Source organism: Antechinus flavipes, chromosome 2 (assembly GCF_016432865.1).
Source record: "Antechinus flavipes isolate AdamAnt ecotype Samford, QLD, Australia chromosome 2, AdamAnt_v2, whole genome shotgun sequence".
In the NCBI taxonomy this organism is placed as follows: Eukaryota; Metazoa; Chordata; class Mammalia; order Dasyuromorphia; family Dasyuridae; genus Antechinus; species Antechinus flavipes.
Genome location: NC_067399.1, coordinates 228,309,472 through 228,597,829, shown reverse-complemented (window position 1 = coordinate 228,597,829; position 288,358 = coordinate 228,309,472). Strand labels below are relative to the sequence as shown.

The 288,358-nt window shown below is 36.9% G+C and overlaps 4 protein-coding genes and 1 pseudogene across 4 annotated transcripts in view; 1 reads left to right on the top strand and 4 right to left on the bottom strand.

Annotated features, from left to right (window-relative positions):
* The window catches only part of CLU (clusterin), a 30,929-nt gene extending 23,126 nt beyond the window's left edge, over nt 1–7,803 (top strand). The window contains exons 7-9 of the mRNA XM_051976389.1: nt 2,970–3,199; nt 6,409–6,590; nt 7,535–7,803. Of these exons, the coding sequence (XP_051832349.1) occupies nt 2,970–3,199; nt 6,409–6,590; nt 7,535–7,553 (431 nt within the window). The 3' untranslated portion in view covers nt 7,554–7,803. The remainder of the gene's footprint in view (nt 1–2,969; nt 3,200–6,408; nt 6,591–7,534) is intronic.
* A 10,215-nt stretch (nt 7,804–18,018) lies between these two features.
* LOC127548799 (L-gulonolactone oxidase-like) lies at nt 18,019–71,793 on the bottom strand. The gene is made up of 12 exons (XM_051976388.1): nt 71,718–71,793; nt 69,706–69,807; nt 67,459–67,584; nt 64,987–65,081; nt 59,513–59,603; nt 54,022–54,207; nt 42,526–42,633; nt 38,962–39,038; nt 32,116–32,265; nt 28,700–28,864; nt 21,172–21,262; nt 18,019–19,548 (listed from the first exon to the last, which is right to left on the bottom strand). The coding sequence occupies exons 1-12, from the start codon at nt 71,721–71,723 to the stop codon at nt 19,420–19,422; spliced, it is 1,326 nt and encodes a 441-aa protein (XP_051832348.1). The 5' UTR covers nt 71,724–71,793; the 3' UTR covers nt 18,019–19,419.
* Nucleotides 71,794–92,071: 20,278 nt separating this feature from the next.
* On the bottom strand, nt 92,072–155,363 carry LOC127548797 (bifunctional epoxide hydrolase 2-like). Its single transcript, XM_051976386.1, has 18 exons — nt 155,166–155,363; nt 147,506–147,590; nt 147,190–147,349; nt 145,931–146,121; nt 143,031–143,153; nt 141,232–141,306; nt 137,681–137,776; nt 137,180–137,258; nt 129,310–129,344; nt 123,454–123,480; nt 121,504–121,589; nt 116,051–116,162; nt 109,379–109,456; nt 107,646–107,676; nt 104,365–104,461; nt 102,957–103,026; nt 99,400–99,480; nt 92,072–92,950 (listed from the first exon to the last, which is right to left on the bottom strand). Exons 1-18 carry the CDS (start codon nt 155,264–155,266, stop codon nt 92,888–92,890), a joined length of 1,590 nt encoding a protein of 529 aa, XP_051832346.1. The 5' UTR covers nt 155,267–155,363; the 3' UTR covers nt 92,072–92,887.
* Nucleotides 155,364–156,709: 1,346 nt separating this feature from the next.
* LOC127548798 (bifunctional epoxide hydrolase 2-like) lies at nt 156,710–211,786 on the bottom strand (annotated as a pseudogene).
* A 2,716-nt stretch (nt 211,787–214,502) lies between these two features.
* On the bottom strand, nt 214,503–280,773 carry EPHX2 (epoxide hydrolase 2). The gene is made up of 19 exons (XM_051976385.1): nt 279,994–280,773; nt 274,907–274,991; nt 274,595–274,754; nt 273,293–273,483; nt 261,668–261,790; nt 257,104–257,178; nt 254,736–254,831; nt 253,125–253,203; nt 251,968–252,002; nt 247,471–247,497; nt 245,540–245,625; nt 238,933–239,044; nt 231,751–231,828; nt 231,458–231,482; nt 227,046–227,142; nt 225,572–225,641; nt 218,442–218,522; nt 215,199–215,257; nt 214,503–214,611 (listed from the first exon to the last, which is right to left on the bottom strand). The coding sequence occupies exons 1-19, from the start codon at nt 280,092–280,094 to the stop codon at nt 214,533–214,535; spliced, it is 1,659 nt and encodes a 552-aa protein (XP_051832345.1). The 5' UTR covers nt 280,095–280,773; the 3' UTR covers nt 214,503–214,532.
* Nucleotides 280,774–288,358: the final 7,585 nt, after the last annotated feature.

The following is a 288,358-nucleotide window of genomic DNA, read 5'->3' as shown; positions in this document are numbered from 1 at the left end:
AAAACCAAAGAGATAACAGTGGTCAAAAGCAAAAAGCTTTTTTGATTTCATTGGAGGAGGGAAACTAGACACATCTGCAGATACCCCTTCTAGTAGGAGACCCACTTTAGTTTGGTCAAATCCCAGTATTTATACCAAAGGCTACATAGCAAGAGGTAGTTCTGATTGGAGGGACAACAGCAACTATGAGGCAAATTTAATTCATAGAACATCATGACCATAACATGGGTACTGCAGCTGCTTGTCCAAGCTCAGGGAGCACCTGATGCTGGTATGAAACAGTTCTGGGATTTTGCTGTGGCTGAGATCCTCCAGTGCAAAGAATTATTATTCTTCCAAGCCCAGAGTACAGCTCACTTGCTGGGCCTTAATTGTGGAAAACAGGGTATTTCCTCATAGTAAATAGAAAAGAATCAAAAAAAGAGAGCTAATCTTAGCTTGGGGATCCTGACAAATCAAATCTTGAGATTCTATGTGGTAAGAACAGAGATCATGCTCTGTTTTTCCTCTCTCTTTTCAGAAAATTTGGGACAATAATATCAAGGGTTGATAATCGTTGGCGCCTAGGGTCAGAATGCCACTTTAAATAACATCTTAGTACTTTATCACTTTTCTCTTTGTAAAGACAAAAGTAATATTTTTCTCCCCATGGGTTCTGTAAATTCCACCAGGAGTCTAGAAACTTGTCTTTCTTCTTTTTTTCATTGTGTGAATAATCCTGAAACAGTAGTCTTTTTACGAGTGCCCAAGGTTTTTACAAGCTGTGTCAGTTCAGTGATTGACATATAACTTCACAGATCTAGATTTTACACAATTAGCCCTATTGTAACAGGTTGCTTTTAGATACCACACCTGCAATTCTAGTAGCTGGCAGGAGATGAATGGGGGTGAGGGAGAATGGTGAGAGCATTGAAATAGCTGAAAAGGTTTTGAATGTAGGCAGCTAATGAACTGTGTCTGCTGTTAAAGGACCAAGTTATTTCATTTTTAAGTGGCTCATTGTCAGAAGAAAATTGTCCATTGGGGAGTTAATTTTTGGGTTTTGTTCATAACAACTCATGAAGACTATCCAGTGAGAGGTCTTTAGCCTTTCTGTTTTTACAGTAAGTGAATGTGTGAAGAAATTGTAGTTCTTGTGAGTGGGAGAAGTCCCGACACTGTTGAAATTACAACTCCTAATAGAACTGAAATAGAAGAAAGTGATTTATATTTGAGGAACATTTAGTGAAAAACAAATATCCAGGCACAGGCATTTACCAACTAACTCAACTGTTATCAATCACTACTTACCTGAATTGTTTTCTCAAGGAAAGCATTTCATTTTTTCACATTTGTAGGCTTGTTTTTTATTTTTGTTTAGTTTTTTTTTTTTTTAATAGAGCAGTAAGGTGGTGCAGTGAATAGAGCACCAGATCTGGAATCAGGGGATCTGAGTTCAAATCCACCTTGAGATACTTTAACCCTGGGCAAGTCACTTAATCCTGTTTGCCTCAGTTTCCTTATCAGCAAAATGAGCTGGAGAAGTAAATAGCAAACCACTCCAAAACCTTTGCCAAGGAAACTCCAAATGAGGTGATGAAGAGTCAGACATGACTGATACAATTCAACAACACAGTGTTTTTAGGGGTAAATTGTTTATTGTCAGGAAGATGGTATTAATTTGTTTCTTTAGCACAGTTCTTTGTTGCCTCCATCATTTAAAAAAAATCTCTTTAGTTTCTTTTCAGTATAAAGAGCTACTTCTTTATGAGGGGAATCATTCCCTACTCTTGGCAACTTTCTCAACTCCACTGAGTTTGCTTCATTTCCTTTCTCTAACAAAACAAAAGCTTAGTTTTAAAAACTCCCAACAGAATTTAGAAAACATTTAAAAAAAACAAAACAAAACAAATCCTAGTTTCTTGCCAGAGGTTTCAATAAAAGGACCCAAAGTATTTTATTTTTCTGAGCAGCTTAAGACAACATGGGACAAAATGGCAGCCTCATAAAACACAGTTATATGGTGATTATCTCCCCAAGACATTACTAGTCAGGAATCCACATTCACAGGTAGCAAAGTGCTTGAAATCCATATCCTTCTTATCACTCTCTGGGCGCATTTTGTTACCTATCCAAAGGGAATAGACAAAGAACATCAACTGATGAGTGAAAGAGTAGAATATTCTATGCTTTTTGCTGTTCTATTGATTCTGAAGGGCTAGCCTATGGCTATCCTAAGTGGGAAAACTGATCCCTGATTCTGATGTCCAAAGAACAAGTGTGGAGAAAAAGGCCAGAGCTATTTGCATAAGCTCAAGAGACTGGAGAGAGGACCTAATTTTCAGGCTATTTCAGGAACTTTTGAATAAGTAGTGAATTGTTGCTGTTTGTTGTTGAGTCATTTCAGTTCTGTCTTATTCTTTGTGACCCTCTTTGAGGTTTTCTTTGCATGGGCACTGGAATGTTTTGCCATTTCTTTCTCTAGCTCATTTTACAGATGCAGAAATTAAGGTATAAACAGGGTTAAGTGACTTGCCTAGGGTCAAACAGCTAGTAAATGTAAATATCTGAGGCCAGATTTTAATTCATGAACAGGAGCCTTCCATATTCCAAGCCTAATGCTTTATCCATTGGACCATCTAGCTGCTGAAGTAACAAGTAATAATAAAAATAATGACCACAATAGTTTCCATTTAGATGAGCACAGCTTCCAAAGTGTTTTTCATGAAAGAACCCAATGAGATAGGTAATACAGGTGTTATCATTTTAAAAATGAAGAAAAGGAATTCTGAGATGTTCACTGATTTGCTTGAAGTTATACAATTAATAAACGTCAGGATCAGAACTTTTGAATTGAAATCTGGTGCTCTTGCCATTCTATCACCCTGCCTAGCTTGAATACCCCAAACTGGACTCTATTTAAATGGAGGTCCAAGTTTCCATTCTTATCGCATGCATTTATTCTCTACCTTTCTCTTCATTGTATAAAGACTGCTCTGACACAGACCCAAACCAGAGCCAGCTAAGAGAAAAGTATGAAGATGCTCTTCGGATAGTGGAAAAATTTGGCAGAGAGTATGAAGACCTCCTCCAGTTGTACCAACTGAGGATGCTGAACACCTCCTCCCTCCTGGACCAACTGAACCGGCAATTTGGCTGGGTGTCTCAGCTGGCCAACCTCACCCAGACCAAGAATGGTGACTATCTCCAGGTCTCCACTGTAAGTTCCTTCTCTATGAGCAAATGAAACAGATCAAAATGTTTACTAAATGCATGCATTCTCCATATTTTTATTGACTATTTCTCCATATGCTAATTTGCACATCTATGCTACCCAGAATTCCCATAGGTTTGGGAAGATATCTCTGAGTGTGTCCACTTTCATTGGCTAAGAAATTGGCAGTATTTCACCCAACTCAAAGATTGTAGAAGGGCAGAGGTGTGTGTGTGTGTGTGTGTGTGTGTGTGTGTGTGATGGCAATCTTGAAAGTTTGGGGATATTTGCTAAGTATTTAGTTTTCCCTAAGAGCTCGTTTGGAGTATTTTCCATATATTTTGTAAGCTCTTTCTATGGTCAACCTGTTTTAAATTTACAGATTATTATAGACATCTGAGATTTGTCATGGGATTATATTTCTTCCATTGTAAAATGAGGAGGTTAGACCAAGATCTGTTTGAGTCCTAAATCAAAAATGATAAAATATCATGCTAAGGTCATGAGCTCAAAAGTTAGAAGTCTTCTAGTCCAACTCCCTCATTTTTTTTTTTTTTAACAGATGAAGGAACTGAGACCCAGGAAGATTAAGTGATTTACTCAGGATTTTAATTGATCTACCCAAAATCACCTAGGAAGCAAGTGGCAGAGATAGGATTGTCCTAAATGTGTTTCTTTTAGATTTCAAGGTGGTGCACCCTTAGTTCTAGGATTTGGTAGATAAGGTCAGGTTCACCCTAGTCAAGTTTTATCAATTTAACAAAATTTTTTCCTTTTTTTTTTTTTTTTAGCTTTAGTTACCCCAAATGAAAAGGATGATTATTTTAAGCCTTCCCTTAGACTGTGATCCACTCTATCTTCTTCTCCAGATTTTTTTGCATCTCTATTAGATTGGAGATGGAAGTAGGGGATGGTGGATTTACTGATATAAAATATATTTCTGGGGAGAACTCCCAATAATCAATCAGCATAATTGTTGTGGTTGTTTTGGTTATTTCAGTAGAGTCCAACTCATCCTGATCCTATTTGGAATTTTCTTGGCAAAGATACTGGAATGGTTTGTCATTTCTTTCTCCAGCCCATTTTGCAGATGAGAAAACTGGGGTCTGCAGGGTTAAGGGCTTATCTAGGGTGACATAGCTGGTAAGTGTCTGAAGCCACTCAGGAAGAGAAGTCTTGTTAAATCCAGGCCCATAACTATCCACTGTGCCACCTGGATGCCCTCCAGCACAATTGTAACTGTTTTATAAGTTACAGGAACTTTAACTGTTCCTGTTAAAACCTGGAATTTTTATAAGAATTCTATTGCTATTTCCTATGCTCTGCTTCATAAGGGCTGGCATTGTATTAGCCTTTGTGTCTCAGAGAAACACTTCATTCCGAGGCTGACGCCATGGCACCACTAAGATTTTTTTTAAGAAGCAAACTCTTTAAATTGTGGTATATGAATGTTATGGAATATTATTGTTCTGTAAGGAATGACCAGCAGGATGAATACAGAGAGGCCTGGCGAGACTTACATGAACTGATGCTAAGTGAAACGAGCAGAACCAGGAGATCATTATATCTCAACAATGATACTGTTTGAGGATGTATTCTGATGGAAGTGGATCTCTTCGATAAAGAGAGCTTTAATTGATCAAAGATGGACAGAAGCAGCTACACCCAAAGAAAGAACACTGGGAAATGAATATAAACTGCTTGCATTTTTGTTTTTCTTCCCGGGTTATTTATATCTTCTGAATTCAATTCTCCCTGTGCAACAAGAAAACTGTTCAGTTCTGCACACATATATTGTATCTAGGATATACTGTAACCTATTCAACATGTAAAGGACTGCTTGCCATCTGGGGGAGGGGGTGGAGAGTAGGAGGGAAAAATCAGAACAGAAGTGAATGCAAGGGTTAAGGCTGTAAAAATTACCCTGGCATGGGTTCTATCAATAAAAAGTTATTAAAAAATAAAATTAAATTAAATAAAAAAAGAAGCAAACTCTTTAATTTAATTTATTAATTAAATTAATTTAAAGATTAATAATAATCATATAGGTATAATTATTAGATACATTTGATATAATGTATAATATATTTAGATATAATTATTGATAACAATAGATGGCATTTATATAATATTTTAAGGCTTGCAAAGTATTTTACATATTGTTACATATAAAAAGTTTGAGAGACATAGTTTCTGGATAGTTAATCATTTTATTAATCATGCTAGTCAATAATTAATAAAAAAGTCAGTGGTGTTCTCAAACGCCAAAGACCCCTTGTGGAACCCATTCAGCACTTATATATCCTTGGCAGAGGGGGTGATCCTGAGGATGGCAATGGACCTTGATTGGTTAATAAGTAATAAGAGAGTGAATATTATAGTAAGAGGTGGACCTGTTCTAATGAAGCCCAGCGATTTGGGCAATCTCATCCATTAACAATGCCCCTCAGAGACTGAATATCTTACAAGCTTCTGAAAAAGATCCTTGTTCTATTCAATAATTGATTATCAATATAAGATTATGTAATTAATATAATTATATTATAATATATACAATACATTATGATATAAATGTAATTATATGAGAGAAACAATCATTTCTATCAATATCAATATTTCTATCAATCAATTACTATCAAATACTCATCTGATCCCCACAAAAGCTCTGGGGCACAGAGAGGTTAAGTGACTTGCTTGGGTTGATTGGTTGGTTGGTTGATTTTTCTTCATTTTCAAAGAGAACCAAAGGACTCGGAATACTCTACCTCCAGTAGGGAGTGTCTGTGGAAGTTGGTTCCTCCTGACTCCAAGCCCTATATGTCAATCATCTCTTCATCTAATTGCCTAAAATGTTTTAATAGTTTGATATTTGAAGTGCTGCTATTTGGAAGAGTCTTACTCTGCTTAATCCCAAAGGACCAGAGGTTGAAAATTATGGAGGAGGCAAATTTTGACTCAAAGATAGAAAGAGCTTCTGAATAATTAGAACTGCTCCCAGAATGAAAGGAGTTGCTTCCAGAGGGAAGGAGTTAGCAAATGAGATACTTGTAAAGAGCTCAGCACAGTGCTTGGCACATAATAGGTGTGATATAAATGCCTATTTGCTTCCCTACTTCTTCTTCTAGGAAATCCTCTCGTACTTAGAGATGAAAAGCTTCCAAAGCTCTCTTTTATATTCCCTTATACTCTTGTATGCTCTTATACTCTTTTCCTAGGTGTACTCCAGATCTTCAAATCCCGATGACCCATCCAAGCCTTCTGATACAGAAGTAGTCGTGCAAATCTTTGACTCCGATCCCATTACTCTGACTGTGCCTGCAGAGATCTCCTGGGATGACCCCAAATTCATGGAGATCGTAGCAGAAGAAGCTCTGAAGCAATATAAAAAGAAGAATCTGTGAGTCAGATGGTCTGGGGATGTCTGTGGCCATTCCTGGTGGTCCCTATTGTAGGCGGTCCTGGCATGGATCATAGGACCACATATTTAAAACTGAAAGCAGTCCCCTCATTCAATTCATTAATTTTATATATAAAGAAACAGCATCAAAGAGTGACTTGCAAGTGAGGGGGAGTGACAAAGCAAGACAGAAATAGTAAGAATTGGGATTTGAACTCAGTATCTCTGATTCCAAATCCAGTGTTCTTTCTTCTCCACCATGCCATCTCAAACAAAAGTGGAGTATTCTTCATTTGTGAAATTTGTTATTCTGCGGAGGGCCCTTAGCTCAATCCAGAAACCAAGAAAAATTTACACCCTCTTTTCCCTTTTACTTGCTAAATTAAGTCATGGACTTTTCTTTTCAAATTTATTTTTCTTTAAAGTGTTTTATTAACAATATATCATATGTATTAATATTTATTTTTCCTGTACTTTCAACCACCTAACTCCTTCAAGAAAGCCATCACTTGTAGCAAAGAATAGGGAATGAAAGGTGGAGTGATGGAAAGGAAGAGTAGTAAAACTAATATATCCATTAATAAGCTTGAAAGCATATGCAATATTATGTATCTGCAAAGAAAAAAAGTAAATGTATTTTCTTGAACCTTGTGTTCAGTTAGGGTTTTGAAATCAATCCATATGTCACTTATTTCACTCTGCAGTGGTTCATCTATATTTCCATGCAAATTGAAATTCTTCATATTGATCCATTATTATGGTGCAATAATATTCCAACACTTTCATGTGTTTAGCATTTAGCATTTTCCCCATTAATGGAGCTCTACCTTGCCTAAAGGAACTAACTTGTTTCTTCCCAGTTAAAAGAAATAAATTATCTATAGAGTTATTTGAGACTCAACATTTTCTCAAGGAACATTTTTTTCTTTCTCTCTTTTCCACAGAGAAAATCAAATCGTGTGAATGGAGCTTTCCCCATCATTTGGATGACAGAATCCAGATCCCGCAGCTTCTCTAAGAGGTTCCTGCATGTTAGCCAGTCACCAAGGTCAGGTGGGGGCATAAAGGAGATCTTGGTGCAATGCAAGCCCCATTCACACCCCACAACTGCCTGCACTTCCAGATTTTACACTGTTAACACCTGTACTTTGCTGCTGTAGGGAGATACCTACCTCCTTGAACAACTAACTCAATAAACTCAACCTGACACTGATGACCTGGATTTATTTTATATTTTCCCTTTGTGGGGTTGGGAGTGGGGATGCTCATTGAACATAAAGCTAAACTTCACACAACATCCAGAAAACAAGAGCTATCAAGATGAAGACAATTGAGGAAGATGGGAGAACATCTTATTATAGTTAAGATCTTTTCTGACTCAGAAATCTCTAATTTTAATGCTTCTCCACTGGAGAATAACAGCTAGCATTTATGCAGTGTTTTCAAGTTTTCAGAAAGATTGGTAAATTCGATGGAGTAATTGATTGATACAATTAAACATCACCCCTATACATGTATATGATCAATTTGATCCTCACAATAACCTCATGAAGTAGATATTATATATGTATATATATATACATACATATATATATATAAACTAATGAGGAAATTAAAGCTGAGAGGTAAAGGGACCAGGATCATACAATTAATATGTTTTTGAGGCAGGATTTGCATTTGAGTCCTCCTGCTCCAAATCCTGCACTTACTTTATGGTCTAAATGAATTATAGCAAAGTTTGTGGTAAAGTAACTTTACAAAAAATGAATTTAATCATTCCATTGACTTATGTGATAAAAATCACAGAGATATTCTTATGTAAAGGAATGACATGTCAGTGGAGTATATTTCTTTTCCCTTCCCCATCACCAGAAGTCAGGGGAGGCTGACCAGATAACTGTTGAAATGGATGCTGCAGAAAAAATTTCTACTTTTGATAGAGGCTAAGTGAGTAGATAAACATGGAGGGAGCCGTGTTCATTGGCATGCTGTGCATTTGGAAGCACCAGTATGATTTTGTGGATGGAGACTGTAGTTCTTGTGAAGCAACATAGCAGTTTCTTTTCCTTCGAAGCCCTTTCAGGACTGTGACTCTGAGGATTTCCCTCCACTATTAAGCCTCTTCTATCTTCCCATTCATGCTAAGATCTTGTGAATTTTTCCTGTACCTTGGGATTCCCAGTTCCACACACATTTGTTTCCAGGAAATTTTATTCTCTTCTTTCTTTGACCTTGGTATTTATAAAGTTTAATAGAGCTGGGCTGACATATGTCACCAGAGGGTGGTATTATTGAACATACCCTCGTTCCTCACCTACAGGGGTTCAGATTGAACTCAATGATTCTTGTCTTATCATTTCTACAAAGTACTAAAGTTTGCACATTAAACCCAAAGAGTAGTAGATAGAGGGCTGACCTGCCTCAGTGTGTCCCTGGAAATTTTCTAAGACTGTAAATAACAGACAAGTTATACCTGCATTAATAAAGGGAATTTCCACACTTGGAGTTCCTCACACCAATGCAACAAGCACAGATCTCTTTCCCCACTCTCCATATAATAACTCATCAAGTTCTGTTCTTCCTACCTTCATAACATCTTGCACATATTCCCCCTTCTCTTCTTTGATTGTTGCCACCATCCTGGTGCAGATCCTAATCACTTCCTATTAAAAAGTAGCCTACTGGTGGGTCTTCCTCTTTAAAGTCTCTTCTTACCCCAGTCCATCCTCCATCCAGCCACCAAAGTAATTTCCCTAAAGCTCAGATTCAACCAGATTGCTCCATCACTTGCTCCTCAATAATAATATTCCAGTGTTAACAATATTTCAATGGTTACCAATCCTCTCCGGGATCAAATATGAAATTTCCAGGCATTCAAAGTCCTTCAAAACCTAGCCTCTTGCTCCTGCCATGCTCATGGAGATCCAGTAACTTGCTCTTCTTTACACAAGACACTGCATGGGAATGTTCCCCTGGTTGTCCCATGCCTGGAATTCTCTCCTTCCTCGTTTTTACCTCCTAGCTTCTCTAGCATCCTTCAAGTCCCAGCTAAAATCCCAAAATTCTGCAAAAAGCCTTTCTCAGGCTCCTTAATCTCAGAAACTTCCCTCAAACTTCTCCCCGCACTTTATTCTGTATACATCTTGATCATGTGCAGTTGTTTGCCTGTTGTCTTCCCCTATTGCTCCTTGGAGCAAGATATGGGGTTGTGTTTGTTTGTTTTGCCTTTCTTTGTATTCCAAGGTGCTTAATAAATGCTTTTTTGACAGACTGCTCCAAAAGAGGAGGAGAAATACCTAAATGGAGCCCACCTATTTGTAGCAAGGCCTAAGTATAGTTTAAATCTTTTGTCTTTCTATCACTTGATTTCTGAATATATCTCTCATCCCTTCCTATTGACAAGACACGGCCTCAAACAAACTGAAACCTGGGAAAGACCTTAGTTTAGAAATCCAAGGTCACCTGCTATATCCGGAGCCGTCACCATTTTAATCTTCATCTTGCCACTGGATGGGTGACTCTGGAGGAAAGAGTGAGGATGATGACTTTGTGCAGCTCTACCCCACTCATTTCCAATTCACATGAATGTCAAGACTTGACCTCATGATGTTATTGGTCTTGTTTGAAAACAAAGAATGAACAACAACAACTTGCAACAGAAAATAAGGGGGAAAAAAGCATCTCAGGGAAACTAATCACACCAACCAAGTCGGACAGTAAATGTAGTGTTCTGTCCCATATTTTCCCTTTCCCATATCCAGAGAGGAAGAGCCTACATTTTCTTATCTCTTTTCTAGGATCAAGCTTGGCCATTGTACTTAGACAGAATTCAGTTATGTTTTACAAAGCCTATATTGAAGCTCCTAGGTCATATTATAGTCTATTGAAGATCAAAATTCCATTTAATTTTCAAAAACAAAGAGGAGATTACCATCTTGTAAGACCAACTGAGGTTGAAGTTGAATGAACAGAATTTAGGATTATTTTGTTTAATTGTTGCAACAAAGCTAATTGTATATACATTTCATGAATAGTGTAGGGAACGTAGTGATTTAATTGGGAGAGAGAGTAGGATAATGATTGCTACTCATTTCCTTTGATTTGCAGATTCCACTTTTAACAGCCAAATGTGAAAAGATTTTTCTCACTTTAAATCAAAAAACATTTAGACTTGAAGTGCTAGTAGGAGAAAAATAAAAATAGAATAGAAACAAAATGGATTAAGATGCTTGTGGGCTTCTTGAACTAGCTGGCTGAAGTCTGTGTCACAAGGGATCTAAGGTTGCACTGAAATTAAAATCTGTATTTTAAAAGTTGTCAGGTCCTTCCCCAGGGAAACTACAATATAGATAAACACCAGCAGGTGGAATCAGAGAGCAGCCTCAATTCAGGAAAGATGTCCCCAAAAGAGGGAGATGCATTAGGGCGAGCAGCTCACTGGAGATACCCAAAAGAGGGCAGTACAATGACATCACTGCAGGATTTCGGCAGCTCTGCAGCATCAGAAGCATGAATCAGTCGGCAGTGCGTTCTCCCTGGCCACATTTTTGTGTGTTCTTCTATGTGTATGTTTCTTAGTCGGGCACGTTCCCAGGATGTGTCCCCTCTCTCACCATTTGCTAATCTGAAAATGCATTTTCCTGAATTCAAATCCAGCCTCAAACACTTCCTAGCTCTGTGACTCTGGACAAATCGCTTCACCCTGTTTGTCTCAGTTTTCCACATCTGTAAAATGAGCTGGAGAAGGAATTGGCAAGCCACTCCAGTATCATCGCCAGCAAAACCCCAAATGGGGACTGAACAACAACTAAATTAAATTAAATATTTTTTGCTTTGAACTAGACCATCTTCAAGGTAGTCAAGTAAAATAAACACATTGGTAGGGGTTCATGAATTATAGGTTTGAGTGGATATTGTTGACCCACAAGATGTTTTAAATCTGGGATAGTTTTCTGGGGCTCTATGGGTGAGGGAGAATCCTAGGTCCTATAACTATTTTGCTTTATGCTAATTAAATATTAAATATAAATGGAGAGCATTTCACAGAAATCATTATAACTGAATTTGGAGTTAGAGAATCTGGATTATGAAGTCAACCTGTAGACCAGTTACTTAACTCCTGAGAACAGAGATTTCATCATTTGGAAAATGAGAAGGTTGGCCTAGTGTAATTACAGAGATCCTTTCCCATCCTGGAATCTTTCAATCCTAATTAGTGCCATACACTCACTCTAATACTTCTGGGATCTGTTATTCCATCAATGTGGGCCCTACCTTCACAGGAGAAAGATCAAGGTGACTCCTAGTGTCCTGATGGTCTTTGAGAGTTGAAGTATCTGTAGGACTGGACCCCAGAGGACAAAGGTATACAGTCCTTCACTAGGCCTTTAACTGGAGCTTTTCTATAGGTATGATCTGTCAGAGTATAAAGCCTCATGGAAATGCCTCAGTTCTAACTTGTAGCTGAAATCTCTTATTTCAGTTGTTTCTGCCATTAGAATGTGAACTCCTTGAGAGCTGGGACCATTTCTGTTTTTCTTTTTTGTATTTTCAGTGTTTTGCACACAGTATGAACTTAATAAATGCTCATTCACTTATTCATAACTTTCAAGGTTACACAATCAAATAAAAATTTCAGTGTAATCGATGAGTCCCAAAGTCATTTGGTGTGGGAGGGAAATCTTATTTTTTGCTAGGAGGCAAAGCAGATTAGAGATAAAGTATGTCTATCACTCTTCTCTCAATAGAGTGAGGGGTACCAGGCTAGAATTATATAATCTACTCCTTACATTATTAGACTATGATTCTCAGGTTCAAGTTAAACTTCTGATGACTGTTCATTTATGGGGGAAGTAGAAGTCTGAGCTTTATATCCAAGGCTTGACTTTGCTCCCACCAAAAACCAGTTCCACAAGGAACACAGAGAGCACTTAGCCAAGAAATCCATTTATCCAAGTCAAAAGTAAAACAGAAATCAGAGAAAGTATACATTTTTTGTTGTTCAGCCATTTTCAGTCATGACTCTTTGCCCCATTTGGGTTTACTTTGCAAAGATATTGGAGTGCTAAGGCAGTTAGATGGTACAGGGGACAGAGCAGCAGCCCTGAAGTCAGGAGGACCTGAGTTCAAATCTGATCTCAAACACTTAATACTTCCTAGCTGTGTAATCCTGGGCAAGTCACTTAACCCTAATTGCCTCAGCAAAAAAAAAAAAAAAAGATATTGGAGTGCTTTTCCATTTCCTTTGCCAGTGGATCACCTTTTGTCAAAACTTTCTACTTCCACCTGTCCATTTTAGATAACCCATCCTGGCAGGGTTTTATTGAACTATGTACTTCTCTTTCCTGTGACAAGGCAATAATCTAAGAGGGAATATAATTGTTAGATTCAGCTATTATTACTTCAATCATTAACATAAAATAATAGCTTATCAGTAGTCTGTTTACTAGTCCTTGGCATGTTTCCTGAAAAAAAAAGTTCATGTGTGTATATATAATAAGAGAGGAATACCCCTTTCTATTTCCATTGTAGTTACAGAAAGCCTAGAATGTGTTAATGAGATATTAAACTAATTGTAAAAAAAAAAAAAAATATGTATCTAACTCCTGATTCCTTTGCAAGATGCCAGAATCCTGGGATGGGGTCAAGAGAAAAACAAAAAGGGTATAATTGGCTGAGCCATGCCTTTAGAAGCTCTAAATAGCTAAACCCTGTAGGAGTTTTATTAGTTTGAATGAGAGTGGGAAAGATGAAAGACCAGGAGCTGCCCAGAGAGGAAACCTCTGCAGAGGGAGGAGATACTTTATCTCTTTTTTTTTTTCCTTTTCCCCTAACTGATCCTCATGTCAGGAGGAGGAATATTGGGGAGACACTATAACTAGTGGAGAACATACACTATTCTAGATTTAGAGAAAGAATTCCTGAAGGAGGGAGGAACATCAAGAAGCATGACTTCTGTCAGTCACTAGAGCTGGCTGCAGGCCCACGAGGGGAACAGACCCGGGGAACCCAAGGAGCCCAAGAAGTAATGCTATATCCAAGGAGGACAACACAAGGAAAATTCTAGGCTCTGCAATAACAGAAGCTGTGAATTGCTCCATGGGTATCCTCTGTGCTTCTGTAACTAACATTATACTCTAAAGTAGAACCATTCAGACTGTGTGTATTTGTGGGAGAGATACCCCAAGCATAAGGAGGAGGGAAATTTTTTGTTCCCATTCTTCTTACTATGTTATTTTTAGTAAATTCCTTGTTAAGAACTAATTGCAGAAGTTGATATGAATTGTATCTTGAAGGCAACTAGGGGTCCCAAGAAGCAAATAGGAAGAGAGAGAACAGAGGCTGGAGATGAAATATTGTATATGGGGAATAGAAGGTAAGACAGTTTGATTAGAATTCAGAGTGGGTATGAGGAAGTGATATGTGATTAATTCACTGAAATGTTTGTTAATGGGAAATACATCAATGGAGACTCATATACTGCAGATCCCCTGGCTCTAGAACTCAGATAGCAGATTCTCTTTGGGGACTCATCCCATGATTGTGAATTCCAGTTGTAGGAGTAGCTCAGGAGAGTTATATATAATATATATGTGTGTATATAAATGCACACATATATATTATATATATGCTTATACTCTTACACTCCCCCACATCCTCTATCCCCAGCCCTCAACTCACTCCAAATCTAGTCAAAGTCCTATAGTGATTTCTGTGAATTGTTTACCATTTATGTTATTTACTAGGCTGTACAAAATAAAAATGTAAAATCTTAGGAACCCTTTGATAAAAGGGGTCTCCCCAAAATGTCCCAGGTGCTTTTGATTTTTGTGTGATTTGTGGTTCAGAATCCCTTCAAAATGATATTCACCTCCCACTACAATCCAATATTCATTTATTACCACCAAAATCTATAATGGGAAAGCATGTCCTCTTCCCTATTGGTGAATGTTGGATGTGGATGGAATGTGTCTATACCAATATCTAAGCTAACTGAATGTATTATTATATGATATTTAGTTAAGAAAGGTGCTAAAAAAATTGACTGGTTCCAGTTGGGCTATTAGATCAAAGTGAAGGAGGACCCCAGGCAGTGAGAGGGGATAAAGGGAGAGAAGGAACATAAAAGAAGAATCAAATGAGGGAACATCTCGGGAATAGAGGGGAGACTAGTGGTTCAAAGACCATGGTCTGCTCTGTGTGGTGAATGCAGAGAATCTCTTTTAGGAGTCTTCACCAAGCACACTCACTGTTGGGCATCTTTAATGAGTTAATCTACAGATCATAGACATTGGAAGGAATGTCAAAAGTGATCTTATCCAAATATACCCATTTTACAGATAGGGAAACTGAGGCCTAAGGTGGTGTGTCACTTGCTAAAGGTCACACAGTAGCACTTGCCAGGAGCAGGGCTTAACCCCAGCTCCTCTGATTCTATAGCCAGTATTCTTTTGTATATACCAACCTTCTTCCATGGAAGTGAACTTGGCCCACAACCTCACTCTTCCTGGGCTTGGGTGGAACCCGAGTAATGACAAAATGTGTGATTTTCTTTTGGGGTTTGGGTAATAACAGGAAATTCAGCTTGGGTGATTTTGTAAAGTTGTTTTTTGAGGGGACTTGGAATGGGTAGTGAAGGGAAAAACATAATATAATTAGGAAGATCAAACCAGTTACTCAGCTGAGGAGAAAAAGAACTGGGCAAGGAAAAGAGCAATTGCTTAATTGGACAGACTTCTAGAACCTAGAAATCTCTAGGTACATGAATCTCAAACTAGACAAAGCCGGACTCTGCATTTATTAGTGTCCATCTGCTACAGTTTATACTTGTATAAATCCTTAAACAGTGTAAAGATGCTTTTAGTGGCAACTGGTGTATAACTTGTTTCTTTGGATAACTCTTTTCAAAAAAAGAGGCCTGATAGCAAGTCTCTTTCATTTTACTTCTATATCAACTTGTCACCTTCCTTCTGCTTACCCGAGAATCACCAAGTTCAGCTCTTTGACTTCTCCCCGCTGGGCTTTTGCAGCAGCCTCCTAACTGGTCTCTCTTTATCCAGCCTATTTTTCCCCCCTATAACTCCATTCTCCATTCATTCATCCATTCTCCATTATCCATCATTGCTAGACTGACATTTCTACAATGTAGGTCTGACCATGTCCCTCTTTTGTTCAAGGAGTTTCAATGGCTCCCCATTACCCCTAGCACATGCAAAGATTAAAAAACGATCCTGTATTATTAATTGTATTTACAATTCATTGTCCTGTAACTGCTTAAGTCATGATTCTTTGTCTTTGAACTTAGTTTAGACTTCAGCTGGCCTGTATTGCATTGTTTCAAAAATTCAGCCCTTCTTGCCTCAAGAAATACTGCTAACCTTGGGGAATGTGTATGAAAGAAAGGGATTCAGGCCTGATACTTTTACTCCACTAAGCTATCCTTCCAGACTGTCTGGGTTGCTATCTCACACCTGGACTCAAACAATGAGCCCATTCCCCCAGGTCAGCAGCCCACGCTTGTAAAGCTGTAGGCCAGCTGGAATCCTGCTCTATTTCTAACTCAATTATTGGCTGCTCGGCACATCTGCTAATATCTGCACCGATCAGATTACAGCATTGAGTTATAGGCTGCAGTATTACAAAGTTGGGCTATTTGCTCTCTCATTGATGGTCTTCAGCTGCTCTTCTCTATACAGGAAGAATATATCGACTTTTTTTAGCTGATAGTCCCAAGGGCTCCCTCAGCTATTTGTGATCCAGATTTAGTTAATATGGAGTCAGCAAAACAAGTTCCCAAGAATTGTCTGTCTTTTGGATTTCCTTTGCTGCTACCTCTGTGCTGTTCTTACTGACTTAGACTTTAAAAATTCCTTTCAATTCCTTTCCACTCCCACTACCAATCATGGTGTATACTAGGGCTTCTTAAACTTTTTCCACTCATGGGATTAACTATTTTGATCTACCTCTCAAGAGCATTTAGTCCCATCAAGTTTCTTTCAGTTGCTCTCCTCCCTACGTTATAGAACATTTCACCTGTTTTATTTCCCAAAAATAGATGGGAAACTCTTTCTTGGTGATGGCCATGTCTTCTTTTTATTCTCTATAGTTACCCTTTCTTCATTCTTTCAAAGTGCTCTAGATCAGGCACAAACTGAAACATGGCAAAACAAAGGAAAAATATGGAGTGTCTTACAGAGGAATACGAAATCAATAGCAATATCTTTAAATGAAAATAGTAGGGGAAATCAACTGGACAGTTAATAAGAACATACAATTCCAAAGTGTTCATTCAGGGATGCTGAGAATGTCATGGAGATTCCTAATACTTAAAGTTTGCCCAGAAATAGAAAAGTTGGAGGCATTAGATTAAATAATAAACGAATGAATCAATGTGTGCAAACTGCCAGCCCCAGAAGCCCCAGTGTAAAGCCAGTAACCAGGATCCTGGTGCAAGAAGCTTGGAACTCCCCTGTACCCTAGGAACAGAGCTCAACTTTAGAAGACCTGAATAAGACTGGAAAATGAGAAAAGAAAAAAAGAAAACCCTCTGACCATAGACAGCTATTGTGGTGACAGGGAAAATTAAAATACTAATTCAAAAGAGGACAACAATGTCAAAATACCTACATTAGAAGCTTCAAAGAGAAATATAATTGATCTCAAGTCCCCAAAATCCCTCTGAAGAGCTCAAAATGATTTTTAAAAATCAAATAAGAGAGTCTGAAGAAAAGTCAGGGGAAGACATGAGCGTGAAGTAAGAAAATTATTTAAAAAGTCAGCAGCTTGCAAAAAGAAAACAATTCCTTAAAAAGTAGAATAGACCAAATGGAAAAGTACAAAAAAAGTACAAAAGCTCACTGAAGAAAATAATTCCTTAAAAATTAGAGTTGGACAAGTGGAAGTTAATGACTCTATGAGCCATTAAGAATCAAACAAACAAAATCAAAAGAATGAAAAAAAAAGAAGAAAATGTAAAATATTGGGGAAAAAAAAAAACAACTACTGACCTAGAATATAGATCCAGGAGAGATAATTTAAGATTATTGGACTACCTGAAAGCTATTATCCAAAAAAGAGTCTGTACAACATCTTTCAAGAAATTATCAAGGAAAATTGTTCTGATATTCCAGAATTTGAAAGTCAAATAACTGAAAGAATTTACAGATCACCTCCTGAAAGAAATGTCAACAGCAACTGTGCTGTTGATTTGATTATTCTGAGGAGAAAAAGAGATGGAAAGTAGGATTTGGAGGATATGCAAAGTAACTGGACTACAATAACAAAATGACTGGAGTGCACAGCTAGCTGGATGGAATGCAAATTGTAATGTGGTCTGTTCTGGACTGACTAGATTGGGCTAGGTGAGTTTATGTTCCCTCCATATGGCTTAGCCTCATGGTGTTTCAATAAACCAAGTACAGATGAGAAGTGTGTGAGACAGATCTTTATTCACTGTTATGTCACTTCAGTCCATTGAGTTTTCTTGGTCTCCCTTCTAGGGATTTTTTCATCTAAATAGACAGACACAGACACATAATTTCAAAGACAGCAAAAATAAGTTTAATGGAGGAAGAGACTGATGAGCATAAAATGAAGAAAGGAATATGGTTGAAGGTATGTGATGCTTATAATATTGATTTAGGACCTTATTTCTTCATTCCATCAAAAAGCCTTTAGCCAGTCACTGTGCTAGGGGATACAAAAAATAGGAAAGAAGATAAAAGGAGGAGAAAGAAGGAGAAGAAGGAGGGGAAAAAGAAGAGGAAGAGCAAGAAGGAAAAGAAGAAAGGAGATACAGGAGGTGAAGGAGAATAAAGAGGAGAAGAAATAGAGATGAGAAGGACAAGGAAAAGAGAAAGAGGAGGGAAAATAGTTCCTGTCCTTCCTTTAAGGAACTTTTTTCATCTTAGTTGTGGTGGGGGACAGTTGATCTATCTCCTCAATAATAAAAATAAATGAGATCACTGCTGGTAAAGTGTATCTAATAATGTAAGTCATTTTGGTCTGCTGGTACAGAAACACTTAGTGTTTGTGCACAGAAGGGAAGTTCACACTGGGTATAAGATCTTTTGTCTATTAATTTTTAGGGACATTATAATCAGGATAATGATCTTCTTATGTTAGGCTTTGGGGTTCCATATTTTAGGAAAAGATGTTGATAAGTAACCTGATTGATGAAGGAACTGAAGTTCTTGCCATAGTAAGTTCATTTGAAGAAATGGGAGATAGGAGGCAATTGCAGTGAGAAGAACATTAAATTTAGAATGAAAAATCTTTGTTTCAATTCTGGTTCTGCAATATATTACCTGCATAATCTGGGACAAATCATTTTAATCTCCTTGGACCTCAGTTTCTTCATCCGTAAAATGATGTACGAAATCAGATTACAATGACCTCTAAAGTCCCTTCCAACTCCAAATCTCTGATCCCATAGTTTAAGTCCAGGGAGAAGATGAGACAGTATTTTGGGTTGAAAGACTGTCAAATAGAAAATGGAAAACCTTTTCTGTTGAAGGCAAAATTATGAACAATGAGTAGAAACTGCAGAAATGCGTATTTCCATTCAAAAGAAGGAAAAACTTTTTAACAATTGGAATAATTCAGAAATGGAGTGGGTGGCTTTTGGATCTATTCCTGGAGATTTTTAGGTAGAAGATAGAGTAACCAGTTTTGTTACTGATAATATCTGAAATTCTGTAGAGATTTGCTCTAGTACTGCACTATACCAGGTAGAATAGAAGGTGGTGGGAGTAAAAACTTGTGGTATCTTAGAGCAAGCAGCTAAGGTTTTTTTTTTTGTTTTTTTTTTAAAGATTTTAAAAATCTTTTCTCAGTAAAACACTTTCTCCAAGGATGCATTCAGGAACATTCCAGTGGGGTCCAATTTTTCCCGGAGAGCACAGAATTTCTCAAAGGATGGATACATCTTCTCAAAGTCTTTCCGAGTGCAGTTGTGTGCCTAAAAAGGGGAGAAGAATCAAAAAGACAATCAGCGGGGTTAGAGTTATAATATTCATATATATATATATATGCTTACACATTTGCATACATAGAATGTGTTAGGTCTCACAAAGAAACAGTTGACTAATAACATAATCTAAATATATGATAGTAGCTTATACTTTATGTATCTTATTTTATTTGAAAAATCACAACAACCCCAATACTATTTAAAGAAAAGTAGAAAATAATTATCTTGAAACATCTTGATGGGCTAATAATACAAAAACCTCTCAACCACCTGATGACCTAATCTTAGAAAGTCCTCAATTCCTATTGAAAAATAAATAAACTATAACTAACTATGAAGGAATCTGGCAAAACTCTCATCCACTGCTATAACAACTATTTATTGTCCTTGGATAAGAGATCTGCAGCTTTGTCTAAAAATACTTCTTTCACAATTATAAAAATATTTGTCATTTCTCCTTGTTTTTGGCCATTGAACAGGGGTTATGTTCTTATAATAAATTCTTCCAGTTGCATTCCAAATACACCCCCCTTTTTTCCTTTGGCTGATCTCTCCTTTTTTTTCTACCCTCTTTCTATGAAATGCTTTCCTCATCTATCCTAAAGTGCCACACAATGCAACTGATTGGCTGTATTCCCTAAAACCCCAAAAAGGTTATAAAAACTTATTCTATACCCTAGGAAGCTGATGTTGCTATCACCAACTAGCGGTCTTCCTTAGCATGTTAACAAATGTCTTTTCTTTTGGTCTGTCTTTTTGTCTTTAATTGATCAGATTCCCCCCATCCCTGGTTGGTGGATACATCTCTCCCAAGAAGTCCTGTTCCTTCTGTTTGACAGAATTCCCCAATAAGAGGTAAAAGAAGGAGAAACAGAAGAAACAGGAGCAAGTCAAACATGGAATGAGGGGGAGATTCAGAATGTGTGATTTCACTGATGGGAGAGAACTTCTACTTGGGAAACTCTCTCTACTGATTCAGTGGTAATCTGAATAGTCTTGGAGAATTGCTTGGGATCTCAAGTGACTCAGTGTCAGAGAACTTGAACCCAGATATTACTGCCTACTTCTGTCCACTAACTAGGACTATCTTTTTAAACTGACATTTACAGAATTATTTAAAGTTTGGAAAGCAGGTTGACAGATGATCCTACCTAGGTGTTGGTAGGACTTATTATCCCCATTTTCCAAATGAGAAGACTGAAGTGAGAAGAACTTAAGTAAAAAGTCCATGGTCACAGAGCTAGTAAGTAGCTAAAGCAGGATTGAAGTCAAGTCTATTTACCTCCAAAGAAGAAGATTTCTTAGGATATAAAACAAACAAAAAAAGAATTCCTAGATCATGTCTTGTTGGTGCTTGTGGGTTCCATGGAGAAGAGAAATTAAGTCCCAGAAATGAATAGTTGCTTCTTGTCTTTTGGAATATTTTCCTATATATATACATATATATATGCACTGTTTGGGTCAAAGGGATATATCTCTTTCCCTTAAATTCAGTTAGTATTTTTCCTAGTTGCTTTTCATTTAAGCAAAAACATATTCTCCTTGGGGCCAGGAAGCTTCTCAGGAAGTGCTTTCAATTCCTGAACTGCTCAGGCAACACTTTGTCCTTACCTTGGCCCAGTGGGGCCTCCCTCCAACCCCCTTCATGATGCGCTCATAGGCCAGCCAGTAGTCTAGGCGGGGAACATCCTTTCCATAGGGCCTAGAAAATAAATTGCAATCAGTGAACACACACCCCGCTTCTCATTCTTGTTGGCATTCAGTAAAACCAGGCGAATGAGTCGTTTTTGAAAATCTACTTGTCCCACACAAATGGAACTATTTAGAACTTGGTTGTAGAAAAGTGCTTTCTTTCCCATAGTTCTCATAAATATAGAATGGTTCTGATATTTAGGCATAAACCTTCTCTTTTTCCCATTTACAAACTTTTAGTTCCCTAATTCCTAGATTCTCCATGTGCAAATAACTGAAGCTCATTGTATTTCCCATCTACTACAAAGTTGTACAAAGTTGTGCCATTAGTGACCTTATTTACAAAAGAAGCTCTGGAATTATAATCTGTATCCTTAAACCAGCCATCTTCAAGATTTTAAGGGATTAAAACTTTATGATTTTGGGAAGACCTACTTTTGTGCACTAGATTAAATGACTGTCAGTAGCTTAAAATTATTGATGCAACTCTAGATGTAGAGCAGAATTTGTGGTCTGAGCTCCTGCTAAGTATCCATTAGCTAGCACTTTATTATCTAAATAATCCTCTCATTCACCATCTATTCTCTGATGCAGGCTTGTTTTATCTTGCCCCTCCCTCCAATTACATAGTCTTTCATTAATCTTCTTTTCTGATAGTATTAGCATTTTGATAATTAGCCAGCGGATTTGATGTTAAATACTAGTGAATCAATGAATCAACTACCACTTATTAAGTTCATATTTTGTGTAGGTTTTAGAGCTAACCCCTGAGAATACAAAGACAAAAGCAAAAACAGTCCCTGATGTTAAATTCCAGTTGGAGAGACAACATGTACATGAAAGCGGTGATCTTTGGAGTTCACTTCAAGAGAAAACAATAGTTAATGAGTTGTCTGCTTTGACAATTCATTTGTCTGGAGGCATAAATCTAACTCAAAGTTCTAAATCATGTCTGGTTTTGAGCTCTATCTTGAGATAGCATTTGTTCAGTTATCAGCCGTGGAACTTTGTAGTAGATGGAAAATACAGTAGGCTTCAGTTATTTGCACATGGAGAATCTAGGAATTGGGAAACTAAAAGTTTGTAAATGGGAAAAAGAGAACTAAAAGTTTATGCCTGAATACCAGAACCATTCCATATTTATGGGAAAAACATTTTTATGTGATTATTGCTGTTTTTATTTCCAACACCAATCCTAACAAGGTCTCTCAGCCATTTCTAGTAGTTTGTGCATACTTTTGCATTAACAGTCACCCAGAATTATAAGCTTGTTCTTTTTGATGATGAGAATCTCCAGATATTCACAAAATTCTCTAAACTCATCAGGGCTCATCATTGTAGGAGCATGCTCATTGATGATGATGACATGGAACTTTCTTGCAAGTGGCAATCACATTGCCACGAGTTTGTTGGTTGGCCGACAGATTTGCTGACTAGATTAGTTTTGATTACAAAACCCATACCAGCTTCACAACAGTTATTTCAGAAAGACATGTATCCAGCTCATATTTTGGTGAGGACTTCGTCTGCCAGCCTTGTTTTATTTGGTGCTTTTTGGATGCAATACCTGCTGAGTTCTCTTTAAAAAAAGCTAATTTTCTTTCACACCTACTGTATTTTGCCCATAAGTGTGTGCCCAACTAATGAGGAATGGAATCATCTTTAGAAAAGTTTTTTTGCTTTTTTGTGTTTCAGTTGCAGAGTGGGATCCCTGCTTGCTGCAGTAAGCAAGTCAGGTGAAGCAAGGTGAAGCACAGTTTTCAGGGGATCTTTTCTGGCTCCTTCCTAATGCTAGGAGGTAGATGATACAGCCCTTCAAAAAGGCTGCCCAGATACCTGGGACTATGGAAGATGACCCTATGCTGTGGGTAACTGTGTACAGTTATAACCCTGGTGTATTTGCTTTATCACTTGCCTGTTGCCACAGAACTTTGAGGTAAGTAAAAATGGCACAAAAATATAGATGATGTCTTGATTCATACAAAATTGGATTTAAATGAGGCAGAGTTGCTGGAAATTCTCAAATTCACTCTCTTTTCCAGAATCATCAAAATTCAGTGGCAAGAGAAAAGTTGGAGTGATTCATGATGTCCAAAAAGACTTTAGCATCTTTATGACTAACCAAATTCTAAGTGCTCCACAGAACCTACTTCTTCCACTTTCATAGCCATTAGAACAAATTATTATCCATGGGATGTCTTCCTGGGGCAGACACCCCTTTAACACACTGATGAGTTTGAAAATCCTCAGCTACCCTTACCCTGGTTTAGCCAAAACAGCTTACTGTGTGGTTGCTGCATATGCTATATCTTCTTGGAGCCACAGGTAAGAGTTGAATGAATCAGGTACACACCAAAGGGGCTATTTTGGCAAGAAGAGTCAGTTTCACATGTAAAATGAAGGTGATGGAGAAATAGTAGCAGAAGGCATCTGAGTATTATGACATGAGGAGGAGGGGGAGAAGAAAGACTTCTCAAAGAATGATCTTGACTTCTTTAGTAAAGTATAAGGTAAGGGACCCTCAGCTGAGAGGATAAAGAGAAGAGAAAGCATAGGAATTTGGAGGAGAGATGAAAGGATTAGAAAAGCAGCTCTGGTTTGGCATAGTGAGTTAATTAGGGAAATGTAAAAAGATTGCCTTGTCATGGTGATTATGATTATGTAACAAAGTCACAATTAATTCAACCAGCATAGTTTCATGATTTTTTTTTCCAGTTTCATTCAGTAATATATGAGGAGAAACAAAGACAGTGACGGTGTGAAAGATGTTGTGAAGGTAAAAACAACAAAATTAAGCAATTAAATGGATATATGTGGTAAAGAGGGAAAGGAGGCTTGTAAACCAGCAGTATTTGCATATGGGAGAGAGCAAACTATGCCCAGGAGCAAGTATAAATTAAATAAACCTTCATAGCTCCTTAAAAATTATTTTTAGATTTTTTTTTTTAGTAAAGAGGTGATGAAGAAGGGTAACTGGTCATGAGAAGAGCTTATCAGTGATGTGACTAGGAAGAAGGATATTATCCTATTTTAACTCATTTTTCTTGCTATGTGCTAAGTTCTGTTGTTTCTATATTTTATATTATATTCTATATTATATCTGTATTCCTATGCTTCTAAATTTTAGAGTGCTATATAAATACTAGCTAATATGCAGCGGCCAGGCAAATGCAATTTATAGAGTTCCGGGGTTAGACCCAGGACAACCTGTGTTCAAATCTGATTTTAGCTACTTACTAGCTGTGCCCTCCAGGGCAAATCATTAATTGTTGACTACTTCTGTTTTATCATCCATAAAATGATCCTTACCCTCCAGGAATATTGTGAATGGGAGATAAAATTTGAAAAATAGCACTAAATAAATACATTTTATCTTTCCCCTTCTAAAGAACTGCAAGTATTTTGGTATCCTCTATTAAATATCCTAGGGAAAAGTCCCAGTATCAAGCCCCACTTAAGGTATTGTGGACGTATGTATGTTTATATGTGCATTTGGAAGTATTTAAATAACTGACTTTTCTTGGGGTAGGGACCTGTCAATAATGGCTGTCTGAAGTATATCTCCATTGCTTCAATGTGAATACTGAACACTCCTAAGTCCATTGCAGTAACTCTGGGTGCTGTGCTATGGACAAAAGTAATAGATTAACAACCTTGCTATTTCTCAGATACACTGCCTCCAAATGGCCAGCCTCTCATTTAAATTGAGAACAAAGTCACAGGACGGGTTAAAGGGAGACTGTCGACATGTGGAAGCATTTGGTTTTAATTTCTTCTCTTCTTTCCTTTACCTTTGCCATTTGGACTTCTGGGAGAGGCTGGGATGAGCAGAGACAGCATGGAAAGGTGCATCTTTCTGGACTACTGTCCAGGGAGAAGCAGCAAGGATTCATGCATCTTCAGGAGCCATGAGGGAAAACTGGGGCCACAAGGAGAACTTCAGATCATTGATCTTCATTGATGTGGAGAATGACAGACATTATAAATTATCATTTTCCATGCTTCTTTCCTTTTTAAAAAAACTGGGATCCTGAGTGGAAACTTCTCCCACTGTCCCACTGTTTTTTGTTTTTTTTGTTTTTTGATCCACCATCATAAGATAGGGAACAAATATTCTTCTATTGTTTATAAACTATGTGTGTAAAGTCCACATTAAAAGACTGGAAGGGAAAGAGGAGGAGTGGATGAGGGAGAAGATTGGAGACAACCGTCTCCATATGGGAGTTTGGGGTCTAGTTTCCTTTCCAAGTATTTTTCTGTACATCAGCAGGACATGCAAAGTCTCCGAATTTATAAATGCATTGAGAAATGAATCGGAAAAGTAGAATGCACTGTGGGACAGGGCCTCGGAGCTAATTATAGACATCAGGTTCCATATTTTTACATTTGGACAACAGCCCATTTCATCTCTTAAACTAAAATGGAATATGGCCAGCAAAACTACTTCAATTCAAGAACAGTGGGAGCAAGTAGCATGGACCCTTTTGGACCAGGTTCCCTCTTGTGGCCATATGGGATATTGCAACCTGTTAGGATAAAGCTTTGGAATGGGCTAGGCTAGAGTAACCTGACCGGCAACTCAGAGATTGCCCTCAACTCATTCAAGTCCCTTGTTGGGTAATTAAAAAACGTACATAGTCTCTCCATATATAGGCTTATGAAAGGCAGCACACAGCCCAAAGTTCCCTATATTGAGGCTTACATTATTCAGTGCTCATCTTCTCAGACATTTAATACTTTCTCCTGCCTTGGCTTTAGAGACATTATATTCTCTGTTTTTTCACTTTGACAATTTTTTTATGTCATTTAAAAAACAATCTCCTCTACGTCTTAATTTGCGTATTCTCTGTAAGAGCGCTTTTTTCTTTCACTCTCTCCCTTGGCAATCTCATTCATCTTCGTAGTTCCAACTACTACCTTTAATCAGCATGCTTATTAACCAATTATCCACAATCCTGATCACTTTTCCGAGTTCTAGATCCTCATCTCAGTATCCTCCATGATCTCCATTCCTAGCAGTCCCACTAACATCTCAAGCCCAACATCCCAGTGGGATGTGGGATTTTCCATTTTAAATCTGTTCCTCTGACTTTAAAAACTTCCTGTCTGTTCCACCATCAATCTTCCTGTCTTCCATGTTTGAAAACTTAAGGCTATTTCTTCTTTTCATGTGCCCAGTCCTGGAAATTTCACTTCCATAACAACTCTTGAAATTGGGACTTTTTATTTTTACTTGAACCATTTTATTATAGGTGGACTCTTGTTACCTTCTTCCTGGATCTCAGCTGTTCTCATCTCTGTTCTCTCTGCCTTCCAATCAATCCTTCACAGAAAAATAGAGCCCTGAACAACTGACTCCTATACTTCAGTGGCTTCCTATTTCCTACTGAGCAAAATTCATCTCTCTGCCTGGCATTCAAGGCTCTCCACAATTTAACAACAAACCCCTCTATCTAGTTCTCCCTTTTGGGACCAAGCAGAAAAACCTTCAGATATTTGCCCTTCAGATATTTGCAAGTGGCTGTTTATCTTCTTTATATGTTTTAAGTGAAAAAAGATGGGAGGAAAAGGAAATTCCAAGAGGAGGTAGTTGGGAAGAAAAGGAAGCCCCGGTGGTCACTCATCAGTGACCATCATTCATATATAAGAGACATATTAATGAGTATAAATAAGTCAAGACCTGTGAACTCCTTTATATAGAAACATGAGAACTCACTTTGTACTGAAAATTTCTTTATGCCAAAAATTCTAAGGAGAAAAATGAAAAAAAAGGAAAATATTGAAAATCTACAATAATGCCCAAGAAAGAAACTAATTTTAATGACATATTTTAAATCTGGTATGGAGGTTATAAGGAAAGGTTTGGATGGGGTATATGGAAATCCAAAGTCTTACTTGCTAGCTGATGACCTCATTGAAAGGGAAAAATACCCCCCTTCAATGTTATCTTCAAGATTGAAATACTTGTGGGTTTGAGTAAAAAGAGTCCAATTTTGGATCAATAACACCTAGTAAGAAGAATTTATGTATTTCTTCCCCAACCATCCCCTTCCCCCTTTTGAATTCCTAGCTCCCTACAAAGCTGAAAGCTGAGATCAAGTGATCCAATCATTCTGGAAAGCAATTTGGAATTATGTCTCAAGGGCAATTAAACTGTTCAACAATATCACTACCAGGTCGGTATCCTAAAGAGATCATTTAAAAAGGAAAAGGACAAAAATATTTAGAGCAGCTCATTTTGTGGTGGCAAAGAATTACATCAATTGGGGAATGACTGAAGAAGCTATGCTATGTGAATGTAATTGATTGTGCTATAAGAAATGATGAGTCAATTGATTTCAGAAAAACCTGGAAAGACTTATAAAAACTGACGCTGAGTGAAGAAAGCAGAATGAGAACCTTGCACACAGTAACATAACATTGTGTGATAATGCTATAATTGACTTAGTTATTCTCAGCAATACAATTCCCAAACTTATGATGGAAAATGCTATATAGAATCTGAATGCCAATTGAAGCATATTATTTTCACTTTTTTCATGTTTTTTTTTAATTCCCTTTTGTTCATGACTAATATGGAAATAGATTTTACATTACATATGCAATAATGTAAAACCTATTTTTATATGAGAGTGTTGTATTTGGGGGTGGGGAGGAGGAGAAGAAAGGAAGAAAAATAGAAATTCAAAATCTTTCAAAAAACGAATGTTGAAAATTACCTTTACATGTAATTAGGAAAAATAAAACACTATTAACTTTTTTGAAAGCTCTGTTCAAGTACTATTTCTTACATGAGACCTTGATGTTGTCTTGTATTTACTTTGTTCATTATTTATATACTCATTACATGTTATTTATATGCTCATATGTCTACAATTGTTTTTTCTTGATGGAATATAATCTTCCTAACATCAGGGGCTGTTTCATTTTTGTCTTTGTATACCCAGAGTCTAGTCAAAATTTGTGCTTAATAAATATTTGTTGATGCACATTATTGTGTATTGCTGACAGAGCCATGAATTGATCTAATCATTATACTCTAATTATGCACACTTTTTGAGCTAATGATGTCAGTACTAGGCTTGTATCCCAGAGGGTTCAAAGAAAGAGGAAAATTATCCATATATACAAAAATATTTATGATAAGGACTGATAACAAAGCGGGGTGCTTCCCAGTTTGTCTACAATTTGGAGCCCATCAGCTCCAGAAAACACAGTAGTTTTAGAACTGGCAAACATACCAAGTAAAGAAGACCCAGATTCCTTCACGGCTACAATCTTAGGGCTCAGTCTAAGTTTTGCAGGAAAAATACATGGACTGACAGTAACATCCCTTCCCACTTTCCTCATTCATCCAATTCAGAAAATTGAGGACCCAATTGTGACCCTCTTCTCCCTCATCCTGAATTGGGAATTGAGGAGAGGTTGCAAATCCATCACCCTGTACCTGTACATAATGATGTTCATGTAGCAGCTGTTTCTCTGGAAACATGGACTAAGTAGGATGTTATCTCCCTTCACAAATCGCACTTCCACAGGGAAATGGGCCACCATATTGGGATGACTTTCCAGCATGGTCTTCAGCTCTAACAAGGCTTCTGCTGTCTTTTCACTGTCCCCAGACCCCAGAGGAATAAACAGAATAAGATCATTGTGTGTTAGTTTGACCCACAGATTTAGTGCCTCTGTCTGTGGACCCTAAAGCCTGATTCCTATCTCTTTTACATTGCTGCAGAGGGGACACTCTGGTACCAGAACCATCTTCAGATAGGAAGTCTGTCTGAACACAAGGAGGGAAAAGATTTAGAGAAAGACAGGGTGAGCTAGAGAATAGGGAGCAATAAACCAGCATGAATTTATTAAGCACTAACTAGCTGTGTAATCCTGCACAGGTCATTTTACTTTGTTTGCCTCAGTTTCTTCATCTGTAAAATGAGCTAGAAAAAGAAATGATGAACCACTCCAGTATCTTTGCCAAAAAAAAAAACACACACACACAACAAATAAACCCAAATGAAGTCACGAAGAGTCTGAAATGATTCAAACAGTATATGATGTTAGACAATTTCAGTATTCCTGAATTTTCTTAACTCCTATATATATATACTCACTTAATGTTTGTTAAATGATTGGGGCTATTCTATAGTCTTGAAAGTATAGGTTAAATTATATCAGATTGCTTGCTGCTTTGATGAGGAGGGAGATAAGGAAGAGAGAGAAAAAAAATTTTGAACACAAAATCTTACAAAAATAAATGTTGAAAATTATCTTTACAAGAATTTGGAAAAATAAAATACTATTTAAAAAAGAAGGTATATATTTATAATCCTCAAGATTTAAATTGTGTTTCCTCATAATAATCCTGTGAGGCATACAGATCAGATATTATTTTCCTTTTAGAGAGAAGAAAATGGACTCAGTCAGAGATTAAGTGACAAACAAGTCAACTTGCTAAGAATAAGTCACAGACTTAGCTGATCTCTATCAGTAAAATGCAGCTTCCACACATGAAGGAGAGCACAGATCATAGGATCATAAATTGAGGGATAGAATAGACCTGAGAGGTCTTCTAGGCAACCCTCTGATTTTTTGCAGATAGTGAACTGAGACGAGAGAAAATGTGTCACAGAGACTGTCAGACCCAGAATGAGGCTTCTCTGAGTCCAAACTCAGGTCTCTTTCCATGTTGTTGTTGAGCTGAGGCTGACTCTTTGTGACCAGTGGAACTCTACTGTTTATGGGGTTTTCTTGGCAAGAATACCGGAGTGGTTTGCTTTTTTCTTCTCCAGTAGATTAAGATAAGCAGCTTAAGTGACTTGTCCAGAGTGACACAACTATTAATTCTGAAGCCACATTTGGATTCAGATCTACCACTTTATGCACTGAGCCCTCTAGATGCCCCACTGGACCACATTGCTTCCCATTTAAAAAGTAAATCCTTGAACCTCACAGGTACCATCACAGGGATGATGTGATGATTCAGTAAAGTAATTAGCATATATGCAAGTACTATGGAACCACAACATGTTACATAGAAGTGAACTGTTATTAATGATCATACCAAAATAAATGTTAACAATAACCGTTAGAAGAATTACACATGTTTAACCATATTGGATTCCTGGCTGTCTTGGGGAGGGGAAAAGAGGGAAAGAGAGGGAGAAATATTTGGAATATAAAGTTTTACAAAAGTGAATGTTGAAAGCTATCTTTGCATGTATTTAGAAAAATAAAATACTATTAAAAGTAAATTTAGAAAACGTTCATACTCTTCTAAAAATATTAACAAGAACCAAATTTGAGATGCCTGAATGCAACTGTCAGTTACAAAAGAGATGTTAATCAGAGTCAGTTTTGTGGCAATTTCTAGTTGGCTGGTTATTTTACTTCATGAAGAATAAGGAGAGGCAAAGATAGGGTGAGGAAGCATTTTTGGATTCCTCAGCCTGTGACTTCTGTCTGTGCAGCCACATTGTAGGCACTTAATAAATGCTCATTAATTGATGGATCTACTGAGGTTCCAACTTGATACAACCTCAGTAGGGGCAGGTAGCTGGCCCAATAGATAGAATGTTGGACTTAGGAAGACCACATATTCAAACTCAGCTTCAAACACTTACTAGCTATGTGATCCCAAAGTCACTTAATCTCTGTCTTGGTTTCTTTGTCTATAAAATGTGGACAATACTCTCAGGACTGTTGTAACAATAAAATGAAATAATATTTATAAAGCACTTAGCACGATGGTAGCCTATGGTAAGTGCTATGTAAATGCGTATTCTTATTTCTCCCTCTATCCCATCCTTCACTGGCATCTAGCTATGAAGATGCTTTTCTAGGATCCCAAAGGTCACTGAATGAAACTGGGGGGGGGTGGAGGTCCTGGATGTATCAGGAAGGAATTTGTGGATGGGGAAAGGAAGCAGGTCAGCTTCCGTCTTTATAAAATGCATTGTTCTCGATAAAAATTCCGACTGCTGCTTGGAGCCACCATCTCTGGAGCATCAGATAGGGTCCTTGCTGTACTGAACACTTGGGAAGGAGGTCTCATAGCCTGAACCCAGCTAGGTGAGATGAACTTTGCCCTTCTTTCTATGACCCCTAAACTGAATTATTCATCCAAAATCAGTTTGCCCTCCTGGAGCATGCTGCGCCAGGCCCTGCACCTCAATCATTTTCACTGGTTGCTATAATTTCCCATTACCCATATCTGTCATCTTTTAATCAATTAGTCTTTCCCCTTTGTTTTCTGACCTTTTCCTTCCACTGCTTATTCCTAATGTCAGAGTAAAAAAATAAATGACAAGCATTATATACTTGTCAGTTGGATGTCAATTATAGTAGGGAAATAGGGAATTCTGAATAAAGACAGGAAACACTCCTAGCACGAAGAATAAAGCCTAGAATGGGAAAATGGCTAAAGAATAATTTTTACTGTGGATGATAAGTTTTTTTTTTTTTTGTAATTTTGCTACTGTAGCTAGTTCAAAGTGATAAGCAGGAAATATAATAAGTTAGACGAGATTAGGAACCAAGTAAGAATCAAAGAAATAATTTAGAGATATTTTTGCAAAGCAAAATATGAAACTAAGAGGAATGGAAGCAGAGAGTTTTCTGTGGACATCACATTCATTATTTCTTGTTTCATTGCTGTTATTTACCTGGAATTTTCCCTATTTCCCTTTCCAATAGTTTACCAGTAAGTGAGAATATTTAATAGGGTAAGGGAGTCTTCCTACTTACTGACATGCATCCCTGGTGTCAATGCTGCAGCCCTTGGAAGCAAGCCTCCTAGTTTCTCAGTTAAACATAATAAGCTTTGTTACTTCTATTGAATGTAATGATCCTGAAAAAGCACCGTACATGGGAATGGCCCAGTCCTGGACATACTGCTTGAAGCGACACTCGTAGTTGAGGATCTTGTAGCTGATATTCCTGTTCTCCATCTTGTTGGTGTATAGGAGCCAGAAGAAAAAGCGATTGATCCAGTGCACGAGGCAAGGCAGGAAAGTGCTGGGAAGAAACAAGACATGACCATCAGGATGCATCACCATGAGACTCGATCACTGACATTATAAACAATTTCCATACCTTATCTCATTTGAACCTCACTACGACAGTGAGAGAGGTGCTATGGGTAACATTATTTCCATTCTACAGATGAGGAGACAGGTCCAGAGGGGTTAAGAGATTTGCCCTTGATCACATGGCAGGTATGTCTCAGAGGTAAGACTTAAACCCAAGTGTTCCCAAGTCTACAACTCTATCCAATAAACCACAATATCATTCCTTCTAAGATTTCCTGAAAGAATTGAGAGATCCCACAGCAATAAATTATCACCCTAGGTAAGGAGTCAATAGAACTAGAGGAGATAGTCATACTCCTTGGGGACAGGAGTGCCCCTCAGATGACTTAAACAAAGTCTTCTGCCCTGTGAGTTTTTAAGTTGATTGGGGGAATTTGTCCAATTGATCAGGCTTTCATCTTCTAGTACTTTGGACCTTTTTGACTGTCTCTTCCCTAACATTCACCTCAACATCACTAATCTACTGATAAGCCAAGAGGAAGAATTTTGTTGTTTTTGTTGTTGAATTATGTCCAACTCTTTTTGACCCCATTTGGGTTTTCTTGGCAACGATACTGGAGTGGTATATCATTGCCTTCTTCAGCTCATTTTACAGATAAGGAAACTGAGGCAAAGTTAAATGACTTGTTCAAGGTCAGATAGCTAGTAAGTACCTGAGCTGAAGTTTTAACTGAGATCTTCCTGAATTTAGAAGACTGATTCTGATTGTTCATCTAATGCTCTATCCACATCCCATCTATAAAATATCAACTAACATACACAACAAATACTTGTTATTTTCTGTAATAAATTCAGCTCTGTGCAAGTGGCTATGTTGGATCCAAAAGAAGTAGATAGCATGGTTCTGGTCCTCTGGTCTCAGTCTCTCTCTCTCTCTCTCTCTCTCTCTCTCTCTCTCTCTCTCTCTCTCTCTCTCTCTCTCTCTCTCTCTCTCTCTCTCTCTCACACACACACACACACACACACACACACACACACACCCCCCACACACACACCTCCCCCCCCCCATACTCCTTCCCATAATAAAGTGACATTTTATTTTGGGGGTATCAGTAAACTAGCAAGGGACAGAAGAGCTTTCAATACAATGTTGTCACTGAAAGATTTCTCTGGGAAATTTTTTAAAGCTATCACCACATTCTAGTTCTGCTTCAATAACTACAGAAACGTTGTTGTTGTTGTTAGTCCTTCATTCTTGAAAAGAAACATGACATTCAAGTGAATTGAATTTAAGTAAGGGGAGGTTGTGAAAGGTCATCTGTCTCATTTTTCCCTCCAAAGCCATCCAGGTGTAGTGGCCAGAGGAGATACAGGGCACAGGTGTGATAGAAATAACAGAGGGAGAATCAATAGGACTTGTTAACTAAAGATGGATCAGTCTTTTACCATCTACAGCTTGTATCATTTATCCCACACATTTATTGCAGAGAAAATTAATGGAGTCTCGAGACTCTTGTGGATCTCAGTTTCCTCATTGATAAAACTAGGGGTCCTTTTAGCTCTCAGTCTATGATCCTATGATTTCGTCAAGTGTTTAACCCACTTTGTGTTCTGTTAGACTTTATTAAAGGAACTTGGATTCCTTTTTGGGTAGCAAAAAACTGGAAAGAAAGTTAAGTGCCCATATATTAAGTAATTACTAAACGAGGTGTGGTACATGAAAGTGATGGAACATCACTGTGTGGTTAAAAGGGGACAATGTGAAGAATTCAAAGATGTAATCAATAATCAATAAACATTTATTAAGCACCAACTATGTCAGGTATTGTGCTAAATCTTGTTAAACAAGACTTTGAGAATTAATAGTGAAATGAGCAGAATCAGGAAAAAATATACAATGATTTCAATAAGTAAATGGAAAGAATAAAACCCCCAAACCGAACACTTTGTAATTATAAAGTCCAAGTTCAAGATATGAAAAAATGTCCCTCTCTACCATCTTTGTAGAAGTGGGAAAGTATGGGTATGTAATATTGCATATGTCTTAGACCAGTTGATTTTTAGCTTGGTTTTGCTGAAAATATTTTTCAAATACACTTCAGTTTAAATAGTTGATATTATTAATAATACTAATGACTGTTATAGTATTAGCTACAATTAATAATTAATATTCTAATAATGTTGCTAATATGGCCATAATTCCTAATGTTAATATTAACTTAATCATGGGGAAGGGAACATATTTAGAAATAAAGTTGATTTAAAAATCAGAAGATATCAATAAAAATGAGATGAAATAAAGACAGGATTAACACATTCCTATCTTATTTAGGGGGGGCGGGATTTTGCTCAGTTAGTTGATTGGTTGACAGATGCAAAAAAATCTGGACTAGTTCCTAAGCAGACTTAAAAGAAGATCTCTGAAGAAGGACTGCATTCAGCAGAAAGGCAGTAATAGAAAAGCCGTAGCTTTGATTTAGTGCTTAATTTATTCCCTGGACATTAACTTCAATGACACAAACACATAAAGCTGTCATGTTGCTAGTAATGAAATTCACGGCCATGAAGAAAGACTCTGATGTGGCATTTTCCATCCTTCTTTACAATCTATAATCTGAGTGCCCTGAGTGACCTCCATGTGAAATGGAGGTAACTTTTAAATGCCAGTAATTTGTGAGTGTAGGGATTTTAGTTGCCAGTAGAAAGTAAGATGCTTTTACTCCCTCCTCCCCTCTCCCATTCTACATTTGCTTCTCTGGAGATTTTTCATTTTTTCTCAGACTGGTTTTCAGGGCAGCTGGGGTAATGAAGCTAGAAGAGACAAGGTGAGATAGGTATTTTCTCAATCTAATTCTCCCTTTTTTCTCAGCAGTTTTGCTAAATGGGTCCTCAGTTTGATATGAAGGAAGCTCTGTGGCACAATAGATAGGGGATTATCACTGGTTATCAGAGTTCAAATTCTGTCTCAGAAACTTATTAGTTGTATGACCCTGGACAAGTCATTTATTTGAATGAAGTTCAGATTAGCAATCAAGGGATGCTACAAGAAGCTAAGAGAAATTTTAAACCATGACTCAGATTCCTCAATTGTAAAATGATGGGGTTGAAAGAGATGTCCTCTACAAGTACGCTAAACTTTAAATCTATATATGCCGAGGGACTACCAGCAGCAGCAAAGAAAAAGTATTGTCAAAGATGGACAATCTGGGGCAGCTAGATGGCAGTGATAGAGCACCAGCCCTGGAGGCAGGATGGCCTGAATTCAAATGCAAACCTCAGAAGCTTACCTGGACAACTCATTTTAACCTCTGTCTGCCTCAGTTTTGCCATCTGCCCAATGGGGATAATAATAGCATCTCTCTCTCTCTCTCTCTCTCTCTCTCTCTCTCTCTCTCTCTCTCTCTCTCTCTCTCTCTCTCTCCCCTCCCCAAGATGGTTGTGAGCCACAAGGACTATATCAGGCCATTGCACTCAAACCCATGCTCTTGTCAAATGAGAGATTTGTGCAGTGCCTGGACCTATGTTAATAAATGCTCATTTTCTTCTTCTCTCCTCCCTTGTAACAATGACAATGAAAAGAGCTTTCCATGAGTCAAGCCTCATTTTATGATCCTAGAACACACAAGTAGTTTGAAATAATCCCAGTTTGAGGCAACTAGATGGCACAGTAGATAAAGCACTGGTTTTGTAGTCATGAAAATCTGAGTTCAAATCTGGCCTCACACATTGACTAGCCATGTGACCCTGGACAAGTCATTATCTCTATTTCCTCAACTGTGAAATAAGAATAATAATAGCACCTATCTCCTAGGAGTGTTGTGAGGATCAAATGAGGAAATATATGTAAAGTACCTGGCACACAGTAGGCTCTTAATAAATGGCTTGTCTTCTTTCCTTCTTCAGGATATTAGGGAAGCGACAGGACACAATAGGGAATAATAATAGAATCAGGGGACTTCAGTTCAAAACTGGGTTCAATCTTTTACTATTTGTAGGATCACAGGTGGTTATTTTATCTCTGAAACTCAGATTTTTCTCTGTTAAGTGGCTTGAGGCAGAGAACGCATGCTGGAATAAGAGGAAAAAGACCTAATTTTCAATTCTAGAACTGCTAATTACCAACTATGACCTTGGACAGTAATTATAACAATTGCTAACATCAATTTTGGTGCTTTAAGATTTGCAAACCACTTTTCATATATTATTTCATTAGATCGATTCATTTAAGTTCTGTGGGCCACAGCTGCTTCTACATTAAAATGAGAGGGTGGACAAGAAGATTTTTGAAGTTCTTTCCAGCTTTAGACCCATATTTCTATGAATTCTAGGATGTGATATTACATGTGATGTACATCAGAGCACACACCCCTTGGGGATTCTGTTATTTCACTGGAAAAATGATGGGGTTAGATTAGGTCACTCCTAAATGTCCTTCCTGCTCCAAATCAATAAATGCACAAATATAGTTTTGATTAAAACAGTTGCTGGTATCTAAAGATCCTCACAAAATCTTGGATATATGATTCCTATGAGTCCAATATGAGCTTTTAGTTTGAAGATTGGATTCTGTGTAGAAAATAGATGGTCATTCATAACTATAAAGAAAAAATGAACAAATGAAGCCTCCCAGAGCTGTCTTGGGAAAGAACAAATGTCTTAGAACAAACAACTAAGGCACTCAGCCTGAGTCAGAGGTACCATGCTTAACCCTCCTAAAATTCCTTTCATTGAAACCAAGGACCTGCCAAGGACACCCTGGTCACATGGGAAGTGTATGTTGATCAGCCCTGGAGCTTATATCCTAGAAACAAGGCAAGATTAGGAGCATCTTAGATGAGAGATTCCAGTTCTGGAATTTGGAAAATAAGACAAAACAAAACAAAATAAAAAGTAAGCCTTTGTCTGAAAATTCATTTTATGTGCTCTTCCTTCCCTTTAGTTAAGATCTGGGGGTGAATGTATAGATTTCAGGATTTCTGTGAATTGGGGCAGCAGAAAAATACATCTTTATTCTCAGTAGCCTTTAGTTGAAATTTAATACTTCTTTTGATTATAAATATAAAAAAAATTATTCTGAGAAGAGGTCCATAGACTTTTCCAGATGTCCAAAGATTCACAAAACTCCTGCTTTAGTTGCAAGTAAAGTTCTTTTTTGAAAAGTCCAATCTCCAATCCCATTTTTCCAGAGAAAAAAGAAAGTAAGGCAACTAAGTGGAGTGGCTCAATGAGCTTGGAATAAGGAAGGCTCACCTTCAAGTGTTCGAATCTTGCCTCAGACATTTACTACTGTGTGACTCTCAACAAATCACTTAACCCTGTTTGCCTCAGTTTCCTCATTTGCAAAAATGAGCTGGAAAAGGAAATGGCAATATCTCTGCCAAGAAGACCTCAAATGGGTCATGGAGAGTTGGACATGCCTGAAACAATAACAAAGAGGTAGAGATAGTTCTCCCTCCTGCCCCAGGAACATAAGAATTACAGGACACAAATTGAGAGCTGGAAGGGGAGGTAGAGTCAACTCCATTTTACAGATGAGGAAACTGAGTCCAAAAGGTGAGATTACTTGCCTGGTGTGATATAGCTAGTGTCTGAGGTGGGATTTGAACCTTGATCTTCATGATACTAAATCTAGTACACAACTCCTTGCTGAGTTACCAGTCAGTGAAAAATAAGACTAAAAGAGTTGGAAAGGGAGAAAACCCCAAGTAAGGCAGAATCCATTGTATTCTCTTTCTGCTTAGGATCTTTTTCTCCATAATAACAAATACAAATTGGGAGAGGATTTTATATCAAGATCTTCAAAGCATTTAGTCAACCAAGCCTATCCCATCATTTTATGGATAGGGATACTGAGGCCCAGAGATGATACTGAGGCCCAGACATGTTAAATGACTTGCCCAAGATCACATACTTAAGGGCAGACTTGAATATGGTCCCATAACTCCAAGTTTAGGATTGTTTTCACTTATTTCTGCTTCCTTCAAGGAAGATCTGCTTCCTTGATTGTGGAATAGTGGTTACTCATGTGCTGAATTAATGAAAAGTAATGAAAATGCCTTTACTATGAGTTTACTAAGAACTTTACTATGAGTTTACTAAAAGGTAACTAGGTAACTAGGATAGAGCACTGGGCCTGGCATCAGGAAGATCTGAATTCAAATACAGGTATGGCAACTCAACTTCTGTTTACCATAATCCACTGGAGAAAGAAATAGCAAACCATTTCAGTATCTGCCAAGAAACCCCAGGGATAGTATAGTCTATGGGGTATTAAATCCTGGGGAATAAAAATTCAAAACAAAAAAGGATATCTGCTTGAAAGAAGCATACCCTAGAAAGGTAGTGACTAGAAAGGTAATGATTAAGACATTTTGGTCTTGATAGTAAAGGTAATTTTGACTATTGGAAAGATTATGGACACATCTCACTCCAATCCTAGAACAATGGCAAAGTAGATTTACTTAGGATTCATGGTTCTAGCACCAGAGAAAGGGGATAAGACAGGAACTGGGGAGTTTGGGAGTGAGAATCTCTGGTGTGAGTGGTCAGGTAGCTGCCCAGGAAGCTATCTTGGAGATGGCCAGAGAGGAGGAAGCAGGGTGAGACAGAGGTGGAGCTTTAAGACCCTCTATTCCTGGCTGAAATGACAAACTCTCCAAACCAGTGATGTGCACAGTCTTACCTGACCCAGAGCAGGAACTCCAGCAGGTAGAATCCAATGGCATAGTTCCAAAACCAGCTGGCACCTGAGATGGGTGGCTAGGGAAGCAGAATGGTGGTTAGGAAAGAAGCAGAGGAAGGTAATCTACTAACCAATCATATTACCTGATATGGTCCTGTAGCCTAACAGAGAAGAGACTTTGTCCTTCTGTAAATCATGTGAGGGAGAGAGGGAAGCTTTTTAATTGCTTGGATGGAGACCTTCTCCTGCTTCCCAGGTCCGAGATGGTTGTGCTGGGATTCTCCAGAAAATGGGAAAGGTCAAAGGATATGAACAATTCTCAAAGAAACTGAAACTATTTCTAGCCATATGAAAAGATGCTCCAAGTCATTATTAATCAGAGAAATGCAAATTAAGACAACTCTGAGATACCACTATACACCTGTCACTTTGGTTAGAATGACAGAGAAAGATAATGTGGAATGCAGGAGGGGATATGGGAAAACTGGGATACTGATACATTGTTGGTGGAATTGTGAATACATCCAGCCATTCTGGAGAGCAATTTGTTTTTTTTTTTTTTTTTTTTTGTTTTGTTTTGTTTTTTTAAATTTTTATTTAATAATTACTTTATATTGACAGAATCCATGCCAGGGTAATTTTTTTTTTACAACATTATCCCTTGCACTCGTTTCTGTTCCGATTTTTTTCCCCTCCCTCCCTCCACCCCCTCCCCTAGATGGCAAGCAGTCCTTTATATGTTGGATATGTTGCAGTATATCCTAGATACAATATATGTTTGCAGAACCGAACAGTTCTCTTGTTGCATAGGGAGAATTGGATTCAGAAGGTATAAATAATCCGGGAAGAAAAACAAAAATGCAGATAGTTCACATTCGTTTCCCAGTGTTCTTTCTTTGGGTGTAGCTGCTTTTGTCCGTCATTTATCAATTGAAACTCAGTTAGGTCTCTTTGTCAAAGAAATCTACTTCCATCAAAATATGTCCTCATACAATATCGTTGTCGAAGTGTATAATGATCTCCTGGTTCTGCTCATTTCACTTAGCATCAGTTCATGTAAGTCTCTCCAGTCCTCTCTGTATTCATCCTGCTGGTCATTTTTTACAGAACAATAATATTCCATAACATTCATATACCACAATTTACCCAGCCATTCTCCAATTGATGGGCATCCATTCATTTTCCAGTTTCTAGCCACTACAAATAGGGCTGCTACAAACATTTTGGCACATACAGGTCCCTTTCCCTTCTTTAGTATTTCTTTGGGATAGAAGCCCAATAGAAACACTGCTGGATCAAAGGGTATGCACAATTTGATAATTTTTTGGGCATAATTCCAGATTGCTGGAGAGCAATTTGGAACTATGCTCAAAAAGTTATCAAACTGTGCAAACACTTTGACCCAGCAGTGCTACTACTGGGCTTATATTCTAAAGAGATTTTAAAGAAGGGAAAGAGGCCTATATGTGCATGAATGTATGTTGGCATCCCTTTTTGTAGTGGTCAGAAACTGGAAACTGAGTAGATGCCCATCAATTGAAGAATGGCTGAATAAATTGTGGTATATGAATGTTATGGAATATTATTGTTCTGTAAGAAATGACCAGCAGGATAATTTCAGAGAGATTTACACGAACTGATGCTGAGTGAAATGAGCAGGACCAGAAGATCATTATATACTTCGACAACAATACTATATGATGATCAATTCTGATGGACGTGACCCTTTTCAACAATGAGATGAACCAAATCAGCTCCAATAGAACAGTAATGAATTGAACCAGCTACACCCAGCAAAAGAACTCTGGGAAATGAGTGTGAACCACTACATAGAATTCCCAATCCCTCTATTTTTGTCCACTTGCATTTTTTGATTTCCTTCACAGGCTAATTGTATACTATTTCAAAGTCAGATTCTTTTTGTACAGCAAAATAACTGTTAGGACATGTATACTTATATTGTATTTAACTTATATTTCAACATACTTAACATGTATTGGTCAACCTGCCATCTGGGGGACGGGATGGGGGGAAGGAGGGGAAAAATTGGAACAAAAGGTTTTGCTACTGTCAATGCTGAAAAATTACCCATGCATATATCTTGTAAATAAAAAGCTATAATAAAAAAAAGAAGAAGAAGAAAGAAAATGGGAAAGGGATGAACTGGTCCAGACCAAAACTTTCCCTCTCCTTTTATTTTCTACCTGTTTTTTTTTCTTTAACACTTGGAAGAAGGCTTGTACCTCTACCATGGAGGTACCTCAGAATGTCTGTTTCATTTATCTGAAGATCACATTTGTCTTTTTTTATGAACTCCAAATCCTTACCTTTACCTGAAAATCCCTGGAATTGTTCAAAACAAATTCAAGCACTGATTCTGGTATTAGGAAAGTCCTTAAGGGGAAGAGACATTTATTGTCTTTGTTTTCCCAAGACTAAATAGTACTTAACATCTTATAAGTGCTTAAATGAGCTACAAACAAGATTGTAACAGCTTGTTGGACTTCTTTTGACTTCTCAATCTTCTTCCCTCTTCCCCCAGGTGCTAATCGTCTTCCCTCCAAAATAACTTTATAATTACTTTGGGTATCCAGGTGGCATAGTGGATAGGATGTTCTAGGTCTGTAATCAGGAAGCTCTGAGTTCAAATCCAGACTCAGGCTATGTGACCCTGGGCAAGTCATTTAATTTTTATTTGCCTCAGTTTCCATATCTATAAAATGGATATCACAATAGCTCTACCTCTTGAGGTTTTTGTAAAAGGATCAAATAATATAGTAATTATAAAGTGCTTTGGCCCAGAGTAAATGCTATATAAATATTAACTATTATTGTTATTGTTATTATTATTGGAGGGATTATTAGGTGGTATGGATAGCATGCTAGACTTTGAATGTAAAAGACCTAGGTTCACATCTAGCCTTAAACAGTTAGCTACGTTACTCTGGATAAATTAGTTAATGTCTCTCTGTCTTGGTTCCTTAACCCATAAAATAGGGATAATAGCATCTTTTCACAGTTATTAAGAAGATCAAATGACATAACCCTTGTAAAGTACTCCAAAGATGTTTGCTATTATTATAGATTTTAAATTTACTTCTCTCTCTCTATATATATATATGTACACATACACACATATATACATATAGTTTTTCTTGAATAGAATATAAATATATTTGAGGGCAGACACTAATATTTTATTTTTCCCTTCTAGTCTTGATGCTAATATAATGCCTGGCACATAATAGGTACTTAATAAATGCTTATTGATTGAAGGTCTATGTTCAGTAACAGAATTCTGAAGAAGCCGGGACCCTTCAAACTTAAGTGACACAGGTCATCAGCATCACAGATGGGATTTGAGCTCACTTTCTCTGATTCCAGAACCAATATTTTTTTCCCATTGAACTATACTATTAAGCCTGTACATAGACTGTGATCTATGTTGATACAGGGAGTTTTCTACATTAGGAATATCCCCACACCAATGGAATCACAGTTGCTACAGATGTATCAACAAATTAAAAACAAAAGTTACTTTTAAAAAATGAAGTATACAGATACCTTGTTTGTGTGGTCTTGGTAAATGACACTGACATTATCACTGTGTGGAAACCAAAGGAATCGGAAATATTCAGATTTCTTGAGATGGCTGTCTAAATTGTCAAGAACCTAGAAAAGGATAAAGGAAAGAAAGGAGAAAGTATCTTTTAATCTAGTGGCTTCTTTAATAAGGTGCTGGAAATCATAACTTTCCTTTGGTGCTTTACTTTATCTCTATTTGCAAGAAATAATTGTGGAAAATGGAAAAGCCAATACAGTAAAACGCTATTATAAATAATATTATTATATCAATTTTGATAAACTACCTGTTAATGATGGCCCCTCGGAACTAATCACCTATATCGATCAATTGATTAACTAACAAGAATTGCTGAAGCATTTATATGTGCCAAGCACTGTGCTAATGCTAAGGATATGAAGAAATAACACAAGCAGTCCCTATCCTTAAATTTAACTTCTAAAGGGAGAAACAACATGTCCATAAATGGAAATATAGAAATTATACACAAAATCATATAAAAATATAGATAGTGTGAGAAAGCATTGCGTACACAAATGTGTACTTTGGTTCAAATCTACCTTGGGCATTTACTTGCTCTGTAATCTTGAGCAAATCACCAGACTTCTGTCTACCTCAGTTTCCTCAGTTGTAAAATGGAGAAAATAATAGCATCTCTCTCCCAAGGTCATTATGAAGATCACATGAAATATATTTATTAAGTTCTTTGTAAATCTTAAATAATGATGTGAATCCTATGGTTATACGATGATGATGATGATGTAGAGCCATATTTTACTCCAGTACAGTGTCAAGTTTATGCCTAAGGTTATACGCCATCTTTGTACAGTTACCACTATTGCTCCCAGATGCTTCTTTGAAGCTCTTCTCTTGGTTTTTCCTTGTTTCCCTTGACTTTATTCTAGTCCATGATGATTTCTCCTTTCTTTCCCTCTACTACATATGATTAGGTTGAGTGAGAAGAAATCTTGGAGAAGGGAATCAAGGGGGTTGCATCAATGGGGAATGGTTAAACAAGCTGTCGAATATACATGCAATAGAATATAATTTTTCTGTAAAATTTATGAAGGGTGTGGGTTCAGAAAAACCTAGGAAGACTTAATATGAACTGATAGAAAGTGGGGTGAGCAAAACAGGAAAACATTGTACACACTAACAGCAATACTGTAAATATAATCAACTGTGAAAGATTTTACTATGCTGATTAATACAAGGATCCATGACAATTAAAAGGATTCATAACCAAAAATGCTGTCTACCTCTAGAGAGAGAACTGATGAACTCTTGAGTGCAGATTGAAGCATGTTTTTTTCACTTTGTTTTTCTTGCATTTTTTTGCAACATGCCTAATATGGAAATATATTTTGCAATGATATCACATGTATAATGAGTTTTCATATTGCTTGCCCTTTCAGTATGTGTGGGAGGGAGCGAAGGGAAGGAGAGAATTTTGGAACTCAAAATTTTAAAAAGAATGTTTTTTCAAGGGACAGAATCTTAGAGTGAATACTTTTCTATATACTAGAAGGATAGTTGAAGCATTTATTAAGTGCTTACTGTATGCTGTGTTAGAGGTATAATTATAATCAGCTAGGCAAAATCTGTCTATATTCTCTTCAAATATCTTATATTCTAAAGAAGAAAGGCAATACATAAAGGAATGCTAGGAAGGAGAGGTGACTCAAGGAAATAATAGCCACCTAGAACATATGTAGGAAGTGCATGGTGACCTGGTTCCTCGCACAATAAAGCCAAAAATTCATGACTGGAGCTCAGGATCCAGGGATGAAGGCCAATTTTCCAATGGGATGAGATGGTACTATGTTGGAGTTCAAATGTGGGGTTCTTGTTCTTCTTTAAAATATTATAAAAGTTCTCTCTGGGTGCCTTCCCTGGAATCAGGATTTTGTCGGTCCCTGTTCGGACGCCAAAATGTGGTAAGCTTTTTCTTCTCAAAACACAGCCAGGTGATAAAAGTTCAGATCTTTTATTATCTCCAATATAGCCCGGTTAGCTTAGAGGTTTATCTCTCTGCTTGGTTCCAAGAGCTCCCTCCGTGGTCGCCAAATCCAAAGGTTCTGTCCTTTAGCCTCTGCCTCTGCTTTCTTCAGCCTCCAACCAGCACAGAGATGGAATGAATCTCTTGTCTCCTTCACTTGGGGCTCCGCTAGCTTTCTGGTGAGTCTTTCAGACCAGCTTGGTCTCAGTGGGGGAAGTGCAGGAGCCCAGCCACCTACCACAGTGGTGTGAGATGAAGATGAATCTGGTTGTCCACTGAACTCTCGATTCGTAGCTTCTTCCTCTGAAAACTCTTCTTCTGCCAGCAGCCAGCCAAGTGGAAAATATTCTGCCTTGCCTCGGAGAGAGGGCTTCTGGCGTAATTCTGCTGAAATCTGTCAAAGTGCTCTCTGTCTACACCAGAGTTGCTCCTCTCCAGTCCAGCTGAACTCTCCTCTGCGACCAGCCAGCCAAGTGGAAAATATATTCTGGAATAGCTCTCTCTTCATTGGCCTTATACGTGAATCTTCTGAGAGAATGGGATTATGGGTTTTCTCCCATAGTGCTCTCTGGCCCAAAGAGCTTTAAGGAAGGTGTGAACACAAAGGTGTAAACACAAGCATTGTACTAATTAGTTCTACTTAGTACCTTGTTTCAGGTTCTGGCCAAAATCTTCTTGTAAGATTAGATCAACTCTAATTAGTTAGCAGTTTGTAAGGATTCCAACAGTACTGGAACAAGATCATTATGTTATCTTGATGGTTACCTCTTTGAAGGCAAGTATCACAATTTGTTAATCATTCCATCATGTTATCCCCAGGGATGCCCCTGAATTGCCCCTTTTTCTTTCATTTTGCATTTAATAAAAAACAGCAGTTTTAATATGTACTTCAATAAATGTTTATTGTTTCAAAGATATCTACAGCTACAATGCACACAGCTGTCATAAAGAGCCATTACCAGGTACAAATGAGGTAGTTAATTAACCTAGCCATAATGGTGATTCAGAGAATGAGTTTTAGCTTTAGTGTTTACCATTAATAGGAAGAGAGTAGAAGTCAAAACCAGGAGACCACTGAGGAAGAAACTGAAGCAATTATCCTACTGAGAAATCAATAGGCCTAGAATCTGGCTGTCAAGGTGAATAGTTATAACTAGGGTAGAGTAAGTAGAACTTTGATCCAGGGCACTAAATTTAGTGGGCACTGAGAGCATTTGTAGTACAATGGCAGTAAAGAAACAGCAAACTGCAGTATCTAGTTAGAGCATAGTACTAGAGCATAGTAAAACAATAAAACTTAACTCTATATCATGTTTAAGATTTACAAAGCCTTTTCATATGTTATCTCATGGGATCATCCCCCAAATTCTATGACTTAGGTATTATTATTATTATCCCCGTTTACACTTGGGTAAACTAAGGGCAGGTTTAAATGACTTGCCCATGGACACAACTAGTAAGTGCCTGAGGCAGCATTTGAACTCAAGCTTTATAACTCCACATCTTATAGCCTATCACCTCCCTTTTTCCCTGTGCCAACTAATTGTTTAAAAATAGGAAAATACCAGATCATTTGCTTTTTCAGCCATATGTGAGGGCAGCTCCTGTCTATCCTGGACCTACTTCTCCTTCCCTTTTTCCTCCTCTCCATCATTTGGCCATAGGTCTTCAGGCATACTAATTTAAAAAGCTGATTTCATGCTGTTTGCCCTAGTTTCAAACATTGCTAGAATGTCAAGAAGAAGGAAGGCTCTAGCAAAGTTTGAATCCCAGGACCAAACCAGAAATATCAGGAAAGACACATGACTTTCTCTTATGTGGAAAATAAGAGGATTTCTAGGAGAAAAGAGACAGTAAAGATAAGAAGCAATGTCTAGGGGAAGAGGCACTGAAAACCAAAACTCATTCATTGAAGGATTCAAGATCCCTTTGAGGTGCTTCACTTGTGAAAGGGGAAAATTCACTTCTAAATTAATCAGAGAAGAAGGAAGGTTTAAAAGGAAATATACATTCATCTTAAATTGCTAGAAGCCTCAAATCGCCAATTAGTAGGTTTGGGGGATTCCCAGGCAGTCATGGACCAGTTCTACCCTTGAACTCCCTAGACTATTCAAGTTTCTCAGATTCAATACAAGGATGAATCAGACAAACTGTCCTTTAGAAACTTACAGTCTAGTGAAGGGGGTGTATGAAACATGAATGCACTAATACTATATTTCCATAAGAAATGATGAATATTCAGAATTCAGAGAAGCAGAGTGAGGTAAGCCATACCAGGAATATAATGTCTATAATGGCTCTTAGCAATCTAAAGGAAAATAACTCTGAAAGACTTAAAAACACTGATTATCATAATGATTGCTAATCATTCCAGAAGATGATAAATCATGTCTCTTTGCAGATAGAAAATGGCCTAGAGGTACAAAATGAAATGAGCATTTTCAGATATGGTTAATGAGGTAATTTGTTTGGCTATATATATAATACTTATATATTGTATTTATATTTAATGCATGTTTATATATAATAATTATGTATTTAATAGATAATATATTATAGTTGATAAAATATTTATACTACATTTAATATTCAATTATATTATATTCAATATATTTATATAATATAGTATTTAAAATAAAATATATATTTATACAAGGGAAAGAATGTATTTGGGGAAGGGGAGGAAGAAGAGTTGTAGAGGAGAAGGGAATGAAGTGATGTATAAATAGAAAAGAAAGAAAAGAGAATAGAATAAAAATACAAGGAAAACAGAAGAAAGTTGAGAAGAAAACAGATGAGGAAGGCAGTATTGTAGTTTAATAATATCTAATATATACTATTTACTACGATATACTACTTTACTATATACTATATATATATTACATATATATTTATATACTATATACAATATGCTATTTAGAATATATATTTTAAAATATATATTCTTTTTATATATAGATATATTTAATTTTCATATTTAATATATAATACATTATATATTCACTATATAATATGCATATTATATGTTCAGTATCTATCTATATATTTAAAACAATAACTAAACCTAGACTGTTTACAAAATTGATTCAAGATTTCATATATAATTCTCTTTTCCCCTGTTCTTTTGTATATTGAAATGTTTGCCTACTCAATTTGTAATTTAAAAAAAGAAAAATTTAAAACAAAACATTATAATAACTGAACTTGGCTTCAAGAGAGATAGGAGAAAATGTATTTCTGCCTTCTCTGCAGAAGTGAGGGATTGTAAGTGTGGGACACTATATACTGTCAGGCTCAAATGATCATTGGTTAGTTTGCTGAACTGCTTTTTTTCATTCTGTTTTTTAATTCATGATTACAAGGGAAGGTGGAGAGAGATGGAAGGATTCAGAAGGGAGGATGATATAAAAACAGAAGATATCAACAAAAAATTTAAAAAATAAGCATGATACCAGTAGAGTATTGTGAATGCAAAGAATCAGGATAAAATACCAGAGAAATCAGAAGACTGAGAAGTTGCTTTCATGGGGTAAAGTGGAGATGGGGGACATGCATCAGAGAGAGCTTAACTTGATCTTCAACAGACATATATTTTGTTGTTGCTTAGTCATGTATAATTCTGTGAACCAATTTAGGATTTTCTTGGCAAAAATACTGAAGTGGTTTGCCATTTCCTTCTCTAGCTAATTTTACAGATGAGAAAAATAAGGCAAACAGGGTGAAGTAATTTACCCAGGGTCATCCAGCTAGAAAATGTCTGAGGCCAGATTTGAACTTAGAAAGATGAGTTTTCCTGACTCCAGGCCTAATGCTCTATCTATTGCCTATCTAGCTATCCACAGGCAAGAACATGGAGGACATCTTTTCCCAAGAGAAAGAATGACCTATGGAAAGACATAAAAGCAGGAAGGAATAGGTGGTTGATCTAATTGCTGATTCCAATTTGGCTGGAAGGTAGGGTTTCTTTCCAAGGAGATATAGGGATGACTTGTCACATCAAAGGATGCCATTCCCTGATAAGGGACCACTATCTCCTGTGGCAGAGGGTCAACAAGGAGCAATGACCAATCATCTACTGGACCTAAGGGAGCAGTGGAATTCAGATTAGTCTGTAAATAGTACTGATATGTAGGACTGAACCAATTCTGTTTGTACATTGGGAGTGCAAATAGTTAGCTGGTTTTATCTCTTCTTGTTAAAGGACAAAGGGTAAATCTAATGCAAATATCTTCCTCTGTCCCCAATTCAACAAAGATTTATTAACTCCTCATTCTGTGGAGGGTGAGAAGAAATATAGTTAGTAAATGGAGTGAGCTTTGGAGTCACAAAGGCTTGAATTTAAATCCTCACATTGATGCATGCTGGTCAAGTGATCGTGGTCAAATCATTCACTCTCAAAGATCCAAACAATTCTCTAAAATTATAGGTTGAAGAGGAAACAGTGATCTGTACTGGAAATTAAATCTTGAGTGCTGTCTATGAGTAAGGAGGGCACTGGCCTATGTGCTGAGGATGCAACGGTGGGTTAAGATGTTCAATTGATTCAAAGAATCTGAAGGGGATGTTGGAGACCATTTAATTCAATCCCTTGATTTTATAGGCATTGAGTTCACTAGCTAAGTAATTTATCCAAAGTCACATAAGTATTAAATAATGTTTGACTTCAAATTCAAGGCTCTTTCCTTGACACTATGTTCATAAACAAATAATTCCTACAGAACTATAGTATAGGGTAAAATAGGATAAGAGAGTGATTTCAATAGATAGACACATAAGAGAATTCCATTTCAAGTATGAGGGGCTGTAGAGCAAATGTACATAGAAGAAGGCAGGCAGAACCACATTTGGGAATAGCAAAATACGTAGAAGTTTAAGACCTATAAGAAGGGAGATGGGACTGAGAAATCTGACTGTGTTGTGGGCCAATCCATTTAATGTATATAAATGGCCCCAGCATTTATCAACATTAAGCCCTTCTTCTTGGCGGGGGTGGGGGGAGACTTCTCTTTGCAAATGTCATTTTCCTCACTCTGAAATTAATTAAGCTTCTCTTTATGTCCTGACTCTCCTGTCTCCAGCCTGCTTTGTGTGACTTTGGCCACCCATGGTTAGAGATCCATTATAGTCCGGTTGACATTCATCATCAAAGGTTTATTGTTTAGTTAATTCATTCATGTCTGACATTTCATGATCTCATTTGAGATTTTCTTGGCAAAACCAGAGTGGTTTGCCATTTTCTTCTCCAATTATCTAAGATAGTAGTCTTCCAAATGAGGGGAAGGGCTCATAGGCAAATCCTGACTTCAAGGAATATCACAATTGGGAGGACCTGGGATTACCCATGTTTTAATTTACTTTTTCCCCTGGTGATTCATAATTTCCTTATTTGAAAATACTGAACAGTGCCTGGGGAAATTTCAGGTTGAAACAAGTCTTTCTTTCCTCCAGAATCTGTTTCAAAAGATTAGAATTAAGTCGTTTAAATTCTAGAAGTACTAGCACTGACAAGATTGGATCAGCTGCTTTGACAAGGAGCCTTGGAATCACTGTATTTGGTGATCTTAAAGTCTGACTTGTTACCTTTGCTTTGGACTTAGTGATCTTGTTAAATTTGTTTTCTTTAGTATCTCTTTCTAACTCTATGAGGCAACTTTGTAATACAGTGGATAGTTGGGTCTGGAATCAGGAAGACTCAAATTTGTGAGTTCACATTACTTAGCATAGTACTTAGTTTGTGCCTTTGAATTTAATCTCCTTCTAACAATTCCAATGCTATGGGTACTCAGTTTCCATTTTCCAAGAACTTTTCATTATATTTTGCTATTTAGCGAACACAAAGATAGAGGAAGTGAGATGGTAGAGTGGACAGAGTGCAGCACCTGGAGTCAGAAAGACTCGTCTTCCTGAGTTAAAATCTGATCTCAGACACTTACTAGCTGTGTGACTTTTGGCAAATCACTTCACCCTATTTTACTCCAGTTTCCTCATCTGTCAAATGAGCTGGAGAGGGAAAATGGCAAAACCATTCCAGTTTTGCCCCAAAAAGGGTCACAAAGGGTCAGATATAACTGAAAAAAACAACTGAACAAGTTTGACTAGAGGGTGAGGGGACTGACACTGATGGATAAAATCAACTCGGAAAGATTAGTTGGCACCAGATTATAGACTGCTTTAAATGCCAATCAGAGGAATTATAATTTTATCTTGGAGTTAAGAGATAGCCACTGAAACTTCTTGAACAAGGATGTGAGCAAGACAAATCACTTAACCTTTACAAGCCTGTTTTATTATCTGTGAAAGGAGGAAATCTGAAGATGTCCTCTAAAGTCTCTTCCAACTTTAAATAAATCTATGATCTTGATAATCTGGATGGAATTTCTATTTGAGCACTTTCCTACTCACTCAGGATTCCATCCTGCTTATCACTGCTGCGCTTCAGTTTCTCCTTTTAATGTAATGGAGATAATAATCAGACCGGTTTTGCAGGAAGTCATTGAGTTTCTTAAGACTGGGAGATCTTGAACCACCCTAATACATTATATATGTATGTATGATATATTATTTATGATATATAAATTAAATATCCATATAAATATGTGTGTGGCACACATATATGTATACACACAATCAGTTTTAATAATATATATTTCAGAGTACTTTCAAGTTTACTTTCCTTACTTCTGAGAGGATAAAAAGAGCCTCAGGAATACATTGACCTGGTTTCAATTAGTCTGGTCCAGAACATTATATCTCCTCTAATCTGACTGGTCATTTTAGATTGGGGTTAGCCCTGACAAGTGATTATCTTAGACTGGTGACCTAAGGTAGGAATTACTGAGGCATGGCTTTTAGCTGAGAGCCAAAGGAGGACTGGGAATTTTTTATTTTTTATTTTTTTTGTCCATTATCATGAATACCCAACTTCTTAAATTAAATAGCCAAACTTATAATAATATTTCCAAATACTACTACATGAAACATAGAGAAGAACTCAGAGTTTATATTGCTGTTAAGTCAGTTTTCATTTGTGTTCAACTCTTCATGACCCCAGTGGGGTTTTATTGGCAGGGATACTGCATTGATTTGTTTGCCATTTCCTTCTCCAATTCATTTTATAGATGAGGAAACTGAGTCAAAGAGAGTTAAGTGGCTTGCTCAACATCACATTGCTAGTAAGTATCTGAAGTCAAATTTTAATTCAAATCTTTCTAACTCCAGGTGTAGGACTCTATCTACTGTGCCATTGAGCTGCCTACTTGCTGTTCTTCTCCACAATATCACATCTTCCATCTCTGTCCCTTTGTAGAGGCTACCTTTACCTCCTCCATATAATATCACCTTCTCCCATCCCACATACCCTAAGCCAGGTGTAATCTACTCCTAGACTTTATCTCCTAGAATTCTTAACTCCCTTCAAGGTTCAGTTACTTCTTCCTACCATCTACCCCTTCCTAATCCCATTACTTTGCATATATTTTATATTTAATTATTTCCGTATAGATTATTTCCCTTCCAATAGAATATAAGCTCCTTGAGGACAGTGACTGCTTTGTTTTTGTATGCTTTGCAACCAGCACCTTAATTAGCATACAATTATTTAATAGGGCAGCTAGGTATCATAGTGAATAAAATGCCAGGCTTATAGTCCAGAAGACTCCTCTTCCTGAGTTCAAATCTGGCCTCAGACACTTACCAGCTATGTGACCCTGGACAAATCATTTAACTCTGTCTCAGTTTCCTCATCTGCAAAATGAGCTGGAGAAAGAAATGGCTAACCACTTTAGCATTTTTGACAAAAAACCCCAAATGGGACCACAAAAAGTTACATATAATTGAAACAACTGCACAACAATAAGCTAAAAACAGTTACTCAATGGTTAATTTTTTTTTCAATGAACAAAAATTTCTCTCAGCTTCTCCCTATCCCAGAAGCAAATGCTTGTTGAACTAAATTATCTATCACAAAGGTTATCAATGGGGTTTCAACCCCATGATTCCAAATCCAGAGCTCTTTTCACTGTGCAATGCTATCCATGTGCTCCATTACTCCAAATGAATCGACCCTATGGCCCAGAAAAAAGAATCTGTTCTCTTCTTTATCTATCCTGATTTATCTCCTAGTACTAGCAATAATTATGCTTCATTCCAGAGAGCCTCCAAGAAGCCCCCACACCATGCCCCCAGTCTGTTATTTGTTGAGCCAATTCCCATAATCAAATGGCTGAAAATTCCATCCCAGGCTTACCATGAGCCAGCCTTATTTATGGCCCTGCTTCTTTGCAGTGGAGATAACTGTCAAGAGGATATGATGGAAAGTGATCATGGCTAGATCAATAGAATATTTGAAGCACCCTCAGAGGACAAGGACAGTCAGCTCTAAGAAGAACAAAGAGAATGTAGCTTAACTAGACTTATGAGCATCAGCTAATTCCTCTGGCTCTCCACAGGGAAGAGGTACCTGGTTAGAGGCACAGTTGCTGCCCATCCCAAGCAAGGACATTTCTAGGGAGGATTTGGACAAAGGTCTTAGCATTCATGGGAGTTCTGCTTTTAGTTAGCCTGAACCCAAGAGAGGAGATTGGGGCTGCTGGGAGGCACAGTAAATAGAGTGCTGACCCTGGAATAGGAAGGACTTGAGTTCAAATCTGGTTTCTAACACATCCTAGCCATGTGATCCTGAGCAAGTCACTTAACCCTATTTGCTTTAGTTTCTCATTTGTAAAATGAACTGGAAAAGAAAATGGCAAACCACTCCAGTATCCTTGGCAAGAAAATACCAAATGAGGTGACGGAGAGTTGGATGCAACTGATTCGTATACAACAATAACTACACCACCTAGTGTTAAAAGTCAGTTCTTTCCAGAATCCATACTCCTTATAGCATCTATCTGTCTGCCTCAGTCCCTTGCCTCTTCCACTTCAGGTTATAAATAAAGCTATTCGAAGCGGGTCCTGCTGCTGTAACCCATGGTTTGAGAGGATCAAAAATGGTGAAGGATTACTCAGACCAATACCACCCTGAACTAAAACCTGGGTGAATTAACAGGGGCTTTGCTTCCAAGGCACAGAAATTAGACAGCACTATTAGCAATTCCATCTTTGAGCAGCATAGTTCCCAAACAACTGGGCTTAATGCCTCATTAGCAGGAATAATTAATTTAAAAACAGGAAATGTTTTTCATATACTTCATATACTACATATGTGCTCCTCTCTATTCCTTCATAACTCTGTGTCCTCCCTTCAAAGCTTTTTCCTTGGCACCAGCCTGAGTATATGGGGATTTTTCTCTCCCCAATATATGTAGTATTCTGGCTTCTTTTCTCCCCAATCACTTGATGGCATCTGTCTCCAGAAACTGATCTGAAAGTATCTTTGGCTTTTTTAATGTTTGCCCAGGGAGCCCAAATTCTAGTCCTGCTCTGGCAAGATTCTCAAAAAAGCTTCCAAAGACACTGAAGAGTCATGAGAGAAGCATACCTCTTTAAGGGTGGAAGGAAAGGAAATCTCTTGCAAATGGAATTGGGGTACACACTGGAAAGTGATGGTGAGGATGATACCCAGAGAGCCAAGGTGAACCTGGGAAGCCTTGAATAACTCCGCATTGCTGGTTTCTGAGCACTCCATTATTGTTCCTGCTGCTGTCATCAGAGTTAATGCTACCACCTGGTACAGAGAGAAAAAGAAAAACCACATTTCAGATCCATCAAACTTCCTGATTTGATTAATCCTTCATTCCCAAGCTCATAGTACTTGAGTGAATGAACCAAACATTGGAGATTAGAAAAAGTAGTAACTGAGGAGAGGTGGCTCATGCCTCTCTACAGAGCTAGGAACTAAGAAGTGAATGGCCAGCATCACCTTTTTAAAAATACCTTTTTATTTTTCAAAATACATACAAAGATAGTTTTCAATATCCATCCTTGCAAAACTTTGTGTTCCAAATTTTTCTGCCTCCTTTCCCATCTCCCCCTGCTTCTAAATGACAAGTAACCCAATATGGATGACACATGTGCAGTTCTTCTAAGCATATTTCTATATGTCACAGCACATTTTTATGTGCTTTTAAATGAGATCATGAACTTTCAATTGTATGAAACCTCTGGAAGACTGAGATAGTGAGCAACATCCCAGCTTGGGACAGAGAGGCATAAATTCAGTGTCTTGAATTAAAAATCAAATTTTGGGAGTAGAACACAATTACAAATATGTATATTCTGGATCTTGGTACTAACCCTTAGAAAAAGCTCAAACTCCTTGGACTCTGGGCTTTTTCTCCAATTTTCTCCAATCTCCAAAAAGTGACAATATCATCACTTTCTAGTACTCTAATCTACTCAATTCTCATGACTTTGTCTTCCTCTCCATCTCAGCTATCCTCAAAAATGGTCAGATCATTGATCTTGTCATCACCAATAACTGTTCCATATCCATATTTGTGACCTTTGGAATCTCTTTATATAATAATAATAATTGCTAACTTTATATTGCACTTAATATGTGTCAGGTACTAAGCTAAATATTTTACACACATTAGCTCATTTTATTCTTACAACAACCTGGGTAGTGAGTGCGAGTATTGTCATCCCTATTTTATAGTTGATTAAACTATGAGATATTTTAAGTTAAGTGACTCGTCTAGAGTCACATAGTGTAAAGCCAAAGAAACTGAAGTAAGTCAGAGATTGGTTTTTAATTATTTTAATTGTGAAGAGTTTAGACTAGCTGGTTGAATGGGACTCCTGTCCAAAAATTATTTGACCCTCAGCAACTAAGTCGGGGAACTTTTAAAGTGTCCTTTAATTAGCATTTACAAGCTGGATAAAGAAGCTGAGAAGACAATTACTCTAACATTTTACAGCTGTTGTCTTTACTTCAGAGAGAGAGCCGAAAGAGAGAGGAGTCAACTTAGTATTTACAGCTTGGATCATGTTTTTCTTCTTTAGAATACTAATGGTTCTCTCTGGGAGCAGGTTTCTTGGGGAGGTTTTCTGGAGGCAGCCTTAGTTTCATTTAAAAGTAATAATCACCCAAATGTAGCCAGGTGCTAAAAGTTCTGATCTTATATTGTCTCCAATATAGCCCAATTAGTTTTCTTAGAGGCCTAGCTCTCTGCTTGGTTTTAAGAGCTCCCTCTGAATGTCTCCAAATCCAAAGGTTTGTCCTTCAGCCTCCAGCCAGCACAAAGGTGGTTAATGGAATAAATCTCTTTTGCCTCAGAGAGAGGGCTTGTGGGCTTCCTCTCAGAGTGCTCCTCTCCAATCCCTGGCAATGTTCTGAAGTAATTCTTTAACTCGAAGCTAAGAGCTTCTTTATAATATGATCTCCCAAAGGTTGACTCCTCCTTTTGGAGGCAGGGATTAAGGGAAGTGTGAATTTGGATATCTCATACTAAACCCTGAAATCTCCCAAACATGTGAACTCCAGTGAGTAAAGGTGTGAATACAAGCATTGTTTCTCAGTTCCACTTAGTACCTTGTTTCTTCTGGCCCATAACATCTCCTTGTAGGATCAGATCAATTATACTGAACCATGCTAAATTAGATAATTATTGTCTCTACCAACTCTAATGACTTTAATCTTTGTAAAGATTCCAACAGATCATGGCTCAGTTCCTGTCAGAGAAGGGAGTAAGACCCTTCTTGGATAAATAGGGACTTCTAACGAGGGCACAGGTAGGAAGGGAGATAATCTAATTCTACTCCAGGGTAGTCTTGGGCAAGGATGGAGTCAGTGTCAAGCACCGGGATCATTGTTTTTCTTTTCTATTCTATATTGTATCACAATGATATGTAAGACTCCATTTCCAGTCTTAATGACAAGGAAGGGAAGGGGGGGCAGTGCCCAACAATAGTAAGTGTCTGGGGTTAAATTTGAATTTAAGGCTCACCTTAATCCAGGTCCACCAATCCACCTCCTCTGCCACCTTACTGACTTACCTGATCATAACTTTCTATTGTTCCATCTTTCTTTCTGCCTTATGGCCCCTAACTCTATCCATCATCTTCATCATGGCTTCTAGTACCTCCATTCGAAGTCCTTATCTAAACCAAAAGCCCTGCACCATTTATTCTTACCTCTTTTTTCTATCTTGACCTCTTAGTGAACCATTTTTATTGTACCCTATCCCCTTGACTTGACTCCTTGTCCAGTCAAAGATCACACCTTGGATCAATGCCCAATCCTGGATTACTTCCACCATCCAAATATCTTCTCACTCTGCCCTTGAAAGCATCCAATTAATATTCAATCAATCAATTAACAAGCACTTGTTTCCTGGGCACTGGGCTTCTAAGTACAAAAAATGAAGCAATCCCTATTCTCCTCAAACCTGCATTCTAATAGAGGGAACAGAAAATCTATAGACAAATATACAAGGAATAAGTACAATTAAGGATTGCCTTCCTAGGTGTAGAAGTATGTAAGATTAAGGCCATATTCATGTCCTAAAATATTAAGAAATAATGTTAGGAAATATTACAGTCTATAGTCCTTATTTTCATTTGTAAAGACCTAATCAGTTTTCCTGAAATTTAATCAGCTTCAGAAAGGGATCTTAATTTCCTGAGACTCAGAAAATTAGAGAGAACTTGTCTTATGATTTTGTAAGAATCTCTTTTTGTTTAATTCAATTAAGAGGAATTTCTCTTAGTACACTTTAAACTAGATTGAAAAGGGAAATTAGAGAGAGGAGAGAAAGAGGCAGTAATTGTGTTGGGGAAGATAATTTTTCAAAGCGACTCCTGCTGCTACCTCATAATTGTCTTTGTTTGGTAGATTTAAAAGAAAATGTCCCTTTATTTTATGTGGTTGTGGAATTTTGTCTTTTCTTTTAGAATTGTTATAAAATAGAAGAGGACACTTCTTATGTGAGAGCTAATTCCAATTATCAAGGGGGGAAAGAAGAAGGGAAGAAGGAAGGAAGGAAGAAAGGAAAGAAAGAAGGAAGGAAGAGTGGGAGAAAGAGAAAAGGAAGAAAGAGTGAGGGAGAGGGAGAGAGGAAGGAAAGTTGTATTACGGGACGAAGAAGCTTATTGTAAAGATTGGAATTGTAAAACCTGGGTTCAAATCCAGTCTTAGAGGCTTACTGCCTGTGGGACCTTGACAAATTACTTTATCTCCCTGGGCATCAGTTTCCTCATCTGTAAAATGAGAGGGAAAGGTTGGACAAAGGGGCTCTGAGCTATGTGTCAGTATCCCACTTATTACAGTTACTACTTTTGCGACTTAGAGCAAGTCCCTTCATCTGTCTGAGATTCAGTTCTCTCATCTGTCAAATGAGGTTGGGACTAAATGGGCTCTAAGAACTCTTCTATTTCTAAATTTATGATCTAAGTAATATTAGTAACAATGATGGCAATCCTATGTCACAGTGGGCTGGAAAATTCATGCTTTGCTGCACTCATTTCTAAATTTCCTTTTGGTGTGGAGCTCAGAAAAGCAGGTGGCATTTGGGAAATTAACTGTAACATCCCCTTTGGCCTCCATTTCCAAATTAAACCCTTCTCTTGTTCCCTCCTTCTAATATTCCTCCACACTTTGTTACCTGCTAATTTGGAGGAAAATTGTTTTTGACAAGTACGATTGGTGCTGTTATGCTCAGGGTGAAAGAACAGATAATGCTGAACTAATTTCTGATTAATCATAGTCCAAGCTTGTAGGATAGAATGAGGTCTCTTACCAGATGGGCAAAGGAAGGAACCAAAAAAAAATTATGTGAATTCACATAAAAATGAATGAATTGTGGTGTTCCATTTTAGCTCTGGAGTTCAGCAACCCAATTGGAACTTAAAACTATGAAGTAGCTAAGGGGTACATGGATAGTGTACTTAAGTCAGGATGTTTGTTGTTCGGTTGATTTCACTCATGTCTAATTCTTCATAATCCCATTGAGGGTTTTCTTGGCAAAGATATTGGAGTGGTTTGCCATTTCCTTCTCCAGCTCATTTTACAGATGAAGAAACTAAGGCAAAAAGGGTTAAATGATCTTCCGAGGGACACACAACTATGAAGCATCTGAAGCCAGATTTGAATTCAGGAACCTGAGTCTTTCAGAGTCAGGATGACTTGAGTTCAAATCCTTCAGGAAGATAGTCTCCTAGTTCTGTGACTCTGGGAATGTCATTTTACTTCTCTGAAATTCAGTTTCCTCAAAGATAAAAGAGAGCGTATATTAGTATACTATTACACTATTAGGTTCTATTAGGAACCTACTCACAGGATTGTTATGAGAATCAAAGATACAGCATATGTAAATTGATATATAAATGCTATTTATTCTTATAGCAATTTGGATCATCTCCTTCAGCACCCAGTCAGATGGTTCATGATATGTTTTGGGCCAGGGCTTTGTAAACATTTTCCACTCATGACCCCTTTTTGTCCAGGTGTACAGGTATATAAAATAGATGTGCAAATCTAACATTTACTGATAATAAATCATAATTTTGTGACCCCTACATTCAGTTACATGACCCCACTTGAGGTCACTAGCCACAGTTTAAGAAACTTTGTTTTAGGTTATAAGGATCTGAGATTGCATCATAGAATGTGTGAACATTTCCTTTTAGTTCTTCAATCTTCTTGCACAAGTGCTGTGCAGTGCCTTGTTAATCTCCCATCAGGATCACAGTAACAAGTTCACATTTACAGGGAGCTTTTTAAAAACTTCAGGATCCTAACAACCCTATTTATTCCCCTACAAAATAAGTGAAACAAGTATCATCATCACTTCTTGTCAGAGCTACAAGAAAAGCCACTCAGAGTGAAAGCCTTCCTTGATTCTTGACAGAGTTCAGCCACAAAAATGGAAGTTTGCACTTGATCCCAGAACTCCCACTTCATGGGAAAAGTTGGCTCTTATAGAAACAGAAACAGAGGCCTTTCCCACTTTCACTCCTCTCCCTGAGCCCATGATTTTGTGAATTAGTCTCAATTAGCCTGTGATTCTGGCATGGAATTCCATTCTCACCTGAGTGGCCAAAATGCCATGCTTGATCCCGGTATTGTGGGTTCCTGTCCCAATCACACCAGCAGCAGTAACATCTGATACAGCTCCCAAGCTGCAGCCCCAGAAAAGAAAGCAGAAAAAGAGGAAGGGCAGAAGTGATTAATTTTCCTTTGAAAAATAGACTATTTATCCATGAACAGTCAAACAGGAGTATGCAGACCAACCCTAGGCCAGAAAACTGAAGTCTACTCTCAGCTTACCATGTTTTATCTTCTTCCTTTCCAATTCTAACATCCTGGTTCACCTTTTTTTTTTTTTTTAATTTGTATTTGATTTGTTTATTTTTTTCCCTAGTTACATTTAAAACAAATTTTTTACATTTGTTTTTAAAACTTTTGAGTTCTAGGTTCTCTCCATTAACCTACCCATAATTAAGAAACCACATGTAAAATTATGCAAAATATTTTCATAGAAGACATGTTGTGAAAGAAAATGCAGATTTCCCACCCTAATGAAAATAAAAACTCTCAAGAAAAATAAAGTGAGAGAGAGAGAGAGAGGGAGAGAGAGAAGGAGAGGGAGAAGGAGAGGGAGAGGGAAAGGGAGAGAGAGAGGGAGAATATGTTTCAATCTGTATTCAGACACAATCAGTTCCTTCTCTGGATATGGATAGGATTTTTCATCATAAGTCCTTCAGAGTAGTCATGGATCATTGTATTACTGAGAATAGCAAAGTTGTTTCCAGCTGGACATCCCAGAACATTGCTACTTTATACACAGTACATTTCACTTTGAGTTCATGGAGGATTTTCCAGGTGTTTTTTTTTTCTGAGAACATACTGCTCATCATTTCCCATAGAACAATAATATTCCATTTCAGACACATCCTGGTGCTCCTTTTAAAGCAATATGTTTATCCCAAGCTCTAGTATGGTCAGGGTTCAAATTTTAGAATAGAGTTCTAACAGGTACCATATGATATAGTTAAAAGAAAGAAAGAAAGAAAACAAGCCCTTACTACCTATGGCAATTGATCTATCATTTCTCCTAGAAGGTAAAGGCAGGTAGGTGTCACAGTGCATATACACATACACATATATTTATATATCACTGCATATATCAGTATAGACAAGTAAATAGAAGGTAACATTGGAGGGGAGGGACTAGTACTAGGGAAAAATCAGAAAAGACCTCCAGGAGAAGTCTGGAAGGTTTGGGAGTTCAATTCCAGCCTCAATCAATCACTAGCTACATGATCTTAATCGAGTCACTTAACTCTGCCTTGGAGGCAGTTAAGTTTAGGCTCAGTGGATAGAGTACTGGGTTGAGTGCCAAGAATTACTAAAGTCAAATCTAGCCTCAAACACCTACTAGTTGCATGATTCTGGGCAAGACACTCAAACTGTTTGCCTTAATCCACTGGAGAAGGAAATGGCTAAACACTCCAGTATCTTTTCAAAGCCCACAGATAATATGGTCCATGGGATCATGAAGAGTCAGACGAGGTGGACAGCAACCATGGAGGGAGAGCATTCTGGGGGTGAGGTGCCTGTCCAAAGGCACCATGGTAAGAGATGGAATATTGTGTGGGATAGATAGCAGAAAGCCCTGTTTGATTGGGATGAAAAGAGTGATTGAAGGTGAGTGATAAATGATAAAGTTGGAAATACAGGTTGGAGTCAGGCTGTCAAAAGGCACTGAATGCCAAACAGCGAGGTCTGTATTTGATCTTAGAGGCAGCAGGGGAGTGATGTTCTGGCACCCAGAATCTTTGTGCCTAAGGAACTTAGACCTGCCTCCTTCCCCACATCATTCCTTGCCCACAACAGACCTTTGACAAATGCCAATTGACTGTTTATCAAAGTGGCACTTTGCTTTGTACAATCTGTGTGACCTTGGACAGTATCTTTGAGTTCTAGTTTCTTCATCCATAAAATATAGGGTTAGATTGGTTGGCCACTGGGATCTCATTTATACCTAGATCTATGAAATCTCTTATTCTAATAAATCCGGGGCTCCTGGCTTTGTTGCTAACTTTCTCAGCTAACTCCCCTGAATCTATTAAAATTAGAGGGATGAAAAAGATGAGCTTGAAGAAAATCTAAAAGCTGGGATTATGAAGCAAATGGTCTTAACTTTTTTGTGTTTCTTGGACCCGTTTGGTAATTTTGGTGAACAGGCCTAGGGACTTCAACTCAGGAGAACAATTTTAATTGCATAAAATAAAAGACAGAAATTTATAAAGGAAACCAAGAATATAGATATAGTTACATCCTTTTAAAAAATAAACTATCAATCATTTGTGAGGGGAAAGGAGGAGAGAGACATTGGTAGAGACAGGAACCCAAGTTTCCCTGAGTTCAGATACCAAACAGCACAATAAGCCACTCTAGCTCTGCCACAGGGAAATAAATATGAGTGAGATGGCTCATCTTCATAGTCCCAAGGACTTTCCTTGATTAATAATTATTGATCATTTTAAACTTTTATTATATACATTTATTGGCATTATTTATTAGTTTTACTGTTCATTATTTTCAGTTGTGTCTACCTGTCTGTGACCCCATTTGGGATTTTTTTTTTTTGGGCAAAGATATAGGAGTGATTTGCCATTTTCTTCTCCAGCTCATTTGATAGATGAGGAAATTGAGGAAAACATTTCAGTGACTTGCCCAGGGTCACCCAGCTAGTCAGTGGGATTTGAACTCAGAAAAATGAGTCTTCCTGATTCTAAGTTTGTTGCTCTATCCACTGTACCACCTAGCTGCCCATTTATTTATTTATATTATTTATACATTTATATATGTATATATGCTGTGCATACATGCATACTATTTAAAGAGATATAGATCTATATGTGTGAACATATATATATATATATGTATACATACACACACACACATATAATATTCTAGTACCTTAAGATTACAATGGATTCTGCATACATTATCTCAGTCTTCACAGGCAGATAGGTGGACTGGTGAAAAGAGAACTGGGCTTGGAGTCAGGACAACCAGAGTCCAAATTTAGCTTGAGAAACTTACTAGATGTGTGAAACTCTGGGCAAGACACTTAACTCTGCCTCATTTTCTTCCTCTGTAAAACGAACATAATAGTTGCTATCTTCCAGGGTTGAAGGGATCAAATAAAGTAATATTTGCAAAAGTGCTTTGCACATAGTAGAAGCTATATAAATTTTGGCTGTTATTGTTCTTATCTCTTAGAGGTGGATGCTTCTATTTCTATTTTGCAGATTAGAATAAGTAAAATTCAGTGAGGTTAAGTGATTTTCCAAAAGTCACAAAGATAATGTGTTGGAAAGTAGGATCTGAACATAGATTTTGTGCTCATCTCCTTAACCCCCAACCTCCATATCTGAGTTGCCTCTAGAAGAGCAAGGGGGCAGCCTACCAGACTGGAACACAGCCATTTTTAAGAGTACAGCAAGGACTGTACACTCCCCCAGGAGAAAGAGCATGACCACATTCTTAAGATGAACAGAGTGAAAGAAATTCTAATGCTCCAGAAATTAATGTTCATAATTAATAAGAACAAATTCCTTCCTGTCCTCATTGGTCACAGGATCTGGTGTGAAAAGTTCCTACTGAGCTCAGAAGAATTCAAGAGACAGCTCCTCCCTCCCTGTTATGGGACCACATCCTTGAGATGTTATTGATTACTGAGAGACAGTGAACAGAGACCTTAAGTCCTGACTTTGAGGCACTGATTGAACAGATAGCTATCAATACTATGTTTTCAAGGTCACAGAACCCAGAATAATTCTCCTAATTGGTATCTAAAAACCCACAACTGGAGATTTATTCCTTTGGCTTAATTTTGGGGCCCATCAAAATGCCAATGCCCTGGGAGAGAAAAAAGGAGAGAAAAATCCATCTCTGCCTTTACAAAGTAAAATTTCATCTTTTCCTAGATTCTTGCAGACAAAGCACATGATCTGCTTGTTTATATACCATTATTTCAAAAGAACTGAGATGTCACCAATGTGAGTGGAAAGAGAGCAAGCAGAAAATGCTGGATTTGTATCCTTTTATTGCTACTTAGAGGATTGTGGGTCTATGGCTGAAAGGATTTTAAGGTCATCTGGTCCAACTTGAAGCTCAAGGTCACCCAAGGAGCAATCCTGAGGTTGCTTCTAACTTTTTCCAATGTGCCACACTCTTTAGCTATGTAACTGTGGGAAAGTCCCACAACCTGGAAAGTGTGCTAGATTTGGAGTCACAGAAAATCTGGGTTCAAATCTCAGCTTTATAACTTACTCAATGTGTGACATTGAGCATATCTCCCTCTGAGATTTGATTCTTTCCTGTAAAAGATACGGTTGATGCTTTCTAGTTCTAAATCTGTGATTTTCTAATCCTACAAACCTCTCTGAGCCTCAGTTTCCTTATCTGTAAAATAGAGATGCTAATTCTTCCACTACTTCTAGTTCACTTGCATCACCTCCCTCATATCATGGTCTTCTTTGAGAATGAAGGACAAATAACAACAACTTAATAGAAGGAGAACTCTTTACCATCCTTAAAGTGCCAGGTACAGATGAGTTCTTGTTCCCTCTCCTAAAGGATAATAAAATACAGCTCTTCTTCTGTGCCTTAATTGAGGGTCCAACTATCCATCTTAGTCAATGGACCAAATCCCAAAATTGTCACTAGCCTTTCAGTGATGTGCTTGCCAACCTTACTGAGGCTGGACCTCAGAACAAAAATCTTGTCAGTCTTTCATCCAAATTCAAAACCTTAACAGGCTTACACTACAGCTTATGCACTATTGGTAGAACCCTTGAGAACTCAAGATCAACTTCCTCACCAGGGTGATGGATGACTCTAATAGAAGCTCTCCTTTGCTCTTTCCAGAAATTCAAGCTTCCACTTGGCCAGCATGATAGGGTTGAAGAGAATGAGCTGAATTTTGGAGTCAGAGCTTTTGGTTATATAGTCATTTGTAGTTCTTTATTACCTGCTTTGAGGTTTTCTTAGCAAACATACAGGAGCAATGTGCCATTTCCTTCTCAAACTCATTTTATGGATAAGGAAACTAAGGCAAATAGGGTTAAATCAGTTGCCTGCGGTCACAGAGCTAGTAGGTGTCTGAGGCCAGATTTGAATTCAGGAGGAGGAATTTTCCTGACTCCAGGTCTGGAATTCTATCCACTGCACCACCTAGCTGCCCCAGAGTCAGAGGATCTGGATTCTAATTCCAGCTGTGTCTCTTATTTCTTGTGTGACTTTGAGGAATCAAATGAGAGTCTACCAGACCCTGTAAAAAATAAGAGAAACAGATACTGCTCTCAAGTCATGTAATCCCCCTGGGCTGCAGCTTCCTCATCTGTAAAACGAAAGGATTGGAATTGGGCTTTAAGGTCCCTTCCCATACTACAATCTATGATGCTATGACTTGGGGTTAGAGGGAACCAGGAAATCAGTCTCTCCTCTTGCGGCAAGAAGTCACCACTAAGATAGGAAGGTCTTGCTTACTTGGAGAGTGCCAGGCCATATTTTCTCAGCTCCACATTCAAGTCCATCAGGAAGATACCTGCTTCCACTGTGACTTGACGCTTTTCCTTGTCTACCTGCAAAAGAACAGAGCTGGAGAGTGACTCTACTGTCCCCAGAAGCCCTTGTCAATCATAGTGATTGAGCTAACCTTTCCCTAGAAGGTAAAGACAGTTAGATGTCACAGAACATAGGGCACTGGGTTTGGAGTGAAGAAAACCTGAATTCAAATCCTGCGTCATACTTACTAGGTTTGTTCTTCAAGTTAAGTCACTTAACCTCTAACTGACTCCATTTCCTTTTTTTTCTTTTTTAAAATTTTATTTATTTTAAGCCTTTTATTTTCAAAATATATGCATGTAGTTTTCAACATTCACCCCTGAAAAATCTTATGCTCTAAATTTTTTCCCCTCCTTTTTCTCTGCCTCTTCCTTTAGATAGCAAGCAATCCAGTACATGTTAAACATATACAATTCTTTGATACTTATTTCCACAATTATCATGCTGCAAAAGAAAAATCAGATCAAAAAGAAAAACTGAAAAAAGAAAAACAAAAGGCAAGCAAACAACAACAACAAAATGAAAATACTATGTTGTGGTCCACATTTAGTACCCACAGACCTTTTTCTGGATGCAGATATCTCTCTCCATCACAAGTCTATTGAAATTAATGCCTCAGTTTTCTCATCCATGAAATGAGAGGGTTGGAGTCTCATTTTGCTGGTCTCTAAGGTCCCTTCTGACTCTGTGTCTATGATCCTCTGATGCAGGCTGCATTTGTGGTAGGAATGCCCCCAGCCTAACTGAACTTCTCCCCTGGGAAGCTGAGGACTAAGTGTAGCTAAGTGGAGAGGGTTAGAAGAAAACTACAAAGAAAAAAGTGATCCAGGAGATCCTGATTTGGGAACAGAGGCTTGGAGCAATTAAGCATCATGCCCACAATTAATGTCGGGAATGAGGCTAGATTCTGACAGGGATCATTACACAGGCATATCCAGGTAATGGAGCCCATTTCCCTACATGTCCAGGTTTCTTTGGGCAGCTGTCAGGGCACTGACCTGGGGGACTCCAATAACTGCAAAAGACCCTCAGTCTCACTAGAGCTCTGAACTCCCTTTGCCTTCTTCCCAAACTAGACTGAGTTCTTTAATTAACGAATTAGCAGGAGAAAATCTGGACAGGAAAAAAGGGTAACTAGATGCTCCAGCAAATACTTTAGGGAAATCAATTAGCATAATTCTGCTAATTTAGTCACCCTTAATTATTACTATGGCTGATCTCTTGATGGAATTTTTAGGAAGAGGCATTTAACATCAATAAGCTTGCATGATAATGAATTGGATTTAGACAAGAATTGGACCTTCAAGGTCATCTTCAATCCCTCCTCATTTTACAGGTGGGAAAACTGAGGCTTAAAGAAGAAAATTGACTTAGAGATCTACCTCTCCACCCCTTTTACAGCTTATTCCCACCTTTCATATTTTTCAATCTAGTAATACTGATCTCCTGATTTTTCCTTGAATGCAATACTCTATCTCTTGATTCTGAGCACTTTCACTGGGTATCTCTTCTCTCTAGAATTCTCTCCCAAAACATCTTTATCAGCTGGCTTCCCTGGCTTTCTCGAGATCTCAGTTAAGTCTTACTTCGACAAGAAGGCAGGGTTGTTTCCTGATCCCTCTTAATACTAGGGGTTTTTCCTCTATTGATTATATCCAATTTACTCTGTAAATAGCTTGCTTGTACTTAGCTGTTTCACTTATTACTGTAAGCTTCTTAAGAACAGGAACCAACTTTTTGACTTTCTTTGTATCTTCAGCACAGTGTGTAGAACATAATAATTGCTTAATTAAGGCTAACTATTGTTGAGTGATGAATGATTCATAGGTAAAAGGCACAGATGGGATGAGGACCCAGGTCCCCTGACTTCAAATCCAGCGTTCTTAGAGGCTGATGATGAAGTGTGCGCCTGATTAAAAGAACTAATTCTGCTAAAAATCACCACCGAAAGATATTTCTAACCCCCTAGAGGTTCTGTGCTATAGGAAAGAGCACTAGGCTGAGTGCCCAGGAGAGGTGGGCTCTTGTCCTGGCTCTGCTATTAATGAGCTTGGTGGTCTTTTTGGGCCTGTAAAATGAGGGGGTTGGACTAAGTGATCTCTAAGGTAGAATCCCTTCCAGCTCCAACATTCTCAGACTCTCTGCCTGAGTTAAGGCTCACTTTTCAGCAAAGAACACAATAGCTCATAATAAGAGGGCCTTGCACTCTCACTCGGAGGTGGGAAAGTTTAACGACATCAATTTACAAGTGTAATGGAGCATTAATAGTGGTTTCCCACCCTACTACCTCCCTAGGGCATCAGCCCTAAACATCAAGCCTTTGCGAAGAAAGGCAAAGCTTGTCAGAATCTGGGGGTTTCAGAAGGTTAGAAATCTAATCGTTTATGGGGTTACCTTGAGAATCCGGTTCATCTTTCCCATATGGATCATGAAGCCATCAGTGCAGGCGATATCTGAGGGAGAATGGCCTCCCCCAACTGCCTTCACACGTTTGTTTTGCTTCTTGGCTAGGTCCAGCACCTACAGAGATATCAAGACTAGGTTTAGGACCTTCTCTCCCTCCCTCCTTCCTTCTTCCCTTCTTCCCTTCTGTCCTTTCCTCCTTTCCCTTCCTCCCGCTCTTTATCCCTTCCTACCAGTATTTCTTTCCTTCTCTACTTCCTTCCATCCCTTCTTCTTTTCTTTCATCCTTCCTTTCTTCCCTTCTCCCTCTCTTCCATCCTCTCTTCTCTCCTTCCCTTCCCTCCTCTCTTCCTTCCTCCTTTCCTTCCTTCTTTCTCTCTTCCCTTCCTCCCTTCCTTCCCTTTCCTTCCTCTTTCCCTCTCTTCTACCTCCTTCTCTTCTTTTCTTCCTTCTCTTTCCTTTCATCCCTCCCTCCTTCTTCCCTTCCTTCTCTCTCTTATCAGTATCTCCACATTTTCATAACACTCAGAAAACTAAGTATGTGAAAATGAATTCAGTCCATTCTCATTAAGTCTTTAAAAGAAGAACTATTATGTATATCTTTTGTTTTTATACAACTTTCATGTCCCTTTATATGTATCCTTCCTAACCCAGAGAGTCATCCCTTATGATAAAGAATAAAAAAGAAAGTTAAAAAGACAGTTCAGCAAGACTACCCAACACAGAGTCCAATACAGTCCAATACAATGTCTCATATTCAGAGTTCCCCACCTCTGTAAAAAGAGGGACCTCCTCTGCTATGAAGAAATGATGACTATAAACCAAGAAATAGTTATACATGGTAAGCTTTCTCCTGGAAGGATGTAATGAAAAAGAGGAGCCAGGGAAATCAAAAGAGGACTAAATCTAGAAAGAGGAAATAAAGAAGTGGGAAAGAAACTGAAGTGTGTGTGTGTGGCTGATGGAGTGGGACTGAAAAGGAATAAAAGCAGAGTGGCTTAATGGTAGAGTGTTGGGCTTGGTGCTCTAATCATTCCTCTGACACTGTTAGTTTTGTGATTGAGAAAGGCAATTTCCTTGGTCTTAACTACAGTTAGTTCTGCTATTGACCTATACAAAATCGAGCAATTCAAAAACTACAAAGCTTATGGGAAAAATTAGGTTGAGATACAAACACTCAGAAACTTCATCAGTTACCCAGTAAGATACATATGAGGTAATAAAAATGATGGCATAGTTTTAAATAGTTAGGTTTTGTTTATACGCACACACATACACATATAATATGTTAAATGGTTAGGAAATACATAAATGTGACAATAAAAGTAGCAGGCTACTGCTCTGTCTAGGCAATTCTAGGACTAAAATAGAAATAAGGAATGCATTACACAAATGGGGACCAACTCTTCTCTGCCCACACTTTCATCTATACCAGAAGATATCTATATAATAAATGTGACTCTTAGACATGTTTAGGATGTTGAATGATTTTTTTATATATGGAAAAGTTGACAGATGCAAAAGGAGAGATAACTACAATCTTGCAGAATAAAAGAAACTGAGGCAGTTGGCAGATGTTTGATATGTATGACTGGAATACTATCAAGTTCAGTTTAGTTGGGCAGATTTCTTTCATTCTTGCTATTTCTCAAGGAAGAAATTGAGCATAAACAAGCTCAAAATTTAAGTTATGTTCAAATTGTTCTCTAATATAGCAATTTAATTCAGACACATTCATATTTTCAAAAAAAACTTTAGCAGAACTGATCAAAGTTAGATAGAGGATCACTTATAGTTTGAATTATGGAATTAAGGAAATTCTCCACCCTTGTGAATTCAGGCAGGAAGAAATGAAAAAGGTCATCATGGTTCTCTGAGAGTAAATTCATTTAGCTCTTTTCCACAATGGCTTGCCGTGAAATTTTGGACTTTTCTGGATCTAGGAAAGATAATCTCCTGGGTCTCTGCCATAGGAGAACTGTAGGGATGAAACTGCTGTGCTCATACTTTCACAGAGCTAGATTTTAAAAGGACAGAGGTATTTTATTCTAACCCCCTCACTTTACAGGAGAGGAAATTAGTCTCAGGCAGAATACATAATTAGTAAGTGCCAGATGTAATATTGCAACCCAGGGCCAGCATTTCTTCCATCTTACCACACTGTTTTTCTATGGGTAGAACTGTGGGTCATCCCTAATGGAGGGTTAGTTTAAGCCCATTGTTGACAATGTCACTCACCTGTCTGACCTCCTCCACACATGTGGGCTGAAAGTACATCTCTGGGGAGCAGCCATAGGTCTTTGCCCAGTTCTGGAACTTGAATCCTTTCTGGCCATGCACCTGAATTGTGAATAAAATAAGATGAACAATCACTTAGATGATGGGGCCTCAAAATCTCTAAGAAATCACCTTTGCTTTCCAGAACTGATCCCAACCCATCATTCAACCTGATTTCTCCCACTCCCTTCTACTTTTCAACTCTGCCCTGACAGATGGACAAGGGTATAGGAAAGTCATTTCCATGAAACAATTCACAGGATTATAAATTTAGAGCCTGAAGGGACTTCAGGTGCCATTTAGTCCAAACTAAATCACAGAGATAGTAATAGGCAGGATCTGAACCAAGATTCTGACCCCAATTCTAGCTCTCTTTCCATTATACCATGAAACATAGAGCCAGAGAAGACAACATTTTATCCAAGTCATCAACCAAATGGAAACCAACTTTTGGTATCTTTTGGAAGTCCTTTCTAAGCTGGATTAAGGTTTTCTTAAAAATGGCTCCTTAAAATCATTTCTTTTTGAAGACAGTCAGATTTGGGAGGACTTAGAACTGGCCAGAGAGGTGTCTGCAGGTTCCCCATTATCAGGAAAGGGGGAAAGTATCTTTAGACAGAGCTCATGAATAATTAGGGGGAAAGAGAACACATCCAGGCTGTAAATGATAAAAAGTTGGTGGAGAAAGAAAATCATGGATTTGGGAAGATTGTAGAGGATTTTGGAAGATCACAGGTAATTAATAATCATAGGCAGGATTTGAGCCTGGGTTTTCTGGATTCCAGCTACTTGGTGCCACAGTACATAGATCTCCAGACCTGAAATCAGAGAGACTCATCTTTTGAGTTCAAATCTGGCCACAAATGGTTACTAGCTGTGTGACTTTGCACAAATCATTTAATCCTGTTTGCCTCAATAAAATGAGCTGGAGAAAGAAATGGCAAACCACTCCAGTATCTTTGCCAAGATATAGAGTCACAAAAAGTTAGACAAGACTAAAAAAAGACTGAAACCAAACAAAAACAATTTCTATTAAAGTTAATGCTCACCCCACTATATTGTGTTACTGCCCTGATCAAATGATAGCAAATCCTCTATCAAATATGATAGGCAACATCAAATATTTTGCAAACTTTAAAGCATTTTTATACTTTAATTTAGCTAAGAGACATAGAGCTGAGGAGAGAGAACTGGGTTCAGATGTCAACTCTGAAGCATACAGACTGTGTGAGCCTGAGTAAGTCATTAACCCTTTAGTGTCCTAAAACAGAAGTATCAAATGCACAATCTTGGAAAATATTTGGCAAAATAAATAAAACTTCGAAAGAAAAAAGATCACACTCATATATAATTTTCTTTTTTCTACATTAAAAAATTATTATTTTTATTACAGTTTTTTATTTTCAAAACATATGCATGGATAATTTTTCAATACTGATCTTTGCAAAACCTTGTGTTTCAAATTTTTCCCTCCCTTGCCTCATCTCCTCCCCTAGATGGCAAGTAATCCAATATATATTAAATATGTTAAAAACATCATATGTAATTTTCTAAGTCAACATGCAGCCATTAGGGAGCCTTAGGTAAAGTTTAATGATTACGGTTTCTATTTGATCTAAGCAATTCTTTAAGTGGCTGAGGTGTTGACCTGCATTTGTAAAGAAAATTTCTTAATCAGGCAGTTGCCCAAACCAATTAATATACAGATCCATTATTATTACTATTGGAGTCTAGTCCTGTATCAGATATTACAGTGCCCCACAAAGGTATTTCATCCTTGTATTCTAAATGCAGTGCTTAAAATTCCAGTACAAGTATAGGAGCAAATCGTCAAACCTTTAAAGAGGTCCCCTATCCACTTGGCTGTTGCTCAGAATCCTTGACCCTACTTATTTGAATCTCTGGAGGGTCCCAAATCTAAGCCAGACTTCTAGAACTGACCTATGCTAGTTCCATAATGGGAAATTTCCTACCATCATATCCAGCTATCCAGTTGCTCCCGGTCTGGGTCTGTTTCTCTCTCTCTCTGGAAATGAGATGTTCCTGGGCAGAGATGTCAAAGCAAAGGTGATTTTCAGAAGAGAAGTAAGGAGTCCTCTCCTGGTTTTAACAGTTCTATCTCATCTGCTGCGTCAGCCCTTGGGGGTTTGGGACTAGGTAATATGTAACTGACCCTTTTCCCCAGGGAAGAAGATGAGATTATGAACTGCAGTCTGACCTATATCTCCAGGGCAGGGGAAAGAAAAAAAAGGGGGGAAATAGAAGTAATATCTCTCAGATTATTTTCAGTGTATCCTGTATATGTCCTGTTTGTATTATTTATCAGTCTATTATCCTCCCCTTAAGAATGTAAGTTCTTAGAGGGAAAGGGCTGGTTTTGTTGTTGCTTTGTGGTCATTCTTTGCATCCCCAGGGCTTAGCACAGTGCCTAGCCCATGGCAAGCACTTAATAAATGCTTCTTGTTTCAATCTGAAGTGACTTGACCTGACTTTAGTAGATGCCTAGTATATATAAGCAGGATAAGATACCAGACACTGAGGTCCTTTCTTGAACTAAACTGCCAAGCATTCCAACTCTGCTGCAAGAGAATGCAACTCTGTGGGGCTGACCACATTGTTCAAATGCCAAATGCACGCTTGCCAAACAGATTATTTTATGGAGAACTCACTCAGGACAAGCACTCACCAGGTGGTCAGAAAAAGCGATATAAGGACACTCTCAAGGTCTCTTAAAAACTTTAGAATTGATTGTATGTCATGGGAGAGCCTGGCACAGGACTGCCCAGCATGGCGTGCCCTCATCAGAAAAGGTGCTGTGTTCTATCAGCAAAATGGAATTGAAGTACTGTGCTCTATGAACAAAGCAGAATTGAATCAGCTCAGAAGAAGTTAGAGTTCCCCCCGCCCAATGTTTATAGAGACTATTTGTGTCCCATCTATAGCAGAGATTCCAAGCTTGTACTGGTTTGGTCAGCCACAGTCAGACACCCCATAACTTAACTCTAATATAGTAATGTCATTTTGGTCCTGGTTGAGAACAAAGGACAACAACCAAGAAACCATAAGCAAGTTGGCTTTAGAAGGCGTGGAATTTTTGGAAAACACAAAAGGGGCTTTTCCCTTAAAATGGCTCCCTGTCAGTCAATCCTAGAAGGTTTAATAACAAAAATAACCATGTGAGAAGGGGGTGGAAGAGTGGGAGATACTGCTCATCATCATTATAAAGAACTTTTTCAACCTCTTTCCCTCAACCCTCAACCCTAAGGATTAAAAAAATCAAAACGAAAACTCAACAACCTAGAGGGATTATTATTGTTTGGTTGTGTCTAAATCTTTGTGATCTCGTGAATCATCCTGTTCAAGGGTTTTTTTTTGGCAAAGATATTGGAGTGACTTACCATTTCCTTCTCTAGTGGACTGAGGTAAATAGAGATTAAGTGATGTGCCCAGGATTCAGAGAGGATTTGAAATCAGGTGTTCTTCCTTCCTCAATGTCCTATCCATTGAACCATCTAGCTATCTAGAAGGTAGAAAAATATCTGGCTCTTGATAAAAGGTAAGCCTCAGATCAAATGAAGTGGGGAGCAGAGTTTTGGGGGGATAAAAGGGCAAAAGGAGCAGCAGAGAAATAAAGGAGGAGGAGAGGGGCAATGGAAATGGGCTACTGTCCAATTGATCCCGGACCAGTCTTCCTCCTAAATCACTGCCACAGGTATTGATCTTCCAGGGACAGAATTATCTGCCCTGTTTCCAGAGTGGCAAGGAGAAATAAACAGAGTTTACCTTTGGTACCTCTTCCTCCTGCTTCTTTGATGTAACCTCTTATCCCTTGAAATGTGAGCCTAAAAGAAATAGGAGACACTCTGTCTCAATAAGGAAGGGGCTGCAAAACTTACTGGAAATGTCTGCATTCAAGGGAGGGAATAATGAATCTGGGCAAGCTGGAGCTCTAAAGAAGAAGCAACTCTGAAAAGGTGGTGGAGGTCAACTGTTACGTGCCTCAGAGCTGAGAGGACAGCAGATGGAGTTTCACCTTGTCTTTCTTTGTTTGGGTCTCTTGCAATCAGGTCTCCTCCTGGAGGCCATAGGTAATATGAGGGGTCTTATCAGGTACAGGCCACTGTGGGTTCAAGTCACCAGTTTCTGCTTGCCAACTCTCCAAGGGATAAGGTAGAGGGCAAACTATGATCTTTGGAAACAGCAAGTCTTGGCGGGAGGGTTGCTATGGAGCAATGGGGTCATATGACTCTTGCTCTTGACAAGTAAATCTCATCTGTCTTTGGGATCTGATGGAACTAGGAGAGTCTTCTCTCTTCCTTTCATTAGAATGGAGGCTCCCAGCTTCTACAGGACGCCTTCCCTAACCCTTCTAATTTTCAGTGCTTTCCTTTTCTTTTAATTATTTCTTATTTATCCTGTATATTGCTAGCATTGTATATATTTATTTGTGTGTTGTTCTTCTCTTCTCCCTCTCTGTAGATTGTAAGCTACTTGAGGAAAGGCTCTTAATTAATATTTATTGTATTGAATTGAATTTGAAGGCAGAAACTGTTTTTGTTCTTTGTCCTTAGCACATAATAAGCACTTACTAATGCTTATTACTGACTGGCTACTATCTATTCTGATCTAGCTCCCCCAGCCTAAAAGGAGTATAGAGTATGGAATGAGGCCCTGCAAGTGCCATGACAAGGAAAAAATTAGGTTGGAAAAGGAATGGATGGAGGGTGGAGGACCATTGTTGCTCCACAATACTACTTTATTGGTTAAAAAAAATCCCAGCTTTCAGACCCTTCCTGACTCCTCTGTTCTTTGACCTGTCACTAGTGTAGTTTTAGGTCTGGAAGAGACTTTAGAAATCATCTGGCCCAACTCTATCATTGGATCATAGATCTAGGGTAGGATGAGATCTTAGAGCTTTCTCTTAGATTCTTAGAGAATGAGGCTCAGAAAGGTAGCTTGTCTAAGATCTTGTAGTTGGTGTGCATACACTTTGATCCAGCAGGGTTTCTACTGGGCTTGTATCCTAAAGAGATCATAAAAGATGGAAAGGGATCCACATATGCAAAAATGTGTGTGACAGTCCTTTTTGTAGTGGCAAGAAAATGGAAACTGAGCGGATGCCCATCAATTGGAGAATGACTCAATAAATTATGGTATATGAATGTTATGGAATATTATTGTTCCGTAAGAAATGACAGCAGGATGATTTCAGAAAAGCCTGGAATATGAACTGATGCTAAGTGAAGTGAGCAGAACCAGGAGATCATCGTATGGTCACAGCAAGATTATATGATGATCAATTCTGATGGACATGGCTCTTCTCAACTGCAAGATGATTGAAGCCAGTTCCAATGGTCTTATGATGAAGAGAGCCATCTACACCCAGAGAGAGGATTGCAGGGTATGGATCACAACATAGTATTTTCACTTTTTGTTGTTGTTTGCTCGCATTTTGTTTTCTTTCTCATTTTTTTCCTTTTTGATCTGATTTTTCTTGTGCAGCAAGATAATTATAGAAATATGTATAGAAGAATTGTACATTTTTACAGGTTTTTTTTAGTGGGGGAGATTTATGTTTTCTTTCACAATATGACTTTTATGGAAATGTTTTGCATAACTTCACATGTGCTTTCTTAATAGAAGCTTGAGGGGCAATAAGGGAGAGAATGTAGAAATCAAAGTTTTAAAAACAAATAGAAAAAGTTGTTTTAAATGTAACTAGGGAAAAATAAAAATACTAAATTAAAGAAATAAAACCAGCAATAGAATTTAGGTTAAAAAAAAAAGAAAAACTTAAAAAAAAAAGAATCCAAACCTTTATTTATGTCTTTTAGAACGGTACTTACATATTTCAGAGTTTGGACTATGGGATGTCTGATCTCTGGAACTCCTTAGGGATTGAATTCTGTGTCTGAAGCACAAGTCTAGGCCCTAAAATCTATCCTGTCAGACAGTTTCTATTACATGGCTGATGGCTAAGGTTTTTTCCCTCCACCATTATCATCCAATCTTTCTCCTCTTACCTCAAGACTCCAAGATATTATGGATCTAGGATCCTTCAATCTGTCTTCTCCCCATCAAGTTAGTCACTTCTTGAACTACAACAGACTCCAGGGTTCTAAGATCCTGTTTAGGAGAAAAGAAATTAAAGAATACTGTCTGCTTATGAGTAGGTATATAAGTTGGTGTACATACACTTTGATCTAGCAGAGTTTCTACTGGACCTGTATCCCAAAGATATCATAAAGGATGGAAAAGGAATCACACGTGCAAAAATGTTTGTGCTAGCCCTTTTTGTAATGGCGAGAAACTGGAAACTGAGTGAATGCCCATCAATTGGAGAATGGCTGAATAATTTATGTCTAAGACTTTTTTCTTTTAAAGGGTAATTATCAATGGAATTGATAAAACTGTCAGCATGCATTCTGGTCAGAGACTCTGAAGCATTAATCAAAAAAAATCCTAGAAATTTAGTTTGGTCATATAAAAGTCATATTAAATTATAATAATTACAATAAGTATGAGAACTTAGTAGGTATGAATAAAGTCCTGTGCTCAATAACCATGGGTGCAAAAAGGAGCCAGTAATTAAATTTTAGGATATCATAAGTATCATTAATTTGTAAAGTAGGCATTATTATCCCAAAAGGCACCATGGAATTGAAGACAGAGTACTGGACTTGGAATTCTTGGAATGGATATCTTGATTCCAAGCAGAGTGACTAAAGTGATATGGTTGGATTATAGAGTGAATAGAGTGGCATATAGTGTAAGTAAGAAGACTAGAAAATTAGGAAAAGACCAAGTTCTGAAGAATTTTAAATGACAAACAAAGGACTTTACATTTGATTTTGGAGATAATAGGGATCCATTGATATTCATGGACCTGGAGGGTGAAATGGGTAGACCTATAATTTACAGTGTAAAATATACTTTACAATGTTTTTTTTTTTTTTTTTAAAGCATTATCACTTTGGTGTGAGGCATTTAGGTGGCACAGTGGATAGAGTACCAATGTAGGCAGGAACACTCAGCTCCATTAGCTTATCTTACCTCATTTACTAGCTATGTGACCCTGGAAAAGTGACTTAACTGTTTGCCTCAGTTTCCTCATCTATAAAATGAGCTAGAGAAGGAAATGACAAACAGTATCTTCGCTAAGATATAGGATCACAAAGAGTCAGGTACAACTAAAAAAATACTTGAACAACAAAAATGAGCTGGAGAAGGAAATGGCAAAGCATTCCAGCTTCTTGGCCAAGTAAATCCCAAATAGTATCATGAAGAGTCAGACATTGTTTGTTATTGAAAAGCAAACAAAAATGATTTTGGCAGCTGTGCAAAAAATGGATAGGAAAAGAGATTTAGAGTAGACAGGGACCGACTAAAAGGCTATTGCATCAGAACAGATAAAGAAGTGAAGATGACTGAACTAGGATGGTGGCTCTGTGAATGTGGGGTTGGAGGTTGGGGGAAAGTGTTTATACAGATGATATTGTGAAGACAGAAGTAAGATATAGAAACTGAGTGCAGGAGATGGTTGAAAGAGGATGATGTTCTAGATCCTACATAGCAATATGGAAATTTGGTGGTGGATTTGGTAGGAAAGATAGTGAGTTCTGTTTTGGACATGCTGAGTTTGAAATGGTATGGAATATCAATTTTCAATGTTCAGAAAGAAGTTTCTATTGTGGAATTAGTATTCAGGAGAGATGTTAGAAATTTAGGCATTAATAATATGCTCATGGTATTTTGTTTAAATAGGTTGTACACATAGCCTCTGCAACATCAAGTTGGCAGAACTTTTGTTCACATTTCTTTTTTTAGATGAATAGTATTCCCTCCCCCCCTCACTGTGATGTGTCAAGAAAATTTTTATTATTTGTTTCTATGAGATTTTGAGTTTCAAATCTCTCTCTATTCCTCCCTTCCTTTCCTCTCCTCTTCTAAAGATAGTAGGTAGTTTGATACAGTTTATACATTTGCTATCATGTAAAACATTTTCATATTAGTCGCAGAAAAAAGAAACAGATCAAAAGGGAGGAAAAACACATGAAGGAATAAAGTGAAAAAATATACTTAAGTCTGCATCCAGAGCCCACCAATTCTTTATCTGGTTGTGGATAGCATTTTTCTTCATGAGTCTTTTGTACTTGCTTTGGATCATTAAATTGCTGAGAAGAAAATAAGTCATTCATAGACGATCATCTCACAATGTAACTGATACTATGTATAATGTCTTCCTGATTCTGCTCACTTCACTTTGTATCAGTTCATACAAATTTTTCCAGTTTTTTCTGAAATCTTCCTATTCATCATTTCTTGTTGCACAATAGTATTCTAACACATTTACATATCACAGTTTGTTCACTCATTTCCCATTTGATAGGTATCCCCTCCATTTCCAAAGTTTTGCCATTCCAAAAAGTTCCTTTTGCTTTTTTATGATCTCTCTGGGATATGGTCCTATTAGTGGTATTGCTAGATTAAAGAGTATACACAGTTTGGTTGCCTTTTGGGCATAGTTTCAAATTGATCTCCAGAATAGTTAGTTCAGTTCACAACCCCACCAACAGTGCATTAGTGTCTAAATTTTCCCACATCATCTCCAATATTTTTAATTTTCCTTCTTTTGTCATATTGATCAATCTGATAAGCATGAGGTAGTACCTCAGAGTTGTTTTATTTTTCATTTCTCTAATCAAAAATGATTTAGAACACTTCTTCACATACCTATAGAGAGCATTGATTTCTTCACCCGAAAACTGTCTGTTCATATCCTTTGACCATTTATCATTAAAGCTTTTTATTTTCAAAACATATACATGGATAATTTTTCAACATTCACCCTTACGAAACCTTGTGTTCAAAATTTTCCCCTCTTCTTTCCCACTCTCTCCCTTAGATGGCAAGTAATCCAAAATATGTTAAACATGTTAAATCCAATATATGTATAGATATTTATACAACACTCTTGCTGCACAAGAAAAATCAGATCAAAAATGAAAAAAAATGCAAACAAACAACAGCACAAGAGTGAAAATGCTATGTTGGGATCTCAATTCCCCCAGTCCTCTCTCTGATTGTAGATGGCTCTCTTCATCACAAGATCATTGGAATTGATCTCAATCACCTTATTGTTGGAAAGAGTCATGTTCATCAGAATTGATCATTGTATAATCTTGTTTTTGTATAATGATCTCCTGGTTCTGTTCATCTCACTTAGCATCAGTTTGTGTAAGTCTCTCCAGGACTCTCTAAAATCATCCTTCTGATCATTTCTTATAGAAAATAATATTCCATAATATTCATATATCATAACTTATTCAGTCATTCTCCAGCTGATGGGCATCCACTTAGTTTCCAGTTTCTTGCCATTACAAAACGGGCTGCCACAAACATTTCTATACATGTGTGTTCCCTTCCCTCCCCTAAGATCTCTTTGGGATATAAGCCCAGATTAAATGCTATGGACAGTTTGATAATTTTTTGAGCATAGTTCCAAATTGCTCTCCAGAATGGCTGGATCTGTTCACAATTCTACCAACAATATGTCCCAGTTTTCCCACATCCCCTTCAACATCTGTCATTATCTTTTTCTGTCATCTTAGCCAATCTGAGAGGTGTGTAGTGGTATCTCAGAGTTGTCTTCATTTGAATTTCTTTGATCAATAGTGCCTTTGATCATTTATTAATTGTGGATGGGTATTCATATTTTTGGGGAAAAGGGAGATTAAGACATTAAATTTGGAGTTGGAAAGGACCTTAAAAATCATTTTGCTCAACTGCTACATTTTATAGATGAAGCAACTGAGGCTCAGAAAGGTTAAGTTTCATGTTCACACAAGGAGTGAGTACCAGAACCAGAATTTGAACTCAAGTTTTTTGATTTCAAATCTAGCACTTTGAAAATGTAAGTTTACCTGAGTCTTTGATTCTCCTTTTCATTATTCAAGTCCAGAGTGTGTCCAATTCATTTGGGGAACGGGAGGATAAGTTTAATATGATTTTAAGATATAAAAAAACCCTTTACATTCTGCACTTTCAAAATCTGTCAGGAACAGTGTTTACAATTTTTTTTGGAGGGAGATCCAAAGGAGGAAAGTTTATCGTTTAATTGGAGAAATTGCCCTCAGCTTGTGGTAGATGGCTGAGCCTAATGGTATTTTGGAAAGTGTTGTGTTGGGAAGAACTGATTTGGAAGTAATCTTCATGCCTCAAAAGGAAAAAGAGCTTACAGAAGACTTATAGTATTTCTGTATTTTTATTGAGAATTCTTGCTTTGGTTAATACTTGGCTTTTTTCTGGCTCTGTTCTGATAACATAGCTAGCATTGTGTTGTCTATCAGGTACAACCAAGGTCAGTGTGAGGGGTGACTGATCAAGGCCACAACTATTGATCAGTTCCAGTTCAAAGGTGGCAACATAGTGAATGAGCAGAGTACAAAGGAACATGTACATGTGGAGTGTGTGTGTGTGTGTGTGTGTGTGTGTGTGAGACAGAGAAACAGAGAGATAGAGACAGAGAAACAGAGAGTCAGAGAGACAGACACACAGAGAGATACACAGAAGAGACAGACAGGCAAAAATATACACACACACACACACAGAGAAACAGACAGAAACAAAGAGATGGAAAGAGACAAAGAGACAGAGACAGAGGCACAAAGAGAGAATTTAATTCAATTTAACAAGCATTTCTTTTTTTTTTTTAATTATAGCTTTTTTATTTACAAGTTATATGCACGGGTAATTTTACAGCATTGGCAATTGCCAAACCTTTTGTTCCAATTTTTCCCCTCCTTCTCCCCACCCCCTCCCCTAGATGGTAGGATAACCAGTACGTGTTAAATATATTAAAGTATACATTAAATACAAAATAAATTTACATTTCCAAACCGTTATTTTGCTGTACAAAAAGAATCGGACTCTAAAATATTGTACAATTAGCCTGTGAAGGAAATTTAAAAAAAAATGCATGCAGGCAAAAATATAGGGATTGGGAATTCAATGTAATGGTTCTTAGTCATCTCCCAGAGGTCTTTCTCTGGGTGTATCTGGTTCAATTCATTACTGCTCCCTTGGAACTGATTTGGTTCATCTCATTGCTGAAGATGGCCAAGTTCATCAGAATTGATCATCATATAGTATTGTTGTTGAAGTATATGATGATCTCCTGGTCCTGCTCATTTCACTCAGCATGAGTTCATCTAAGTCTCTCCAACAAGCATTTCTTAAGGACTGCTTTGTGGGAAGCTCTTAGTTCTGGCAATGCAAAAACAAAAATGAAAAGCCTGTCCTCTAGGAGTTTACATTTTATTTTATTTTATTTATATATATATATATTTTTATTTTATTTTATAATAACTTTATATTGACAGAATCCATGCCAGAGTAATTTTTTTTACAACATTATCCCTTGCACTCGCTTCTGTTCCGATTTTTCCCCTCCCTCCCTCCACCCCCTCCCCTAGATGGCAAGCAGTTCTATATATGTTAGATATGTTGCAGTATATCCTAGATACAATATATGTTTGCAGAACCGAACAGTTCTCTTGTTGCACAGGGAGAATTGGATTCAGAAGGTAAAAATAACCCGGGAAGAAAAACAAAAATGCAAAAGTTCACATTCATTTCCCAGTGTTCTTTCTTTGGATGTAGCTGCTTCTGTCCATCATTTATCAACTGAAACGGAGTAAGGTCTCTTTGTCAAAGAAATCCACTTCCATCAGAATACATCCTCACACAATATCGTTGTTGAAGTGTATAATGATCTAGGAGCTTACATTTTAATGGGAAGAGGGAACAACATATGGAAAATAAGAAAATATAAAATCTCTATATAAAACATGGAGAAATTTTGGGCAGCTAAGTGTTGCAGTGAATAGAGTACCAGACTTGGAATCAGGAGGACTCTCCCTGAGTTCAAATCTGGCCTCAGATACTTCCTAGCTATGTGACCCTGGACAAGTCACTTAACCATGTCTGCCTCAGTTTTCTCTTCTGTAAAAATAAGCTGGAGAAGGAAAGGGCAAACTGCTCCAGTATCTTTCCCAAGAAAACTCCAAATGGAAACATAGTCAGACATGACTGAACACCAAAGTCATTTTGGTGATAGGAAGGGGCAATCAAGAAAGGCCTCTTGTAACATGCAGCCCTGATGTTGAATTGTAAAGGGATGCCAAGAAGAAGAGGTAAGAAGAATGAGGAAAGTTTAGCAGCAGGACTACAGATAGGAGTGTCATGAACAGTGAACATCATATAAGGCAGTTTGGCATTAATATAGAATATGTGAGGGAGGAATAATAGGAAATCCACCTTGAAGGACAAGAGGGAACCAAAATGTCAAGGACTTTCAACATTAAACAGGATAATGCATTTTATCTTATAGGAAATAGGGAGCCAAAGAGTCTTCTTGAGTAGATCAACATAGTCAGATTTATGCTTTGGGATTATCAATTTGGTAACTGATCCATCAATTGCAGGGATTATCTTTGTCTTCTATGCATGGAATGTTCTACCTTCTCATTTTTGCCTTCTGGCTTCTTTCCAGTCTAAGCTAGTATCCCATTATCTAGGAGAAGTCTTTCTTTATCTCCTTTAATGTTAAGGCCTCTATTGATTATCTCCAATTTATTCTGTATATATTCTGTTTGTATATTGTTATTTCCATTTTGTCACTCTCATCAGACTGTTAGCTCCTCGAGGACAAGAACATATAGTAACTGCCTCATAGCAGAGGGAAACAAGTTTTCACAACTAAGAAGAGATTGGGATTGATAGCATAAGTAGTGAAATTGCATTTGTTTTATGGAAACATAAAACAAATCCCCTAGCTTGGCAGAGATAAAAGAGTAATTCAAGAGGTAAGAAAGTCTTTGAGATAATAACACAATAGTGCTATACTACCCAAACAAAGGAGGAGGGAATTTTAAGAAGTGGGATCAGTGTGAAATAAAAAGTTCCAGGAGAAAGAGACCTGGGAAAAGGCCAAAGAATTTGGTGAGGAGGTCACTGGTGACTCGTTGTTTCAGCAGAATGGTAGAAAATATAATCCAATCCAATCAATGAACTATATTTCAAAGGGAAAGCAGGAGGGAGCAAGGAATGAAGGAATGGAGTCAACAGGTGGAGAACATTCATTGGAAAATTTGGCCATGAGACGAAGGAAGAAAATAGCCTGTCAAGCAAAGCAGAAGGAGCAAGCAATGTGTTTTTTTAAGATAAAAATGTTTGAAGGTGGAAGATCAGGATGGGGGCAGGGAGATGACAGTAGGCAATAGAAAAAAGAATTAATTATTTAAGAGTTTAGAAGTAATGAAGCATTTATTAAGTGTTTATAATCTGCCAAGTACTGTGTCAGACACTGGAAACACAAATGTTTGCAAAGAAGACATCAGTAAAGGAAACCTATATAATATTTCCCACCCCCTTCCTTAACTTCTCTGGAATTCCTCTGATCCTATTCCCTATCTCTGGGGTTCCAGAACTAGAAATGGGAAATCTGAGGTTAGGGATGATCAGGAACCAGTTATACTTGAGATTGGTAAAAAAAAAAAAAATTGGGCAATAAAGTGAGGCAAGCCTGGGATTCCTGAAGGAGGTCAGATGATGTACTTACCAAACAGAAATGGAAAGAGAATTCAGAGTGAGAAAGAAAATACAATTATTAGAGGAAATCTGGTCAAGAGCACAGGTAGAAAGGCTGGGTTTGAAAAGGAGAGAGAAAAGATAAAAGATTTTTTGTTTACCTGTAGGAGGCACTTGAGTGGACCATCAGGGATCACAAAGTAATAAGATGGAGTTTCTAAATCTAACTAAAAATAAAGCAGTGCATAAAGTTATTAAAAGGTTTATTTAAAAAGGTTATTAATCCCTGGCTTAGGGGATATTTCCTTTCTCTTCATAGAATTTATACTACAGTAGAGGTAAGATACACTGGATGGGGCAGCTGGAAAGCCCAGTGGAGAAAGTGCCAGGCATGGAAGTCAGGAAGACTCATCCTGAATTCAAATCTGACTTCTGACACTCACTAGCTGTGTAATCTTAGGCAAGTCACTTGACCCTATTTGCCTCAGTTTCCTTACCTTAAAATGAGCTGGAGAAAGGAATAGCAAACATTCTAGTATTTTTGCCAAGAAAACCCCAAATGGGGTCATGAAGAATCAGATGTAACTGAAATAACTGAACAAAACTAAAAAATACTTGAATACTACTGAAAGACATCTGAGGGCTAACAGAAATCATTGATGGGAGTACCCATTTTCAGTTGCCCCTCTGATGTATTCCATCTGTGGCAGCTCTTGGAAAAGGGAGCTGAATTACATTATTATTTTTTCCTTTGTACTGTGAACTACATCATCACCACCAAACACAAACATTTCAATCAATGAAAAACAAGAAAGAGAATTGTATAGGAAACTGTAAACTTCTGTAAAAGTTTTTAAAGACATATATATGTGTGTATGTGTATGTATCTGAATAAAAGAAAAAAAGTATCTTCCAAGAACCATATATAAATGTGTTATATGTTACATGTGTATATGTGTGTGTGTGCAAAAACAAGGTAGTAAAAATATCAGTCTATTTGTGTCTTTTTTGTGCATTAAAAAGATATTTTATTGATGCCATTTTCATGTCTATCATTACTTACTAATCTCTTGCTCTTGGACTAGTAGAAGTTCTCCTTTGTAACAAATATGAATAGTGAAACAATACCAATTCACACAAAGACCAAACCTAACAACACATACCTCATTCTGCATATCCCACCCCATCATTGGCAGTGTGTTTCGTAATAAATCTTGTAAAGTCATGATTGGTCACTAATGGAGTCAGAGTCCTGAGTCTTTCATATCTTTTTCCTTGTTGTTTTATTATTGTACTCATTGTTCTGCTGCTTTTTCTCAATGAATAAGCTCCTACCAATCTGTTCATATTCTCCAAATCCATCATATTCTTCATTTCTTATAGAGAAACAAAATTACATTTCATTCACATCCCATAAATTTTGGGGGGTGGGGCGGGGCAAGGCAATAGGGGTTAAGTGACTTGCCTTAAGAATCAAGTAGTCTGAGGTTGTATTTGAACTCAGGTTCTTTTGACTCCAGGGCCAGTGTTCTATCTATTGTGCCACCTTACTGTCCCATTCCATAACCCTTTTTTTCAGTTGCTGAATTACATGTTAGCTCTGGGCATTCTCTGCTTCAGATTGGGACTGGATTAGGTAACCTCCCAAGTAAACTCATTAAGAACTCCAATATTCTATATTTTTAAGATTTCTCCAATTCTTCTATACTCTCATCATGGATCCTCCAGGGGTTTGTCCCCCTGAAGATTGTTTTATAGACAATTTTTATAAATTCATTTTTTTCAGATCCAAATTCTCTTCCTTCTGTCTTTATATCCCATTGAAGAATCAAGAAAGACAGAAAATATTATAAGGATGTACAGTCCTACAAAACTAATTTGGGCATTGGCAATTAGATAATTTTTTAAAAATAGACATAAAATCCCAGAATGGGACCTAAAAAACTACCTAATCCAATTCTATCACTTTGCAGATGAAGAAAGTGAATCACAGAAGAGCTGCCATAACTGTCCCAAAATTCTGTTATTCCTGGGCTAAATGATGTAGAGTCAGTGGGTATAGAGGGCTTTTGCAAAAAATAGAGCCATGAAATGGAAATTATACATGGGATGGTAAAGTAGCTGGATGAGTTAGAAAGGTCTAGTAAAGTGGGGATGGAAGATGCTTATTAAAGGTTGCTGCAGAAAAGTCCTAAAGGAGATAAAATTTTAGCGGGATCATGGATTCAGGTAGAGAGATTAACATTAGTGAGGAAGAGAACTGCTTCTTCTGTAAAGTAGAACAGTGGACAAAGTGCTGGGCCTGGAGTCTGTAAGAGTTGAATTCAAATCCAACCTCAAACATTTACTAGCTGTATGACCCTAAGCAAGTCACTTAACCACTATCTACTTCAGTTTTCTCAACTGTCAAATGGAAATGATATTAGCACCTACCTCTCAGGCTTGTTATGAGAATTCAGTGAGATAATATTTGTAAAGTGCTTAGCACAATGCCTGGCAAATAGTACAACTAGATAATGCTAATTAGCTATCACCATCATTATTAATATTATTATTAATTACTGGGAAAAAAGAGAGAGCAAGGGATGATACCAAGAAGTTCTGATAAATAGCTGAAGAGAATTCATATTAGATGACCTCAGGCATACAGTGAAAAAAGTTTTTCTTTTGCTTAGAATATTGGGGTGCAAGAGTGAGATTGGGAGCAAGAAAAGAAAGTTGTCACAATGATCAAAGCTGCAGATGTGATTCGTTCAGATTTCATTCGTGAAGAGGATCAATAATATCATAAGGGTGAGAGTTTTAGCTAACAATAATTTTAGGGTCAAAAATGCTCTCAAGAGGGTCTGGAATCTGGATTTGAATTTCATAAGATGTAATTCAACTGTGTAAAAAGTTTTACATTTGAGTTTAAAAATCCATTTCTTAAGGGATAGGTTGGGAGACATTGTAAGACTGAAAAAGATCTGGTGATTTTAGTGAACTACAAACTATGTACCCATTAGTCATCAGTATGATATATCAGTTACAAATCCTAATGCAATGTCAGTCAATGTTAACAGAAGTGGCAGAAGAAGGAAAAGGAAGGTGATTTCTGCCTTATTTGAAGGATTGTTCATTTGGGGGCCTCATAGTTTAAAGAAAACAGTGATAACAGAAGAACAGCCATGAAGGTAAAAGAATTTGAGAATGTGTCATCTAAAGATCCTTTGAAAAAACTGGGAATACTTCACCTGTAGAAGATTGGGAAGGGATGTAACAATTGTGTTCAAGTATTAGAAAGGCTATTGTAGAAGAATAATCAGGCTTGTTTTATTTAGTTCCAATCATTAATAATAAGCAAAAGTTGCAAAGGAATAAATTCAGGTAGGATGTCAGGAAAAACTTTCTAACAATTGGGGCTGTCTTGAGAGGAGATGAGTTCTCCTTGACTAAAGGTCTTCAACAGAAGCAAAATGACCACCTCTTAGATGTGGGGTAGTTGGGGTTTCTTTGATATGGTATAGTAGGAATTCCTTTGCATACATGAGTTAGACAGATGACCTCTGGGATACTTTTTGATTTTAGAATCACTGTTTCTGAGAAGGAAGTTTTGAAATAGTCATTAAGGGGCAAGAAATAGTATGTTATAGGAGGACAAGAGAAAGATTGATGGTCAGCATTGTGTTTATAAAAATGAAAGGGTCTGGGAAGGCTAACAAATTCATATGATTTAGCATTAGAAAGGAAAGAAGAAAAAAATAAATACCAATTATGTGCTAGATACTGTGCTAAGCAGTTTTCAAATATCATCTCATCTCATATCAAATATTGCATTGTCCAGGGTCACACAACTAATAAGTGGCTGAGGACAGATTTGAATTCTGGAAGATGAGTCTCTCCTGGCTCTAACCTTGGTGCTCTTTGCATAATGGTGCCTCCCAGCCCTCCTACTTTTGCCACTACAGCACAATTAAGATGCCTAATTTGATCTTCTCTGAGCACATGACTCTTTCCCAGAGGAAAGCCTAGAGTAAACTGTATATCTTGTTAAAAGTCCTGAAGATATGGCCAGCCACTGAATAGGCTTCTGGGCAAGGTTAGACCAAACTCAGATGAAAGGTGAAGTTCCTTCTTCTTGTTCGACATGAATCCCAGGAACCTTCAAGTCTTCTCCTTTATATTCCACTTATTTTTTGGTGCCCCATAATCATAAGCAGCATTTTCCAAAAGTTGTTCTCTAACCCAGATTTACCTTTGTGCCCATCATCAATGAGTTCATTTCAAGGATGAATCTGAGATCTACTGATCTCCTGAATAAAGTAAACCCAATGGCATTGTGTCTTTTACAATTTTTTAATTATAGTCACAACCACAGTTAACAACTTAATTTGTAATGCTATTAAACATTCAATCAAAGAAATAACCCCAGTTTTATCCCTCCCCCATATTATACTTCAAGTCTAATCAAGAGACCTTATTCATTTAGTGGTTTATCTTGCAAAATTTGCCCCATTTAAAATTTTCTGATTGATATATTCATGTTAAAGACTGAAGAGACCAGAGAGATTAGGTAGTCCAATTCTCACTGGATGGTTGAGGTTCACAAAGATTGGATAACTTACCCAAGCTCATGTAGCTACTAAGTGGCTGAGCTGCAACTGGAACCCAAGAGCTTCTGATGCCTGGGTCAGTTGATAATGATTATTCTTTTCTAATCTGACTTTTTAAATTAAATCACTATTATCTAATAATGATTACCTATTCTATAAAATTACTATCATAAGGAAGAAAGTGTTCATAGGAATGATTCGAGGAGCTTTCTATTTTTGCTCATTAAATATGAACATCAGATGCACCAACAAGGCATCATTTGACTCATCTCTCCCTTCTCCCTCCAGAACCTTATGTGTAGTGTGTGCTGTGGTTGTTGTTGCTGTTTGTCTTTTATTCTTTAGCAGGACCATGACATCATGGAGGTGATGCCATCATATGCAAGTAAATTGGACTGACATGAGGGAGGCTGTGCAAAGTCACCCACCTCACTTTCCCCTCCAGCGCCATCTGGCTCAAGTGACAAGATATAGATCAGAAATACTGGAGTGGCTCTGGATGCAGTGGGAGACCTTGGCGTTTTTACTCTTAGGTCTTTGACAGATCTTAATTTGATAGAGGCAACACCCATACAGTGATTAAGGCTAGACAAGAAATGAAGCAAAGAACGGCCTCTTTTATCTAGTCAAAAACAAACAAATAAACTGGGAGGAAGAAATCCTCTGTTTCTGGCCAAAATAGATACAAACTGCTGTTTATGTTCACTCTGAATCAATCAGGGTCCAAACAATGACCAAGTGAGGCTGAGCATGAGATCTGTTGTTGGTCAATCAATGAGAGCCAGAATAATTTGGGCTTAAGACATGGTCCAGCTAGTAAGCCTCAAGATACCTTGCTGGGTTTCAGTGATCAAAATTTACATTCCTTTGGACAGAACACCCACAAGTAAGGGTATGAGACCCTATGTGGACAAAGGGAAGAGGAGGCTGAGAAGAAAAAAATAAAAAAAGGAAAGAAAAGAGCGTTGTGTTGCCCAACTGGCCAGCTCCAGATGGGTCCCAGAGAGCGCAGTTCCTCCTCCTCCTCCTCTAGCAGAGGTTGTTTCTGTAGCAAGAAGAAAAGGAAGCACTATTGCCTTTCTGCATTAGCCTCACATAGTGCTGCTGGTTAAAGGGAGTGAATGGGAGCAAAAGCCATCATTTGATAGGAGTAATCTCTCCATGTAAAATGACAGAGGTGTTTGCAGGACACATCCTCCCCCCACACCCCACATCAGAACATAGAAGTCAATGATGGATTCTTGGCCACATCTTTCAGCCACTCAGTGAGGATCTGATTCACCTCTCTTGGTCTGCAAGGGAAATAAAAACTGTCAAGAATTCTGCTGGTATGAGGGGATTCTGGAAAGATCATAGAATATGTCAAAAAATTCCAAACTTTCCCGATTTCCCCCATAAAAAAAAAAAAAAACAACATAATTTCACCTCAGGGCAGTGTGATACAAGTGAAACAAGTAATATTGAGGGCCGAATTGGGGTCTTCCTAGGACAACTTGAGAACCCAGAACCGAGATTTCACCAATGTGAAGTGTAAACATCTCCAGGCTAGTTCTTCAAAAACAGCAGGGAAACCTAGGGTTAACTGGGGTGGGGCAGCCTCAGCCCCCCAGGAACTTTCACCTCCTAGACAGTGTAAGGGATGGTGGGGAGGGGTGTGAGTCTGCGAAAATTAAGGGAAACTCAGCTGATTAGGAATGCCAAGTGCAACTGTGCTGCTGAGACTTGGCCCTGGGCGACAAAGAGCCGGCACACCTGTTGAAAGCAGAAATACTGAGGTAGGGACACTGTTGGCTGTGGACACCTGCAGGAGGAGAGTTCATAATTTGGGGTTCTAGGCAAGAAGGGGGAATTGAAGTGAAGTCAAAGGCAACCCTCTGACCCCCTCTCAGCTACTCCCACTCCAGAATCTGAGGTAGTTACCCTAATTGTACTTGTTTAAAAAAATGAATAGGTGAAAAAACCCAACCATATAAACTTACTATGGGAATAGGGATGACCTGGGTTCATCTTCAGAGAAGGACAGTGAAGTAAAAAAAAGCTTCTTCTACCCCAAAAGTAACAGTAAATGGCTAACTGTCCAGAAAGAATTTGTAGAACTCAGAAAAAAAACTTTAAAAATCAAATGAGAAGGGCGGCTAGGTGGCATAGTGGATAAAGTACCAGTTCTGAAGTCAGGATGACCTGAGTTCAAATCTGGTCTCAGACACTTAACACTTCCTAGCAGTGTGACCCTGGGCAAATCACTTAACCCCAATTGCCTCAGCAAAAAAAAAAAAAAAAATCAAATGAGAGAAATTTAGGGAAAAAATAAAAGCCATCCAAGAAAAACAAGAAGATTATTAAAAGAAAGTTAACCAATCAGAAAAAGAAGATTCAGAGTCTTAGAGAAGAAAATTTTTCTTTGAAAATTAGAATAAGTAAAGGAAAACCAGTGAAGCTATGAGTCCAAGAAATAGCAAAATAAAACATAAAGGATGAAAAAAATAGAAGAAAAGGGAAGAAAAAAGAAGGAAAGGTAGAAGAAAAATAGCAGCTCTGGAGAACAGATCAAGAAAAAAAACCATAAAAATAATTGGATTACCTGAAAGCTGTGACCAAAAAAAGAACCTTCACACAATAATATAAGAAACAATCAAAGAAAATTGTCTTGAAGTGAAAGAAAAGAGCGGAAAGTAGAAATAGGAAAAAATCCACCGATCACCACCTCAAAGAGATCCTACAAGGAAAAGACATAAGAACATTATTGCTAAATTTCAAAACCTCCCAGATTAAAAAGAACTTTTTATAAGAAACAAACGAACAAAAAACCCAAAATACAAAAACAATTCAAATTGCTGGAGTTACAATTAGAATTGTACAGGATCTATCAGCAGCTACAACAAAAAACCTCAGCTTCTGGAATATTATATATCAACAATCAAACTAAATAGACTTGTGACCAAAAATATTATATCCATTAAAATCAAGCATAATATTGAATAAAAAAATGGACGTTCAATAAATTCACGGATTTTAAGGATTTTGTCTCCGCCAAATCTGAATTCAAAAGAAAATTTAACATATAAGATCCGACATCAAAGACTAATTTCAAGGGACTCAATAATGAATGACAAACTGTTTGTTTTATATGTAGAAATGTAAACTCTTTGTCTAAGACTGACATCAGTAATTGGGTAAGTTAAAAAACAGATTGGGACAGAGCTAAAAATTATTTGTCTCTAAAAACAAAACTGTTTAGGAAAAGATAAAAATAGTAATTATGCTATATGAATGAAGTGCAGAGGAACAACTGACACATATAGGCCATAAGTGGGCTGGTAGTTCTATAAACTTATATCCGGAATAGGTTAAACAGGTAGCAATACTTATACACACACACATATATATACATATATACATGTACATATGTACATATACACATAAATACACCTACACACATACATATACATATACATACATATATATACCATGAAAGGGATACTACCCTCCAATATCTATAAAGAAATAACGGGGGAAGGAACATTTAAGATAGGGTATAGAAGAGTGTATAGATTTCTGGCAGTGGGACAAGTGTAAATTAGTAGGAAAACATTAAAAAGAGGGAGAAAAAGAATGGTGTAGGATAAGGTGGGATATAAAAAAATGGTTAGATTAATGGGAGTGGGACAAAGTGTGTAGATGAATGGTAATGGGATAAAGAAGGAGAGAAAAGGTGAGGGGAGAGGATAAGAAAGGGATCTGTATGTGGGGTTGGTGTTAAGTAATAGCAAGGCAAGTTAAGGAGTAGAACTGAAGTAAAAAAGTTACCAGAGATAGGGAATAAGAGATAAAGACAAACAAAATAACAAGAATCAGGAATCGAATTTATTAGGAAAAAAAAAGTAGGGCTAGTAATCACTGATCTCACACAGAGGCAAATTTAAAGATTCAATCAAGAGAGAAATTTACATCATATATCAGTTATATTAATATTGTTTTGGTTCTATGTAAATGTGCATGTGTATGTATATTGTGTATGTATACAGATATATGCGTGCATGTGTATATATGTACACATATACATATATTAAACATGTGTACATCTATAGATTGTGTACATATACACACACATAAATATATCCATACTTAACTGTAGCCTGATTGGGAGAGATGGGGAGATGAAAGGGAAAAAAAAGAATAAAATAAAAAGTGCATAGCAGAAACCAAAAGAATAACTTATAAGCAAAGATGGATAGTCATGAAAACAATATCTTTTACTATTATATATGCTTTCTTGAAAGGGAAATTTGTCATTATATATTGTGAATTCTCTCTGATGTTCTGCTGGGCAAATGACAATGTTTTATTTTGTTTTTTTCTTTTTTCTGTCAATTTCTTTTTCTATTTGGTTTTTTTCTTAAGGAATTTTTAAAAAGTAAATTCTTCTGGTGTAATTTTTCCATGGTAAAGCCAGAATTTGGGCACAGCTAAGACCAAAGTGAAGATAATTCATGCCTGAATGAAATTAAGTGAAGAATAGAGAATTTACAATCCCATACAGAATGATTAAGATGCCTTTTTAAAGGGCATCAATCTTAGTGCAAGTCCCTGCACCTCTAAATAACTTTTGGGACACCTTGTATCACACAGTATGTACATGATATTTATTTTGAATTTGATCCTTTCAACAATAAACCGATGTAAACAATATTATACCCATTTTCATAGAATATTAGAATTGAAAAGGATCTTAGAGATTTCTTAGTCTAAACACTTCCTTTACAATGGAAGAAATTAAAGCTTTGAAAAGTCAAAGTGACTTGTCCAGATTCACATAAGGCAGTGTCAGATCTGGAGTCTGAACCCTGGGGATGGGAATGGGGTTGGGAAGATCATGTTTAACTCCAAATCCAATACTCTTTCCACTTTACCCCAGAGAGGCCTCCCAAGAAATGCCATCTAAAAGGCTATCCAGTTTCTTCTTACTTTTCCATCTGAGTCCAGTGTCCACAGTTCTCAATAGTTCTCCATTTCAGGTTGGGAATCTGAAAGAAAGAATCACCAAGATGAAAGGAAGCCATTTCATCTTAGAATGCAGAAGCTGAGCATAAATCTGCCTTCCTGACTATGAGAATGATAATGAAGGCAGGGGCAAATTATTTTGGTAGAAGTCCCATTGCTTTCTCCTCTCTGTAGACTGGAGGTGTAAAACTCAAATAGAAACAGTTTCTAAGAAATATTTACTTAGAAAACCACAAATAAACATTATCTATATTGTATTATATTGTTATTAGTTTTGTTAAACATTTCTCAATTAAATTTTAACTTGATTTAGGCTTCATTGTAAGATGAATGTTTTGCATTTCTGCTTTCTTTATTTGGTCCAAATAAACATAATTTGCCATTAAATAAACTGTGTATCTAAAAAAGCCTTAATTCTAATTCCAGGATCTCAGGTCCAGATAGGCCTTTTTAAAATTCCCCTCCTCAAAACATCTTTCCGACTAGTCTTTAGGAAAGATGCATCTCTTTCCATGGGAGATAACTAAGTGCTTCAATGGATAGAGCATGGGCCCTGAAGTCAGAAAAACCTGAATTTTAATCTGGTCTCAGACTACCTACTAGCTATATCATCCTGGGTAAATCACTTAACACATTTTGTCTCAGTTTCCTCATCTGTAAAATGAGCTGGAGAAGAAAATGATAAACCACTTCAATAACTTTGTCAAGAAAACCCTTAAAGGAGTCATGAACTATTCATGATAATAATCTTTACAAATGTGTATGTGCCTCTCTCTATGTGTGACTTGACTCAGTTTGGTCCCAAACTTATAGCGGCAAATATGACCACTGATCACAAAAGATAAGAATGAAGATGGAAGATTTTTAGCCATATAAAACTAATCTGGGGGGAAAAAAACAACTAATCACCCTTATAAGCTCCTTCTTTGTAAAGTCCTAGCACAGTGTGAAACATTTTCTGGAAAAAAGGAAGAAAGAAAATGTCAAAGAAAATGAGAATTTCTTGCTAATTAAGACAATTATAAGATGCCATTTCATATCTCTTAGTTTGGCTAAGATGATAGGAAAAGATAATGATAAATGTTGAAGGGCATTGTTGGTAGAGTTTTGAATTGATCATACCATTCTGAGAGCAATTTGGAACTATGACCAAATAACTATCAACCTGTGCATACCTTTGATTCAAAAGTATCTCTACTGAGTCTATATTTCAAAGAGATCATTAAAAAGAGACAAGAACTCACATGTGTAAAAATGTTTACAGCAGCCTTTTTTGTAGTGGCAAGGAACTGGAAACTGAGTGAATGCCCATCAGTAGGGGAATGGCTGAATAAATTATAGCATATTGTTCTATAAGAAATGATGAGCAAACTGATTTCAGAAAAGCCTGGAAAGATTGATTTAGATAAATTGATGCTAAGTGAAGTGAGTAGAACTAAGAGAACATTGTACACAGCAAGATTATGTGATGATCAACTGTGATAAATCTGGCACTTTTCAACAACAAGGTGATTCAAGGCAATTCCAATAGACTTGTGATGGAAAGAGCCATCTGAATCCAGAGAAAGAAGTATGGAGATGGAATATGGATCAAAGCATAGTATTTTCACTTTTTGTTGTTACACTTGTTGTTGTTTGTGTGTGTTTTTCTACATCTTGTGATTTTTCTTGTGCAACATGACAAATATGAAAATATGTTTAGAATAATTGCACATGTTTAACCTATATTAGATTGCTTGTTTTCTATAGAAGGGGTTGTTGGGGAGGAAGGGAGAAAAATTAGGAACACAAGATTTTGCAAAAGTGAATGTTGAAAACTATCTTTGCACATATTTGGAAAAATAAAAAGCTATTTAAATTTAAAAAAAAAATAAAATAAGGATTACTGGAATCTGATTCCCCATATACTCCATTTCAGTGAAACATCTTCCCTGGTGACTCCATTACTGTCAAGCATCTTTGCTCATTTTCTTGAGTTTAAGAACATCTCTTGTTCTCCATTTCTAGATTCTGTCATTCTTTCCATCATTCAGTAGTTTCTTTTCCTTTGTGGATCATGTTTTTCATATCAACTAATCACTCAGTCAGAATCTGGTAGCTGTCCCCTATAGACCTCCTCCTTAAATTAAATAAAGTTGATAATGGGCTTCCAATTTTTCTCTCCTCCCCAATTCCTGCCCTCATACTAGGATGCTTCAACATAGAAATCCTTATCTTAATCTTTACTTTGTAAAAGATAGTCAATGACTGGCATTGAAATCTTCCTAATCTAATTTTTTTTAATGAGGACACGCTATTTTATTTTACAAATTAGAGTATAAAATCATGCAGAGGGTACAGTGAATAGAGCATCTGCCTGGGAGTCAGGAAGACCTGAATTCAAATTTGGCCTCAGATACTCATTAGCTGTGTGACCGGGGGCAAGTCACTTAATCGTTGTCTGCCTTTCAGTTACAGATCATAACAGCATCTGCTTCTCAGGGGTTGTTGTGAACATGACAACATTCCTCTCTTCCAACTTTCCTTCTTTTCCTCTCTCCTTGCTTCCATCCCTTTGCTTTCCCCCTTCCTCTCTCCTTCCTTCCCTCCTTCATTTCTCTGTCTCTCCCTCCCTTCTTCTTCTCTTCCTTCCTCTCTTTATCTCCCTTCCGTCTTCCTTTCTTTCTCCCTCCTTTTCTTCCCTCACTTTTTCTTTCCTTCTTTCCTTTTTTCTTCTATTTCCCCTACTTTCATCTTACCTTCTGTCTCTGTGTTCCTTGCTTTTCTCCTTCCTCTCCTTCTTCTTTTTTCTTTTCCTCCTTCCTTCTTCCCTCTTCCCTTTCTTCTATCTCTATCTCCCCTTTCTTCATTTCTCTGTTCTTCCCAATTTCTTTCCCTCCTTTTCTCCTATCTTTCTTCCTCCCTCTCTCCCTTCATCTCTTCCTCTCCTCTCCTCTCCTCTTTTCTCCTCTCCTTTCCTTCTTTCCCTCCCCGCTTCCCTGTTGCATTGGTATGGGTCTGAAGAACAACTGCAGTGAAGGCTGCGCCAGTAGGGCCCCATGAAACCAGGAACATGCAATAGGGCCTCTGAAACTGCAGCAGTGGCAATGATCTCTAGATCTCTCAGTCCACAAAGACAACACAGAAGAAAAGGTTTGGCACACTAGGATGTAAGGAAATCCCCAGCTTTGGGAACCACTGAATCAACAGCTGCAACAGCAACAATGATCATGGCAGCAACAGCTACCAGACTGTATTTCAGCAGCCTTCAGGGATGTCAGTATATAGGCATGGGATTGCAACAGCTGGTCAGATAGAAATTTCATCAGTCTCTTTGCTGACACTATGGCAGGACGCTGTTGTTTTGCCCATACTTAGATCTGGATAACAGTGCTGGCTCACGGTACAGGTCCCTAAAAGAGTCTCTGAAAACAGCTACACAAAATCTCTAAAGCTTGGGACATTGTACCCTACACTTTGGAAATAGTGCCCTACTTTAACAAAGAATTAAAGCCAAGAAATAGGCTGGGAAAATGAGTAAACAACAATAAGTAATTTGGATCATAGAAAGTTACTATGGTGAAAAGGCAGAAAAAAATACACCCTCAGAAAATAATAACAAAGTCAAAGCTTCTATATCCAAAGCCTCCAAGAAAAATAGAATTAGTCCCAGACCATGGAAGAGCTCAAAAGGGATTTTGAAAATCAAGTAAGAGAAATAGAAGAAAAATTGGGAAGAAAAATGTATGTAAGGCAAAAAGAAATGCACACGCAGCTAATGAGGACAAGAATGCCTTAAAAAGCAAATGGAAAGCTCACTGAGGAAAATAATTTCTTGAAAATGACATTTGAACAAATAGAAGCTAATTACTTTGTGAGGAAATCAAGACACAATAAAACAAATCCAAAAGAATAAAAAAAATAGAAAAAATGTTTAATATCTCACTGGAAAAACAATTGACTTGAAAAATAGATCCAAGAGAGATCCTTTAAAAATTATTGGTATACTTTAAAGCCATGATCAAAAAAAGAGCTTAGATATCATCTTTCAAGGAAAACTGTCCTGATATTCTAGAACCAGAAAACAAATAGAAATAGAATAAAAATAGAAATATTTCACCAATCACCTCCTGAAAGAGATCCCAAGATAAAAACTCCCAGGAATTTTATAGCCAAATTCTGGAACTCCCATGTCAAGAAGAAAAATTTCAAGCATCCAGAAAGAAACAATTCAAGTATAGTGGAGCCACAATCAGGATAACACAATAATGTGGCAGCTTCTACATTAAAGGATTGGAGGGCTTGGAATATGATATTCTGGACAGTAGTGGAACTAGAATTACAACCAAGAATCACTTACTCAACAAAACTGAGTATAATCTTTCAGGGGAAAAGATGGACATCCAATTTAAAAAAAAAGAAGAAGGTTTTCAAGCATTCATGATGAAAAGACCAGAGCTGAATAGAAAATTTGATTTTCAAATACAGGGTTCAGGAGAAGCATAAGGTGGCAATCAGGAAAGGGGTATCATAAGATACTTAACAAGGTATATCTGTTTATTCCTACATGGGAAGATGATACATATAACTCATAAGAACTTGCTCATTATTATGGCATTTAGAAAGCACAGATGTGAATTGAATACGAAGGGATAATATCTGAAAAAAAATAAAATCAAGTGTGAAAGAGGAATGTACTGGGAGAAAGGGAAAGGGAAGAGTGGAATGGTATAAATTATCTGCCATAAAAGAGGCAAGAAAACATTTTTTACACTGGAGGGGAACAGGGGAGAGAGGGGGAAGGAATCTTACACTCATCAGAATGGGTTTACTCTCATCAGAATGAGTTTACTCTCATCAGAAAGGGCTCAAAGAAGAAATAATATACACAACTAATATGGGTATAAAAATCTATCTTATCCTGCAGGAAAGTAGGAAGGGAAGGGAATAAGAGAAGGGGGAGGGTGAAAGAAGAGAGGCACATTGGGAGAGGGATTGGTCAGCAGCAAAACACTTTTGAGGAGGGACACAGTAAAACAAAAGAGAGAATAGAACAAATAAGGGAGGATGCATTTAGCAATAGTAATTATTCAAAGAGTTTTAAAGCAAGTTTCTCAGATGAAGGCCTCATTTCTCAAATGTATAGGGAACTGAATATATAGAAAAAAAAGCCATTTCCCAAAAGATAAATGACCAAAAGATATGAACTATGCCTAAAGGGTTATAAAATCATGCATATTTTTTGACCTAATAATATTACTACCTAGTAATGAATCCCAAAAGAGATTTTTTTAAATGAAGGAAATGAACTTTTATTAATAGTAATTCTTTTTTCCAGACAAAGAACTGGAAATTGACGGAATGCTCATTATGCAGGATGGCTGAATGAACTGTGTTATAGGATTATGAATGAATATTATTGTTCTATAAGAAATAATGAGCAGGATGCTATCAGAAAAATCTTGAAAGTTCTTCATGAACTCAAGCAAAGTGAAATGTACTGTGTATATAGTAATAGCAAAGCTGTGGAATGATCAGCTGTGAATGACTTTGCTGTTCTCAGCAACACAATAATCAATCCAAGACTACTCTGAAGGACTTATGATGGGAAAATGTTATCCATATCCAAAGAAAAAACTATTTATGTTTGAATACAGACTAACACATTTTTTTAAAACTTTTTTTTTCTTGAAGTTTTTTTTTTTTGGGGGGGGTGGATCTGTTTTCGTTTGCAATATGACTTTTATGGAAATGTTTTGCACAACTTCAAATGGGCCTTCTCTATTGGGGGGATGAGATGAAGAAGGGAGAGAACGGAACTCAAAATTTTAAAAACAAATGTAAAAAATTATTTTACATGTAATGGTAAAATTTAAAAAAAATTTTAAATATTACTGAAAATATCTTCCCTTCTTAGTTGTCTCATAAAGATTAAGATGGTACAATGAATGTAACTTTCTAATGGGCTTATATAAAAACCAGCACATAAGGAAGCAGGAGTTCCTCTGCTTCCTCAGGTCCTAACTGATATCCCTTCATGTATAACACAAAGGGAAGAAAGCTGTGGCCAACTGAACAATATTCTATCCTTACTGAACTCTCTTTCTCTAATATAATTACAAAGAACTCCTCTTATAACTGTTATACAATCTATTGGTGGGTCTTTTTTTCATTCTGATCTGAACCAAGTAGACCTGACATCAATATTCCACTTTGTCATGAAGTATTAAAAGAGAACTTTTGTGGAGAGAATAGGCCCCCTTAAGATACCTATCTTGGCAGATGGTTCAAATGGACTTTAAAATCACTTCACCCTCTGCTTTGCTTTGTCAAATTAGACACTATGTAACTATGCTCTATGATAACTGGATAACCTTCTCACTTAGCTTTGTCACTCCATCTGTGGGCATTCTTTTCTCTTGGATAGTTCTTTTTCTGTCAAAAAACATTTCCCATCACATCCAACCTTAATTTTGAGCCCCAGGACACTTACCCACTTTTGCATGTGCTCAGACAACTTTGGAAGGAGAATCATGTCTTTCTCAATTGTGACCATCAGGGCTGGAATAAAGATCTGGGGAGAGAGCATAGCAAACAAACAAACAAATAAAACAATTAGAGGAGAAGAAAGGAGACTTGAAAATAAACATCTTTTCTTTCCATACTTTCATAGTTAAAAATTTCCCTTGTCCCAATTGGAAGGGATGTAAAGAAGGGACACCTCAAGGGTTATATAAGGGCAGCATGAATGACACAGTAGTTACAGAGTTACAGTTGATCCCCCCAACCGCAACTTTGAGGTTGTGAGCAATGGAATATATCAGAGCATTCTAGGTTTGTCTTAGCAAAGATACATAGTTGGGAAATGGAGGGCTGGATATACAGATCTGAAACTCATCTGCACAGGAAAGATAATTAAACCTGATTCTGAATTGTTGAAACTGATTTTCATACTTTTTTTGATCATGTCTCTGCCTACCGTGCTCCTCTAAATAATTTTGAGTGTTTCATGTCTTTTCCGGCTACTAATCCATTGCTTTTGTAATGATTTGTTTCAGTAAAACCCTCACAGGTGTTGCTATGTCCCATGCATAAAGCCTTGTCATCGATGTGCCTGGTTTGGGACCTAGTCCATCATTGCTTAAGCCCTGACAATACTACACACCAATTTAAGACTCCACTTTCCTATATCCATCCTGCCATGTCTAACACCAAAGATCAGTTTTTATAAGAAGATAAAGAAAACAAGGGCAGCTAGATGACCCAGTGGTTAGAGCACCAGTTCTGAAGTCAGGAATACCCAAGTTCAAATCTGGTCTCAGACACTTAACACTTCCTAGCTGTGTGACTCTGGGCAAGTCACTTAACCCCAGTTGCCTCAGGGGAAAAAGAAGAAGAAGAAGATAAAGGAAATGTAGATAGATAGAATGCCATATATAAAGAAGGCCAATTTGGCTGAACTGTACTTAGTATGTATAAAAGGAGCAACATATAATTAGGCTGAAAGGTATTTAGGACCTAGTGAAATTCTTTACATGACAATGGACTTTATATTTGATCCTCAAGATAATAGTGAATAACTAGAGTTTACTGAGTAGGGCAGTAACATAGTCTCATACTTGTATCGTAGGAAAATCATGTTCCACGTGATGGCTGTGTAAAGGATGAATTGGAATAAAGGAGACCAAATAAAAGGCTATTAGAATACATCATTTAGAAGTTGAGAAGGATGTCATTTAGAGTGGAGAGAAGGAGACTGTTTTGACAGATATTGTAGAAGAAAAAGCAACAAGACTTAGCAACTAATTAGAAATTCAGGGTGCAGAAAAGTAAGGAATGGAAAGTAAGGATTCTAAAGACTGCCAATTTAGGTCAACTAGAAAGAAGATAATGATGTACCCATAAAAATATGAAATTGTAGAAAAGAGATTTTTTGAGGATAGGAAAAGAGAATGTGTTCTGCTTGGGATATGATGAGTTTGAGATGCCAAGAGACATCTAAATCAAAACATTCAACAAATAGTTTGTGATACATAAGTAGAGCTCAGGAAAGAAACTGGTGCTGGCTCTATAGATTTGAGACTCATCTGCACAGAAAAGATAATTTAACTTGGTTCTGAATTGTTGAAACTGCTTTTCATACTCTTTTGTGATTATGTCTTTGCCTATCCTGCTCCTGTAACTAATCTTGTATGTTTTGTCTTTTTCTGTGACTACTCCCTTGGAATGATTTGTTTCAATACCCTCTTGGGTATAGCCATGTACCATGCATAAAGACTTGTCATCAATTTGTGTGGTCTGGCACCTGGTCCATCATTGCTTAAGCTCTATCCACAATACACACCAACTTAAGGTTTGCTCCACTTTCCTATATCCATCCTGCCATGCCTAACACAGCCAAAGACAATTTTTTACAAGATATGCATTCTCCCAGCTCAATACAACTCTCAGACCAAGACTTGATTATCTGTTAAGAAGATTCTCAAGTATAACCTTCAAAGGATAAGGATTTGGAAGGAAATTTCATGGTATAAGGGAAAGAGCACTGATTCTAAAGTCAGAGGACCCAAGTTCATATACTTCCTCTGATGCTTACTACCTATAGGTAGTAAGGCTCCCTGAGTCTTAGTTTTTCTCTTTATGGCTTTATGACCCAAGGAAGCAAAAACCTTCAAAGGGCCTGGCCATGATACACAAAATACAGGGGAATTTCTTGTTGCTATTTGGCACCATCACGCACTCTGATAGTTCATACTTAGACTTGTGGATTATGATGTATTACAGAAATAGGGATAAAGATTTTGCATCCTTATGTCATGGAATTTTCCCCAGACAATATAAAAATGGTTTTTGATTTCCAGTATTTAAAGGTTTTAATATTTGGCAGGGAGAGACAAAGATTGAAGGTATCAAAATTTGAATTTAGAGGTCACAGTGACCTAATGGATGAAAGAAAGAGCTATCTTATTCTTGTTTTCTCCCAAACAAGACATACTGAATTGACATGTTGTGGGTGAATATGTGAAGATTCTTATTGGCATCCTGAATTCAAAGCTGAATCAAAAACAATTATGATTTCTAAAATGTCATTCAAAATGTACATTTTCTCCATTCAATACTACAAAAGAGTCATCCTTTCCTTAAGGACTCATTTGGACTCATGAGAGTGTGCCCAAAATCTATATACAGCTTGATTATTAAAGTTACCAAAGCTTAAAACTGCATAAATATTTTTGGGATACATTGTTTGTTCATAATGATTACAACTTAAACAGAAAGAACAATCACCACAAAACAATAAAAAATTAGTGTTGTAAAATTACAAAGAATTGTATCTCCCTTTCTCTTTCCCCTCTCTCCCCAAGGCAGAAGTTGAGAGTCCATGGGTATGAAACATTGTATGTATTTTAGATTTTTAAAAAACGTATTGGATTTTTCTTTTCTTTCCTCCATCCCCAATCCCTTTTTAAAATCTGATATGGGATGACTCTTGTTATGGAAAGAAGGAGGGATAACTAGGAGGCAAATTCAGGGTATGTAAATAACAAAAGCTATTAATAAAATTTATTTTAAAAGGATGACAAAAGATGATGATGGTGATGATGATGATGGTAATGGTGTTTCACAGGGTGCTAAAGCCCTAAAGTTCATCATAAAATGTCCACCCCAAAACTTTGAGTCTCTCTGAACTTAATTAGGCAGGACCACAGAAAGCAATGTGCTGTTGATACCATTTGAAGCCTTTCTACTATCTGAAAATCTGCCAAAATTTATGATCCACTGGCAGAGACTTATGTTACCTCCTTGCAACAATGAAGTACAGAAGCATAAATGACATTTATCTAGAGCTTTACAATTTGAACCACAGGTATTATTGTTCCCACTTTGCAGATGAGGAAGTCTGAGGCTTAGGACAATGAAATGCCTTACCTAAGTCACATGGCTAGTTTACTATCAGAGATAGGATTTGAATGAGGTCTCCTTCTGACTTCAAATGCAGTATTCTTTCTTATGTACTAAATTGTCTCATTTTCTAAAGCTAACACTCACCTTCCTTTTGGCTCCAATGCAACCCCAAAGCCAATTTGCATCCAAATTCCGATACCAATTTAAAGGGCCCCTAGGAAAGTAAAAGAAGGAAAACTGGCAAACTCTTTCATTACTGAACCCTGAACCTGAAAAAAGCAAGTCTGAAATAAGAAGTGGTCCCCTTTCTCAGAATATGTGATGTTTTCTCCTGCTCAATAATCAATAATCAACAAACATTTATTAAGTGACTATTACGTGATAGGCACTGTCATGTGTATTAAGGATAAAAACTCAAAACCAAAACTGGGCCTGAGTTCAAGGATGAAAGGTAAAGTTATTGTCATTTCATTCAAATTGTAAGTACTTAGAAGGTGCTTGTATGCTCTATATTCTCTGATTTGCCACGCAACCCAAACACATGACTCCTATCTGCATTTGATCTATAGGAACTCAGATTTGCCTTCCTGCTGCTCATGACTTTGGGTGCTGTGTGTTTCTTCATGGTCAGCTAAATTATTCTAAAGAGCCCCTCCCTCAACAGCATCTTTCCTTTCCTCTAGAATGCCATTTTGGGGTGGGTCTGTCAGCCCTGTGACTTCACTGGTGAAAGAAAATTCCTATAAGGAAACTGCATTTTCCAATATAATTTCCTTTCCTCTCTTCAATTTAGGGTATGGGGTTATAAAGTTTTGGGAAGGTAGGGGAATTTTATAGTCTCACAATCAGAGTATATCTGAAGAGAGGGACTCAAACCTGGTTCTTCCTGATGAGAAAGCTGCCATAATTGTGGGAGAGGGGAAGGGAAAGGAATTACCCAGTAATTATGGGTAACAGATACCTGAATGAAGTATCTTTTGGACTCAGAGTCTCCCTCAATGCTTTTCTCTTTGTGAAGCATAAAGATTCCTTTATTTGGGTGGGAGGTGGGGTAGGAAGTGGGAGAATTGTAGGGTGTTGGTGTCTGAGGAGTGTTCAGATACCATGATGATATTCAGTCCCATAATTTTATAAAAGGCATACCCTCACCAGGGAGAGACCATGGATAGAGTTTCAGACCCAGATTCAAATACAACTTCAGGTATTTACTAGCTATGGAGTTCAACAAAGTCAGAACTTCTCTAGATTCTAGGTTCTTTATCTAGGAGTAAGAGGAATAATTTGATCCCACTCCTCTAAAACAATGGCTCTCCATGGAAGGGTTAGAAGGGAGGACTATACTATTCTGATATAGGGACATTCATATATTGCTGGAAATAGGTTTTTTTTTTTTTTTGAGGTGGGGAAAAGAAGGGAAGAACTGGGATGCTGGGTTTCAGTAGTGAGACTATCCCTTGAAAATGAAGCAGACTCAACTCTCTTTCTCTCCATGAAAGCCTTCTTTTCTTCCATGCCCATCTCCTTACAGGATAGAAAATTATTTATACTTTACCTGAAGCCAGATTTCTTGAACTGCTGCACGTAGACCTCAATCTCCTTCTCTGTTACCATCCAACTCCAAGGGGGATTCTCATTTTCTTTCAGGATTCCTACAGAAGAAAGACACTCACCTGCATCCCTGTACTCTGGCTTCACAAGTTTCCATAACTGATGTCACTTACTTCCTGGGGGACCTTGAGCACCTCATCATTTTGATCATATCACTCTCCTGTTTCAGAAGTGACTGCTTCTGTGACTCCTCACTGCTTTTTATATTATATCTAAGATTCTAAGTCTAAAAACGGAAGGGATCTTGTATCACCAATGCCTTGTTTTATAATGGGGAACTGAAACCCAGAAAGGGCCTAAGTGATCAGTCCAAGGTTATAGTAGGGAAAATTAGCAGAGTCTTCATTTTGAGTTGAAATTGGTAAGAGTGGTAAGAGTAATAAATGTTGTGGGTAAATGGTAAGAGTTGAAATTCCACTCATTTCCCCATTGTACCATGCTGTCCCTCCCTTTCCAACTATGGCTTCCATTACAGAAATGCTCCCATTTCCTATTTTACCTTAGATGGAGTCAGAGAACCTGTGTTTAAAGTCCACCTCTGGTGCTTACTACCTGTGTGATCTTAGAAAAGTCATTTAATCTTCCTAAACTATGGTTTTCACATCTGTAAAATAAGTGCGTTGGCTTATGTGGACTCTGGGGTCTTTTTTGGTACTATAAGGGATCCTATTACTCCTTTTCTCCTCTTTACCATTCATTATCCACAACATATCCTGTATGATTTGTGTTGACCCAACTTATATTCCACTCTTCACTCTTCTCTGTCTAGTCATGACCCATCTTCCCTTCAAAAATTTACTGAAGAGTCCAACACCATTAGCTCTCGGGAATGAACTTGCCCAACTTTAGAGATATCAATCCATCAAGCAATCCAATATCACTAATGCATATATTTCTCCATGATCCTGTACAGCCATCAGTGGTTTTGCCTATGATTGTGCATTTTCTGGTCATTGTTCCTGCATATTTTTTCCTATCTATGCTTCTTTGGATCAACTTATTAGTCAATTGGTGTTTCTTAAGCCATAAGCCAGGTACTGGGGAATTCTAAGACAAAAAATGAAATAGTCCCCACCCTTAGATAAATTACATTATATTGAAGGGGACAGTATGTACATATGTAGATATATGTAAGATGCATGCAAATAAGTAGGAGATGATTTATAGGTGCAAGGAGAGGGCCCTATGGAGGAGATAAGCAAAGAATCACATAGGCCAGGCTTCGATCTGTAAGGAAATTAGAAATATAAGAGATAGAGTAGCACATATATAATATATGTTATCTGTCATATATAATAGAAGCCCATTCCAGGATTGTGCAAAGAGAAATGGAGAATAAAGTATGAGGGACAGTAAGAAAGCTTGTGTCTCTAATTTCCTTGGTAATTCCCAGAGCTCCATACTTTGCAGGTGAACAAAGCCTATTGATCAATTAACTCATCCTGTCAGAATCTCAGTTTCCCCACCTTTACAGAGGCTGTCATCTGATGTTTACCTTACTAGTGTCATGCTGACACTCCCCATTTTGGAGAAGGTCAGCACTGCTCCTTTTAGAAAATGGATGAAGAGGGTTGATGGATATGGGGGAGAGTGCCCAGCAATACCTCACTGGAAGACTTGACTTGAACCTGGGTGCCCAGGACTACTGCCTGATCTTCTCACCTCTTAAGAGGAATTAGTCTAGTCATGTTTGATTTGACTCAGGCTACTGGGCTTATAACAGAGAACAAGAAGCTTCTTATTCCATGGTTTTTGTTACTGTTCCAGTGTTTCAGTCATGTTTGACCCTTCATGACTTCCTTTTTAGTTTTCTCAGCACACATACTGGAATAACTTGCCATGTCTATGTCCATCTCTGTAGTATATCTGTTTAATATTCTGTGTCCAGGGATTTTAACATGGCATCTATGCACTTAATTTTTTAAAATTTCTTTTAAAAATGTCTTTTTGTGATTTTAGTTTTTGATAACTTTCAATATAATTGGTTTTCTTGCACAATCCTATTTGATTTGTGGGATTTTTACTAAAAACTATGAATTTAAAAAAATCCTGTTTCTCATTTTCTTTCCTTCTTGATCTGATTTTTCTTGTGCAGTATGATAAATGTAGACATATTTAAAGAAGAAATGCACATGTTTAACATAAAAAAATCCTGAGAAGAGATCTATAGACTTCACCAGAAGCTAAGGGAGTCCATGATAGCTAAAAAGTTAAGAATCACTTTTCTGAATAGAAAAGCTAATATCATTAGTTTCTCTATGAAGTTTGTTAATAAGGAACTCTGTGGCACAAATGAAAAGTCTAATTTTTACAAGATGACTTCAGGCATTTTTCAAGTTCTGGGTATCTTCACAGCAAAACATGTCATTTTTAGGAAAAGCAAAGAGACTGGCAGTGGTCTAACTAGAGACATTTCCATACTTTCCTTTTTAAAATATATTTTCTTGACAGTGACAGGAGAGATAAATCTTGAATTGAATAATTTAAAAAGACTGACAGAAGCCCCAATCAAAGGAAGAAAAATGGGGAATACATTCATTCAGGGAGGTTTGAGAGAAAGAAAGAACAGGTGAGAAGAACTGATCCAGTGGGGATTGTGACATTGTTCACAGAGTCAATAAATTATCCTCTGCTAAGGTAAATGACAAACTGAAGCTTACCTTATTGAAATTCAAGAATTAAAGGCAGTTAGGAGAAAACAAATTGTAGTTCATAACTGACAGATTTAGAGTTGGAAAAAAAAATCTCAGACATCTCATTGAGTTCAACTCTTGCCATTTTATTTTTTGGGAAACCAAGGCCTGCAGGGGTGTGATAGCAAGTGGTAGGCTAGGAGAGGTGGCACAGTAGATAGAGTGCCAAGCCTGGAATCAGAAAGACTCCTCTTCCTGAGTTCAAATCTGGCCTCAGACACATACTAGCCAAGTGAGCCTGAACAAATCACTTAACCCCATTTGTCTCAGCTCTTCATCTGTAAAATGAGCTGGAGAAGGAAATGATAAACCACTCCAGTTAACTTTGCCAAGAAAATTCCAAAAGGATTCACAAAGAGTTGAACATAAATGAAATGACTGATCAAAACCCAACAATAACACAAGGCTAGGGGAGCCCAAAAGATCACTATAGTCAAAATATGGAGAGAGATGAGGGTGAAAAAAAATTTGAGGAGAAGTTTCTCAGAGATTTTGACTCTTCCTATCATACCCTGCTAATGATGTTTCTCACCTTTTTCAAGAAGATTTTCAAGTCTGAGATACTGAAAGAAATAAAAAAAAACCAAACAAAAAGTAACTCCTTTAGAAAAGGTGACAGGTTGGCAGAAATTAGGGTTAGACCAATATCTTTATTCTATATGCTATAGTAAACTTGAGGATGTATACTCAGTCTGAATTTTAAAGAACTCACCATTAAAAGAGAAAGACAGATAGAAAAAGAGAGAGAGGGAGAAAGGAGAGAGGAAAGAGGAGAGAAGAGAAAGGAAAAAGACAGGGAAAGAGAGAATCAGATCAGGTAATTTTCACAGCTCAATTAAAGGACAGAGGTGATCACAAACAATGAAAAAGGTAATTTTAATTATATGAAACTAAAAAAAAACTTTTGCACTTACAAAATCAATATAATTAGGATAAGCATGTGGCCAATTGGGGGAAAAATCTTCGAATCAAAAATTTTTGATAAGGACCTAAAATATCAAATATACAATGAACATCTAATAACTATATAGAATCATATCAGAATGGATGTCATTAGAGGATGTGAACAAAGGCTTCTCAAAAGAATTACAAATGATTAGCAACTGTGAAAGATTATCCTGAATCAATAATGATAAGAGAAAGGAAAGTCAAAGTAAATTTGAAGTTTCATCTTAGAACCAGAAAACTGACAAAGATGACAAAAGATGAGAATAATCAATGTTAGAAGGGTTATGGAAAGACAGGTACATTAATACTTTGTTGGTGGAGCTATGAAGTGGTCCACTAATTCTGGAAGACAATTTAGAATTCTGATAAGAAAGTATCTAAAACCCTAAACCCTTTTAACCAGAGATCTCCCCTCTAGCCCAAATAACTCAGTTTGCAGATCTGAATTGCTTCACTTAGAGAATGAGAATCAGGCTAAATTCTTGGGATATGGACTTGAGTTTCCTTTTGGTTTTAAGATCATTTATTTCTAAAGCAAATACAATTTAGTAACTGAAAGGACTCTTAGAAAAAAGAGAGTAAGTATAAAGTAGTAAAAACACAGTTAGAGAAAATAAGATTAGAAGAAGGGTTTCAAAGATATGGATAAATTACTTTGAATGCAAATTAAAGAACAATTTTTTAACCTTGGAGCTAGAAGCAATCTAAGAAGTCATCTAATTTTATTGGTGAGAAAACAAGAGGTTAAGTGGCCTAAGTTAATGCAACTAGGGAGTGGCAAAGCCAATATTTCAAACCCAAGACATCTGATTATAAATCTGTATTCTTTCCATGACACCATGCTTTAGTGTCTCCTGGTTGACATTAGGATGGGTGGGTAGCTAAATGGCTGGCTAAATACCTGGAGACAGGTAGATCTGAGTTCAAATGTTTCCTAAGACATTTATTGGTTGTCTGCCAAAAAAAAATCTTAGGGTAGGTAATGGCAAAACCCTCACTGTTATCATCTCACCCCACTCCACAGTAATCAGAAATGGCAGGATTTCTCTCTTATCTAGGGGTAGTTCAGGCAAGAACTAAAATAGAGAGTTAGATGACTTGTTTAGTAACAGAGCTAATAAAAGTACAGGATTTTTTTGTTTTTGTTTGTTTGTTTTGTTATTTTTGTTTTTTTAGTAAGAGAGTACAGAAGGGCAGATCAGATCCTCCATATTCTGCTTCCTGTTTCCTCCTCCAGAGCCAAGTCAGCCACCAGTTTCCATCCCACAATCCCCTGTTCCCTTCAATAGTCCCTGAATGCAGCATATACATACATACATTTTTCTCATCACTCGCTCGGAAAATTAATTTGAATGTACGGTTGAGATCCTTCTCCAGTTCAGCCTCTGCCACTCCCTGAAAAGATAATGGAGACAAAGTGAAGAATACTCCAATAGAAAGAAGCTCCACTGAGCTCATCTCTCCTGATGAAGTCGTATATCAGCCAAAGGACTTGCTATAGTTTGCCTTGCCAAGTCATTTTCCTTGCAGACCTTCATTTTCTAGCCTGGAAAACAATAAGAACCAGAGAAGTCAGTGAAGCAACTTTAAGATTTTACAAAAAGAGGTATCACAGTGGAGGAGAAAGAATACTGGTTCTGTCCCATTTCTATTGTATATTATTTGTGTGATCTCAACCAAATCACTTTACCTATCCAGCTTCTGTTTCCTCAACAGTAAAATGAGGGGATTGGACCAGAGGGCTTCTAAGGTACCTTCCAAGGCTAGATCTGTACCCTTATGTCCCCATTGGAATCTTCCAACAAGCATGGAAGATGGGATCATATATTGAAAAACAGCAATATACTCAGAAGTCATTGAGTCATACTGAAAGAGGAGGGGAACTGTTCCCCTTAAGATTATCACTCTTAGCAATTATGTCTCCTTTTCTGATCTCAAAGATCAGGATCTCCCAGGCTCCAAGGAGTCCAGACAGAGCCCATCCTCCCAGGATAAGAAAAGCAATACTATTTAGGGGCAAATCAACTCCCATAGAAATTCTAAATCTCATTCAATTGAGGAATACTGGTTTGATCAGCTTGGACTGTCCCAGCCCCCACCAAGATATCCAATATAACAGCTTCTTAGAGCTAAGCTCTTTGCAGATGGCTAGGACCCTGCCCACTGATTATCTCAGTGTAAAATTCCATTTCCCAATAGATCTTTGCCATTATATAAGTCAGTCCCTTAGCAAACTGATTTCTGAACAATAAACTTTCATTTTGCAATTAATAATTTGGGAATAAGTGAATTCTTTCACTTTTATTCCTGAGGCTGATTAAGGGGATTGTAACAACTCTCTTATTGCCACTCATCCCATGACCATCAGGAATTGAGAGCATTCAAACAACATTTTTTTTTGGTTCCCTGACCAGGAAACGAGGGGATTCAAACTGCATCAATACCACTGCATTTTACAAATAAGGAAATTGAAGTCATCAGGGATATAGTAGCCTACTCAACATTACAATTGCAAAAATGAAATTTTACTCTGATTCCAGATTCAATACTATTTTGATCCATAAAGATGATATTGTAGACATAAGAATATTCAATTCTTACATTAGAAAAACAATATTATTTGTTACATGGGATAATCCTCTGGGTGAGAGGAGAAAGAATACTGGGAGAAATTTCAGTGATATAAAAAAAAGCAAGAGACATCAATAAACATTTATAGAAAAAGAAGCCAATATAATTCTGTAGTAACAAAAAGGTAAATGTACCTAGTCCCATTTTAGTAGTTAATTTGATGAGTTAAAAGCCTGGAAGAGTTCCCATTGTTCTTTTGAATAAAGACTTGGCCTTGAAAATTGGCTTTATAACAATTGGAAAATCACAAGGAAAGAAAAGGAAGGAAAAGAGGAGGCATTCACTTTTGTCTTCAAATAATTTCCTCTTTCTTACAATCTGTGTTCACTCTGTGCTCTTTTACTCAATTGCCCTTCTATCTTCACTCTTCAACAAAAATTCTCACTAAGGTCATATAAAACTAAAGCGGGAAGGGTAAGACAACAGAGGCTAGCTAGTGGGACTCCTTTGTTTTAAAGATCAGAAAACTGAGATCCAGGGCTGGGGAATGCACTGCCTAAGAGCAAAGTTTAATACTTTCAGAGTTGGCATAAGAATTCTTAAATTCTGGTCTGATATTCATTGACAGTGGTTTTACTTTACCTAAATTCCTTCAGAGTTCAGCTTAAGAATCATGTCCTGTAAGAAATCTCTACTGATCCCTCTGGTCCCTAGTGTTCTGTTCTTTTATGCGTTCACACATATCACATATACATTATACATAAATACATATTATACATCTATTTGCATGTGCACAGATGTGTATATATCTATATGTGTAGACATGTACATGCCTATACACACATATCCTACACATGTATGTGTACGTACACATATATGTACATTAGAAAATGTCTGTGTGTGTGTGTGTGTGTGTATGTGTGTGTGTGTGTCTTTGTCTCTCTGTTTCTCTGTCTCTGTCTTTCTTTCTCTCTTTGTAATAGGGGATTGGTATATGTGTTGTATTTTTTAGTAGGATTGGCTGATTTAATTTCCCACTATGGCAGAGACAAGGAAGTTACTGGGAGAGTCTTGATGATGTGGACTCAAAATACTTTGGAGAGACTGTGGAGCATCCACTATCATGTAACCACATATTTAAGAGAAGTCTTTTTCAGATCAGATTTTTTTTAGGAAAAAAAAGGCGTCTTCAAAGGCTTCTCTTAACCTTGGGCCAAATTTCTTCCTTTATTCTCTTCAGCTAGTCTCTGGGGACTTAAGTCCTTTAATGATGGCATTTAGTGAGAGATAGTTCTGGACAGAGCAGAGTTATTGAGACCTTTTCCCAGGAGAGGCTTTGGCCTATACATTGGCTCCTTTCCTTTCTATGTATAGAAATTGGAGTCTCCCAAGTCTGTGACTTTTGAAAGGCCAGGAGAGTAAGTCCAGGCTTCCAGCATCAAGGTCTTGTAGCTAGCTCAGTATTCTGCTTAGAGGAACAAAGTATGACCTTGAAGACTCAGCCCACTGGTAAGAGAGATAGCTCATCCAGAGGTCATGCTGCATCTGGATGTGAATTAGGTGGGACCAAGGTTATGCCCAAATTGAGCCCAATGTCCCCAGAGAAATAGTGGGATAGAAGACAGTATGCTCTGAGATATTCAGAAGAATTGTTTGTATCTTTATTATTGCTCTAGCTTCAAAATATAACTAAGTAGTTAAATGAATCCTGGACTCTAGTAACTGGCTCTTAATAGAGGAGAAGGTAAAAGCAAATAGAAAAGAGGGAGAAAGAGAAAAAAGAGAATCTCCAATCCTAGAACAGAAGAGGTAATCTGTGTGTCTCCAGGAAAGTGAGAAATCCAGTGATCCTACTTGTACTTAAATTTCTATCAATCAATCCACAAACTTTTCTTAAGGGCTTATTATATGCCAAGTGAAAAAAAAACAATCTTCTAAAAGGTAAGGACTATTTCAGGGTTTGTCTTTCCCTAAACTAAAACGGCAACTGGCACAAAGTAACACCTGTACAGCTTGATGGATACATGGATGGCACAGTAGAACTGAGTTCAAATCTGACATCAGACACTTACTAGCTAAATGGTTCTAGGCACGTCACTTAACTATGTTTGCCTCATTTCCCTCATTTGTTAAATGAACTGGAGAAAGAAATGGCAAACCACTCCAGAATCTCTTCCAAGAAAATCCCCAATGGGATCACAGAGAGCTGAATATTATTGAATAGGAAGAAATATAAAGTTCTCAAATGGCCATTATTAATTAGCTTGGCTGGTATTTGAGTACAGAATCACAGAAACTAGGCCAATATTTATAGATATTGAAGAAATTTTAAAAAACACATGCAAAAACAAGTCTTCATGGAGCTGTTGTGTGAAACTGACAGTTTAATGAGTCTACCAGGGTATGTGCAGCTACCAGAAGGTAAAGGTCCAGTAGTTATGGACCAGGCCATAGTCCTTACAATTAAATCCACAAGCCCATCCCATAGAGTTCCTTAGATTTAGGGGCCCAAATTCCAATAGACTTGTGATGGAGAGAGCCATCTGCAACCAGAAAATGGGGATTGAACCTGGATCACAACGTAGTATTTTCACATTTTTTGTTGTTATTTGCTTGGTTTTTTTTTCTTTCTCATTTTCCCCTTTTTGATCTGATTTTTCTTGAGCAGGATGATAAATATAGAAAGAAATATATTTAGAAGAATTGTACATGTTTAACCTATACTGGATTACTTGCCGTCTAGAGGAGGGGGAGGTAAAGAGGGTGGGAGAAAAATCTGGAATACAAGATTTTGTAAGGGCAAATGCTGAAAACTATCTTAGCATGTATTTTGAAAATAAAAAAAATTATAATTTTTTTTAAAATATAGAGACCTAGAGTTTCCAATTCATGGAAAAGATTGCTCTGCTGACAGGAGAGCATAACCTGGGAGGAGGCAAGCTAATCTCCCTGTGAGTCCACTTTCAAATGCCTCCCCGAGTCTTTGTATGAGATTATTTCTTAGTTTTGCAAGACTTTCTCCCTGGGGCTTCTTTTTCTGTCAATTCCTCCTAATACTTTTTGATGGGTACACTATATAGATTATAGTTCTTTTTTCTTAAGAACAAAATTATTCCAAAGTTCATTTTAAAAAAATGACATTTCAAAGTGAGCTGCCTCAATTAATACTAAGTGTGTTTGGATTTTTTAAAATGATATTTTTTAAAAGCCTATAAAATCACACATTCACCCCCCCTTCTCACCCCGCTGTCTAGGTTTCTTCAATTAAATAAAATCTCTTTGATAATAGGGAACATTTGTTGTTCAGTTGCGTCATTAGCCCATTTTGGGTTTTCTTGGCAAAGATATTGGAGTGGTTTGTCATTTCCTTCTCCAGTTCATTTTACAGATGAGGAAACTGAGCAAACAGGACTAAGTGATTTGCCAAGAGTTATATAGTTAGTAAATGTCAAAGGCTGGATTTGAACTCTGGAATCTTAACATCAGGCTCAGCACTCTGTGCACTATAGCAATACCTAACAGCCCCCAAGAGCTATTCTAAGTATATGTCAAATGCAACCATAGAAAATGGCTAAGGAGCAGAAATCAATGAGTGGAAACAGAATAGGAGCAAAAAAAAAAAAAAAACTAGGTCCTGGTGTTGACTAAAGGTCCGAGGGGAGTAAGAAAGAAGAGATGGTTAGGTAAACAATCCAAGAAATACTTCAAGAAAAATACTGAGAAGGCCTAGAAAAATTCCTTTCCCCAGGATGTGTGTGTGTATGTGTGTGTGTGTGTGTGTGTGTGTGTGTGTGTGTGTGTGTGTATTTTCCTTTTTAGGATTCATCATAATTTTTAAAACAATAAGATATTTATCATTTTACTTAGCTTACTTGGCTTACATAGCTTCTGGAGTCCTTTCAACTCCATATTTATGTTCATAGGACCATATACAAGGTTTGCCCCAAGGAAGGATGAAGGGAGAGAAGAGTTTTTGGCTCTGCTGTTCAGAATACCCAGACTTTAGGTGATCCCTGCTAGAAAAGTGGGAGAGTCAGGGTCCAGGAGACATAAAAATGGGTTTCTGCTTTTTAGTCCCTTTTTTCCTTCTTTTACTAACTTTAAAATATTTAGTTTTTGCCCATCAACTGGGGGATGGCTAAACAAGCTGAAGTATTCAATTGTGATGGAATATTACTGTGTTATATGAAATGGCAAGCAGGATTATTTTGACAAACTTGCAAAGGCTTATATGAACTGATACAAGCAAAATGAGCAAAACCAGGAAGAAGTTGTACATAGTAACACAATAGTGAAGAACAGTGAATGACTTAGTCATCTCAACAATATAATGAATCAAGACAATCCCAAAGAACTAATGATATGATGAAGTATATTATCAGCCTCCAGATAAATAAATGGCTTTGTTTACAGATAGACTGAAGCATACTATTTTCCACTTTTTTCAGTATTTTTCTTTTATTTGATTCTTCTTGTACAAAATAACTAATATGGAAATGATTGCACATGTATAATCAATATCTGATTGCTTACCTTCTCAGAGAGGGGGAAGAGAGGGAAAGGGAAGGGTAGAATTTGAAATTCAAAAGTATAAAAAAATAAATATTTAAAATTGGTTTAATATGTTACTGTAGAAAAAAAAATATTTAGTTTAGTACCATAAAAATAATACTAATCAGGTTCATTTGTGACAATATACCATTACCACATAAAGTCATAATCAGACCACTCCTCAACTTCCCCTCTATGCCATAAAATTAATATATCTATATGTGGTCTCGCTAACATTTCCCTGTAAATATATTTTCCTGCTCCTAATTCTTTGCTAACTTCTTTTGGAATTTAATCTGCTTTAATTGGCATTACAATTATAATAAACTCTGCTCCTTGATTTGCAGATGGGTCTGAGCCTGGAAATTCTTTTGAGACACTTTGTGAATTAGTCTGGAACCCCAACATTTTAGGCTCTCCCTTGAACCGCACCATTGGGATACCACTTTCCTCATATAAATTCTCTACCTGAGGAAATTCCCATTTAAAGCAATTCCTAGCTCCCTTCAAGGATCACCTGGATTGTCACTTCTTATACAAGGCCTTTTCTGATCTCCTAATTGTCAATTATCCTATCTTCTCAAATTTCTTTGTATTTATTATTGTATATTGGCATTACATCACCCCAAAATAAGGTAAGCTCTTTGAAGTTAGGACTATTTAATTTCTAGCATCCAGCAAAAACTTTAAAGGACAATCTAAACTCTAGATCTCAATGTAACTAGGAAGAATAGAAAATTTTCTTTGATCATGAAGCCAAAAAATAGTAGCAAATTAATACCTTGTCATGGATTTGGCTAGAGGAGGAAGGGAAGAACAAGGTGGAGAAATAAGCCAACATTATTACTTCCATATTCTTCAACTTACTGGTTCTTGGAAGTAGAGCTGGTAATGAAATATTGGGTTGGAGTTGATCTTCTCTATAAAAGGCACAGCTGGATCTGCAGGTCTGAAGGGTGTATTCAAACTAGCCACTGCCCTAGAAAAAAAAAGAGGATCCTGATGAACTCTAAGGAGACAATAATAATGCTAATCCTATTAATGCTAATGATAAAGGCCATTTGGATTTAATAGGGCTAAAATAAAAATAAATGAGTCCTTTCAACAATGAAGCAATTCAAGGCAATTACAATAGACATGGGGTGGAAAGTGCCATCTGCATCCAAAGAAATAGTAAAAAAACTGGTAATAGATACATTCCATGAATTTGTTTAATTGCATCCAAAAATAGTTCATCTCTAGTTGGAGCCTAGTAAAGAACTAAGATCCAATTGTGGAATCAAAAGGCTCTCCATAGATGATATTCACATGAATTTAGCCAACAATATGATGACAATGAAACAGCAAATATATGAATGGCAATTTGAAATTTGTTTTGGGAAAGGGTGAAGCTTATGATGGCAATTCAGGTCCAGGTTATCACCATTAGGAATTACAGAAGGATTGTCAGTAAGAATTCATAATTACTCAATGAAGATATGCCAAGAAACAGCAGTGATAGGCTTACAATGCTGTAAAATTTTAGGACCATCTAAGATTCTTAGAGTAGTTAAATGGTATAGTGGATAGAGCACTAGGCCTGGAAGCAGGAAGATCTAAAAGATCTGAATTCAAACCTGGGCTTAAACTCTTACTAGCTGCGTGATCCTGGGTAAGTCACTTAACCTTTTTCTGCCTTCAGTTCCTTAGGGACAATAGGGACATACTGGAGATGGAAATGGCAAGTATGCCAAGAAAATCCATATAGACATAGTCCATGAATCATAAAGAATAGGACACAACTGAACAATTGAGTAACAATGAAAAAGTATCTAGAACATTACCTGGTACCTGGAATTATACATTAGAGGAATCCTTTTTTCATGGACTGGTGATTATTCTACAAACATAAGCCTCAAAATACATTGGAGAACTGAGCCAATAAACGGTATTAGAACCATAGGATCATCACAGACCAATTTGTTGCAATAATAGTCTGGACAAAAAAATCAAGAACAATGTTCTTAATAGACGGTATCTTATCAAATACACATCATTTTCAAGCTACATGGAAAAAAAAAATTTCAAAACATAGAGACCTAGAAGTGGAGATGAAAATCATGTGCAGGTAGTGTGAGGTACATATTGTTCTTTATTACAGAAGTTATAATGAGGATACTATCATTGTCCATGCAGAGGATGAGCTTGCATGCTAATGTTTTTATTTAACTACCCAAAAAAGAAGTTATTCACTTGTGCAAGATTTTATAAAACAATGAATATAAAGAAACAATAGTAAGCTATAATTCCAGCACTGTTTCTGTCAGAATCTGTAAAGGAGAATAAGACAAAGGACAATAATAAGACAATAATAATGAGCAAAGTCTGCCTAAAGTTATCTAAGTATTGATCAATAAAGGAGAGTCAAACAAATGGTGGAGTCAGGTGAATTTTGTTATTATTATTGTTTTGGAAATAGAAGGGCTTTTGATGGCAGCTTAAGGCCAGTTCTTTATTAATATAAATTTTATTATTCCATCATTTTTCAATTAGGATTAACTCTTCATGACCTCATTTAAAAATTATAATTACATAAATTTTGATATACTTGACTCAATTCTGTGATGTCTAGGTAGATGCCTTCTAGCTGCCCTAATAATGATAAAGTTCTTAGGAGTTACATGTATCATCTTTCCATATAGGTATATAACATTTCAACTTTGTCAAATCTCTTATGATTACTCTTTCATGTTTACCTTTTTATGCTTGTCTTAGGTTTTATGTTTAAATGTCACAATTTCTATTCAGCTCTGGTCATCAGGAATGCTTCAAAGTCCTTTATTTCATTAAATATCTATTTTTTTCTTTAAGGATTATACTCAGTTTTTTTGAATAAGTTATTTTTCATTATAACTCCTTTACTTTCTAGACCACTATACCACAAGTTCTCCACTCCTTTAATATGGAAGTTACTAAATCTTGATCTGGATTGTGGTTCCAGAATATTTAAATTGTTTCTTTTTAGGTGCTTGCAGTATTTTCTCCTTGAACTAAGAACTGTAAAATTTGACTATTATTCCTGAAAGTTTTCATTTTGGCATCTTTGTGAGGAAGTTATCAGTGAATTCTTTCCATTTCCATTTTACCCTCTGAATCTAAGATATTGAGGCAGTTTTCCTTGATAATTTCTTGAAATATGATACCTAATTTGTTTTTTTTTATCATGACTTTAGATAATCCAATAATTCTTAAATTATCTGTCCTTAATCTATTTTTCAGGCCAGTTGTTTTTCTGAATAGATATTTTATATGTTTTATTTTTTATTTTTTTACTTTTTTATCACTTCCTGATCTTTCATGAAGTTATTTCTTATTTTTAAAGACTTATTTTCTTCAATGAGCTTTTGTAGCTTTGTTCCCATCTGGCCAATTTTGCTTTTTTGTTTTTAAATTCTTTTTTTGGTGAATTTTTTATCTCCTTTCCTATTTAGCCTATTCTGCTTTTTAAGGAATTCTTTTCTTCAGTAAATTTTTGTACCTCTTTCACATTAGGCCAATTTTATTCTTTAAAGTTTTGGTTGTTTCCCTACTTTTCTGTGGCTCATTTGTTGTTGTTGTTTAACCATTTTTCTTGATAAAGATACTGGTGTGATTTGCCATTTCCTCTTTTAGTTTAGTTTATCTATTTATCCTTTTATTTATCTACTTTCCCCAGGCAATCAGGATTAAGTCACTACTTAAGCCCAGGATCACACAGCTAATAAGTGTTGGAAGCCAAATTTGAAGTCAGGAAGATGAATCTTTGTGACTGTAGGCTTTTCATGGCAACAACTTGCCCCTTTTCTGCTTATTTTATCAAGTTATTAATTCTCTTTTCATAATTTTATTGCCTCATTTTAATTTCTTCCCTTGGCTTTTCCTTTGTCACTCTTCTCTCTTTCTTTAACTCAGGAACTTTTTTTTATGCTTGGCTTCAATTAGCATTTTTTAAAGCTTTGCTTGTAGATCTTTTCCCATTGTTTTCTTCTGAGTTTTTGTCTTTGTCTTCCCTGCCATTGTAGTAGCTTTTTTGTGGTTAAATTATTTTTCTGTTCCTTACTAATTTTTCCATTTGACTTCTTGACTTTAAACTTTATATTGATATTGGATTCTGTTTCTCTCTAGGTGGAAAAGCATTGTGCTGTTGTTTTCAGAGCTAATTTTAGAGGTCTAGAAGTTTTTAATGTTTCCAAGGTGGTTTAGGAACAAGTCTGATTATAGTTCTCCTAGTCTGTCCTCTGGTCTAACCCAGGAAGGATCCCTGCTCTCCTGCAGCTGCAGGTACAGGTGCTAGTGATCCTCTCCCCACAGAACTATGACCAGTATTGCTGCCTTGTGACTAACCAGAAGCAATCATTTCCATTTCGAAACTTCGACCCAGAATTAGGTATGAGCAATAGAGTTGCCAATTGTGCCAGGGACACTCAATGTCAGCAAAAGATTCTCTGTAATCTCTTTCTGACCACTTGTCCAGCCTCTTACTGTCTCTAGGATGACAGCTTTGGAAGCTGCTGGTACTGCTTTCATGGCCATCTCCAAAGCTTGCTGTTTGTGCTCCTCAGACAGGTCCCCACTCCTGTGTCACAGACCTATTCTACTGACGTTCTGAGTCACCTAGGCTGGAAAAATTTCTCACCTCAATGTGATTTTGGCTCTGCCACTCCAGAATTCTATTTGAGGAATTATTTTAAAGATATTCGCAGGGGAATGTAGGGAGAGTTCTGCTGAGTTGCTACCTGTACTCTACCATCTTGGCTCTGCTTTTTAAAGATATTATCCAGATTTAAATATCAAGGTTTGACATTTCCCAACAGAGAGGTTCCAATACGTATTATATGCTGCCCCTGATTTCTATGATTAAAAAACCCAAATAAATTGGCATCCCAGAATTTTAAAGACATTCTAAGATATTGGCTTCCAAAACTACTATAGAGAATACCAAATAAAGAATACCTTGAACATAGTTTTTGGAGGATGGAGCAGAGGTTGGAGGTTAGAAAGTAGGGTAGAGGAAGGTTATTGAGTCATATGATTTCAATTTATATTTCTTTTTTTCCCTGAGGCAATTGGGGTTAAATGACTTGCCCACAGTCACACAGTTTGTCTGAGGGAGAATTTGAACTCAGTCCTCCTGATTTCAGGACAAGCAGTGGCACTCTATCCACTGCACCATCTAACTGACCCTCTCTCTATATATATATTTCAGAGGAGAAAATTCCTCCTCACCACACCATACAGGATAGAGGTATCAAACATGTGCCCAATGACACAACACTCCAGAATGTTGCCCAAACCATATTAATAAGTAATTGGAAAGTATTTAAAAGAAATGAAAACATAATTGAATAGATAATGCTAATAAGTAATTTTCTACATCAATATACAAGAATCTTTAGGTATGGTTTGTGGTCTCTGTTTCTATTAGAATTTGCCCCCATTGATAGCAGGCAATTGTTACATGGCTTAGAGGTTGAGAGTTTCTCAAGTAACTGAGGTGTTTTGTGAGTTCCCTGGGTCACACTAACCCTTAAATACAACTTACACACTGATAGTGGGATGTATTTCTGTATTTTTTCTATTCTGTAAAATTTAAGTTTCTCAAAAGCAAGGATAGTTTTGGTCTTTAAATTCCCAGAACTAATCAAAGTGCCTGGCGCACAGTAGGTATTCAATAAATAGTAGGTGTACTGAAAAGAAATGTGAATATATATGTATGTGCACGTGTGTATATATTTACACTCACACATACATACATGTAACATTCTATTGCCTATTCATTTTATATAACCAATCCCCATTATAGCTTCTTCTCTCTCTGTCCCTTAAAATCCTGGAAATACTTCAAGGCCCAGATCAAACCAAATCCCTACCATAAGTGCATCAATAATTAAATCTGCCCTATCATTTATGTATGTAGGTAGAGGTGTATGTGTGTCATAGCATTTGTGTGTGTGTGAGTATCAAGAATATTAATTACATGTTATTTTCAGATTTTAGGTTTTATATAATCCAGAATTGGAAATGAGAGGAAAGGAGTGATGTTGCCCATATTCAGAGCAATTAATTAATCTTTGCTAATGTGTTAATAAGTTTATATCCTACTCTACCTATCAGATAGTCTTAACATGAAGAATTTCAGGAATTTGATTATAACTAAAATTATATCACAAATAAAAATTTAGAGTTATGAGTCCTTAGATGTCAAGTAGTTTTATCTTATAGTTTAGAATACTGAGACCCCAAAACAGGTGCTTTTCCCACCCTCTGCTAGCTCAGTCCACCACACTGTGTTCTGTAGTTACCTTACTCTTTCTGGATACCAGAGGGCCAGGTTCCACACCATAACACCACCCCAGTCACGGCCAATAAACACTGCTTGGAAAATACCCTGAAGAATAGAAACATATATGAGATGAGATATGAAATAGAGTATGGGTCAACAAATACACAGCTCCAATGCCCTGAAGAATTAGAATTCTTGCTAAAAGAGATTCCAAAAGTTTCATTTAATTCTGCTGTTCAGAATTAATTTTCTTTTAAAAACTCTGTCAGAGATTTCCTAAAATAATCTTCATAACAACTACCCCATGCTTCCATTCTCCTCTAGCCCTAACTAGCCCCATCATTCATCTTCTTTCCTCTCTACTACAAAACCCATCTGATGTTAAATCCACCTATTCTCTCACCTATCCTGGTTCAAAGAGAGTTATCCCAACCCTTTTCTAAAATAAACTCCTTTCTTGTCTCTTGTTCTTGTTTGTTGGCATTTCTTCAAGAACTCTGTTCTCTCATTTATCCACCCCAGGTATCTTTTACCTGTCTCCACAAGCTTTTTCCTTCTTTCAAATTTGAAAATTCTCCAAATCCTCAGAATTGTCTACTTGATAACTCTAAACCACTGAAGAAGCTCTCATCCCATTTCCTACCTTCTAAACTTTTTGAACAAGTGGCCAATATTTACTGTCTTGTCTATAATACTTTAACATTTTTGACTTAACCTAGCAAAGTATTAGCTCCTAAAGATCAGGGATTACTTTTCTTTTGAAATGCTCAGCCTAGTACCTGGCATTTAGCAGATACTTAATAAATGCCTATAGATTGACTAATAATTTGGACTCATCCTCACCATACTTCTGGAAACTTTACAAAGTTATCAATTATCACCTAATAATCACCAAATCCAGTGGCTTCTCCCTCTTTCCTCCCCCTCCTCAGTGCTCACTTTTTTTTTTTTATCTCTGAACTCCCCCCTTGTACCATTTGTGAACTCCTTCTGGTTTCAGGGAAACTTGGGAAGGCTTATATGAATCAAGATAGTACAAAGTGAGAACCAAGAAAACAGTTTCAAAAGTAACAATATTGTAAAGACAAACAACTTTGAAAGACTTAAGAATTCTGATCAATGTAATTACCAACAATGATTCCAAAGAACCAATTAATGATGTTACCCATCTCCAGATGGAAGGGCACAGATGGAATGGCAATGAGCTCAAGATACAGAAGGATAAGCACATTTTAGGAATGCCCAATGTGGGGATTTGTTTTCCTAGATTTTGCATATAGGTTACAAGTGTTTTTTTTCCTTCCCTTTCCCCTGAGGATAATAAGTTCTTGTTAATGGAAAGAAAACTTTTTTTTTAAAAAGCTTTGTTTTTAGCTTCTACACTACATTGTTCTGATTTTCCTATTATGAGAAGCACTGCTCTTTCTTCAACCTACTTTTGTACTCCACATCCTCAAAATGTACCCTAAAAGGCTTTTTGTATTTCTATTTTTCTCTTCTTTTTTTAACCAGTCTTTTCTATCGATCTTTTCCTTAGAGATTCCATCTGTTCTGATTACTTCAACTATAACCAATATGTAGTTAGCTCTATATTTCCCAGACATGAGCTAGAAATGGCATGGAAATTAGAATCAGGGGACTCTGGCTGCAGTATCCATTCTGCTAGTTATTGTCTATGTGATCTTGGGTAAGTTATTAAACCTCATATCTCAGTTTCTTTATCTATAAAGAGAGATACTTGGACTCATTGATTTCCAAAATACCTTCCAACTCTAAATTTGTCATTCCATCACACATTTCATTTTCCATCATCTATTTCTACTGTCTCCCTAGAATACACCTTTCTCCCTCCTTTCTTTGCCCCTTAGAATCCTGGCTTCCTTTCAAGGTCCACCTCAAATCACACACTCCTTCCATGAATGCTTCACTGATGATTTTCACTCTGTAGTGGAATAGCCCAATTTCTTACCAGCTTATCCAGAAAAATAATCAGCTCCTAAAGAAGAAAAAAAAATAAGAAGAGTTAGAAATGTCTGCTCAATACCTCAACATGTTGATTCACCTTCATTCAAATATCACTCTGATAGTGTGTTAGAATCACTCTAGACCTTCCCATTTCCTTCTTCCACAGGAATAATGATAACAATAATACTGATACATTTATTTAACTTAAAAACACAGTTCTTTCATCCACCTTACAAGAATTCTATAGAAGATTGATTATAAAGGGATAATAGCAACAGGGTCACTTGTTTCCAGACTATTTCTATCTAAACCTTGAAATAAGAATGAGTTGATGATAAAAAGAGTTTCAGAGGAAAAAATGCACAAAAGTACTTTTAGGTCTATAAGTAATTTATAGACATTATCTGTTCCTCTGCAATTTCTTTTTTTTTTTTACTTTATTTATTAGCTTTTGACATTTATATTTTTATATTATATATATTATATATTAATATAATACATATATATGTTATATTTTAGAATGTTTTGATTTCCACTTTGGGAAATCCTCCTCTCTCTCCCCTCTCCAATATGGCAATCCGATATAGGTTATACAGGTTCAATTATATTAAACATATTTTCACATCAATCATGTTGTGAAAGAAGAATCAGAACAAAAGAGAAAATCCTAGAGAAAGAAAAATAACAACAAAATTGAAAATAGAATGCTTTGATTTGCATTAGATTCCATAGTTCTTCTTCAGGGTATGGATAGCATTTTCCACTCAAAGTCTTTTGGAATTGTTTTGGATTATTGCATTGCTAAGAAGAACTTAGTTTATCATAGTTAGTTGGTCATCACATAATCTTGCTGTTATGGTATACAACTTCTTTTAGTTCTCACTTTACTCAGCATCAGTTCATGTAAATCTTTACAGAATTTTCTGATATTAGCATGCTCTTAATTTCTTGTAGAACAATAGTATTCCATTACATTCATATACCACAATTTGTTCAGCCACTTTTCAACTAATGTTCAATAGTTTTCTTACTTTCAATTTTAATAATTTTTCCTTTGATTTTCAGAATTTCTAATTAGATTTTTAATGTTTTTCTTTGTTTTTTTTATTGCATGCTCAATTCATTGATCTCTTCTTTCTTTATTATATTCATGTAAGCATTTAGAGATATAAAAATTTCCCTAAAAGCCATGTTTGCTGCATCCATAAATTTTGGTATGCTATCTCATTATTTTTGTTTCCTTGGATAAAATTGTTGATTGTTTCTATGATTTATTGTTTGAGTCATTCATTCTTTAGGATTAGATCACTTAATTTACAATTAATTTTTAGTTTATCTTTCTATGGCTTTTATTGAATGTAATTTTTGTTGCATCATGTCTTGAAAATGATTCATTTAATATTTCTTCATTTCTGTATTTATGAGGTGTTTGTTCCTCTATACATTTTTGTGTACACATTTTTTGTGTAAGTACCATGTATTGCTAAGAAAAAGGTATATTATTTTCTGTCCCCATTCAATTTTCTCCAGATGTCTATCTTATTTAATCTTTTAAAAATTCTATTCACGTTCTTAACTTCTTTCTTGATCATGGCTTTCAGGTAGTCCAATAATTCTTTTTTAGCTGTTTGTCCACCTGTCCATGTATCCACCCATTCATACATCTATTTATCTGTCCACCTGTCTCTGTTTATCCACTTGTTCACCTGTTTGTCAATACATTCATCTATTTATCTCTGCCCTTCTATCTGAATGTTTGTCTGTCCACATGTTCATCTATACATGTTTATCTATTTGTCCTTCTATCCATCCTTCTGTCTATCTATCTACCTATCTACCTATCCAACTATCCATTTGTTTGTCTATCCATTTATCTATCCTGGAGCTGGCAGGATTGGGGTAAACTCAGACTTTCCACCTTTTTTTTTGTTTTCTTCTTGGGCAACCTGGCATTAATTAGGATTTTGGGGGTATTTAATTTAATATTTTTTGTTTCCCCCAGTTACATGTAAAACAATTTTTTTACATTTGTTTTTTAAAACAAATAGTTGTGGATCATTGTATTGCTGAGAATAGCAAAATCATTTACAGTTGTTCATCAAACAACATTATTATTACTTTAAACATAGTACAATTCACTTTTCTTGAATTCATGGAGGAATTTCTAAATTTTTCTGAAAGCTCATCATTTCCCACAGAACAATAATGTTCCATCATAATCATTTAGCAAAACTTACTGAGCTATTCGCCAAATGATGGGCATTCTCTCAATTTTCAATTCTTTTCCCTGAAAAAAAGAGTTGTTATAATTTTGTACATGCAGATCCTTTTCCTTGTTTAGGATCCGTGCCTAGTAGTGGTATTATTAGACCAAAGTATATACATGTTTTTATAGTCCTTTGCGTATAGTTCTTATCTTTTGATCATTTATCAAATGGGGAATGGCTCATTTTTTCTATGTATAAATTTGACTCTGTTTTCTATACATTCGAGGAATGAGGCCTTCTCGTTTCTAAAATATATAGAGAATTGATCCTCCTAGATTTGTGCTCTTGGGCAAGTCACTTAAGCCCAATTGCTTCAGCAAAAAAAAAAAGAGAGAGAGAGAGAACTGATTCAAATTTACAAAAATTCAAGCCATTTCTCCAATTGATAAATGGTCAAAGGATATGAACAGACAATTTGTAGATGAAATTGAAATCATTTCTAGTAATATGAAAAGGTGCTCTGAATCACTATTGATCAGAGAAATGCAAACTGAGGCAACTCTGAGGTACCACTACACATCTCTCAGATTGGCTAATATGACAGCGAAAGATAATGATGAATGTTGGAAGGGATATGGGAAAACTGGGACACTAATACATTGTTGGTGGAGTTGTGAACCAATTCAACCATTCTGGAGAGCAATTTGGAACTATGTCCAAAGAGCTATCAAAATATGCACACTCTTTCATCCAGCAGTGTTTCTATTGGGTTTATATCCCAAAGAGATCATAAAAGAGAGAAATGGTTCTACATGTGCAAAAATGTTTGTAGCAGTCCTTTTGTAGTGGCAAGAAACTGGAAACTGAGTGGATGCCATCAGTTGGAGAATGGCTGAATAAGTTATGGTATATGAATGCTATGGAATACTATTATTCTGTAAGAAATAACCAGCAGGATGATTTCAGAGAGACCTGGAGAGATTTACATGAACTGATGCTTAGTGAAATGAACAGAACCAGGAGATCATTATATATAGCAGCAACAACAAGATTATATGATGCTCAATTCTTATGGACATGGCTCTTTTCAACAATGAGATGATTGAGGCTAGTTCCAATGATCTTGTGATGAAGAGAGCCATCTAAGCCCAGAGAGAGGACTATGGGAACTGAATGTGGATCACAACATAGTATCTTCACTTTTTTGTTGTTGTTTGCTTACATTTTATTTTCTTTCTCAGTTTTTTCTTTTTGATTTGATTTTTCTTGTGCAACAAGATAATTGTATAAATATGTATACATATATTGGATTTAACATATGATTTTAACATGTTTAACATGTATTGGATTATTTGCCATCTAGCGGAGGGAGTGGGGGGAAGGGTGGAAAATTTGAAACATAAGGTTTTGCAATTTTTCAATGTTGAAAAACTATCCACACATATGTTTTGAAAATGAAAAGCTTTGATTTTAAAACAAGAAAGAAATGAAGCCTTAATTAGAGAAACTTGCTTCAAAATTCTTTAAATAATTACTATGGCTAATGGTATTTCCCACATTTATTTTATTCTCTCTCCTTTCTCATCTCAATCCTTCTCAAAAGTATTTTGCTTCTATCTACTCCTTCTTCAATATCAGTTTTCTATTCTATCACCTTCCGCATTTTTGGTATCCCCTTCCCATCCCACTTTCCTGCAGAGTAATATAGATTTCTATATCCAATTGCATGCATGTGTTATTTCTTCTTTGAGCCAATTATAAAGAGAATAAGTAAGGTTTACGAACTTCTCACCATCTCTCCCTATTCCCCTCTACTGTAAAAGCTTTTTCTTGCTTCATTTATGGCAGATAATTTACACCATTCCACCTGTCCCATTTCCTTTTTCCCAATACATTCCCTTTTAACTTCTTGATTTGAATTGATTTGGGGGGTATTATCCCTTTATATTCAAGTCATACTTGTGCCTTCTATTTACAAATGCCCCTTCTAACTGCTATAGTAATGAGAAAGTTTCTATGAGTTATAAATATCATCTTCCCTGTAGGAATGTAAACAGATAAATCTTGCTAAGTCCCTTATGACTTCCCTTCCCTGATTGCCTCCTTATGCGCCTCCTGAGTCTTATGTTTGAAAGTCAAGTTTTCTACTCAGCTCTAGTCTTTTCATCACAAAAGCTTGAAAATCCTCTTTTTCTGTGAATGTAAGAATTATACTCTATTTTGCTGGATAGGTCATTCTTGTTTGTAATTCTAGCTCCACTGTTCTTTAGAGTATTATATCCCATGCCTTCTGATCCTTTAATGTAGAAGTTGCTAATCTTGAATTTTCCTAACTGTGGTTCCACTGTATTTGAATTGTTTCTTTCTAGATGCTTTCATTATTTTCATTTTGACCTAGGAGTTCTGGAACTTGGCTATAATATTCCTGGGAGTTTTCATCTTGGGATCTTTTAAGAAGTGATCAGTGGATTCTTTCAATTTCTACTTTACTCTCTAGTCCTAGAATATCAGGACAGCTTTCCTTCATAATTTCTCGAAAGATGATAGCCAGGTTCTTAAAACAAAACAAAACAAAACATGGTTTTCAAGTAATTTTTAAATGATCTCTCCTGAATCTATTTTCCAGGTTAGTTGTTTTTCCAATGAAATATTTCACATATCTTGCAGAACTTCTCAAGTTCTGCACTTCTTTACTTAAATTTCATTACCAAAAAAAAGGAAGTAAAGTTAGATTGATATCACTCATTTCTGCAAGAGTCTTATTGCTCTTCCTTTCAAGATGCCCACTAACTATCTCATTCATAATAAATTTAAAAATTTTTCAGGAATCAAAGTTAAGATCACAGTACACTGTGAGTACTTCCTCCTCCTTTTAGGAAAGTAGGACATCTGCCCTTCTCCAGGCCTTTTGTTTCTCTTCCACTCTCCATTCTCTTATGTCACTAACAGTGGCTTAACAGCCACATGTACCAATTCTCTCCTTCCTTAATGAATAATACAGAATTTCATCTGAGCCAGGGGTCATGTGGTCATTAAGAGTCACAGGTGTCAAGAAAATTTCCTCTTCACAATTAGAAGGAATAAAGGTACTTTCTTATTAATTTTGAAACTAGGGGGTAGCTAGATGGTATAGTGGACAGAGCAGTGGCCCTGAAGACATGAGGGTCTGAATTCAAATCTAATCTCAGACACAAGTGATTAACTGTGTAATCCTGGACAAGCCATTTAACCATGACTGCCTTGTAAAAACAAACAAACAAACAAAAACAAACAACAAAATAAAAAGCTTTGAATTTTAGAGCCTTCACTGGGTCTTTCTATTTTTTTACCATCCAAATAAGTAATTTGATTGGAATACCACAAATTCAACAAATCTTGCTAATTAGTTGACCAGCTGGCTTGCTAAAGAAAAAAATACTAATGAATTGACTCCTTATGCTTTTTGGGGGGTCGTACAAAAGCAATTTCAACATTATACTGAGAAAGCAACTTAGGTTAACTAGAGTAAAGACTAAGATGATAGAAGTTTAGAAAGAATTTTAGAAAAACAAATGGCTCTTTCTATCTCTAGGAGGGAATTCAATTACTTTCCTGAGGGTAGTCTGCATTAATGAAATGAAATTGAAAAAAATTGTCAAACAGTTCTTCCTTACCTTACATATGACTTCCTGGGAATATTCTTCTATTTCTGAAGGAAAGAAAAAAATTTCTATCATGTAATTTATTAAAACCTATTCTGGAATTCCCAGATGCTCATGTGTCAAGTTCCTCTCTTTCCCTATTCCAGAGGAAGTGAAAACTGCCCTGGTTTCACTATAACATATAGGGATCATTTTAAAATTTGCAAAGTGCTTCACATAATTTGATGATAGATTGGGGGCAGAGTCAAGGTGACAGAGAAGGCACATGTGACTTTCTGAGCCTCTCTCATACCCTCACTATGAATTATTAAATTCAGCCTCAAAAATAGCACTTGACTGGTAAAATTCATGAAGATTGGAAGTGCAACAATTTACCAGATGAAGATAATCTGGAAGACTGCCAGAAAAGGTTTGTCCTGAGAGGCGCAAATAGGGATAGAGCTTTGGCCTGGGGTAGTGACACTTTTGCTGCTCAGTCTGTAGCCTCAGGACAGTCACTAATCCGAACAGCGGGGTTAGGGCACTTTCGTAGCTCAGCTGTGATGCCCAGATCTAAATCACTTCCAGTGGGGAACTTTTCCCAGAACATTCCTGCAGCTCGGCCACTCTTTGCAGCCCATTGGCAGGACAGCTACTGTCCATATACCATATACTGTCCATAATGTCCAGAGCATTCCCTGCTTTGCAGAGGAAGCTGGTAACTTCCTTGCCCTGAAATCAGACCCTAAAGGCTTTAAAAAAATGAGTAAAAAAACCCTAAAAGGACAATCAAAAGCTTCTATACAGAAAGAGAACAAGTTTTTAACCCTGAGGAGACTAATAGCAGACAGTCTCCAGACAAAACTGCAAAGGGGAATGTAACCTAGTCCCCATCACACAAAGCTCTCCTAGAAGAAACTATAAAAAAAAAAATCTTAAAAGAGAGCTAGAAGAAAAATGGAGAAAGGAAAAAGAAGCTATGCAAGAGAATAACGATTTCCTGAAATGTGAATTGGAAAAGGTAATGAACTCCCAGGAAGTGCAGGGAAATAGAATTTGTGAATTAGAAAAGGTAAAGAACTCCTATGGAAGCAGGATTTGTAAAATGGAAAAGATTAAAAAACTCCCAAGAAAGTAGGATTTGTGAATTGGAAAAAGAAAATAGCTTAGTTTAAAAAAATTAGTGAAATGGAAAAAAAATTCCACAGAGCAAAACAACTCATTTAAAAACTCAATTGGACATATACAAAAGAAGTAAAAAAAAAAAGCTAATGAAGAAAATAACTCATTAAAAATCAAAACTGAATAAATAGAAATGAATGATTCATTGAGACATCAAGAATCAGTCATGCAAAACCAAAAAATGAAAAATTAGGAAAAAATGTTAAATATCTACTTGGAAAAAAGAACAGACCTGGAAAATAGATCTAGGAAAGATAATCTGAGGATTATTGGACTTCCTGAAAATTATGATGAAAAAAAGATCCTAGATACTATTTTACAGGAAATCATCAAAGAGAATTGCACAGATGTAATAGAAGCAGAGGGTAAAATAGGCATTGAAAGAATTCATTGAACACCTTCTGAAAAAAAGACCCTAAAATAAAAACTCTAAGGAATATTGTGGCTAAATTTCAGAACTATCAGACTAAGGAAAAAATATTACAAGCAGTCAGAGAAAAAAAAAAAAACAATTCAAATACCGAGGTGCCACAATAAGGATCACTCAAGATTTGGCTGCCTCCAACATTAAAGGATCCAAGGGCTTGGAATCCGATATTCCAAAAGGCAAAAGAACTTGGAATGCAGCCAAGAATAAACTACCAAGCTAAGTTGAGCATTTTCTTCTATGGAAGAAGATGGACATTTAATGAAATAGATGAATTCCATATTTTTCTAAGGAAAAAACCAGATCTAAACAAAAAATTTGATTTCCAACTTTAGGACTCAAGAGAAGCAGAAAAAGGTAAAAAAAAAAAAACCTCTTGAGAACTGTATTTCTGTGGTGGATATATATATACAGAATACATGTATAATTTGATTTTACTGATATAACATAAAAAAGGGAAGAAGAAATGGAAAGGGGACAGTGTTAGAAAAAGGGGATAGTATTAGAAAAAGGGAATAGGGGAGATAAAAAGAGGGAAACTACATCCCATGAAGAGGCAAAGGAAATCTATCATATCTGAGGGAATTTAGAGAGGGGGAAGAATATTGTGTGAATCTTGCTCTCATCAGGTTTGGCTCAAAAAGAAAATAATTGACATATTTGGTTTACAGAGAAACTTCTTTCACCTCATTAAAAAGTGAGAGAGGAAAAGGGAAAAGGAAAAGAGTAATAAGGGAAGGGTACAAGAAAGGGGAAGGGATTCAAATGAGGTCAGAGGGATCCTAAAGAGAAAGAGCTGTGTGACACAAATAGTGCCCATAAATTTAATACTGGGAAAGGGGGAAAGGGGAGGCAAGAGAAAAAAAAGCATAATCTGGGGATAATAAGATGGCAGGAAATACAGAATTAGTAATTTTAACCGTAAATGTGAATGGGATGAACTCTCCCATAAAGCGGAGGTGGATTGCAAACTGATCAAAAGCCAGAATCCTACAATATGTTATTTACAGGAAACACATTTAAAGCAGAGAGATACATACAGAGTAAAGATAAAAGGCTGGAGCAGAATCTATTATGCTTCAGGTGAAGTCAAAAAAGCAGGGATAGCCATCCTTATCTCAGATCAAGCAAAAGCAAAAATTGATCTAATTAAAAGAGATAAGGAAGGAAACTGTATCTTGCTAAAGGGTAGCATGGACAATGAAGCAATGTCAATACTAAACATATATGCACCAAGTGGTATAGCATCTAACTTCCTAAAGGATAAGTTAAGAGAGTTGCAAGAAGAAATAGACAGCAAAACTATAATAGTGGGAGATCTCAACCTTGCACTCTCAGAATTAGATAAATCAAACCACAAAACAAATAAGAAAGAAATTAAAGAGGCAAATAGAATATTAGAAAAATTAGGTATGATATATCTTTGGAGAAAAGTGAATGGTGACAGAAAGGAGAGTCCTTTCTTCTCAGCAGTTCATGGAATCTATACAAAAATTGACCATGTATTAAGACATAAAGACCTCAAAATTAAATGCAAGAAGGCAGAAATAGTAAGTGCTTTATTTTCAGATCACGATGCAATAAAAACTACATTCAACAAAAAGTTAGGGGTAAACAGACCATAAAGTAATTGGAAACTAAATAATCTCATCTTAAAGAATGATTGGATGAAACAGCAAATTATAGACACAACTAATAATTTCATTCAAGATAATAACAATGATGAGAAATCATACCAAAATTTGTGGGATGCAGCCAAAGTGGGAATAAGGGGAAATTTTATATCTTTAGAAGCTTACTTGAATAAAATAGAGAAAGAGAAGATCAATGAATTGGACTTGCAACTTAAAAAGCTAGAAAAAGACCAAATTAAAAACCCCCAATCAAATACTAAACTTGAAATTCTAAAATTAAAAGGAAAAATTAATAATATTGAAAGCAAAAAAACTATTGAATTAATAAATAAAACTAAGAGTTGATTTTATGAAAAAACCAATAAAATGGATAAACCTTTGGTAAATCTGATTAGAAAAAGGAGAGAAGAAAATCAAATTAGTAGTCTTAAAAATAAAAAGGGAGAACTTTCCACCAATGAAGAGGAAATTAAAGAAATGATGAGGGGTTACTTTGCCCAACTTTATGCCAATAAATTTGATAACCTAAGTGAAATGGATGACTACGTCCAAAAAATATAGGCTTCCCAGATTAATAGAGGAGGAAATAAATTGCTTAAATAGTCCCATTTCAGAAAAAGAAATGGAACAAGCTATTAATCAACTCCCTAAAAAAAAATCCCCAGGATCATAAGGAATTCTACCAAACATTTAAAGAACAATTAGCCCCAATGCTATATAAACTAATTGAAAAAATAGGGAATGAAGGAGTCCTACCAAATTCCTTTTATGACACAGACATGGTACTGATACCTAAACCAGGTAAGTTGAAAACAGAGAAAGAAAATTTTTTTTAAATTTTAATATCTTTTTATTGATAGAACACATGCCAGGGTAATTTTTTACAGCATTATTCCTTGCATTCATTTCTGTTCCGATTTTTCCCCTCCCTCCCTCCACCCCTTCCCCGAGATGGCAAGCAGTCCTTTACATGTTGAATAGGTTACAGTATATCCTGGATACAATATATTTGTGCAGAACCGGACAGTTTTCTTGTTGTACAGGGAGAATTGAATTCAGAAGGTATAAATAACCCGGGAAGAAAAACAAAAATGCAAGCAGTTTATATTCATTTCCCAGTGTTCAGAGAAAGAAAATTATAGACCAATCTCACTAAAGAATATTGATGCTAAAATCTTAAATAAGATATTAGCAAAAAGACTACAGAAAATCATCCCCAGGATAATATACCACGATCAAGTAGGATTGACACCAGGAATGCAGGGCTGGTTCAATATTAGGAAAACTATCAATATAATTGGCCATATTAATAACCAAATTAACAAAAACCATATGATCATCTCAAAGGATGCAGAAAAAGCATTTGATAAAATCCAACATCCATTCCTATTTAAAAACACTTGAGAGTATAGGAATAAATGGGTTTTTCCTTAAAATAATCAGTAGCATCTATTTAATATCATCAGTAAGCATCATATGTAATGGGAACAAACTTCAACCATTCCCAATAAGATCAGGAGTGAAACAAAGTTTCAATACTATTCAATATTGTATTAGAAATGCTAGCTTTGACAATAAGAGCTGAGAAAGAGATTAAAGGAATTAGAGTAGGCAATGAGGGAACCAAATTATCACTCTTTGCTGATGATGTGATGGTATACTTACAGAACCCCAGAGATTTTACTAAAAAGTTATTAGAAATAATCCACACCTTTAGCAAAGTTGCAGGATACAAAATAAACCCACATAAGTCATCAACATTCTTATATATCACTAACAAAAGCCAAAAGTTAGCGTTACAAAGAGAAATACCATTTAAAGTAACTATTGATAGTAAAAAATATTTAGGAATCTATCTGCCAAGGGAAAATCAGAAGCTTTATGAGCAAAACTACAAAACACTTTTCACACAGATTAAGTCTTATGTAACCAACTGGAAAAATATTAAATGCTCTTGGATAGAGTGAGCAAATATAATACAGATGACAATACTACCTAAACTAATCTATTTATTTAGCACTATACCAATCAGACTCCCAAAAAAACTATTTTAATGACCTAGAAAAAATAACAAAGTTCATATGGAAAAACAAAAGGTCAAGAATTTCAAGGGAATTAATGAAAAAAAATCAAACGAAGGTGGCCTAGCTATACCAGATCTAAAATTATATTATAAAGTAGTAGTTACCAAAACTATTTGGTATTGGCTAAGAAATAGACTAATTGATCAATGGAATAGGTTAGGTTCAAAGGACAAAACAGCCAATAACTTTAATAATCTAATGTTTGACAAACCCAAAGACCCTAGTTTTGGGGATAATAACTCACTATTTGACAAAAAGTGCTGGGAAAATTGGAAATTAGTATGGCAGAAACTAGACATTGACCCACACTTAACACCGTACACCAAGATAAGATCAAAATGGGTTCATGACCTAAGCATAAAGAATGAGATTATAAATAAATTGGAAGAGCATAGGATAGTTTACCTCTCAGACCTGTGGAAGAGGAAGGGATTTATGATCAAAGAAGAACTAGAGATCATTATTGATCACAAAATAGAAAATTGTGATTATATCAAATTGAAAAGTTTTCTTACAAACAAAACTAATGCAGACAAAATTAGAAGGGAAGCAATAAACTGGGAAAACATTTTTTAACAGTCAAGGGTTCTGATAAAGGCCTCATTTCCAAAATATATAGAGAATTGACTCTAATGTATAAGAAATCAAGCCATTCATTCTCCAATTGATAAATGGTCAAAGGATATGAACAGACAATTCTCAAATGAAGAAATTGAAACTATTTCTAGCCGCATGAAAAGATGCTCCAAGTCATTATTAATCAGAGAAATGCAAATTAAGACAACTTTGAGATACCACTGCACACCTGTCAGATTGGCAAAATGACAGGGAAAGATAATGCGGAATGTTGGAGGGGATGTGGGAAAACTGGGACACTGATGCATTGTTGGTGGAATTGTGAATATAGCCAGCCATTCTGGAGAGCAATTTGGAATTATGCTCAAAAAATTATCAAACTGTGCATACCCTTTGATCAAGCAGTGTTACTACTTACTGGGCTTATATCCCAAAGAGATTTTAAAGAAGGGAAAGAGACCTGTATGTGCAAGAATGTTTGTGGCAGACCTCTTTGTAGTGGTCAGAAACTGGAAACTGAGTGAATGCCCATCAATTGGAGAATGGCTGAAAAAATTGTGTTATATGAATGTTATGAAATATTATTGTTCTGTAAGAAATGACCAGCAGATGATTTCAGAAAGGCCTGGAGAGACTTACATGAACTGATGCTGAGTGAAATGAGCAGGACCAGGAGATCATTATATGCTTCAACAACAATACTATATGGTGATCAATTCTGATAGACACGGTCCTCTTCAACAATAAGATGAACCAAATCAGTTCCAATGGAGCAGTAATGAATTGAACCAGCTACAGCCAGTGAAGAACTCTGGGAGATGACTATGAACCACTACATAGAATTCCCAACCCCTCCCACTTGCATTTTTGATTTCCTTCACAGGCTAATTGTACACTATTTCAAAGTCCAATTCTTTTGTACAGCAAAATAATTGTATGTACATGTATACATATATTGTATTTAACTTATACTTTAACATATTTAACATGTATTGGTCAACCTGCCATCTGGAGGAGGGAGTGAGGGAAGGATGAGAAAAGTTTGAACAAAAGATTTTGCAATTGTGAATGCTGAAAAATTACCCATGCATATATCTTGTAAAAAAATGCTATAATAAAAAAAGAAAAAAAATAATTTGATGATGACAATAATCCTGCAAGACAGGTACTTTTGTCATCCCCACTTTTCAGATGAAGAAGTTTGTTAGAGAATGATCTTATCCATGGCCAAGTGGATTCAAACAAAGGCTGTGACAAGCATTCCTTAAAAAAGGAGGGAACTGCTGACAAATAGGTTCAATCTAGCTAAATTACACACTGAGGGATTCATGGAGAGAGGGGTCTTTGGGACACAGGTAAATTCACTGATTCTAGGTTATACTGATAGCAAGTATCAGAAGCAGGACTTGAAAGAGTCAATATTGTTTCCACAGCACCAAGGTGCTTGCTCAGTATATTAGGGTTTGAAAGGATTGATGAGACCCTAGAGATGAATTTTTGTTGAAGTTGTTGAGTTGTTTCATTCCTGTCTAACACTTTTTGACTTCATTTAGGGTTTTCTTAGCAAAGATACTGGAGTGGTTTACCACTTCCTACTCCAGCTCTTTTTACAGATGAGGAAACTAAAAGACACAGGGATAACTGACTTGTTCAGGGTCACTGGCTGACACTCAATGTCTGAAGGCAGATTTGAACTCCTGAAGATATGTCTTCCTGATTCTAGACCCAGTATTGTATATCCTCTGAGCTCTAGAGGTCAACTGATCTGGCCCTTACCTGTTGAGAAGTGAGGACAATAAGGATCAGAGAAGGTGAAATAATTTATTTTTATGTCATATCCTAGTAAGCAGGGGAACTACTCTTAAATAAAAGAATAATTTACTTAAAAGAGAGAAAGGAAGAGAATAAACTTTTATTAAGTGCCTACTATATGCCAAATACTATGCTTTGTACTTTACAAATGTGATCTTATTTGATAAACTCTATAAAAATGAACTCACCATAGGGGGCAGAAGAATCACCATAGCCTTTCATATCTGGAACAATAACCCGGTAGCCTGCTTCTGCTAGAGCTGGGATCTAAAGAATGAGATGAAGCATTTAGTATTAATGACCTTGCCTTTGTCTGCTCTCTTAATTATTGGCCTAAAATAATTAAAAGAAATTCAGAGAATTTGCATGACCCCACATCCCAGTTAGTTGTTTCTTTTTGTTTGTCTGAGTTTTTTGAGTTTTTGGTTGAGGGAGGAGAAAAATGAGCAGTGTTCAGACTCATGATTTCAACAATAAAGACAACTCCCATTATGTAAACTCTTTCCATTCATACAGGTCACTTGTCACTTATTTTCAAAGAGAGTTACTGGGTAATTCAGTCAGCATAAATCAGTATTACCTGACTTATGCTTAACACTCTCTGTACTATTCTTCATAATGAATCAGAGTATTCCTCTTCCCCTCAACTCATCCTCATCAAAATGGAGTCAATCTGGGTTGAGACTTACCTGATACCTCCAAGAGAACCAGCTTTCAGGAAAGCCATGGCAGAGGACCACAACAGGCCCAGAGCCCATCTCCACGAAATGTAGCTGAACACCAGGCTGTGTGAGAGACAGAGAGGCTGTGGATAACAAGTTCTCAGGCTGGACAATAGATGCAAAGGCAAAGCCTCCACATTCTCTGATCACTGCTGACCTTCATGTGGTTGTTGGTCACCCATAGGTTCTAGCAGGCACTCTTTCTCCTCCTCTCCCTCCTCAATTCTATGCATATACTGAACAGAGAGACAACAGAACAATGCATATACTGCATTGGAGGAAGAGAGGGAGGAAGAAGGAGAGGAAAAAGGCAGAAAAAGAAGAGAAAGAGGAAGAGTGAAAGAGAGAAGAATGGGGTGGGAATAAAAGGGGAGAGATGAAAAAAGAAAAAGGAGGAAGAGAGGGGAAAAGAGAAAGATAAAGGAGGGAGAGAGAGGAAAATAGAAACTGGGAGGGAGAGGAAAAAGGCGGGGAGAAAATGAAAGATAGAAGAGTGAGGGGAAGGAGTCAGAAGGGAAAGGAAAAAAGAAGGAGAAAGAGATGAAGGGAGGGAAAGAGGGAAATAAATAGATAATATGGAGGGGAAAGGGAGGGAGAGAGGCAGAAAGAGAAGAGAAGGAGTGAGAAGGGAATAAGAGGGACTGTGAAGGTCACTTAATTCAACCTTTCATTCTATAGGATACTGAGGCTCAGAGAGTTTAAATGATTTCCAAGGGTGCCACAAGTACTACATGATAAGCAGAAATTGAATCCAGTTCTTTGATTCCAAATCCAATGCTCTTTTTATCTTAAATATTAATAGCTAGCATGTGAGATTGTGCTTTACGATTTACAAAAATTATCTTAATTTTGTTTTGACAATACACCTTGATGGTAGGTAATAATAATGATAATAATAACTTACATATAGATTGCATTTTCTATATGCAGGAATTTGCTAATTATTATCTCATTCAACCATTACAACAAAATTAGGAGGTAGGTGTTATTATTATTATTCCCATTTTATAGCTGAGCAAACTGAAGCAAGGTAGGTTAGAAATCTCTCTGTATTTATGGCTGTGAGATATGGCACAATAACCTCCAAAGAATCAAAAACCATGATGACCTACTTCTGAAGAAGGGAAAAACAATCTATGTCTTCAAGCATCTCCCAATCTGTTATTTTTTTTCTAACTTGACAAGCAGGTTGCACAAAAGGTTATTTATTTTTGCACAATTACAATCACTTGTTTTTAGGTGCCTTCTTCTAGACATGTTTACCTGGTAACAAGAGCTCACAACAATATCTTTGGATGGGAGAAAGGAGCTCTTAAAGCTAGAGATTGAAATGTCCTGTTTTGAACTTAGAGGAGCTGTAAGTGGACATTTGAGCTACTGATATATATGGCCACCCAATCAGGCCTGCCATCAGGGGTAATTTTTGTCTATGTTTTCCCAGAAATTCACCATAGGGAGTCTACTCATTGTGGTAGGGGCCTTCTCCAATTTCATTTTTTCTTGACATTGTAGGCATTCTGTTGTCCATCAGTTATTTATCCTTTCTTATCACCTCATGACCAACCCTTCTTGTCTTTCATATATACATGTCTTCAATGACAGCTTCTGTACTGTTTTGCTGCTATTTGTATTGCAGCCTATTCATGCTCTGTTTTGTGTCTCTCTGTTGCCATGAGTCAGTCAAAAAGCATTTATTAAAAACTTACCCTGTGACATGAATTGTACTAAATGCTAGGGAGATAGTTCCTTGTCTAAGGAATTCACAGTTGTTAGAATCCTTACAAAGTGTTAACTCATTAGAGTTGATAGAAACAATGTTTATGTAATTGGTTCACACAGTAAAGCTCACACCTTTAAGAGAGTTTACACATTAGCTCACACATTGGAATTCACAAGTCAGGAGATATCCAAGTTTACACTTCCCCTTCTTTTTATTTTCATACCTAGCCTCAGATACTCACTAGCTGTGTGATTCTGGGTAATTCATTTAATCTCTTTCTGCCTCAATTACCTATTTAAAAAATTTTTTAATACACATTGCTTTATGAATCATGTTGGGAGAGAAAAAGCAAAGCAAAAGAGAAAAATGATGGAAGATATTTTAAAAAACCGAGGAAAGAAGTGAACATAGCATATACTGATTTACATTCAGTCTCCTTAATTCTTTTTCTGGATGCAGATGGCATTTTCTGTCCAGTTTATTGGAGTTGCTTTGGATCACTGAACCACTGAGAAGAATCAAGTCTTTCATAGTTGATATTATTGCATATTCTTGTTGTTATTGTGTACAATGTATTACTGATTCTGCTTATTTCTTTCAGCATCAATTCGTGTAAATCTTTTCATGTCTTTCTAAAATCAACCTACTCATCATTATTTTTAATAGAAAATAATATTCCATTACCTTCATATTCCACAACTTGTTTTGCCATTTCCCCAAGTGATGAACATCTACTCATTTTCCAATTCCTTGCTACTTCAAAAAGAGCTGCTATAAAACATTTTTGCACATGTGGGTCCTTTTCCTTCCTTTATGGTTTCCTTGGAAGACAGACCCAATAATGGCACTGCTGGGTCAAAGGATATGAACAGTCTGATAGCCATTTGTGCATAGTTCCAGATTGTTCTCCAGAATGGTTGAATCCTTTCACAACTCCCATTTATCTAATTTTAAAAGTTCAGGATAAAAATAGTACCTACCTCACAGGGTTGTTGTGCAGAACAAATAACATATGGAAAACCCTTTGCAAAACTTAAGCTGTTCTATATATGCTAGCTATTATCACTGTTATCATAGTTGATGTTGTTGTTAATACATCACTTTTCCAATTAATGACATGTTTAAATATTAGACAATGAGAAATTAATAAATCTTAACACAAGAATTGTATATCTTTAATTTGTGCAAAAGGGTGCTATGGCTTTATTTTGGCTTTGCTCAGTATCCCTGCCATACATTATGGACCTTGGAGTATCTTCAAAATTGATAGCACCAGCTATATTTGAGATTATCTTAAGATTTGACCACAGCCATTATGCTAAATGCAGGGGATACAGTTCATCATCTCAAGGAACTCACAGTCTAATGGAGAAACAACAAACAAATAACTATGTAGAAAGAAGAATAATCATTAGAAGTAGATCATCATAATTTTTGATTTTTTGGAGATTGTTATGCCATATCTCACAGCCATAAAATATACAGAGGTATCTCTACACTTCCTTTTCTCAGTTTCCTCAGCTGTAAAATGGAAATAATAACAACACCTACCTCCTAATTTTGTTGTGATGGTTGAATGAGGAGCAAATTCTTGCACATAGTAAGTGCAATCCAAATGTAAGTTGTTGTTATTATATTACCTACCTCCACCTATATGATCTATCTGGTCAAACATTCCTGGCCCTTTTTTTATATGGTAACCAGTGCTTATAGGGAGAAGTGAAATGCTACAACAGTGTGGACAAACACTCTCATTTCTCACTCCTGCCCACCTTCATTCAAAACTAATTGTCCTTACCTTAACTTCAACAAATCCATGGACAACATTGCTTGGCTGTACTGCAATAGGTCGCATCATATTTTGGTGGAGAAACTGAAAACAAAAATTATGAGGAAAGACAAGCCCTTAGTCTCCTTCCATAAATTTTTTCAGTGTTTTCTAGGGTATTGAGGTTGGTAAAGAAAGCTCTAAACCATGGAAGGAGCAATTATAGGATGGTGAAGAATTTTGAGATAAGATCATATAAGGATTATTCAAAGGAACCCATCATGTTTGACCTGGAGAAGACTTCAAAAAGGGCTTCCAACCTGGAATACAAATACCAGCCCTTAGGGATGTAGGAGATATGGAAAATATTTAGTAAATAGCACCATTATATTGAAATATACTAAAATTAATGGTGTTAGTAAAAAAAAAAAAGGTGAATTGGAGAAAAAACAAAGAGAAGGTAGGGAAAGGGCTAGAAAAAAGACAAAGTAATATACTACATCTGAAAAATATGAGGTAATGAATTGAAGGAATAATTACTATTGACCAAAATAAAATGATGAGGTTTGAATATGAAATTCTTTTCTGGAGGGCTGAGCAAGATGGTGGAGAAAAGGCAGGCACTTGCCTGAGGTCTGCCAAATCCTCCTCCAAACAATTTAAATCATGTATCAAAATTAATTCTGGAGCTGCAGAACCAAGAAAAGGGTGGGGTGAAACAATTTCCCAGCCCAAAGATATGTTAGAAGAATTATAGAAAAGATTTCACTCAGGATCTTCAAGGAAACAGAGAATTTTCAAGCATTCTAGATTTAAAAAAAGATTAGAGCTAAACAGAAAAACTCATTTTCAAATACAAGACTCAAGAAGCACAAAGAGATAAACAGGAAAGAGAAAACAGGGATTCAATAATGTTAAACTGTTTACATCCCTACACAGGAAGATGATACTTGTAACTCTTAATAATTATATCAATATTAGGGTAGTTAGGAGGGGTATACATAGACAGATGGTGCAGTTATAAGTTGACTTAGATGGAATGATATAAAAAATTAAAGGGTAAGAAAGAGGATTGCACTAGGAGAAGAGAGAAGGAAGAGGAAGAATGGGGTAAATTATTTCACATGAGGGGCATGAAAGACCTATTACAGTAGAGAGAAAAAATGGGACTGAACTTCACTCCCATTAAATTTGGTTCAAGGAGGGAATAAATAATATGCATACATATTATTGTTGGTTATAGAAATCTATCTTATCCTATAGGAGGTGAAGGGAAAGGAAACAAGAATGTAGGGCATGCTAATAAAAGAGAAGGCAGATTCATGGAGGTGGTGATCAGAAATAAAACACTGATGAAGAAGGATAGGGTGAAAGACAGAGAGAAAGAAAATGAGTGAGAGTGTGTGTAAGAGAGAGATGAAGAAGAAGGAGGAGGAAGAGGAGGAGGAAGAGGAGGAAGGGATAGAAGGAAGGAGGGAGGAAAGAGGAAGGGAGAGAGTGAAAGAAGGGAGAAATAAGATGAAGGGGAAATCCATAGTTAGTAATCATAACTACATGTGAATGGAATGAACTCATACATAAAATAGAAGCATAGCAGAATGGATAAACAATTAAAATCCCAAAATATATTGTTTATAAGAAACATATTTAAAACACACAAAAAAGGAATGTAGAAAGTTGGAGAAAAATCAATTAAAGAAAAGTACAAGGACTTAGAACAATAAAGAATTTTTAAAAATCATCCACAAAGGCTAAATCAAAAAGGCTTTTTATTCTTAGATCAAAACTAGCTCCAACAATTAATACAACAACTTTAAGCTCATAATTACCTGTATGCCAGTTGATTTTTCCAATTCCTTCAGAGCCATGTCAGTATTTTGGGCAAGGATCGTGACCATTCCTACTTCACGAGCTTTCTTGAGGTTGGCTTCATCATCATCCAAGAAAATAGCCTGAGATAAGAGAAAGTTAATCTATGGTATAAAATGTTTTAGGATAAAGTTATTTGTCAAACATAATTCAAAGAGACATAAAAGATTTGACTGAATAATCAATTTAAGTCAGCCTAATACAATAAAATTAATAATGAAAAAAAATCCATGTCTACTTCTTATAGTCCCAGAATCTAGCACAGTATAAAGCCTGCAGGGGAATAACCAAGGCTTGAAATCTAGACCAAAGGGGAGCCTGCTGTGCTGTGGTTCTGAACCTGCACTGCTCTACAACTGATTGATACTGGCTAAGTTCAGCAGCAGTTTATTGGAACTTGCAAGAAGTAATCATCCAATAAGAGTATTTCACATACTCAGATCCAGGTTAGAAACTTGCAGAGTTCAGATTAGGAAAGTACTGATCAGATTTTGCCCTAGATCACATAATTTTTGGAAACACTTGCAGTATCTAACTTATGATTCTGGAATAGCAGAAAAAAAACTCAGCTCAGACAAGCATAAATATATACATACATAGAAGTATAGACATATATATGAATATGGTCATATATTTACTTAATTAAAAATCCGCTTACGTCTATGTCCTATAGTTCCAGCATATAGTCCAATCTAAAATCTTCCTTGGAATATCCAGGGTAGGAAATCCATATAAATGTATATAGAGATATATTTATATGCATATATTTATATATAAAGTTATACACATATACAAACACATATGTGTGCAGGTGTGTGTGTATATATTTTTCTTCATCTATATACATATACACCCACATATATACATATATGCACACATATATACACATGAACACATGCATACATACACACACATAAAATATAATTTCATCCTCACCATTACCAGGGTCAGTCTCAGAAATGACCCCTATGTTTTCTGTCTCCCTCATCTTCCAACAGAAAAAGATGCTACTATAACCCCGACATCTCTATGTCAGCCACATGAACTTTTGTGTTGTTTTTTCCCAATCAAACATGAAAGCCATTGTCTTAATTCAGGCTCTATCACAGGATCTAATACATATATGCTTCTAACAAAGGACCTGGAAGTTTACAGGTTTCTCAACATACCAGAAATTATTTTTTTTATGAAAATAATAATCAAGATCCTGAATTCCCACTGAGATAGGTCCCAAAGACATCTAAACCAACTTTCTCTTTGCAAAATGCAAAGAAACTAAGGCCAAGGGAAAATGGCCTACAGAGCCAGGAAAAAGCAGAACTGGGATTTAAAGCCAGATTACCCCACCTCCAAATCCATCAATCTTCTCAAGATAGCATACCACCTGAGGCCTTTCCTCCAGAATCCCTTCCAGGATAAAATACAATTCAGAAGTAAAGACAAGAAAGAGTCCCAAAATCCTTTTCATGGGGAGCTCCCACTTAGAGGAATGTCCTCCATTCAGGAAACTTTCAGGTTATTTATAACTTAACAAAGTTTCCTCATTAAACTAGCCAAGCTAGGTAGCAGAGAGGATAGAGTATGAAATTTGGAGATTCCTCTCCTAAGCATATTTGCCAACTCCTCTTTAAATGATAGAATTAGAAATTTACCTGGAACATTTACAGGTTAAGTGACTTACCCCTGATAACACAGCTAAAATATATCAAATTAAGGACTTGAGCTTCTGGAGTCCAAGGTTGGCCCTTTAATAAATGTACCCTATTACCTCTCCTCTGATTTCTTTTTATTCAATTATGCTGCTTGAAAATCAATAAGAATTGCCTTCTGCCTAAGATGACTATTTGAACAGATGCAGCATTCTGATTTCCACATATCTACTTTGGCAAAAACTTTAAAATGGCACCAGAATGAATAACGATCAAGAAATCTAATGAGAAACTACAGTAACTAACTTCATCCATCCTGAGAAATGCACAAAACATTGAAACAGAAACCTACAGCAGGATAAAGGAGAGAGTACCAAAAAACCCAGCATCAGAAGAAACACTCCTATATTATATGGCAAGTGAATCCCCCCAAAGGTACTTGCCTTAGACATAAAGGGTGACATCATAGGAATATGGAAGAGCAAAGAAGAAATTATCTTTCAGATCTGTGATTAGGGCAATAGTTCATGGGTAAACAAGGGAAAGAGAGGACTATAGAAGATGAAGTGGAAAATTTTAATGACAAGAAAAAAAATTTTTGAACAAATCCAGTCTAGCTAAGATCAACAGGGAAATGGTTAGCCAGAAAAAAATATATAGCCTGTTGTTCCATAACTTCTCTAACAATGGCCATTTTCCATTTTTGGTGTTTTTGGCAACTTGATGAGAGTTCCAATCCAATTTTCTTTTCTTCTCTTTTTTTTTTTTGAGAAGAATGCAAAAAAATTTAAAATTTATTTAGACATTATTTTTTAGCATTTAAAAAAATTGAGTTTCAAATATTTTTTCTCCCTAATGCTCCTTCCCACATGCATTAGAAAGTAAGCAATATGTCAACTGTATTTTTCAAAGTTATTTTGCTTTTTCAGTTATCAACCTTGATTGCAATCTGCAATCAACCTATAAGACCTTCCAATATTCAGCTGCTCTGCCTCTCCTACCCTATGTCACTCAGAGTAAGAGCAAAGTACTCTAGAGAGGCCCTACTCTCTTTTCCTTATTCTACTTTTATCTTTTTCCTTCCTTCTGTATTTCCATTCCCACCTTCCTCTCCCAGCTTTGCTTTAGCTTCTTTAATCTTCCAACATTGCTTGATACTCACCTTTCTGCTCAAATTAAGATATTCTTGCAATAAGGAAACTTCAAATTACCTCATGTGGTGTCACCTTCAATGCCTCAAGGGCAAACTTATAAATCTCTGGGTCTGGCTTGGCCATTCCAGTGCGGCATGATTCTATCATTAGGTCAAAGTGTTTTCCTATGGTACATGCTACCTGGGCAATGGTATGTCTGTGGGGACTATCATCCAACCATTTGTTGGTAAGAATGCAGGTTTTATATCCTAAAAGAGAAAAAAAAATATGAAACAATTGTCACAAATGCCTTTTTGAAAAGATCAAAACTATCCACACAGATGCCATCTAATTTACAAGAAAAGAACCAAATTGAGGTGCATTGTAATAGCATGTCTAGCCTGCTATCTAACACAATTTCTTTTCTGGAGCTCTTTTCCCATATCTTCAGTTCTCAAAACTACAGTCTAGGTTTGAAGTGGGCCTTAAAATAATCTAGAATCTTTCCCCCTGTAATCCTCCTGTCATAAGTATGAAAATAAGTTGAATCTTCTCATTTATTTAGATGAAATGCATTGTACTCCACCATAACATACCAAACTTACTTATAACCCTTGCTCTGGGATTTAAGGATTGTTTCTCTAATTTATTGCTGGGGAAACAGATATAAGGATATTATTTCCTGGATGTGGTCACAACGAAGCCAATCAGTTCTTGAAGTGAATGGAAATATAGAAGGTAAATTTCTGTACTGTTCTGAGAAAATAAGAAAATGGGATAGTATATTCATAGCCTGCCTCCTAAAATATAATGGAGTGGTTATAGAATTCTGCATACCTATGTGCAAAAGCATTCCACTTTATCCCATCCCATATCAATGATGAATTCAGGTCTCACAACTCACAAATTAAACACTGCACTTCTAAAACAGAAATCTGAAACATCAAATTTGAAGTTGGTGTGGTGGATCAAATACTTGAATTTTGAGTCAGAAAGATCTGAATTCAAATCCTACTTCTGACATTGATACTTAATAGCTGTGTGATCAACCCTTTAATCTCTCTGAGCTTTGGAAGATCTTGTAACAATGAACTAATATACAGGCTATGATATGCATCATGAAGGGAGTCGCTACATGAATGAAATCATCAGCATATCAATATTATTTTTTGCATTTATTCCTTGTTAAGGCTTAGTGTAGTTCACAACCTGATTCTTGAGCTTCTTCAAGTCTTTGATTTATGATATCAAAGAGCATTTTGTTTCATTTTGGACTAAATGTCTCTAAGTATTTATGGTGATCTTCAGACAGAAAGTGTAAAGAATTTGGAACTTACCCTTATTTTTCAAAGTGATGGCAGCCTGAAGGATAGGATAATTGATCTTTCCTTTTGAAATCACCTCTTCAAAGATTTTCTCTATAGAGAATTGCTCTGGGAGGCAGAAACCAGAGGCTGCAGAAAGCTTCCTACAATCTTCTTCCATGAGAGGAACCCACTATAAAAATAAATAGATAAGTCAATGCTGGAGAGAAAAAAAACAAACACACTAATATACTAGCTTGTGAAGAACTTGTCTAACCATTCTGGATTACAACTCAACTCTTTGACCCAGTAATCTCACTGCAGGGTATCTACCCCAGGGAAATTTTACCTGTGAAAATGTGATCTCTCCTGTCATAAGGCGCAGGTAGGGGCTATCAAGGCCTTCTTGAGTGATAGCTTGATTTAAAAAGCCCCTAGACGTTTCAAGCAAAGAAATAAAAGATGAATGAATATTCAGAATATTAAAGTCACAGCTAGTTAGTGGGTTCTACTTCATTCTCATGGACAGTAAGCATAGCATACTAGAAATGGTACTGTCCTAGAAGTTCAGGATACCTGGTTTCTAAAACCCACTCTTCCAAAACCTCACTGTATAGTCATAGAGCAAGTCATTTCCTCCCCCTCTGCCTTAGTTTCCTCCATTAAATTCAACAAGCATTTAGCAAGTGTCTTCTCTATGCCAAACACTGTTAGATTTTGAAAATCCACAATATTATACTACCCTGACTTCAACTGTATTTTGAAAGAGTTGGAGGTCTCTACTTGTTTCTTTAAAAAGTTTCATTGAGGTTGTTCCCTTTTGTTTTGATTTTTATTCCCCAGCATGACTTATATGGAAATATGTTAAAAGCAAATATATGTATACTTTAACATATTTAACATGTATGCGACTACCTGCCATCTAGGGGAGGGGGTGGGGGGAAGGAAGGGAAAAATTGGAACAGAAGTTTTTGCAAGGGTCAATATTGAAAAATTACCCATGCATATGTTTTGTATATAAAAAGTTATAATAACAAAATTAAAAAAGTAAATGTATGCATATAATCTAAGAAATTTTAATTTAATTTAATTTAAAACAGATTCACAAAAACTTGAGATTTAGAGCTGGAGAAGCTATTTTATATCCTTAGCAAACTGAAATGACTAGCCCAGGATCCCTTGATTGGGAGAAGGAAAGAACTTTGGAGAAGAAAATGGCAAACCACTCCAAATGCATCTCTAATCTCAAATTCTTTTCTTTCGAGAAACATAAACATGCCAAGAACCTGTGATTTTATTCACATGCGAATTCCCTCTACTGAGAAGATCTATAACCTTTGTAGTCTTGGAGTGATCTGAGGCTAATAGAAATTAAGTGAATTGCCCAGTGTCACATAGCTAGTAAACTGAGGCTTCTAACATACTTTGCAAATACTTTGTAAACCTTAAAATATCAGCTCATTATTATTATCCCTGATGTTGTCTTGTCCTTATGTTGGTTTGACATATTCAGAGGGAAAAAGTGATGGGACAACATCTCCTGATGTTGTTATTCTTTATCCTCAAGGTTTACAGTATCGAGATATAGATATACCCTAAGAAGGCTCACTAAAAATATCTTTGGAATAATTCCAGGAGCAGATGATACATTGTATCTTGTGCCCACTTTAAAAAAATTCTTGCCTTAAGACTTAATCCTTCTCAAATCTTCATTCATAACTTGGAGATAATGGATATTTAGTGTGGTAACATATTGAAAACATTTGTTTTGCAACTGGATGGTACTGAGTAAGAAAGACCAGTTCAGATCCCTCTTAAAATACTGACTAGCTGTATAATTCTGGGCAAGTCACACACCATGACCTCCAATCCCTCCACTCCTCAGTTCTCTCCTAAGTCATTGCCCCTACACTAGTCAGTCTCTCCTTCTTTTTACATCTTGATCCCTTCAGTAACCAAGTCATCTCTGTACTGTTGTCTTCTCTTGAATCTCTTGCTCCCTTATGGTTGATTGGACCCTGTCAGTCTCAGCTTTAGATCACTCCCAGAATCTGTTGCCTTTGCTTCTAAACAAAGGTAGAGAAAATCATACCAAGGGCCTGAATGAACCCATTGCAAATATATGCTATATAACCTCAATGGAGTTCTCACTGCTGCTGAGCAACCTCTTAAATTAATTCATTAAACAACTCAGTAGAGAAGTTCCTCCGAGCCTTTTCATCCCTCCTTAAAACTTAAATGACTCTTTCTCTAATCTGACCTTCTCAAATGAGAATCTTGCCTGATATTTAGTGGAAGAATTGAGGCCATTCACCAAGAGTTCCTTCTTCTCCCCTCCTCCTTATCTCATATCACCCAGATATAATTGGTGATTCTATTCTATATATTTATATGCATCTATTTATATATAAAGTTATACACATATACACAAGTATATATGTATACACACATATACAAACACATATGTGTGCATATAACTATTCTATAACTATTTCCTCTCCACCTGATGAAGTTGAGCTTCTTTCTCCTTGCTAAGATCAATCCTTTTACCTGCCAAATGATTCCATTTCATCCTCTCAACTCCAATAGGTTGTCCCCTCTCATCTCTATTCTCTCACTTATCTTCAATTTTTCACTGCTTACTGGTTGCTTCCCTGATGCCTATAAACATTTCCATATCTCTTCCATCTTCAAAATCTCCTCCCTTGACCTTTCCATCCACAGGCTTTTCCCATTTTGGGCTAAATACCTTGAAAATGTTGCCTTCAACAGGTATCTTCACTTCTCACTTTACCCTCTTCTTCACTACTTGATTCTCTGGTTTAACAACCTTATTATTCAATTAAAACTGCTCTCTCCAGATGTATGGCTACATCTGATGACTTTTCTCTCAATCCTCATTTTTCCTGGGGTCAAGATCAAGTATCTGACTGTGGATGATCAGATAAATATGAATTCAGAAGGTTCTACTATAGATCAGACACAAATAATCCATACAATTATATACATGTAATTGATGTATGACTGCATAGGTTGATTTATCAATTATGTGCATTTAGAAATACAGTACTTTACCAGTTCAAATCTTTTTAGAATTCTAGAATGGAGCTGCTTGTAGCTATATATGGTACATAGGTTCATTATAGGATACACTTGATTGGTGCATCTGTGGACTCATTTAGCACATTAACTCCTTAAATCTTAGCTTCCTCTTAAACCCACTTTTCTTCTTAATTCCTTTATTTCTATCAAGGTTATTATAATCCTTCCATTTACTCAGGGTCTTCCCAGACTCCTTACTTTTCCTTATTACCCACATTTAATCAGTTACCAAGTCTCATAATTTCTATCTCCACAATAACTTTTGTCCCCTTCTCTCTTCTCATACGGCCTCCATCAACTCTTGCTAGGCCTTTGCTGTAAGTAATATCCTAATTGCTTCCTTGACTCTATTGTTTTCTTTCTCTCCAATCTATCTTCTTTAGAGCTGCCAAAGTGATTTTCATACAGCATAGGTTTGACCATATCAACCCCACAACCCCAGCTCCTACACTCCCTGCCCTGCCCCAGCTCAATACGCTCTTTAGTCTCTCTATTTCCTTTAGCATTAAATATAAATTCTTCAGTTTGGCCTTTCAAATCCAATCTACTTCACTAGCACTATTATACATTACTCTCTTTCATGTACCCAATTGGATTTCTTGCAGTTACTCATTAATGATTCTCTATCTTTTATCATTACTTCCTTGCCCAGTCTCTCCTAGGTGTCCAGAATGCATTCACTCTTCATTTTCATCTCTTAAAATCCTTTGTTTCCTTTAAATTCTGCTCAAATATGGCTTAATACAGAAAGCCTTTCCTGATTCCCCAACTGCTAAGGTTACCTTCTATTTATTTTTTACACATATGGTATATAGAACAAATACAGATGTACATACTATCTTTCCATGTAGAACATAATGTCTTTGAGGGCAGGGACTATGTCATTCTTATTTTTGTACTCATAATGCTTAATACAACTTCTGGCACAAAGTAGGTATTGAATTAATGCCTGTTGTAAATGATCAGGGTTTGTTGTAGTTAGCAAAAATTTCATTTTTCTAGCCTACTCTTTCTCTAAGAAGTTAGCTTTCCCCATTCATGTCCCCCTTCTGGAAACTAATCATTTTTTTCCTTATCTGATTTCTCTCTGGATTCTCCCCTTCTCTGGAAACTTTTATACTTGGATATTCCAGGTTTAAATTTTCCAGCTTTTTAGATGTCTAGGAGTTATCTTGCCTGTGATTTCTAAGACAGGAAATCCAATCATCCCTCAATAGTCAGCAATCAAGGCAAAGGCAAAAGCCCTTTCCATTGCTTGGGAGATTCTAATCTCAATCCTAGTGGTAGGTAAACCAATGGACTACTCCAATTTTGAAGTGTTAGAGTTTCCTGAGTTGTCTCTTGCCATCTTGGGAACGGTAAGTAAACCTGGTAATAGAGGGACTAAAGAGTATATTGTACTGGGGCCCAGCAGGGAGTAGAAACTGGGGTTGTGGTATGGTCAGACCTATGCTGTAGGAAAATCACTTTGGCAGCTCCAAAGAAACTCTCAAGCCTTTCTTTACTTAAACATGCCAAATTAAAGGACATAGTTTGAAGCATTAACCAGGTCAAGGTCCCCAACAAGGATTCTACTCTCTCCAGATGCTGTCAGTTTCTGCTACTATGGTAATTGCATCTTCAACTGCCAGAATCTCAGGGGCATGCCCAAGAACAACTATATGTGTAACTCCACTGCTGGTTAGCACACAACAAATGAGTTCAAGGTCATGAACAATTGGTCCTGGGAGTTACTGTGCTTTGCTGTATTCTATCAAGTTATATACAGTCTTAAATCATGCCAGAAAAGCTCTTGGTCACAGGAGTAATTGATGAGTAAGAATAATGATGTAAATACAAGTTGAAGTACATGGTGAACTGGTGATTATGGCACTAATGAATACTGCAAAAGCATTTTGCGGAATACTGCAAAGCTCATATAAAGAAGGATGACTGGGACGAAGAAAGAACTGAAAACTGTTCCCATAGTGAGATTGGTTGAAGGAAGTAGGAATGATAACCAGGAGAATAGAAGATTGGGTAGGGGGAATGGTGAGACATATACATAAATACCATGCTTGAGTCTTTGAAAGACTGTCATTCAACAGGCAATAAAAATGTTTTTTGATTTGCTTTCGGTTCTTTAGCAACACCAGTAAAATATTTTTTATTAAAAAGATGGATGAATGGCTGTGAATTTTATGGGAAGATTGGGGTCAGTAAAAGTAATTTTCAACACTGGACCTAAACCATTGCCTTGTCCTAAATATATATTGTATTATATAAGCATGGATATGTTGTTCTTGACCCCAAAGTGAGGTGGCACAGTGGATAAAACACCAGGCCTGGATTTAGACTCATCTTCCTGAGTTCAAATATGCCTTCAGACACATCATTGCTGTATGACCCTGGGGAAGTCATATAATCTCATTTGCCTCAGTATCCTCAACTGTAATTTGATCTACAGAAGGAAATGGCAAAGCACTCCAGTATCTTTGCCAAGAAAACGTGAAACAAGATCTTAGAGTGTCAGATATGACCGAAAAATGACAACACACAGGGCAGAGCTCTGTTTAAGCCATCATCTCTTTAGTTCTGACCCAGCTAATGTACTCTAGATTTAATCAAAGCCTTTACATATTTCATCTTTCTGCAAGATCACATCAATCCTGGACCTTAACACCGTCTCTATACCCTGTGCCTCCTTTCTCCTTTTGCTTGGAGGGAGTGGAGGGCAGAGGCTTTCTCCAAGATCTTTCATTTTGGAACACATCTAGGCCATCTATCTGGACTTTATCAAGCTCTACTTTTGGGCAGGGTCTGTTTCTCCCTTTTCCCCTTTAGCTTCCTTATATATAGCTTTGTCCCCCATTAGGTTGCAAGCTCCTCAAGATCAGAGGCTATCATTCACCTCTTTGTACATCCAGCACTTAACACAGTGCCTGGCATAATAGGCATAATAATAAGAACATAATAAATGCTTACTGACTAATGTACAGTGCTGAGGACTCAGTGACTGTCACTTTAAGTTTAAGTCTCAGTTCTGTCACTTAATAACCTTGGAGCTTTGGGCATATCATTTCACTTCTCTCTTAGTCATAATTTATTAACTCATAAAACAAAGGAATTGCACAGATTGGGGAAGGATAAACACTTAGTACAGCATGAATATAATAGAATATTATGGTGCTAAGAGAAAAAAATGAATATGAAGGATCTGGAAACACATGGGAAGACTTATATGAATTGATACAGAATGAAATGCATCCAGGAAAATAATACACATCAAGACTACAACAATGTAAATAGAAAGATTAACAACATCAAAACCAAATACTATATAATAAGCAAATATGGCCCCAAAGAAGAGATACGAGAAAGCACATGCTCCTATTTCTTTGCAGAGGTGAAAGTTGATGTGCAAAATGTTATGTATGATATATATCTTTTTGGATATACTGTTTTTTGTACTAAATTGTTCCTTCTTTTTTGTCCTTTTTGGGGCACTGGGAATGGCACAAACATTTATTAAGTACCTGGTATGTGCCAGGCACTGTGTTATATGTTTTACAAATATTATCTTAGTTAGAAAGGATAATAATGTTGATGTGGAACTTCTAAATTAGCAAAGCATATTACAAATATTATTGTACCCTCACCCCAACCCCGAGAAGTAAATGCTATTATTATTCCCATTTTACAGGTGAAGAGATTGTGGCAGACAGAAGTTAAGGGATTTATCCAGGCTTACACAGCTACTAAGTATCTGTGCCTAACTTGAACCAGGTCTTCCTGACTCCAGGTGTGGGGGGTGAGACATAATAGCTTTCAAATATTTGAAGAAATGTCCCGAAAGAGAAGTTAGATTGATTTGGCAATGAGTAGAAGTTGTAATGAAGCAAAGATAGTATTGATGTCAGGAAAAAATTTCTAGTAATTAGAGCCATTCAAAAGTGGATAGGACTACTGGGATAGGTGTGCTCACTGTATATGTTACATATATACACATAAATGTGTATTTATATGGGTATGCGAATACATACATACATATATACGTATACACACACATTTAGATACTTTTCCTATATGTGTTAGGCTGGACTGAACTTCCAATTTTCTAATTCATTGAGTCTGGAAGCAAAAATGTACAAGTGCTCCAACTCTTCACTTTCACCAAATAGGGTGGCCTGAACTTAGTAGCCAATCAACAAACATCTATTAATAAGTCAATCAACAAACATATATTAAGGTCTTACCCTGTGCCAGACACTTTGTTAAGCTTTGGAGATACAAAAACAAAAGTGGAATAGTTTCTGCCCTCAAGGAGTTTACATTCTGGCAGGGAATACAACTCATACAAAATAAAGACAACTTAATGGGGGACTGGACTCTAGAAATTGAGGAGTTAGGAAAAAACGTCCCTGTGAGGGTGAATTTGAGCTTAACTTGGAAGGAAAGGAAGAATACCGAGTCGAGGAACCAACATATTTTAGATCTAGATGATCAATATGGACAAAGCACGTTGGGAGATGGCAATTGTAATGGGGGAAGAATTTTAAGATCAATTTGTTTTTCTTTATTGAGTAGTTTTACATTCCCTGTCCTTAATCTAAATCAAGGAGTTATTTGCATTTTTAATCTTGCTTTAAAAAAATTTTTTTAAATCACCACAAATCACAAATCCTCCAAACTCTTCAAAGTATAATTTAGCTTAAAGTGGCAGTGCACTGATTTGCGTTTCGGGGGCGGGGCCTTTAAGATACTGGATTGCCACTCCTGTGCTCGACTATTTGGAAGAAGGGAAAAGGGGATGTTCGAGGCGGCGGAAAGACGCGCAGCCCAGACTTCAGCGTGATCGGGAGTTCAGGGACCGGGCTTCGTAGGCCGGCAGACAACTCGTGCAAGCGAGATAGCCTCCCGCTCCCTACCTGGGCAGGGCCAAAGCTTCCTCCGTCTGACTGAAGATGATGTTCGGGGAGCTATGCACTAATACTCCGCCGAGGTCGAACAGAGCCGCGCGCAGCCCCATCCCTGCCGCTACTCCGAGCTCAGAGCTCCAGCAATGGGTAGCACTTCGTTCTTCTATTTCTCCGCGGTGAATCGCCCCCTTGCCACTGTCCTCATAGCCCGCCCCTGTCCACTCTTACTATACAGCTTTTGCCCAGCCCCGCCCCCTGTAGGATAGCCACGTGGGCAAAGCCAACTCCGGGCTCTTTCTCCTGAAAAGTTCCGAGTGGTAATCCAGGGTCCGATGTCACCTCCTAAGGACTGGATGAACAATTCTTGCGAGTTTTCCTTTTCAGCTGATTTACAAAAGCCCTTTATTATTATTATTATACTTTCGCCTTTGTTTTCAGGCAAGCCAGTAGGAGACCTTTCGAGTTAGAGGGAGGACAAAAATGCTGGGTCTCAGAAAGAGCAGAAGGTCAGTGCTGGGCCTGGGAATTAAGGACCCCAGGTTAGTCCTGTCCCCAATGGCACGCTCTCACCTTCCGTCTATAAAACCTACACATTTCAAGGAGTATTCCATAGGCTGGTAAACATTTAATAAAAATAATTAGATAGAGAGGACTGGATTGTGTTTAAGACCCTCAGCCCCACTGATTCATCTGCATTTGTGGTAGGGAGTTTCTACTAGAAAATGTCCCTATACTAATCAAAACAGACTAGAGACACAGTACCTACCTATTGTGGATGGGTACTGCCACACAGAATGAATCTATGATTTTGTTATGATAAAAAGTTCCTTGGGGAAGAAACTTCCTTCACTCATGTGGATAGGTCCCTTCTCTGCAATTGAGATTTATTCAGTCTTTTTTTCCCAGTCATGTCTGACTCTGTGATCTTATTTGCGGTTTTCTTGGCAAAAATACTGGACTAATTTACCATATCTTACATTTTAGAGAAAAAATTTAGAAAGAAAATTAGAGAATTTAGAAGAAATTGAGGCAAACAGAGCTAAGTGACTTGCTCAGGGTTACACAGCTAGTAAGTGCCTGAGGCTAGAATTGAACTCAGACTCTCCCTAGCTCCAGACCTGGTGCTCTTTGCACTATGGTACCACCCAATTTCCCTGCTTTTGCCATTACAGTACAATTAAGATGCCCAACTTGAACTTCCATGGCCCTCCAGTCCCTACCCAGAGGATAGCCAGGAGCAAGCTGAGTAGCTTGGAAGAAGTCCTGAAGAGATGGCTACTAAATAGAGTTCTGAGCAATGCCAGGCCAACCTCTGATGAAAATTGAGATTACTTCCTTTTGCTGGACATGAATTCCAGAATCTGCAAGTTTTCTCCTTTGCATTCCACTTGTTTTCTGCTTTCCCATAACCAAAACTGCAGCCCATAAGGTTCTCCTTTAACCCAGATTCACAGAAAATATCTGTTCTGCTATTGGGCCTATCATCATTGATTTCATTCCAAGCTATCATCTACTTAACCTCCTAAACGAAGTAAATCCAATGTCATTGTGTCTTTTAAAATTTTTTTATTGTAGTCACAATCATGATTAACAAATTAATTTGCAATATTATTTAACATTCAAAGCAGAAACATCAATTTTACTTCCCCCATTTTACACTTCAAGAATAATCAGGAGACTTTACTCATTTAGCTGTTTCTTTGTCTTGAAAAATTTGCCCCATTTTAAATTTGCTGATCAATACAGTCATACTAGAGATTGAAGAGACTAGAGAGATTATTTAGTTCAACTCTCAGTGGATGAATAAGGTTCAGAAAACTTGGATAAGTTACCAATCCCCTTCATTTACTATGTGACTGAACTGCAACTGAACTCAGGACCTTCTGATTTCTGAGCCAGTTGGTAATGATTATTCTTTCCCAATCCCACTCCTTAAATTAAATCACTATTATTTCATAACTATGGCCTATTCTAATGGTTATCACAAGGAAGAAAATATTTATGGGAATGATTCAAGTTGCTTTCTATTTTTGCTCAGTAAATGTGAACATCAAATGCACCAATAAAGCATGGGTTGGCTCACTTCCCTTTTTTCTTTTTTCTTTTTCTTTTTTTTTCAGAACTGAAACCCTTAACTGTAGTGTTTGCTATAGTTGTTGTTATTTGTCCTTTATTCTCGAAGAGGTCCGTGATATCAGGGAGGTGATGCCATGACATGCAAGTGAATTGGATGGGTATGAAGGAGGTCTATGCAAAGTCACCAGTCTTATTTTCTCCTCTGAAGCCATCTGGGTCCAGTGGCGAGATACAGATCAGGAAGATTGGAAATTGAATGCAGAGGGAGAACTCGCCATTTTAAGCTAAAGACTTTAACAAGCTTCACTGTGACAGAGGCAAGACCCATTCAGTGACTAATCTAAGTCAGAAATGAGGCAAAGAATGGCCTCTTTTACCTAGTACCAAAAAAATCAATATGAAAGAAGAACCTCAGGATTTCTGGTCAAAACAGAAACAATTATTATTTACATTCACTCTGAGTCAATCAAGGCACAATGACCAATTGAGACTTGACCTGTGACCCATTGTTGGTCAGTCAAGGAGAGCCAGAGTGATTTAGATTTAAGGGCAGTCCTTGCCCATAAACCTAAAAATATCTTGCAAAACCTCAGTGATCAAACCTTATATACTTTTGGGCAGAGAACTCACAGGTGAGGATAAATTCCCTCTGTCCACAGAGAAAGAAAAGAAGAAAAGAAAAGAACACAAAGAAAAAAAAGTTTTGTGTTTGCTCAACTGGCCAGTTGAATCTCTAGTAAGGCAGCTCCTACTCCTTCCTACTCACAGAGGTTGGTGTTTCTGTAGGAAGAAGAGAAGGAAGCACTATTGCCTTTCTCGTGCATCGGCCTTAATATAATGCTGTTGGTTAAAGGGAGCGGATGGAAGAGAAAGCTATATTTAATAAGAATATTCTTTCCCTATGAAATAACAGAGGTGTTCAAAGGATTCCACCCCCCCCCCAACACACACATACTCAACATCAGAGCATAGAGTTCAACAGAGGATTCCTGGCCACATCTTTCAGCCACTCAATGAGGATATGATTCACTTCTTTTGGCCTGCAAGGGAAACACAAGCTGTCAAAAATTCTGCTGGTACCCTTTGCCCCAGGTGGAATCTGGGGAAATGGTAAAGCCAGAAATTGGACACAGCTAAGACAAAAGTCAAGATAATTCATGACTGAATGAAATTTTGTAATAACAGAGAATTTACAATTTTATACACTGAATCCTATTCAGAATGAATGATCAAACTGCCCTTTATTCAGGTTGTCCCCAAAGTCTTAGTGCAGCTTGCCACACCCCAAATGTCTTTTGGGACATCCTATATCACACATTATGCATATGATATCTGTTATTTAACTTGATCCTTTCAACAACCAAGTGATGCAAACAATATTATGCCAATTTTCATAGAACATTAAAATTGGAAGGAATCTTAGAGATTACTTAATCTAAACCTTTCCATTTTAGTAGAAGAAATTGAAGCTTGTTGAAAGGTCAAAGTGAATTGTCCTGGGTCACACAGCTAGGCAGCGTTAGATCTGGGATCTGAATTCAGTGAGTAGGATGGGATTAAGAAAGGAGGTGTTTAACTCCAAATCCAGTATTCTTTCTCTTTACCCCAGAGATACCTCCCAAGGAATCCCACCTATGGAGCTCTCCTTACTTTTCTATTTGAATCCACTGTCCACAGTTCTTAATATTTCTTCGTTTCAGGTTGGGGATCTGAAAGAAAGAAACATCAACATGAGAGGAAACCATTTTATCTTTGAATGCATAAGTTGAGCATAAATCAGCATTCCTGACTATGGGAATGGCAATGAAGACAGGGGCAGGTGAGTTTGGTACAAGGCACATTCCTTTTTAGTCTCTATAGACTGGAGGTGTCAAACTCAATTAGAAACTGATTCTAAGAAATATTTAATTAGAAAACCACAAATAAATATTATCTATATTGTTTTATAATTTTATTAGTTTTGTTAAACTACATTTTAATTTGATTTAGGTTTCATTGTGAGAATAGTGTTTAACATTTCTGCTCACAAAGAATACCTTTCTTTATTTGGTCCAAACAAGCATCATTTGACATTAAATAGACTGTGTATCTATTGTATTAAGTCTTAACTCTTATTCCAGTATCTCAGGTCCAGACAGACCTTCTTTCTACAGTTCTCCTCCTCAATAGTATTTCCCTACCTAGCTTTCAGAAAAGATGTATCTCTTTCCATAAGAGACATCTAGGTCGTCCAGTAGAGAGAACATGGGCTCTGAAGTCAGAAAATTTCAAATCTGGTCTCAGACACTTACTAGCTGTGTAACATGGGTGAGCCATTTAACCCTGTTTGCCTCAGTTTTCGCATCAGTAAAATGAGCTAGAGAAGGAAATATTTAATTTCTCCAATAATTTTGACAAGAAAATTTCAAATGAGGTTGCAAAGAGTCAAAAACGACTGAATAATAACAGCAACAATCTCTGTCCATAAATTTCTATGTCCTTCTTTTTATCTGTGACTTGGCTCAGATTGGTTCTAAACTTGTTGCAGCAAATAGGATTTCTGATCACAAAAGATATGAATGAGGATGGAAAATTTTGAGCCACACAAAGTTGATCTGGGAAAGAACCTGGCTAAGGTTCTTCTTTGTAAAGTCCTAGCACAGAACAAAACACCTGGAAAAGAAAGAAAAATGCCCTTCAAAATGAGTATTTTTTTATGTTAGGCATTGACTGTCTTTTGCAACTTAAAGTATAAAATCACGTTAGGGGGCACAATGGATGGAACATTAGTCTTGGAGTCAGGAAGCTTGGTGGTATCACAGAGCATTGAGTTCCAAACCTAGAGTCAGGGAAATCCCAAATTCAAGTTTGGTCTCAAATACTTACTATCTGTATTACTCTGACCAAGTGTGGGTTTATACAATTTCCCCTCGTAGGCAAAGATTAAAAATTGTCCAAGAAAATTAAGGTTTCCAGATCAGAGTAAAAGTTTCTTAAATCAAGATGGCCCTTCTCCAATGTAAATAGGACTTCATGTGATGTAAACTAACTTAGTGGTATCCATTCTATCAAGGTTATCTCAATGTGTGCAGAACTTTATTATATACACATTATGTAATCATTTTTGCTTTTCACATCTATACTCTAAATGCTTTCTGTACTGACATTTCACCACTTTTGTATAATTTTAATAAAAAGATGCCAACAGCCTAAAGAAGAGTCAATGACCAGTGGGAAAGCAGAAGACTACAGAGATACCACACTACAGAAGTGGGAGCTAGAACTAAAGGACAGTTGCTATTGAGTATGGATAGTAACCAGAGTTATAGACAGTGAGTTTATAGATCAATAAACCTGTTGGCTTCTGCATAGAAGCAATTAGTTGAGAGCTGAGAGTAACCCGATGCTGATAAGAGGAGTTGTGATTTCACCTATTCTTAAGGAATTTAGTTAGAGACCTGCCCTCCTAGATCTTGGTGCTGTTTCGTTATGAAAACACTAGCTTTGTCTCCTTGTAAATTCTTCCATTGATATGAAATGACCCTGAAGGAGAAATATAATATCTCCTAAGATACACATAGATAGCAAGTCACTTTTGCCTCAGTTTCCTCATCTGTGAAATAAGCTAGAGAAGAAAATGGTGAGCCCTCTTAATATTTAACAAGTATCTACACAAAGAGTTGGACACAATTGAAAAAACAAACAACCAAAAACAAACAACATAATATCTTGTCTCTCAAAGCAGGATAAGGGTGGAAGGTAATGGAGGGGAGAATATGTGGAGTTTTATCTTTAAACCATGTATACCAGTCAACTACTATTATACTTTGTGGTCTTAATTTCAATAGAGTATGGAGCAGGTTTTTGCCCTAAGTCATCATCATAATATTATTATTAGCATGCATAAAATAACATAGCACTTTTAAGTCTGTAAAGTACATTTTCTCCTTTGATCTTTACAACAATGCCATAGAGTAGATAACATTATTATGTCATCTTTATAGATGGTCAAATACAGGCTAAGGGACCTCTACAGGATAACACAGCTAGAGAATGAGACAGCATTTGAACTCCTGCCTTCAAAGTCAGTTTTCTATCTACTAAGTTAAAAGACTAGAAAGTGAATCCCTGACTTTACTTAACTGCCCCTTCTCCCTTTCCTGCAGTTTCTGGGTAGATAACAAATGCAGGCTGATTAAATGGGCAAACCACATTGTTTTGCAAAAGGTTATTTGTCAATAGATTTGAGAGCTCTCAGTCTACCAATGAAGACCGTTTGATGGTCTTTTAGTCTTTCAGAGTTGCCTGGGATTAAGAGTTTGGCCAGTGATGTATTCAGAATCAGATGTGGGACTCAGGTCTCCCTGAGCACATAAGGTAAGCTAGGTGAAGCAAGAATAAGCCCAAAGTCAGGAAAATCTGACGTCAAATTTGACCTCAGACATTTTTAATCTGTATGATCCTAAGCAAGTCATGTAACCTCTGTTTATCTGTTGCCTAATATATGAAATGGGAACCACGATAGCAATTTCTTTCCAGGACTATTGGGAGGATCACACATTCATCTATTCTTTCCTTCCTTCCTTCCTTCCTTCCTTCCTTCCTTCCTTCCTTCCTTCCTTCCTTCCTTCCTTCCTTCCTTCCTTCCTTTCTTCCTTCCCTCCTGATTCCAGTATCTGTTATGATACTATGCCTTTGATTTTGGCCTAGATTAGTCAACAGAAATTCCTGAACATTCACTCTATGAAGTACTCTGAGGAGACAGAAAGAAAATATAGTGTGGTGCATCCTAGTAAATGATTCTTTGGGGTTTTGTGAGTTGCTTAGGACAGAAAATTTCCTGAGCACTCCACATCCCAATTGGCCATGAGCTACTCTTGCATAATATGCATAATCTATACCATATATCCAGTTTAACCTCCAAACCTCTCCAGTTTGGTAGGACCCATCAGAGTTTGTGATCCACTGGTATAATCTTCAAGAGAGGGATTACCTCCTCTTGCTGAAGCAATATCATCCATGTAGGCTAGGTAAATTTTCCTTTAAAAGATACTGAAAATATCTTCCATACTTAATTGGCTCAACTAAGTTAGCTTAGTCATGATAACTAAGCTAAAGCAATTCATGTAGCTTCTTGTAGCTTAAAGAAAAAACAGACCACAAGGAGGCAGGACATTTTTTACTCCCTCCGGTCTCTGACTGGTAGATCAGCATGGCCAACACAGAGGGAAGAAAGCTGTGATCAACTGCGACAATATTTTTTCCTTGCTGAATATCCTTCTAATATAACTGCACAAATTCCTCTTATTAACTGTTATATATTCTATAGGTATTTCTTTTCATTCCAATCTGAACCAAATAGGCTTGACCATCAATACCTCTACTCTGCTATGAATCACTGGAAGAGGGCCTGTGTAGAGGGAACATGCCCTTCAGATGGCCATCTAGGCAGATGATTCAATTGAACTTTAAAATTATTTCATTCTCTGCTTTGCTTTGTCAGGTTAGACTCTATGATACTATGCTTTGTGGTAACTGGGTAACCTGCTCACTTAGCTTCTGTCACTCCATCTGGGGGCATTTTTTTCTCTTGAATGGTTCTTTTTCTGTCACAAAGCATTTCCCATCCCACTCCACCTTGAATTTGAACCCCAGGATACTTACCCATTTTTCCATGTTCTTAGAAAATTTTGGAAGGAAAATCATATCTTTCTCAGCTATGACTAACAGGGCTGGAATCAAGATCTGAGGAGAGTATAAAAAGCAGTTGGAGAAGGAGGAAGGATACTTGAAAATAAATACCTTTTCTTTCCACATTTTCTTAGTTTAAAATTTCTCTAAGTATCATTTGGTAGGAATGTAAAGAAATGGGCCTCAGGGTTACATTAGGGCAGTATAAAGGGCCCATCAGTTACAGACTTATGTTTGGGGCCCCCAACCCCAAATTTGTGGTTGTGAGTGATGAAACATGTCGAAGTATTCTAGGTATGAGGGGAGCCTGGGCAAAGGTACAGAGATGAGAAATGAAGTGTCATATGGGAAATGGAATGCCATATGTAAAGAAGGCCAGTTTGGCCAAAGTGTAATTAGTATATATAAAGAGAGTACATGTAATTAGGCTGGAAAGGTAGATTCATATAACATCTTTATGTGAACAAAAGACTTTATATTTGATCCTCAAGGTAATAGAGAACAATTTGAGTTTACTGAATAGAAAAGTAACATGTTCATACTTGGATCTTAGGAAAATCATATTGGTGGCTGTGTAAAGGATGAACTGGAATGGTGAGGGACTAGAATCAAGGAGACCAAGTAGAAGGTTATAAAAATAGGTCATTTAAGAAGTGAGAAGGATGTCATTTAGAGAGGAAAGAAGGATTGATTTGATTTGAGATTGATTTGAGAGATTTGTAGAAGGAAAAGTAATAAAATTTGGCAATTGATTAGAAATTCAGATGTGAGAAAGAAAGTAGTAGAACGTAAGTGGAAAATGAGAATTCCAAAATTTCTAACTCGGGTCACTAGATCATTGGTGGTGGTATCCCTCTCGAAAATAGGAAATTGTAGAAAAAGAGATTTTGGTGGGAGGAAAGAAAGAATGAATTCTGTTTTGGATATGATATGTTTGAGATGTCTATGAGACATCTAAATCAAAATGTTTAATATGCAATTGGTGATACATTACTAAAGCTCAGGAGAGAAATTAAGTGATGTATAAAAATCTCAGACTAATCTGCATAGAAAAGGTAAATTTGGTTTTGAATTGTTGAAACTGTTTTCCATACCTTTTTGTGATCATACCCCTGCCTATGCTGCTCCTGTAGCTATTATTTCTTCATATCTTATCCTGTGACTAATGCCTTGGCTTGTTTAAGGATTTGTTTCAATAAATCCTTCATGGGTATTACCATGTCCTGTACATAGAATCCCTGTTACCAATTTTCCTGGTCTGATGCCTGGCCTACCACTTCTTAAGCTCTGCCCATACCACACACCAACTTAACTCTAGCTCCATTTTCCTTTATTAATTCTGCCATACCCAATACAGCAAGGACCCAGTTTTGGTTTTAGAAGATGATAAAACTCTCCCGATCCAGTCCTACTTCCAAACCACAGACTTGACCATCTGTTAGGAAGATTCTCAAATATAGCTTCATACACTTTCTCTGATGTTCACTACATATAGGACCTTAAACTTTTGGGATCTTAATTTTCTTATCTAAAAATGAGGGCTTTGGACTAGATGGCAACTAAGACCCCTTCTGGCAAGAATACCAGAGTCTGACCATGATAAACAAAATATAGGGGAAATTCCTGTTGCTATTTTGTACCATCATTCACTCTGATCGTTCATTCTTGGACTTGTGGGTCGTGATGTAGTATAGAAATAAAGATAATGACTTGTCTCATGGAATTTTCCCACAAATAATATAAAAATGGCTTTTGAGTTCCAAAATTATAAAAGTTTCAATGTATGGCAAGGAGAGGCAGAGACTAAAAGCTTCTAGTTTGAATCTAGAGGTCACAATGAACCAGTGGGTGAAAGAAAGAATTATCTGCAACTATCTTGTTTTCTCCCAAACAAAATATACTGAGTATGTGGCTCCTTGGCATTTAATAAGTGAATATGTCAAGAAACTTATTGGCATCCTGAAATAAAAGCTGAATCAGAAAAAAATTAAAATTATATAATGCTATTCTAAATGTACATTTTCACCACTGGATACTACAGATACTCCTTAAAGAGTCTGAATTCATTAGAGTGGCCTACAAATCTTTGTACAGCTTGCTTATTGAAGTGATCAAAACTTAAAAACACACTAAGACTTTTGGGACACACTGTGTCTATAATGATTATAACAAGTAAATAGAAATAACAACCATGACAAAACAATAAAAAAGGAATGTTGCGATATTACAAAGAATTGTATCTTTTTTCTTCTTTCCCCTCCCTGTCCAAGGCAGAGCTGGAGGGTCTATGAGCATGAAACATTGTATATATTTTTAGATTTTTAAAAAATGTATTGTCTGCTCTCTCTCTCTCTCTTTATTTCTCTCTCTCTTTATTTTTCTCTCTCTCTTTATTTCTCTCTCTCTGTGTGTGTGTGTGTGTGTGTGTGTATGTGTGTGTATCTATCTCTATGTCTCTATCTGTCTCTGTGTCACTGTGTCTCTTTTTTCCATCTCTTTCTAGCTCTTTATGCTGGAGTCAGGAAGGGCTACATATTGGGAGAATTAAGGCTATCTAAAATAAAAAATCTATCAATATAATTTATTGTAAAAGGATGACAAAAAATGATGATGATGATGTTAATAATGATGGTAATAGTATTTCATAGATTGTTATACTCCCAAAGCTTATCATTGAGTGGCCAGTCTGGAACTTTGAGTCTCTCTGAACTTAATATGGCTGGACTTAAAAAAGAAAGTAGTCTGCTGCTGGAAGCATATGCAAAGCCTTTCTATCATGAGAGGACCTGCCAAAGTTTATGATCCACTGGCAGAGACTTCAAGGGCCCAAAGTCACCTTCATGCTACAATGAGCTGCAGAAGCATAAATGACATTTATATAGAGCTTAATAATTTGTAAGCCACCTGCTATACATGAGCTCATTTGAGCTTTACAAGCCCTCTGTGAAGCAAGGTACTTCAGGTATTTTCATGCCCACTTTCCAAATGAGGAAAATTGAGGCTCAGAAAGATTGACATGCCTTGCTCAGGCCACATAGTTTTGTATCAGAGATGGGATTTGAATCAGGTTCCTTCTGACTTCAAGTGCACTATTCTTTTCTGGGTATACATTACCTTATTTCTTAAAACAAACACTCACCTTCCTTCTGACTCCAGTGCAACCCCACCGCCAATTTGCATCCAAGTTCCGATACCAATTTAAGGGACCTCTAGGAAAGCAAAAGAAGGCAAATCAGCAAGCTCTTTCAGCCAATGATTCTTACTGAACCCTGAACCTCAAAGAAAGCAAGTCTGAAATAAGAAGTGGTCCCCTTTCTCAGAGTATATGATATTTTCTCCTGATCAATCAGTCAATAACTAACCAACATTTATGAAGTGACCATTATGTGCTAGGCACTGTTATGGGTACTAAGAATAAAAAGTCAAAATCAAAATGGGCCTTCCCTCAAGGATGAAGGGTAAAGTTATTAATGTCACATTTCAGATTCTGTCTACTCAACAGAATCTGTTACTCGGGGTGCTAGGATGTTCTGTATCCTCCAATTTGCCACACAACCCAAACAAACACATGAGTACCTGCAGTTAATCTATAGGAATTTGGGCTTGGCTTCCTATTGCTCATGACTTTGAGTGCTATGTGTTTCTTCAGGGTAAGATAAATTACTCTGAAGATTCCTCCCTACTCAACATCTTCCTTTTCCTCTAGGATGTACTTTCTGAAGGGATTATCAAAATGGGGTGAGTCTGGGGATCAGTCCTGTGACTTCACTAGTGAAAAGAATTTCTAATGAGGAAATTGATTTTTCTAAGATAGGCTCTCACTTTCTCTTCAATTTAGGGGATGGGAGTGGTGATGACATATTAAGAAGTTAAGAGAATTTTAGGCACATGACCAAAGTATGTCAGAGAAGGAACTCAAACTCAGGAATCCCTGATGTTAAAACTGCCTTAGTACTCATCATTCTTGTGGGAGGTGTTGGGGAAGAAAAAATACAAGAGTAATTACCCAGTAAAGAATGGGTAACAAACATTTGAAATAAGTCTTTTTTGAACTCAGATTCTCCCAGAATGCCTTTCTGTTTACATATCTTAAGGATTCCTTTCGGTGGGAGGGGACAAGCAATAGAGGTGTGGGTATGGGAGTACCAGTGCTTGTGTCTGAAATGTGTTCAGATACCATGAGGATATTTCTTTTTGAAATTTTATAAAAGGCATATGTATGATGCATGGTTGGAGAGTTAGAAATAGGTTCAAATCTCATTTCAGACACTTACTAGCCATGAGAGTTTGGCTAAGTCAGAACTCCTCTGAGCATTATCGGTGAAGAGGAATTATTTGATCCTTTTTGCAATTCCCTGAGAAAATGTATCTCAGTAAGACTAGAAAGGAAGGCTATAACATTCTGCTACAGGGACATTTATAAGCTGCTAGAAATATTCACTTTTGAGGGGTGCCCTGCAGGTGGGGAAAAGGAGGGAGGAACTGATATGCTGGGCTTTTGTAGTGAGAATAGCCCGTGAAAATGAGGCAGACTTAACTCCCTTTCTTTCTTCCCTGCCCACCTTCTCACAAAATCATTTGACCTTTACCTGAAGCCAGATTTCTTGAATTGCTGCACATAGAATTCAATCTCCTCCTCTGTTACCATCCAGCTCCGAGGGGGATTCTCAGTTTTTTTCAAAATTCCTACAGAAGAAAGACACTCACCTGCATCCCTGTACTCTGGTTTCACAGGTTTCCATAACTGGTGTCATTCACTGCATGGCTAATCTTGAGAACCTCATCATTTTGATCACATCATCCCCCTGTTTCAGAAGTGTGCTGGGATGCCTAATTGCTTTTTTTGTTATTCTAGAGTTCTAGGTCTAGAAATGGAAAGGACCTTCAGCATCAAAGCCCTCACATTTTATAATCAGGGAACTGAAGACCAGAGAGGATCTGAAGTATCCTGTCCAAGATTATACTGGAAGTAAGTAGCAGAGGCACGATTTTGATCCTAAGTGGTCAGAGCTGAAATCTACTCCTTTTCTCCCAGTACTATTCTGTCCCTCCTTGGGTCTTCCAACCATGGCTTCCATTATGGAAATGCTCCTATTTCCTATTTCACCTTAGATGGAGCCAGAGAACCTTTGTTCAAAGTCCACCTCTTGTGATTACTACTTACATATTGGAAATGAGAAACCAACCACACCAAGTTCTTTGCTAACAAAATCCCAAATGGAGTCACAAAAAGTTGAACATGATTGAAATGACTGATGAACAACAATAACAAAAGGCTAGGAAAGCCCAAAAGATCACTACGTCAGAGTGCAGAGAGAGATATGGGAGTGAAAAAAAAAAACTTAAGGAGAAACTTCTCACAGATCTTGTCAATTCCTTCCCTGACTCTTCCAATCATCCCCTGCCAATGATATTTCTCACCTTTTTCCAGAGTATTTTCAAATCTGAGATACTGCAAGGAAGAGAAAAAAAAACAAAATAAAAATTCCTTTAGAAAAAGTGACAGTTTGGCAAAAATTAGAGTTAGATCTATATCTCTATACTACATGCTGCAATAAAGTCAACATGGATGCTTAATCTGAATTTTAAAGGTCACATAATTTTTAAAAAGGTGAAAATCAGAGCATGCACTTTTCAGAGTTGAAATAAAGGTCAGAGATGATCACAAACAATAAAACAGATAATTTCAATTATATGAAATTAAGAAACTATGCACTTAGGATAAGGATGTGGCTAAATGGGAGGAAAATATTTGATCATGGTTTAAAATACAAAATATATGATGAACTAACACCTAATAAGACTATATAAGCACTAAAAGTCATTCCCCAGTGAATGTCCTTAAAGAATGTGAAGAAAGGTTTCTTGAAAGAATTACAAATCATTAGTGACTGTGAAAGATAAGAGGAAGAAAAATCAAAATAACTTTGAAGTTTCATTTTACACACAGCAAACTGGCAAAGATGACAAAAGATGGGTATAGTTAATGAAGGGCTATGGAATGAGAGGCACACTAATACATTGCTAGTGGAGTTGTAAATTGGTCCAATAATTTTGGAAAGCAATATAGAACTCTGAAAAGAAAATTTTAAAAGCCCCTTTGCCCTTTTACCCACATATCTCACCCATAGCATATATCCCAAATTACTCAATCTTTAAAGATCTGAATTGCTTCACCTGGAGAATGAAGATAATCATAGACCTGACACTTGAATTATGGACTCAAGTTCCTGTTTAGTTTTAAAATCATTTATCTTAACTTTAGTAATTTATGAGATTATTAGGAGAAAGGGACTGAATATATAGTAGTTTCAACACAATTAGATAAAATAAGATTAGGAAGAGAAATTCAAATATTTGCATAAGCTGTTTGAATGCAGATGAAAGAACAGGCTTCTAGTGTTGGAGCTAAAGCAGTCTCAGAAGTCATCTAGTTTTACTGATGAGAAAAGATAGCTTAAGTGGCTTGCTACTTAACGTAATTAGGAAATAGCAGAACCAATACCTAAGACCTCTTACTGTAAATCTGTGTTCGTTCTATGACACCATTTTATAGGATCTCCTAGGTGACCTTTAGACTTTAGCATAGATGGGGCAGTTTAGTGGAACGTGTCCCTAGAGTCAAGTGGATTTGATTTTAAATAGGACCTCAGACAGTTGATAGTTGTATCTGCCAAAAAAAAAAAAATCTTAGGCTAGAAAATGAAAAAACCCTCACTGTTATTATCTTACTCCACTCTATAGTAATGTGAAATGGCAGGATTCCCATCCCATCTAGGGATGGGATAGACAGGAACTAAAAGAGAAGGTTAGAAGTATTTGTTTAATTACAAAGCTAGTAAAAAATACAGAAGGGCAGGCCAGATGCTTCATATTCTGCTTTTTCCTCCCAGAGCCAAGTCAGCCACCAGTTTCCTTCCCACAATACCCTGTTGCCTTCAACAATCCCTGAATGCAGCGTATACATATATACCTTTTTCTCATCACTTGCTCGGAAAATTAATTTAAATGTCTGGGTGAGATCCTTCTCCAATTCAGCCTCTGCCACTCCCTGAAAAGATAATAGAAACAGTGAAGAATGATCCAATGACAAGAAGTCTCTTTTGAAACCTAGCTCTCCTGATGGACTCCTAGATTGGTCAAATGATTTCTAGGTTGCCTTGCCAAGTCATTTTTCTTGCAGGCCTCCATTTTCTAGCATGGAAAATAATAAGAACCAGAGAAGTGAGGGAAGCAACTTAAAGATTTTACAAAGAGAGGCAACATGGTATAGGAGAAAGAATATTGACACTGTCCCATTTCTATTGTGTGTTACTTGTGTGATCTTAGCCAAATCACTCTTTCTGCTTTCTCAACAGTTAAATGAGGAGATTGGATCAGACGGCTTTTGAAATCCCTTCCAATTCTACATTTGGGTTCCTATGCTCCCATTTGAACTTTCCTACAATTCTGGAAGGTGGGATTATAGATTGAAAGCCTGCAAGGTACACAGAAGTCATTGAGTCATACCATTGTATTACACAGATTAGGAAACTGAAGTCCAGAGGGATGTATTAACTTATTTAAATTTATAGTTGCAGAAATGAAATTTCAACCCAGATCCTCTGACTCTAGATTCAATACATTATGCATTAGAAAGACAACACTATTTTTATATGGGATGGCTTTCTAGGTAGGGGAAGAGGAGAGATACTGAGAGAAATTCCAGTGATGTAAAAAATAGAAGCAAAAAAGACAGCAATAAATATTTGTAGAAAAGGAAGACAATATAATTCTTTAGTGATAGGGAGATAAATGTACCTAGCTTCATTTCAGTAATTAATTTAGTGAGTTAAAAGCCTAGAAGAAAGAGTTCCCATTGTTTTCTTGAATAAAAATCTGGCCTTGAAAATTGATCTTAGAACAATGCAGAGTCACAAGGAAAGAGAAGAAGGAAAACTGAAAAACTTTCTGAGGCTCAGAAACTGAGGCTCTGAGTTGTGGTCTTTACCCAACAACACAGATTTATAGTAAGAGGCAATTGCATTGCCAAAGACAAAATACAGTACTACCAGAACTACTAAATCATAGTCTGATATTCATTGATAATAACTTTAATATGGTTTGAAATGACTTTTCTTTCCCCAGAAGTCAAGTGCAGGTTGGAAGAGAATTGGGGATATTGAGTAAGGGGTAAATATATATGATACAGAATTAGAAGAAAATCAGAGAAAAATGGAAGAATTTACATGAACTGATGCAGAGTGAAGGAAATGGAACCAAGAAGACAATATACACCCTCACTAAGCAAGATGATATAAAGGAAGCAATATGAAATGTCATTATAGGAAAAAACCCATCTTGACCCCAGAAAAGATAAGAAAATGTACCTTCCTTTTTTCTTGCAGAGTTGATGGTGATGTAATATGCATTGTTAATTAATTAATAGAATAAAAACAATTAATTATTTTTTGTTGTTAGAGAAGAGAGGTGAGGGATGTAGAAGACCAAGTGATCCAAAGGAAAGAGTGCCTGATTTGCCTTTATGGACCTTAGTTTCTTCATCTATAAAATGATGTGGGTATGTTAGATGCCCTCTAGGATCCTTTCCAGCTCTAAATTTATGATTATATAATGCTATGCAATATAGGGACTCATATTTTATGCTTTTATTTAATTTATGCTAATTAATACAACCTAACAAAACATATTAATTATTATTTCTCATTTTCCAATGTTATAATGCACACTGTGGCACAGGTTGAAAGTCTTCCAGTCTTTTCCCTATTAATCCAAGAAATGCAGAACATGTATAAGTTGATTAATATGGCCAGTTGCTACCTTGGAAGTCAGGGAAAGCCTGTCCCTAATGAGATGCATCTTCATGCCTGGAATGTACTGCTCACCTGTGCTTTTAGGAATTCTTAATTTCCTTCAGAGCTCAGCTTGAGGATCATTTCCTGTAGGAAGCCTCTACTGATCCCTCTGTTTCTTAATATTCTTTCTGTTTATGCACAAACACATACACACAACCATATACCACATATACACACTATGCATATATATACTATATATATTCACCCATATATATGTAGGTATATATACATTAAAAAATATGTATGTATATGTATGTGTTTATCTCTCTCTATCTCTCTCTTTGTAATAGGGGATTGGCATATGTGCAGCATTTGTCAACATGCTTGGCTGATCTAATTTCCCCATTCGGCAGAGACAAGGAAATTTCTGGGAATCTTGATAATGTGGACTCAAAATGCCTTGGAGAGACTGTGAAGCGTTCATCATCATGTAACCACATGTTTAAGAAGAGGCTTTTTAGATTAGATTTTTTTAAGATTGTGCAGCCTGAATTAAGAGAGTCTTCAAAAAGGCCTCTCTTGACCTTGACCCAAATTTCTTCCTTTGTTCTCTTCTGCTAGTCTCTGGGGATTTAAGTCCTTTAAATATGGCATTCACTGAGAAACAGTGCTGGAAGGAGCAGAGGTACTGAGACTTCTCCCTATAGAGGCCTATACATTGACTCTTTCCCTTCTACATAAAGAAATTTGAGTCTCTGTTGGAATTCATGGGAGCTGTTGGAATACATGGGAGCCACCTGACAGTGGCTGCTGGAGATCTAACCCAGAATGGATCTCCTCTTGTGAGAGGATGATACAAGGAGGCTGAGAGGCAGTTGTTGTTCTCTGAACTCTCTGACTGAGAAGCCATTGTATTATCTGACTTCTCTTCTCTTCCCTCTGCCTCCAATTTATCTCACTCTCATTCCACAACACCTGTGTCAGCAAAGGCTGCCCTGTAACTCCTTCAGATGTTATGATCCACAGCTGTGGAGGCTCTCAGATAATTGACGTGTCCCTTAACAAGTCTCCATGTTTGTGACTTTTGAAAGGCCAGAAGAGTGAGTCCAGGCTTCCTAGCATTAAAGTCTTGTAGCCTGCTCATTATTCTGCTTAAAGGAGCAAAGTATGACCTTGAGGAATCAGCCCACTGGTAGGAGAGATAGCTCACCCAGAGGTTATTCTGCATCTGGATGGGAACAAGATTATGTCCAAATTGAGCTAAGATTGTGCTTAATGTCCCCAGAAACATCATAGGATAGAAGACTGTTTTGAGATTGTAAGAAGGATTATTGTTATTGCTATAGCTTCAAAATATAATTAAGTGGGCTAAATGGAATCTGGACTGTAGTCACTAGCTGCTAATAGAGAAGAAAAGAGCAAACAGAAAATAAGTGGAAAGAGAAAAAAGAGAACCCCAATTCCTCAGGGGACCTTAGAACACAGAATGGAAGAGGTAATCTGCATATCTCCAGGAAAGAATCCTACATGTACTTAATTTTTTACCAGTCAATCCACAAACACTTCTAAAGGTTTTATAATTGGGCTAAGTAACAAAATGTAATTTCTTTAAAGTCAAGGACTTCTTCAGCCTTTGTGTAAACTAACATAGCAACTGGCACAAAATACAAGCTGTACTGCTAGAAGTCACAATAAATAGAGTAGAGGAAGACCTGAGGTCAAATCTGACCTCAGATACTTACTATCTAAATGTTTCTATCCAAGTTACTTAATTTTGTTTGCCTCATTTCCCTCATCTGTTAAATAATCTGGAGAAAGAAGTGGAAAACCTTTGGTATTTTTGCCCCCAAAAAACTCCAAATGAGATCCTAAAGAACTGGAGACAATTGAATAGGAAGAAATATTAAGGTTCCCTTTGTGGCCATTATTAGTCATATTAATCAGCTTGGCAGAATCCCAAAAGCTAGGCCAATATTTATAAGTACTGAAGAAACTTTAAAAAACGCATGCAAAAAACACAGTCTTCATGGCAGTATTGTGGAGCTAACAATTTAATGACTCTATCAGGGTATGTGCAGCTACCAGAAAGTCTAGGATGCACGTACTAGGACAGAGTCCTAACAATTATATCCTGAGGCCCTTGGAAATCCCACAGAGTTCTTTAGATCTAAGGGACTAAAGTTTTCTAATTCCTGGGAAAGATTTGCTCTGTTGACAAGACATCTCCTAATCTAAGAGGAGGCAAACTAATCTCCATGTGATGTGATGCCTCTTTCCAAATGCCTCCCTAAATATTTCTTAGTTTTGCAAGACTTCCTCCCCGGGGCTTTCTTCTCTATCAACTCCTCCTAATACTTTTTGATGGGTACACAATGAACCTAGATAGCTTATAGATCTTTTTCTTAAGAACAAAATTATCCCAAGGCTTATTTTTTTTAAATGACTTTTTGTTCTAGAAAATCATCCAAAAATCTATTGGAAACAATTCACAACTTTAGCAAAGTTGAAGGATATAAAATAAACCCACACAAATCATCAACATTTCTATATATTACTGACAAATGAGAGAGATAGAAAGAGAAAATACATTTAAAATTACTGTAGACAAATTAAAATACTTGGGGATCTACCTGCCAAGACAAACCCAAGAACTATATGAACACAATTACAAAACACTTCTTAAACAAATGAAGTCAGAGCTAAACGATTTTTAAAATATCAATTGTTCATGGCTAGGCCAAGCTAATATGATAAAAATGATAATTCTGCCTAAATTGGCCTACTTGTTCAGTTCCATACCAAACTGCCAAAAAATTATTTTATACAACTAGAAAAAATAATAACAAAATTCATCTGTAAAAACAAAAAGTAAAGAATATCAAAGGAATTAATGAAAAAATACAAAGGACAGTGGCTTAGCAAACCTAAACAATATTGTAAAGCAGCAGTCATCAAAACCATTTGGTACTGGCTAAGATTAGATACACACAACACAATAGCAATTTAATATTTGATAAACACCCAAACTCCAGCTTCTAGAATAAGAACATAGTTTTTGACAAAAATTTCTGGGGGAACTGGAAAAATAATATGTCAGAAACAGCATAGATCTATATAGGTCAAAATGGATACATGATTTTATCATAAAGGATGATATCATAGACAAATTAGGAGAATAGGTACAATTTACCTATCAGATCTTTGTAGAAGGAAGGACTTTATGACCAAAAAACTAGAGAATATCATAAAAGGAAAAATGGATAAATTTGATTATATTAAAAGGTTTTTGCACAAACAAAACCAATAGAAACAAGATTAAAAGGAAAGTACAAAGCTGGGAAAAAATCTTTACAACCAGTATTTCTGATAAAGGTCTCATTTCTAAAATATATAAAGAACTGTGTCAAATTTATAAGAATACAAGTCATTCTCCAACTGATAAATGATCAAAGGATATGAACAATTTTCAGATGAAGAAATTAAAGCCAACTATAGTTATATAAAATTAGTTATATATATAGTTATATATAATTATTGCTCTAAATAATTACTGATTAGAGAAATACAAATTAAAACAACTCTGAAATACCACCTCATATTCCTCAGATTGGCTAAAATGACAAGAAAAGATAATGATCAATGTTGGAGAGGATGTGGGAAAACTGGCTTTGCTGATGTAGTTGTGAAAGGATCCAACCATTCTGGAGAGCAATCTGGAACCACACATAAAGGGCTATCAAACTGCATACTCTTTGACCCAGCAATGTCATTACTGGTTTTGTATTTCAAGGACTCACATGTGCAAAAATTTGTAGCAGCTCTTTTTGTGGAAGCAAAGAATTAGAAAATGAGTAGATGCCCATCAATTCAGGAATGGCTGAATAAAATATGGTACATGAAAGTAATGGAATATTATTGTTCTATAAAAAATGACGAAAAAGCTGATTTTAGAAAGACCTGGAAAGACTTACATGAATTGACACTGAGTGAAAGAAGCAGAACCAGGAATATATTGTACACAATAACAGTAAGAATGTGCAATGATCAACTATGAAAGACTTAGTTCTTCTCAGTGGTTCAGTGATTCAAAGCAATCCCAATAGACTTTGGACAGAAAATACCATTTGCATCCAGAAAAAGAACTAAGGAGACTGAATGTAAATCAACACATGCTAGGTTCACTTCTTTTTTCGTTTTTTTTTTTATCTTTCTCATGTTTTGTTTTTCCCCTTTTGCTCTAATTTTTCTCTCCCAACATAATTCATAAGGCAATGTGTGTTAAAAAATAAATTTAAAAATGACATTTCAAAGTGAGATGCTTCAATGAGTATCATTTGTATTTTTTAAAATGATGTTCTGTTAACAGAAAATCAGAAAATTCTCCAAGCCTAAGACTCTTCAATTAAAGAAAATTTTTCTGGGAATAAGGATTACTTGCTGTTCAGTTGTATCTAACTGTTCATGACTCCATTGCAAGTTTCTTGGCAAAGAATGTAATGGTTTGCCGTTTTCTTCTCCAGTTCATTTTACAGATGAGGAAATGGAGCAAACAGGACAAAGTGACTTGCCAAGAGTTATATATAGCTAGTAAATGTCAAATGCTGGACTTGAACTCTGGAATCTTAACATCAGGCTCAGCGCTCTGTGCACTATGGCGCCACCTAGCAGCCTCCAAGAGTTAGTCAAGGTATAATGCAGCCATAGAAAATGGCATAGGAGCAGAAATCAATGAGTAAACACAGAATAGAGCAAGAAACTTGCTCCTGGTGTAATGGTGTTGGCTAAAGGTCAGAAAGCAGTGAAAGAGAAGAGATGACTATGTAAACAGTTCAAGAAAAGAACAAGAAATGAGAAAACCTGGGGAAAAATTCCCTATCCCAGCATCTTAGAATCTCTCTTTCTCTCTCTTCCTCTCTCTCTGTCTCTCTCTGTCTGTCTCTGTCTATGTCTCTCTGTCTTTCTCTGTCTCTGTCTCTCTGTGTCTCTGTCTGACTGTCTCTCTCTGTGTCTCTGTCTCTCTCTGTCTCTCTGTCTCACTTGTGTGTGTGTTCCTTTTCAGGATTAATTATGATTTTTAAAATAATGAGATATTTATGATTCTAGTTTACTCTGCTTTCATGGCTTCTGAGGTCCTTTCAATTCTATATTTGTGTTCCAAGGATCCTACACAAGGTTAGCTATAAGAAGGATGAGAGGAAAGAAGTGTTTGGCTCTACTATTCAGGATACCCTGACTATAGGTGGTCCCTGCTAGAAAAGTCAGGGTCCAGGGGCATAAGAGTGTGGGTTTCTTCATTTTCAGTCCCTTTTTTCCTTTTATTAACTTTAAAAATATTTAGTTTCTGCCCATCAACTGGGAAATGGCTAAATAAGCTGAAGTATATGGTTGTGATGGAATATTATTATGCTATATGAAATGACAAGCAGGATGATTTTTGAAAAACCTAGAAAAGGCTTACATGAACTGATGCAAGTGAAGTGAGCAGAACCAGGAAGATGTGATAACATAGTAACAGCTATATTTTACTATTAAGAATTGTGAATGACTTAGTCTTCTCAGCAGTACAACGACAATACAATGATCCAAGACAATCTCAAAAGACTAAAGAGGAAGTATATTATCAGCTTCCCAGAAAGAAATAACTTTGTTTGAATACAAACTGAGACATACTATTTTCATCTTCTTTCATTCTTTTTCTTTTATTTGAGCCTTTTTGTACAAAATCACTAATATGGAAATAATTGCACATATATAACTTATATCTAATTGAGTACTTTCTCAGAGAGGGGGAGGGGAAGTAAAGGGAGGAAGGGAAAGTAAAAGATAGAATATGAAACTCAAAACTATTAAAAATATTTTAAAATTGTTTTAATATGTTATTATAGAAAAATAAAATACATAATTTTAAAAATAAAAACATTTTGTTTAGCCCCATAAGAATAATGAGGGGCAGCTAGATGATACAGTGGACAGAGCACAGAGCTCAGGGCTGATTCAGGAGGACCCGAGTTCAAATCCTACCTCAATACTTAATACTTACTAGTTACTTGCCTAGGCAAGTTATTTAACCCCAAATGCCTCACCCCACCCCAAAAAAGCCACAAACAAACAAAAAAGTTATAAAAATAACAGTAATTAGGTTCATTTGTACCCATATAATCCTAATTGAACATATCATTAAAATGACAACGAATTAGCTTTGCTAGGACCAAATATAACTCCTAATGTCCAGCTCTACTTATCCTACATCTTAATGCCATATAGAGGTTTGGGATTCCAAAATATAGGGTAAGGCAAGATTGCAATATGCTTTATATGCCACTTAGGCATAGATCATTATTTATCATTTATTAATATTGTTTGAATCTAACTTTATGTGGCTTGAAAATCGTCTAACCCCAAAACTCATTATAGCATTTGGCTGACCTCAGAAGCACTCCTGGGAAGCAGATGTCTATAAGGCTTGCTTAGATCCTCTCCAGAGTGTTGGTTGTTTTCTTTCAGCTTCCACTCAAAGATTCTGTTTTGTGTGACTCAAATTAAATTAACTCTTTTTGCTGAAATACATCTCACCCTGCTCTTCTCTGAAGACTACTTACTACTAACAAGGCAGAAAAAGCAAATACTTTTAAACCCTTGAATAAACTCTCTATATTATAAATCTCCCAGAAACTGGAGAGACACAACTTTCCACTCTCTCCTCTTCCAAATGGCCGAATGTATTACTTTCTAAAATGATTTAAGATTTTGGAGTGTGTTCTCATGAATAACAAGTTCAAGGGATGAGTGATTCGGGGTACTCTAATCTTCCTGAGTTCAAATTTGGCCTCAGACACTTACAAGCTAAGTGACTCTGTCCAAATCACTCATCTATGTTTGCCTCATTTCCCTCATTTATAAACTGAATTGGAGAAAGAAATGGCAGACCATCCCAGGATCTCTGCCAAGAAACCCCAAATGGGGTCACAAAGAGGCAGACACAACTGAAATGACTGAACAACAACAAAAACTTCCTGACTCCAGGCCAAGCACTCTACCACTGCTCCACAGAGCTGTACAGCCCACTATGAGAGCAGGTGAAAAGAAGATGACACAAGTCAGTGTAGTTAAGGGGGAACATGGCCAATAAAGGATCAGAGAGAATGGACACAGGTCAGATCTGCTGGTGCTCGGTAGGATCAGGAGGCAAAAATGGGTAAAGCAGGGTGAGTTTTAAGGGGGTTTTATTAGTTGGAGCAGGAACTGGCACTGGGAGGAGGGAGCAGGGATCCAGGTCTGCCTGGAGATGGGAAGTGGGAATGGCTGATAATTAGCAGCGGTGAATCAAATTCCCCATAGGTAGGAAAGAAGACTTTCCTACTCTTTGCTGTAGGTCTAACCTGGAGAGGGATTTGAGGCTCCCCTGGGACTTTTTCAAGGTGATTCAGGGATTCTGAGCCTTTCCCAAGACATGACCCTTGGTAGGCTATTAAAACCTTTTACCCAGTTTCTAACTTTAAAAATATTAGAGGGAATATTGATCAATTGGAGCCTAGCCCAGTTAATCATCACCTTAAGTCCAGATTTCTGCAATAGCTTTTTGGCTTGGATCTGTGCCTCCAGGCTTTCCCATCTTCAGTCCACACCTTTAATAATCCTGGAACATCACTTTCATCTTATGAATTCTCTACTTAGGAAATTCCCATTCAAAGCTCCCTTCAAGGGTCACCTTGGCTGCCACTTCCTACACAAGGCCCTTTCTGATCCTCCAGTTGTCAATGATCCTCACTCCCCCAAATACCATGCATTTGTTTATGTGTGTTGGCACTGTATCACCCCAAAAGAAGGTAAGCTCCTTGAAGATAGGGTTATTTAATTCCCAGCATTCAGCAGAAAGCTTTAAGAGACCAGCTTAGTTCTTGATCTCAATATATCTAGGAGAAATAGAATACTTTCCTTGACTCATGAAGCCAGAAAATATTAGCAAGTGGAAATATATGTAACATCTTGGCAGGGATTGAGGTAAAAAAAGGAGAGGAGGAAAGTGGGGAGAAATAAGTGAGTGTTATTGCTCCCAGGTCTTTCAACTTACTGGTTCTTGGAAGTAGAGCTGGTAATGAAAGACTGGTTTTGATTTTATCTTCTGTATAAAAGGCACAGCTGGGTCTGCTGGACGGAAGGGTGTATTCAAACTGGCCACTGCCCTGGAAAACAAAAGGGGGGGTCTTGGTGAACCCTAAGGAGACAATATTAATGTGAAAGCTAATAATTCTAATATAAATCTCATTTGAATTTAATAAATCTAAATAAAGGGAAAGATTAGGCTAAAATCAAAGGCTTCAGGCTTGAATCTGATAATTATATTGAACCAAATGATTGACAGCAATATCTAATAGTACCTTGGTTGTTTCCAAGCAAGACAAATCAGGTATAAAAATGCCAATGAGAAGACTGGGACTGAATTGTAAGAGATTCATTGACATCCTGAAATCAAAGAAGAATTGGAAGAAGATAGAGTGATAAGATTAAGAATTAGAAGGAACCTCAGAGGCAACTGAGACCAACCCTCTCATTCTACAAATGAGGAAATTGAGGCACAAAGAGCTTAAATGACTTGCCCAGGGTGAGACAGCTATTAAACACCTAAGAATGTATTTGAGTCCAGGTCTTCAATTGTGTTGTTACAATACATTTAAAACAACTGATGCCTATCTAGTGCTGGTTTTAATTGAACATCCTTGGAACTATAAAATAGACCTTTTAAGATTTGGAAGAACCCTAACAAAAACCTACCTCATATTAAGCAAACAGATGGCCTCTCACTCAAAGATAACTGTAAAAGATTAAAACATTCACTCCAAAAACAACTGATAGATTTCCTTAGAATACATGAAAAGGGTACCTCCAGAAATACTCAGGTATTTCACTGAGACATCACTGAGAAATAGTAAAAGCTAATAATAGAAACATCCCATGAGGTTGATTAAATGCAACCAAAAATGTCTCACCTCCATTTGGAGCCCACAAAAGAATCAAGATCCAATTGTGGAATCAAAGGACTCTCTGCAGATGACATCCACATGACTTAACCAACAATAGGGTGACAATGAAGCATCAAATATATGGGCAAGGTGAAATTTGTTTTGGGAAAGGATAGGGCTTATGGTGGCAATTCAGGACTAGATTGTCGATAAGAATTCAGAATTATTCAATGAAGATTGATTATCAATGCAGATAATGAAGATTATGCCAGGAAATAGTGGTGAGGGGTCACAATGCTGTAAAACTTTAGGACCTCCTAAATATCTTGGATCTGGAGGGCACACTGGGCCTGGAGGCAGGAATATCTAAGAGATGTGAGTTCATAGGCCTAGCTATGTGATCCTGGGCAAGTCGTTTAACCTCTCTGCCTCAGTTTTTTTATCTGCCAAAAAAAAAAGGATGTACTAGAGCAAGAAATGGCAAACCACTCCAATACCTTTGCCATGAATCATGAAGAAAAGGACACAACCAAACAATCAAGCAACAATGAAAAAGTATCTAGAATAACATTACCTGGTGTCTAGAGCTGTACATTAAAAGCACTCTCTTTTTTCACGGACTGAGATTATACTACAAACATAAGCCTCAAAATACACTGGAGAACTCAGCCAATAAACAATGAACCATAAGATCATTACAGACCAATCTGTTGCCACCACAGTCTGGATAAAAAAAAATCAAGATAAATATTCTTAATAGAAGGCATTATACCAGGCTATATGGAAAAAAAAAGATTTCAAAATATAGAGACCTAGAAATAGATATCAAAATCATGTGCAAGTAAGAATGAGATATATATTTCTCCTCTCATCCATTTCAACTTTGGAAAAACAGTTATTTTCTTCACCTGTGAAAGAATCTATAGAAAAAGGAATATAAAGGAACAATTGTAAACTTTAACACCAGCACTGCTTCTATCAAAACTTGTAGAAAGAGAAGAAAACAAGGGATAATAATAACACAATGTTGCTTGTCCTTTGTTCCATGACATTTGGGAGGTGTTGCCATGTCATGGAAATAAACTGGATTTATGTGAGGGAGCACTGGGCAAAGTCACCTGCTTCACTTTCCTGTCTAGAGCCTTCTGGGTCCAGTGGGAAGATATAGATCAAGAAAGATGGAGACAACCCTGGATAAAATGAGAGGCCTTGACCTTTTAAGCTAAGGACTTCAACAGGTCTCAGTTTGACTGAGGTCACACCCATCTGGGGATTAAAATTAGCTAGCAATTGAGGCAAAGAATCTGCTCTTTCACCCAGCGCCCCCAAATCTAAATGAATGAATCTAGGAGGGTAAGATCCTCAGGGTTTTTGGCCAAAGCAGAAGTCATTGCTACTTACAGCCAATCTGACTGAGAGCTTTGGAAGGTGCTGGTGCTGCTGTCATGGCCAGCTCCAAGGCCCTCTGTTTGTGTTGTTGCCGGGCCCCAGACAGTCTCCCACCCTCATGTCATAGACCTCTTCTATCAACTTCCTGAATCATCTAAATTGGAAAATTGTCTCATCTGCCACTCCAGAATCCTAATTGAGGAGTTACTTTTAAATTGTTTGGAGGGGAATGTGGGGGAAATTCTGCTGGGTTGCTACCTGTGATATACCATCTTGACTGCTTCTTTTTTAGGTCTGTTCCATATTTAAAATATTATGGCTGGACATTTCTGAACTGAGAGGTTCAAACTTTTAGCACATGTTACCCCTGGATTCTATGGCCAAAAAATCCCAAATAAATCAATATCCCAGAATTTCAAAGACATTCTAAGATATTGGCTTCCTAAACTGCAACAGAGAATATCAAATATAGAATACCCTGCACATAGTTTTTGGAGCATGGGGTAGGAATTAGGGGTTAGAAGGTAAAGCTGCTCAGTAATATAATTTCAATATATATTTCTTGCCAAATCATGCAAGCTAGAGGCATCAAACATGTAATTCATATTACACTCAGGAGTGTAGCCCAAAACTACCAAATTAATATGTAATTGAAAAATATTTTTTAAAAAATGAAAATAAAATTGGATATAGATAATTTTAATATATGATTTTCTACATCAATATATAAATGCAGGGGTCTTTAGGTTTGGTTTGTGGTCTCTATTTCTATTAGAGTTTGACTCCTTTGATAATAAGCAACTGTTACAGGGCTTAGAGGTTGAGTTCTATAATTCCAACATAGTTGTCAGAGAACTGAGTGGTTTTGTGAGTTCCCTGGGTCACACTACTCTTTGAATACAAGTTATACATTAAAAATGGGATCTATTTCTAAATGACTTCTCCATGTACATACACATCCTTTCTTTTCTGTAAAATTAAGTTTCTCAAAGGCAAGGATATTTTTGTGTGTCTCTAAATTCCCAGAACTAACCAAAGTGCCTAGCACCTAGTAGATGTTCTATAAATGCTTGATGTATCAAAAAGAAAATGTGTGCGTATTCACACTCGCATATACATATATGTAAAATTCTATCCCCTGTTCCTTTTATTTCACCAATATCCATTATAGCTTCTTCTCTCTGGGCCTTATAAACCTAGAAACTCTTCCAGCCCCAGCTCAAATCAAATTCCTTCCATGAGTGCATCACTGATTAAATTCTCCCATCATGTATGTAAGTATAGATGTATGCATATACATTTGTGTGTGTACCTTTGTGTGTAAAATGAACATTAATTATAGGCTAGTTTCAGATTTTTAATTTTATATAAACTACATTTGGGAAAAGGAGGAGAGGAGAAATATCCCATATTTTGAAATTCAGATCAATTAGGTAATCCTTGCTAATGTGTTAATGAGTTCATCATAGTTCCAACATGGGGAATTTCCAGAGTTGGTCATAAGTGAAACTATATCACAAATAAAAATTTTAAAGTCATAAAACTCCCTAGAAGTCATATAGTTTAATCTTTTCTTGTCGTTTAGAACAGTCAGGCCCAGAAACAGGTGCTCTTTCCGCCACCTGCTGGCTCCATTCCACCACACTATTGTGTTCTGTAGTTACCTTACTCTCTCTGGATAGAAGAGAGCCATGTTCCACACCATAGTACCACCCCAGTAATGGCCAATAAACACTGCTTGAGAAATGCCCTGGAGAATAGAAACATATGTGAGATTAGGTGTAAAAAGGAGAATGGGTGAGCAAATGAGCAGCTCCTAGGTCCTAAAGAACAAGAATTTTTGCTAAAACAGGTTCCAAAATAGTTTTATCTCACTCTGCAGCTCAGTGGTCTTTTTATTTATCTCTCATAGATTTCCTAAAATAATCTTCATAACAACTACTCCACACATTAATTCTCTTGTAACTCCAATTTAGATGAGATCCTTCATCTTCTTTCTTTTCCACTTCAAAACTCATCTGATCCTATTCTCCTGTTTTGAAGGGAGTTGTTCCAGCCCTTGTCTAAAATGAACATTCCTATCTCTTGTTTTTGTTTGTTTGCATTTCTTCCAGAACTCTGTTCTTTCAATTATCTACCCCCTGATATCTTTCATTTATCTATCTCCACAAGCTTCTTCTGTCTTTCTTTCACATTTGAAGATTTTCCCAATTCTCAAGTTTCCAATTGAAAATTTTAAACCTTTAAGGCTCTCATTACATTTCCTACCTTTCTAATATTTTGAACAAGTGCTTTGTTGTGACACATTAACATTCTTGGCTTAATCTAACAATATTAACTCCTCAGAGTAGCGATTATTTTTCTTTTAGTATGTCCAACATAGTACCTGGCACATGGTATTCATCCCAATTATCCTTCTGGAAACTTCAGAAGATTACCAATAATCACCTACTAACTATAAAATCCAGCAGCTTTTTTTTCAGTGCTCATTTTTCTTGACTTCTGATATCATTTAATACTTCCCATATCTATTGTACCTTTGTGAACTCCTTCTGGTTTCAGGGAATCCTAGGAAAACTTGTATGAACCCAAGCAGTGCCAAGAGAGAACCAAGAAAACAATTTCACCAATAACAATGTTGTAAAAGCAATCTACTTTGAAAGACTTAAGAATTCTGATCAATGCAATCACTAAACATGATTCCAAAGAACCAATTAATGACACAGTATGCTACCCGTCTCCTGATGGAGGGACAATGGACTCAAGATGTAGAAGGATAAAAACATTTTAGGAATGCCCAGTGTGGGGATTTGTTCCCCCAGATTCTGCATATAGGTTACAAGTTTTTTTTCCCTTTTTCTTTTTTTCCCCCACTGGAATAAGAAATAATGAGTGCTTGCTAGTTGAAAGAAAAAAAATTTAAAAGAAAGCTTTTTCTTTAATCTTTATACAGTATTGTTCTGATTTTCCTATCACTAGGACCATTGACCTTTCTAATTTTGTACTACTTTTGCTCAAAATACACCCTTAAAAAGCTCCTCATATTTCTTTCACTTTCTTTTAAACAATCTTTTCCTTGAAGATTCCAACTGGTCTGACAACTTCAACTATAACATGTAGTTAACTCTATGTTTCTCAGCCCTAAACTGGAAATGTTTTGGGAATTAGAATTAGGAGATCCTGGATATAAAATATATTCTGCTACTTATTGCCTGTGTGATCTTGGCTAAGTTATTCAGGTCTCAGTTTCCTTATCTATAAAGTGAGATACTTAGACTCATTGATCTCCAAAATACCTTCTAGCTCTAAATCTGTCATTCCTTCATATATTGCTTTCCCATCATCTAAAGTATACCTTTTTCCTTCCTCTGTCCGCCTTTTAGAAAACTGACTACCTTTCAAGGTCTCCCTCAAATCACATATTCCTCCATGAATGTTTCATTGATTATTTCAGTTCTACAATGACTGGCCCAATTTCTTACCAACTTATCCAGGAATGTAATCATCTCCTAAAGAAGAAAAAAATAAAACGAATTAGAAATTTCCCCTCAATATCTTAGCATGCTGACTCATCTTCACTCAGATATTTAGTCTTAGAATCCTGATCTTAGAAGCACTCTAGCTCTTCCCTTCTCTTCCTTCCATAAGCATAATGCTAGCAATAATAAAAATACTTTTATTCAACTTAAAAAAAACAGTTCTTTCATCTACCTTATAAGAGTCTGTAAAAGATTGACTATAAATGGATAATAGTAACAAGGACAATTTTTATCTAAAAACTGAAATGGATGAGAAGAATGAACTTCACGATGATAAGGAGTTTCAGAGGGAAAATGGTTAAGTAGTACATTTAAGTCTGCAAAGTAATTTACAGATATTTTCTGTTCCACTGACATTTCCTTTCTGTTTTTAATGTTTGTTTATTAGATTTCAACATTTAATTTTCTAAGATATTAATTTCCATTTTTTTCTCTCCCTCCCTCCTCACACACCACCCTCAAGATGGCAAACAATACAGGCTGTACATGTACCATCATATTAAACATATTTCTGTGTTTATCATGTTATGAAAAAAGAATCAGAACAAAAAGGAAAAACCATGAGAAGGAAAAAACAACAACAAAACTGAAGGTGGTATGCATTAATTTGCATCATACTCCATAGTTCTTTCTTTGGATGTGGATGCCATTTTCCATCCTAAGCCTTTAGGAATTATCTTAGATCATTGTGTTGCTGAATAAAGCAAAGTCTACCAAAGTTGAACACCACTTAAACTTGCTGTTACTATGTACAATACTCTACTGGTCCTGGTCACTTCACTACCAGCAGTACATATAAGTCTTTCCAGGATTTTCTGAAACCAGCATACTCATAATTTCTTACAGAACAACAGTATTCTCTTACATTCATTTATTAAAATTTGTTTAGCCATTCCCCAACTGATGGGCATTCCCTCAATTTTGAATTCTCTGCCACAACAAAGAGAGCTGCTATAAACATTTTTGTATATGTGGGTCCTTTTCCTCTTTTAGTGATCTCTCTTGGATACAGACTTCGTAGTGGTATTGCTGGATTAAAGAGTATACAAAGTTTTATATCCCTTTGGGCATAGTTCTAAATTGCTCTCCAGAATGGTTGGATCAGTTCACAACTCTACCAACACTGCATTAGTGTTCCAATTTTCTCATATCCTCTCCAACATTTATAATTTTCCTTTTCTGTAATAGCCAATTTTGTAGGTGTGTGAGATACTTACTTTAATTTGCATTTCTCTGTGATTTGGAACTTTTTTCATATGACTATAAGTGGCTTTAATTTCTTCATCTGAAAACCTGTTCATATGCTTTGGCCATTTATCAATTGGGAAATTGACTTGTATTTTAATAAGTTTGACTCAGTTCTTTATATATTTTAGAAATGAGGTCTTTATCAGAGATACTGGTTATAAAAATTGTCTCTCAACTTTCTGCTTCCATTCAAATTTTGGTTGCTTTAGCTTTATGCAAAATATGTTAATTTAATGTAATAAAAAACATTCACGTTGCATTTCATGATGTTCTTTGTCTCCTATTTGGCTATAAACATCTTCCCTTCTACATAGATATGACAGATAAACTATGCCCTACTCTCCCAAGTTGCTTAAGGTATTTACTCTTTATGTTTAAATCACATGCCCATTTTGATGTTATCTTGGTATACAGTGTGAAATGTTGGTCAATGCATAGTTTCTGCCATACTATTTTCCAGTTTTCCCAGCAGTTTTTGTCAAATACTGAGTTCTTATCCCAGAGCTGAAGTCTGGGTTTGTGAAATAGTAGATTACTATAGTCATTGACTATTGTGTCTTATGTACCTAACATATACCACTGATCTACCATTCTTTTTCTTAACCAGCAACAATTAGTTTTTATAATTCCTGATTTATGGTATAGTTTTGGATCTTCTATGGTTAGCCCCCCTTATTTTGCATTTTTTTTTCATTCCTGCCCTTGATATTCTTGACTTTTTGTTCTCCTAGATAAATTTTATTATTTTTTTCTAGCTCTATAAAATTTTTTTGCCAGTTTGATTGGTATGTCACTTAATAAGTAAATTAATTTTGGTTGAATTGTCACTTTTATTATATTAGTTTGGCCTATCTATAAGAAACTGATATTTTTCCAATTATTTAGAGTTGAATTTATTTATGTGAATTGTTTTATAATTGGGTTCATATAGTTCTTAGCAAGTAGACTCCTAAATATTTTATATTGTCTATAGTTATTTTAAAGGGACTTTCTCTATCTCTTGCTACTGGGCATTATTAGTAATATATAGAAATGCTGATGATTTATGTGAGTTTATTTTACATCCTACAACTTTGCTAAAGTTGTTAATTATTTCAAGTAGTTTTTAAATTGATTATTTAGAATTTTCTATGTATATCCTTACATCATATGCAAATAATAATAGTTTTGTTTCTCATTGCCTACTCTTAATTTCTGCAGTTTCTTTCTTCTCTTATTGACTGTGCTTGTGCTGAGGAACATGAGTGGAGTCACTGGCTTTGAGCTCTGAGGACTCAGGTGTTTAGTGACTTGATCACTCTGCCTGATCTAGTCGCTCCTTTTGTTGTCTGGTTTCTGGTGTTGGCAATTTTCTTTCTGTACTGGGGCTGGACATTTTACAGCTAGTCATCTGTGCCACTGTCCTGCTGAGTGAGTAGTGAGGGGGTCTTAGTTTCTGATCTGTGCTGTGACTAAGACATTCTCACTAGTTTGCCTTGACATTATCTAAGCTGGGCTGCTGTCCCCTTTCACCCAAATAAGATTGACCTTTCCTGAAGTCTTTCCAAGCTATTGTAAGTTGGAAATTATTTCACTTCATCTCTTTGTAGATTCTGTTACTCCAGAATCTGTAAAGAGACTTGACTTAAGATTGTTTCCAATGCAATCTGAGGAGAATTCAGGCAACTCCCGGCTTTTCTCTGCCATCTTTAGTCTGCCTTCAATTTATTATTGTTATAATTATTTTGCTTACACACTACTGGTATTTTAAAAATTATATTCCCTCATGTGGGAGATCCAAAAAGATCTTTCTGCTAAATTCCCATAAATACTCCCAAGGATAGATATAGTTATAGCCTACTTCTAAACTCTCAGTGTTTGCACTGGTTATCTCCTATTGATATCTGTAATTTCTTTAGCACATATTTTTGTAACTTCCATGTGTGTGTTCTTTGTTATATGTCTAAGTCTTGTTCCTTTGTTAGATAGTAATCTCTTCCAAGACAGAGATCATATTATGTCTTGCATTTCAAACTTTTTCTATTTCTTTTAATATCTCCTTCTGTTCAATTAATTCTCCCATTAATTTGTCATCACTAGCCAAAAATCCAAGAGCTTGGCAAGAGAATTCATTTATACTTTTCTGTCTTCCTAGTATTAATAGTCAATAAACTTTTATTAAGCATCTACTATTTGCAATCACTATGCTAAACATTGGGGATAAAAAGAATGGCAATTCCCAAGAGGCTCACAAACCACATGCAAACAATGCTATGCTATGCTATGTATATACAAGATATATATACAATGTAAACTGAAGATAATGTAAGCATTTTAAGGCTGGGACTTTTAAAAATTTGTCTATCATCAATTCCCAACACAATGCCTCACATTGTTGGTAGTTAACAAATGCTTATTGGATTATCACAGAAACACAGAATTTTAGCACTGGAAACAACTTTTGTAGTCATATCATCCAACTTATACCTGAGAAAGAATCCCTATTATAACATATCCAATAATTGCTCATCCAATTTCTTCTAAAATATTTCTCATAAGGGGAAATCTACAAACTTTTGAGACAGTTCTTTCCACTTTTGGATAACTCTAATTGTTCATCAAAAGTATTTCCTGAATTCAAGCCAAAATTTTCTTCATTACTACGTTTATCCACAGCACCTAGTTCTGTGCTCAAAAAAGAAAAAAAATAGAATTCCTTTTCTGCATAGCTAGTCCCTCAAATACTTGATGATAGCTATCTTGCTGTAATATGATCCATTCCTCTGTAGGTTAAACACCCCTGGTTCTTTCAAATGATGCTGATATGGTCATGATTTCAAGATCTTCAGTATCAGAACTATCTTCCTCTGGATATTTTTGGCTTACCAATGTCACTCCAAAAATTGCTACTCAATTTAGAATTCAGTACTCCAGATGTGATCTAATTAAGGTTGGTTGGTTGTGGGGAATGGCTGAACAAGCTGGTTACATGAAGGTAATGGAATATTATTGCTCTATAAAAAAAGATGAACAAGCTGATTATAGAAAGGCCTAGAAAGATTTTATATGAACTGATACTAAACAAAATAAGCAGAACCAAGAATACATTGTACACAATAACAGCAAGAATGTGTGATGATCAACTATGAAAGACTCTGTTCTTCTCAGCAGTTCAGTGATCCAAAGCAATCTCAATAGACCTTGGACAAGAAATGTCATCTGCATTCAGAAAAAAATCTAAGGAGACAATGTAAATCAACACATGCTATGTTCACTTCTTCTTCTTCTTTTTTTTTTTTTTAATCTTTTCCATGGTTTTTCCCTTTTGCTCTGATTTTTCTCTCCCAACATGATTCATAAAGCAATGGGTGTTAGAAAATAAACTTACTACAAAAAAGGTTGGTTGATTGCCTAAGTATTGTTCTTTACTCTTAAAGAGGACCAAAATGATCTTATTATATTGGAATTAAGGTACAGTTTGTCTGACACTGGCTGATCAGACCATTAGAGAGTTCAGAAGGTTCAACTAACTACAAGTTGGACCCAAAGAGTCTACATGAACATTTGGAATGGAGATGTCTCTAAATATGTGTATCTCTTGTTTTGGTTGAACGACTGCAGTTCTGCTTTGCTTGCAGAGCTTATTTTGATGTGGGTGTGCCATGCTGAATCGTCCTTTGCCAGTGTCTCTCATATTATGCCATTGACTCCAAAGTTCTTCAGGGAGACTTTTAAGAATATCCTTTTATTGCTTCTTCTGACTTCCATGGGAATGTTTGCCCTTGTGAATTCTCTGTAAAGTAGTTTTTAGGGAAACATACATTTGGCATTCAAAAAACATAGCCAGACCATTGAAGTTGGACTTTCTGCAGTAGAATTTGAATGGTGGAGCAGAAGAAAGGATTTCATTATCAAGAATCTTATCTTGCTGGATGATTTTCAGAATCTTCCAAAAACAATTCAAAGGGAAATGATTTCATTTCCTGCAATGTCATTAGTATATTGTCTAGGTTTCACAGGTATACAAGATCAACATAACAGCTCTGCAGACCTTCAGTTTGGTTGAAAGTCTAATACCTCTTCTCTGCCATATTTTCCTTTGGAGCCTTCCAAACACTGAGCTATCTTTGGCAGCATATGCACCTCTCTCTCTCTCTCTCTCTCTCTCTCTCTCTCTCTCTCTCTCTCTGTGTGTGTGTGTGTGTGTGTGTGTCTGTCTGTCTCTAACTATCTCTGTTTTTGTCTGTCTCTCTGTCTCTGTCTCTCTGTGTCTCTCTCTGTCTCTGTCTCTGTCTCTCTCTTTCTCTCTCTCTGTGTGTGTGTCTCTGTCTCTAACTCTGTCTCTGTTTTTGTCTGTCTCTCTGTGTCTCTCTGTCTCTGTCTGTCTGTCTGTCTGTCTCTCTCTCTCTCTGTGTCTCTGTCTCTAACTCTGTCTCTGTCTTTGTTTCTCTGTCTCTGTCTCTCTGTGTCTCTGTCTCTGTCTGTCTGTCTGTCTCTTTCTCTCTCATTTATACTTCACAATAAGTGAACTTATCCATAACATTCATTATTTTTTATTTTGTTATAACTGATGGTTCCACATAAGGACGTTGTGGTTAATAGAGAATTTCTGTTTTCTTGGTGTTAATTGTTAGACCAAATTTAGCACAAGCAGCAGAAAATAGATGGATACTTTGTTGCATCTCAGCCTCCTAGGCCACACTGAGTGCCCAAGGATTTGCAAAGAAAACATCATGCACCAACTTTCCTTTCACTTTAGTTTTGGTTTGTAGCCTTTTCAAATTAAATAATTTACCATCAGTTCGGTGGTTGCTGACCTGGATGGTGATTTTGTCTTTGATGAAAGCATCTGCCAACACTGCTAAAAAGCCTGAGAGCAAGCACACACGCCTGCTTCACTCCAATGGTGACTGGAAAAACTTGAGATTTCATTTGTTATTCAAAACGCAGTAAGGCATACGGTTATGGAATTGATGTACAATACTGTTGAACTTCTCTGGGCACCCAAATTTTGCCATAATTTCCCCTAAACTCTCAGGATTGACAGTATCAAAAAGCCTTGGTCAGGTCAATGAAAGATGTGTAGAGACCTCTGTTCTGTTCCTAGCATTTCTCCTGGAGTTATGAGGCATCAAATCCCATTTTGACCAACTCCTCTGTTCTTTCTGAAGCCATAATTGATCTCAGATAAGTGACTGTCTTTCGGGTGAAGGATCATCCTAGTAAGGAGAACTCTGGCAAATATTTTGCTAACAATGATTGAAAGACCCCTATATCTCTGATCATCACAAGAAAATCTATTTCCTTTATCTTTATAGAGATGGACAATGGAAGCAACCTTGATCTCTAAGCATTCCACACCACCTGTTTCAGCTCCCTTTATGGCTATTGGAACAAATTGTTCTCATCCACCCATTCTACTGGGCTGTCTTCACAAGCTTGGAGTATAACTCTCCTAACTCAGTGAATGGTTTGAGACCTCTAGATTACCCTCAACCTGGTCTAGACCATTTGCCAAAACAGCTTACCAGAGTGTGGTTACTGTGAATGCCAGAGGATGAATTTGGTGGACACCAAAGGGTGGAAAGTAACCTTGAAAAGGGTTCAGCAGCAGAGGCTAGTTCCTGCCCTTAAGCAGCTTACATTCTAATAGAAAAACTAATTCTGAATCAAAATAGTCTTAATAGTGATATTCCATCTCTCTCTTTCACAAAAATAGTAAGATATTTTCTTGAATACCTTGCCAAACTCCCCTAATCTGTTTAGTGTACCAGACAAAAATAGAAGTAAGATTAGATTGGTATTACCCATTCCTGCAGGAGCCTTACTGGTCTTCCTTTTCAAGATACCAACCATCGCCTTAATAATAATTTCTAGAATTTTGCAGAAATCAAAATCAAGATCACAGACCACCATGAGTACTTTCTTCTTTTAGGAGAAGCTGCCATTTTCCAATCCTTTTGTTCCTCTTCCATTTTACATTACCTTTCATTTGTCACTTATAATGGTTTAACAGTCAATTCTCTTCTTCCTTAATGAATAATACAGTAGTTCTTCCACATCAGAGGATTTATGGTCATCAAGAGGTACTAGATGCACTCTCATCATCTCCATATGTATTAAGGATATCAATTTCCCATAATCTCTTACCAATTAGGAGGAATAAATGAACTTTCTTATTAATGTTGAATCTTGGGTTAGCTTGGTGACACAGTAGATACAGTACTGGCCCTGGAGTCAGAAGTATTTGGGTTCAAAACTGGCCTCAGACACATAAGACTTTTTATCTGGATGATCCTGGACAAGGCACTTAATTCTGATTGCCTTGCAAAAAAAACACAACAAAACAAAAAACTTTGAATCTTGGAGTCTCCACTGGATCTTTCTGCATTTTCGCCATTCAAATAAGCATCTATATTGGAATGTCAAAGATTCAACAGTGATTGCTAATTAGTTGACCAGCTGGCCTACTGAAGAAAAGGACCAAAAGGACAGATTGTTTATGCCTTTTGGGGATTGCTATGGAGACAATTTCCACATTTTAACATTATACTGAAAAGGAAGTTTAGGTAATTAGACAGAAAACTAAGAGGATAGAGACTTAGAAAAGCAAATGGCTCATTCTAGTTTACTAGGAGAGAATTCAATTAGTTTCTAGAGAGCAGTCTGCATTAGTGAAATAGGATTGAAAAAAATCTTGTTAGTCTTACCTTACATATTACTTCCTGTGAATATTCTTCGATTTCTGAAAGAAAGAAAAAACTTAATTTATATGGTATAATTTATTAAAAACCTATTCCGAACTTCCCAGATGCTCATGTGTCAAGCTTCTCTCTTGACCTACTTCATGATGATAGCTGCCCAGTCTTCACTACAACACATAGGGAGCAGCCAAATGCTAGCAACAATAAAAACATCATCAAGAAATAGGATTTATATAGCATTGTAAAGATTTGCAAAGTGCTTCATATGTAATATCTCATTTGATGACAACAATAAATCTTCAAGGCAGGTGCTGCTATTATCTCTACATATGAAGAAGCTAAGTAGAAAATTATCTTATCCATGGCCAAGTGGCTTCAAACCAAAGGACACAAATTCCATAACTATTACAAGCATGCTCTTGAAAAGGGAAGGGACTGATGATAAGTAGGTTTAATCTATCTAAACTATACACCAAGGGATCCATGGAGACAGGGGTGTTTGGATCACAGGTAAATAAGTTAATTCAAAGTTACACTGATAACAAGCATCAGGAGTAGAATTTGAATGCAGATCTTCTGGCCAGTGTGGTTTCCATAGCAACAAGTTGCTTGCTCAGTACATTAGGGTTTGAAAGGATTGATGGGACCAATTATTGTTGATGTTGTTGAGTTGTTTCATTCCTGTCTAATACATTTTTTCCTTCATTTACGTTTGCCATTTCCTATTCCAGCTCCTTTTCCAGATGAGGAAATTAATGGACACAAGGATAATTGACTTGTTCAGGGTCACTTGGCTAGTCAATGTCTGAGATAAAATTTGAACCCCTGAAGATGTATCTTCCTGATTCTAGGTCCTGTGTTGTGTCCTTTGACTCCTAGAGGTCAACTGGTCTGACTCTTATTGTTGAGAAGTAAGGATGATGAGGATCAGAGAAGATGAAATAATTTGTTTTTAGGTCATGCTCCTAGTAAGCGGTGGAACCAGTCTTAAATATAGTCCCCTAATTTCTAGTAATATGTAGGGTTTAATAAAGGAATAATTTACTGAGAAGGGAGAAAGGAAGAAAATGAACTTTTATTAAGTGTCTTATATGCCAAATACTATGCTTTGTACTTTCATGTGATCTCATTTGATAAACTCTATAAAAATGAACTCACCACGCGGGGCAGAAGAATCGCCATAGCCTTTCATATCTGGAACAATAACCCGGTACCTGCTTCTGCTAGAGCTGGGATCTAAAGAATGAGATGAAGCATTTAGTATTAATGACCCTGTCTTGTTCTGCTCTGATTGTTGGCCTGAAGTAATTAAAAGAAATTCAGAGCATTTGCATGGCCCCACATCCCAGCTAGTTGTTTCTTTTTGTTCGTTAGTTTTTGAGTTTTTAATGGTGGAGGGTGGAGAATGAGTAGTGTTCAGACTCATGGTTTCAATAGTAAAGGCAACTCCCACTGTGTAAATTCTTTCCACTCATGCAGGTCTCTTTCCCTTATTTTCTTAGAGATATTCTATCAGTCAGTTACTAAGTATATATTAAGTGCTTAGGATGAGCCACATTCTGAAATAAACGATGCAGACACAAAGAAAGACAGAAGGAACTTGCTTGTCAGTAGAATATAAAATTAAATATATTCTTATGACTCAGATATGAAGATTGACTGTTCGCTTTGCATCAGCTCAAATCTCTAAATTTCACCTATATTTCATCACTTTAGACATTGATTCATCAACACAAATCACAACCCACCTGAAATTTAGAAAATAGTCTTAGGCAGTTGCCTGAAACTCAGATAAGCTAAATTTGAGAAAGGATTATTTCTCTCCAGTTTTATTAACTCATTATTGTATTAGAATCTAGCTTTTCCTTTTTGTGTATTTCCTCATCTAGAAATCAATGAATGTGGGAAATCTTTCTAAAAGATTTATCTAGTCAGGATGGCTGAGATCCAATCAAAGACAGTAAAAGAAACTCAAACTTTGGACTAATGGGTGCATTGTGTTTACTCAGACAGGTCTGAGAAAATGTAGATTCTCCTTTTTTGGTATGAAAATTATGAATTCTCTTTGACCAAGATTTGGGAGATCCAAGTTATGTACTTCAAGACTCTCGTTGTAATGTTATCTATCCTCTCATTTTAATATTCATTTTCTCATTGTTAATCAGTGAGAATTGACTGCTACTCTCAAAAATACTTGCTTTTACAAGGGTATATAATTTCTAAACTCACTGCCATGAAAAGCCTGTCATCTGAGAGAGATAGCCAAAAAGATGACTATCCTTTTGTTAATAAATATGCTGACATTGTTAATAAAATAAATATATTACCCAGAAATTATGAATGAAGCTGAGAAGGGGTTTATTATGACATTGCACCAGGAAGTTCTGCTGGATGAGTGTAAGGACAGAAGGGCCCTTCTCCTACACCAGAGAGGACATCCCCATACTTCTCAATAAAACCTTCACCCAGGCTGCAGTCCCTCAGATTCCCTAAACCTGTGTGCTGAAAACTCTTTTCCTTTTGCCAATTCTGATGTGTCCTGTGACCATTGTTCCTTCTTTGTCCTGACCAATTTGTGCTCCATTAAGTTAAAAGCAAAGGGAGGAGGAGATCACCCATGGGAAAAACTAGACTGAAATTAGGGTGACAGCACCTTCTTCCTGAGCTACATATGGATTAGGTATATGGAAGGTATAACCATGATGGGCTCTGAGTGAGGGCAGCTTTATAGTGAGGAGCAGGTTTAATCTTCCAGGGCATCTTTGAACGCCATTATTACCTGTGAGGAGATGAGTACGCCTCCTATCTGATTTATGCTTATCACTCTCTTTTCTATTCCACATATTGGGTCAGGGCACTCCTTCACCCCTCAACTCACTCCCACCAAAATGGAATCAATCTGGACTGAGATTTACCTGATATCTCCAAGAGAACCAGCTTTCAGGAAAGCCATGGCAGAGAATCACAACAGGCCCAGAGCCCATCTCCACGAAATGCAGCTGGACACCAGGCTGTGTAAGAGACAGGGAGGCTGTGGCTAACAAGTTCTTAGTATGGACAATGGATGCTCACTAAAGAAAAATGCAGGCCCCACATTCTCAGATCCTGCTACATTTCAGGCTGGCCACCCTCTTGTTGAAGTAGGTACTCTCTCTCTCTTCCCTTCTTCTTCCCCATTCTAGATATATGCTGGGTGTCTGATGTGGGGAGAGGAGAGAATGGGAGAGAAGAAGAAAGAGAGGAAGAAAACAAAGGGAATGAGAGTAAAAGTGAGAGGGGAAGGGAACAATGTGGGAGAGAGGAAAATAGAGAGGAAAAGAAGAGAAGGGAAAAGAGAGAGAGGGTAAAGAAAATGGAGAGAGAAAAAGAGAGGGAATGAGAGGAAGAGGGGGGAAGAAAGAGAAGAATAACGGGAAGAAGACAGAGGAGGAAAGGGGAAGAGAAGAAGGAGGAAACAAAGGGAGGGGAAGAGAGGGAAATAGAGAAGAAGATGGAGAGAGAGAGGCAGAAAGAGAAGAGAAGAGAGGAAGAAGAAGAACCTTTAAGGTCACCTAGTTCAATCTTTCATGTTATAGGCTACTGAGATCCAGAGAAATTAAATGATTTTCCAGGATCTCACAAATACTAAGTGATGAGCAAAAGTTAAATCCAGTTCTGACTCCAAATCCAGTGTTTCCCATCTTAAGTATCTTAAGATTAAGCAATACCCAAAGCATTTGATATGGTGCCTTAAGATTTACAAAATGCTTTACAAATATTATCTTCCTTTATTTTGACAACACACCTGGGAGGTAGGCAATAATAATAATAATAATAACAACTTACATTTAGATGCACTTACTATGTGCTAGGAATTTGCTAATCACATTACAATTATTATATCATTTAACTATCACAGCAAAATTAGGAAGTAGGTGTTATTATCATTCCCATTTTATAGATGAGGAAACTGAGGGGAGGAAGAGGAAAAATCTTACTCTGTATTTTATGGCTGTAAGATTTAGCACAATAATTTCCAAAGAATTAAAAAATGTGATGGCCTACTTCTGATGATTGTTCTTGTTTTACATAATTGTTTGTTTCTTGTTTCTGATTAGACTGTGAGTTCCTTGAGATGAGAAATTGTATCCTCCAGATTTAACATAATACCAGACATAGGGTAAGTGTTTAATAAATGCTTGTTGATTGATGTAGAAGGCAACAGAGAGGCACAAGACAGGGCATGAGCAAGCTGCAATATAAATTACAGCAAAGCCGTATAAAAGTTTTCATCGAAGACAGGTATGTATGAAAAAGAAGAGTTGGTCTCCAGGTGATAAGAGGGGAAAAATAACTGATGGGAAATAGAATACTCATAATGGAAAGAAAAAAACTGGAGAAGGCCCCTCCCATATGGGTATATATACCCATATATATTCACAAGTATAGTGAACTGCAGGGAGAGCATGGACAAAAATCACCCAAGATGATAGGCCTGGATGAGTGGCCATATATGTCACTAGCTCAAATGCCCACATTGGTGACATTACAGTTCCCCTGAGTCCAAAACAGGGCATTTCAATCTCTAGTTTTAAGAGCTCCTTCTCCCAACCAAGAATATTGTTGTGAGATCTTGTTACCAGGCAAATTAGAAGGCAACACCTAAGGATGAGTGACTGGAATTGTGCAAAAAACCTTTTGTACAACCTGATTTTCAAGTTAGAAAAATTGAGAGATGCTTTAAGGCATAGATTGTTTTTGCCTTGTTTTTTATTTTCATATCCAGCCTCAGATTCACTAGCTGTGTGATTCTGGGCAATTCATTCAATCTCTTTCTGCCTCAACTTCCTCATTTTTAAAATGGGGAAAAAAATGTACCTACCTCATAGGATTGTCGTGAAGAAAAAAATTATATATAGAAAAACCCTTTGCAAACAAGCCGCTCTATGAGTGCTAGCTAATTATCATTCTCATCACTCTTGATGTTGTTAATATGTTACATTCCCAATTTATTACATGCTTAAATATTAGACAATGAGAAATGAATGAAATCTTAACGCAAAAATATTCTACCCTCTAATTTGTGCAAAAGGGTGCTATGGCTATATTTTGGTTTTGCTCAGTATTCCTCCCATAGAATATGGGTTGTGGGATGGCTTGAACATTGATAGTACCAGCTATATCTGAGATTATCTCAAAATCTGACCACATTAGTCATGTCCTTTTTTAATATGGTGACCATTGCTTCCAAGGAAAAGTGAAATGCTACAACAGTGTGAACAAACACTTCCATTTCTCAGTCCTGTCCACCTAGTGTGGAGCTTGCTCAGCCCCTAATTCACAAAAATTGGTCTTTACCTTATCTTACCTTAACTTCAACATATCCATGGGCAACATTGCTTGGCTGGATTGCAATAGGCCGTACCACACCTTGGTGGAGAAACTGAAAGCACAGAATGTATAATGAAAGAGAAGCTCTTAGTCTCCTTTGATAAATTTTCTCAGTGTTTTATAGGATTGGCCAAGAAAGATTTAAATCATGGAAGTGGTAACTAGGATGGTGAAGGACTTTGAGATCAGGTCATATAAGAATTATACAAAGGAAACCATAATGTTTGATCTGGAGAAAATTTCAAAAAAGGCTTCCAACCGGGAACCCCCACCCCCATCTAGGGAAGCATGAATGACATTTCACAAGGAGATATGGAAAATATTGAAATATACTAAAATTAGTAGTGTTAGCAAAAAAAAAAAGTGAATTGGAAAAAGTACAAAGAGCAGACATGGGAAAGAATAGAAAAGGGAGGAAACATTATATTGCATCTGAAAAATTTGAGCCATTGAAGTAAAGGAACAATTTCTACTGACCAAAATAAAATGAATGAGGTTTAAATGTAAAACCCTTTTCTGGAGGGCAGTGCAAGATGGTAGAGAAAAGGCAGACACTTGCCTGAGCTCTGCCAAATTAGGGGTGTATATTGATATAAGTTGATTTTGATGGGATAACAAAAAATAAATGGGTGAGAGAATTTCACTGGGAGAAGAGGGAAGGGAGAGGCAGAAAAAGGTAAATTATCTCACATGAGGGGACATGAAAGAATTTTTACAGTAGAAAGAAAAATGAGGGTTGGTGAGTATTTCTTGCTTACTCCCATTAGATTTGGTTCAAAGAAGGAATATACACAACTGGGTACAGAATTTATCTTGCCCTACAGGGAAACAGAAGAGAATGGAGATAAGAATGAGGAGGTGCCATTAGAAGGGAAGGCAGATTAATGGCAATGGTGACCAGAAGGAAAACACTGGTTAGGAGAAATAGGGTAAAAGAAAGGAGAGAGAAAGGAAGAGGGAGAGAGAGAGAGGGTGAGAAAGAGGGAGAGGGAGAGAGATAAAGGCAGAGAGACAGACAGAGACAGAGGTGAAGAGAGAGAGAGAAAGAGAGAAGGAGTTAGGGAGGGGGAGAGGAAGGGAGGGAAAGGGGAGAGGAAAGAAGGGAGGAAACTGTGAATGTGAATGGAATGAACATGCATAAAACAGAAGCAGATAGCAGAATGGATTAAAAAACAGAATCCAAAAATAGGTTATTTACAACAAACATATTTGAAACAGGGACATATACACAGAATAAAGGTAGAAGGTTGGAGAAGAATCAATTTAAAAATACACAAGGAATTAGTAAAATAACAGATTTTTTAAAAATTACCCACAAGAGCTAAATCAAAAAGGCTATTTAGTTTTAGATCAAAACTGGCTCCCATCCTCTACACCCAAAGAAAGGACTGTGGGAACTGAGTGTGGATCACAACACAGCATTTTCACTCTTTTTGTTGTTGTTTGCTTGCATTTATTTTCTTTCTCATTTTTTTCCTTTTTGATTTTATTTTTCTTGTGCAGCAAGATCATTGCAGAAATATGTGCACATATATTGGATTTAACATATACTTCTACTATGTTTAACATGTATTGGATTACTTGCCATGTAGGAGGGGGGTGGGAGAAGGGGGAACAAAATTAGAACACAAGGTTTTGCAAGGGGTTGTTGAAAAATTATCCATATATATGTTTTGAAAATAAAAGGCTTTGTAAGAAAAAGAGAAGAGAAAAATTATCCATGCATATGTTTTGAAAAGAAAAATCTTTAATTAAAAAAAAGAAAAAACTGGCTCCCATAATGATTATGATAGCGCATAATTACCTGTATGCCAGTTGATTTTTCCAATTCCTTCAGGGCCATGTCAGTATCTTGGGCAAGTATCGTGACCATTCCTACTTCACGAGCTTTCTTGAGGTTGGCTTCATCATCATCCAAGAAAATAGTCTAAGATAAGACAAAGTTAATCTATGGCATAAAGTGTTTTAGGATTTGTCAAACATAATTCAAAGAGATATAAGAGAAATGATGATGAATAATCAATTTAAATCGATGTACAGTAAAGTTAACTTAATCAATAATCAATTTAAGTCTACCTCATACAGTTCCAGTATACAACAGTTTCAGTATACAACACAATCTAAAGCCATAGAATATGACCATACAATAGTCCAGGGCAAGAAACATACACACGCACACATTTGGATTTCCTGCTGTGGTATGGACACATATATAACACATATATGCTCATATATACATATAAGTATGCATATGTATATATAAAGATATAAACATATATGTATATACAAATAGATATACATACAAAGGGATATGTGTATATGTATGTAAGTATGAATGTATGTGCATATGTATGTGTATATATATTTATCTTTATATATACAGATATATTTATATAATCATTTGGTCCTCACCAAGGGTCTATCTCAAGAATAATCCTGGCGTTTCCCAAGTCTCTCCCCTTTCTTTTGTCCCCCTCCAACCTCTGTCCCAACCTCTACACAACAGCAACAGAAAAAAATTCCACTGTTCCCCAGGCACCTCTGTGTCCGCCATGTGAACTTTCGTGTTTGTCTTTTCTCAACCAAAAATGAAAGTTGTTTTCTTACTTTGGGCTCTATACCTGCTTCTGACAAAAAATGAAGTTTACAAGTCTCTCAGCTTATACCAGAAATGGTTTTCTATGACGATAATAATCAAGATCCTAGATTCTCATCTAGAAAGGCCCTCCAAAGTCATCTAACCCAACTCTCCCTTTACAAAATATGAAGAAACCAAGGCCAACAGGAAATGACTGAAGAGCTTTGCCCAAGTGTGACCTCCCAGGTAATCACACCTGCCTTGGTGATGTAATCACACCTGCCTAACCTGTGCATAGCTTTCTATTTCCAAGCTGAACTTTCCCAGGCATTCTGGCCTGCTCAATCTGCACTCAGTTTGCAGTAATTTGTGTCATTCTGACTTGGCACAAACCCCCACTTCAGTTTACTCACTGGCTGGCAGAGGCTGGGAAGCTTTGGGAGTAGAGATATTGAGATGTTATGGGAATGGATCTGCAGGAACGACAAGCTACCTGCCCAGATAGGAAGAGAGACAGTTTGTCTGAGAATGTTAAAGTTTTTCCTTGAACCCAACTTTCACATAGTCCCTTCATACACTGATTTATCTACTTTTTGTTTTCATTTTGTGTTTCCTTAGCAACACTGTGGTTAGAAAGCATTTAAGGATACAATTAATGATAATAAATTATTCTACTCTTCTTTTTACTACTTCACTTTGGAAGAACACAGTGTCTTTTTGTCTTTCTTTCTCTCACTTTTCATGATCTCTGTGAGATCCAGAGCTGGTCTGATTTCTGGCATTTTCACAGGTTGTGCATTCTACACCCAAGGCAACACAGACAAGAAAGAGCTGAACTGGGATGTCAAGCCAGATCCTCCATCTCCAAACCCATTAGTCATTTCAACACATCACATTGCCTGAGGTCTTCCCTCCATTATGCCTTCAAGGACAAAATATTATTCAGAAGTAAATACAAGAAAAGAACCTCAAAATTGTCATCAGGGGAACTCCTGCTAAAAGGGATGTCCTCCATGAATACAGTTTTCAGTTTGTCTATAACTTAGGAAGTCCCCTCATTATATTCTGGCCAGCTAGGTAGCAGAGAGGACAGAGTGTTGGGTCTGGAGATCCTTCCCCCAAGTATATCTGCCAAATACCCTTTAAATGATAGTCTTAGAAAGTATCTGTAACATTTACAGATTAAGTGACTTGCTTTTAACATATTTAAATGTATCAAATTTAGGACAAATTTAGGACAGACTCTTCAAGACTGGCACTCTAATAAATGCACCCTGTTACTTCTCCTTCTGACTTCTCACCCAGTTATGCTACTTTAAAATCAATAAAAATTGGCATCTACCTAAGTTGGCTGTTTGACTAGAAACAACAGCTTAACTCCCATACACTACTTTGACAAGAAACTAAAAAATAGTGGGGCCAGCTAGGTGGTGCAATAAAGCATCAGTCCTGAAGTCAGAAAGACCTGAATTCAAATCCACTATCAGACGCTTAATACTTCCTACCATGTTTCCCCGATAATAAGACACTGTCTTATTAATTTTTTGGACAGAAAACCACCAGAGGGCTTATTTTCAGGGGAGGGCTTATTTTAATGAACATTGACAGCAATTTTAATAAACAGGTAAATGTGAACAAAAAAAAAGTACCTTTATTCAATAATGATCATGTCATAATAATAATAATAATGATTGGTGCATACAGAGGGTACCATAATGTAGCGTGTAGTGCAGGGGATCACCTTCACTACAGTAGCAATCTCAATAGGGCTTATTTTCAGGGGAGGGCTTATTTTAGAGGAATCTTATACAGTAAGGGGAGGGCTTATTTTCAGGATAGGTCTTATTATCAGGGAAACACGGTAGCTATGTGACCTTGAGCAAATTACTTAACCCCAATTACCTCACAAAAGGACAAAAAAAAAAAAAAACTAGAAATAGCACCAGAATGAATAATGATCAAGAAATCTAATGTGAAACTATGTTAAGTAATTTTATCCACCTTGAGAAATGCACAAAAAGATGAATCAGAAACCCACAATAGGGTAAAGGAGAGGGCATTTAAAAAACCAGTATCAAAAGAAATACCCCTATTCCACATGCCAAGTGAATACCCCAAAAGGTTCTTGTCTTAGACATAAAGGGTGACATCATAAGAATATGGAGTAGCAAAGAAGTTATTTTTCAGATTGATGGATAGGGCAATAGTTCATGATTAATTAAGGGAAAGAGAGGACTGTAAAAAATTTAGTGGAAAATTTTAATAACACAAGAAAACCATTTTTGAATAAGCCAAAGGGAAATGGTCTGACGGGAAAAATCTTTATAGTCTGTTGTAACATAACTCCTCCAACAACAGCCATTTTGCATTTTTGCTCTCTTTGTCCATCTAATGTTATCTAATTTCCAATTTTCTTTTCTTTTTTTAGAGAATAATGTAAAATTTTCTTTTAAAACTTTTTAAACATTTTTGAAAAATCTTGAGTTCTAAATATTTTCCCTTTCTCAAGTTCCTCTATACTCATTGAGATGATAAGCAAAATATCAACTGAATTTTTCAAAGTTTTATTGCTTTTTTTCAATTTTCAACCTTTATGCCAACTTTTATGCAACTTTTTTTTCACTCTGTAAGACTTCGAACATGCAGCTACTCTGACTCTCCTATCCTATGACTTTCAGGGTAGAAGTAAAGTCCTCTGGAGAGATTCTCCTCTCTTTTCCTTATTCTACTTCTATTTTCTTCCTTCCCTCTTCATTTCCCCATTTTAACTCTTCCTCTCTCAAGATCCTTTAACTTCTCTAACCTTTCTACATTGCCTGTTATTCACATACCTCCTTCAAATTAAGATATTCTTGAAATAACAAAACATCAACTCACCTCATGTGGGGTTACCTTCAATGCTTCCAGGGTAAACTTATAAATCTCTGGGTCTGACATGGCCATTCCAATTCGGCATGATTCTATCATTAGGTCAAAGTGTTTGCCTAGGGTACATGCCACCTGGGCAATAGTGTCTCTCTGGGGGCTATCATCCAACCAGTTGTTGGTAAGAATGCAGGTTTTATATCCTAAGAGAGAAAAAAAATTACACACAGGAAATGATAATGACAAATGCTTTTCTTTGAAAAGAATAAGCTACCTATAGAGGTACTATCTTATTTACAAGGAAAAAAAAAACAATTTTAGATGCTTTGGGATAGCATCTCCTCTGTATCACAATTTCTTCTCTGACTTTTTCCCTCATATTTTCACTTCTCAGAACTACAACCTAGGTTTGAAGATGGCCTCTGGATAATTTTGAATTCTTTCCCCTGGTCTCCTCTTAAGCCACAATTACAAAAATAAATTAAATCTCTTAACATATAATTTACCATATTTAACATGTACTGGACTACCTGCCATCTAGGGGAAGGGTTAGGGGAAGGAGGGGAAAATTTGAAACAGAAGGTTTTGCAAGGGTCAATGTTGAAAAAATTACCCCTGCATATGTTTTGTAAATAAAAAGATATAATAAAAAAAGAAAATAAGTTAAATCTTTTCATTTGTTTAGGTGAAATACATTATGCTCCACCACTACCACCAGGTATCAAACTTACTTATAACTACTATTTCTCTATTTTATATCTGAAGAAACTAAGGCAGACATGTATTATATCCTAGATGTGGTCATCCAACAAAGTCAGTCCATCTTAAAGTGAGAGGAAAACAAGGATGCAATGATTTCTTTACTATTCTGAATGAGAAAATAAGAAAGTGGGATGATATATTCCCAGATTCCTTCTTAAAAGATAGTAAATTGGTTACAGACTTCCACATACCCGTGTGCAAGAGCATTCTACTTTATCCTATCCCATATCAATGAATGAATTCAGGTCTCACAATTCACAAGTTAAACACAGAACTTCTAAAGCAAATATCTGAAAGATGAAATTCAAAGTTGGTATGATGGATCAAATGCTTGAATCTTGATTCAAGATCTTCCTGAATTTAAATTCCACTTCTGATGTCAACACTTATTAGCTCAAATCATTTAATGTCTCTGAGCTTTAGAAGATTCCAGGATAATGAACTAATATAGAGATTATAATATGCATCAGTGGAAGGAGTTGCTATATGGATAAAATTATCAGTTTGGGGCATATAAATGTTATTTTCTGCCTCTAGTCTTTGTTAAGGCTTAGTAGGATCCACAGCCTGGTTCTAGAGCTTTCTCAAGTCTTTGATTTATTATCTCAAGGAACATTTTATTACATTTTTGGAACTAAATTCCTATAAGTATTTATAGTGACTCAGTCAGAAAGTGTAAAGCATTTGTATCTTACCCTTATTTTTCAAAGTGATGGCAGCCTGAAGGATAGGATAATTGATCTTTCCTTTTGAAATCACCTCTTCAAAGATTTTCTGTATAGAGAATTGCTCTGGGAGGTCAAAACCAGAGGCTACAGAAAGCTTCCTACAGTCTTCTTCCATGAGAGGAACCCATTACAAAAAATAAATAGATAAGGTCAATGCTGGAGAGGAAAAACAGCTACACTAATATATAGGCTTGTGAAGAATTGGTCTAACCATTCTGAAATACAATTCAGCTATTCCTATTCTTTGATTCAGCAATTCCATTAGAGAATATCTATCCCAAGGAAGTCTTACCTGCGAAAATGTGATCCTTCCTCTCATGAGGTGCAGGTAAGAGCTGTCAAGGCCTCCTTGAGCTATAACCTTACTTAAAAAACCCCTAGAAGTTTCAAGCAAAAAATAAACAAAAAATAGGAATGAGTATTCAGAATGCTTAAGTCACAGTTAGTGGTTCTAGATCATTCTTGTGGAGAGTGAACATGGCATATTAGAATTAGTACTGTGCTGGAAGTTCAGGACATTAGATTTCTAAAGCCCACCTTTGCAAAAACTCACTGTATTGTCATAGGGTAAGTCATTTCCTCTCTCTCTGCCTTAGTTTCCTCCATTAAATTCAACAAAACAATGCTGTTTATCAAATACTGTGTCAGACATTGAAATCCAAAGGATTATATCACATTGACTTCAACTACACTTTAAAAGAGTTGGAGGCCTGAATTTGATAATTTTTGAAAAAGCTTCACCTTTTTGTTCTGATTTTTCTTCCTCAATATGACTCATGTAAATATGTTAAAAATGAATGTACACAAATATCCTAAAAATTGAAATTAAATTAAATTTTAAAAAGATTCGCACAATTTAAGATTTAAAACTAGAGAAGTAATTTTATGTCCTTAGCAAACTTAAAGATTTGCCGAGGGTCATATGGTTGGGAGAAGGGAAAGAGCTTTGGAGAAGAAAATGACAAACCACTCCAAATTTATCTCTCATCTCAAATTCTTTTCTTAAAAAAGTAATAAAATAAATATGCAAGAACCTATGATTTTATCCATATGAGAATCCTCTCCACTGGTGGAGATCTTAACTTTTCTATAGGTTACAACCTATAGTCTTGGAGTGATCTGAGGCTCAGAGAAATAAAATGATTTTCCTAGTGTCATACAGCTTTTGTAAATACCTTATAAACCTTAAAATGTGAGCTCATCATTATTATCACTATCCCTGCTGTTGTCTTATCCTTGTGGTGGTTTGACAAATTCAGAGAGAAAAAGTGCTAGAACAAGTTACTCTCCTGCTGTTATTATTCTTTATCCTTAAAGTTCACAGTATTGGGATGTAAATATACCCTAAGAAGGTTCACTAAAAATATCTTTGGAACAATTACATGAGCAGATGATACATCGTATCTTGTGCCCAAATTTAAAAAAAAATTCTTCTTGGGACTTGATCTTTCTCAACTTTCATTCCGTATGACTTGGAGAGAATGGGAATTTGGTGTGGTGACATATTTAAAACATTCATTTTTGAACATTTAGAGGCATCTAGGTGGTGCTGAGTAAGAAACATTTGAGTTCAGATTCTTCTTCAAATACTTACTAGCTGTGTGTGATTCTGGGCAAGTCACACACCATGACCTCCAATCCCTCCACTCCTCAGTTCTCTCCTAAGTCATCACCCCTGCACTAGCCATTCTCTCCTTCTTTCTAATTTTGACCCCTTGGGTAATCAGGTTATCTCTGTACTGTTGTCTTCTTTTGAGTTCCTTGCCTCCTTAATATATATGGCTAGTCGTGCCCTGCCAACTTCAGCCTTGGATCACTCCCAACATCTGTTGCCTTTGCTTCTAAACGAAGGTGGAGAAAATTACACAAAGTCCCCGAGTGGACCCACTACAAGTATATGTTACACAACTTTAATTGGGCCCTCACTGATGCTATGCAACCCTTTTTACATTTCCTTAATTAACTCATTAAGGCACTCACCACAGGCTCTTCCAAGCCTTTTTATCCAGCCTTAAAACTCCCATGGTTCTCTCTCTATCATGACTTTCTCTCTTGCCTTATATTTACTAGAAAATTTGAGGCCATTCACCAAATGCTTCCTCTTCTCCCCTTCTTCTATTTCATATCACCCAAATGCCTCTACCACCATTTCCTCCCCCCCCCACCATGAGACTGATCTTTTCCTTGCCATGAGCAACCCTTATATCTGCAAAAATGATTCCACTCCATTATCTCAACTCCAGCAGATTGTTCTTCTCTCATCCCACTTCTCTTATATTAAATTGCTCACTGTACACTGGTCACTTCCCTACTGCCTGCAAACATTTCTATATCTCTTCCATTATCAAAAACTCCTCCCTTGATCCTTCCATTGCCACCCTCTTCCCCTCTATTTCCTGCCTTTTGGGGCTAAACACTTTGAAAAGGTTGTTTATAACAGGTGCCTTCACTTCTCACTTTAATCTCTTCTTTACTCCTTGACTCTAACTTTTAGCTTCATCATTCAACCAAAACTTCTCCCTTCACAGTAACCAGTGATCTTTTAATTGACAAAATCCAATAGTCTTTTTCTCAATTCTCATCTTTCTTGGGGTCACTATATTTGGGTCAAGATCAAAGATCAAGTGTCTGACTGCGGCTGATCAAATCAATATAAGCTCAAATGGTGCTATCATGGGTCAGGCACAAATAATCCATAGAATCATAGAATCCATGCAGTTGATGTATGACTGTACAGGTTGACTTCTCAATTACGTACATTTTAGAAATACAGTACTTTAGCAGTCTAAATATCTTTAGTCAAGAATTCTGCTTCCTAGCATGTTACTAGCAGGTTTCACAGCATACAACAATGAAGTCAGCACAATGGCTCTACAGACCTTCAGTTTGGTAGTCAGTCTGATATCTCTCCTCTTCCACACTTTCCTTTAGGAGCTTCTCAAACATTGAGCTAGCTCTGGCAATGCATGTGGCAATCTCATTATCAATCTCTGGAGAGGATAGTGCCAAAGTAAAAGAACTTATCCACAAGCATTCAAAACTTCACCACTTGTTGTAACTGATGATTCTACATATGGATGGTGTAGTGCTGGCTTATGGGTTTTTTGGTGTTAACTATTAGGCCAAAATTAGCATAAGTAGCAGAGAATCAATCCATACTTTGTTCATCTCAGCTTTGGAGGCTGCATTGAGCACCATGCCAGGAAACTGAATTGCTTCCGTTTGAGTTGTCTTAGCTTCCCTAAGCTAATGATTCTGAAGATCATTGTAGCAGGATAAAATACCAGACACGGAGGTCCTTTTCAAACTAATTTGCCAAGCATTTCAACTCTATTGGGATGACCACATTGTTGGAATGCTAATGAATGCTTGCTAGAGAAATTATTATATGAAGAACTCACACAGGGCAAGCATTCACAAGTTAGTAGAAAAAGTGATACAAGGACACTCTCAAGAGGTCTCTCTTAAGAACTTTAGAACTGATTTATGACATGGGAGATACTGGCACAGGTCCACCCAGCAAAACGTGCCCTTACCAGAGAAGGAGCTGTGCTCTGTGAGCAAAGCAGAATGGAATTAGCTCAGAAAAAAATGAGAGAGAAGCAAAAGTAGAGAAGCCATCCCAAATATTCATAGGGACTATTTGTGCCCAATCTGTGACAGAGCATTCTGAGCTCATTTTGATCTGATTAGCTCCACAGTTGGATACACTGTAATTAAACTCTAACATGGTGATGTCGTTTTGATCCTCTTTGAGAGAATGAAAGACAACAACCAAACAAGTCTAGGATTCTAGAATGGAGCTGTTTGAAGCTGTGTATATGGTATATAAGTTTGTTATTGATTTACTTGATTGGTGCCTTAGTAGACTCATTATTTAACACACTAACTCTTTAAACCTTGACTTCCCCTTAAACCCATTTCTCTTAATTCCTCTATTGCTATCAAGTTTATTGTTATCCAGTTTTTGTTACACATTTGAATGTACCCATTTGGATTTCTTACTATTGCTCAACAATGACTCTCTATTTACTATCACCATTGCCTTGCTCAAGCACTCCTCAGAATGCACTCACCCCTCATTTTCATTTTTTAAAATTTCTTGCTTTCCTTTAAATTTTGCTCAAGTATGACTTTCTTAATCTCATACAAACCTCTTTGTAATCTATAGTGCCCCTGTTCTTGTACCCTGAGGGTGGAATAATACTAAATCAGGGACAGCTGAAGCTCAAGATGTGCTAAAGTTATTTTAGGGTATAAAAAAATCTACTATGTTGCCTATTCTTTGCTTCACTTCACTAGATCTTGGTGAAAGCGATGCCCCATTCCACAGGAATTGAAGAAACTGCTTTCTGCTCTGGCTTTGAGAAACATCTATTTCAATTATTTTGGGTTAGTGATTACTGCCTCACACATCTACTATATGCATTTTTCAAATATCTTATTAGTTAGCAGTAATACTACTGATATAGTACTTTTAAATTTGCAAAACCCATTACAAATATTTTGTATCTTTACCAACTCTGGGAGTTGCTATTATTCCCATTTTAGAGATGAAGACATTGAGATAGACAGAAGTTAAGGGATTTGCCCAGGTCACTCAGCTAAGTATCTAAGATCAAACTTGATCTTGGGTTTTCCAAGCTTCAGGTCCTGTTTGCTATCTGCAGTATCCTAGGGCTATCTCTTGTCATAGATCAGCTGAAGAAACTAGTGATAGTTTAGGCTAAAGAAGAAAAAGCTCAGGGGAAACATAATAGCCTTCAAGTATTTGAAGAAATGCCACATTAAAAAAAAAGTTAGATTGATTAAACAATGGGTAGGAGTTCGAATGAAGCAAAGATAGTATTGATGTCAGGAAAAACCCTAAAATATATATATATATATATACACACACACATACATATACATACATATATATATATATATATATATATATACACACACACACACATATAGATGCTTTCTCTGTATGTGTTGGATTGGATTGCATTGAAGTTCCTTCCAATTTTCAAATTTGCTAATTCTAGAAGCAGAAATTTACAAGTATTCCAACTTTTTACCCTCACCTAACAGGGTGACTTGAACTTAATTATTACTTTAAAATCAATAACTCAATCAACTATTTCTTAAGTCCTTAACCTGTGCCAGCCATTGGATTAAGCATTGGAAATATTAAAACAAAAAGTGAACCGGTCCCTTGCCCTCAAGGAGTTTACATTCTGGCAGGGAATACAACTCATACAAAATAAAGAAAACTTAATGGGGCTGGACTCCAGAAGTTGGGGAGTCAGGAAAGAACTCCGGTAAGAGGGTGAATTTGAGCTGAACTTGAAAGGAGGAATAAACGAGAGTCAAGGAGCCAAAATATTCTCTTTTTAAGTGGTCAACGTGGGCAAAGGCACGTGGGAGATGGCAATTGCAAAGTGGAATGTATTAGTAAGATCAGTTTCTTTTTTTTTGTGAGTAATTTTACTATCCTTAATCTAAAACAAAAAAGAGTTTGTTTTAAAATCTCGCTTAAAAAACAACACAAATATACTAAATTCTGAGAATATAATTTAATTTAAAGTTGTAGTGCGTTGTGTTTCGGGGGCATGGCCTTTAACACCTAAAATCGCTACTTCTTGCCAGACTATTTGGGCGAAGGGGACCGGGAAGTTCCAGAGGACTGGAGGCGGGCAGGCAGCCCAGACTCCAGCGTGGTCGGTAGTCCAGGCGAGGGGCTCCATAAGCCAGCCTACCGCCTCGTGCAAACAAGTGAGTGAGCGAGCCTCCCGCTCCCTACCTGGGCAGGGCCAAGGCTTCCTCGGTCCGGCTGAAGATGACGTTCGGGGAGGGACGCACCAGTACTCCGCCGAGGCCGAACAGAACCGCGCGCAGCCCCATCGCTGCCGCTACTCCGAGCCTAAGCTCCGGCATTGGGTACCACTTTCTGCCTCCTCCTCGCCTTGCCACACCGCTTGCTATTCTCATCACACAACATCCCTATCCACTCTTAATACAGCTTTTGTCCCAGCTCCGCCCGCTGGAGCCCAGCCATGTGGGCGAGGCCAATGGCAGGCTTTTCCCCCTATTTTAAAAGAAAGCTTTTTTTTCCTCCCTCTCTGAAACTTCCAAACTGTAATCGTCAGTCTAGCTTCAACTCGTAAAGATGTGATGAATCGCCCTTGTGAGCTTTCCTTTCCCGGCACAAGCTAGTTTACAAAAGCCTTTTATTCTTTGACTTTCGCCTTTGTTTCCAGGCCAGTAAGAGCTCTCGAGTTGGAGGGGATGGAAGTGCTCAGTCCCAAAGAGGACAGGAACTGAGCGCTGGGCCTGGGAATCCAGAATCCCAGCCAGTCCTCTGCTCTCTCCTACGCTCTGTAAAACCAACATATTTCTAGGAGTATTCCATAGGCTAGTGAACTGCTAAGAATGATCAGGTAGGGAGGGCTGGGTTTGTAGTGAAGACTTGGCACCCTCAGCCGGGCTGACTCATCTGCATTGGTAGTAGGGAGTTTCTACCAGAAAATGTCCCTGTAACTAATCAAAATAGACCAAACATGTGTATGCATGATGCTGTGGTAGGTACGGCACACAGAATTTATGATTTCGTTGTGACTGGAAGTTCTTTGGGGAAGAAACTCCCTCCACTAATATGGATAGCCACTTTCTCTTCAAGTCTTTTTTCCAGTCCCCTCTGACTCTGTGATCTCATTTGCTGTTTTCTTGGCAAAAATGTTGGACTGGTTTACCACCATATCCTTCTCCAGCTCATTTTAGAGACAAAGAAACTGAGGCAACTAGAGTTAAGTGACTTACCCAGGGTCATACAAGCTAGTAAGTTCCTGAGATCAGATTTGTATTCAGGAGTTCTGTTTCCAGGCCTGGGGCTCAATGCACTATAGCAACTCTTATAGGTCCTGTTCTTGCCACTACAACACAATTAAGATGCCCAACTTGATCTTCCCTGGGCTCTCCAGTTCCTATCCAGAGGATAATCTGGAGCAAGCTGACTAACTTGGAAGAAGTCCTGAAGAGATGGCCACTTTTGTACAAGGTCAGGCCAATCTCAGATCAAAACTGAGGTTCCTTTATTTTGCTTGACACGAATCCCAGGAACCTTCAAGTCATCTTCTCTGTATTCCACTTACTTTCTAGTGTGCCATAATCACAAGTTCAGAGCCCTCCCTAACCCAAATTCACAGAAAGCATCTCCTCTCCCCTTGGGCCCATCATCAATGATTTCATTCCATGCATGAATCTGGCATCTATTTGTCTTCTAAACAAAGCAAACTCAATGTTTTGTCTTTAAAAAAAAAATTGTTTTATTGTAGTCACAACCATGATTAACAAGTTAATTTGTAACACTATTAAACATTCAAAGTAGAAATCCCAGTTTTACTTCCACCTTCCACCTCAAAAGTAATCAGGAGACCTTACTCATTTAGTGGTTCCTTTATCCTGCAGAATTCACCTTATTTTAAATTTGCTAGAGATGAAAGAGATAAGAGAGATTATGTAGTCTATTTCTCACTGGATTAGGTTCAGAAAGATTGGATAACTTGCCCAAATTCATTCAACTACAAAGTGGCTGAGCTGCAACTGGAACTCAGGAGCTTCTGACTTCTGAGCCAGGTAATGACTACTTTTTCTCAATTCAACTTTTTAAATTAAACCAGTATTATTTAATAGCAACAACCTATTTAATAACTACCACCTGTTCTAATTGCTATCATAAGGAAGAAAGTGTTCATAAGCGTGATTCAAATAGCTTCCTATCTTTGCTCATTAAATGTGAACATCAAATGTACATGAGTTGGCTCATTTCCCTTCCCTTCCCCTTTTTTTTCAGAGCTGAAAACCTTATTTTTAGTGTGTGCTATAGCTATTGTTTGTCCTTCATTCTCTCAGAGGACCATGACATCAGGGAGGTGATAGCATGACATGGGAATTAAGTTGAAGGAGGGTTGTGCAAAGTCACCAGTCTCATTTTCTTCTCCAAATACAGCAGCAGTATACAGATCAAGAAAACTGAAGGTGGCCTGGACTGCAGTTGGAGAACTTGGCCATTTTAAGCTAAGATCTGTAATAAGTTGCAGTTTGATAAAGACAAGTCCATTCAGTGATAAAGACCAGGTGAGTATCTATAAACATGGGAGAAGATCTTCTGGGTTTCTGGCTCAAACAGAAATAATTGTCATTTACATTCACTCAGAGCCAACCATGGACCAAACAATGACCAAGACTGAGCCTGGGACCTATTACTGGTCAATCAATGAAAGACAGATTGATTTAGATTTAAAGCATGTTCCCAGCCTATAAATCCCAACATATCTTGTAAGGTTTCTGTGATGAAAATGTATATTCCCTTGGGCAGAGCAAAAGGAATGGTATGAAGCTTTAAGGACAGAGGGAGGGAAGAGTAAGAAGAAACAAAACAAAGCAAAGCAGGTGCTGTGTTGTCCAACTGGCCATCTCCAGTTGGGTCCTCAGGAGGATCAGCTCCTACTCCTCCTAGCAGAGGTGGTGTGGCAAGAAGAGAAAAAAGCACTACTGCCTTTCTGATACATTAGCCTCACATAATGATGTTGGTTAAAGGGGGTGGATGGGAGAGAAAGCCATCTGATAGGAGTAATCTCTCCATATGAAAGATTAGAGGTGTTTGTAGAAATACACACACACACACACACACACACACACACACACACACACACACACACATCCCACATCAGAGCATAGAAGTCAAGTGTGGATTCTTGGCCACTTCTTTCAGCCATTCAATGAGGATCTGATTCACCTCTCTTGGCCTGCAAGGGAAATAAAAGTTGTCAAGAATTCTGCTGGTGCCTTTTGCTCCAGTTGGAATCAGAGATGGAACTGGTTAAGACCAGTCAAGATAATCCATGCCTGAATAAAACTTAGTAAAGAACAGGGAATTTACAATTCTACATACTCAAACCTAATCAGAATGATCAAGTTGCCCTTTATGCAGGGAGTCTTAGTGCAGGTTCCTCTCTCCTCTGTTACCTTGCCCCAATGGCTTTTAGGACATCCTCTATCTCACACTATGTACATGATATTCATTTTTAAACTTGATCTTTTCAACAACCAAATGATATAAACAATATTATCCCGATTTTTGTAGGATATCAGAATTGGAAGGAATCTTGGAGATTATTTAATCTAAACACTTCCTTTACAGTGGAAGAAGCTGAAGCTTTGAAAGGTCAAAGTGACTTGCCCAGGATTACATAGCTAGGCAGTGTTAGACCTAGGGTCTGAACTGCCAAGGGTGGGAGATGATGTTGGGGAAGAGAGTATTTAGCTCTGAATTCAGTACTCATTCTATTTAAACCACAGATGCCTCCCAAGGAATTATAGAGTATCTCCTTACTTTTCCATCTGAGTCCAGTGTCCACAGTCCTCAATATTTCTCCGTGTCAGGTTGGGGATCTGAAAGAAAGAACCACCAAGATAAGAGGAAGCCATTTTATTTCTGAATGTAGAAGCTGAACATAAATCTGCCTTCCTGATTATGAGAATGGCAATAAAGGCAGAGGCAAGTTATTTTAGTAGAAGTCACACTGCTTTCCAGTCCCTTTGACTGGAGGTGTCAAACTCATATAGAAAGAGATTCTAATATACATTCACTTAGAAAAAAAAATTAAACATTACTTATATTGTATAATATTTGTATTTATCTTGTTAAACATTTTCTAATTACATTTTAACTTGATTTAGGCTGCACTGTAAGTTGAGTGTTTGACATTTCTGTTCACAAAACATACTTTTCTTTGGTCCAAATAAGTATTATTTGTCATTAAATAGATTGTGTATCTATTGTAATAAGCTTTAACTCTAATTCTAGGATATCAGGTCCAGACTTCAGACTCTGAAGTGAGGAAAACCTGATTTCAAATCTAGCCTTGACATTTACTAGCTGTGATCCTAGCAAGTTAATTAACCCTCTTTGCCTCAGTTTCTTCATCTGTAAAATGAGCTGGAGAAGGAAATGTCAAACCTTTCTAGTAATTTTGCCAAGAAAGCCCTAAATGAGATTTTGTGAAGAATCAACACTAACTGAACAATTACAATGACAATCTCTTTTCACAAATCTGTATGGACCTCTCTCTATGTTTAACTTGGCTCAGTTTGATTCCAATTTTGTTGCAGCAAGTATGAACATTGATCACAAAAGATATAGATGAAGACAGAAAATTTTGAGCCACATAAAGCTGATCTGGGGAGGAACCCAGCTAATCACCATTATCCTTCTTTGTACTCTGGATAGGGTAAAATATCTAGAGAAAGAAATATGCCTTTCATCCCAACCATGGGTTTTTTTAATATTAGACACTGTCTTTTACAACTTACATAATGATTTTATAAGTATAAAATCATGCTAGGGAGCACAGTGGATAGACTATTAGTCTTGGAGTCAGGAAGATCTGAATTCAAATTTGGCTTCAGATATGCTATATGACCTTGGGCAAGTCACTTAATCCTGTTTGCCTCAGTTTTCTCATTTGTACAGTGAGCTAGAGAAGAAAAAAGTGAAGCCCTCTATTATTGTTGCCAAGAAAATCCCAAATGGGACACAACTGAAAAACAACTGACCAACAATAAACAATATCCTATCCCTCAGTGAAGGGAGGTCATGGAGGGGAGAATGTGTGGGGTTTTATCTTTAAATCAGCATAGGTTCAAGTAGGCCAGTCAACTACTATCATTATGTGTGGTCACAATTTCAGTAATGTATGGAGTGGGTTCTGGCCCTAATTCACCATAACAAAACCATTATCACCATGAATGAAATTATGTGGCACTTTGATGTCTGTAAAGTAGATTATTTCCTTTGATCTTTACAACAATCCCATGAGGTAAGTGACATTATTATATCAACTTTACAAATGGTCAAATAGTCTCTCAGAAAGGTTAAGGGACCTGTCTGGGGTCACACAGCTAGTGAGTAAGACAGCATTTGAACTTGGGTCTTCCTGCTTTCAAGATCAGTTCTCTGCCCACTAAGAAAACTAGAAAGCATATCCCAGACTTCACATATGTGCCTGCTTTCCCTTCCCTGCATTTTCTGGGTGGATGTAGCTACAATGAAGGCAGATTAAGTGGGCAAACCAAATTGTTTTGAAAAGATTATTTCTAAATAGATTTGAGAGCTCCCAGTGAGGAAATATCATCCACCGATGAAAAGAGATAATTTTCCTGCAGCTTTCAGTCTTTCAGAGTCTCCTGGGGCGAAGAGCTTGGTCAGTGACCTGCCCACAGTCACAGAGCCTATTAGTGTCAGATATGGGACTCAAGTCTCTCTAGGTATCCAGGGGAAGCTAGATGAAGCAAGAATAGAGTGCTAGGCCCAGAGTCAGGAAAATCTGAATTCAAATTTGACATTTTTTATCTTATAACCCTGAGCGAGTTCTACTTATCTCAATTACCTCATATATGAAATGGAACCATGATACTTTCCAGCATTGCTGTGAGAGATTACAACCTTTCTTTCTTCCTCACTTCCTTCCAATCTTCCTTTTTTTGTCCTTCCTTCTTTCCTTCCCTCCTTTTTTCCTTCTTTCCTTTCTCTTTCCCTCCCTCCTTCCTTCCTTCTTTCCTTCCTGATATAAGGTTGACCCTCTATTTGTTATGATATGATGCCTCTTATTTTTTCCTACATTAGTCAGCAGAAATTCATGAGCACACACGCTACAAAGTATTCTGGGGACATAGAAAGAAATATGATATGGCTGTGCTCTTTGGTACTTCTTTGGGGATCATTACTCTTCTGCATCCCTAGTACATGAGCCTTTGGAGTTTTGTGAGTTGCTAGAACAGAATATTTCCCAAACACCCTGCAGCCCACTTGGAGTGAGCCTCTTCAAATCTGGCCACGCTGCTCTTGCATGATAACCAACTGAACCTCTAAGACTCTCCAGTTTGGTAGAACGCATCTAAGCTTGTGACCCATTGGTATAACCTTCAAATCCCCCAAGAGGGTCACCTCCTCTTGCTGAAGCAATCTTGTCCATGTAGCTTAGCTAAGTTTTCCTTTAAAAGATGCTGAAAATATCTTCCATATTTAGTTGGCTCAAGGGGACTAAGCTGAGGCAATTGATGTAGCTTCCCATGGCTTAAATAAAAACCAGCTCACAAGGCAGCAGGATGTTTTCTGTTCCCTTGGGCTCTGATTGGCACACCACCAGCATGGCCAACACAGAGAGAAGAAAGCTGGTCAAATTAAACAATACTGTATCCTTGCTCAATATCCTTCCCCAGACATAATTACTTAAAACTCCTCTTGTTAACTATATAATCTACAGGTGTTTTCATTTTAATCTGAACCAAGTTAGGCCTGTCTATCAACACCTCCAGTATGTCATGAAGCACTGGAAAAAAGTCTTTCGTAAATGGAACATGCCCTCAAGATGCCCATCTTGGCAGATGATTCAAATGAATTTTAAAATTACTTCACTTCCTGCATGTTATTATGCTCTGTGATAACCAGCTCACCTTCTCCCTTAACTTCTGTCACTCCCCATATGGAGGCATTCTTTTCTCTTGGACAGTTCTTTTTCTTTCACAAAGTATTTCCCATCACACCCCACCTTGATTTTGGGCCCAGAACACTTACCCACTTTTCCATGTGCTTAGAAAATTTGGGAAGGAGAACCTTGTCCTGTTCAGCTGTGACCATAAGTGCTGGAATCAAGATCTGCAGACAGAGTATAAAAAGCATTTGGAGGAGAAGGAAGGAGACTTAGGAATAGACACCTTTTCATTCCACAGTTTCATAGTTTAAAATTTCCCTCAATTGTATTTGAAAGGGATGTAAAGAGAAAGGTCTCAAGAGTTATATCAAGCAGCATGAGGGGCCCAGAAGTTACAGACAAGGTTGGTGTCTCCAACCCCAGCTTTGTGATTCTGAGTGATGGGATATGTCAGAATATTCTAGGTACAAGGGTAATCTGAGCAAAGGTACACAGATGAGAAATAGATTGTCAAAAGAAGAGATGGGATGCCATACATAAAAAAGGTCAATGAGACTGAACTGCCCTTAGTATATATAAAGGGAGTAACATGAATTAGGCTGAAAAGGTAGGCTTGACCAGTGGTGAAGGTCTTTACAAAAACAAAGACCTATATTTGATCATTAGGATAATAGGGAACCACTACAGTTTACTGAATAAATAACATAGTCATACTTGGATCTTAGGAAAATCACGTTGATGGCTGTGCAAAGGACGAATCGGAATGGTGAGAATTGGAGTTAAGAAGACCAAGTAAAAGGTTATGGGAATATATCATTTAAGAGATGAGAAGGAGATTGATTTGAGAGATATTGTAGATGGGGAAGCACCCGAGAAATTCAAGCTGAAGGAAAGTAAAGAGTAGAAAGTAAGGATTCCAAGATTGCTAACTTGGTTCACTAAAAGATGGTGATGGTGTCCTCATTGAAAATAGGGACTTGTGGAGTTCCTAGTTGGAGTGAAGTCAGCTCTCCCAGTTTCTTTCTAACCCACATGAAACCAAACCTCTGAAAAGAATCTAGAATGAGAGAGTCTACAAAGAGACAGAATGAAAGAATTTTCCAGCTCAAGGTAGGTTGTAAGGACTTCAAGAAAGGTCAGTTCTTACTGGAATGAAAGAGATGCACAGCCCAGCTCATTGTTCAGAAAAGCCCTGGGAGGGTCTTAATCACAGCTGATTAGCAATGAGACTCTCAATCTTGTCTCAAGATCTGCAGCCTCAGTCTGAAAAATGTCTTCATAACCTTTGACCATTTATCAATTGGGGAATGACTTGCATTATTTTAAATTTGAATCAGTTCTCTAAATATTTTAGAAATGATATCTTTATCAGAAACACTGACTGCAAAAATTGTTTCCCACCTTCCTGCTTCCCTTCTAATTTTGGCTACATTCAATTTCTTTGTGCAAAACCTTTTTAATTTAGTGTAATCAAAATTATCCATTTTGCATTTTATAATGAGCTCTGGTTGCTTTAAAATCATAAATTCCTCCCTGCTCTAAAGATATGATAGGTAAAGTATCCCTTGCTCTCCTAATTTGCCAATAATGTTACACTTTATGCCTAAATCATGAACCCATTTTGACCTTTTTTCTTCTTTTCCTCCCTTTCTCAGGGTTTTTCCCTTTTGTTCCGATTTTTCTTCCCCAGCATGATTCATATGGAAATATGTAAAAAAAGAATGTATATGCATAACCTTAAAAAATTAAAACAAAAAAAATAGAGATTTGTAGAAAGATCTTTTGGGGGAAGGAAAGATAACCGTGTTTTGTTTTGGACATGATGAATTTAAGATGTATATGAGATCTAAATCAAAATATTCAATAGGCAGTTTTGACATTGCTAGAACACAGGAAAGAAATTTGGGCTCAGTATATAGAGATCTGAGACTCATCTGCATGGATAAGATAATTGAACTTAATTCTAAATTGCTGAAATTGTTTTCCATAACTTTTTGTGGACATGCCTCTGTCTACTCTGCTCCTGTAACTAATATTTTTTTCCTGTGAATAATCCTTTGGCTTTTTTAAGGATTTGTTTCCATAAACCCTTTATGTCCCATGCATAAAGCCTTGTCATCAGTTTGCCTATTCTGGCACCTGGTCCATCATCACTTAAGTTCTGTCAATACCACATACCAACTCAACCCTAGCTCCCCTTTTCTGTATCCATCCTGAAATGCCCAACACAGTCAGGAACCAGTTTTGGTTTTATGAGAGGATAAGCACTCTTCCAGCCCTGTAACAATCCCAGACTATAGACTTCCACACCTGTTAGGAAGATTCTCAAGTAAAAATTTCAAAGGATGAGGACTTAGAGAAGACCTGTTAGTAAGTGTTCCCAAACTGCTGATGCTCACTACATATAAGATCTTAAAGTCTCTGGGTCTTAATTTTACATCTGCAAAATGAGGGATTTAGACTAGATGGCCTCTAAAGCTCCTTCTGGCTCTAAGATCCTAGGAAGCAAGAACCCTTGAGGAGCCTAGCCATGATACACAAAATATGCTATTTTGTATCTTTATTCACTCTGATAATTCATTCTTAGACTTGTAGATTGTGATATATTATAGAAATAAGGATAATGACTATGCTCTCTTGTCTCATGGAAATTTTCTCCAAATGATATAAAAATGAATCTGGATTCCAAAATTGTAAAAGTTTCAAAGTATGACAAGGAAAGAGAAAGACTGAAGGCTTCAAACTTTAATCTAGAAATCACACAATGAACCAATAGATGAAACAAAAGACTATCTCCAACTATCTTGTTCTCTCTCAAGCAAGATATACTGAGTATGCAGTTCTTTGAGATTTTGTAGGGAATATGTCAAGAGAATAATTAGCATTCTGAAATCCAAGCTGAATCAGAAACAATTAAGATCTATATAGTGCCATTCTTTTTTTTTATTTTTTAGTTTGCTTCAATCCATGTTCAGTCTTAAAAAAAATTTACTATTTTCCTCCAGTTACATTCAAAACAAAAAAAAAATTTTACATTTGTTTTTAAAATTTGAGTTCTAGATTTCCTCTTTTATACCTATCCACAATTAAGAAACCACTTATGAAGTAACGCAAAACATTTCCATAAAAGTCAAAAAAATAGATCTCCCACCCTAATGAAAATAAAAACCCTCAAGAAAGATTAAGCTAAAACAGAAAGAGAGAATGCTTTAATCTCTATTTGAACACTATCAGTTCCTTCAAGTGATAAATGGTCAAAGGATATGAACAAACAATTTTCAGATGAAGAAATTAAAACCATTTCAATCACTATTAATTGATTAATTGTCATTGTAATTAGTAGGAATCGAATCACTATTGATCGGAGACATGCAAATTAAGGCAACTCTGAGGTACCACTACACACCTCTCAGATTGGCTAAAATGACAGGGAAAGATAATGATAAATGTTGAAGAAGATGTGAGAAAATTGGAAGACTAATACATTGTTGGTGGACTTGTGAACTGATTGAACGGTTCTGGGCAGCAATATGGAACTAAACCCAAAAGGCTTTAAACTGTGCATACTTTTTTATATAGCATTGTCTTTACTTGCCTGTATCCCAAAGAGATCATAAAAAAGAGAAGAGGACCCACAAGGGCAAAAACATTTGTAGCAATCTTTTTTGTAGTTGCAAGAAAATGGAAATGAGTGAATGTCCATCAGATGGAGAATGACTGAATAAGTTATAGTATATGAATGTTATGGAATATTATTGTTCTATAAGAAATTATCAGCAGGATGATTTCAGAAAGACCTGGAGAGACTTAGATAAACTGATGCTAAGTGAAGTGAATAGAACCAAGTGAACATCATACACAGCAACAAGATATGATAATTCTAAAGGACATGGCTCTTTTCAACAGTGAGGTGATTCAGGCCCGTTTCAATGGACTTGTGATGGAGAGAGCCATCTGCATCCAGAAAGAGAACTGTGGAGACTGAGTGTGAATCACAACACAGCATTTTCATTTTTTTTGTTGTTGTTTGCTTTTTGTTTTTTTTTTTCCTCTCCCCGCTTTTGATCTGATTTTACTTGTGCAGCATGATAATAGTAAATATATATATAGAAAAACTGCACATTTTAAATACATATTGGATTACTTTCTCTCTAAGGGGGGGTGGGAGGAAAAGAGGGAGAAAAAATTTGGAACACAAGGTTTTGCAAAAATGAATGTTGAAATCTATCTATACATGTATTTTGAAAATCAAATTTTGCATTCAGCTCTGGTCTTTTCATAACAAATATTTGAAAATCCTCTATTTCATTGAATAACTACCTTTTCTTCTGAACTATTATATTCAGTTTTGCTGGATAGATGATTCTGGGCTGTAATACTAGTTCCACTGCTCTCCAGAATATCATATTCCAAGCCCTCTGGTCCTTTAATATAGTAGCTGTTAAATCTTGTGTTATCCTGATTGTGGCTCCACTATACTTGAACTGTTTCTTTCTGGATGCTTGCAATATTTTCTCCTGGACCTGGGAATTGCAGAATTTGGTTATAATATTCCTGGGAGTTTTCATTTTGGGATCTCTTTCAGGAGGTGATCAATAGACTTTTTCAATTTCTATTTTACCCTCTAGTTCTAAAATATCAGGAGTTTTCCTTGAAAATTTCTTGAAAGATGAAGCCTAGGCTCTTTTTTTGATCATGACTTTCAGGAAGACCAATAATTTTTAAATTATCTTTCCTGGATCTATTTTCCAGAGAAGTTGTTTTTTCCAATCAGATATTTTTTCCTATTTTTTTGGTTTTACTTTATTGTATCTTGATTCCTCATAACATCATTAGCTTCTATTTGGTCAATTCTTTTTTTAAAGAATTATTTTCCTCAGTGAGCTTTTGTACCTCCTTTCCCAACTGGCCAATTTTGCTTTTTAAGGCATTCTTCTCCTCATTAGCTTTTTGCGTTTCCTTTTGAACCACTCTCAAATTCTTTTCCTAATTTTTCCTTTCTTATTTGATTATCAAAATCCCTTTTGAGCTCTTCCATGGCCTGATCCCAATTCTTATGTTTCTTGAAGGCTTTGAATGTAGGAGCTTTGACTTTGTTGCCATCTTCTGAATGTGTTTTGATTTTCCTCATCACCATAACTTTCAATGGTCAGAAACTTTTTTTGTTGTCTGCTCATTTTTCTAGCCTATTACTAGGAGTTTAGCTTTTTCTTAAAGTAGGGCTGTTTCCAGGATGGAGAGTGCACTGTTCCAAACTCCAGGGATTTGGGGCAGCTGTTTTCAGAGATCCCGCTAGATACCTGACCACAAACACTCTTTTCTGTCCTGGAGCTGTGAGGAGTGTCCCCACCCACTGCAGTGGTGAAATCTAGTGTACTGGCTGGGGCTGTATTGGTGCAGCCAGTGCTGGGATCATGTGCTAGGCTCCCATCCTGGCTCCATAGACTTTTCTGCTGACCTTCCAAGTTCACATTTCGTGTCTCTGAGCCAAGAGGTCTGGAAGCCACCCGTACTGCCATTGATGGAGAGGTCTGACTGGGACCAGATTCAGGTCTGGGGCTGTATTGATATGGTCTGCACTGGGACTGCATGCTGGACTCCTACCAAATATTGCTGACTTTTGCTGCTGACCTGAATTGCCTTCAGCTGGGAAATATTCTAGTCCATCTTTCTGGATGTTCTGATGCTCTAAAATTTGTTTAGGATCATTATTTAAAGGAATTTGGAGTATTTTGGGGGAGGAGTTGGGCGAGTTCCTGCCTTTACTCCACCTCTTGGCTCTGCCTCTATACTACCATTCTAAATATACATTTTCCACCTTTTTTGTTCACATTTTCATTTCTAGATACAACAGAAGAGTCATCCTTAAGGAGTCTAGACTCATGAAAGTGGCCCACAAATCTTTGTGCAACCTACTTATGGAAGTGATCAAAGTTTAAAATGGCAGTAAGATTTTGGGGATACTCTGTATGTCTATAATGATTATAACAATGTAATCAGAAAGAATCACCACCATAAAACAATAAAAAGGGAATGTTGCAAAATTATAAATAATTGTATCTTTCTTTCCCTTCTCTGCCCAAGGCAGAGTAGGAAGGTTCATGAATATGAAACTATATTTTTACATTTTATAAAAGTGTATTGTCTGGTTTTTCTTTTCTTCCTCTCTAGTTTACTATCTCTCTGTGACTATCTCTCTCTTTCTTTGACTATCTCTTTGTCTTTGTTTCTCTCTGTGTATTTCTCCAATTCTATCTCTCTGTTTCTTGTCTTTTTCTCTGTCTAGCTCTCCATCTCTGTTTAAAATCTTTCTAATATGAGATGACTCTTGCGCTGGAGTCAGGGAGGGCTGGAGCCACTCTAAGCTCACACAGCAGAAGAAATTGAGGCTATGTAAACAACAAAAGCTGTTAATATAATTTATTGTAAAAGGATAACAACAGATCGTTAAGGACCATGCCTAGGTGAAGGGGCAGGTCAATTCTCTGAGAACCTCCACAGCTATGGATCATAACATCTGAAGGTGTTGCAAAGCAGCCTTTACTGACACAGATGTTTTTCAGGGACTGGGAATGAAATAAATTGGAGGCAGAGGGAAAAGAAGGGAGGTCAGACAATGCAACTGCCCTTCAGGCTCCTTGTATCATCATCATCATCATCATCATCATCATCATCATCATCATCCTCTCACATGAAGAGATCCATTCTACAGGTCTGAGTTAGACCTCCAGCAGTCACTGGTAGGTGGCTCCCGTACCACAACAACAGATGATGATGATGATGATGATGATGATGATGATGATGATGAAGAAAAAGAAGAAGAAGAAGGCAATGTTGTTTCACAGGTTGTTATAACCCAAAAGCTCATCACTGAGTGGCCAGCCCAGGGCTTTGAGTCTCTTTGAACTTAATTAGGCTGGACTACAGAAAACAGTTTTGGACCACATGCAAAACCTTTCCATCATGATTTGTAAAAATTTATGATCCATTGTTAGAGATTTCAAGGACTAGAGTCAACTCCATGTCACAATGAAGTAGAAAAGCATAAATGACATTTATATGGAGCTTAACAATTTGCAAACCACTTTCTAAACATTAGCTCATTTGAGCCTTGCAAAAATTTCTGTGAAACAGTTACTTACCAGATGAGGAAAATGGAGGCTCAGAAAGATGAAATGCCTTAACTGGGTAACATGGTTAGGTTAGTATTAGAGAAGGAATTTGAATTAGGCCCCTCGTGACTTCAATTTCTTTTCTTAAAATGAACACTTACCTTTCTTTTGACTCCAGTACAGCCCCATCGCCAATTTGCATCCATGTTCCGATACCAGTTTAAGGGACCCCTAGAAAAGAATAAGAAGGAAAATTGGCAAGCTCTTTCCATGGATGGTTCCTGTTGAACCCTGAATCTGAAAGAGAGCAAGTGTGAAGTAAGAGTGGTCCCATTTGTCAGAGCATGTGTTGTTTTCTCCTTCTCAATCAGTGCTCAACAAGCATTTATTAAGTGACTACTACATGCTAGGCACTGGGAAAGGTGCGAAGGATAAAAAGTCAAAATAAAAACTGAGCCCACCCTCACAGATGAAAGGCAAATTTATTGAAGTCACTTATTTCAGATTCTGTCTACCCAAAGGGTGCTAGTGAGTTCTGTATCCTGATTTTCCATACAACCTAAACCATATGAGCACCTGTGTTTAATCTATAGGAACTCAAGTTTGATTTTCTGCTGCTCATTACTTTGAATTCTGTGCATTTCTTCAGTGTCAGCTAAATTTCTCTGATGACCCCTCCCCATCAGCATCTTCCTTTCCTCTAGAATGCTCTTTTTGAAGGGGCTGTCAAAATGGTATGGATCTGGGAACTGGCCCTATGACTTCATTGGTGAAAGGAATTTCTAATAAGGAAACTGCCTTTTCTAATATAGGTTCCCACTTTCTCTTCAATTTAGGGGATGGGAGTGGTGATGACATATTAAGAAGTTAAGAAAATTTTAATCACATGGTCAAATTATGTCAGAAGAGGAACTCAAATGCAGGGTTTCCTGATGGTAAAGCTGCCTCAGTACTCATCATACCACACTGCAAGAGGAATTACTGAGTAAAGAATGGGTAACAAACACCTGAAAAAAGCATCTTTTGGACTGAGATTTTCCCAGAATGCCTTTCTATTTGTGAATTCTCAGGATTCTTTGTCTTGGTGGGAGTTAGGGCAGAAAATGGAGGTGTTGGTGTTAGTATCTGAAGAGTGTCCAGATACCATGAGAATATTCAGTCCCATAATTTTAGAAAAGGTCACCAGGGAGAGATAGTCTAGTGTATGGACAGAGAATCAAATCTTGATTCAAACTCCACTTCAGACACTTACTAGCTATGACAGTTTAGCCAAGTTAGAACTCCTCTGGGTTCCAAGATCCTTATCTGTGAAAAGGAATGATTTGATCCCCTTTGCAGCCCATTCCCCTTAGAAAATCTGAATGGTAGGCCTAAAAGGGAGGGATAATAACATACTTATACAGAGAGAAAGGTGATAGCATTCTGCTATAAAGCCTTTCAAGATCCTGTTGGAAATATGCTTTTTTTGAGGGGTGCCCTCAGGTGGGGAAAAGGAGGGAAAAACGGAGATGCTGGGTTTCAGTAGTGAGAATATCCCTTGAAGATGAAGCATTCTTAACTCCCTTTCTCTCCATGAAGGCCTTCCTTTCTTCCCTGTCCATATCCTTACAGGATAGAAAATCATTTGTACTTTACCTGAAGCCAGATTTCTTGAACTGCTGCACGTAGACCTCAATCTCCTCCTTGGTTACTATCCGACTCCATGGGGGATTTTCATTTTCTTTCAGAATTCCTACAGAAGAAAGACACTCATCTGCATTCCTGCACTCTGGTTTCGCAGGTTTCCACAACTGATGTCACTCACTCCTGGGTGACCTTGAGCACCTCATCATTTTGATCGCATCATTCTCCTGTTTCAGAAGTATGCTGTGACTCCTCATTGCTTCTTATATTATATCTGAGATTCTAGATCTAAAGATGCAAGGGACCTTGATCACCAATGCCTCATTTTTTAATGAGGGAACTGAGGTCCAGAAAGGACCTGAAGTTACCAGACAAAGGTTACAGTGGAGAAAATTAGCAGAGGCAAAATTTTGACCCTAAATGGTCAAAGCTGAAATTCATTCCTTTTGTCACTGTACCTCCCAGGGCCTTCTAACCATGGTTTCCACTATAGACATGGTCCTATTTCCTATTTTACCTTAGCTGGAACCAGAGAACCTGTGTTTAAAGTCCACTTCCGGTGCTTACTATAAGTGTGACCTTAGAAAAGTTATTTAATCTTCCTAAACTATGGACATCTGTAAAATTTGTGTTGGCTTATGTAGCTTTTGGGGTTCTTTCTGGTTGTAGAAGGGATCCTAATCCTCTTTTTCTCCTCTTTACCATTATCTACAACACATCCTGTATGAGCTACACTGAGCCAATCCATATTCCACTCTTCTCTATCTAGCTATTTTCCCTACAAACACTTACTAAACTCGAACACTCTTGCCCAGCTTCAGGGATGTCAATCCTTCTAGCAATCTAATATCACTAATACATATATTTCTCTATGACCACATAGTAACTATGTTTTCCCATAATTGTGCATTTTCCATTCAGTGCTCCTGCATAGGTGTGTGTGTGTATGTATATGTGTGTGTGTATGTGTGTGTGTGTGTGTGTTAATCGATGCTTGTTTGGTTTCCCCAATGAACTGATTAGTCAATTTATGCTTCTCAGGTCATTGATCAGGCACTGGCGGATTCAAAGATAAAACAGAAAACATTCTATACCCTCAAAGAGATTACATTGTATTGAGGGGGTTAGTGTGTTCATATGTAGGTATATATGTAACATGAATGCAAATAAATAGGAGATAATTTATATGTGTAAAGAAAGGGATGTATAGAGGTGATTAGGAAAGAAAGTCAGGCTAGAGTCTACAAGGAAATTAGAAATATGATAGGGGTAGCACATATATTATACATGCAATATATTACATGTAACATTACATCATAATGTATATGTGTGTATATATATTATTTGCCATATATAATATAAGGAATATATATATTTTTATATATATATATAATTTTAGGAACGATAATTAGGCCCATGTCTCTAATTTCCTTGATAATTACCAGAGTTCTATACCCTATTGGCAAACAAAAGCACAATGAATGTCTGACTTACCAGTCAGAGCCTTAATTTCCCTACTTTTATCTGAGACTTGTCATGAGATATTTACCCTATGTGTTTCAAGCTGATAATCCCCATTTTAGAGAAGTTCAGCTCTCCTTAGAAAACAGATAGAGAGGGTTGATGACAATAGGGGGAGAATGTTGAGTCAATGTGCCCAACCAGGCTTGCCTAACATTGAGAGACTTGTCCTGAACCTGGGTACCCAGGACCACTCCCTATTCCCCTAACCACTTAAGAGGGATGAGCTCAGCCATGTTTGTGTTGACTCAAGTTACTGAGCCTATAACACGGAACAAGAAACTTCTTATTCTGTGGTTTTTGTTACTATTCATTTGTTTCATTCGTGTCTGTCACTTTGTGATCTCATTTAAGGTTTTTCTTGGCAAAGACACTGTACTGGTTCATAATTTTCTAGCTTTTCTAGCTCACTTTATAAATGAGGAAACTGAGACAGTTAAGTGACTTGCCCATAACCACACAGCTTTGTTTAAGTGTCTAAGGCCAGATTTGAACTCAGGAAGATGAGCTTTCCTAACTCCAGACCAGACACTATATCTACTGTGCCACCTTGCTGTCTATCCCATGGTGGAATAAGGGGAACTGCAGGAGAGCTAAAAGGAGTAGGGTCAGAGATGTGTTAGAACCAGCTTGAACCTGTGAGCTAATTGTTAAATTTTCAGTGTAAGCATATAACACTTTGGAAATCAGAAAATGCTACAAATCAGGGTTTGATTTGTGGATTTTAAAAATTGTCTGGCAGCTCTGAGGTATCACTTCATACCTCTCACATTGGCTAAAATGAGAAGAAAAAAAATTATAAATGTTGGATGGGATGTGGGAAAACCAGGACACTAAAACATTGTTGGTTGAATTGTGAACTGATACAATCATTTTGGAGAGCAATCTGGAACTATACCTAAAGGCTATAAAACTGTAATATCAAGTAATTGAAAACTGAATGGATGCCCATCAGTTGAGGAATGGCTGAATAAGTTAGGGTATATGAAAGTAATGGAATATTATTGTTCTATAAGAAATGATGAGCAGACTGATTTCAGAAAAGCCTGAAAAGACTTATATGAACTGATGCTTAGTGAAGTGAGTACAATTAAGAAAACATGGTACACAACAGCAAGGTTATGCGATGATCAATTGTGATGGATTTGACTTTTTTCAACAATGAATTGATTCAAGGCAATTCCAATAGACTTGTGACAGAAAGAGTCATCGATATTCAGAGAGGAATTTGGAGACTGAGTGTGGATCACAGCATAGTATTTTCATCTTTTGCTGTTCTTTTTTTAATCTGATTTTTCTTGCATAGCATGATAAATGTGGAAATATATTTAGAAGAACTGCACAATGTTTAACCTATATTGAATTTTTGTTTTCTAGGGGAGAGAGGACAGAGGTAGAGAAAGAGAAAATTTGGGAAGACAAAGTTTTGCAAAGATAAATGTTGAAAACTATCTTTGCATGTATTTAAAAAATAAAAAAACTATTATAAATTTTTAAAAATAAAATAAAAATTGTTCAGACTTAAGAAAGTGATGGAGAAAATGCTAAAAGAGATTAAATTTAAAAGTGTGTCACACATTAATTTCTTAAAGCTGGTTTAATTTCTTAAATATTCACTAACACATTATAGTTTAAAAAAATCTATATCTATCTCTCCAGGATACCTGTTAACACGCTATGTCAAGGATCCTTAAATGATGTCCATATACTTATATAAAAATTTTTGATATTTTTATGATTTTTGCTTTTGATAATTTTTAATATAATTGATTCACTTGATAATCCTATTTATTTTATGCATTTAAAATTTTTCTCTAAGAAGGAACTCACAGACTTCACCAGAAGCTAAAGGGATGCATGGTAGATAAAAGGTTAAGAACCTCTTTTCTGAATAGCATAGCTAATTCCATCAGTCTCTCTATGAAGTTTGTAATGAGGAACTTTATGGAACAAATGAAAAATCTGGTTACTATAAAATTACTTCAGGCATCTTTCTAGTCTAGGTTGTAGAGAAGGGGAAAGAAGCTGTCAGTGATACTGAATCAAAGGCATTTCAAACTTTTCCAATTTACATTAATCTATATTTTCTCCATAGTGATAGGACAGGTAAGTCTGGAATTGGACAATTTATAAAAAGTCTGACAGAACAGCTCCAATCAGGGGCAGGAAAATGGGGAATACATTCACTCAGGAAGATTTGAGAGAAAGAAAGAACAGATTTGAGGAGGACAGATTCAGTCGTCTCATGGCAGTGATAAGATTGGCCAGAAAGAAAGTAAGTAGTCATATGTAAGGGTAAGTGATAAATTTTAAAGTTTAGCTCATATATTGGGACTCAGGAATTAAAGGCAATTGGAAAAAAAATTGGTAGTTCATAATTCACAGATTTAGAGTTGGAAAAAGATCTCAGATATCTCACTGAGTCCAACTATCATCATTTTACATGTAGGGAAACAGTCCTAGAGTGCCTAAGGTCACATAGATATAATAAGTGACTGGGTAGGAGAAGTAGCACAATGGATAAAGTGCTGGGTCTTGAGTTAGAAAAACTCTTTCTGAGTTCAAATCTAGCCTTAGACATATTACTTGTGTGACCCTGAGCAAGTCACTTAACCATGTTTGCCTCAGTTTTCTTATCTGAAAAATAAGCTGGAGATGGAAATGAGAAACTATTCCAGGATCTTTGCCAAGAAAATCCCAAATGGGGTCACAAAGAGTTAGACACAACTGAAATGACCAATCAACAACAATAAGAAAGGGCTAGGAGAGCCCAAAAGATCACTATAGTGAGTGCAGAGAGAGATATGGGAGTGAAAAAAATAATACTTAAGGAGAAACTTCTCACAGATCTTGTCATCCTTCCCCGACCTTTCCAATAATCCACTGCCAGTAACGTTTCTCACCTTTTTCCACAGATTTTTTAAAGTACTGCAAGAAAGAGAAAAAAAAGAACAAAACCCAAGTCCTTTAAAAAAGGTGACAATTTGGCAGAAATTAGCATTAGACCAATATCTTTACCCTATATGCCATAATAAATTGACTTTAAATTTTAAAGGTCACACCACTGAAGAAAAATGGAGAGAATTACATTAAGCACTTTTCACAGCTCAAAGGAGAGATGTGATCACAAACAATTAAATAGATGATTTCAATTACATGAAATTAAGAAAAAGGAATATAACATATACATATATACCGTTTCCTCATCACTTGCTCGGAACATGAATTTGAACGTCTGGGTGAGATCTTTCTCCAATTCAGCCTCTGCTACTCCCTGAAAGGATAATGGAGACAAAATGAAGAATGCTCCAATGACAAGAGGGTTCCTCTGAGTCCAGCTCTCCTGATGGAGTTTTAGATCAACCAAATAATTTCTAGATTGTCTTGGCAAGTCATTTTCTTCACAAGCTTCCATTTTCTAACTGGAATATAGTAAAAACTAGAGAAGTGAGGGAAACCACTTTAATATTTTAGAAGGGAAAGTATCATGGTGCAGGAGAAAGAATGTTGCTTCTTTCCCATTTCTATTGTGTTACCTGTGTCATCTCATCAAATCACTCTACCTCTGCTTTATTGAATTATACCACTGTATTTTACAAATAAGGAAACTGAAGTCAACAGTTTTGTATTAAGTTGCAGAAATGAAATTTCAATTCAGATCTTCTGATTTCAGATTCAACACAACACTATTTCAGCCCATAGAGATAATATTGTGGACACAAGAATATTCAATTCTTGCATTAAAAAGACAGTTCTGTTTGTTATATGGGATGGCTATCTGGGTGGGGGAAGAAGAGGGATACCGGGAGAAATTCCAGTGATGTAAAAAATAGCAGCAAGAGACACCAACATTTATAGAAAAGGAAGACAATATAATTTTGTAGTGACAAGGAGATAAATGTACCTAGCTCCACTATAGTAGTTAATTTGATGAGTTAAAAGCATAGAAGAGTTTTCATTGCTCTCTAAAATAAGGAACTGGCCTTGAAAATTAGCCTTATAACAATGCAGTCACAAGGAAAGAGAAGGAAAAGAGGAAACTTTCTGGACTGAGGGAGTCTAATTAGAGTTAAATGTTCATTTTTCTCTCTGATTTATTTCTTCTTTCCTATAATCTTTCCCTTCTCCACTTTCCTAATTAATTTCCCTTCTAAAGCTTTTAACTAAAGTCCTTGGAACCTGACTAGGTTCCCATAAAATCACTGGTGGAAGAATGAGACAGCAGAGTCCATCTAATTGGACTCCTTTCTTTTTTAAGATGAGAAAATTGAGGCCCAGAGTTGTGGCCTTTGACCAACAACAGTTGTGTTCTTTGCCAAGGGCAAAATTCAATATTGCCAGAACTCCTATATCCTAGTCTGATGCTCATTGATAATAGCTTTAATATGGCTTAATATGACTTCTCTTTTCCCAGGAGCTAAGTGCAGGCTGGAAGAGAATTGGAAACACTGGGGAATGGGTAAGTATATATGGTGCAGAATTAGAAGAAAATAAATCAGAGAAAATGAGAAGAATTTGCATGAACTGATGGCAGAATGAAGGAAATAGAACCGAAAGACAATACACACCCTCACTAAGCAAGATGATGTAACAGAAGCAATGAACAAAAGGAAGCTTATTCCTATATAGGAATAAGCCATCCTGACCCCAGAAGATACAAGGAAATGTACCTCCTTCTTTTCCTTGCAGAGCTGATAGTGATGAGAGTTCTATGTATAATTGTTTTTTTGTTGTGGAAGATCAAATGATACAAAGGAAAGAATAAATGATTTGCCTTTATGGCAATCTAAACTAAATGGCTTTAGTTTCTTCATGTATAAAATAAGTTGGGTGTATTAGATGCCCTCTAGGGTCCTTTTCAGCTCTAAATCTATGATTATATAATCTGGTGTGATATAGGAATCCATATATTTTATGCTTCTATTTAATTTAAACAAGTTAATATGACATAATAAAACATAATACCAATTATTATTTTTCATCTCCAAAAATTATAATGCATATTGTGGCACTAGATCTGGCTGGAAGTCTTCTAGCCTTTTCCCCATTAATGCAAGGAATTTAGAATAGAAGAGGCATGTTGATCAGCATGGCCAGTTGTTACCTTGGAAGTCAGGGAAAGTCCATTCATACCTGGAATGCACCTCTCACCTCTGCCTTTAGGAATTCCTAAAGGATTCAGAGTTCAGCTTGAGAATCAGGTCCTGTAGGAAATCTCTACTGATTTTTCTGGTCCCCCTTTATGCACACATCCACCTACCCACCACATACATAGTATACACATATGCCCAACATGTAGCTATACATGCATGTATAGATGTGTATATATACCATGTATGTGATTATGCAATACATACATATATATATGTAGGTATATGTACTTTATAAAATAGGTATATATGTATTTGTATATCTATATCTCTGTCTATATTTATATCTATATCCCTCTATCCATCTCTCTCTTTCTAATAGGGGACTGGTATATATGCAGCATTTATTAATATGCTTGACTGATTTAATTTCCCTGGGCAGGGAATTATCCCAGAGACAAGGTAGTTTCTGGGAGTCTTGATAATGTGGACTCAAAATGTCTTGAAGAAACTGTGGAGTGTTCATCTTCATGTAACCACATGTTTAGGAGGAGGTTTTTTTAGATCAGATTTTTTTAGATTGTGTAGCCTGAACTAAGAGCATCTTCAAAAAGACCTCTCTTGACCTTGGCCCAAATTTCTTCCTTTGTTCTCTTCTGCTAGTCTCTGGGGACTTAAGTCTTTTAATGTGATGGCATTCAGTGAGAAACAATGCTGGAAGGAGCAGAGTTACTGAGACCTTCTCCCTATAGAGGCCTATACATTGGCTCCTTTCCCTTCTATGTAAAGAAATTAATCTCCAAGTTTGTGACTTTTGAAAAGCCAGGAGACTAAGTCCTGGCTTCCCAGCATCAAGGTCTTGTAGCCAGCTCAGTATTCTGTTTAAAGGAGAAAAGTATTATCTTGAGAACTCAGTCCACTGATAGGAGAGATAGCTCATCCAGAGGTCATGCAGAATCTGGATATGAACTTAGTGGGACCAAGGCTATGTCCAAATTGAGCTAAGTTTGAATCCAATGTCCTCAGAGATATAGTGAGATAAAAGAGAGAACACACTGAGATATTCAGAAGAATTGTTTGTATCTTTGTTATTGCTATAGCTTCAAAATATAACTAAGTGGTTAAATGGATCCTGGGCTCTAGTCACTGGCTGCTAATAGAGGAGAAGGGAAGAACAAACAGAAAACAGGGAGAAAGAGAAAAAAGAGAACCCCCCAACTCTTCAGGGGACCCTAAAACACAGAATGGAAGAGGTAATCTGTGTGTCTCCAAGAAAGGATCCTACATGTACTTAATATTCTATCATCATCTCCAAGAAAGGATCCTACATGTACTTAATATTCTATCAATCAATCCACGAACAGTTCTTAAAGGATTATTGCCAAGTGACAAAACACAATCTCCTAGAAGGCAAGGCTGCTTCAGTTTTGTCTTTATATCCCTACAACTAACACAGCAATTGGCACAAAGTAGCATCTGTGCAGTGATGGATAGCACAGTGCACAGAGCTGAGTTCAAATCTCATCTCAGACACTTATTAACCAAGTGATCTGGTGCAAGTCACTCATCTATGTTTGCCTCATTTTCCTCATTTGTAAATTGAGCTGGAGAAGGAAATGCAGACCACTCCAGGATCTCTACCAAGAAACCCCAAATAGGGTCACAAAGAGGCAGACACAACTGGAATGACTTTCCCTGACTTCCAAGGTAACAACTGGCCATGCTGATCAACATGCATCTTCTATTCTAAATTTCTTGGATTAATGGGGAAAAGGCTAGAAGACTTCTAGCCAGATCTTGACTCTGGGCCAAGCACTCTACCCACTGCTCCTTAGAGCTGTACAGCCCACTATGAGAGCCAGATGGAAAGAAGATGACACAAGTCAGTCTAGTTAAGGGGGAACATGGTCAGTAAAGGATCAGAGAGAATGGACACAGGTCAGGTCTGCTGGGTGCTTGGTAGGATCAAGCAGCAAAAACTGGTAAAGCAGGATGAGTTTTAAAGGGTTTTAATTCAGTTGGAGCAGGAACGTGGTACTGGGAGGAGGGAGCAGGGATCCAGGTCTGCTTGAAAATGGGAAGTGGGAATGGCTGATAATTGAAGCAAATTCCCCTCAGATAGGAAAGAGGAAGGGCTTTCAGCCCTTTGCTTAGGTCTAACCTGAACAGGTATTTAAGGCTCCCCTGGGACTTCTTCAGGGTGACTCAAGGACTCTGAGCCTCCCTTAGGCCATGACCTTGGCAGGCTATTGAAGCTTTTTACCCAATTTCTAACTTTAAAAATATCAGAGGGAATATTGATCAATCTGAGCCTAACCCAGTAAATGATCACCTTAAGCCCAGATTTCTGTAACAGCCTTTTGGCTTGTGTCTATGCCCTTAGGCTTTCCCATCTTCAATCCACTCTCCCAACAATTCTGGGACATCCAATTCATAATATGGATTCTTTACCCAAGAAATTCTCTTTCAAAGCAATTTGGAGTTAAACTTTCAAAAAGTTGACTAAGACCCACATAAACTTGGACCTAGAGCTCTCAAAGCCAGGTACACGCCCTAAAGGAATTCAAAAGGAAATGTCCTAGATACACTGAAATATTCAAACCAGATCTTTCTGTGGTAGCAAAAAACTGAGAACCAAGTAGATACCCAGCAGTTGGGAAATGATGAAAAAAGTGTGGCCCATGAATAAAATTAAAAATTAATGTACCATAATAAATGATAAATGTGAAGAATTCAGGGTAACATGGAAAGACATACAAGAAGTGGAGCTTCATCTGATCCTGTCTCCAATTCCTCTGATGGGCAATCTGAGACAAGAAACAACATTCTTGGGCTCTGAATTTTTCTCTATAAAATGAGAGTGTTGAATGAAATGACTTCTAAAGGCCTTTCCAAGCCCAGAAGTATGATCCTGTTATAACTGATATTGAGTCTCCAAGCCAGCAGAAAGCAGAGAATATAGAGCCAACGATACCAGTTCTTACAAGTTTACATCTGGCTTAGTTGGTGCAACTCCCATGTGGACTTTGGAAGACAGACATTCTCCAACTGGATCTGTTTGCTAGACATGTAATAAACAGGAGCATCTGTGATTGGCTACAGTTTTATAGCCAGAATTGGGCGGGGGTGGATAGAGGGTGGAGGGGGAAGGGGGGACACAGCATTTCAAAAGGCCCTAGTTGATCTCATCCCTTTTCTTGGTTTGGCTTCTTGAAGCTGATGATATTCTGATACGAGACATGCTATAAAGGGAGAGATCACAGGAACCCTTCCCCCATGAAGCCAACATGAACAGGGATTTGGTCATTTGTCTTAGCATCTGTTCTTCCATTTTGGAAGATCGGAGATTGCTTTTTTACCTTTTCTTTCAAATCACTATTACAAGGAATGGCTCACTGGTATAGAAGGGGAAAGAATATATTTAGAAATAAAGATGTGAAAACAAAAGATTGAAAAACAAATGAAAAAATTTAATTAAAATGAATTAATTCATTAATTAAAAATTAATTAATTAATTAAAATGAATTCAAATACTTATTAGGCAGTGACAAGAGATGTGAAATCACAGTGAAGGGGAGTGAGAACACTGAGCAACAAAACAGGAGAAATCAGAGCAGAGAAATGTTCTAAGCACAAAAAAACAAACAAACCAAAAAACACCAAGAGATTGAAGCCTGCCAGACCTGATGGAAGATGGGATTAAAAACTGGTCCAGGATGGGAAACGTTGATGGATCCAGCAGATTCAGAAGGACAATGACAATGTTATGGGACTCCTGGAGGTGAAGGTGTCAGACATAGTCTGAGAAGGGAGGGCAGAGTGAGGTGAAGAATCTTTCTCTAAGCCATTTAGCCTGGAAGGATTTGAAACCCAAAATCTCTTAGATCAGAGAGAAAGAACCAAGTACACACTAATGATGTTAATTTGATTTAAGTCCTGTCCATCTGCCTTTCATTCAGGAGGGTTCATGGCAATCAGACCAAATGAAATTAGCCTCAGTTTCAGACACTCACCCTAGGCAAGTCACTTCAGCTCTGCCTCCTGCAGTTTCCTCATCTATAAAATGGGAATAATAATAGAACCTCACCTACTAGGGTTGTTTTGAGCATCAAATGTGTATGCCCTTGATACAGCAATATCATTGATAGGTCTGTATCCCAGGAAAATAAAAAAAAATGGTATGAGTAAGACCCATTTGTACAACCATATTTATCGCAGCTTTTATGTTCTTCAATTGAGGAATGGATGAACAAGTTGTGGAATATAATTGTAATGGGATATTACTGTGGCATTAGAAATGATAAGCAAGATGATTTTAAAAAAACCTGGGAAAACATATATAAAATGATATAGAATAAAGTGAGAAGAGCCAAGAGAATATTGTACACAGAAACAATAATACTATATAGTGATCGTCTGTGAATGATTTCGCTATTCTCAGCAATACAATGGTGCAAACAATGATGAAGAACTCATGATGAAAAATTCTATATGCCTACAGAGAAAGAACTGATGTCATCTAAATACAGCCTGAAGAATACAATTTTTCCATTTCTTTCTCTTCTTCCTTCCTTTCTTATCTTCTTCCCTCTCTTCCTTCCTCTCCTCTCTCCTTTCTTTCTTTCACAAAATAACTAATATGGAAATGTTTTACATGATTGCACATGTATAATCTATATAAGATTGTTTACCTCTCTCTCAGAGAGAGGAAGGGATAGAATATGGAACTCAAAACTTTAAAATCAAGTGTTAAAAACTGTTTTTATATGTCATTGAAGAAAAAGTAAAATATTACTAAAAAAAATCTTTTTCCAATTGGTTTCCAATATATTTTTCTAGATTGATTTTACATTATCCTCTCTCATGTTTCAGCAAATGAATCTACTTACTGTTTTCCATAAATGGTGTACATTTTCTCTTTATTTCCATTTTTAAAAATTCCTAGCTCTTTTAGGGTCACTTAGCTACTATTTCCTACCCAAAGTATTTTCTGATTCCCTAGTTGTCAATAATCTCTACTTCCCCAATTACTTTGTATTTATTTATATATCTTGGCATTCTATCACCCCAACAGAATGTAAATCAATTGAAGGCAGGGGCTATTTTATTCCCAGTATCCAGCACAATGATTTAAGGAATCACCCAAATTCAAGAGAAATTGAAAACTCTCTCTGACTTGTGAAGCCAGAAAATATTAGCAAATAAAAAGTATATGAAACAGAGGAGGAATGGAAGAAAAAAGGAAGAGAACAAACTGAGCATTATTGCTCCCAGGTTCTTCAACTTACTGGTTCTTGGAAGTAGAGCTGGTAATGAAAAATTGGGTTGGATTTGACCTTCTCTATAAAAGGCACAGCTGGATCTGCTGGAACGAAGGGTGTATTCAAACTGGCCACTGCCCTAGAAAACAAGAGAATCCTGGTGAACCCTATGAGGATAATAATAATGCTAAGGTTAATAAATGTCATTTGGATTTAATAATTCTACAATAAAAGGAAAGATTAAGCTAAGGCTTAAAGCTTCAAAGTGGAAAGCAGAAGTCATATTGAACCAAATGACTGACAGCAACTGTGATGACCGCCTATTTTAAAATCAGGCGGAGTCAGGAATTCAGGTTAAGGGAAAATGTTCGATCTTTATTGTTTATGGAGGTGAAGGGAGATGGCAATAGCAATGTGAGCAGCTGCAACAGAACCAGCCAGCAGTCTCTCTCTGCCTCTCTTCTTGCCCCTCTGCCTCCACCCACCAAAATCCTCCCTATGTCATTTCCTATACAACACATCAGGACTTGCACAAAGAGTGGGTGGGGGCCATTCTTTCTCCAAGCATATATTAATAGAGTATGGTCCAATTACTATTTAGCCTCACATGCTTGGGACCCCAGTGCATCAACTCGAGCCTCAGCCCATTACAAGCAAGTCTCCTCCAAATAAAAGTATCAGGTATAAAAATAGCAATCAATTTTTGAATATGTCAAATCAAAGCAGAATTGGAAGAACATAAAATGATAAGGTTAAGAGCTAGAAGGGATATAAGAGGCCACTGAGACCACCCCTCTCATCTTTGGGACTGTCAGATGAGAAAACTGAGGCATTGAGGGCTTAAATGATTTATCCAGGGTGATGCAGCTATTGAGCACCTGAGGAATTATTTGAGACCAAGTCTTCTGACTCCAAGTCTGGTGTCACAATACATTTAAAACCCCTATCCAGGGCAGGTTTTAATGGTACAACCTTGAAATTGTAAAATAGATTTGGAATTTAAGATATGGAAGAAACCTAACAAAAACCTGCCTGATATCAACAAAATACAGGACCTGTTACACAAAGGAATCTGTTAAAGACTGATAGACTATCTTAGAATATATGAAAATCAAAACCTACAGAAATGCTCTCAGGATAAGCAGACATCACTTCACTGAGAAATAGTAAAAGCTGGTAATAGGCACATCCCATGAGATTAAATGAAACTAAAAATGACTCACCTTCTAAATGGAGCCCACAAAAGATCTAAGTGTGGAATCAAATGATTCTCCACAGATGAAATCCACCTGACTTTAGCCAATAATATGGTGACAATGAAGCACCAAATATATGATTGGTAATTTGAAATTTGCTTAGAGAAAAGGTGGATTTTATGATGGCAATTCAAGACCAAGTCATCACCATCAGAAATTACAAAAAAGTTGCCAGTAAGAATGCAAGACTCAGTAATCAATGGAGATTATGCAAAGAAACAGTGATGATAGGATAACACTTGTGGAAAACTAGGATTTCCTAAGTATCTTAGGATAGCTAGATGGCACTACGGATAGAGTAATGGGTCTACAGTTAAAAAGATCTAAGAGATCTAAGCTAACTCACCACCTCTGTGACCCTGAAAAAGTCTCTTAATTCCTATTTACCTCCAAATAGGGATGCACTGGAGAAGAAATACAAACCATGACAATACTTCTGCTCAAAAAACTCCATGGACACAGTCCATGAGTCATGAAGAGGAGGATATAACTGAACAATCAAACTACAAAAAAAAATCTAGAACAACATTACATGGTGCCTAGAACTGTCCATTAGAAGCACTATGAAAGCATGGACTTATATCACACTATAAACATAAGCCTCAGAATGCTGGAGAATTCAGCCAATGAATTCTCTAATGTACCATACAATTGTCTTTTGCCATCATAGTCTGGATAAAAAAGTTAAGAAAAATGTTTTTGATAGAAATTGTCATATCAAATGCTCATCATTTTCAGGCTACATGGAAAAAAATTCAAAATAGAGAGACCCAGAAATGGAGATGAAAATCATGTGCAAAAATGATGAGGCGCATATTGTCCTTGTTATCCAGAAGTTATAAAAACTTCTGTGCATGCAGAGGATGAGTCTGCATGCTAAGGTTTTAATTCAACTACCAAAAAGCAGTTATTTTTTCATATTCACTGTGCAGGAGTCTATAGAGCAATGAATAGGAAGGAATAATAACTATAACTGCAGCACTATTTCTATCAGAATCTGGTCAAAAAAGAAAAAAAATTGGATAACAATAAAACAACAATAATGAACAATAATGAAAGAAGGTCCAGAGTCTCAAAGATGAAAATAACTCTTTGAAAATTAGAATCAGGCAAGGGGAAGTCGGTGAAGTTATGAGAGAGAGAGAGAGAGAGAGAGAGAGAGAGAGAGAGAGAGAGAGAGAGAGAAAGAGAGAGAGGTGAAACATCTCATTTAAAAAAATGGCAAATCTGGAGAACAGATCAAAAAGAGAAAATATAAGAATAATTTGGCTGCCAGAAAGTTATCACCAAAAAGAGAACCTTGACACAATAATGTAGGAAATTTACAAAATTGCCTGGAGTGACAGAACATGAGGAGAAAGTAGAAACAGAAAAAAATCCACTGATCACTATCTCAAAAAGATCCTTTGAGGAAAACACATAGGAATATTACTGCCAAATTTCAAAACTCTCAGATCAAAGAGAAAATTTTGTAAGAAACAAGAGAAAAAAAATCAAATAAGCTAGAGCTACAATTAGAATTGTACAAGACTTATCAGCAGCTACAATAAAAAACTGCAAGCCTTGGAACCACATCTACAGACAAGCACAAGAACGAGGCCTGAGGCCAAAAATATCATATCCAGCAAAATATTTATAATTTTGAATGGCAAAAAAACGGACATTCAATGAAATTGCAGATTTTCAGAACTTTTTATTAGCCAAACCCAAATTTAACAAAAATCTAATACATAAGAGCCAATATAAGAACAATTTTAAGGAACTTAACATCAACAGTTTAAACATGGATAAATTATTCATGTTTTTCACATGAATATACAATTTATGTTTAAGATTTGCATCAACAATAGGATAAGCTCAAAAAAAACCATCAGAGTAAAGATAAAAATTGTAATCATGTTATATAAATGAGGAACAGAATATAAATAGACACAAAGGCATCAGAGGGGGAGGAAGGCTCATAGTTCTGAAAAGCTACTCACATTGAGAATGGGTTCAATAGGCAAAACTACATATATACTATGAAAGGTGTAGCATCCTCCAAAATCTGTAAAGAAATAAGGGGGGACAGGTAGATGAGGAAGCAAAGGGTAAAATAAGAAGATAAGGGAGGGATCCCTGGGTGGGGGGAGGTTAAGTAATAGTAAGCCAAGTCATGGAGCAGAATTTAATGAAAGATTCATCAGGGACAGGTATGGGTGTGTATGTGTGTGAGTGTATATGCACATATATATCTACATATGTATACATAAATATATTTTTCTTAACTGTAGCTTGCTTGGGGATAAGGGGAATGAAAGGGAGATATATATGTGTCTATGTGTATATGTATGTATATATCTACATATATATATATATCCTTTTTTAACTATAGCCTTCTTGGGGCTGAAGGGGAGGATAAATTGGGGAAAAAAGAATAAAGTTTTTAAAAGTATACAGTAGAGAACAAAAACACTATTTGTAACAAGAAAAGATGGACATTCATGAATATAATATCTTCTACTAATACATATACATATATATGTAAATATATACATATATATATTCTTAAATTGATATTTGTTGTTATATATTTTGAATCCTCCCTGATCTTTGGCTGGGAACATGATAATGTTCTCTTTTCTTTTGTTTCATTTTTTTTGTATTGCCTTTCTGTTTTTCTTTTTTCTTATTCTGTTTCTTCAAATGAAATAAATTTGGAAAATAAAATAAAATAGAGGAAACAAGAGGCAAATCTAAGTTAATGACTTTCCCAGGATCACACAGCTAGTTAGGATTCAAGGCCAAATTTGAACTCAAGAAGATGAGTCTTCCTGCCTCCAGACTTGGTCCATTATATCCATTATACCACCTACCTGGCCCCTTTGTGCCTCTTTTACTAATCTGTTAATTTTCCTTTCACAGTTTTCTTGCATTACTCTAATTTCTTTCCCCAAATTTTCCTTTACCACTCTTATGTCTCTTTAACTCTTCCAGGAATTCTTGTTGGGTTTGCTAACAAATTCACATTTTTTAAAGCTTTGCTTATAGCTGTTTTCATGTTGTTTTCTTCCTGAGTTTTGTCTTGATCTTCCCTGCCAATGCGGTAGGTTTTTATGGTGAAATTATTTTTCTGTTGTTCATTTATCCAATTTCTTGACTTTGAACTTCATACTGAGGTTGGACTCTGCAAATGTGGGGGTAGAAAGACATTGTGCTAAGTTTTAGGCTTTTTGTGCTGATTTTTTTCAGAGCTAATTCTGGGAGTTTGCAAGTTTTTTGGTACTTCCAAGGTGGTGTGATTTGGGGAGAAGTATGGTCATGGCTCTTCTGGTCTGTGCTCTGGTACTACCCAGGAAGGGCTCCTGCTCTTCCTGAGGCTGCAGGTGCTAGTGTTCCCTTCCCCACAGGACTTTGACCAGGACTTCTGCTCCCTTCTGACTGATTAGAAATGCTCCTCTCCACCCTGGAACTTTGAACCAGAACTAGGTATGAGCAATAAAGTTGCCAGTTAGTGCCAGGCATCCGATGTTATCAAAAAGCTCTCTGTCTTTGGGCTACGAGCTTTGGGAGTTACTAGTGCTGCTGTCACAGCTATCTCCAAGACCCCCTGCTTGTGTTGCTGGCCTGCTTTAGGCAGGCTCCCATTTCTGTGTCATACATATCCTGAATTATCTAGACTGGGAAAAATGACTCACCCAGATGTTATTTTGGCTCTGCCACTCCATAATTCTATTTGAGGAGTTAAAGTTGCTTGGAGGAGAATGTGGAAAGAGTACAGCTAGGTTGCAACCTGTATTCCACCATCTTGACTCTGCCTTCTTTTTAAGTCTGTTCCAGAATTAAAATGCTTTGGTTCTATGTTTCCCAACCCAGACGTTCCAATGTTTGGTACATACTGCCCCAGGATTCTGCAGCCCCCAAATTCCCAAATACATTGGCATCCCAGATCTGGTTACAATAATATCAAAAAAAAATAATTAAACAAAATTGTCCTGAAATGTTAGAACAAGGAATTAGATGGGGGAGGAGAGCTGGAAGCTCTGAAATTCTATTCACAGTGGGAATGGGTTAAAAAGTACACAGCAGAGAACAAAAAAAATCTACAAGGAAGCAAAGAAAAAGATGGAGAATTATGAATACAATGCTTTCTATTATTATATACGAATAATAAATATATATTATTTATATATGGAGAATAAATATTTATATTATATTTCTTCAAATGGAAATATATTTTTACATATTTTGAATTATCCCTTACATTCTGATATGCACATGAAAATGCTTTCACCCCATTATTCTGTCTTTTTCTTTCTGTTTTGCATTTAAATTTTAAATATATACTTAAAATGTTATTTAAAATAACAAAATAAAAACATGTTGATAATATTAATGTGTGGTTTTCTATATCAATATGCAACTTTAAGGATCTCTAGGTATGGTTTAGTGTTTTTGTTTTTTTTTTTTCAGTTTGAAACCACTAATAATAATAGGAAATTGTTCTGCTGCTAAGAGCCTTAAAGATCTTCCCAGGACATTGAAGGTTCAATGACTCACTTGGGTCACACTGCCCCTTGAATACAAGTGATACATTGAAAATGAGATCTCTTTCTATATATTTTTCTATGTACATGTTCTTTCATCTTAAGTTTTTCAAGGGCAGCATTATTTTTGTGTCTTTGAATACCCAGAACTTATTATAGTGCCTGGAAAATAGTAGGTATTAAATAAATGCCTGTTGAATTGAAAAGAAATTGTATATTTATATATATGTGCGTGTGCATGTGCAGTGCTCACACGTGCATGCACACACACATACACTTATAGATATACACATACATGTAAAATTATATCCCCTATTCCTTTTTTAATCACCAAGCTCCATTACAGCTTTCTTTCCTGTCCCTTAGAATCCTAAAAACCTTTCAAGGCCCAGCTCAAATCTGTTTCCATGAGTATATCACTGATTACATTCAATCCATTATACATATATGTGTGTGTGTGTGTGTATGTGTGTGTATGTATGTATCTGTATATATCCCTGTTGGTATGAAGAATAATAATTACAGTCTCTTTTCAGATTTTAGATTTTATGTAAGCCAGATTTGGAAATAGGGGAGAGGAGAGATGTTGCCCCTATTCAGAACAATTAAGCCATCCTTGTTAATATGTTAATAAGATTATATCCTACCCTACCACATATTTCTAACATTGGGAATTTCAGAAATTTGATCATAAGTGAAACTATATTTAAAAATTTAGTTATAAAAGAGTTCTAAGAAGTTATATAATTTAATCTTCTCATTTTATAGCTTAAAACATTGAAGACCAGAAAAGGGTGCTCTTTCCACCCCTGCTGGCTCCATCCCACTCCACTGTATATGTTCTGTAGTTACCTTATTCTCTCTGGATAGAAGAGAGCCATGCTCCACACCACACTACCACCCCAGTCATGGCCAATAAACACTGCTTGAGAAATGCCCTGAAAAATAGAAACATGCATGAAATGAGGTCTGAAATAGAGAAGGGGCCAGCAAAATTACAGCTCCCAGGCTCTAAAGAACAAGAATTCTTGCTAAAAAGAGATTCCATAATAGAGATCACTACTGTTCAGTGATCTTTTTATTTATCTCTCTTCAATTTCCTAAAATAATCCTCATTAACAGCTATTGCACACCTCTATTCTCCTCTAGAACCAATTTAGAGGAGATTCTTCATCTTTTCTCCTCTCTACTACAAAACCTATCTGATGTTGATACCCACCAATTTTCTAATCCATTCTAGTTCAAAGGGTGTTTCCCCAAAACTTTCCTAAAAATGATCCCTCTTCCTGTCTCTTGTTCCTGTTTGTTTTCAGTTCTTCATGAATTCTGCTCTCTCAATTACCCACCCCTTGGTATCTTTCCCCTGTCACCATTGGCTTCTTCTATCTTGCTTCCAGATTTGATGATTCCCCCAGTAAGTTTCCACTTGACAATTCTAAACTGTTGAGGCTCTCATTCCATTTCCCACCTTTGAAATTTTTTTGAACAAGTGGTCAGTATTCACTGCCTTATCTATGATACCATAACACTGTTGGCTATGATACCATAACAGAATATTAACTCAAGAGCAGGTATTATTTTTTCTCTTGGTATGCCCAGCATAGTGCCTGGCACATAGCAAACATTTAATAAATGCCTCTTGAGTGATCAATAATTTGGCTTCATGGCAACCATACTTCTGGAAACTTCAGACCTTTCAGAAGGTTACCAACATTCACCTAATAATCACTAAAGCCAAACAGCAACCTTTTTTTTTCATTTCTTACTCTTCTTGATCTCTTTATCACTGAATATTCCCCAATCCCTGTAGTATCTTTTGTAAACTTCTGTTTTCAAAGAAACCTGAGAAAACTTATATGAACTGATGCACTGTAAAGTGAGAAGAACCAGGAAAATTATTTCTATAATAAGATTGTAAATACAAACAACTTTGCAATGACCAACCATGATTCCAGAGAACCAATCAATGACACAATTTGGTACCCATCTCCTGATGAAGGGGTGATGGGCTCAAAATGGAGAAAGAGAAACACATCTTTGGAATGGCCAGTGTAAGGATTTGTTTTCCCAGACACTGAACATAGGTTATGAGGTGATTTTTTTTTCCTTTTTTTTTCTCAATGGGATGAAAAAGAGATAATGAGTGCTTGCTAATTTAAACAAAATTTTTTTAAGAAAAACTTTCTCTTTAGCTTCTACATCACATTGTTCTGGGTTTTTTTTAATCACTAGGACCACTGATTTTTCTTCTCTTTACTTTTGTTCTCTTCATAATCGAAATGTACCTTAAAAGGCTCCCTAGATTTAGACATTTCACTTCTCTTTTTAACAATCTTTTCCTTGGAGATTCCAGCTGCTCTGATTACTTGACGTATAATTAATATGTGGTTGATTCTATATATCCCAGTCCTGACCTGGAAATGGCATGGGAATTAGAACCTGGGGACTCTGGTGGAGAGTTATTTATTATTTAGCTTCTTATTGCCTATATTATCTTTAATAAGTTATTCAATCTCAGTGGGTCTCAGTTTCCTTATGTCTAAAGTGTGATACTTGGACTCAAAAATCTCCAAAATATCTTCCAGCTCTAAATCCATTATTCTATCACCTATTTCTTTTCCCAACACCTGCTTCCATCATCCCCAGGAAATACCTTTCTCCTTCTTTTCTCTGCCCCTTAAAACCCTAGCTACCTTTCAAGGTCTACCTCAAATCACTTCCATAAATGCTTCACTGATTATTTCCACTCAACAGTGACAGGCCCAAGGTTAGGAATTTCTTACCAACTTATCCAGGAAAGTAATCAACTCCTAAGGAAGAAAAAAATAAGAAGAGTTAGAAATGTACTCTCAATATCTCAATAGGCTGTTTTATCTTCACTCAGATATTTATTTTTGGAATCCTAATTTTAGAATGACTCTAACTTTTCCCTTCTTCTTCCAAAGGGATAACAATAACAGTAATATAAATACTTTTATTCAACTGAAAAAGGCAGTTCTTTAATTCGCCTTGCAAGATTGTATAGAAGACTAACTTTAAAAAAATAATAAGAAGAAGGCACACATTACAAGAGAATTTAAATTTAAACATTGAAATAAATGAGAAAAATGAGCCACTGATAAAAATTATTTCAGAGGGAAAATACTAACTAGAACTTTTAAGTCTGAAAAGTAATTTACAGACATTTTTTTGTCCTGCCGCAATTTCTTTAGTACATTTTTTATATCTTTCTTGTGTGTGTTTTTTGTTATGTGTTAGTCCTGTTCTTTTGCTATATCATAAATTTTTCCAAGACAAAGATCATACCATCCATCTGTTGTATTTCAAATTTTCCCTACTTTGAATATTTCTTCTCATCTAATTCACTCTATCATGAAAGGCTTGACAAGAGAGTTCCCTTAAACTCTTTTATCTCTCCTATATTCAGTCAATAAACTTTTATTAAGCACCTACTATATGCAGTCATTGTGCTAAGGATTAAGGATACAAAGAAAGGCAAAAATAGCTCCCACTCTCAAGAAAATCATAATTAAATCCATAATCACAATTGCATGTGGAGAAACCACATGCAAACAATTCTGTATATACAAAATATATTCAGTGGAAACTGAAGGTAATGCAAGTGTCTTAAGGGCAAGGAATTTTTTTTTGTTTGTTTCTCTATCTTCAATTTCTAGCATAGTGCCTCACATTTAGTTTAAGCATTAATAAATGCTTTTAGGATTATCACAGAAACACAGAATTTCACCATTGAAAATAACCCTGACAACCATCCCATCCAATTCATATCTGAAAACAGAATCCCCAATGCAACATCAACAGCAATTGTCATCCAGTTTCTTATGGAATACTTCTCCTGAGGGAAAATCCACAAACTCCTGAGATCATTCTTTCCCAAAAGTATTTCCTGACTTCAAGAGGAAATTTTCTTCATTGCAACTACTACTTACAGGTTCTGATTCTGTCCTCTGGGGTCAAACAGATAATAATTGAGCCTCTTACCTGCATACATAGTCCTTCAAATACTTGAAGATAGCTATTTTGCTCTACCAGGATCTACTCTTCTGAAGGTTAAGCATTCCTAGTTCCTTCAAATGATTAAGATATGATCATGATTTTAAGACCCTCGGTATCTTAGTTGCCTTCCTCTAGATATTTTGGGGCTTACTAATGTCACTCCAAAAATTGCTACTCAATATGGAACTCAGTATCTCAGATGTATTCTAATCAAAGTTAATTGACTGGTTGGTTGTGGTCCTTAGTTCTCCAAGAAGATCAAAATGACCTTACTTTATTGGAGTGAAGGTACACTGTGCTTGAGTGTGACTGATCATCAGACCATTATGAGCTCAGAAGCTTCTACCACATGCTGAGCACAAATGGTCCATATGAACATTTGGAATGACAATGTCTCTAAATATATGTATCTCGTGTTTTTTTGGAATTACTACAGTTCTGCTTTGCTTTTTGTGTGGGCATGCCATTCTGGGCAATCCCTTACCAGTGTCTCCCATATTATTTAATTGATCCTGAAGTTCTTCAGCGAGAACTTGAGAGTATCTTTGTATTGCTTATACTAACCTCCATGGGAGTGTTTGCTTTGCGTGAATTCTATGTAAAATAATTTTTTAGATAAACATACATTTAGCATTTAAACAACATGGCCAGCCCACTGAAGTTTGCTCTTTACATAGAACTTGAATGCTTGGAGAGCTCAGCTTGAGAAAGAATCTCAGTATCTGGTACCTTATCTTGCCAGGTGATCTTGAGAATTTTTCTAAGACAATGCAAATGGAAGAAATCCAGTTTCCTAGCATGGTCCTGATTTCACAGACATACAACAATAAGGTCAGCACAATAGCTCTATGAACCTTCAGTCTGGTAGAAAGCCCAATCTCTCTTTTCTCTCACATTTTCCTTTGGAGCCTCCCAAACACTGAATTAGTTCTGGCAAGATAGGTGGCAATTTCATCACCTATGCATACATCCCTGAAAAGTATACTGCCAAGGTAAATTTTAATTTAACCATCCATCTTTGAATGGTTTGGTGCTGGCTAGTGGAGCATCTGTATTTTCTTTATGTAAATTGTTAGACCAAAATTAGCACAAACAGCAGAAAGTCAATCCATAGTCAATCCATACTTTACTGCATCTCAGCCCAAGAGGACACATTGAGTGCACAATCATTTATTGACAAAGAAACAAGCACCAATTTTCCCTCCACTATAGTTTTTGTTTGTAATCTTTTCAAGATAAATAATGTACCATCAGTTCAGTAAGTGTTGACCTGGATGGTGCTTTTGTTTTTGCAGAAAGTATCTGATAACATTGCTGAAAACATTTTGCTAAAAGCCTGGGAGCAAGCTCACACCCTGCTTCACTCCACTGGTGACTGGGAAAGTATCATTCAATGTCCAGAACCCAGGAAAGCATACAGTTATGGAACTGATGTACAACATTGATGAACTTCATTGGGCACTCAAGTTTTTCCATAATTTCCCATAAGTCTTCAGATAGTATCAAAAGACCTTCAGATCAATATACTGTGTACAGATTTCTGTTCTGCTCCTGGCATTTCTCCCAGAATTGTTAGGTAGCAAACACCATACTGGCCATTCTTATGTCCTTTTTGAAGAAGCCACATTTGAGCTCAGATAGGTTATCAACTTTCAGGTGAAAAACCAGGCTATTAAGGAAGAGTCTGGCAAATATTATGCCATCAATAACTGAGAGAGTGACCCCCCACAACTGTGATTGTCATAAGACAGTCTAGTTGCCTTACCTTTGTAGAGATGGACAAGGGAAGTAACCTTGATCTCTAAGCATTCCACAACATCTGCTTCAGCTGCCTTTATGGCCATTGGAACAAATTATTTTTGTCTATCCATTCTGCTACGCTATTTACAAGCTTATAGTAGACACTCTTCTAACTCACTGAATGATCTAAGACTCTTAGGTTACTTTCAATTTGCTCTAGCCCATTGGTCAAAATAGTTTACCAGAATGTAGGTACTGTGAATTAGGTGGGCACCAAACATGGAAAATAGCCTTGAAAAAGGTTCAGCAGCAGAGATACACAGACTACACCTCTGTAATCACGGTAGAGTACAGAGGTTTGGCCATTTCTCTACTTCTGGACAATATGAAACAAAGGGAAGAAGAGAAGGGGAGGGCTCAAATGAAAGGAAAGAAAAATTCCAAACCTACACTAGTCCCTGCCCTTAAGAGGTTAAAAAAGAAACCAGTTCTGAATCCAACTAGCCATCACAGTGACTAAGCCATCTTTCTCCATTATTTCCACAAAAATAGTAAGAGATACTTTATCAAGTGCCTTACAAACTTCCCAAATCTGTCAGATTAGTTACTCAGGCAATAAAAGAAGTAAAGTTAGTTTGGTATCACCCATTCCTGCAGGAGCTTTACTGACCTTCCTTTTCAAGATGCCAACTAACCATCTCATACATAATAAATTCTACAATTTTGCAGAAATCAAAGCCAAGATCACAGGCCACTGCGAGTACTTGCTCCTCCTTTTAGGAAAGTAGTGCATCTGCCCTTTTCTGATCTTTTTGTTTCTTTCCTATTCTCCATTCTCTCTCATACATCACTGATAGTGGTTTAACAGCCACATGTACGGATTCTCTCCTTCCCCAGTGAATAATGTAGTATTTCATCGGAGCTAAGAGACTTGTAGTGATAAAGTACCACTAGGTATTCTCTCATCATCTCCTTAGGTGTCATGGATAACAATTCCAGATTATCTCTACCCAATTAGAAGGAATAAGGGAATCTTGGGATAGTTGGATAGTGCTGTGGATATAGCACTAAACCTAGAATCAGGAGGATCTAAATTCAAATCTGGTCTTAGACACATCATTATCTGTATGACCCTGGACAAGTCACTTAACCCTGACTGCCTTGCCAAAAAACACAATAAAACAAAATACTTTGAATCAAGGAGATTCCACTGGATATTTCTTCATTTTCACCATCCGAATAACCATTTAGATTGGAATGTCACACACAGTTTTCACACAGCTGGCCTGCTGAAGAAAAAGGCCAAAAGGACTAACTCTTCACGCCTTTTGAGACTTGGTACACAGGCAATTTCCATATTTCAACATTATACTAAAAAGGCAGATTAGGTAACTAGACTAAAGATGAAGAGGTTTAGAAAAACAAATATCTCTGCCTTTCTAGGAGGAAATTCTAGACTTCAGAAGACTGTCTACATTAGTGAAACAGGATTGAAAAAATCTTGCCAAATTGTACTTCCTTACCTTACATATGACTTCTTGGGAATATTCTTCTATTTCTGTAAAAAAGAAAGAAAAAATTAATTTCTATCATGCAATTTATTAAAATCTATTCTGAATTTCCCAGATGCTCATATGTCAAGCTCCTCTCTGGACCTATTCCAGAAGCAGTGATAGTCGCCCATACATATAAGAAATGACCAAATGCTAGCAACAGCAACAATAATAATACCTAGGATATATATATATGTATGTATGTATGTATGTATGTATTATGTCATATATTGTATTTATATAATGCTTTAAAGACTATGTGCTTCATACATATCTCATTATCTCATGCTATTATCCCCATTTTACATATGAAGAAACTAAGAGTGTCCATGTCCAGGTAGCTTCAAACAAAAGACAGGAAAGTCTATAACTTGATAAAGGAGTAGATTTAATTTAGTTAAAGTACACACTACAGGATCCATGAAGAAAGAGGCTTTTGGGATGCAGGTACATTTCTGATTCAAGGTTGGTATCAAGTATCAGAAGCAGTTCTTGAATGCAGATCCTCTGACTCAAGAGCCAATGTTGTTTCCATAGCACCAAGTTGCTTACTTACTACATCAGGATTTGAAAAGATTGAGTTATTACATTCATGTCTGACACACTGTGACTCATTTGAGATTTTCTTGGCAAACATACTTCAGTGGTTTGCCACTTTCTTCTCCAGCTCATTTTACAGATGAGGAAACTGAGGCAAAGAGGGATAAGTAACTTGCCCAAGGTCACACAGCTAGTGAGTGTCTGAGGCTGGATTTTATCTCATAAAGATAAGTCTTCCTGATTCTAAGACTAGTGTTCTATCCACTGCACCACCTAACTGCCCTAGAGGTCAACTATTCTCACTTTTACAATTGAGAACTGAGAGACAGTGAAGTTCATAGAGGTGAGATGATGTGCTTTCAGGTCATACTCTTAGTAAGTGGTGAAACTTAGTCCCCTGACTTTCAATGCTGGATAGAGTTTACCCAGAACGAATTAGGAAGGCTGAAAAGTATTTAAGACAAATAAAGTAATTATATACTTAGAAGGGAGAAAGGAAGAAAACAAACTTTTATTAAGTATCTATCATATGTCAATGTTCTTACAAATATTATTTCATTTGATAAAGCCCATAAAAATAAACTCACCATGGGGGGCACAAGAATCACCATAACCCTTCATATCTGGAACAATAACCCGGTAGCCTGCTTCTGCTAGAGCTGGGATCTAAAGAATGAGATGAAGCATTTATTAATCCACAAAATGAGCTGGAGAAGGAAATAACAAATCACTCCAGTATCTTTGCCAAGAAAACTCCAAATAGGTCACAAAATGGTGGACATGCCTGAAACAACTGAACAACAATGATAATGTGTGCTAAGCATGTGTGTATATTAGTGTGTGTGTACATATGTATACACATATGTACACACATGTAATGATAAGATGTACAACTATGCCATGATATAGAAACTGCTAGTAATTGTATCTCTATTTTGTAAGTGATTAAACTGAGGATCAGAGAATTTAAATGATTCTTACAGTGTTACATATAGCTAGTAAGTAGCAAATATCCTAACCCTCAAATCATATGTTCTTTTCAATATATCTTGAAGGATAGGGTATCTAGTAGAAATGTCCAGTGAAAGGCAAAGATACAGTACTGGATCTTACATCAGGGCTGGAAATATAAGTGAGAATATATTTCATCATTGAAATGATTAGGATGGACTACTTATAGAAAGCAGTTTCTATTATTTTGAGTAGTTGCTTTTTTCCATTTACATTGTTATCATCCTTGTATATATTGTTTTCCTGATTCTGTTTACTTCACTTTGTATTTTGTATGTGTCCATGTAAGTCTTCCCATGTTTCTCTGTATTCAATATGTTTATGAAGAAAAGGAAAAGTAGAGGGCCAAAAACTGAGTACTCAAGAACATTCAAAAGCTGAGGCTGTTTGTAGAAGAGGAACAAATGACTTGAAGAGTAAGTAAGAATAGTCAAACAGAGAAGAGAATATCATCATATCTCAGAATCCTCTGGCACAGGAAGGACTCTATAGCTAAAGAACAAAGGGGACATTCTATCTGTTCAAATCTCTCCTCTCAGGCAGAGTCACCAAGCAGAGCTTCCTGATATAATGTCACACATACAACCTCATCCATGCTTTATTTTTAGATTATATTGGATAGTCCAGAGGTAAGTTATGAAGGAAATTATATTGTCCAGTCCTGGGTTGTTGCTGTTATGAATCAAGACCCCCAAATTCTTATCTTACTCTCCAAATATAAGGAAAGAAAGGTCCTTTTATTATACCAGAGAAAGTAGTCCTTCAGATTCCCATTTCCTGTGTGCTGAAAGCTCTTTCTTTCCTTCTGCCACCTCTGATGTGGCCTGGGATCATTATTCCTAATGTGTTCTGACCAATCTATGCTCTAATAGGTTAATAGTAAAGAGACTAGGAGATCACCCACAGGGGAAAAAAAAAAACTAGACCAAAACTAGGATAACAACTCTTTCTTCCTGAGTAACATATGGGGATCCAAGGTTCTGAAGGAGGACAGCATTCTAAATGAGAAGCAGGCTTAATATTCTAGGACATAGTTGAACACCATCATTGGTTGTGTAGAGATGAATGTTCCTCCTATCTGACTTATGCTAATCACTCTCTTTCCTATTCCACATATTGGGTCAGGGCCCCTCTTTCCCCCTCAACTCACTCCCACCAAACTGGAATCAACCTAGGCTGAGACTTACCTGATACCTCCAAGAGAACCAGCTTTCAGGAAAGCCATGGCAGAGAATCACAACAGGTCCAGAGCCCATCTCCACGAAATGCAGCTGGACACCAGGCTGTGTGAGAGACAGGGAGGCTGTGGCTAACAAGTTCTTAGTATGGACAATGGATGCTCACTAGAGGCACAGCCCCCACATTCTCAATTCCCTGCTGGCCAGCCATGTGTTCTAACAGACACACATTCTCTCTCTTCCCATCTTTCTCTCCAATTCTGTACATATAATAGATATTTGAAGTGGGGAGAAGAGAGAATAGGAAAGAGGAAGAGAGGGAGAAAGAGAGAAGAGGGAGGGAGAGGGAAAGACAGAAGAAGAGGGAGGGGAAGGAAGGGGAAGAGAGGAAAATAGAGAGGAAAGAAAGAGAAGGGGAAAGGGAGAGAAGATAAAGGAGACAGAGAGAGGGAAAAAAGGAGGGAAGAAAGAGAAGAATGAATGTAAGGAGACAGAGGGGGAGAGGGTAAGAGAGGGAGGAAGACTAGAGAATGAAACAGAAGGAGAGGGATGAGAAGAAAGGGGGAGAGATAAAAATAGAGAGGAGAGTCACAGAAGGGAAAAGAGAAAAGGTAAATGAGGGAGAGATAAGAAAAGAGAGAGGGGGTAAAAGGAGAAAGGAGAGAGGGAATTATAAGGAGAGGGAAAAGAAGGGGAGAAAGAAAGAAGAGGGAGAGGAGGTAGTTTGAGTGGAAGAGGGGAAAGAAAGAAAGGAGAAAACAAAGGGAAAGAAAGAAAAAATAGAAAGAAGATGGAGGGGGAGAGAACGAATAGAGGCAGAAAGAGAAGAGAAAGAGCAAGAAGGGAAGGACTTTGAAGGTCACCTAGTTCACTTTTCATTTTATAGGATATTGAGGCCCAGAGAAATTAAATGATTTGTCCAAGGTCCCATAAGTACTAAGTGATGAACAGAAGCTGAATCCAGTTCTTTTGACTCCAAATCTAGTGCTATTTCTATTTTAAGTATTAATAGCCAGCATTTGATATGGTGCTTCAAGATTTACAAATACTTTGACATCATACTTGAGAGGTTGATAAGAATAATAATGATAATAAAAATAAAACATATTTAGATTGCATTTACTATGTACCGGACATTGGCTAAACACAACAATTGTTATCTCATTTAATTATCACAACAAAATTAGGAGGTAGATGCTATTATTATTCTCATTTTATAACTGAGGAACCAGAGGCAAAAAAGGGTAGAGATACCTCTGTATGTTTTATGGTTATGAGATATGGCACAATAATCTCCAAATAATCAAAAATTATGATGACCAACTTCTAGTGATAATTTTTATTTTTACATGGCTGTTTGTATGTTTTTTTGCTTTTCCATTCAACTTTGAGTTTCTTGAGATGAGGAACTATTTTTTCAACATTTAGCACAAGGCCTGACACAGGGTAAGTATTTAATAAATGTTGACTCATTAGAGATCAATAGGGGGACCCAAGAAAGGGCCTGAGGAGGCTGCAAAACAAATTACAGCAAAGCAGTATTAAAAAATGTTATTGAAAAAATGTATGTATGAAAAAGAAGGCTTGGTCATGTGGTGATAAAAAAAAAGGATAATTAACTGATGGACAATGGTAAAGAGAAAAAGAAATTGGGGAACGCCCACTGAGTAAGGTCCCCATCACACTGGGTAGGCCATCTACCTATGATTCACCACACCCCTATGGTGAACTGCAAGAAAGACATAGTTAATAGTCAACCAAGAATGGCAGGCCTGAGTGGGTCATATGTACCATTAGCTCAAATGTGAACATCAACCACATTGATGAGGTTAAAGCGTCTCTGAACAAATTTTTGTAAAACCTGATTGTTTTACAATTGTTCAAGTTAGAAAAAAATTAAACTTGAACATCTTTAAAGACAGAATTGTTTTTGTCCTTTTTAACCATTACCTCTGGCCTCAGATACTCACTATGTGACTCAAGGCAAGTCACTTAAAACTTTGTCTGCCTCAATTTCCTTATTTTTAAAGTGAAGATAATAATAGTGTCTCTCTCACTTGGTTGTTAAGAAGTACAAATATCACATGTAAAAACTCTGTGAAACTTAAGGCACTATTTAAATGCTAGCTATTATCATTTTTGCTGTTGTTAATATGCCACAATATTAATGACATAGATGAATATTAGACATTGAGAAATAAATGAAATCCTAAAGCAAAAATCCTATACCTCTAATTTGTGCAAAACAGTTTTATAGCTATATTATCCCTACTATAGATTATGGGCTCTAGGGTGTCTTGAACATTACTAACACGGCTGTATCTGAGATTATCTGAGATTATCTCAAGATCCGACCACTCACAAAATTGTTCCTTACCTTAACTTCGACATACCCATGGACAACATTGTTTGGCTGGACTGCAATAGGCTGTATCACATCATGGTGGAGAAACTAAAAGCACAAAATGTATGTTGAAAGTATCTTTCCATAAGTTTTCTCAGTGTTTTTTAGGGTTTTGAGGTTGGCAAAGAAACCTCTAAACAATGGAAGGGGTAACTAAAATAGCATAAGGCTTTGAGATTAGGTTATATAAGGATAAGTCAAAGGAAATCAAAATATTTGGCCTGGAAGAGACTTCAAGAAGTGTTTTCCAACCTGGATATACATACACATCCCTACCCAGGGAAGTATGAAAGACATTTCTCAAGAAGATAAGGAAAATATTTGGTAAATAACTATTACAATACTGAAATATACCAAGATTAGCAATGCTAGTAAAAAAAAAAGTGATTTGGAGAAAGGACAAAGAAGAGACAGGGAAAAGGATGGAAAAGGAAGGAAGATATTCTCAGATATTGCATCTGAGAAATTTGAGACAGTGAATTGAAGGAACAATTCCTACTCATCAAAATAAAATGAATGAGGTTTGAATATAAAATCCTTTTCAAGAGCCAAGATGGTAAAGAAAAGGCAGGGACTTGCCTGAACTCTGCCAAACCCTTCTCCAGAAACTTTAAATCATGCCTCAAAATTAATTCTGAACTATAGAAGCTATCAAAGGATGGGGTGCAGCAATTTTCTAGCCCAAGATAAATTAGAAGAACTGCAGCAAAGATCTATTTTATTTAGGTAAAGGGAATATCCAATACAGTGCAAGTGCCATATAGGCAAACCAATATGAGGCTCCTAAGTTCAGCACATGTCAGTAGTCAAGACCTTGCTGCACTGGTGCAACAAGCCAGAAAAACCTGCTAGCCAGCTGTGAGGTCTCAAGGCTCTGACACAATTGACCAATGGCCTGGTCTGGGCAGACCTGGTTGCTCCAGCCTAGCAGGCAAGCAGCCAGGACCTTTAACTCAGCAGAGCAGGCAAGTAGCCAGGTCCAAAGGCCTTAGCATAGCAGAAAAGGGCCAAGAAACTTGGGACAGTTCTCCCTGAACCCCAGGAGCAGAACTCAACTTTAAAAGTCACAAAATATTCTGGAAAGTGAACAACAACAGCAACAGCAACAGCAACACCAACAAAATAACCCCCTCATCATAGAAAGCTATTATGGTGACAGAGAAGATCAAAACACAAATTCAGAAGAGAACAACAATATCAAGATACTTACATGTGAAATCTCAAGGAGAAATAGGAATTAGTCTCAGGTCCAAAGTGAATTTCTAGAAGAGCTCAAAAAGGATTTTAAAAACCAAACATAAGAAGTAGAAGAAGAATTGAGAAAAAGAAATGAATCATGAAAAAAAGGAGTCAACCACTTGCTAAAAGAAGCACAAAAATTTTTTAAAAGTACAAAAATCCACTAAAGAAAACAACTTCTTTAAAAAATAGAATTGGCCAAGTGGAAAAAGAGGTGCAAAAGCTAACTGAAGGAATAATTCCTTAAATATTAATATTGGGTGTGGCTTTTTAACTGTGGGTGAAAATAAGGGAAAGAACCTGAACTTAAAAATCTTGAAAACTAAAATATTTTTAAACATTATTTTGAATGTATTTAGGAAAATATTAAATAAATAAATTTTTAAAATTAGTATTGGGGAGGACAGAGTCAAGATGGTGGGGGGAAAGCAAGAACTTGTTTGAACTCTCCCAACTTCTCCAAATCACTTTAAATCACACCTCAAAATGAATTCTGGAATGGCAAAACCCACAAAAGGATGGAGGAAAATAATTTTTCAACCCAAGATAACTTTAAAGAACTACAAGAAATATCTATTTCACAAAAGAAAAAGAGGAACATGGCTGAGTGAAGGTAATGTTGTGGCAAGACAGCAGGAAGTCTTGTGACCCCCATAGATCAGCAACGGAGACTGGACTAGTAACACAAAAGACCAGTTGTGAGGCCTCTAGCCCCTGGCAGGGCAGGCAACAGATCAGGTCTAGCAGGCATGGCAGACTTGGAGGCTCTAGCCCAGCAAGTGAATGATCACATCCAGAGATCTCAGACAGCAGGCCAGTGGCCAAACCCACTGACATCTTTATAAGAAACTTGGGGAAGGGTCCTCTATACCCCAGTAAATAAAGAATCTAGAAAATGAGTAACAACAACAACAACAACAACAACAACAACAACAAAACCCTGACCATAGAAAACTATTATGGTGACAGGGATGATCAAAACACAATCTCACAAGAGGACAACAATGTCAAAATGTCTACATGTAAATTCTCAGAAGCTCAAAAAAGATTTTAGAAATCAAACAAGAAAGGTAAAAGAAAAATTAGGGAAAGAAAATGAAAGTTATATAAAAACATCATGAAAAAATGAGTTAACAGCTTGTTGAAAAGAGCATAAAAAAATGGAAATAAATATACAAGTTTCATTGAAGAAAACTATTCCTTAAAAATTAAAAATGGGCAAGTAGAAGTTAATGATTCTAAAGGATGTAAAGAATTAATCAAACAACATCAAAGGAATGAAAAAATAGAAAATGTGAAGTATTTCATTAGCAAAACAACTAACCTGGAAAATAGACTCTGGAGAGATTATTTAAGAATAATTGAACTATTTGAGAACCATTGTCAAAAAACAAAAAAGAACCTGGAAAACATTTTTCAAGAAATTATCAAAGAAAAATGTCCTGATACCCAGAACCAGAAAGTAAAACTATAATTGAAAGTATTCACCAATAACCTACTGAAAGATTCACAAATGAAAATTTCCAGGAATATTATAGCCAAATTCAGGCCAAGGAGAAAATATTATTAGCAGCCAGAAAGTAACAATTCAAATATTGAGGAGCCACTGTCAGGATTATATAGGATTTAGCAGTTTCTGTGTTTAAAAGATTGAAAGGCTTAGAATATGATATTCTGGAAGGCAAAGGAGTTAGATTTATATAAAATCAAGAATCATGCATCCAGTAAAATTAAGCATAATCCTTCAGGGAAAATATGGATATTCAATGAAATAGAGGCCTTTTAAGCATCTCTGACAGAAAGACCAGAGTTAAACAGAAAAACTGTTTTTCAAATAGAAAATTCAAAAAGCATAAAAAGATAAACAGAAATGAATTAACATAAGGTACTCAACTGGATTAAACTACACAGGAAACTGATACTTGTAACTCTTAAGAATTGTTCACTCTTATAAGAGTTAAGAGGAGCAAATTCATAGAGCAATGATATGGGTATAAATGGGATTTGATGGGATAATATAGAAAAGAATTAAGGGGTGAAAAAAGAATTAGAGTGGGACAAGACAGAAGGGAGAGGCAGAAGGAGGTAAATTATTTCACATGAAAAGGCATGAAAAGACCTGTTACAGTGGAGACAAAGATGGGGGAAGGGATAAATATTGCTTAAACCTTACTCCCATCATATTTGGTTAGAAGAGGGTATAAAATACACATTCAACTGAGTACATACATCTATCTTATCCTATAGGGAAGCAGGAGAAAAAGGAGATATGGATGGGAAGAGGGGCTCATAGAAGGAAAGGCCGATTAGGGGAGAGAACTGTCAGAAGCAAAACACAGGTGAGGAGGGACAGAGTGAAAGAGGAGGGGAGAGAGAAAGAGAGAGAAAAAGAGAGAGAGAGAGAGAGAGAGAGAGAGAGAGAGAGAGAGATTCAAAGACAGAGAGAGATACACACACAGAAAGAGAGACATACACACAGAGCCAAGCGATCTATAGTTAGTAATCTATAGTTAGTAATCATAACTGAATATGAATGGGAAGAACTCACACATAAAACAGAGTGTGATACGTCATAATTTTTCTTATATTTCTTTGAATTTTATTTAACAAATGCTTTTGTCCTAATTTTTTTAAATAGCCTTTTATTTACAAGTTATATGTATGGGTAATTTTACAGCATTGACAATTGCCAAACCTTTTGTTCCAATTTTCCCCCTCATTCCTCCCACTCCCTCCTCTAGATGGCAGGATGATCAGTAGATGTTAAATATATTAAAGTATAAATTAGATACACAATAAATATACATGATCAAATCATTATTTTGCTGTATAAAAAGAATCGGACTCTGAAATATTGTACAATTAGCCTGTGAAGGAAATCCAAAATGCTGGCAGATAATTTTACAGCATTGTAAAGGTACTACACTAAGTATTCTCATTTGATATATGACTCTTGAGACATAGCACCCTCCAAGGTACAGGATACTTCATTGTAAGATTCCCACCAAGGAGCAGAAAGGATTAAAAACCAGAATTCAAAAATAGATTGTTTACAAGAAACACACTTGAAGCAGAAATACACACAAAGTAAAGGTAAAAGGCTGAAGAAGAATTTATTAAACACACAATGATTAGTAAAAATAAAGGATTTTTAAAGATCATCCACAAGGGCTAAATCAAAAAGGCTGTTTATTCTTTTTTCTTTTTTGGCAAGGCAATTGGTATTAAATTAGGCTGTTTATTCTTAGATTAAAACTGGTTCCAATAATTAACATGACAGCTTTAAACTTATAATTACCTGCATGCCGGTTGATTTTTCCAGTTCCTTCAGGGCCATGTCAGTATCTTGGGCAAGGATGGTGACCATTCCTACTTCACGAGCTTTCTTGAGGTTGACTCCAATGTCATCTAAGATAACAGCCTGAGACAAGGAGAAAGGAAGTTAAAATATGGCATAAAAATTTTAGGACAAGGCCTGGAGAGACTTACACGAACTGATGCTGAGTGAAACGAGCAGGGCCAGAAGATCATTATATGCTTCAACAACAATACTATATGATGACCAATTCTGATGGACCTGGCCATCCTCAGCAATGAGATGAACCAAACCAGTTCCAATGGAACAATAATGAACTGAACCAGCTACCCCCAGAGAAAGAACTCTGGGAGATGACTAAGAACCATTACATTGAATTCCCAATCCCTATATTTTTGCCTGCTGGCATTTTGGATTTCCTTGACAAGCTAATTGTACAATATTTCAGAGTCCAATTCTTTTTGTACAGCAAAATAATGGTTTGATCATATATATTTATTGCGTATCTAATTTATACTTTAATATATTTAACATCTACTGATCATTCTGCCATCTAGAGGAGGGAGTGGGAGGAATGAGGGGAAAAATTGGAACAAAAGGTTTGGCAATTGTCAATGCTGTAAAATTAGCCATACATATAACTTGTAAATAAAAGGCTATTTTAAAAAAATTAGGACAAAAGCATTTGTTAAATAAAATTCAAAGAAATATAAGAAAAATTATGACGTATAATCAATTTAAGTATACCTCCTATAGAAAACTTAACTTAACCAAAAATCAACTTAAAAATGTCTCCCAGAGTTCCAAAATCCTGCCCAGTCTTGCGTCTACAACGGAATACCAAGGGCAGGAAATTCAGACCAATGGCAAGTCTGTTGTCCTGTGGTTCTGAACTTGCAGAGCTTTACAACTGATTAATAGTGGTTAAGTTGAGTCTAAGCAGGGAGTATCCAATAAGACTCAAACCCTGCTCAAGAACTCTCGGAGTTCAGACCAGGGAGATAGTGATCAGATTTTGCCCTAGATCATGCCATTTTGGGAATACAGAATGCTTACAGGTTTCCAACCTGAGTTGTTCTCAAGGTTCTGGAATAGCAGAGGAAAAAAGCTGAGTTTATCTTCTCTCTGTACTTTCCAGGTGTACATAAAGATCTAACATAAAGTCCAAACTCAGAAAGTAGAATAGAAAAATGAGCAAATAAAAAAAGAATTCAACTATAAAAGGTTATTATCATGACATCAATGCTTAAGACACAAATTCAGAAGAGAAGTATTCCAAAACATTTATATGCATAGAGTTTAAAAAATAAAAGGCATAGATATGAAACAAATTCAGTTCTAGAATTTTTGAAAGAGATGAAGCAAGACATTTTTTAAAGAATATTTTAAAATTATTTTTAAAATGAGATGAGAACTAGAATAAGCACAGGCAAAAAGCAAACAAAATTATAACTTGTGTAGATGACACAATGATTTAGTTAGATAATTCTAGAGAGTCAACTAAAAAAAACTAACTTCATGCTGAGTGAAATGAGCAGGACGAGAAGATCATTATATACTTCACCAACAATACTATATGATGATCAATTCTCATGGACGGGGCCATCTTCAGTAATGAGATGAACCAAATCAATTCCAATAGAGCAGTAATGAACTGAACCCAGAGAAAGAACTCTAGGAGATGACTATGAATCATCACAAAGAATTCCCAATCCCTCTATTTTTGTCCACCTGCATTGTTGATTTCCTTCTTAGGCTAATAGTACACGATTTCAAACTCTGATTCTTTTTGTACAGCAAAATAACTGTTAAGACATATATGCTTTAACATACTTAACATGTATTGGTCAACCTGCCATCGGGGGGAAGGGATAAAGGGAAGGAAGGGAAAAATTGGAACAAAAGATTTGGCCATTGTCAATGCTATAAAATTACCTATGCATATAACTTGTAAATAAAAAGCTATAATAAAAAATTAAAAAAAAAACTAACTTCAATAAAATTTGAAATTTCACAAGCTATAAAATAAATTACACAAATTGTTAGCATTTCTGTATTTGAATAAAATTAGTAGGAGGAGATAGAAAGGTTACATTTAAAATAAAGAAAACACAAAATATTTATGTTAAAATGTACTCACAAGAATTGTATGAACATAGCTCATAAAACATTCAAATACATACAAAGACAAGTCTAAATAATTGAATAAATATTAATTGGGGTATACTGAACCAATCTTACAAAAGTAAAAATATCAAAATTAATTTTCAATGCCATTCCAATCAAACTACCAAAAGACTAATTTATAGAGCTCTAAATAAATAACAAAATTCATCTAGAAGAACAAAAGATCAAGAATCTCAAAGTAATTAATGAAAAAGATGGGAAAAAAGAAAGTATAATAATACTAGATTTTAAACTATATAACATTAATAATCATCAAAACAATTTGGTACTTCTTTAAAAATAGAGAGATTGATTAGTGGAACAGATTAGATATAGAGGATACAAAGGCAACTAACATAGTACTTTAGTGTTTGATAATAAAAATTCCAACTATTGGAGCAAGGACCCATCATTCAACAAAAACTTCTGGAAAGAACTGAAAAGCAGTCTGGCAGAAAACTAGGTCTAGATTAGCTTTTCACAGCATATGACAAATAAGTGCATAACATAGACATACATAAAGGATATATGAATTAGAAGAGCAAGGAATAAATTACCTGTCAAATCTAAGGAAAAGGGAAGTTTGACCAATGATATACTAATAAATTTGACAATATAAATGAAGTGAACAAATATTTCTAAAAATATAGATTATCCAGATTAACAGAAGAAGAAATAAGTTATTTAAATAGTATAATTTTAGAAAAAGAAATTGAACAAGCCATCAATGAACTTCCTAAAAAAAATCTCCAAGACTAGATGGATTTACAGGTAAATTCTACCAAATATTTAAAGAACAATTAATTTCAATATTATTGTAAGAAATCCTAGTGAGTAGGGAATCTTAAGTAAATCTCAGCCATGTCTTTTGTGTAACTTTTTGCTGAGAACATGAGAATATGCTTGTAGCTATCTGATGAAATTCCAGGAAAAACATAAAGAAAGGCAGGCTATCATGCCTTTACATTATCAATGTACATTCATCATTGAGTATCCTTTATTTCAGGTCTGTTTTTACCCTGGAAACCTGGACAGTTCTTTGAGTAAATAAAGTCCCTCTAAAGGAATGAACAAATATTCTCCTTGGTGGGAATCTTACAATGAAGTATCCTGTACCTTGGAGGGTGCTATATATCTCAAGAGTCATATATCAAATGAGAATACTTATTGTAGTACCTTCTTTGTTCTCAGCCTATAAAAACCACCTAATTGAAAGGAACTTTGAGGATTTAGGCTAGGAAGTTTTATACATACTTGCCTAGCAATGGCTCTTACTTGAGACTAACTAGCTGACTATCCTCCCAGACAAGGAACGTAGATGTTGGTGCTTCTTCAGAGTGATGGTAATGTGTGCTGTATGTTATTTGTTTGCTTATTACAGTGGCAAATTGTGTTAATTGTATTTTACTTTTGTGCTATGAATTTCCTCTTCTCTTACATCTTATTTAAATCAAGGTTCGCAACTGTAATAAACTTGTATCCACCCTCTTTAAGAATATGCCTATTAAATGTGAATTCAAACACTAGGTTAAACTTACAACTATTTGGAAAAAATAGATGAAAAAAATTCCTTTTATGAAACAGATATAATACTGATACCTAAAACAGAAAGGGCCAAAATGGAAAAGGAAAATTACAGATCAATTTCCCTAATGAAACCAGCAACTTATCACCAGAAAATATACTATGAAGAAGTGAAATTTATACCAGGAATGCAGGGCTGGTTGAACACCAAGAAAACTATCATTATAACTGACCATATTAATTACCAAACTAACGAAATTCATTACATTATTTTAATAGATGCAGAAAAAGCACTTGACAAAATCCAATATGCATTCCTCTTACTAGAAAGCATAGAAATAAATGAAGTTTTCCTTAAAATAATAAGCAGCATCTATCTAAAACCATCACCAAACATTATATGTAATGGGGATAAGCTAGAAGGATTCCCAGTAAGATCAGGGATTGTAAAAATAATGTTGCCCTTATCACCACTATTATTTAGTACTGTACTGGAATTGTTAGCTTTAACAATAAGAGAAAAAAAATACACTGAAAGAATGAGAGTAGGTAACAAGGAAACAAAACAATCACTCTTTGCCAATGACATGATGATACATTTAGAGAATCTTAGAAAATCAACTAAAAAAATCCTAGAAACAATTAGTGACTTTAGCAAAATTGCAGAATATAAAAGAAACCCACATAAATCAACGGCATTTCTACATGTTACCAACAAAACCCAACAGCAAAAGATAAAAAGAGAAATCCTATTGGAAGTAAGTGTCAATAATATAAAATATTTGGGAGTCTACCTGCTAAGACAAAGCCACAAACTATATGAACACAATCATAAAACACTTTTCACACAAATAAAATTAGATCTAAACATCTGGAAGAATGTCAAGTACTCAGGGATAGGCTGAATTATTATAGTAAAAATGACAATTCTATCTAAATTAATCTACTTTTTCAGTGCCATACAAATCAAATTGCCAAGAAACAACTTTATAGAGCTAGAAAAAAATAACAACAAAATTCATTTGAAAGAATAAAAAATCAAAAATATCAAGAGAACTAATGAAAAATAATGCAAAGAAAAGTGTCTTAGACATACCAGACCTAAAACTACATTATAAAGCAGTAGTAATGATAATCAAATATGAAAGATAGCTACTCTGATTAATACTGTGATCCAAGACAAATCTGAAGGACTTATGATGAAAAATGCTACCCATCTCTAGAGAGAGAACTGATGAACTCTGAAAGCATCGAAGTATAATTTTTTCACTTTCTTTATTTTTGGCAACATGGCTAATATGGAAATAAGTTTTGTGACTTCACATATATAATTGATATTATATTGCTGGCCTTCTCAATGGGAGGGAAAAAGACTGGATTGAGGAGAGAGAGAGCCATTTGATCCACACCACATCCAGGATCTACCTCAGAAATGATCCCCAAATTTCTAATTTCCCTCCCCTTCTTTTTTTTCCTCTTCTATTCCTTGTCACTAATCCCCAGAAAAGCAGAAAAAAAATGCTACTGTATCCTAAGCATCTATGTCAGTCATGTGAAACTTCTGTATTTATCTTTTCCATAACAAATATGAAAGTCCTTCTCTTAATTTGGCTCTACCACATGAACAGAACCAGCTACACCCAGTGAAAGAACACTGGGAAATGAATGTGGACCACAATATAGCATATGCACTCTTTCTGTAGTTTGCTTGCATTTTTGTTTTTTTCCCCCAGGTTATTTTTACCTTCCTTCTAAATCCGATTTTTCTTGTGCAAAGGATCTTGGAATGCAACCAAAAATAAATTACCCTGCTAAACTGAGCATTTTCTTTCAGGGAAGAAGATGGACATTCAATGAAACTGGTGAATTTCATGTATTTTTGATGAAAAGACCAGAGCTAAACAAAAAATTTGACCTCCAAATATAGAACTCAAGAGAAGCACAAAAAGGTAAAAAGAAAAAAAAATTCTTGAAAACTGTATTTCTGTTATGAGTATATAATGAGAATACATATATAATCTGATTTTATTGTTGAAATATAAAAAAGAAAATAGAGATGGAAAGGGGATTATAACAGAAAAAAGGGGGAAAGGGGGAGGTAAAATGAGGGAAATTACATCTCAGGAAGAGGCAAAGAAAACATATTATAAGTTAGGGAAAGAAGAGAGGGTGATGAATATTATGTGAATCTTATTCTCAACAGATTTGGCCCAAAGAAAGAATATTAGATATATTTGGTTTCACTGAGAAACATCTCTCATCTTATAGAAAAGTGGGAGGGGAAAGGGGAAAAGGGAAGGAGTAGGCTAAATAGAAGGGAAAAGAGCAATAGTAGGGGAAAGGTATAAGAAAGGGAGGGCCTCTAAATGAAGAGGACTGCTTGAGGCAAGTAGTGCTCATAAGTAAAATACTGAGGAGTAAAAGGGGAAAAGGAAAGAAAAAAGTATAATTTGGGGTTAATAAGATGGCAGGAAATACAGAATTGGTAGTTTTAGCTGTAAACATAACTGGATAGCAGACTGGATTAAAAGCCAAAATCCTACAATATATTATTTACAAGAAACACATTTAAAGTAGAGTGATACATACAGAGTAAAGATAAAAGGCTGGAGTAGAATCTATTATGCTTCAGGTGAAGTAAAAAAAGTAGGGATAGCCATCGTCATCTCAGATCAAGCAAAAACAAAAATTAATCTGATTAAAAGAGATAAGAAAAGAAATTATATCTTGCTAAAGGGTACCATCCATAATGAAGCAATATCAATATTAAATATATATACATCAAATGGTGTAGCATCTAAATTCCTAAAGGAGAAGTTAAGAGAGTTGCAAAAAGAAATAGACAGCAAAACTACAATAGTGGGCAATCTCAATCTTGCTCTCTCAGAACTAGATAAATTAAACCATAAAATAAATAAAAAAGAAGTTAAAGAGGTAAACAGAATACTAAAAAAAACTAATTATGATAGATCTTTGGACAAAATTGAATGGAGACAGAAAGGAGTACACTTTCTTTTCAGCAGTTCATGGAACCTATACAAAAACTGACCATGTTTTAGGTCATAGGGCATAAAGACCTCAAAATCAAATGCAGAAAGGCAGAAATAGTAAATGTATTTTTTTTTCAGATCACAATACAATAAAAATTACATTCAATAAAGGGCCAGGGGAAAATAGACCAAAAAGAAATTGTTAATGAAATAATCTCATCCTAAAGAATGAATGGGTGAAACAGCAAATCATAGTCAATAATTTCATCTAAGAGAATGACAATAATGAGACAACATGCCAAAATTTGTGGGATGCAGCCAAAGCGGTAATAAGGGGAAATTTTATCTCTCTAGAGGCTTATTTACATAAAACAGAGAAAGAGAAGGTCAATAAATTGGTCTTGCAACTAAAAAAGCTAGAAAAAAAACAAACTTGAAACCCCCCAATACCAAACTTGAAATTCTAAAAATGAAAGGAGAGATCAATAAAACTGAACCTAAAAATTTATTGAATTAATAAATAAAACTAAGAGTTGGTTTTATGAAAAAACCAACAAAATAGATAAACCTTTAGTTACTTTGATAAGAAAAAGGAAAGAGGAAAATCAAATTATTAATCTCAAAAATGAAAAGGGAGAACTATCCACCAATGATAAGGAAACTAAAGCAATTATCAGGAGTTACTTTGCCCAACTTTATGCCAATAAATTTGACAACCTAAGTGAAAAGGAGGAATACCTCCAAAAATATAGATTGCCCAGATTAACAGAAGAGGAAAAATTACTTACATAGTCCCATTTTAGAAAAAGAAATAGAACAAGCTATTAATCATCTCCCTAAGAAAAAATCCCCAGGACCAGATGGATTTACATGTGAATTCTACCAAACATTTAAAGAACAATTAACTCCAATACTATATAAACTATTTGAAAAAATAGGGAATGAAGGATTCCTACAAACTCCTTTTATGATACAGACATGGTACTGATACCTAAACCAGGTAGTATGAAAACAGAGAAAGAAAATTATAGGCTAATCTCCCTAATGAATATTGATGCAAAAATATTAAACAAAATATTAGCAAAGAGATTACAGATAATCATTCTTAGGATAATACACCACAACCAAGTAAGATTTATACCAGGAATGCTGGGCTGGTTCAATATTAGGAAAATATTAACATAAGTGACTATATCAATAACCAAATTAACAAAAAAAAATATGATTATCTCAATAGATGCAGAAAAAGCATTTGATAAAATCCAACATTCATTCCATCCAAAAATACTAGAGAGTATAGAAATAAATGTACTTTTCCTTAAAATAGTCAGTAGCATTTATTTAAAAGCATCAGCAAGCATCATATGTAATGGGGATAAACTAGAACCATTCCCAGTAAGATCAGGGGTGGAACAAGGTTGCCAACTATCACCATTGCTAGTCAATATTGTATTAGAAATGCTAGCCTTGGCAATAAGAGAAGAAAAAGAGATTAAAGGAATTAGAGTAGGTAATGATGAGACGAAATTATCACTCTTTACAGATGATATGATAGAACCCCAAAGAATCTACTAAAAAGCTATTAGAAATAATCCACAACTTTAGCAAAATTGCAGGATACAAAATAAATCTACATAAAACATCAGCATTCTTATACATCACTAACAAAATCCAACAGCAAGAAATACAAAGAGAAATTCCATCTAAAATAACTGTTGATAATATAAAATAATTGGGAATCTATCTGCCAAGGGAAAGTCAGGAATTTTAAGCAAAACTACAAAACACTTTCCATACAAATAAAGTCAGAGCTAAGTAACTGGAAAAATATCAAGTGCTCTTGTATAGGTCGAGCAAATATAATAAAGATGACAATATTCCCTAACTAATCTATTTATTTAGCGCTATACCAATCAGATTCCTCACAAACTATTTTAATGACCTAGAAAAAATAACAACAAAATTCATCTGGAAGAACAAAAGGTCAAAAATTTCAAAGGAACTAATGAAGAGAAAAGCAAATGAAGCTGTACTAGATCTAAAACTATATTATAAAACAGTGGTCATCAAAACCATTTGGTACTGGCTAAGAAATAGACTAGTTGATCAGTGGAATAGGTTAGGCTCACAGAACATAATAACCAATGACTATAACAATCTAATATTTAACAAACCAAAAAGCTCCACCTTTTGGGATAAGAATTCACTATTTGACAAAAACTGCTGGGAAAAATGGAAACTAGTATGGCAGAAAGTAGGCACAGACCCACACCTAACACCATATACCAAGATAAGATCAAAATGGGTTCATAATCTAGACATAAAGAATAATACAATATAAACAAATGAGAAGAACATAGGATAGTTTAATCTCTCAGATTTGTGGAGGACGGAATTTGTGACCAAAGAAGAACTAGAGATCATTATTGATCATAAAATAGATAACTTTGATTATATCAAGTTAAAAAGCTTTCAAACAAAACTAATACAGGTAAGATTAGAACAGAAGCAATAAACTGGGGAAAACTGTTTACATTCAAAGGATCTGATAAAGGCCTCATTCCTAAAATACATAGAGAATTGACTCAAATTTATAATACTTCAAGCCATTCTCCAATTGATAAATGGTCAAAGGTTATAAACAGACAATTTTCAGATAAAGAAATTGAAACTATCTCTAGTCATATGAGTTCCAAATCATTATTGATCAGAGAAATGCAAATCAAGGCAACTCTGAGATACCACTACACACCTCTCAGATTGGCTAAGATGACAGGAAAAAATAATGACAAATGTTGGAGGGAATGTGGGAAAACTGGGACACTGATACATTGTTGGTGGAACTGTGAACGGATCCAACCATTCTGGAGAGCAGTTTGGAACTATGCTCAAAAAGTTATCAAACTGTGCATACGCTTTGATCCAGCAGTGTTACTACTGGGCTTATATCCCAAAGAGATCTGAAAAAAGGGAAAGGGACCCACATATGCAAAAATGTTTGTGGCAGCCCGTTTTGTAGTGGCAAGAAACTGGAAACTGAGGGGATGCCCATCAATCAGAGCATGACTGAATAAGTTGTGGTATATGAATGCTATGGAATATTATTGTTCTATAAGAAACGACCAGCAGGATGATTTCAGAGAGGCTTGGAGAGACCTACATGAACTGATGCTGAGTGAAACGAGCAGCACCAGGGGATCATTATACACAGCAACAACAAGATTATGTGAGGATCAATTCTGACAGACGTAACTCTCTTCAACATTGAGATGATTTGGATCAGTTCCACTTGTGCAGTGTGGAAGAGAACCATCTACACCCAGAGAGAGAGAACCATGGGAACAGAGGATGGAACACAGCATAGCATTCTCACTCTCTCTCTGTTATTATTTGCTTGCATTTTGTTTCTTTTTTTCTCAGTTTTTCTTTTTCTTCCTTCTTGATCTGATTTTTCTTGTGCAACCAGATGGCTATGTGAATATGTATACTCATATTGGATCTGGCATGTATTTCAGCATCTTTGGCATGTATTGGACTGCCTGCCAGGTGGGGGAGGAGATGGGAGGAAGAAGGGGAAAATTTGAGGCAGGGCTTTATGCAGGGGTCAATGTTGGAAAAATTACCCATGCATATATATGCTTTGTGAATAAAAAGCTTTAATAAAAATAAATAAATATTTTTTAAATGTGCTATTCCAGTTTTAAACATATTTTCATATTTGTCATGTTGTGCAAGAAAAATCAGACCCAAAAGGGAAAAAAAAATAATGAACAAGAAAACAAACAAAAAAGGTGAAAATACTATCCTTCCATCTACATTCAGTGTCCATAGTTCACTCATCCATATGGGATGGCATTTTCCATCCCAAGTTTATTGGAATTACCTTGAATCACTGCATTGTTGAGAAGAGTTAAGTCCATCACAGTTTATCATTACATGATCTTCTTACTATGTACAATGTCTCTTGATTCCATATCAGTTTATGTCTTTCCATACTTTTTTGAATAGGCTTGCTTATCATTTCTTATAGAATACTAGCATTTCATTACCATACCATAACCAAATGCAGCCATTTCCCAACTGATGAGCATCCACTCAAATATCCAGTCCCTTGCCACTACAAAAATTTTGTATCTATGGGGCCTTTCCCTGTTTTATTATTTCTTTGTGAAAACAGACCCAGTAGTGAGACTGCTGTATCAAAGGGTATGCACAATTTGATGGTTCTTTGGCCATAGGTCCAAATTGTTCTCCAGAATACTTGGATCATTTCCCAGCTCCACCAATAATGTATCAGTGTCCCAGTTTTCCCACATCTCCTCCAACATTCATCATTACTTTTTCCTATCATCTTAGCCAATCTGAGAGGTATGAAGTATTAACTCAGAATTATCTTCATTTCCCTTTCTCAAATCAAGAGTGATTTAGAGAATTTTTTCATATGACTAAAAACAGATTTAATTTTCTCATCTGAAAATTGTCTGTTCATATTCGTTAACTACTTATCAACTGAGGAATGATTTATATTCTTACAAATTTGAGTCAATTCTCTAAATATTTTAGAAATGAGGCCTTTATCAGAAACATTGACTGTAAAAAATTTTACCCAGCTTTCTTCTTCTCTTCTAATCTTGGCTGCATCAGCTTTGTACCAACACTTTTAAATTTAATGCCATCAAAATAATCAATCTTCCATTTCATAATATTTTCTAGTTCTTCTTTAGATATAAACTTCTCCCATCTTCACATATTTGAAAGGCAGACTCTGATGTCTTCTATTTTTGCTATCTTTGCAAACTGACATGATCTTAACTCCATTTTTCTTTTCTTTTTTTTAAGAAGATGATGCAAAAAGTTTAAAATTTATTAAATTGTTACTCGCTTTTCTCTTCAAATTAAGATTTGCAATAGGGAAACTTCAACTTACCTCATGTGGTGCCACCTTCAATGCCTCCAGAGCATACTTATAAATCTCTGGGTCTGGTTTGGCCATTCCAATTCGGCATGATTCTATCATAAAGTCAAAGTGTTTGCTTAGAGAACACACCAACTTGGCAATGGTACCTCTCTGAGGACTATCATCCAACCAGCTGTTGGTAAGGATGCAAGTTTTATAACCTAAGAGGAAAAAAATATATACACAAGAAATGATTGCCGGCAGTGCCTTTCTTTGAAAGATCAAAACCACCTATAGGAATGCTATCTGATTCACAAGAAAAGAACCAAATTTTGAGGTGCATTGGAATAGCAAATAAAGCCTTCTCCCTACCACAATTTCCTTTCTGTGATTCTTTTTCCAGCTCATCAGTTCTCAGAACTACAGTCTAGGTATGAAGATGGACTCCAGGATAATCTAGAATCTTTTCCCCTGGTCTCCTTCTGAGTCACAGGTAAGAAAATCTCTTCATTATGTGTTTAAACTAAAATGCATTGTTTTCTACCATAAGCACCAGGTGCTAAACTTCTTTATAACACTAGTCCGGGATTTAAGGACTGCTTCTCTGATTTTATATCCAAGAAAACTGAAACAGAAATATATTACTTCCTTGGCTGTAGATACCTACAGTATCCAAAGATATCCAAAGCCAGTCATTTCTTGAAGTGAAAGGAAAACAAGAAATGCAATTATTTCTATATTTTGAGTGAGAAAATAAGAAAGTAGGATAGTCTAGTCATTGCTTGTTTCCTAAAAGATAGTGGAGTGGTTACAAACTTATACATATCTATGTGTAAGAGCATTCTACCTTACTCCATCCCAAATCAAATCAAATCAAATCAGGTCTCACAACTCACAAATTAATCATTCTTTTTCTAAACTAGAAATCTGAAAGATGAAATTCCAAGTTTATATAGTAGATCAAATGCTTAAATCTTGAATCGGGAAGACTGAGTTCAGATCCCATTTCTGATACTGACATTTATTAGTATGTTACCAAATCATTCAATGTCTCTGAGCTTTGGAAAATTCTAGGACACTGAACTGGTTATGATATGCATATGTAGAAAGAGTTGCTACATGGATGAAATCATCAATTTTAGGCATTTCAATATTATTATTTTCTGTATTTATTTTTTGTTGAGGCTTAGTGTAGTCCAAAATCTGATTCTTGAGCTTCCTCAAGTCTTTGATTTATGATATCATGGAGCATTTTGTTTCATTTTGGACTAAATGTCTCTAAGCAATTATGAGTGACCCTCAGAGAGAAAGTGTAAAGCAACTGGATCTTACCCTTATTTCTCAAAGTGATAGCAGCCTGAAGCATAGGATAATTGATCTTTCCTTTTGAAATCACCTCTTCAAAGATTTTCTGTATAGAAAATTGCTTTGGGAGGCAGAAACCAGAAGCTGCAGAAAGCTTCCTACAATCTTCTTCCATGAGAGGAACCCACTACAAAAAATAAATAGATAAGGTCAATGCTGGAGAAAAAACAGATACACTAATATACTGGTTTGTCTAACCATTCTGGAATACAACTCAACTATTCCTGTTCTTTGACCCAGCAATCCCACTAGGGGGTATCTATCCTAGGGAAGTCTTACCTGTGAAAATGTGATCTCTCCTCTCATGAGACGCAGATAGGGGTTTTCAAGGTCTCCTTGAGCAATTGCTTTGTTTAAAAATCCCCTACAAGTTTCAAGCAAAGAAAAAAAAATAAATGAATAATATTCCAAGTCTGAATGGACCCATTACGAATATGTTACATAATCTCAACTGGGCTCTCCCTGCTGCTGAGTAACTTCCTTAATTAATTCATTAAACAACTCACTACAGAAATCCTTTCAAGCTTTTCCATTCCTCCTTAAAACTTTACATTCAGAGGGAGCTCTTGGAACCAAGCAGAGAGATAGGCCACTAAGAAAAACTAATCAGGCTATTTTGGAAGGAGAAAATAAATGTTTGCATTTTATCAGCTGACTGCATTTGGGGTGATTATTACTTGAACTGATACTAAGGCTACATCCAGAAAACCTCCCCAAGAAACCCACTCCCAGAGAGAACCATCTTATATTATAAAAAAGAAGAAAACACCACACACCAGGTTCTCCTAGGTGCCCAGAATGCACTCACTCCTCATTTTTATCTCTTTAAAGATTGTTTCCTTTAAATTCTGCTCTTAAATCTTAAAATATTATTTTCTTTAAATCTTGCTCAAATATGGCTTGCTACAAGAAGTCTTTCCTGATTAGTTAACTTCCTTTCCAATGAATTACCTTGCATTTATTTGATACATCTTTTGAATATAAAGCAATTGTAAGTGTACATACTATCTCTGCAAAAAGAATATGAGTTCTTTGATGGCAAGGACTGTTGCATTCTTATTTTTATAGTCATAACTCCTGCATAGTATAGTACAAATCCTGGCAGATAGTATGTGTTGAATTAATGCCTGTTGTGACTAATCAAGGTATGCTGTAATTGACAAAAATCTCATTTTTCTAGCCTACTCTTTTTCTAAGAGGTTATCTTTTCCCCAGTCAGGTCCCCTTTTCCTACCTGCTTCATCTGTCTTCTCTCTGGATCCTCTCCTTCTCTGGAAAGTATTCTACCTGAAGCATTCCAAGGTCGAAATTTCCAGTTTTCTAGATGTCTGGAAGTTACCTTGTGGTGTTTATAGCAGGCATTCAATCTCAATAGTCAGCAGTCAAGGCCAAGGAAAGAGCCCTTCCCATTTTGCATGGGAAAGCTAGTGTTAATCCTATTGTGAGGGAGACTAATGGGCTATCCTAGTTTGGAACTATTAGCACTCCCTGAGTTGTCTGCTGACATCTTGAGTATCTCCAAGTAAACCCATTGGTTTCTCTCTCATGCCTTTCCTTATTTTAAAATGCCAAATTAAAGGGCCTATGATTTGCAGTATTAACCAGCTCATTTGATGCTTCTAAAGACTCCTGACAAGGCTCCCACTCTCTCCAATGCTGTTAGTCTGTTACTGTGGTAATTGCCACATCAGCAGCTAGAACCCAGCGATATCCCCAAGAACACCTATATGTCTAACTTCACTCCTGGGCAGCACACAACTAATAAGTTCAAGATGGTGAACAATTCACCTTGGGGGTGACTGAGCATCAAATTATGGCAGACATCTATAATCTTAAACCAAGTCAGAAACTCCCTTGCTTACAAAAGTAATTGATGAGTTAGAGCAATAATGGAAACACAAGTTAAAGTACAAGTCCACTGTATGTACAAGAATGTTTGTGGCAGCCCTCGTTGTAGTGGCCAGAAACTGGAAACTGAATAGATGCCCATCAATTAGAGAATGGCTGAATAAATTGTGGTCTATGAATGTTATAGAATATTATTGTTCTTTAAGAAATGACCAGCAGGATGATTTCAGAAAGGCCTGGAGGGACTTACGCGAATTGATGCTGAGTAAAATGAGCAGGACCAGATCATTATATACTTCAACAACAATACTATATGATGATTAATTCTGTTCGATGTGGCCATCTCCAGCAATGAGATGAACCAAATCAGTTCCAATAGAGCAGTAATGAACTGAATCAGCTACACCCAGTGAAAGAACTCTGGGAGATGACTATGAACCACTACATAGAATTCCCAATCCTCTATTTTTGTCCACCTGCATTTTTGATTTCCTTCATAGGCTAATTGTATAATATTTCAAAGTACAATTCTTTTTGTACAGCAAAATAATTGTATGGACACATATACATATATTGTATTTAACTTATACTTTAACATATTTAACATGTATTGGTCAACTTGCCATCTGGGGAAATAGGTGGGGGGAAGGAGGGGAAAAGTTGGAACAAAAGGTTTTGCAATAGTCAATGCTGAAAAATTACCCATGCATATAACTTGTAAATAAAAAAACCATAAAAAAATTACAAGTCTATAAAGTACATGGTGAATCGATGATTATGGCTCCAATGTAGTATAGAGTACTACGAAGCTCACTGGTCTTGCAGCACATATAAAGGAGGATGAACACAATGGAGAAGAAACTGAAAACTGTCCCCATAGGAAACTGGAGGGAGGAAGTAGGAATGATAACCTGGAGAATAGAAGGTTGGGGGAGGGGGTAGAGTGGTGAGACATGTTCATAATTGCCATCCTTGGGTCTTTGAAAGACTGTCATATGCAAGAGGCAATAGAAATGTTTTTTTTCTATTCTCAGTAGATAAGAGTGCCAGGCCTGGAATCAAAAAGACTCATTTTCCTGAGTTCAAATCTGACCTTAGATACTTATTAGCTGAGTGATCCTGGCCAAATCATATAACCCTGTTTGCCTCAGTATCCTCACCTGTCAAATGAGTTTGAGAAAGAAATGGCCAATCACTCTAAGACCCTTGTCAAAACAACCACAAATAGGGTCTTAGAGAGTCAAGAATAACTGAAAAATGACAACACCCAAAGCAGAATTCCATTAAGGAATGGAAGCCACCATCTCTTTATTCCTGATCCAGATGCTGTACTTTATATTTACTCATGCCCATGAGGTAACTTCCTGCAAGATCACATCCATCCCTGGCATGTATTCCTCATCTGTACCCCTTATTTAGGGGTACATTTGTGGATAATGGCTAGCACACTCATTTGGACTTCATCAAGTTCTAGTGTTGGATATATTCTACTTTCCACCTTCTCCCCTTTAGTGTCCTTTTATATATTATTGTCCCCCCATTAGACTATAAGCTCCTCAAGGTCAGGGACTATAGTTTGCCTCTTTGTAAAGTGGCCCTTAGCACAGGAACTTAGTAAATGGAATAATAATAGGAACTTAATAAATATTTATTAACTAAGAAATTGGGGACCCAAAGTTATACCCCAGTTTAAGTCTCATGTGTGTAACTTACGAACCTTGGAGCTTTGGACACATCATTTCACCTCTCTTAGCCACAATATACTCACTTATAAAACAAAGGAATTGCATAGATTGGCAAAGTATAAATAAATAGTACAGCATGAATGTGATACAATATTATGATGTTGTAAGAAATTATGAATATTAAGAATTTGGAAAAGCATGGGAACACTGATATAAACTGATACACAATAAAGTGAAGTAATACACACCAAAACTACAATGGAAAGATCAACAACATCAAAACCAAATATTATTTAATAAGCAAGCTAGGCTTTTAAAAAGAGATATGAGAAGGTACGCCCTCCTATTTCTTTGCAGGGGTGAAAGTGTATGTGTGTAACACTGTTTATGATGGTAAATCTTTTTGATAACTTGCTTTTTGTTTTGCTGAACTTTTCCTTCTTTTCTGTCCTTTTTGGGAGAGTGAGAGTGACACAAACATTGATAAAAATGTGCTTATTTTGTGCCTACATGTACCAGGCACTGTGTTATGCATTTTAGAAATATCTTATTTGCTAGAAGGGATAATAAGAATAATGTTTAAATTTGCACAGCATTTACAAATATTATTTTATCCTCACATCAACTTTGGGAGGTTGGTGATATTATTCCCGTTTTACAGGTGAAGAAATTGAGTCAGATAGAAGTTAAGGGATTTGTCCAGAGTCACACAGTTACAAAGTATCTAAGACCAAACTTGAACTCAGATCTTCTTGATTGCAGTGTCTGTTCTCTATCTGCTGTACTATAGGGCTATCTCTTGTCAAAGAAAGATCAGTTGAAGGAACTAGGAATGAAATGGCTTCCAGAGTGGGGCATGATAACAGCCTTCAATTTTTTAAAAGAATGTCCTATGAAATAAGAGTTCGATTTATTTAGCAATAGGTAGAAGTTCCAATGAGTCAAGAAAATTTTCCTGCTATTCAAAAGTGGATAGGACTGCGGAGATAATGTGTGTTTCCCACTGTCTTGTATGATACACATACATAAAAATATGCTTTCATATATGTATATATGTGTATATGGATTATATGTTTACATATACATTTATATGTGCGTATACCCACAAAGATGGGATACTGTCGCTAAATGTGTTGGGCTGGACTGCACTGAAGTTGCTTCCAATTTTCAACTTCCAGGATTTGGAAGCAGAAATTTACAAGTATTCCAATTCTTCACCTTCACGAATCAGAGTGGCCTGAGCTTAGTACTAGTTTTATAATCATTAAGTCAATCAGCAAATATTTAATAAGCTCTTACCCTGTGCCGTGTTAAGCACACAAAAACAAAGGGTAAAATAGCCCCTCCTCTAAAGGAATTCACATTCTAACACGGGATACAATTTGTACAAAATAAATACAATTTAATGGGGAGTAGAGCACTAGAAGCTGGGGGCGGAGGAGGGAGAGGGGAATGGCAGCTGAGATGTGGGAAGTATAGTAAAATCAGTTTGTTTTTGTTTATGGAGGAGTTTACATTCCCGGTCCTTAATCTAAAACAAAGAGGAGTGTGCATTTTAAAATCTCGCTTAAAAAAAAAAAAACAAAAACAAAACTCCCAAACTCTTTGGAATATAATTTAGCTTAAAGGGGGCTGTGCACGGGTTTGTGTGTTTCGGGGGCGGGGCCTTTAAGACACCAGATTGCCACCCCTCTGCTGGACTATTTGGGCAAGGGGTAGGAAGAAGTTCGAGGCAGCGGAGGGCAAGCAGCCCAGACTCTATCCAGTGTGGTCTGACAGGCCAGGCTACCGCCCAGTGCAAACAAGGGAGTGAGCGAGCCTCCCGCTCCCTACCTGGGCAGGGCCAAGGCTTCCTCGGTCTGGCTGAAGATGACGTTCGGGGAGGGACGCACCAGCACTCCGCCGAGGTCGAACAGAGCCGCGCGCAGCCCCATCGCTGCCGCTACTCCGAGCCCGAGCTCCAGGGATGAGGCCGGCCCCAGGTTCCTCGCTTGTGGCTCTGCTCCCAGCCCCTCCCAGTCCACTCTTACTAGAATCTTTGCCCCAGCTCCGCCCCCTGGAGCCCAGCCATGTAGGCGAGGCTGGCTGGCTCTTTCCCCTATTTTAAGAGGAAACTTTTTTTTCTCCCTCTGAAACTTCCAAACCCCCTATCCAGTGTCAACTGCTCACGCTGGGATGAATCGCCCTTGTGAGCTTTCCTTTCCCGGCACAAACTAGTTTACAAAAGCCTTTTATTCTTTGACTTTCGCCTTTGTTTCCATGCCAGTTGGAGCTCTCGTGTTGGAGGGGATAAAAGTGCTCAGCCCCAGAGAGGACAGGAACTCAGCGCTGGGCCTGGGAATCCAGAATCCCAGCCAGTCCTCTGCCCCCGGGGGGCTCTCTCCTACGGTCCGTAAAACCGACACATTTCTAGGAGTATTCCACAGGCTGGTGAACTGCTAAGAATGATCAGGTAGAGAGGGCTGGCTTTGAAGTGAAGACTTGGCACCCTCAGCCCGGCTGACTCATCTGCATTGGTGGCAGGGAGTTTCTACCGGAAACCGCCTCCCTACAAATCAAAACTGGTTAAATCTTACCCCCAAGTCTCAAAACACGCGAAGGGTTCTGTGGTAGGTACTGCTGTAATGCCGCAGAAACAGGCAAGATAGAGATTAGAGAGTTATAATATTTTATTTGAAAGGGTGAGATCATGCTGGGAGCATGCTGCCCTCAGGGCTGATGTCTAAAGCATGCAGCCCCTAATGTGTACTTCCCAGGAAGTACACACATGGCTCAGCCATGGGGATAGACCGAGGCAGGGGCAGTCAGAGCGCTGAGATCGAGAATTGACTCTCAATCGGGTTCTGACAGGGTAGGGGGAGGCACTAGACATTCTGGTAAGTTGGGATGGATGGGAAGAGGCACCAGATGTTCTGATGATGTCTAAGATAAAAGGTCTTTCTCCTTATCTGGATTATCATGATGAGGAGGGATGGGTAGTGGGGATTGAACGGAACAATTAGGAACTGAGGCAGAACAATTAAGGGAAACCGAGGCAGGACAATTTAGGGAAACTGAGGCAGGACAATTAGGGAAACTGAGTCAGGACAATAAAAGGGAATTGTGGCACAGAACAAATCTGTGATGCTGGAGAAACTGAGGCAAGATAGAGTTTAGAGAGTTTTTAATATTTGATTTATTGGAGAGCTTGATAGATTGACTGGATCGGACTCTCGTGCATTGAATGTCAGACTCCAAGGTTTTAGGAATGCAGTGAGAAGAGAAACAAAGGCTTCTGCAGAAATTTTCAGGGATGGACCATAAATTTGATTCTGACAGGTTGGGGGTGAGAACTATAAATTCTTACTAACTGGGAAGTAAGAAAGTATCTGGCTACAGACAGGATTGTCTGAAGAAATAGAGGTAAAGATGACAATTAAGTATCTGAGATAGAACATTTGGAGTCTTATCTTTTGGAATGTTTAGAGTGACTAGAACAGCCCTAATGGGCAGAACTAAAGGGAGGGTGTTGGAATCCTAGTGTTAATTCAACTTGAAACAAGGTGATAACTCAAGAGAGATGTTAGAATCCTAGTGTTAACTCAATGTAATCGATACAATGCTTGTGTTCACACCAGTACTCATTGGAGTTCACAAGTATGGGAGATTCACAAAGTAAACTTTGTAACTTTGTGAATTCACACCTCCCTTAGGTGTGCCTCCAGAAGGGGGAGTCAACCTTTGGGAGATGATATATAAGAAGCGGACTCAGTTGAGAGTTCAGCTGAATTAGATTGGAGAGGAGCATGCTGGGACAGACGCAAAGCACTCTGGGAGATTGAGAGCCAGAAGCCCTCTCTCAGAAGCAAGAGAGATCCATTTCATTTTCCACTTGGCTGGCTGGAGACTGAAGGACAAACCTTTGGACTTGGAGACATTTGGAGGGAGCTCTTAGAACCAAGCAGAGAGATAGGCCTCAACTAACCGGGCTATTTTGGAAGGAGAAAATAAACGTTTGCATTTTTACCAGCTGGCTGCATTTTGGGTGATTATTTGCTTTTAACTGATATTAAGATAGCCTCCAGAAAACCTCCCCGAGAAACCTGCTCTCACCCAGAGAGAACCATCTTTGTATTATTTTAAAGAAGAAAAACACCACAGGGAGGTGGGGTTTGCATACTAACTCAAGAAAATTGAGATATTATAATTCAGGGAAACTAATGCAGGGAAACTGAGGTAGAACAGTTCAAGGAGACTGTGGCATAACAGTAATAGGAAGTTCCTTGGGGAGCAAAGTCTCTAACAATGTGAATCAGTTCCTTCTTTGCAATTTAATTAAATGCAATTAAATACAATTCTCTGCACTTAATCAGTCCATTTTTCAGTTGTCTGACTTTTCTTGGCAAAGATTCTGGAGTGGTTTGCTGTTCCTTTTCTATCTCATTTCACAGATGAGGAAACTGAGGCAAACAGGCTTAAGTGACTTGTCTAGGGTCACACAGATTTTTGCAGCAAAATTTGAATTTAGGATGATGAAACTTTCAAACTCCAGGCCTAACTCTCTCTACCAGCTTCTAAAATTTAGAATTTGTAGAGAGCTTCTTAGATCTCTGAGAAGTTCAATGAATGTATTGTTGAGGAGTGAGGATACCCTAACAGCAATGGGGTCCCTAGGCCGGTGTCGCAGGTTTCACAGTCCCAGTCTGCAAGTGAAGTTTTTGGAAAAATGGGTTTATTCTCACTGGGAAACTCCTCTCAGTGGGTTGCTTCCTGATTAGGAAGATAGAAAAGATTGGAATATACAGTCTTAATTTTTATTTAGCCTTCTATGGTCTGGGTTAGGAAGCAATTAGGGGCTAATTTCCAAATCAATGAGGGTGGTGATTGTTTCCCAGACCAAAGTGATTCCCAGATCAATTGTAGGTGGCAGTTTCCTGTGGGAATGAGGTAGTTTTTCCAGAGCTGGGAGATTTAGGGTTTTTCTAATCCAGGCCCACCCCCAAAAAATCAGAGGGACATAGTTTTATTACATCATTTTTCCCTCAAGCAGTAACCCCCAAAGGGGCAAAGGGAAGGAGGTCTCATCTTCTAGAGCTGCTTCAAGCTGACAAGGGTCATAGAGCTGTCCCTATGCTCAATGGGGTTCAGGCCGGGAGAGCAAGTGTGAGATCTGAAGGTGGCAGCAGCAACATCCAGGGGATGCTGAGTATCTAAGTCAATTGTCCCATGATCTTCAGACTGAACGAGTACTTGGAAGTTCATAACTTGGAGCCTGGAGGAAACAAATCTCAGGAGCAGGTTAAAAGTGGGGTGACATCCAGGGTGGAGATGATGACATTTGGGAATGGGGCCTTTGCAAATAATGCATCAGGTCCCATCTGTGGGCTCCCCGAGGATGCTGAGGGCACACAACAACCCTGAATGCTCCTACTGCCCACGGAGCTCCCTAGCCTAAAAGACTAAGAAGGAGTTAACACTCTAGTGGCAGAGGCCACAAAATGACACCAAGAAAAGCCAGAGAGCAAGAAACTGGAAGTTGAATGAATGCCCATCAATTGGAGAGTGGCTGAGTAAATTATGGTATATGAATGTTATGGATGATTTCAGAGAAGCCTGGAGAGACTTACATGAACTGATGTTGAATGAAATGAGCAGAACCAGATCATTATACACTTCAACAACAATATTATATGAGGATCAATTCTGATGGAAGTGAATATCTTTGGCAATGAGAGGATCCAATTCAGTTCCAATTGATCAGTGATGAACAGAACCAGCTACACCCAGAGACAGAATACTGAGAAATGAGTATGGACTACTTGCATTTTTGGTTTTTTTTCCCCAAGTTATTTTACCTTTTGAATCCAATTTTTCTTGTGCAAAAAGAAAACTATAAATATGTACACATATATTGTATTTAATATATAGTTTAACATGTATGAGACTATCCACCATCTAGGGGAAGGGGTGAAGGGAAAGAAGGGAAAAGTTGGAACAGAAATGATTGCAAGGTAGACAATGTTGAAAAATTACCCATGCACATACATGTTCTCTCAATAAAAAAAAAATCTGCAAATAAAAAAAAAGGAAAGCCAGAGAGAAAATGTTAGGAGCAAAGTTCTCATCCTTGGAGTGGGAAAAAAGTTAGGAAGAAGACTAGAGTGAGAGAAAAAGGGACATAGACAATTTCACCCTTCTTTCTCCGGAGTGATTTCAGGGGTCCTATGGAAGAGAAGTTTCAGGTCTTCTGTGGGTTCACGGAATATTCTGAAATATCTGAAGGAAAAGTAACAGAAAATTACTATTTAATTCTAGAGTCCAGCTAGGGAACCCTTCCAGTCTGACTGACATTGGAGTAGTCAGAGTGACCTTATATGGTCCTTTCTACTTTACACCTAGAGGGTCAGCACTTTGAGGTTTCCAAGATGTCAAGTATATCATGTCCCTTGGATTTACGGGAAGGTGGTCTGAGCATGAGTGTCTGTAGTTTTAGGGATATGTTCCTCTGTGTATTCAGAAAGGGCCTTCTGGACTGTAATGAGTTGTGTGGCAAACTGAGTGACCCGACGCTGTTCTGGATCCACAAGAGTGTTGGTGGTTAGGAAAGGCCTTCCATACAGAAGTTCAAAGGGGCTCAGCTTGATGTTCTCCCAAGGTGCAAAGCAGGCTCTAAGAAGCCCTAAAGGGAGATTCTTCACCCACTGCTCTCTAGTCTCTATGTACAGGTTAGTCAGGACTCACTTGAGGGTGTGATTCATTTTCTCCACCTTCCCAGAAACCTGAGGACTCCAGGAAGAGTGGAGGAGGTGAGTGACCTTAAGTGCCTCGGCAACATTTTGGGTTACCTGGGAAGTGAAGGCCGGGGCATTGTTGCTCTGTAAGGAGCTAGGCAGGCCAAAGGTAGGTATGACTTCTTTTAGCAAGCACTTTGATATCTCCTGAGCTTTTTCAATCCTGCAGCAAAAGGCTTCTACCCCATTAGTAAAGGAATCGACAAAGACCAAAAGCAACTTGAAACCTCTGCTGGGGGGCATAAGTATAATGTCTATTTTCCAGTCTTCCCCTGGGTATGTGCCCCTTCTCTGAATAGGCTTCAGGGGAAGGGGAGGTCTAACAGCTCCTTCAGGATTTACTTGGGCACAAACTGGGCAGGCCTGGCAGACTTGTCTGATCATTTCTCCCAGTTTGTGACCAGTGAAAATATGTTTCACAAGGGATTGTGAAATTCTTCCCAAGTGGGTAGCTTGGTGAAGACCAAAAATAAGTTTCCACTGACTTGCCTCTGGGATTAGAAGTTGGCTTGAGGGTGTTTGAAACCAGCCAGAAGGAGAAAGGGTGTATCCCCTTTCTTCTACAAGAGCTTGTTCATGTGAGCTATATGAAGGGGTATAAGGATCGGGGAGCTGGGGGATTAAAGGTGCCATAGTCAGGGGTAAATGGGCAGCAGCTGGAGCAGCTGAATCAGCTGAATCTGTAAACCTATTCCCCTTGGCCAGAAGTGAATCTCCCTTCTGATGTCCTTTACAAAATAAGACTGAAATTTCTCTGGATTTGTGGATAACTTGTAATAGCTGTAGAATTTCTCCTGTATATATAATATAAATAGTATAATATAATAATATTTTATATGTGTAACATAATGTATATAATATATATTATAACACAATAATTAATATATTTATTCTTTGCTGTCAAAAGTCCTTTTTCTTTCCATATAGCCCCATGAGCATGCAAAACATGAAAAGCATATTCATTTTCATTCTCTTCCCCAGTTCCAAAGTTTGGGTTAGGGCAATGAGTTCAACTTTCTGGGCAGAAGTTCCAGGGAACAATGGCTTAGCTTCCAGGGTGCCATTGAGGGTCATCACAGACTAACCTGCCTTTCTTTCCCCATTTTTAAGAAAACTTGATTCATCTGTAAGCCATTCACCATCCAGATCGTCAAAAGGAATACCCCTCAAGTTAGGTCGCCTGGAGTAGACAGAATCAAAAGCTTCCTCACAATTATGAATGATGTCACCTGAGTGCTTTCAGGGAGCAGAGTGGCCACCAAATGTTGAGGGGTGAGCATATCCTAACAGCAATGAGGTCCCCAGGCCAATGTTGCAGGTTTTGTCAAAGAATTCGCAGTCGTAGTCTGCAAGTGAGGTTTTTGGTAAAATGGGTTTATTCTCACTGAGAAACTATTTCTCTCAGTGGGCTGCTTCCTGATTAGGAAGATAGCGAAGTTTAAATACAGAGCCTTAATTTTTATTTAGCCTGGTTTGGACCTAGGGAGCAATTAGGGACTAATTTCCAAATCGATAAGAGTGGTGATTGTTTCCCAGACCAAAGTGATTCTCAGATCAATTGAAGGTGGGATTTTTCCGTGGGAACCAGGTAGTTTTCCCAGAGCTGGGAGAATCAGAGTTTTTTTAATCCAGGCCCACCCCGCCCAAAAGATCAGGAGAACAGACCATAAATTCTGTTCTGACAGACTGGGGGTAAGTATCATAAATTCTGATAACTTAGGACCTAGGAGCCAGGATGTCCGAAATAGAAGATATGCTTACCGATCTCTAAATAACCTACCTACAATTTATGGCTCTATGGAATGCTAATGGTCAAGGCTAGTTATCTCTGTCCTAATTTATATCAGTTCTAATGGTCAGGAAGGGTGGTTGCCACTGAGGCAGAACAATTCAGGGAAAGCGAAGTAAAACAATTTAAGGAAAATGAGGCAGAACAATTCAGAGAAACTGAGGCAGAACAATTAAAGAAAACTGTGGCATAACAACACCTTTTTTTATTTACTTTTTTGGATTGGCTTTTGTGAAATTCCTGCTCATTGTAGCCCAGTGAAATCTGTGAAGGTTGCAACAACCTAATCTCCATACACCTAACAAAGTGATATTCCTAAAGTATTTCCTTTGTTTGACATCATGAATGAAATGCAAACTCCTGTTTGCCAATGACAAGTCTCCTCTTGTCTCTGTTGTCTGTTCTATACCAAAGGACACCCAAACATCCGGGAAGGGTTGGGGTTGTTGGGAACTCTATGCCAAACTGACATCATTTCCATAGCCAAAATGGCCTACTGGCTATTCCCCAGGGAGGAAGTCTTCCCTCCTTCCTCCACATTTTTGAATGACATTGAAAACTACCTCTCAACTTTTTGGAGAAGCATAACTTCATCAGAGTTTCCTTAAACAAAGAAAGTCAAACTTCTAAGGAGATCCAGAGAGAGTCAATTATTGAGGGGGATGGAGCGTCAAAGGTAGGAGGCCAAACAGTAAAGAAATTTATTAGCATGCTAAGGAATCTACTCCTGCTAAGAGCAAATTCAGATTCTTGGAGTATAAGTTCGTTTTTTTATAAATTTTCAGGTTCAGAGTATACTCTAAACTAATCAGTAGTTAATCAGTAGAATTCCATAGTAATTATGGATAGAAGAGTAAAACATTTCATAGGAAAGACAGGAGTAGAGAAAGAAGGACGCCAATCAAAAAAGAAAAGGGTATGTGTGCTAGGATTGCAGGTAGCAGGATTTATTATCAGAATAAGAAAGCATTCTCCACTCCAGGGCAAGAGACAAGGAGAAAGAGATCAAATATGATTAAAATTGTGGAAGCAGTCCTGGTAGATAAAACTGCAAGTTCCCTAAACCAAGGACAACAAGTAATGGTTGCACTGTTTTACTGTGACCTTTTATAGGGATTAAGAACTTTCTAACATTTGGCCTCCAAGTGATTGGGGAATTCAGCACTGTTAGTTCATTAAGATAACATGAAATGATTGTGGTTTCTATTTTGTCCCTGCATTCCTCACTTTGATATTTCTTCAGTCATTAAATTTGGACTATTCTGTGGCTATGCTTGTTTGTTTGTTTTTTAATTATAACTTTTTATTGACAGAACCTATGCCAGGGTAATTTTTTACAGCATTATCCCTTGCACTCACTTCTGTTCCGATTTTTCCCCTCCTTCCCTCCACCCCCTCCCCCATATGGCAAGCAGTCCTTTACATGTTAAATATGTCACAGTATATCCTAGATAAAATATATGTGTGCAGAACCAAACAGTTCTCTTGTTGCACAGGAAGAATTGGATTCAGAAGGTAAAATAACCCAGGAAGAAAAACAAAAATGCAAGCAGTTTACATTCATTTCCTAGTGTTCTTTCTTTGGGTATAGCTGCTTCTGTCCATCATTTATCAATTGAAACTGAGTTAGATCTCTTTG

Bases quoted from the DNA above. Each gene is read 5' to 3' on its own strand.
- LOC127548799 (XM_051976388.1), bottom strand. The intron at 32,266-38,961 runs GTAAGACTGTGC...GTTTCTTCCCAG, and splicing joins GAGTTCCTGCTCTGGGTCAG to CACTTTCCTGCCTTGCCTCG. The intron at 19,549-21,171 runs GTAAGGACAAAG...TCCCCTTTTTAG, and splicing joins GGAGGCCCCACTGGGCCAAG to GCACACAACTGCACTCGGAA.
- LOC127548797 (XM_051976386.1), bottom strand. From the start codon at position 155,266: ATGGGGCTGCGCGCGGCTCTGTTCGACCTCGGCGGAGTATTAGTGCAT. The intron at 104,462-107,645 runs GTGAGAAACATC...TTTCTTCTGTAG, and splicing joins TGAAAATCTTCTTGAAAAAG to GAATCCTGAAAGAAAATGAG. The intron at 103,027-104,364 runs GTAAAGTATAAA...TTACTTTCCTAG, and splicing joins TTCAAGAAATCTGGCTTCAG to GGGCCCTTTAAATTGGTATC.
- EPHX2 (XM_051976385.1), bottom strand. From the start codon at position 280,094: ATGGGGCTGCGCGCGGCTCTGTTCGACCTCGGCGGAGTGCTGGTGCGT. The intron at 215,258-218,441 runs GTAAGTGTTCTG...TCTTTCTTTCAG, and splicing joins CTAAGCACATGGAAAAGTGG to ATCCCCAACCTGACACGGAG. The intron at 214,612-215,198 runs GTAAGGAGATAC...TTTCCCTTGCAG, and splicing joins CACTGGACTCAGATGGAAAA to GCCAAGAGAGGTGAATCAGA.